This window comes from Mus musculus, chromosome 1 (assembly GCF_000001635.26).
Source record: "Mus musculus strain C57BL/6J chromosome 1, GRCm38.p6 C57BL/6J".
Lineage (NCBI taxonomy): Eukaryota > Metazoa > Chordata > Mammalia > Rodentia > Muridae > Mus > Mus musculus.
The window spans coordinates 57972634-58208062 of NC_000067.6; the positions used below are offsets into that span (position 1 = coordinate 57972634).

A 235429-nucleotide genomic window follows, 5' to 3' on the forward strand; every position below is an offset into this window, starting at 1 on the left:
AGAAAGTTTCAATAGACCAGTGAAAGTCTCCAAAGGAGTGTGTCTTAGTGTCTCTGCTCCATTCAATTGCTGGGGGTTGGAGGGGGCAGTGTGGAGGAAGTACTATAGCATTGAGCACAGGTAAGGATTTCACAGCACAGCAGCTAGGCTGGAGCACTCAAGAATGCTCCCAGCAGCTGGAGACTGGTATGCTGCAGATTCATGACTGCCACATAAAGGAAATAAAGGGAGGGGGGAATTACGAGATTACCTTTGGGAGTGCTAGCTTAAACTGAACAATGGCAAATTTCCTAGGATGCTACATTATGAGAGAGGAACAAACATACTAGAGGAAAGAGATAAAGAGCTGTACTCTGGTAGTGATGGCAGTGACACACACCTTTTAATCCCTGTAGTCTGGATGCAGAGGCAAGGAGATCTCTGAGTTCAAGGCCAGGCTGGCCAACAGAGTAAGTTTTAGGACACCCAGGGCTAATCCAGGGCTAAGGGCTACATAGAGAATCTTGTGAATGAGATCTAGGTGTCAGACACCAAAGTAGAGAGATAAATAGAGATGAATCTATCTGGAGTTCAGGAAAAGGGTTCTGGGATGGAGGTATCCATTTGGAAGGCATAGCATTAAAGCCAGAAACTGGAGGAAGTCACCTGCAGAAGGGACAGAATAAAGCACTGACTTCATCACTTAGAGGCCGGATTTACAAGAAACAAAAGGAAGAAGGAAACCAAAAGAATACACAGTCACAAGACCAACGAAATCAGTCACTGTTATCAAATGTCACTGGGCAATAATGGTTCATTAAATTTGGTAATGTTTGGGTTTGGGGTAACTTTGACAAATCTGCATTTTTAAATCTGCATTAGTCAGCATTCCACTGCTGGAACAAAATGATAGAGCAAAGGAATTTACAAGGATGATTTATATTGGCTCACAACTTCCAAGTTTCTGTTATGGTCACTTAGACCCATTTCTTTGAACTTCAGGAGAAAGGACGTCATGGTGGAAAGTAAATGTGAAAGAAATCTGCTCCCTAGACAGTGACCAGGAAGCAGAGACAGAGAGAGTGGAGGGGAGAGGGGGTAAGATGGAGGGAGAGAGGGAGAGAATAGATTTAGGGAAGCTATGACATCTCAATATTTCCTTCAAGAAATTTCCCCCAGTGGCCTAAGTTGTTCCTATTTGTCCCTACTTCCTAATAGTGCTAAAGGCTGGACACCAAACATAAGGCTTTGGGGGGACATTTATGGGGGAGACGTTTATGATCTGACCCATAACAAACACTATTGTGGGGATACAAACCCAGATTAAAAAGGTTAGATACTGAAGAGGACATAGAAAATTAGCCATGCCCATACCTAAACATGATAAAAGCAATCTACAGCAAACCATTAGCCAACATCAAAGTAAATGGAGAGAAGCTGGAAGCAATCCCACTAAAATCAGGGACTAGACAAGGCTGCCCACTTTCTCCCTACCTTTTCAACATAGTACTTGAAGTATTAGCCAGAGCAATTCGACAACAAAAGGAGATCAAGGGGATACAAATTGGAAAAGAGGAAGTCAAAATATCACTTTTTGCAGATGATATGATAGTATATATAAGTGACCCTAAAAATTCTACCAGAGAACTCCTAAACCTGATAAACAGCTTCGGTGAAGTAGCTGGATATAAAATAAACTCAAACAAGTCAATGGCCTTTCTCTATACAAAGAATAAACAGGCTGAGAAAGAAATTAGGGAAACAACACCCTTCTCAATAGTCACAAATAATATAAAATATCTTGGTGTGACTCTAACTAAGGAAGTGAAAGATCTGTATGATAAAAACTTCAAATCTCTGAAGAAAGAAATTAAGGAAGATCTCAGAAGATGGAAAGATCTCCCATGCTCATGGATTGGCAGGATCAACATTGTAAAAATGGCTATCTTGCCAAAAGCAATCTACAGATTCAATGCAATCCCCATCAAAATTCCAACTCAATTCTTCAACGAATTGGAAGGAGCAATTTGCAAATTTGTCTGGAATAACAAAAAACCTAGGATAGCAAAAAGTCTTCTCAAGGATAAAAGAACTTCTGGCGGAATCACCATGCCAGACCTAAAGCTTTACTACAGAGCAATTGTGATAAAAACTGCATGGTACTGGTATAGAGACAGACAAGTAGACCAATGGAATAGAATTGAAGACCCAGAAATGAACCCACACACCTATGGTCACTTGATCTTCGACAAGGGAGCTAAAACCATCCAGTGGAAGAAAGACAGCATTTTCAACAATTGGTGCTGGCACAACTGGTTGTTATCGTGTAGAAGAATGCGAATCGATCCATACTTATCTCCTTGTACTAAGGTCAAATCTAAGTGGATCAAGGAACTTCACATAAAACCAGAGACACTGAAACTTATAGAGGAGAAAGTGGGGAAAAGCCTTGAAGATATGGGCACAGGGGAAAACTTCCTGAACAGAACAGCAATGGCTTGTGCTGTAAGATCGAGAATTGACAAATGGGACCTAATGAAACTCCAAAGTTTCTGTAAGGCAAAAGACACCGTCAATAAGACAAAAAGACCACCAACAGATTGGGAAAGGATCTTTACCTATCCTAAATCAGATAGGGGACTAATATCCAACATATATAAAGAACTCAAGAAGGTGGACTTCAGAAAATCAAATAACCCCATTAAAAAATGGGGCTCAGAACTGAACAAAGAATTCTCACCTGAGGAATACCGAATGGCAGAGAAGCACCTGAAAAAATGTTCAACATCCTTAATCATCAGGGAAATGGTGTGAGATTCCACCTCACACCAGTCAGAATGGCTAAGATCAAAAATTCAGGTGACAGCAGATGCTGGCGTGGATGTGGAGAAAGAGGAACACTCCTCCATTGTTGGTGGGAGTGCAGGCTTGTACAACCACTCTGGAAATCAGTCTGGTGGTTCCTCAGAAAATTGGACATAGTACTACCGGAGGATCCAGCAATACCTCTCCTGGGCATATATCCAGAAGATGCCCCAACTGGTAAGAAGGACACATGCTCCACTATGTTCATAGCAGCCTTATTTATAATAGCCAGAAGCTGGAAAGAACCTAGATGCCCCTCAACAGAGGAATGGATACAGAAAATGTGGTACATCTACACAATGGAGTACTACTCAGCTATTAAAAAGAATGAATTTATGAAATTCCTAGCCAAATGGATGGACCTGGAGGGCATCATCCTGAGTGAGGTAACACATTCACAGAGAAACTCACACAATATGTACTCACTGATAAGTGGATATTAGCCCCAAACCTAGGATACCCAAGATGTAAGATATAATTTGCTAAACACATGAAACTCAAGAAGAATGAAGACTGAAGTATGGACACTATGCCCCTCCTTAGATTTGGGAACAAAACACCCATGGAAGGAGTTACAGAGACAAAGTTTGGAGCTGAGATGAAAGGATGGACCATGTAGAGACTGCCATATCCAGGGATCCACCCCATAATCAGCATCCAAACGCTGACACCATTGCATACACTAGCAAGATTTTATTGAAAGGACCCAGATGTAGCTGTCTCTTGTGAGACTATGCCGGGGCCTAGCAAACACAGAAGTGGATGCTCACAGTCAGCTAATGGATGGATCATAGGGCTCCCAATGGAGGAGCTAGAGAAAGTAGCCAAGGAGCTAAAGGGATCTGCAACCCTATAGGTGGAACAACATTATGAACTAACCAGTACCCCGGAGCTCTTGACTCTAGCTGCATATATATCAAAAGATGGCCTAGTCGGCCATCACTGGAAAGAGAGGCCCATTGGACTTGCAAACTTTATATGCCCTAGTACAGGGGAACACCAGGGCCAAAAAGGGGGAGTGGGTGGGCAGGGGAGTGGGGGTGGGTGGATATGGGGGACTTTTGGTATAGCATTGGAAATGTAAATGAGCTAAATACCTAATAAAAATGGAAAAAAAAAAAGAAAATTAGCCATGACTCCCTAGAGATGATTAATTATAAAGAGAAGGGAGACAGGCTATGGCTGTGTCCTAAGGTAGTGTTTTCCTCCAGCATAACAAGATTCATGGCAACTAGAACAGAACAATGAAGTAGTGGTCAAAGCTATGGTCATGGCAATGGGGTTACTGACAGTCCATCCCGATTGAGAGATTTCCCTTTCACTCCCTCCCCCAGCGCAAGTGATCTTAGGGGATGCTGGTGTATATATGAAGTAAACGTTGGTTGGAAGTGGAACTCTGTGATGCAGCTCACCTATTGTCAGCTCCGCATTTTCATGCCATCTTTCAGTGTGCCTACCGATTTCCACATAGACATACTAAAAGGATCTCAAACAGAAGAATTTATTATTTTCTACAGCTGTTATTCCTTTGTAATGATTAGAAAAAGGAAGAGAAATAAGGAAGTGGGTGTGCCAAATGGCCTTGAACTATCACAGATCTATCTGCCTGTGTCTCCTGCATGCTTGGATTAAAAAAAGCAATACTATGGGCCTAGCAGGAATACTCAAATCTTTGTACATATCTTTGTGAGTATGTGGGGTGGAAGAGACGATGTATATATCAGCCCAGCCTCTCAACAGCATGAAGAACCTGGACTAGAACCTGTGAATAAGCTATAAGTGGATGGTATCCAGCCAAATAATTGACTAATTTCTGGATATCTTTTCCACCCCAACCCTAGATAGATCTCCCTTCCATACACACATATGCCTAAACCAACAATACAGGGTCTTGTCTAAATCACTGAAACATTCTTGAATCATCTGAAGTCTCGTGACCCACTTCCCTCTATCCCTAAAAATGCTCCTAGAATTTTCAAAAAGTTAATCTGATCCATCTTCCCATCTGCAACACCATTAAAATTCTTTAGGACTCCACCTCCATCGTCCAGAAAGTCAACCATTCTAGACAGGCCACTCAAGGTCCATCCCCTGGCTTCCTGCTTTTCAACCTTCGCATCATGTTGCTTGTGCCCCAGCAGTTCGTAACTACTTCTACAGGCAGGCTGTGGCTGTCAGCTTGATGGATCCCAACTTGATTTCAGGCCTTCTGATGAAGTTTTGCTTTTCCTGAAGGCTGCCTTCTCCTCCATCAGCTATTCTTTACCTCTGAATTATTTCCGCAGAACCACATATGATCTCATTCAAGGTCTTCTCAACACAACATAAAAGAACAGCTCATTTGTTTTCTTGACTTCTCTGGTAAAAGATGAACTGCCATACTGATCTTCAACTTCAGCAAAACCCCAGGCTCAACATACAGAGAGGAAAAAGAAGTGGGCAAGCAGGAAACATGAGCAAATTCAAATGATGGGTTCCATCCCTCAAAATCAAAGGACAGATGTGTAGCCACGAGCCTCTTTGTTCCCAGAATAACAACTCTGAGACTTAATTATTTATAAATAAATGTCTAGGTCATAAGCTTTGGCTCATTCCTCTACTAGCTCATAACTTATACAGCATGTTTATTGTAGTCTGTGTCTGCCACATGGTTGGTTACTTTGCTCAGTTTCATGCATCCCACTTTCTCAGAGTTCAGGCCAAATATCCCACCTCAGTCTAACTCCAAGACTTTCAATCTCTCTCTACCAGAACTCCCATTTCCTATTACCTGCCTTGTCTAATAGACCATCAGCTTTTTATTGGCAGGTGATGCTTCCACAGTATGTAAGACATTCTTTCTACAGAGTGATGACCCAGATTCTTTAGCTCAAACACCAGCCTGCCACTCACTAAATCTTACAGACGTTTTTAGCTTTTCTATGGCTCAATTTCCTCAATTATGAAAAAAGGAAACTGATGTCTGTAAGGGAAGCAAGTATGCTGACTCCCTCTGCTCCTCTAGATCCAATCCCCAAGTCTCATTCCCAGGCCTGCAGCAGAATACCTGTTGCAGCCTCCCTCATCTCCAGTGGATCCCACAGGTCTTGCCCCCCCCCCCCCCCAATCTCCCTCACCACACTCATTGCACTGTCCCAGGCCCCAATTCAAGCAGGCACTCCTAGGAATACACAGGCCCATCTGACCATGGAAGCAGGTAGATTGACTAAAGATCTTCACCTTTCCCTCCACTCCTCCCAGTCCAATCCCCAAGACTCATCTACAGCTCTGTAGCAGACCCTCTGCTGTGGCCTCCCCTCACTCTCTGACCCAATTCCCAGGGAATCAACATATCCTGGAGAAGAACCCCACCACATCTCTATTCCTAAGTGTCAGCTCCAATACCAAGGTGCACATTTACCTAAAACCTCCAGTGGCCACACTGTCAGGACTCCAGACAACACAGAACCATCACACACGCCTAAAAATCAGAGAAGAAACTGAAGCTGTCTTAGTTAGGGTTTTACTGCTGTGAAAAGACACCATGACCATGACAAATCTTATAAAAAACAACATTTAATTGGGGCTGGCTTACAGTATCAGAGGTTCAGTCCATTACCTCAAGGTGGGAGCATGGCAGCATCCAGGCAGGCATGGCACAGGCAGAGCTGAGAGTTCTACATCTTCATCCAAAGGCTGCTAGTGGAAGACTGACTTGCAGGCAACTGGGTTGAGAGTCTTAAGCCCACACCCACAGTGACACACCTACTCCAACCAGGTCACACCTATTCCAACAAGGCCACACCTCCAGATGGTGCCACTCCCTGGTCCAAAAATATACAAACCATCACATTCCACTCCCTGGCCCCGATAGACTTGTTCAAAAACATGAGTCTATAGGGGACTGCATTTAAACATAGCATAATACAAAATGCATTTAGTCCAACTTTCAAAGTCCTCATAGTCTATAGTGGTCTCAACAATGTTAAAACTCCAAAGTTCAAGGTCTCGTCTGAGATTCATCCAAACAATTAACTGTAATCCCCAAAGCAAGGCAGAAAACCAACTGGGCAAACTCCAAACTCTGCATCTCCATGGCTGATGTCAAAGCAGTCTTCAGTTCTCCATTCCTTTTTCATCTTTGTTGACTGCAACAAACTGCTTTCTCCTGGGCTGGTTCCACTCCCTGTTAGCAGCTTTTCTCAGCATGTATCCCATGGCTCTGGTATCTTTAACATCTTTGAGTCTCCAAGGCAATTTCAATGTTACAGCTTCTTGTTTCAGTGTCTGGGATCCCACTTGATCTTTTGGGCTCCTCCTAAGGGCTGGCATCACTTCTCCAGCTCTGCCCTCTGTAGCACACTAAGCTCAGATTGATCCACTCCACTATGGCTACTGTTCTTGGTGATCACCCCATGGTACTGACATCTCCAATACATTGTGTTGTTCCACTCCAACAGGCTTCACCAATAGCCTCTCATAGGCACTCTTCATGGTGCCAAGCCTCAAATCCTTTGCATGACCCCTTCAGTCCTGGGCCATCAACTACAGCTGAGGCTACACCTTCTCCAATGGCCTTCCATGACCTCTCACAGTGCCAAGTCTCAGCTGTTCTTCATGACACCTTCATGCCTTCAAAACCAGTACCACCTGGGTGACTCTTACACATTACCAAGTTGAGCCGCAGCACAAGGTACAACCTTGGCTATCTCTGGAACACAGCTTCTTTGTGCTCCCAGAAAACACTTCCCAGAAGATTTCACCTCAGTGATGCTGGTCTCTTCATAATCACTGCTAATTTCTTAGCTCCAGCTAACCAGCATCAATTGTCCCAGTAGTTCCTTCCATTCTTAACTCTAGAGCCAGAGCCACATGGCTGAAGCTGCCGAGTTCTGCTGCTTGCAGGAATTAGAACATGACCCACTTGTACTATTACATTGTCACTGGCTTTCTGTTTTCCAAATCCTTCACTGCCTATGCTTGGCTATCCTGGGTCTTGCTCTGTAGATGGGCCTTGAACACAGAAATCAGCATGCCTGACTCCTGGGATTAAAGGTGTGTTCCACCATGCCAGGATCTAAATTTAGCTGGATAGGATCTTGCCCCAAGGTCCCACTCCCTTAATCTGCTATCTCCTAGAACACAGGATTTTGCTCCATTTCACTTCCTGGTACCACTTTAATACTCGAATGATATATTTTATATTTTTCCTTTCTAAGCTTGCTATGCTTCTTTAAACTTCTCTTCATGAGACTTAACCAGAGAACAAAGTCTCTGCTGAGCTTTTTTGAAACTTCCTTTGTCAATGCAATCAATCTGAGTCTCTTCACCTTAGCCTCAGGCAGACTTTTCAGGCAAGGGCAAAAAGTAGCCACATTCTTCACCAAAATACCACAAAAACAGTCTTTTATGCCACATTCTGAAATTCTTCTCCTTTGAAATCTCTTGGCCAGGTCAACACAGTTCAAAGTACTCCCAGCAACAAAGTCTTCGATATTCTTACTAGGATGACCCATTAAGCCCCATTTAAAGCATTCCACTGCATCCTAAATCCAAAGTCCCAAAATCCACATTCTTTCAAATAAAAGCATGGTAAGGCCTATCACAGCAATACGCCAGTCCTGGTACCAACTTTTGTCTTAGTTAGGGTTTTACTGCTGTGAACAGACACCATGACCATGGCAAGTCTTATAAAAAACAATATTTAACTGGGGCTGGCTTACAGGATCAGAAGTTCAGTCCATTATCATCAAGGTGGGAGCATGGCAACATCCAGGCAGGCATGGCACAGGCAGAGCTGAGAGTTCTACATCTTCATCCAAAGGTTGCTAGTGGAAGACTGACTTCCAGGCAACTAGGGTGAAGGTTTTAAACCCACACCCACAGTGACACACCTATTCCAACCAGGTCACACCTATTCCAACCAGGCCACCCCTCCAGATGGTGCCACTCCCTGGTCCAAGAATATACAAACCATCACAGAAGCCAAGGAACAAAACACCCACCTAACAAAGACAAGACCAGATATCTGCACCTAGAATTGCAATATTCCCAATCCCAGAGGCATACATGCTTGTGTGAGAATAGAATCAACAATACAACAACCAGGACAATATAATGCCACCAGAATCTAGCAATCCTACCACAGCAGACCCTGAGTATTCCAACATATTTGGAGCACAGGAAAACTACCTTAAAACAGACTTTATAGCACAAGTCCTTAAAGGAGGAGATGAATAAATCTCTTGAAGAAATCCATGAAAATACAAATAGTCGAAGGAAATCAATAAAATGGCTTAACACCTGAGAGTGGAAATAAAATCAATAAAGAAAACTCAAACTGAGGGAATTTTTAGAAACTTAGACAGGAACCACAGAGGCATGTCTTACCAACAGAATACCAGAAATGGAAGACAGAAGTTCTGGTATTGACTCAATAGAAAAATAGCTCATTCAAAGAAAATGTTAGCCTTTAAAAACTCCTGGTATAAAACACCCAGTGAATCTGGGACATTATGAAAAGACCAAATCTAAGAATAATATAGAGAAAGAAGACGAAAACCAGGTCAAAGGCTCAGAAAATATTTTCAACAAAATCATAGAAGAAAATTCCCCTAACCTAAAGAAGGAGATGTCTATCAAGGTACAGAATACCAAATAGATTGCAGAACCAGGAAAAAAAATCCCTCGACACATTATAATCAAAACACTAAGCTGGGTGTGGTGGCGCACGCCTTTGATCCCAGCACTTGGGAGGCAGAGGCAGGCGGATCTCTGAGTTCAAGGCCAGCCTGGTCTACAAAGTGAGTTCCAGGACAGCCAGGGCTACACAGAGAAACCCTGTCTCAAAAAACCAGAAACCAAATCAAACCAAACCAAACCAAAACAAAACAAAACAAAACAAAACAAAACAAAACAAAAAAGACAAAAAACAAAAAACACTAAACATACACAACAAAAGCAGAGTATTAAAAGCTGAAAGGGGAAGGAAATAAGTAACATATACAGGGGGATGTATTAGAATCACATCTGGTTTCTCAGTGAAACTCTAAAAGCCAGAACAGCATGTACAGGTGTGCTGCATGCTCTAGGAGACCACAGATGCCATCACAGACTATTATACCCAGCAAAACTTTCAATCACCAGAGATGGAGAAAATAAGACACTCCATGATAAAACCAAATTTAAGCAATATCTATTTATAAATCCAACCTCATAGAAGGTTCTCGAAGGAAAACTCCAACTTAAGGATGTTAACTACAAAACACTGGAAATAATGATCCCTGACCAGCAAAAAAATCAAAAGAGGGGAAGTACATACACACACACACACACACACACACACACACACACACACACACCATTGCTGCCACCACCACTTCAAAAAACAACAACCCAGTAACAGTAATTAACAATCACTGGATATTAATATCTCTCAACATCAGTGGCTCCAATTCCCCAGAAAAACTACAGACTAACAATAAATGGGGAAACAGGATACATTCTTCTGTTGTATCCAAGAAACACATTTTAACATCAATGATGCATATCACCTTAGGGAATAGGTATGGAAAAAGGTATTCTAAGCAAATGAATCTAAGAAGCAATCTGATAGAACCATGCTAATAACTGACAAAATAGACTTCAATCCAAATATAATCAAAAGAGACAGAGAAGGACACTTACTAAAGAAATGTTCAACATCCTTAGCCACGAGGGAAATGCAAATCAAAACTACTTTGAGACTTCATCTTATACCTGCCAAAATGGCTAAGATCAATAGAACAAGTGACAGCTCCTGATTGTGAAGTTGTGGAGTAAGGGAAACACTCATCCACTGTTGGTAGGAGTCCAAACTTGTACAGCCATTATGAAAATCAGTATGAGTTCCTTAGGAAGATGGGAATCGATCTACCTTAAGATCCAGATATACCACTCTTGGGCATATACCCAAAGCATACTTCAGACCACCACAGAGACACTTGCTCAACCACGTTCACTGCTGCTCTATTCATAATAGCCAGAAATTGAAAACAACCTAGGTTTACTAGCACAAAGCTAGTAAGAGACAGAAAGAGAATGGATCTGGGTGGGGAGGGGTGTGGGGAGGAACTAGGAGGAATAAAGAAAAAGGAAACCACAACCAGGATAAATTACATATGAAAATAATATATTTTCACTAAAAGGGGAAATTTAAAAAGGGAAACAATAGTGGCTTTCATACAGGATCATTGTGAGAGTTCAAAAAACATTTACCAGGCTTGGCACAGTGTGTCCAACATGGTGAGCACTTGAGAGACATTATCTACAGTTGTTATTACTTACCATATAGCAGACACAGCAGGAAATTTTCTATTAGAGAGAATAAAAATAATTACTGTAGTAAAGTGGCATAAAACATTGAAATAATGTCTCATGGGGATTACCAGATCAAAATGACCTTTCCAAGCTTGGGTAAATCATTTTTCTATAAGCCTTAGTAAGAAGGAGAGATATTCTTGAATTAAAAAGACCAAAATAAGTGGACAGATTTTTTTCAAGACTCTTTGCAACTAGGAGTCATATAATCCAGGCTTGCCTAGCCACACATATACTCATGCTAGTAACAGAAACTAGTAATACAAAGCCACACCCACTTTTCTCACAGGCAGCACTGATGGTCTGAAAGGTAGTGTATCATACAGATGTTACCTGCATAAGCTCACTCTCATCCTCACAGGCTTTGGGGGGTAGTGTGATGGTTAATACAGATGATCAACTTGATCCAACACAGAATCCACAAGGAAACAAACCTCTGGGAATGTCTATAAGATAGTTTCTAGATTAGGTTAACTGAGGTAGGCAGATCTGCCCTAACAGTAATGGTTCCACAGTATGGGTCCTGGACTGAATACAAAGGAGAAAGGGAGCTGGGCACCAGCATTCATTGTTCTCTGCTTCCTGACTGTGGATACAATGTGACCAGATGCTTCAAGCTGCTGTTACCATAATCCCTATGGCATGGTGCAGTGTACCCTGAGACTGTGAGCCAAAACACACCATTTCTTCCCTACAGTGGTTCTTGTATCTAATCACAACCATGAGGAATGTAACTAACACAGAATTCCAGACTAAGAATTATGGCTGTTCCTATGATAAACCTATGTGGTTCTTGGTCCTTTAGAGGAGTTTAGAACTTTGGGCTAGAAAATCTCTTGAGTACTGAGAGAAAAGTTTAATGCATCATTCTGGTGGAGGAGGATACCAAGATAAATATGGACAGACTAGTTCATGTTTTTCCTGCAATGGGGCCCCAAGGAACCCTGCATGAAGCAAGAATACCAAGACCCTGGTGCCGTAGTCTCCCACCTGCAGAGACAAGATTGACAAGGACACCAAGACGGGTTCATGCAACTTCCTTCTTTTTTTTTTTTTTTTTGTTTTTTGTTTTTTTTCTGAGACAGGGTTTCTCTGTGTAGACCTAGCTGTCCTGGAACACACTCTGTAGACCAGGCTGTCCTCGAACTCAGAAATCCGCCTGCCTCTGCCTCCCAAGTGCTGGGATTAAAGGCGTGCGCCACCACACCCGGCCCTGCAACTTCCTTCTTTACTTGCAGCTTCTCTTTACTTGTAGCCCCTTTTTACTTAGGGCAAGGGCTATATTTATACAGTAGTGGCAACTGACCTCATCTCGCTCCACACCACCTCATCCAATCAGAATCACACACTTTCCAGGCACGAGCTCAGGTTGGTCACAGATAGGTTGACAGATCCGGATCACGAGGAATAATCGAACTTGGCAGGCAGCTTACGCATGCAGTTTCACTGCGCATGTTTGGGCAAGGCAGTAAACAGGTGGGTTTCACGGGGCCTGGCAATGGGCCAGGGTGCCATCTTGGCCCATGCGGCAGCACCCGCTTCCCGCACCATGGGACAAACACCAAAGAAAGAAGGCACAGAATGGAGCCAGACCAAAGAAAGGCTGTGGATGTTGCAGGCAGCAGAGGTATAGAAGCTGGCCTATCTATGCTCCTTGGCACACAGGAGACTTCATTAGAACCTGTGGATGCCCAGTGTAGAACCATAAGCTTTGTTGCCATCTTCCAATCTTCTTTTGCTCTACCTCCTTTCCTCCCTTTGGAATGAAAATGTTTGCTCTGTGCCATTATGTGTGGAAGTATATAGCTTGTTTATTGATGTTATACACTAATAGATTGCCCATGTCTTAGAAACCACTCTATACTTATGTTTTTGAATCGTGATGAATAGTAATGCAACTATTAAGGACTGTGGGACCTTGAAGTTAAAGTTGAATGCATTTTGAATTGTGAGTTGGTGTCTTTGGTTCTCCATCCCCTGGGGCTGGAACATGGTCCCCTCATTCAATGACATCTTCACCAGTTTTCTGCTTTCAATGGTCTTCTTCAATGCCTGCCCCTGAAACTCAATCTGAGGACCAGGCAGGCCTTGAACTCTGAAATCCTCTTGTCTTTGTCTCCAGAGGGCTGGGACTAAAGGCTTGTATGACTACACTTGACCCTAAGCTTTCTTTTAGTTCCTTCTCACAAGTTGGAAGCTTAGCTTAGTCTTGCCCTGAGGTAACCACTCCCCTTAGTCCCTTTAGCAATTGACTTTCCTATAGTCTGCTTTATCTCCTTATACATAGGATTCAGCTCCATTCCGCTTCCTGGTGTCCACTTCTCCACAATCTGTACATTCTCTATTTTCCCTTTCTCAGCTTTCTTCTTTTCTTTATAGATCTGCATAACCATATGACAGAGTTAATACTAGCCTGCTTTGAGATTTCCTCTGCCAATGTAATTGGTCCAAAAGTTCTTCAATTTAGCCTCAGGCAGACTTTTGGGACAAGGGAAAAAGCAGGTATATTCTTTGCTAAAATATCTCAAGGATAGTCTCTATTAACAGACATATATTAATATGCTTCTCCTCTGAAAACCCTTGAGCCAGACCCTCACAATCACCTCAGAACCACTGTCTTCTATGTTCCTACTATGATGGCCCAGAGTCCACATTCCTCCTAACAAAAGCATGATCAGGCCTATCTGAGCAATATCTCACTCCCAGTACTAAGTTCTATCTTAGGGTTTCTATTGCTATGAAGAGACACCATCACTACTCTTATAAAACATTTCATTGGGCTGGCTCACAGTTTCAGAGGTTTAGTCCATTATCATAATGGTGAGAAGCATGGCAGCATGTAGGCAGACACAATGCTGGAGAAGGAGCTGAGAGTTCTACGTTTTGATCCACAGGCAACAGAAGGAGATTGAGAACCATACTAGACCTACTTTGAGCACATATGAGACCTCAATGTCCACCTCCACCAAAAAGGCCGCACATCCAATAGTGGCACTTTCTATGGACCATTCCTATCCACAAATGACCCTGAGACTATGGGGAGTCTATATGGAAAGCTATGACTTTAAAGTAGTGTCACGTTGACAAGGATTAAACATGGTATGGTTAATATTGTCAATTTGAAATGATATAAAATCACCTATGAGCCAATCTGTGGCTGTCCCTGTGAGAGAGCTCACAGACTGGTATCTCAAGCACGAAGGTAGACAAACGTAGTTAATACAACAGAAGTTATATTTTATTATCACATAAGGTTCACTCTAAATTCCTAACCATGGTCCTAAGCCTATCTCCCCATGGCTGCTCTCCTGTGTGCCATATCTTAGACGAAGGTCATGTCCAGTCTCTAATAGAAGACTCTGATTGGTCAGGATCCTGCAGAATACTCCTCAGTTGCAGGGCAGATCAAGGTGGTGTCTTTCCAGGTGTGCAGAGCAGAGAAGAACATTGGTCTCTGCTTACATACTGACTAGTGGACATCATGAGGTTCTAGGTAGGGCTGTGTCTGGTTATCTTTAGTGAGTGATATCACTGAGTTTTGATTATCGGGAGCAGCCTTGGGTGGAGTGGGGATCCTAAGCTTTCTGACACGTGTAAAAGGCATTTTTTTACTATGCCATGACAACTGAGGTAAGTGACGCAGGAAGAACTGCCCTAAACGTGGGTGGCACCATTCATGGATTGGAGTCCTCGATCAAAAAAAGAGAAGAAACTGAAGTGATCTGAGTTTATGTCTCTGGGCTTCCTGGGTGTGGATGCAATGAGACCACTTGCCTTAAGCCTCTTCCATTCTGATTTCTCCACTGTTACGGACTGTAGCCCCAAATGATGAGCCTCCATTTTTAAGCTGCTTTTGCAGTATTTACCACAGCAATGGGGAAAACTTATGAATGCAGGTAGCCTGGTAGCCTAGTAGCCTGACTTTGCAAGCCTCGCCCCTCCACCAAGGCATCGTCTCTGTCCTCTCCACAAATGGTTTACACCACACAGTATTCTCTGGCTTCTGTGAGCCAAAGGTAGTTTTTAATGGTGCAGTTCATCCTTGCAGACTTGTACAAATAAGAGCAGGTGGCTAAATGAAATAAGTACACCGCTTCTACTTTGTTCTATTGGTTTATTGATTTGCAGGCTCCTTTGCTTGGATCCTGCTCAGAGACCATCTTTCTTAGCTGACTTTTTTGTTTTAGCAATGCTAGTTTGTTAAAGAGAATTTCTCTAGATGTAGGAAACTTTCCTCTTCTTTTGTCTCCCCCAGCTTCTTTGGGTGTGTGGATATGTGTCTCCAGACAATCAAAATTTAATTGCCTGGAATCCAGCCTTAGGTGTAGAAAACCAGACAATTAATTAGCAAAGAAATAAAGGAAAACAGGGAGAAGAACCAAACCCAGTGTCTATTTCAGGGGACTGTCACAATTAAACTGTGAACTTCGTTAATTTAATTAACAATAATTGTGCCTCAGATAAAAACATCATGGGCTTCAACACTGTCGTCCCACAAAGCTACCTGTAACCCATTTATTTTTACAGATGGATGAGGCATTCACAACAAGGAACAGACAGCTGAAGACTGAGCTATAACTAGCCACATCTCCAGACTCTTAATCCAGCACTTTCACATCCATCTACTGCCCCAGACCTCACTGAGAACAGGTCCAATTCAGCCCAGTCATAACTTTCCACTTATGAGAAGGTCTGATAGGAATGTACAGTTTCAAACCTTTAAAAAAAAAAAAACAATTTTCAAGGTTCTTATAGTCTTTCAGTTGCTCTACAAAAACCAAAACCAACTAACCAAATAAACGAACAAAAAACCCTAAACCCCAGCAACTTTATGAAGAAGAGGCACTTGCATCGCTGGTTTGTTACGGACATTTGTGACACTCTCACTGCATCTTCTGTTCTTTTAAGTTTTGAAGTTGTAGCTACAAACGAAAAGTCTGTCCCTAAGTGCATTAGTTACTTGTCTCACTGCTGCGACGAAAGCCCAGGCCGAAGCAACTAAGACAAGAGGCTTACTGGGCTCAGGAGATACAGTCAGGATGGCTAGAAACTAGCTCTCTTTAAACTGGATTTCAGATTATGTTTTAAAAAGAAAAAACTAGGGTTTTTTGTTTGTTTATTTGTTATTTTTCCAGACGGACCTTATTCTTACCTGGAGGACTGCTAACCACAGGATGTCTACACTATGACCCTAAGGCCAGCCCCACTAGCAATTGAGTTTCGACTGCAATCTAAAGAGAAAACTGATTTCAGAGCCACCTGGCTCATCTCCCAAAATTGTTTCTCCTTCCCCTTATTGTGCAATTGTTATTCTAAAATATTTACCAGACACTCATTCTGCTTTGTAACGGCTACTTGCTCACAAACAAAAGATAATGCCTCAGGGAGCAGGAAATCCCCCAGAGCTGAGCCATTTCGCATCAGCCCTCAGATTGGCAAAGGCCTTGTTGCAACTTTGGCATAAATAGTCTAAACTTGTGTTTTAATCTCTTAGACTGAAGTTTTGCCTGGTGAGGTCATTCTCTGGGAGTCCCCACCTCTCCAACACAGCCTTGTGGTGTGATAAAACTTTTCCTGGGGAAGACACCGCACACATGTTGACCCATGCCAAACAGGGAAGCCCTCCAAAGTCCTCCCTGATGAACCAATGAGTTGTATCGGGATTACTTACAGGCACATGGGTGAGGGGTTACTTAGGGAAGCAGTTATGACTCAACACAGTGGCATCGCCCAGCATGGGTAACACTGGGAACGCAGAGGCACTGCACAGGCTGCAGGCAGCTCCACAGACTGTAGAGGGTCCTTCCTAAGTGACTCTTGTCTTAAATCTCGTCCAGGCAGCTGGTCTCAGAGTCTGCAGCTTTTCTCCTCTCAGAGTCCTCTTTGCATTTCAGCTCCCCCTTTATTGTCACATCAACTTCACGGCTTCTCAACTTCCTTCTTAAAGAGGAATTTTTGCTGTTGTTGTTGTTGGTGGTGGTTTGTTTGTTTGTTTTTTGTTTTGTTTTGTTTTTTGTTTGTTTGTTTTGGTTACCCTGGCAAGGAGGGGCCTAAAAAAATCTGGTCAGTGTCAGGGACTTCCTGAGGCTGTTTGGAATTGTTTACCTTCCTGTTTAAAGAGCTTCCGGCAGGAGGGAATGTTTCAATCTCAGAAGAAACCGGTCCACAAGTCTGCCATGTTGAAGAAAGCTTGGTAGTGTGCGTATCAGTTAAACGATAGCATTCTCTGTGAAATCATCGGGCTGCCTTGCTCTTTTTCCTCTTTCCATTCAGTCTAGGACTCCACTCTAGGGTATGGGTGCTAACTACATTCAGAATGTACAGTCCAGAGGTGTGTCTCCTAGGTGATTCTGAACCCGGTAAAGCTGGTAATGAAAAATAACCATCACAAGAAGTGTTACGGGTCTGGAATCACTCAGAGACTCACCAAGATCATAAATCTTACTAAGAAGAAGCTTTTTATTTTAGTACTGTTGGTATCGGGACCTCCCAAACCTATGACATCACATAGGTGACATTGAGACCTGCAGACCTGTTGCCAAGACAACAGGCATTATATTCCCAGAATCCACTTGGCTCACCTCCCACCTTTACCTGGTTACATCATTTTCCATATAAATAAGGGGAATGCACCTCCCTCTCTCTCTCTTTTCCCCTTCTCTTTCTGCTGCTAACTTCCCCACCCCCACCCCCATCCCCCAATAAACCTTTCACACGTGGAACTGTTTGGGCCCAGTGTGTTGTGTTCAGGCAGAAGCCTCTATTTTAAACACATCAGATACTGGTGTTTACTTTTGGGCCAGGAGTGCTTCTAAGATGCAGCACCTAGGCATATCAGCCCAGGGCTTATAATAAGCAAACTAGTAAATTATTAGTAGGCAAATTAATAAAATATTGCTAATCTGTGAGGTTTCACAAGATTACATGGATTTTGTTTATGTTTAAGCTGGGTCTTATTTTAATTTTGTGATGGCTTATGTAATGTTGATGGGTAACTATATGTTTAAAAGTTTAAAATTTTTGTGCTTGAGAGAACTATAAAGCAAAATTGGAATCCAACTATTAAGGGCTTTTAAGGGCTAATTCTTGTAATTTTCCTGGTCTTGTGTGACTTTAACAAAAATCACTGTTTCTGCTTCTGTAAACAAAAGGTTGCTTTTCTGGAGGTGACCTTCTGCTTGCAATAGGGCAGTGGTTCCCAACCTTCCTAATGCTTGTGACTCTTCAATTCCTCATGTTCTGGTGACCCCCAACCATAAAATTATTTTTATTGCTACTTCATAACTGTAATTTTGCTACTGTTATGACTAGTAATGTAAATATATGATATGCAGGACAGCTGGTAATGACATCCTATGAAAGGATTGTTTGACCTACAAAGGGGTCATGATCACAGGTTGAGAACCACTGCACTAGACAGAAGGTAATTTTGTGGGGTTTGCCTTTATAAACCCGACTGCAGTGGCAGGCCATGCATTAAAGAATCTCAAGTCCCTGGAGGTAGATATGAATAAAAGTTTCTCTGTTAAAATTTATTCATGGTCAAACTGGTGACTCTCTGAACAACCTGAGACTCATAACATGGCTCACAGTTATTCTAGTTATCTTTTGAGAAGAGCAACCAAGTTTGGTTATGAAAGCAGAAATAGCAGTTAGTCTTATGATCCATTATTATCTTGCAAGTACAGCAAATATCAAGAGTGTTGGGAACAAGCCAAACAAACTTGTTTTAAGTACTACCATTTTAAGCTGGGCAGTGGTGGCACACGTCTTTAATCCCAGCACTTGGGAGGCAGAGGCAGGCGGATTTCTGAGTTCAAGGCCAGCCTAGTCTACAGAGTGAGTTCCAGAACAGCTCAGGACTACACAGAGAAACCCTGTCTCAAACAAACAAACAAACAAACAGACAAACAAACAAACAGTGCTACCATTTTGTTTTCAGACTCCATTTAATCCTAGGGAGAAACTAAGGTCAAGGGTCCCAGGTCTTGGGGGGAGCTGGGGACTTCCCAATAGCCAAACAGCTTCTGTTGTAAGAAGACAGTTGTCTGCGTCCAGCCATCTCCAGGACAACTCCATCTTACTAGCAGAGTCAAACTAAGTTCATGTTCCCAGACCCAAGAACCACACCGTATCCTGATTGATGGAACTCCCTTGCTCAACCCCTATGTCAAAATATGATTGGATTGCTAAAGCCCACCCTGCTCCCCTTACTTTATGGTTTTATGCTTTAAATATGCTGTGCTACGCCCTTCAGTACTGCGTTTTGGCTCCTGAGTCTGTTCTGTGGCCTGATCAGTAACAGCTTGATTACAATAAACTTTTATCATCTACATTGACCTACCTGGTCTTTGACTTATGACTGATCCCAAAACACAACATCAATCAATTTAAGAATAGTCTTCAACATCTGGGGGAAAGGGGAGGTAAGTTGACAGAGTAAGCCGTGTTCAAGCTAGGGGTTTACATAGTTGAGGCATTTTTGCTTTTTGCTTTCTCAAGCACAGTAAGCTTAAACTTTAAATATAATGTTAGCCATCACAGAAGAAAGTAATATCCAAACAAAGGAATCTGTTCATCAGAACCATCTTCATCAGCCTCTATTTAATAAAGGAGGAAACAAAACAGAGATAAAACGCCTTGGTCAAAGTTAAGTGACCAGTAAATGGTGGTGCTAGGGCCACTGTCATTTAAGAGCGTGTAGTGGTGCTCACCTCGGCAGCACATGTATTAACACTGGAAGGATACGAGATTAGCATGGCCCCATCCAAGGCTGAACCAGTCCACATGGTTACAGGAGTTCTCATGGGTGGTAGCTCACCCTGTGATCCCAGCTCATGGAAGGCTGAAGCAGAAGAGTTGCTACAAAATTGAGAGCTTTTTGGAGCTACATAGTGAGTCTCGGCTAGCCTTGACTAAAGAGTAGGACATCTAAAAACTATGCTAGTCATGATACCCCAAACTTTTAATATTTAAACAAGGGTAAAGTTTTCAGTGAAATGAAAGTGTGCTGCTTAATCAAGTGTAAGCCTTCAGGCAAGTATGTGGAAGTGATGGCCAAAAGGAGATGGACTGGCATAGGAAGAGGAGTCATTTCTGGTTTTGAAAAGCAATGCAGGCTCTATGGTTAGTGTGAGACCCACATGAGGTCATGCATATTTGGTTTTGGACTCCAGATGTGGCTCTCAATAGCTCTGTGACCTTAGTCAATTTGTAATTACAAGGAGTACGAAAAAAAGAAACATATAACATGTACTGAATATTTGATGAATTAGGTTAGGTAAACTAAATACTGGTTAGTTTAACTACTAAACATTAGGGTTCTTAGGGCATATAACCAGAAGTGGTATAGCTTCTGAGTCATATGAATTTCTCTTTTCCAGTTTGGATTAATTTGCATTTCTATGAGCAATGTATAAGGATTTGTTTATTTTCATCAGTTTTTTTTTTAAATGATAGCCATTTGTCTGGGATAAGATGTAATCTTAATGCAGTTTTAATTTATTTTCCCCTGATGTCTAAGGATGTTGACCTGTTTTCACACTGATGGCTATTTATGCTTTATTGTTTTAAAAAGGGAAGAAGGACAAGCTGTATTACAGAGCAATAGAGATAAAAACTGCATGGTATTGGTATAGAGACAGGCAGGTAGATCAATGGAATAGAATTGAAAACCCAGAAATGAGCCCACACACCTATGGTCACTTGATCTTTGACAAACAAGCTAAAACCATCCAGTGGGAAAAAGACAGCATTTTCAACAAATTGTGCTGGTTCAACTGGCAGACAGCATGTAGAAGAATGCAAATCAATTCATTCTTGTCTCCTTGTACAAAGCTCAAGTCCAAATGGATCAAGGACCTCCACACCTCCATATGACACCAGATACACTAAATCTGGTGTCTACTAAAAGAAAAAGTGGGGAAGAGCCTTGAACACATGGGTACAGGGGAAGTTTTCCTGAGCAGAACACCAATGGCTTATGCTCTAAGATCAACTATAGACAAATGGGACTCATAAAATTGTAAAGCTTCAGCCAGGCAGTGGTGGCAAACGCCTTTAATCCCAGCACTTGGGAGGCAGAGGCAAGCAGATTTCTGAGTTCGAGGCCAGCCTTGTCTACTGAGTGAGCTTCAGGACAGCCAGGGCTATACAGAGAAAGCCTGTCTTGGGGGGGAAAAAAAAGAAAAAAATTGCAAAGCTTCTGTGAGGCAAAGGACATTGTCAATAGGTCAAAATGGCAACCAACAGATTGGGAAAAGATCTTTACCAACCCTACATCCAATAGAGGGCTAATATCCAATATGTACAAAGAACTCAAGAAGTTAGACTCCAGAGAACTAAACAAAAAATTCTCAACTGAGGAATAACGAATGGGTGAGAAGCACCTAAAGAAATGTTCAACATCCTTAGTCATCAGGGAAATGCAAATCAAAACAACCCTAAGGTTCCACCCCACAGCAGTCAGAATGGCTAAGATTAAAAACTCAGGTGACAGCAGATGCTGGTGAGGATGTGGAGAAAGAGGAACACTTCTCCTTGTTGGTAGGATTGCGAGCTGGTACAAGCACTTTGGAAATCAGTCTGGCAGTTCCTCAGAAAATTGGACATAGTACTACCTGAAGACCCAGCTATACCACTCCTGGGTATATACCCAGAAGATGCTCTAACACATAAGATGCTCCACTATGTTCATATATATATATTATGATATATCTGTACACACATATGTATAATATTATGATATATTATATGTAATATTATAATGTATATCATAATATAATAATAGCCAGAAGCTGGAAAGAACCCAGATGTCTTTCAACCGAGGAACAGAAAATGTGGTACATTTCTACAACAGAGCACTACTCAGCTATTTAAAAACAATGACTTCATGAAATTCTTAGACAAATGGATGGAACTAGAAAACCTGAGTGAGGTAACCCAGTCACAAAAGATCACACATGGTACACACTCACTGACAAGTAGATATTAGCCCAGAAGCTCAGAATACCCAAGATACAATTCACAGACCACATGAAGCTCAAGAAGAAGGAAGACCAAAGTGCTCCAGTGCTTCTTAGCAGGGGAAACAGGCTACTCACAGGAGGAAATACAGAGGCAAAGTGTGGAGCAGAGAATGAAGGAAAGGCCATCCAGAGACTGCCCCACCTAGGGATGACAAGGTTCTTTTTAAAAGATTTATTATTTTATATGTATATTTTGCCCGAATGTACGCATGCATGTATGTATGTACACCATATGCATATCTGGTGCCTGCAGAGGCCAGAAGAGGACATAAGATTCCCCAGAATTGGAGTTACAGATGGCTGTGAGCCACCATGTGAGTGCTGATAACTAAACCTGGGTCCTTTGCAACAAATGCTCATGACCTCTAAATGCCATATTTGTAGTATTTATTTATTTATTTAGGTTTTTCAAGACAGGGTTTCTCTGTGTAGCCCTGGCTGTCCTGGAACTCACTCTGTAGACAAGACTGGCCTCGAACTCAGAAATTTGCCTGCCTCTGCCTCCCAAGTGCTGGTATTAAAGGTTCCCAAGTGCTGGTATTAAAGGTATGCACCATCACTGCCTGGCTTCTATTTGTATTTTTAATATGATGGAACAGAGCAGTTTTTTAAAATATCGTTTCTCGAAATTCTACATATATATATTATTATTAACCTTTTGTAAAAAGAACCAAACTGACTTGAAAAATAAGACTAACACATTTTAAAATATAGTTGAAATAGTTTAAAATGCCACTCTGTGTACTCTGCTAAAATGGAGTATCATTGCAGCACTTCCAAGTGCAAAATTGAGAAAGGCTTTTAAGTGAAGTGTAAAGAAGCAAGGATCACAATTGGAAGGCAAGAATGCAGAAACTGGATGCAGACAAATAATCACACAGTGAACAACACAAAGCCCTGCGAAGGACTAGAGGTGCCTGCCAACCCTCAGAGTGTCCCTTTATCCGTGGTGAATGGCCCTCTCTGTCAGGGCTGGTGGAAATGGCTACCAGAAGCTCAGAGAGGCAAGGAGAACCTTTTCACGCTCGCTGCAGCCCGCCCGGCTCACCCAGCCACGCCCACTCGACCCTCTCCAGTACGTCCCGCCCCTTCCGTCTTCCACTTCCGGGTGGCAGCGCATCTTTGCGCCGCCTTCTCGGAATCTGATTGGCTGGAGCATAAACGCTAACTGCCGCGCAGTTTAAACCTGAATCCTGGTCTTCGCGGATTGTCGCGCTTCCCTGGCAAGTGTGGGCACCCACAGCTGAAGGGGTCGCTGGTAGGCGTGGACGAGGCCAGCGCGGCCAGCAAGGCCTGCGAAGCCGGAACCCTTCTCGGTAGCCACTCCTGGCGCCTCAGTCCTCGCCGCCGCGCGTCGGCTTGCAGGGCCGGGACGCGGAGCCGGGACGCGGAGCCGCCTTCGGATCGGGGCGGTAACCTCTGTTCTGACTTTGAGCTCCCAGCTGGGCGAGGGGTCGCCACTAGTTTTCAGGTCAGTACCTGGAGGGAAAGGGATCTAGGTCCTTGTGACCAGGTCTGAAACGGCTGCTTTCGTGTAGGTAAGGATGCACCTACACGCATCTCCAGGGTAGGGCTTCTGCCAGGCTTGTTTCGAACAGAGAACTAATAGCTTGGCCGGGATCTGGGTATTGGGAGCTGACACTTAGAAATGGAGATGTGCTATATGCTAGGGCGTGGCATGGGGGTCCACAGGAGGGAGGAAAGCAGGGTGTGTCATCAGGATCTGTTTATTCCCGCCCCCCTCAGAAGTGGGATCAAAGAATGAGAAGAGGTCACAGTAGAAGGTCTGCCACAGGGCTGTGGATGAGACGGGGGATTGGACTGGAGGGAAAGTTGAAGATCTGCAGCTAGCCTCCTTGTTTCCCTGCTCAGATTGTGAGGTGAAAACCTGCAATTAGCCTACCAGCTTCCCTGCGGTTTTATGGTTTGTTTGTTTGTTTTTGGTGGGGGGGGGGGGCGAAACTTTAGAACAGTTGAACTTTACTGTTGAAACGTTCCTAGTGAACTTCCTCCCCGTTGCAGAAATTCGCCCCCCGCCCCCAACCATCTTCTCGGTCATTTGCTTAACAGCTTTCCACATCTGCTCAATGCTTTCAAACATGACCATTTCAACATTGGGCAGATTTTTTTTCTACTGAGAAGTTCTTTCATGTGTTCATATATATTTCTATTAGAAATGTTTATCCAAGGAGCTGCTATGTGCCAGGCACTAAGAGTTCAGCAGAAAACACATTTAATAGAAACTTCTGCCTGTCAGCATTACCCTAATCTCTGCTCTTCTCCGTGAAGATGTTTGTGATGGCGTTAGGGATGCCTAGATAAATAAGAATCTTTTCATTGGATCCTTATACTAGATCTGCAGACTATGTATAGATTGAGAATTGCAGGTACCTGACTAGGTCACTTTGTAGCCTACTATAGGACCGCTTCCGGGTTGGGAAGAGTTGGAGGGCAGTTAGGGTGAGGAAGGTAAAGATAATGAGGAATCTTGTGGAATCTAGGGATTTTTGTGATGGACATAAAAGGAACACTGAGATTGTTCTGTGGACTCAGAGCAAGGAGCAGAGTGGCTTGTGGCGGGAATATAGGTTTGGGGCGTTGACCCCATTCGAGCACATAGCCCAGCATCGCCACCTGCACCTCAGTGAAGCTTTTTCTGATCTGTTTTCTCTGCCCAGTTAGCATTAGCACTTCTTTAATGTCTTGTGTGTTAAAGTCATTGTTCTTGTCATACTAATTATTTATTTCCAATTCTATTACATTGTTAACCAGTGTAGACCATAAATCTAGACTTAAGCTTGTAATTTCCTCTCTTTCCAAGCCCTCTTCCGCCCCTTGAGTGAGTCATTTCTTTTGTGCTTCCATGAAGGTCCACTTGCCTATCTAAGGTTATACTTTTGCATAGTAACAACAGTGTCTGTGTCACACTGGACTTTTCTTTCCATGACAGCAGGGACCCTATCCTGTCTTCTGCTGGTAGCCCATTGTGTCCACTAGGCATGGTGATATAATATAGGTTTGAATAGAAAAACAAAAGTATTTACCTTTTTGGAATTCACTAATTCTCCTGATTCTCTAAGTTCGTATTTTAAGATCTTTATGTAAAGGGCTTTGCAAATACATTATGTCGACAGTGTATTGTAAGTCATGGTGGTTGGGCTTTGGAATGGATCGTTACCAGTTTTTTTCTCTTATCACTCAGTACTATGCTGGTCTCCCACCCCACCCCATCTTTTCTTTTCCTTTCACTTCAGAAATGGAGTACCCAGGGATAAAAGTTGACACTGTTACCTCTGGAATTCAGAGACGAGTGAAGGGCAGAATTGCAAAGACAAATTTGAATGTTTCTCTTGCTTCAAAGATCAAAGCAAAAATATTAAGTAAGTACCTACCTTATTTTAGCAAATATAGAAAACTACTAAAATGACTACTTTGTTAGCTGGTACTTTTTCTGTTTGCTCTTTCCTCTCTGTGGCTCTCAGCTATTCTGCTGAATGGTTTTGCAATCTGCCCTTGGCCTGCCCCCAGGCAGCTACCTCTTCTCATGCAAAGACAATACCAATGTGGTTTCTCAAGAAAAGAGCTACAGAGAGTAAAAGATTTGCTTTGCATTCATTCTGTGGCAGTCAGGTGATAAGTCACGTAGACGTGCTTGGCCAAGATCAGGTGTGGTAGTACATGATTTTATATAGGCCAGAGTTCACCAAGAAAGCACTATGCACTTTGGAAATGAGATTTTATGAATCCTGGCAATAAGGCGTTAGGAAGGCAAGCAGACAACAAAAACAAAAACAACATAAATAAATAAAAACCCATGAAGATGGGAAACTTCCTAGGATAAACTTTTATTGTTCCCAAAAATTATCTCAATGGTTTATGCCCATGTTGGCTACACTGGGAAATGTACTGTCTGTCTGCTGATGTCACACCCATGACTTACACTGAGCCAAAATGTTTTAAGTATCTTTAAGTCAGGACGTTGCTCCTTCCGGGATCTGTAGGTAAATCTGAATTAGCCAGCTTTCTACAATGGTTATTTCCTGCTTCATTCGTCAGGACCTTTTGGAAAACAACAGGTTATTTTTAGCTTTTGGATGTCCTAACTGGTTGTGGTCTGTTTCTATTGGGTATGCCAAGGAGAGCCAAGTGAAACTATTCTCTACCAAATATGAAGTCCTGGTATGGTTCGTTTGTTCGTTCTTTCTTTCTTTCTTTCTTTCTTCTTTTTGCATTTTTAATTATTACTTTTTTTTTTACAGTCCAGCTGTTGCCCTACTGTTCTTTCTTTTTTTAGATGCCCAAAATGTTTTTCTGAACATCTAAAAAGGTTATATTTAACAAAACTTATTTTAATATGATATATTAGCACATGCCTATAATTTCAGCACTCAGGAGACCAAGACAATTGTGTGTGTTACTGTGGAGTAAGTATGTTATTGGCATGTAGTAGAATCTAAAATTCAAATTATGAAAATATAATTATGATTTAATCATACTAAAGGAACATAGGACTTTTAAGGTGAATTTAATCCTTAACTCCTCACTGAAATGTCTTTGCTACCGTTTCAGTAACAATTTAAATCATAGTAACATAGATTGCAGTCAGTTACTACAAAAGGTCTACTCATTTGGGTAGAGTTGACGCTTCCACAGGTCCTAGACAATTAGTCCTTTCATTTGAAGTTTAAGAAATGGCATTTGGGAGCATAGCAATTTTATTGAGTTGTGGAGACCCAGAAACTTGTGCAAACATTTCAGATTGGCTGCCCTAGCTCCTGTGGGTCTCCAGCTAGCGAGAGCTGTGGGGGTCATCTTCCGCCTTGCCTCTAGTCAAGGTGGCAGGGCGAGGCTGCTCTCTGCAGGGCTCCTCTCAGAGCAGTCCCAGCTGCTTCTCTTCTCAGCCTCTGTCTGCTCTCTAGCTTGTCTGTCTCCAGCTTCAAAACCTGGGCACGTTTATTTTCTCTAAAACTGTGTTTGTATTGGCATTCATTTCCAACTGTGACTTGATATCTATAAAGTAAACTACATTTTTTCTGAAATAATTTTACTAAGGAATGTGAGATTTTATTAAAGAATTATAAGGTATAAGTTGAGTGTTAACTTTTTAAAAATATTTTTGCAGACAATTCTTCTATTTTCAAGATCTCTCTAAAGCACAACAACAGAGCATTAGCGCGGGCCCTTAGTAAAGAGAAAGAGAATTCTCGAAGAATTACTACCGAAAAGATGCAATTACAGAAAGAAGTAGAGAAACTGAATTTTGAGAATACCTTTCTTCGCTTAAAGTTAAATACCTTGGTATGGAAATTGTATTGTTTTGGACTCTCCATTTAAATGGAATCTTTTTTTTTTTTTTTTTTTTTTTTTTTGGTTTTTCAAGACAAGGTTTCTCTGTGTAGCCCTGGCTGTCCTGGAGCTCACTTTGTAGACCAGGGTGGCCTCGAACTCAGAAATCCACCTGCCTCTGCCTCCCAAGTGCTGGGATTAAAGGCGTGTGCCACCACGCCCGGCTAAAATGGAATCTTTTAACTACATTACTATAGAAACTCTAAAAATGTTTTTTAAATTTCAGTTATGTAGAGAATGCTGTGTAAGTCTATACTAAAGGATAGACACCTCTTGGTGATAGAACAGACATCTTGAATCCTGCTCTAAATGCATGCTGTGTGTACCATAAACCAGTTTAACACCATGATCATCATTTGGTTGCTCACCATAAGCAAAAACTTGGCCCACTCATACATTTTTAAATGGTGAGTGTAACTCCTCTGAATAATTGAAAGAGTCCGCACAATATTTCTGTTCTCCTTTAATCTTGCATTTCTTTGGCTACAAGCCAAATAGAATTGAGGAGGTTGTCCTTTCTTTGTAGTTTTAGGTCTAAAATGAGTCGAAATTGGTTTAAAATGGAAAAGATGGCCTGTAATACTTTGATGATTTAATTTGTATTACTGACTATGTTTTTTTTCCATGTAATATATGGTTATGTGAAAACAAAAATATCAGAAAATTAGTGACTAGTGTCAAATGTTGAGTGTATCTGTGTGTTCATGGCTGTTCTGACAGAATATTAATGTAGCTTTTGAGCTTAATGTGGTCTCAGTTGAAAACACTAACCAGGCATGATTTCATGTCTGTAATCCCAGTAGTTAGAAGCTGAGGCAAGAGGCTTGCCACCAGCGCACAGCCAGTCTCCACTGTGGAGTTAGTCCTAGGCTGCCTTGGGTTACAGTGTGAGAACTCGCCTCAAAAAATGAGGCTAGAATCAAAAAAAAATGCTTACTTTGAGTCTTCTTACACTGCTGCTATCTGTAAATGTATCGTCATAACCAATCTCAAACCTTAGTGAAAGGAAGTCTTTCTTTTACGTGCACAGAATAAGAAGCTTGTAGAAATAGAATCGCATGTGAGCAATGATTTGTTAACTGCAATTGAAATAAGCAGTCTTTCTGAGGTGAGTGAATTCACGTGAGTGGGGCCATTTTTTTTTTTAGCATTACTAAAGAGAGTTGAGATTAAATAACATCAAGGTAAGACATTCAAATGTGCAAAGACATACCAGTAATCATGTAGAATGCATCACCTTTACAATCAGTTATTAAAATTATTTCATTAAAATCTAATTTTGATTTAAAATAATGGATTAAACTGCTCTTTGGAACATGACCCACCCAAAAGATTTAGAAACAAAGTCTTAGTAGGATGGAACATTTCAAGTTAGAGAATTTATTTTAAAATAAAAAGAATTGAAAAATTATTGGGGTGAAATATAGGCAGATCCTATTGTATACCAGTCTGTAAGATGAATTCTAGACCATTTAAAATAATGACACAAAATAAACCACAGACATACATAAGATCAGTATTATCCATATATGAGTCGGGGGGAAATTGTGCTGTTCTTCTGAGCAAGCCTGACCTAAGGACCTTGCCATCCCTGTGGCCTGAAGTCCTGTCCTGTCCTTCATGTCAATAATACACATTCTAAGGCTTGGCCATACCCTTACCCTTTGAGCCATTTCTTATTGTTAGCTGCATCGGTTGTCTTTTGCTGTTACCTTGATGTTAGTATAGAGTACTTTTATCTCCTATATCATTATATTTTTTCTTTTGTGGATTATTTTGCATCAGTATGCAGAAAGCTTATTATAATTCCTCTTGAAAGCACCAACAAAAGCACATTCTCCTCAGCCACTGTCTCATTCATACTTTTACACTTCTTCAGAGACTTATTCCCATGTTCTCCTTTCTTTTGATTCACACCTCTAGACTTCTACATCACTATGGTGTTTCTGTAAGCCGCCAGTGGGACTAGCATGACAAGATCCCAGGGGCAGTGGTTGGTCCTTAGGCTGATCTTAGGACTCTCAGGACACTGCTCTCTAAGATCTTTCCCCACCTTTCTGCTTGTTCTTTCAGCTGGTTTTTTGGTTTCCTTCCCTAACTGCTAAGTTTTAGAGTACCCAAGAGTTAGTTATTAGATTTCTCTCTTCTGTCTATATTCATTCTTGTTAGGTAATTTTACCAGTCTTTGTTTTGATTACTAACCTGTACTGATAACTTCCAAATGTGTGTTTCCATGCTACATAACACATATGTAGTAGACATGAAAAAATTATGTATAGCTATAATGATCTTGTGTGTGTATAATATACATGTACGCATATGTATAATGTGTATATATATTATATATTAATGTATATCTTAATATTTCTGTCTATAGAAAGTTTTGAAGGGTTAGTAACTTAACAAAACTATCAGGAGTGATTATCACTGGAAAGATTGACGAAGGATGAGCTATTTTAATCTTATCTTTATACTATACTATAATTATTTAACTATTAAAGCCCAAAGTAAAGGCTGGGTAGTTCAGTGGTAGAATACTTAGCTGGCATGAACAGGGTCCTGAATTACTCCAGCAATACACATATACAGTACAAGAATTTTGTTCTGGTTCTGTTGGTATCCTAGTGTAATTTGCTATTTTAATAACAAGTCATTAAAATACAATAGATTATTTCTTACCATTTTCTTTGTTTTACTCAAAAATAGTTCCACCAAGGTTCTTTTCTCCTGTCAGCTACCAAGAAACAAAGGAACAGTAAGCAGTGCAAGCCTGCGCATCTTCCATATGCAAGGTAATCGTTTAGAGCTTGGCTAAATGTTGGCTTATGTGCTTGTGCCCCAGAAGATGGGAGAGTGGGCTTTGAGTGGTCTTATTTACTCACATTCTATAAACAGAAAAAACAGAGATAATGACTTATAAATAATGTGTAATGTTGCTTTGTTGAATTAAACATTTCATAGACTTCTGTTGTATACTTGAGTTTAGTATACCTTTAGTTACCTGGGCTAGATTGACACTGACTCAGAGCAGACTTCATAAAATAGTCAGTGTTCTCTGTCAGCCTATATCTGTGTTACTGAGGTGGAAATGGGAATCGTGTGTGGTGTCTTATTAAGGCTGGCTCTTCAGGACTCTGAGGAAACTGTCCTCAAATGCAGATAAGTAGGTTGTAGTAGTTGCTACTTTTAATTACATTTTTTCTGGCCTTTTTTTCTTGCTGAGCAAATCTGATTAACTCTTTCCACCTTTAATATCATGTATACTTACTGTTTTAATCTGTGAGATTAACTCTCACTTTGGCTATTCTCTTGTCTAAAGTCTCTTTCCTTTTTTGATTGACTTGGTTACAAGTCATCAAAGGATACCCAGTTTCAAAGCTGATGTATTAAACAGTCGACCCTGAGGCTGAGAGATGTGAAATGACTTAAGCAGTGACTGGAATCTTTCCATCTACTTAATGTTTAATGTGTTTGTCTTAAGTGTATACAGTCTCTGTATATTACATAACGTATATGTAAGGATGAGCTGCCTAAGTATAAAGATCTTGTATTTGTGCAGGTATATGCATGCATACTATTCCAATGCATAGCAGAAAGTTAGAAAGTTTCTTAAAGAAGCATGAGTAGTGATTATCTATTGGATAGTTTGGTTAAGGGAGGAAACTTGCGTTTTAGTAAAATCATTAAATAAGTAGAGGCATTCATATATGAAATACTGTCTTTTACCACAGGAGGGGAAGAACTCTCAGGTCATGCCACTTATATCATTTTCTATTTATTCCAGTTTGTTCTATTTTATTTATCTACAATCTGTATTGCTACCATTTTGTACCAGTACATTTTATTAATGTATTTTAAAAGTAGTAAGTTGTATTATCTTACACCTTTATGTTTTCAAGGACACGTTGGCTGGCTGTCATGCATTTATTGTTTCAAATGTCTCCGTATAGCCCGGTGTGGTGGTGGTGCCAACCTGTAATGCCAGTGCTTAGGAGGCTGATGCAGTAAAATCTCCACACGTTTGAGGCCAGCCTGGGCCTCGCTGGGCTACAGTTAGACCCTGTCTCAATAAACAAACCAGAAAACCTCAATCAAGTATATTTGTTTGCTGTACAAAAAAATGCATTGTGTCCTTTAATGAGATTTTGTTTGAAATATTTCATACATATTAAAGACAGATTTTCACATGTAAACAGCATTATATGACCTTATCCAGAAGACCCTAAAGGACAAAAAAGAAAAAGGTACCAATGATCTCAGATGTATCCCCGTAGCTTCCTCTCTGATCATCACCCAATGCCTTCCTACCAAGGATTCTGATCTTAAAACATCATACATCAATTTTGTGTGATTCCTCTAATGATCAAAAAATACTTTTATAAGTCTGATTTTGCTCAGCCTTGTTTGTAGGAGTTACCTATATTGTAGCTGTAAATCATCTGCATTGCTGTGTAGTATTCCACTGCATCTCCAATCTGCCGTTCTGCTGCATTTCCAGCTCTGATCTGTTACAGATGAGGCTGCCACATACAGATATATAGGTATCTCCTGCTTGGTGAATGAATCCACATTCTATTTGGTATAAACTACCAATCTGTTTCTGGAGTATGGTCCTAGCAGCAGTGTGTTAATATTCCTGTCCTATATCCTCAGTGTGCAGTAGTGTTAAATTCAAGTTTTTATCTTTACTTCCCTGATGACAAATGAAGTTAAATACTTGTTCATATGTGTTCTTTTGAGTAGTATTAATTTTTACTTTGTGTATAACAAGTGTTTTCTTTCTGGCTTGGGTCTTTTCTTTTTGTCTCCTTGGGATATTTACATGAACAGTTCTTTATAAAGCCCAGTCAGTGTGTGTGTATACATGTGTGTGTATGTGTGTTCCCTCCCAATGTTCTGATTAATACTTCCTGTGACCCTTTACTGTTTACAGGTCATTCATTATTCTGTTACCAAAAGTGTATTATCTTCTGTTGGGGTTCAGGGATTGCCACACAGACTGTATGAGCACTAATGTCAATTAAGCAAGAATAGTTTATTGAACACACATCCCAAGACTAATTGATCAGGACCATAACAAAGGACTTGGGGGCCTAATTGTGCTACCAGTCTGTTTGGGCAAGCTTTTTATAGGAAAAACCAAATTGTGATTCAGAAGGGTAGAGGTAGTACTACATTTTGGTTAACTTGACAAAGTATTATCAGCTGATGTTTAAGCTGATTGATCCTAAGTAATGTCAGAGCAGTGGTGGATGGGGGTGAACAGGGGAGGATCAGGGCGTTGAGCTAACAGAGCATAAGTAATGCAACCAGAGTGCTATGGCCGTTTAGGAGAATTTTTCAGTTGTGGATAATTACTCCTGGAAAGTGAAGTCTGAGAACCTGAACTTAATTTCACCTTATGAGCAAAATGGAGACTAAATACAAAATGGCTGCAGTTATGTCAAAAGAAGCATGCTTCAACACTTCCTTTTTACATTGATTTTAAAAATTATTGGGCTGGAGAGATCGCTCAGCAGTTAAGAGCACTGGCTGCCCTTTCAGAGGTCCTGAGTTCAATTCCCAGCAACTACATGGTGGCTCACAACCATCTGTAATGAAATCTAGGGCCCTCTTCCGGCATGAAGGTATACATTTAAATTAAAAACTTAAATTATTCTTTTTTGTTATTATCATTACTGTTATTACATGCATGATGGGGATGGAAAGGCACTTGCATGTGCCATAGCATATGTTTGATGGCCAGAGGATAACTTCATGAAGTTAGCTCTCTCCTTTGATCTTCACATGGGTCCTTAGGGATTGAAGTTAGGTCTCCAGCCTTGTATAGTAGGTGCTTTACCTACTCATCCTTGTGTACTCAGCCTTGTATAGTAGATGCTTTACCTACTCATCCATTACATCAGCTTCCCTACCCCATTAAGATCTTCAGCCTACTTAGACTTTGGGTATGATGTGAGGGAAGGGGGTCTTAGGGTTTTACTGCTGTGAACAGACACCATGACCAAGGCAACTCTTGTAAGGATAACATTTAATTGAGGCTGGTTTACAGGTTCTGAGGTTCAGTCCATTATCATCAACGGTGGGAGCATGTATGCAGGCATGGTGCAGGAGGAGCTGAGAATTCTAAGTCTCATTTTGAAGACTGCTAGAAGAATGACTGACTTCTTTTCTTTTTCTTTTTCTTTTTTTTTTTTTTTTTTTTTTTTTTTTGGTTTTTCGAGACAGGGTTTCTCTGTATAGCCCTGGCTGTCCTGGAACTCACCTTGTAGACCAGACTGGCCTTGAACTCAGAAATCCGTCTGCCTCTGCCTCCCGAGTGCTGGGATTAAAGGCATGCGCCACCACGCCCGGCTTGAATGACTGACTTCTAAGGCAGTTAGGACAGGGGTCTTAATGGTCACACCCACAGTGACACACCTACTCCTATAAGGCCACGCCTTCTAGTAGTGCCATTCAGTCTGGTCCAGGCTTATAGAAACCATTACAAGGGGTCAGAGTTGTTATTGTTGTTTTGTTTATTAGTGTGGAAATGTCATTGGCTTTGCACTATTTATTAAAAACACTTCTCTTACCTAATGACTATTTCATCTATGTCATAATGAACTGACTGGATGGATATTGAAGAGTCTGCTTCTGAACTCGGCTTATATGTGAGTCTTGTCACTACCTTGCTGCCTAAATGATTAGTTATCAGTCTTGTTTCAGTTTATGTCTCTTACTTTATTCATTCTTTTCATTTATCAATATTAGTATGACTATTTTGATCCTTTATCAATATTAGTATGACTATTTTGATCCTTTGCATTTTATAAGTAGTTTAGCGATTTGCAGCACCCCCCCCCTCACCCAACACACACACACACACAAAGGGATAGTTGGAAAATTTAGTAGACATTGTAGGATAATTTGATCACACTATGAACCCCAAGATTGTGTTATTTACTGGAAAAAACTATTTTTAGTTGTGGTGTGGCTCAACCCTAACACACATAGTCAAGAACTTTCTGTTTATTGTCAACAGGATTATATAAAGTCAACCATAGGTCAAGTGGTGGAGCAAGCAACCAGCTGACATGGAATGCACATAGGAAAACACCTTAGAGAGTAAGAGGAAGTCAGGAAGACAGATAGAGAGACGGACAGGAAGTAGAAGGGAGGGACATTCATTTTGAAGAGTTTTTGAGATAGAGTGGAACATTAGCTAAGGAAGAAGGTCAGGTGTGAGCTCTCTCTGCCTCTCTGAGCTGTCAGGTTTTCACCTCATTATCTGGTTCCCAAGTCTTTATTGGTAAAATCGAACATATGAGATTCTGTTAATAAACAATAATTCTGTTAATAAAAAATATGTTCAGTTTGAGGAAAATAGAAATTTTATATAATAGTTTCATCTCTAAGCACATTGTATCACTTGGTCTACTTAGCTATTTTATGTTCTCTAGGGTTTTTTTTTTTATATAATTATTCCATATGTTGGGTTCTTTCCTACTTGCTTGATATGTTAGTGTTGTGCTGAATGCATTCCTTTGTCTTGATTGTTTGAGCCAAGATTCCATGTAACTAAAGCTGCCCTTTAATTACTATTCCTCTGCCTTCACTGCTGGAATGCTGGGAATACAGTCATGCCTTAGGACACTGGATGCACTTGTTTCTTTTTTCATTTTTAGTTTTTATTAGATATTTTCTTTATTTAAATTTCAAATGTTATCCCCTTTCCTAGTTTCCCCTCCAAAAAACTCCTGCCCCCTCCCCCTGCTCCCCAACCCACCCACTCCCATTTCCTGGCCCTGGCATTCCATTACACAGGGGCCTAGAGCCTTCATAGGACCAAAGTCCTCTCCTCCCATTGATGACCAACAAGGCCATCCTCTGCTACATATGCAGCTGGAACCATGGGTCCCTCGATGTGTACTCTTTAGTTGGTGGTTTAGTCCCAGGGAGCTCTGGAGGTACTGATTGGTTCATACTGTTTTTCTTCCTTATGGGGCTGCAAACTCCTTCAGCTCCTTGGGTCCTTTCTCTAGCTCCTCCATTGGGGACTCTGCTCAGTCCAATGGTTGACTGAGAGCATCCACCTCTGTATTTGTCAGGCACTGGCAGAGCCCCTCAGGAGACAGCTATATCAGGCTCCTGTCAGCAAGCGCTTCTTGGCATCCTCAATAGTGTCTGGGTTTGATGACTGTATATGGGATGGATCCCCAGGTGGGACAGTCTCTGGATGGCCTTTCCTTCAGTCTCTGCTCCATACTTTGTCTCTGTAACACCTCCCATGGGTATTTTGTTTCCCCTTCTAAGAAGGACTGAAGTATCCACACTTTGGTCTTCCTTGTTCTTGAGCTTCATGTGGTCTGTGAATTGTCTCTTAGGTATTCTGAGCTTCTGGACTAATATCCATTTATCAGTGAGTGCATAGCATGTGTGTTTTTTTGTGATTGGGTTACCTCACTCAGGGTGAAATTTTCTAGTTCCATCCATTTGCCTAAGAATTTCATAAATTCATTGTTTTTAATAGCTGAGTAGTAGTACTCCATTGTGTAAATGTACCACATTTTCTGTATCCATTCCTCTGTTGAGGGACATCTGGGTTCTTTCTAGCTTCTGGCTATTATAAATAAGGCTGCTATGAACATAGTGGAGCTTGTGTCCTTATTACATGTTAGAGCATCTTTTGGGTATATACCCAGGAGTGTTGTTGCTGGGTATTCAGGTAGTACTATGTCCAATTTTCTGAGGAACCACCAAACTAATTTCCAGAGTGGTTGTGCCAGCTTGCAGTTCCCACCGCAATGGAGGAGTGTTCCCCTTTCTCCACATCCTCGCCAGCATCTGCTGTCACCTGAATTTTTGATCTTAGCCATTCTTAACTGGTGTAAGGTGGAATCTCAGGGTTGTTTTGGTTTGCATGTTCCTGGTGACTAAGGATGTTGAACATTTTTTCAGGTGCTTCTCAGCCATTGGGTATTCCTCGGGTGAGAATTCTGGGTGCCCGTGCATTTGGAGCATAGATGAACTGAGAGTTGTTCTTGGTAGATTTTTCCTTTGATGAGTATGAAGTGTCCTTCCTTTTTTTTTTTTTTTTTTTTTTTTTTGATGACTTTTAGTTGAAAGTCGATTTTATTCAATAATAGAATGGCTATTCTCTCTTGTTTCTTGGGACCATGTGCTTGGAAAATTGTTAAATTGTTTTCCAGCCCTTTACTCTGAGGTAGTGTTTGTCTTTGACACTGAGGTGCATTTCCTGTATGCAGGAAAATGCTGGGTTCTGTTTACGTATCCAGTCTTTTAGTCTATGTCTTTTTATTGAGGAATTGAGTCAATTGATAAGAGATATCAAGCAATAGTTATTGTTGCTCCCTGTTATTATTGATGTTATTTTTATGTTTGTGTGGTTATCCTCTATTTGGTTTGTTTAAAGATTACTTTCTTGCTTTTTCTAGGGTGTAGTTTCCCTCCTTGTGTTGGCAATTTCTATCTATTATACTTTGTAAGGCTGGATTTGTGGAAAGATATTGTGTAAATTTTATTTTGTCATGGAGTATCTTGGTTTCTCCATCTATGGTAATTGAGAGTTTTGCTGGGTATATAGTAGCCTACCTGGGGTTGGCATTTGTGTCTGTATGACATCTGCCAGCTTTCATAGTCTCTGGTGAGAAGTCTGGTGTAATTCTGATAGGTCTGCGATTATATGTTACTAGACCATTTTCCCTTACTGCTTTTAATATTCTTTCTTTGTTTTATGCATTTGGTGTTTTGATTATTAAGTGATGGGAGGAGTTTCTTTTCTGGTCCAAACTATTTGGAGTTCTGTAGGCTTCTTGTATGTCCATGGGCATCTCTTTCTTTAGGTTAGGGAAGTTTTCTTTTATAATTTTGTTGAGGATATTTACTGGCCCTTTAAGTTAGGAATCTTTACTCTCTTCTATATCTATTACCCTTAGGTTTGGTCTTCTCATTGTGTCCTGGATTTCCTGGATTTCTTTTTGTTTGTTTTTTTGAGACAGGGTTTCTCTGTATAGTCCTGGCTGTCCTGGAACTCACTCTGTAGACCAGGTTGGCCTCAAACTCAGAAATTTACCTGCCTCTGCTGGGATTAAAGGCGTGCACGACTATGCCCGGCTTTGGATGTTTTAAGTTAGGAGATTTTTGCTTTTTGCATTTTCTTTGACTGTTGTGTCAATGTTTTCTATGGTATCTTCTGCCCCTGAGATTCTCTCTTCTATCTCTTGTATTCTGTTGGTGATGCTTGCATCTATGACTCCTGATCTCTTTCCTAGGTTTTCTATCTCCAGGTCTGTCTCCCTTTGTGATTGCTTCATTGTTTCTATTTCTATTTTTAGATCCTGGATGGTTTTGTTCAGTTCTTTCACCAGTTTGGTTGTGTTTTCCTGTAATTCTTTAAGGGATTTAGTGTTTCCTCTTTAAAGTCTCCTACCTGTTTACCTGTGTTTTCTTGTATTTCTTTAAGGGAGTTATTTATGTCCTCCTTAAATTCCTCTATCATTATCATGAGATGTGATTTTAAATCAGAGTCTTGCTTTTCTGGTTTGTTGGCTAATCAGGGTTCACTGTGGTGGGAGAACTGGGTTCTGATGATGCCCAAGTAGTCTTGGTTTTTGTTGCTCATGTTCTTGCACTTGTCTTTTACTATCTGGTTATCTCTGGTGTTAACTGGCCTTGCTGTCTGTGACTTTGGCGTGTCCCTCCTGCAAGCCTGTGTGTCAGTACTCCTGGGAGACCAGTTCTCTCCAGGAGGAATTTGGCTATGGAGAGCTGTTGTATAGGGTCAGTTCTGGGGTACAGACAGAGACCAGAAGGGTCCTGCCCCCAGCTGATCCTTGGTTCTTGTGTCCTGATGGCTTTGTGAGTGTTTCTTGGGCCAGAAATTTGGAGAGAAGTGGTGGCCTTACCTGTGCTTGTAGATGTGTAGGCACTCCTGGGAGACCAGATCCCTCTTGGCAGTATTTGTATAAGTAGCTCTGTGGCACAGTATCAACTCTGGGTGCAGATGGAGACCTGAAGACTCCTGTCTCAGGCAGCCCCTTGAGTGTTCCAGGTGGGTTACTCTGAGCAGCAGTAGTGGTCCTATATGCACTCACAGGCCTGTCCAAAAATCTTGGGGGGCTCACTCTCTTCCAGTGCTATTTGGGTATGGAGCCCTATGGCAGAGGATCTTGTTACAGTTGTTTTTTAATTACATTTTCTTTTTGATGTTAGCTTGCAAAAATCAATTAATTTTCAGATACTAGGCTGTTTCGAATGAACTTGTTTATGGCTCTCTTTGAATTTTCTATGAATAGACTTTTGTTCTTTGTAAATAAGAACTGTTTGCTTTTTCCCTTTGCAAGTCACTTCTCTTTTCCTTTTTCTTACTTTACTGAAATAGCGACTTGTTCAAAGTTGGAAAAGTCGTAACAACAGACATTCTTAACTGTACTTCCATTTTAGGTATGATGTGAACACTTGGATTTCCTAGATCTTGTCGGATTAATAAAGTTCTAAGTTGAGACAAAGTATTACAAGTTCAAGGCAAACTAAAAGCTTGGGAGAAGTTATCTAAGCTCACAGTTTGTTTCGTTTCATTCCTCATTCTTTTTTTTTTAAGAACTTTAATACTCAAAACTCGGGGATTTCCCACCCCAAAGACAAAGATTCTTTTCTCTCTCTCTCTCTCTCTCTCTCTCTCTCTCTCTCTCTCTCTCTCTCTCTCTCTCTCTCCACACACACACACACACACACACAGACACACATACACAGACACACACACACACCTTTCAAAGATTTATTTATTATTATATGTAAGTACATTGTAGGTGTCTTCAGATGAACCAGAAGAGGGCGTCAGATCTCATTCTCATTACAGGTGGTTGTGAGCCACCGTGTGGTTTTCTAGGATTTGAACTCAGGACCTTCAGAAGAGCAGTTTGTACTCTTAACCGTTGAGCCATCTCTCCAGCCCTCCTTCCTCATTCTTTATTATTGTGTATGTGTGCATGTGTATGGTGAGTGGGTGTGCATATAGATACATACATGCCACAGAACTTATAAGAGGTTAGAGGACAACTTTAATGGTCATTTCTTTCCTTCCGTTGTGGGCTCTAGGGATCAAATTCAGGTCCTCAGACTTGTATGGCAACCACTTTTACCCAATGGGCCATCTCACTGGCCCTAAGCCTATAGGTTTTTTTGTCAAAAACTTTTTGATAACATCCTATTTCTCTTATTAAAAATTAGGACATTCAGATTATTATTTCTTGGTCAGGTTTTTAAGTTTTCTTTAAAGAATCCTTCCATTTCTATTTTTTAGTTATCTAAAGTGTCAGATTACAGTGAGTTAAGAGCAGCTGCTCTGCACAGTAAGACTCTGTCTCAGAAAAAAGAAAGTTCAAAAACTGGTTGCTGAGAGTTTCTTCGTGAATAGCTATTGAATTAATCATGTGGGGCTTTTGATGCTATTGAAAAGATACTCCCTTATTAGTATAATGAATTCTTAATTTTTTTATTCATATAATAAAATATAATGAATGGGGGTGCAAATATATGGCATGCCTGTGAAGATCAGAAAACAACTTGGTGGAGTCTGTTCCCGCTGTAATGTGGGTTCTAGGAGTTGGACTCAGGCTATCAGGCTTTCCAAGGCAAATGAATACCTTAGCTGCTGGACCACTCAACTTCCTCCTCTGCATCACACAATCATTATTGTTTCTTTAAAGGTGTATTGCATATGTGTTACAATGAAAATTATTCATTTTCTTTTGCTGCATTATTTTTCAGGTTTAGGTATTTCAGTTATGCTGACTGATAAACATTCTTTTCTAATTCAGGAAGCATATTACCAAGTGGTATTATTTTTCTTTAAGAACTTAAGAAATGTTACCTCAGCCTATAGCTTTCATGCAGAGAGGTTTTGAGAATATGCCATTTCTTTTAAAATTTTTTTATTATTTTTAATGGTGTGTGTGTGTGTGTTTATAAGCATGCCCATGTATGTGAGTGCAGGTGCTTGTGGAGACTAGAGGCTGATCCTCCCAGGGCTGAAGTTGAAAGTAGTTGTGAGCTGCCCAGTATGCATGGTAGAACCAAACTCAGGTCCTCAGGAAGAGTAGTACATGCTCTTAACTGTTAGGCCACCTCTCCAGCCCCTAGCCATTTCTTTAATAATCCCTGGTTCTACTTATCAAGTTTTTACTTTTTCTTTAAATAATTTTTCCATTTTTTCTAAATGGTCAGATTATTGGTTCAAGTATAGTGATATCTTTTTCTATTTAATTTTTGTAATTTTTGTAAAACACAGAATTTATTTCATTCTCACTTGCCTTTAGAGTTCTGTTAACTTCAGAAAATGATGATGATGATGGTGCTGATGATAAATGGCAGACAAAGTGTAACAACAGAACTATATCAAAGACCTCACCTGATAGTACCTCTTCAGTATCAAGACAACCTTCATCCTTACATCAGTGCAATTTGAAAGCATTCCCTCCTAAAGAAGATAATCAGAAGACATGTGGGTCAGGTCATTTAGAACATACTTCAAGTGTTGATATACTTCCTAATGGTAAGACTGTTTTTAAAACTTCATGTAGCTTTTCTTTTCTTTCCTTTTCTTTTTTTTTTTTTATTAGATATTTTCTTCATTTACATTTCAAATGCTATCCCGAAAGTCCCCTATACCCTCCCCTCTCCCTGCTCCCCAACCTACCCACTCCGGCTTCCTGGCCCTGGCATTCCCCTGTACTGGGGCATAAAATCTTTGCAAGGCCTCTCCTTCCAATGATGGCTGAATAGGCCATCTTCTGCTATTATGTAGCTTTTCTTAAGGGCAACAATGTCTAAACAGCTTATCAATTAGGTAGATCCCTTGTATTGCTAACTTGTACTTGCTAACTTCTACAATTTAAAACTACTGAAAATTTCAATTTGAAGTAAATATCCTGACATGTCAGATCCATGGGCACCTAATACTGTTAGTCTAGAAGCAATCTTCAAAAATGAGCAGGACTAAGCTTTCCATTTTTCTTAGATTGTGATTTGAAAATACCATTACATTTATTTATTTAGTTTTATCTTCTCCTTTTCATGGATATGAGAAATGTTCATCTAGATGAATAGTATAGTGACATTTTCAAGCTCATAACCAACTAGTGATTATGATGGTTAGTTTTAATTTTCAAGCTGACAGAGTCTAGAACCATCTGGAAAGAGAATCATATAATGAGAGATGGTCTGGATGAGGTTTGCTGTGGGCATGATTGTGGAGGGTTATCTTGATTTTATTGAGTTGAGAAGACTTGTCCACTGTGGGTGGTACCATTTCCTTGGCAGGAGATCCTTATCTATTGAAGAGTGGAGAAGGCAAGCTGAGTACAAGCTTGTATCATTTATTGCTCTCTTCTCATGACTCTGGATATGGCTATCTGCTTCAAGTTCCTGCCACTTTGACTTCCTTACAATGATGGACTGTAACCCGGAACTGTGACCCAATAAATTCTCATTTAAGGTGCTATTGTCTGTATTTTACCAGAGCAGCAGAAATGAAAATGCCATAGTGCTAATGAACTTGACTAATGATTTAGTAAGAAAGAAAACATGATGATGGTTAATTTCATTTACATGAGTATTACATGGTCTTTCTAATTGATAATCCTGTACTGTAGTCTATGTTGTTTACGTATTTGTTAAGTATTAACAGACTAGAATACAGAACCCTAATTGTTAAGCTTAGAGCATGGTATTTTTCCTTTCCGGTCTTAGGTATCCTCCTATCAGAGTTACTGCTATTATTTGAGTCGTGGTCTCCTTCAGCTCTAGCAATAGGGATTAATGGCTCTGTTGTAGTATGTACCCATTCTGTTGTAGTATGTACCCATTCTGTTGTAGTATGTACCCATTCTGTTGTAGTATGTACCCTTTCCAATCTCGGGACGGGGGCTGAATGAATGCTCGGCAGTGTGCATTTCCTGTGGGTCAGATGTAAAATGTGACCTGTGAGTAGTTAGCTAGTTAGTTAGACTGTGTGTCCACTTAGTCTAATCAATTTTTATTAGCATGAATTCTGAATAATATAAGGGTCTGAGAGGAACAGATTGTTAGAAGTCCTCTCTGTGAAACAGCTAAGTATCTGCTTTGTTTACTGTAGATTATTACTTATTTTTGTTTTTCTTTATTTTGTAGAGAGCCACTCAGATCAAAGTCCTAAGAGTTCTCTGAGTGAGATGAAAACTGCTCCATCTCCCAGCCTCAGAAGGGAAAAATTATCACATGGTAATGTGACTATGAGGAAGAAGTGTGTGTCTTCAACTCCAGACATTCTGTATGTGACAGATTTAGATCACCAACCAACTTCAAGTCCAGGATCAAATTGGAATAATGAGATACATGGTCATACTAATGAAACCAGCAATAACACGCAAAGAAATGCCGAGTGTTTTCTTGACTTACCTTCTGAGTCTTCCAGTGAGCCTGACGCAAAGCGCATGGAGCTAGTGCAGAAGAACACCGATAGCTTTCACTTCCAGAAAACTGTATATGATGCCGCTGATATGGAGTTAACTGCTACTGACATAGGCAAGATTGTAGCAGTTTCAAAAAGCAAGAAAAATCAAAATAAGAAAAAGGCAGACTGTAGAAAGGAGACTTTCAGAAAAGTGAAAGGTGCAAGCTCTGATAAAAAGAGAGAAAGCTCAAAGAGAGAATGTAAAGATGGTTCAGAAGTAGGTGCTGAGGAAGAGGCTGATGCAGCCAGAGCAGAAAGAGGCGCTGGTGTCCTGGATGGCAGAGGGGATTCAGAAGAGCCAAACTGCATTTCCAGTACTGAGCAGCCATCTCAGGTAAACACGCAAAAGAAAAGAACCCTCCAGAACAGCTCAGATCAGGAGAACATTCAAAATACGAAGAGGAGGCAAACATATACGACAGATGAGCAAGAGGAAACAAACCCTTTCTCCAGACATTCAGTCAAATTTCTTCAAGATGGTAAATTTGATCTGTGTCAGAAAACCCTACATCATAATTTAAGTAAGCCTTCTCGACAGACATTTGTGATTCGTAAGTCAGAAAAAGATAACTTATTTCCAAATCAAGAAGATAAAGACACCATTTCTGAAAACCTAGAAGTTACAAATGAATTTCATATAGATGATCTTTCCATCGAAGCTAATGAAAATGTATGTGACCATGAGACTCAGACAATGTTGGACTTGAAAAAGTCTGTCAGTGCTCAACAAAATCAAACAAAAATAAATAAGACTAAGCAGAAAATAAATCGAAGGACAAAAATAATTTCTGTCATGAGCCAAGTATATGAGGACAATGATAAAGATATTCACGTCCTAGAAAAAGACAACTTTCCCTTTCATACCCAAGCAAATAAAGAAACCACCAGTGGAAACCTAGAAAGTTCAAAAGAATTTGAATCACCTCTTCTTTTCACAAGAGACAACGGAAGCTTACGTGACTGTAAGACCCAGAATGTTCTGGATCTGCACAAGCAAATTCCTGATCTATACCCTGATCGGAATGAGTCCCAGATTAGCAAAATCCCTAGGCAAAAAGTAAATCGCAAGACAGAAGTAATTTCTGGAGTGAAATGTTTTAGTAATGACCAAGGTGTTCATTGCTCAGAAAAGGATAAGTCTTTGTTACTACAAAAGGATAAAGACTTCCCAGGAACTTTAAAAGACTTAAGTGAGTTTGATACGCCTGCTTTTTGTAACAAAGATAGTGCAAAGTCGTGTGATTATAAGTCTGAAATGCTCTTGGGGTTGAAAAAACATGACCCTAATATGCAACCTGCTTGTCAAGATGATTCAAAAGCAGGTAAGAAACTTAGACAAAAGGTAAATCGAAAAACAGAAATAATTTCTAAAATCACCCAAATACATGAAAATGATAGAGGAAGTACACATGACTCATTAAATAAGAAGCTCTGTCAGAAGGTTAATATATCAAAAATCATTTCTCAAATGAACCAAATATATGAGACTATTAATGAAGATGGAAATGGCTTTAAAAGCTCTATCAAAGATTGCGAAGATATTAAAAGTTGTGACTTTGGGGAAATCAACAGTAATAAAAAGGAAAATTATGATCCAATTCAAGATCCTTGCACACTGGTTAAAAAAACAAAGAGAAAGGGATCATGTAAAGCAGGGAGCAGTTTGGCAGGAGCTAAGAACAGGTGTGGTTTGCAGTTAACAGACTCTTCCCAGGTACAGTCTGTCCCCTTAGACTCTGGCTTAAGACACCATCCAAACGAAGCAGATTCTGGTCCTGGAGAGCAGACTAACCTGCCAAAGATGCAGAAACAAAGCGCTGGGAGGTCACTGGGAGATGCTTTCTCTGTGAGTCTGGGAAAAGAAGGAAGCCGCCCAGCCAAAGCAGTTAGTAAAATGACACCCAAATCAAAGAAGAGAAAGCTCCCTCTCGGTTGTTCTCCTGAAACCCACGGGACGGTGGAGATAACACCCAACACTGACCTCGCTAAGGCTGTTGACTCCCAACAGACTGAGAAGGAGAACTATTTGGAGAAGGAGAAAATTGCCAAGAGGAAGCCAGATTTTTGTACAAAGGTGTTGAAACCTTTATCTGAGACATGTTCATCTAACATAAAGAATTCTTCCTTGGACAGTATGTGTAAGAGTTCGCTACCTTTGAGTATTTCTTCTAGAAAAACCCTGATGCTGGAAGAAAGTTCTTCCCTGGAGAGTACATGCATCTTTCAAGTAGGTGATGCCGCTCATGAGAAGATAACGACAGGCACACGTAATCCCCACCACAGGACACAGAAGTCGACACCGGGTAGGCCAGAGTTTTAGAATTGTATTCTTTTCACTTAACCAGTGGTGTGTTTTCAGTTGAAACAGGCATTTTAGTGAAAATTTTAAGATAGTGTGAATATCATCATCTATAGAAACAGAAGTGAAAGTTTGTACATTGAGAAGTAACATTAACTTGAGCATTTGAAATAGAAAACTTGAGTTAGCCTTTACTATAAAGTTATCTAATAATGGCAGATAAGACCTCTTTTCATGTGTTTGGACAAAATTAAATGTTTTAAATGCTTGTAAAGGGAATTGTATTGAATTTATTCTACTGAAGTCAAGTTTTATAAGCGTGGGGCTCAGTCTAGCAGCTTACATTTAGTGGGATCAGAAAAACGTAAAGGTTAACAACTACAGTATGTGGTAAATGGTTTTAAAAGCAGACACTAAGCTAAGGGTGTATAGTGAGACATTTTGATTTGAGGAAATTGCAAGATAGCAAGTAGGTAGCATTTTAGACTAATGGATAAGCAGGATTTTTAGCATTAGTGTTTACTTATGTTTAACTGATTATTAAAATAATAGTTATTATAAATAATCAAATAAAATCAAAGGGGAAAACCCACTAAAATGGCAATCACCATTTACCATATGTACATAGACTTGAATCTATGAATCTTTAAACACATTCTTGAAATCATATTTCTCTATTATTAATTCTCCCACTTATTCCTCAGTGTTGAGTCATGGGAATATCCTTTGTCATAAGAGATTTTATAACATGAGACATTCTTACGTAGAAGTTTTTCTATTTGGAACCAACATTTCACTGTGTCTATAGAACACTAGAATTTTGACGCTAAGGCTAGTCTAGATAAAAGGGACCCAAAGCAGAAGAGTTCCAAGAGTCTGTCTGGGTAGTAGGTATGTTAGAGGAATAACTCATCTTTGCCGCTCTCGTGGCGGTAGCTTTTACACATGGAGTAACCGGATCTGTATGTTTTGAATGTGCGTGCAGAGACTGGTGTAGGTGATGAAGAGTTGAGCCATAAAGAGCTTTTGTGATTTCATTGACGACCTTTGTATTGGTGTCCTAGATAGTTTTATGCCAGCTTGACACAAACTAGACTCAATTGCAGTGAAGGACTTTTTGTTGAGAAATGCTTCTTGTAGGCAAATCTGTAAAGCATTTTCCAGATTAGTGGTTGATATGGAAGGGCCCAGCCCACTGTGAGTGGAGCTGTCCTTTGGCTGATGGTCCCGGATTCTATAAGAAAGCAGACTGAGCAAGCCATGGGGAGCCAGTCAGTAAGCAGCACCCTCCATGGCCCCTGCATCAGCTCCTGCCTTCTGGTTCCTGCCTTGATTTCCTTCAGTGATGGACTGTGCTGTGGACCTGGGAGTGAAGGAAACCCTTTCCTCTCCAAGTTGCTTTCGATCATGGTCTTTACCACAGCAATGAAAACCCCAAGCAATGTCTTACAATTGGTTTACTTTACATCTTAGCTCCTTTTTCTCTCAAAATCGAGTTTTTTAAGTTTTAAAATTTGATCACTCTGAATGGTAAACTGTATTGACGTCATACTTATTTCCATATCTTTACATATGCTTGTACAAATGTTTGTGAAAATCTTATTTGTAGGTAGCAGAACGTCCCTGGTCTTGGTGGATACCAGTTCTGTTTCAGATACCAACCCTGCTAACCCCGAGAATGAGTCAGAAGGGCAGTCTTCACACCCAATGAGAAGGAAAAGACAGTGCGTCCCTCTCAACCTGACAGAGCCAAGCCTTAGAAGGCAAGTGTTGCAGCGTTGTTGTTAATGTGTTTTTGAGACGTTTTGCCTGGATTAGTATTTGAACACCTGAGTATCACTGATTCATATGAATCTGTTCCACATAAGCTCTGGTAGAGATTAAGTCAAAATGAACCCTCGTTTTTCTGCTTTTTTCTCTAGTTTTAAATTAATTTAGCTTCATTTAATTTCTATCTTACTACTGCCATTTTAAAAACTTTAATTGGTAGCTATAATTTTTTTAATTTCTTGAATACAATTTACCAACCACCATTTTCATAGCTATCACATACATTTATTTCTTGTGTTGCTCTCTAGAAGTCAGTGTACTTTATATTTCCTTTGGTGCCAAAGAATAACAATTTAAAAAGAAAAAATTTTAACTGTAGATATATAGTAGTGAAGAAAGACTTCTAGCCCTTTCCCAATTTACCCACATCTCGGGTTCTATAATTATCAACATTGTGCTCTATTTGATTCAGCTGTTGTACTTTTAAAGCAAATCTCTGAGTGATTTTATTGATAAATAATAAGATTTTTTTGGTGCTGGAGAGATAGCTTCATCAGTAAAGCACTTGAACCAGAATGAGGCCCTGAGTGCAGAGCCATAAGTCAGTAAAAGTCAGGCACACCAGCACTGGGAAGGGAGAGACAGCGGGGTCCCTGGAGCTCACTGGTCAGTCAGTCTAGTCAGATCTGAAGTTCCATTCAGTGAGAGACCCTATCTGAAAGAGAATCAATCGAACACACTTCTACTCTACACACACACACACACACACACACTTCTTAACAAGGTTTACCACATTAGGATTAGGCAGGCCTGGGATTATAGCATAAGGTATGATTAGCCCTGCATGCATGAGGCTCTAGTTCACAAAACTATCAATAAATTCTTATTGTCCTTTAATGACTAATTTATTCAAAGTTGCTTAGTTGCCATAAAGTCACTCCAATGACTGTTTACATAGTTTTCTTCTAACTGGCCAACCGTCTCCCACCGATAGGTGTTTTCTGCTTTAGAGTCCTAAGCGGAGCCCTGTGTTGTGTTTAGCTTTCGCTTCTCCTTAACCTCATCATACCTGTGTCATTTCCTACTCCTTCCTCTCTCATGCCATCCTCAAGAGTACCAGGCAGTTAGTTTGTAGAATATCCACAAATTGAGATTTGGGTTTTGTGTTTTGTTTTTTTAAACCTTTTCCCCCCTCATGATCATGCTGTAGTTATGCATTTCTGAATGAATTCCACATGAAAGATATGCCTAGCATCATATCAAGGATTTATTATGTTAGTCTGTTCCTTTACCATGATAGGGCTAGCCTTGATCTCATAGCTACTGTTGAAATCTGCTGGGTTTCTGCAGTGTGAAATTTATGTTTTCCTTGATGATTGGAGGAGATTCTTTGAGTCTGTACATCTGTGTGTCAAAATTTTGTTTAATGATTTTAGTATTTATTAGTAGATTTTGCTTGAAACCAATACCGGTGTGATGTGTGAGACCATTACTGACATTCAGCTTCTTTGAAGAAATACTCACTTCTGTGAGCTAATAGCCCCACATTATCGTCTTTGAAATTCAGTATTGTCCATCTTTACTTCATTATTCAAGTGATTCCACCTTTGGTATTAGGAGCCCCTTCAGAATAGCATCTGATTTCCTTTAACAAGACTTCATTACTTTCTGACACCTCAGATATACCAGGTTCGTCATCATACTTTCCCTGTCCTGGTCCTAGAATCAGACACTTCTTAGGAATTCTGATTTTTTTCTATTGTAAAATTGTGTTTACCAACCAGATTCTGTGTCCTACCATATGCTCATGGCTGACATTATAGTACTACCTGTCTATTGCTACATAGCATTACCATAAATCTAGTAGCTTAGAAAATATTACCATTTATTCTTTTTAAGAATGTAGGCATGGCTTAATTGGTGTTAAAGGTAGCATCTCTTAATACTGTAATCAGAGTGCCAGAGTTCTTATCAGGAGGCTCTGCTCATAGACACTATTGGTAGAATCTCCTCATGAGGGTAGATGAAGACTTTAGCATCTTGATATTGGCTGTCAACTGTTTTCACCTCAATGCTACATGGGCTTCTTTCTCAACAAGGCCACTTTCTCAAAGCCAGCTATGGAAAAACTCTGCAGCAAGACACTTTAATGAGATAGTATTTTATAGTGAAATGTGCTCTCAAAAGTGAGGTAGCTTCTCACCCTGGTCACTTTGCTAGACACAAATCACTGTTCCTACCCATAATCACCTGGAAGGACTTATGTAAAGGCATCAATGCCAGTAGATGGGGATTGTGGGTAGTGTCCTTGTAATAGTCTGTATACCACAAGGATTGTGTTTGGGCCTCTCCTCTTCACAGAGAGCACAAGGATATATACATATATATATGTACATATGTATATCCTATATATGTGTGTATGTATATACATCCTTGTTTTCCACTATTGTGTGGCAAAACTTTCCTGGGAGGAGAAAAACCCATACATATACCCACATCAGATATGAAACCACAACAGGCTAAGTCCACTTTTCTGAACTAGTGAGTTTTATTGGAGTGACTTAATGGATGAGAGGTTACTTCCTGGAGCAGGAGTGGCTCAAAGACAACTGTATCACCAAAGCCCACCCTAACACGCATGACAGCTCACAAAAGCTGGAAAACTTGGAGCTCATTGCACAGGCTATAGGCAGCACAACAGGTTGGAAAATGTCCTTTCCAGGTGCTTCAGTTGGTCTAATCCTCTTGCAGATTACTCAGCGTTTCTGCTTCTTCCAGGCAACTGGTTTGATCTCAGAGTCTTCTTGAAGTTTGGCTTGTCTAAGAGTCTTTGAAGCTCAGTTTCCTTCAGCCTGAGGGTAACTCTCAGCTTTTATTGCTTATTCTGGTGAATCTTGTCAGTTTCAGGGACTTCCTGGAGCTATCTTGAGTTGTTTATCTACTGCTTAAGGAGCTTCCCATAGGGTGGAATGTTTTAATCCTGGAGGAAACTGTTTCACAACCCACATAGACATACACTTTTATATTTCTGTATGTATCATATATATAATAAAATCATGATGCACTAGAGTTGATCTAATACTGCTAGTTTTAATTTAATACTGCAGGGTTCATTTTAGCATTCCTCTTTGTTTAATATGTAATTTCTTAATCAGTAAGAAGCCTAGTTCTTATTATCTGAAAATACTTGTTTGTTCAGTTCTAATACATAATTTCAGAATTATTATCCAATATCCCTGTTAAAACAATTTTACCAACTGGATTTATATATAATTCTTTCTGCTGTGGAATAGTTGGTTTCCTAATCCACTGAGGTTCAGACATTATTGCGTCCCATCCACACTGTGGTGGAGCACACATACCCCAAAATACCGAGTATTGCCATATTTTTAATTTGTGTTAGTGGCAGGTGAGAAATGCTATCTGGGCTCTGTTGCATTTGCAGTTCTGGTGGTACTATTCCTAGGTTCAGTCTATACGCATCTCTTATTTTTCCCTGCCTGGTCTTTCTTATCCTAACTGTGCTGCAATGAAGTCTGTGTGTTGCTGTGTGCCCATGTGACTCTTTTCTATCTAGTCTTTGTTTCAGAAAGATAGTAGCTCTGTGATTTAAAGTAAAAACATGATTATATATTCATTATGGATTATGGATTTTACTATTAAAATATCTTCTTGTCATATTCAGTGCTTTGCAACTTAAAAGATAAAAGTTCTTAAAAATACCTTTGTTTCATCTGCCTATGATTCCTGCATTCCACTCCTTGAGTGTGGGAGTTCTACTTGAAATAGACACTCTTGAAGTAATTCTATTTCCAACATGACAGCTGGGTAGTCCTCATTCATAATTTGTACTGAAAGTATATTGTGCTTTTTGTTTAACATCTTTCATCAAGTCCAGTTCCTCAAACTGGCACTGTCATTGGCTCTGGAGATGAGTTCCAGCAGAGAAGGGACCCTGATTCCCAGCTAGCCTTTCTGCCTTTTCAGTTTGAGTCTATGTGTATACATCTCAACCAAAACCTCTTACACATGTGCATGTGCATGCACACACAGTGTAGAGAAGAGTCAGCGCCACCTGTAGTGCCACCTGGGTACTAGGAGGATGGATTCAGCCCTCTTACTGAGAAAGCAAGAATGCCTGATAAAATACTAAAACACAAAGTAAATTTACTGTACTTCTTGGCCCTTGTAAAAAAGGGGCTCAACCCAGAGAAAAGTGAGCAGGAACCCAAATAGGTAAGCTTGCCTGAGGTGCTTGTCTAGTTAGGGGAGCTTGCCTTTAACATTCTCAGCCTTAGGGTCAAGGATATCCTAGGGCTTGGCTGGAATGAAGTCTAATGCAGATCCTTTCAATAAAGTTGAGCTACTCTCTCAATAGAGCCATAACCTAAAATAAGTTCCCATTGACCTCAGCTCCTGGAAATAACTGTAGTCCTGAACTTGGGAGACAAAACAAATATTCTAGAATTTATAATTAAAACCAAGCTTTTATTCAGGTTTCAGCTGGAATCTGTAATACTGGGAAAGTATAAAGACTTGAGTTGAGAATGGAGTATAAGAAACCCATAAATTGTAGTTTTCCTTTCTTTTGTTGTAAGAGCACCTTCATCTCTGGCTCATGCATCTCCCACAGGTCTGAGGGCAGTGAGAAGCTAGTTCACAGAAAACACACAACAACCCTCAGCCCACATGCATACTTGTGGTTCCAGCAGAAACAGCCACAGCAGCATCTAGAGCATGCAGTGAGTGCCTAGGAAGGAGACGCTTGAGGTTGCCTACGATGGGGAAGGAAAACATGAATCCCAGGAAAGCACACACAGTGTGACTTCACTGAGATAATAGGCCTGCTCTAGATAATCCAAGTACTAGAAATGCAGTCGTGGGTGCTGTATAGTGTAGAGCAAAGCTCGGATGCTCAGGCCTCACCCACGTGACAAAGCTGGGTCGAAGGAAACCGATTGCTAGAAATTTTCTTTTTATGGGAAACAATTAGCTTGGAATTATTATTGCTAGTCTTGCCTTTTTCTTTTGCAGCAAGATGAGGAGATAAAGTCGAAGTGAAGTGGACATGGATCCTGGTTTTCCCGAGTTCTCAAAGCACGGGTCAGAACAGAAGCACAAGAAGAACATGAAACAAAGACGGATTCAGTTGTTTGAGTTTTGTACGTGAAGTGTTTGGTTTTGGTTTTGGGGTTTTTTTGGCCTTTCTTAGATTTTGCAAGATCTATGTGCATGAAATAGCTATATCTTAGATAATAAACTTTTTTTTAAAAACATTGGTCATCACATAACTTGTTGATTTAAATTTCTATCAAATTTATATAACCAAGCAACTATTCTTATTAACCAAATAAAATGTATCATTGCATTGGTTATCTTGTATATCAGGCTATCTTGTCTTCCTAACATTGAGGATGCCATCTTTACTGCTAAAACACAGGAACACACCACCCTGCCTGTGCAGTGGAGGTTGGAGGCCTTGTTAACAGAACATTTACTTTGTGGGGAGGGTTGCCTTTCTGACATCTGTTCATGCTCCAGGAATACTGACCTCCTGGAATCCCTCTGACAGTATAGTTTTTGTTCCTTTTTTTTTTTTCTACCTTTTATGAGATTTCCCTTTATTTCTCTCTCCCATGCAAATTACTTCATATTTTATACCAAGTATCTTTCTTTTACTATTGGTAGAGTTTGATCACACTTAAAAAAAACGTTTTCAGGTTATAAAGTACCCATGGTTTTAATTTAAAAAATGTTTAGGTTGTGTGCGTGCACACATTCATGCTACAGAGCATGTGGAGAGTCGGCTCTGCTTTCCTCATGAGGACCTGCTAGAGGGTGGAACTCAAGTCACCTGCTTTGCTTTTTGCCCACTGAGCGGTTTTTGTGAGCCCTACATTTAAATTTCAGACTAATACAGAGTTTGTTGTATGATGTGAAGTATACCTGTAATATTTTACTATTTCTCAAGTGATTTATTGACTTAAGAGCTCGTATCTATCTACTGATTTGAAGTTTTTAGCGTTGTGTTGTATTCCCATGTGTGTCAATTGTTGATTTTCCTGACTCCTATTCACTTATGTATCATTTTATCATTAATTCTCTTTATTTATTTTTTAAATACAAATTAAAAAAAGTTTTAAAGATTTATTTATCTATCTATTTATTTATTTATCTATTATATGTGTGTACACTGTAGCTGTCTTCAGACACTCCAGAAGAGGGCATCAGATTTTTGTTAATAGATGGTTGTGAGCCACCATGTGGTTGCTGGGATCTGAACTCGGGACCTTTGGAAGAGCAGTCCGTGCTCTTAACTGCTGAGCCATCTCACCAGCCCAATTAATTCTCTTTAGAATGTCAGTATTTTCCTCATAAGTTTTGAAAATCTTTTAATAAATTTACCATTAGGCATTTTGTTCTTCTGTGGGGTTGGCACAAGCGAGGCTTTCTCTTCAGTTTTTCTAATTTACTGTTTGCAAATATGAAGATTACTGAATTTTGTGTTGATTAATAAACCCTCTTATGACATAACTATTTTCTAGACATACTTCTTGAAGCAAGCTGTCTGACCCTATTTTTGTGATTCCATGACGAATACAAATTCCTTGCTCAAAAGCCATGAGTTGGTGAGAAAGAAGTTTGTGCAAGGTCAGAAACTTTGGAAGGTGATAGAACAAAGGCCGGCTTTGGGGACTCAGCTTTATAGGGAGGGGAGAGAGGGCCTGGATAGGAAGGAAGGGATGGGAGCTGAGGAGGCAGGCGGAGCCCTATATTCTGGGCGGTCTTCATCCTGGATGTTTTCTCTTTGCCAGAAGTGTGTGATATACCACAGCAGCTCTTTCATCTCTTAGGCCAGTCCCTATATTCTTTAAATAAAAGAAGCGTTGGTTTCCTCCTTCCTTCCTTCCTTCCTTCCTTCCTTCCTTCCTTCCTTCCTTCCTTTCTTTCTTTCTTTCTTTCTTTCTTTCTTTCGTTTTTCAAGACAGGGTTTCTCTGTGTAGCCCTGGCTGTCCTGGAACTCACTCTGTAGACCAAGCTAGCCTTGAACTCAGAAATCCGCCTTCCTCTGCCTCCCAAGTGTTGGGATTAAAGGCGCGTACCACTGCCTGGCCGAGATTTTAGTTCAGTTTTTTGTTTTTTTGTTTTTTGTTTGTTTTTTTTTTCTTTTTTGTTTCTTTCCTTTTTTTGTGACAGGGTTTCTCTGTATAGTCCTGGCTGTCCTGGAACTCACTCTGTAGAGCAGGCTGGCCTCAAACTCAGAAATCTGCCTGCCTCTGGTTTCTTTTTTACCATTAATAGCCAAATACCTGTAGAGCACCTTAAAAGTGGAAAGAGGGTTGATCCGTGGAGGCTTGTCCCTGCCAGGCAGATGGGTATGAGTGCTGGGACATATGGCAGAGAAAAGTAGGTCGTCTTAAAAAGGAAGCAGGGAGACTAGGGTCCTGTGACCCACTTTGTCCAGCTAGACCCACCTGCCAAAATAAGGCCACCAGCTGGGGAAACCAAATATTGAAAACACAAGCCTGGGGGGGGGCATTCATATCTGAATGATTACACATAATCACTTCATTGCAAGTTAACCACTATTTCACCTGTGATTAGCACAACTGGCAACTGGTTGGCCCTCAGTTTGACAAGTCTGGATAACATAGACTCTTTAAGTCGAGAGAAAAGTTACCACTGCTTAGTGAGTTTGAGATCCTTTTCCTAAGAAGTTAGCCTGCAGTTAGCCATTAACAAAAGTATCTTCTGCTGGATGGAGAACAGGGAGAAATAGCAAAAGGTGTAATTTTAAGACACCAGGCAGCTTCATGTACAGCTCAGCCGTATGAAGTGAAAGCAGGCAAGCCCGGGTTTTTCCTTGGTTACAATTCTCCAGGCTTTTCTGGCTTTTCTTATCTAGTCATGTCCATTTCCTGAGAATGTTTGGTAGTGCTGGCAACAGCGTCTTTGTCTTGTTTCTAAATTCTATGAGAATGCCTCTCCTGAAAAGGATGGTGACTTTTATGACCAGAAAACCTGTACTATAATCGCATTGCAGCATAAACCATTATTATTTTGAGTGGTTTTTGAAGAGTCGAGTGGTACTGACTTTGTCAAGCTGCTTGGCACTGACAGAAATTCGATTAGCACCCAACCAAGAGATAAAAGTCCGTAATCACTGTTCGCAGTACTCTAAAGAACTGAGAAAGCGAGAGGAAGGGAGGGGACCCTGGGGCACCACAGAAGGGACTGCAGGAAGAGAAAGGATGGAATTAAAAAGCGTGAGCCCCAGGCCTCTCCTGTTGCTGGTGTCCATGCCTTCATGGACACTGCTCTGCTACTCTGGAGCCAGCAGGTGCTGCCAGAGTGGCTGCTCTGAGTCCCCACAACCCAGACAATATGGCACATTTTCCTCATTGCCTTCCCTACGTCTAAGACCCTGCGTTGCTGAAGACTAAAGAGGCCTGGCAAGAGAGAAAGATGATTTGCAAAATCCTGGCCTTAAGGCAGAGTAGAGAAGTATGGGTGGGAATCCGAGTAACACTAATAGTGCACGTGTGCACACTCACATACACAATGGTCTAGGAATATTTATCAATGTACTGATATGAAAACAGCTATGGATCCTGAAACCTTGTGTTTTAGCCCTTTGCTTTGAAAAAGACTATCACCGTGTACCTAGGGTGGTTTGAAATAGCTTAATTTTTTAAATATGTATTTTATGTGTATGAATGTTTTGCCTGTGTGTCTGTATGCCTGTGTATGTGTGTGCATATGTGTATATGTACATGCGAATGCATGTGTGTGAGTATATGTGTGTATATATATGGGCATGTGTGTGTATGTGTGTGTGTGTAGGTGTGTGTGGGTGGGGGGGGGAGTAGATGTGTACATGTGCATATGCCAGGGGCCCTGGATCATTAGAAGAAGGAAATGAGATTCCCTGGAACTGGAGTTTCAGAAGACTGTGAATGTTAGGAATTGAATCTGTTAGAAACAAATGCTCTGAGCCACTGAGCCATCTCTAGTTAGTAAGATTTTAGAATGGAGATTATTGGCATCAGGAGAGTAAAAGAATTCTAGCTTTTAATCTGTTCATCTAATCTTTTAATCTCTTCACTATTGCTAAAGCAGAATGCCCCAAACTGGATACTTTATAAAGAAAACAGGTTTGTTCTAGTCCTGGGTCCTGGAAGCTCTTAACCTCTGAGCCATTTCCCCAGATCCTGTCAAACATAAAGTATTTTTCAAAAAAGAAAATGTTTGACAGATATGGAGGCTCACACACACCTTTGATTCCAGCACTCAGGAAGAGGCAGAAGCTGATAGAAGCTGTCAGTTCAAAGCCAGTAAATTCCAAACTAGCCATAGCTTTATAGTGATGCTTACACACACACACACACACACACACACACACACACACACACACACACACACACATACACACACGTTTTCTGTCTACTGGTAAAACACTGTCTGAAATGTGCTTAAGATCCTTGGGAAGCAAGGAGGTGTTAGCCACTTACTGTTAACCACTCCTGGAATTGCTGAGATGTGGTTTCTTCTCCTCTACCTACAAACGGGAAGTTTTCACAATAAAAATGTTGTGTAGTGGTGCATACCTTTAATCTCAGCACTCAAGGGGCAGAGGCAGGTGGAGATCTGTGATTTCGAGGCCAGCCTGGTCTACAAAGAAGAGTTCCAAGACAGCCAGGCTGTTACCCAGAGAAACCCTGTGTGAATGGGTATTGAGGGGTGGGGATGTTGTATTGCATGAATAAAATAACCTAGGGAGATATACTAAGGCCTGGAAAATAATTTGGTCTCATTTGAGACTTGCCAGGTTTTATAAAGTGGATTCTAAAATATAAAGAAAGCCAAAAAGTGAGGTTAAGGGCGCAGGACTCTTGGGAAGTGACTCAGCAGTACAGCCAGGCTGCCTTCCCCCTAAACAAACGAGAGGATTCTGGAAACCACTTCAATAAGCAAGCATTGGCACAGATACTAGAGCAATGACTCAGGACTTCCTGAGGCTGGCCGCCCAGCTACCCCTCTCTCCCATCGATGCCAAAACCCAAAGATTTCAGCTTGTCTCCCACGCTGGCACACTCTGTAGTGTCAGGAGAGTTTTCCCTTTAGGACCTCTGCAGCATTGGCTCTTCCAAAACTTTCTGGGAGGGTGGAGACTTAGAAGCACAGACAAGCCCCGCCCTGTAGCCTCGGGCAATTTATTCTCTGCAAGGACTGGCGCTGCTAGGGACCTGCTAGGGACCTCGGAGTCATGGACCCCATTCAGCTGCTCTTCTACGTGAATGGCCAGAAGGTGAGAGCCCGCGGGTAGGCAGACTCCTGCACCACCCCGGACCCCAGTTCTGGGCCCTATCCCAGCCTGCGCCCTGCTTTCGCTGAAACCTTAGCATGGGGTCTCATTGGGTCCTCAGCATAGGAATCTGCATTATAAAACTCAAAGGAGATCAGATTATTTTTCAGACCTTTCGCATCACGACCAGCGCATGGAAGACTAAGAATTTCAGAATGTCTGAATCCCAGGGCCTCTCCCTTCCGGACGGGGAGCATCCAGACCTTCCCTCCCTTAAAGCCTCCGGCTGATAAGATCTTCCAGCACAATTAAATAAGTAGCCTCAAGTCTCTGCTTGTCTGGGTGAGCAATACCCAGCTTTAACAGGGCCACAGAGGTGCACTGGTTCTAGCTACTCTGTGATTTTTCAACTTGGTGAAGCCAAAGCAAGTTCCTGGCACAGCACAGCTTGCCAGAATCAGGGGCTCCTGCCGAGTGTGGCATTTTGTTTTATTTGTGTGTGTGCCTTGGCTCTGAAGACTTTTATGGCGGCTCCAGGCAAATCCTGTTGCTTGGGGACAGCAAAGCCTCTGGGCATCGTTTAAAGCAGCCGTCTGGGCAGTGGCCCAGCTCATCTGGAGTGTTCTCTGTGTAAACTGATAGCACTTTGAGTGGGGGGTGGAGAGCTGCTGTCCACAATGTCAGTTCCGCCCTTTGGATCCCGCTGTGTTCCCTGTGTCTGGCTAGGGACAGCCAGAGCCCTTGTTCTAGCTGGCACTGGCTGACCAACTGGAAGCCAAGGAAGGTTTAGCGCCAACCAGACCTTTCCTGTGTGAGGACTCTTCGGAGGCTATGAAGTTGAGTCACACTGCTGTAGTTTTGTAATGTGTTTTCTTCCTTGAAGAACAGGGTCTCCCAAATCATAGAAGCCCCCATTTAAAAAAAAAAAAAACCTTTATGAGTCCCTGCTTCATGGCCCTGAAGCGGGATAGATGGATCCTTAAATAGATGAAACCCATTAGCTGTCCCCCCATCTCCCCACAGGACTACCATGAAGGTGAACTAGAATAATGGGTGAAATGGCTGCCCTGTTCCTTCCGTTTCCTTTTGCATAACAGAAAAAGCTGGAGTGTATTCTGTCCTTACTAAACGAACGGAATCCATTGCCGCTCACTGGAGCCTCACTGCCTCTTGGAGGCAGACTCCAAGGCTACTAACAGGCCAACACTACTTATTGCGAAAAGAGCAATCATGAATATCCATTGTGTGTTTTCATGAACATCCTAACAGATACTAAGCTATGTTTAAGCTTATGGGATATAGCAAACCACAGAAAGGATGCGACCCCTGCTGGTGAGGGGTTGACACTGCTACACTGCTGGGGAAACAGCCAACAGGCATATAAATAAATGGAGAGAGTGTGGTGTCAAGCAGCGGCAGGTGCTGGCATGAAAACGGAGTGATGAGCAGAAACTGATGGGGTGGATGGAGGGGATGCGTTGACCTTTCAGATCAGGGGGCATTGGAGCAGTGTCTGGGATGAAGTAGGACCCAGTCAAGCGCGTGCACACAGACACATACACACAAACCACATATAGACATATATGTATACAAATGCACACACACAAACACTCACATATGTATATGTGTATACAAATACACACACACACACATATATGTGAAAGGAATTTCAGGTAGAGATATCCAGGTGCAAAGGTCCTGGAGCAGAAGAATGTTTGTTTACATATGATGGGAATAGATTGCTAGGGCTGGAGGTGTGGTCAGGAGCCAGGGTACAGCTTTATAAATGATGCTAAGAGTCTAAAGCAAGACAGCAGCCATGTTGAGTCTGAGGTCTCCTCCCTCCTCCCCCTCATCCTCCCTCTCCTGCTTCCAAACAGCAGGGTTCTTAACAAGCACACAACTTTGTGCTGCACTGATTTTGAAGACTAAATAAGTCCTTTTTTACCCGAAGCTCACCTTACCTCTTTCAGTCCCACTGTTAGCAATGCTGGACCTCCAGGTTCCTCGAACTGAGTCCTGGGACCAAATGTTCTGTGAACACCCTAGAAATACTTTGATTTTATGTTTTCCATTTACATGTTTCTTCGTTTATTCATTCATTCACTTTATATTTATTTGTTTGTTTATTCATTCATTCATTCACTTTATATCCTGACCATAGCACCCCCATCCTAGTCCCTCACCCGGGGGTACCAACCCACCCTGGCACCTGAAGTCACTCACTGCTGGGCTAGGAACATTCTCTCCCACTAAGACAGCCCAGTTAGGGGAATGAGATCCATAGACAGGAAACAGATTTAGGGACAGTTCCCACTCCAGTTAGGGGACCCGCACAAAGAACAAGCTGTATGCTCTTTGGTTGGTGGTTCCGTCTCTGAGAGCATGCAAGGGTCCAGGATAGTTGTCTCTGTTGGTCTTCTTGTGGAGTTCTTATACTCCCTGGGTTCTTCAATCCTTCCTCCAACTCTTCTATAAGACTTTACATGCTCTGCCTAATGTTTGGCTGTGGGTCTCTGCATCTGTTTCAGTCAGCTGCTGGGTGGAGCCTCTCAGAGGACAGTCATGCTAGGTTCCTGTCTGCAAGCATCACAGATTATCATTAATAGTGTCAGAGATTGGTTTTTTTCCCATGGGATGGGTCTCAAGTTGGGCCATTCATTGACCATTTTCTTAGTCCCTGTTCGTTCCATCTTTTGACCCCTCCCCTGCAAACTAGCAAACCAAAAAAAACCATGTCAGCTTTGTGTCCCTCTCTAGTGAAGCGTGTGTCCAGCTCGGGCAAGCAAGCTTCACTGCTACTTGCTATATGGATAGAAGCAGAGAGCAAGGAGCTGTTTGAGAGGCATGAGAAGCCACTAGAGAGAACAGCCCCGTGAAAGGCCAGACTTCTGCCTTTGCAGGGACTCCTGGAAGACCTTCACTGTGCTCTGGTGACCTGCACAGCAGGTCTCTGGCTTTTTCTTTTCATTCTGCATAAGAGGAACCCTGAATGTAAATGTAATGAAAGTTAAAAGTCCCTACATTGCTGTTGCCTGTGTCCTGGCCCACCCTACCTGCCCTTGGGGGTTGGAGGTGAGGTGGCTCAGAATAGTAGTCACAGAGTCCAGAAGGAGGTGAGACTAACGCAGCTGCAAGCTCCTTTAATACCCTCCACCCGTACCCCATTGGTCCCAAGAAAGCATCTCTTCTAAACAGCGCTTTCTGACTGGCTGGCATTGTCTGCATAGCAATCCTTGGTCTCTCAGGCAGTCTTCAATTAGGTCCTCCTGCAGAAGATGCCTTTTCAGCTGGGTGGCCCCAGGCATTTATGCAAAGGTAGCCTCTCTGTTCCCCCTATACACTGTCTAAGTGACATGAGTCAGCTCACAAGGAGTGAGCTGGCAGGGGGTAAAGGGGACATTCATGAAAGACATGTTGCCAAAGAGTTTTAAGTTCTTAAACGCAAGGACTCTGGTATTAATTCACTGAAGGCCCGCCCTTTTGTTTCCTCTTCAAGAAATCTTAGTTTCAGGGTGGAAGAGAGGATCATTTTAATAATCGTGGCTGGTTCAGGAATCCTGCAGCTGGCATGGTGTTGTTTTAACAAAATGTCAATCGTTCAATTTTACCAATGAAGACTAAGGAACTAGATGCTGGGGTGAAAGCCTGCTAGCTCAGAGAGGCAGAGAGTGCACCCAGCTGACCTTCCTCCTCAGCCAGAAGTCCCAAAAGGCAGAAGCCTTCTTTTCCATACCACCTAAAACTCCCTCAAACTGAATGTCCCTCCCTTCCACTTCCTGTGTGTCTGTCTGTCTTCCTGACTTCCTCTTACTCTCTTTGGTTTTCTCTATGTTCACTTGCTGTCACTGGTCGCTTGCTCCTGCTCTTGACCTATTGTTGGCTTTATTTGCTCCTGTATACAGTATTCAAGCAGAAAGCTCTTGAATTAAAAGTGTGTGCTAGGAATGAGCCATACAACAACTAGAAAGAGGTTTGGTTTTTGTTTGTTTGTTTGTTTGTTTGTTTGTTTTCCCAGTAAATCACTCAGTCTTGTGGTTTACAATGTGATCAAATAGCCTGAGACATTTCCTCTTTTTGTTTAAATAAAAAGGAAAAATTTTAACTCTAGCCCAGTATTTACAATAATGAAGCTATTCCTACCAAGCTTCCCACAGTGGCCATCTTGATTGTATTTGGCAGTTTTAGGGTTAAGTATTTTGAGTTCAAAGTTATGTACAGTGCCCATGTCATTTTCCTATGAACTCAGCAATTTAAATGTCCTGAGCAGTTTGTAGTCTGAACCTGGTCTTTGAGTGGTGTCAATCATGGCTAAGCAGAACACAGCCGTCAGCCCAAAGGTGCCTGCTGTTTGTGCAGAACCTATCGGCAGAAGAGGCATGAGGCAGCTTTTTCCAGTGGTTTCCACAATCCTGGTGGATTACTCACTGCAGGGCCCCGTTAATTCTTGGGGATCTCAACGGTTAGTGTTAGGAATGGTCACGGTTTATTGTAGAAAACATAAACATTCAAAACCTTTCAGATCTCCAAAACGTTTGAGGCACAATCTATTAATCATGTCCAAAATACTCAAACTTTGCTCCTAAATTGTCACCTGCTTCAAACCCAAACTGAAAACATATACAGGAAACTAGATGAAACTTATTTCTAGAATCATGACTGTTCTGACTATTAGTATCATGACAGGAAGTTTACATATACATAATAACATTATAGATTTTGAGATATTTATACTTTAAGAAAAGTTTTAAAGAGTTAAAACCAAAAGTGTTGGGGTCTAGGAGTTACCTCACAAACCACACAGACACTGATCTCAGACAGACAAGGGTAGTTTACTGAACATATACCCCAGGAGTGATTCAACAGGCTACTGATCTCAGACAGATAAGGGTAGTTTATTGAACATATACCCCAGGAGTGATTCAACAGGCTACTGTCCAGACTTGGAAGCTGAACTATGACCCCAAGTTAAGATCCTACAGGGCCTTTTATGCTTGAGATCTACAAACATTTGTGCCAAGTTATTCCACCAATCACGATTTAGGAAGTGGGGCCTTCCTTAGGAACATGTCTTTGTTTTGCACTTACCCTGTTCCCATTTGTTGGGTTATTTGATGTGGTGGCGGACTTGCCTTGCCAAACATTCCTGCTTTCTCTTCCCAACCCGGATGTCAGTTACCCATGTACACCTCTCTTTCTGCCAAGTAGCATGTTAGTTCCCAGGGAGGTCTTGGGAATTTAAGCTTTACTCAACCCCTACTCAAATGGAAGTTTTCTTCCAAATAGCTTCTTATATTGGTGCAGGTTTCTCTCTTATATTGACAAATAGCATAAAGGCTCATACGCACGTGCAGGAGGTGCTGCTGGGTGGTTGGTTCACGTCCAAGCTTATTGTGGCTAACTATACAAAGCAGTTCTACTGACTTCTATTGTGATTGGTTTTTATGAATACCAAAGCACAGAACATCCTGCTAATAGTAGTAATAATATATGAGAAAGTTTTCTTGTAATATTAGTAACAGCACAAAACGGCAGGCTAGACAGGGAACAGTTACCTAGGCACAATTATGAGATTGTGGCAATAGGATAGTCTCTTATTTTTTTGTTGGGATCCAAGAGTAGCCCCACAAACCACACAAACACCCATCTCAGTCAGACAGGGATGGTTTATTGGACACACACCCTAAGACTGATTGATTAGGACTGTAGCTCAGACGTGACTGAGCCACATCAATGAACGTCTTTCTCTGTCAGCTTATAAAGGAAAAAAACCCACAAAACCCACAGTGAGCACATACGGAGGTACAGGTAGTGCTGCCCCATGGTCAGCTCTGACTCAAGCCATTTTGGACATAATAGTTCATATATTGACCTTTAACTTGGTGGGTCCTACATAAAGCGTTATGGGGTTTCTTAGGATTAACAAACCTCAGAACATATAGAACATAACAGGGGATGTAGTCAGCATGACCTTGCTCTGAGTCAAGCTAATTCTGTGTCAATGACTGGCAGGCCTGTTACAGCACCAGTATGAAATAGCTGGAGGACATGGAACAAAATGGCTACAGCTATGCTGGGGGCAGACCTCAACAATTTTTGTTTTCCTTTGTTCCATACCAGGTGGTTCTTCTGATATGAGAGAGAAATTTGGAGTTTTCCTTTAACAAGCATGCATGGGTTTGGAGAAGGAGAGAGCTGTGCTCAAACCCCAAAGCCAGCTCTAAGTTTTAATTGAGTTGGGACCACATAAAGACCATTTGCCACTTATTTCTGTGGAGGGCAGCAGAGACGAGCTGGAGGTGGGCGGTGCCACTTGGCCACTCTGCTCTTGTTCTCGGGACATGTTCTCTGATGATCATCCTCTCTCCTCAGATGTTTCACATGTCCAGTGGTCTCCAGATTCCTTAGTTGGATGCTTTTATTCTTCTGGAAAGATAAAAACAAAACCCTGCCCCAACCCTAACTCTCACTGGTTCCTTTTTTTTTTGTCATGATATGTCTTCACTAGAGCAAAATGGTTTTTGGCAATAGTCAAAGTATTATCTTTCAACTGAAATTAAAAAAAATCTTTTGAAAATTTGAAACTAAGTATACCTTAATGTGTATGGATAAATATGTCTATATTCTCCTTTCTCTTTCTATATAAATTCAAGGTTTAAGAGTATTTATTTTTAGATCACAAAGGATATTCACTTTGAATTTCAACCTGCCTTTTGCAAGTGGCTTTTAAATTTAAATCATGGTAATTCTTATGTGCCTGCCTCTTCCTCCCAAGTGTCAGGATTAAAGGCATGAACCACAGCCTGCCTATAAATTCCTTATAAAAGTTATTCTCATAGTATTGTCCTGGTTTAGTTTGGCTCTCCATTACCCCTTAGTTTTTAGTGTTAGGGGTAAACTTGCAAGTTTTTTCAAATGTGCTATCCATCATTCCTGCTGACTTATTCTGAATTTGTTCCCTGGCAAATTTTAATATTCTAGCCTTAATTAAACAGGATGCCAATTTGTCCACTATTTCATTATTTTCAGGCCATTTTGTCTGTCTTGCCTTTGTGAGCTACATAAAATTTGATGCCTTTGCTAAGTTATGCTAGATTTTGTCATTTTCATTCATGCCTCCTGTGACCAGGTGTCTTTGCCATTTATCTGCTGGTTGGTGTGTCACAGTCTCCGATCTGCAGAGACAAGAACAACATGGACACCAAGTTGGGTTCATGCAACAGCTTCTTCTTTTACTTGCAGCTTTCTCTCTTACAGCTCTTTCCACTCAGGCCTAGAGCAACAAAAACAACCCTCCTATACTGACCTCATCTCGCTCCACACTACCTCATCCAATCAGAAATCACACATGCTCCAGGCGCGAACTCAGGTCGGTCACCCGTAGGCTGACAGATCCAGATCATGAGGAATACACATGCTTTTTCACTGTGCATGCTCAGGCAAGGCAGTAAACATGTGGGGTTCACGGGGCCTGGCAATGAGCCAGAGCGCCATCTTGACCCATGAGGCCGCACCCTCTTCCCGCATTGGTGGTTTTCCATTGCACACACAATGGTACAGGAGAAACTGAATTGGAGAAAACAGAGATTTCCCTTTTGCTTTCCTGGTTGTTTGTCTTATAGCTAATAGTGCTATGCTGATTTTGTGGTTCATTCCTCAGTATTGGCTATTCCATCCCGAGTCTATAGGCTGTCACTTTCCAATAGTTTCTGTTCCACCAATGGCTGATAAATCATCAGTAAACCATGCATTAGTCAAATGTTGTGACCATTCCCTCAGTCCCCACACTTCAATGGGTGCCTTTTTGAGTGAGCAGATTAAGCAACTGAGCTATTTTCTCAGCGTGGGAAGGCACAGACACCCTTGCTACCACATCCTGGTCATGAAGGAATTCAGATAGGTACCGGTTCCACTGTTAATGCCTTTTCCTCCTTAGCCAAGTGTGTGAAGGATTCAGCCTTCAAACAGACCCAATCCATGATTGTTATTTTTTATTTTTATTTTTCATGCCTAGTTGACCATTTTAAATGTAGAGTGGTGGGTACTGTTGAAAGACCAACAGCTGTCATGTCCTGCTTATGTACAACCTGAATGACTCTGACTGTTTTTAATAATACCTTTTAATACTTTTCTTGGAAGCATTCTTTATTTTATGGTTTGTTTCTGAGATTGGAGAAATGTTAGTTTGTGTTCTCCATTTCTGCAACAAATCACATCCCCATAATCTCATGGCTATATTAACCTCATGTGGCTTTAGTTTTCTTATTTATCCTTCTGGTCCTATACACTTGACCTATACTGCACTTTGTTTTACCTGAGATAAAATTCCAATCCCGGAACTGGTGAGATGGCTCAGCGGGTAAGAGCAGTGACTGCTCTTCCGAAGGTCCTGAGTTCAAATCCCAGCAACCACATGGTGGCTCACAACCACCTGTAATGAGATCTGATGCCCTCTGCTGGTGTGTCAGAAGACAGCTACAGTGTACTTATGCATAATAATAAATAAATCTTTTAAAAAAATATTCCTACCCCTAGAAGCTGAATATTTACCTCCTAAAAAAGCCACTCTGGACGCCAAGATTTTGGTAAAATTATTGCTACATCTGCCTCTGTATCTACTAAATCTTCAATTCCTATGCTATTTATTTGTATTTTTTAGCTTTGGTCTCTGATCATTTATAGAAGTTTGCCAAAGTACTTGTTTTCTGATCTCTCCCGAATATTTCATCTACTGAAGTTGTTCTGCCCCCAATTAAACCCAGAACAGTGCTGTTGTTAACAATAGGAATTACATCTTTTAATTGCTCTGTGGATGATTTTCTCTGACGCTGACAAGCAATGATTAATAAAATTTGATATCCGGCCTGCTGGAGGCCCCCTCGGGCATTTCCCAATGGCAAAGGGTTGCCTTGCTCATCCCTTGTTGATCTGCACTCACTAGTTCAGTGCCAGCCTTTGCCAGCCTTCTGCATGCTCCAGAAGGCTGGGCCTTCTTTTTTAAATTATCTCTAGAAAAAACATTGTTTCTAGGAATGTCTTGTCTATAATCTCTTCTCAAATGACCTTGCTTACCACAATTAAAACATCAGACATTTTGATTTTTCTTAAAACTTTTAGAGATTACTTTTCTTATCAGTGTAGTAGCATCATAAACATGAGAGCCATTATCACCCATATCTATAATCCATTCATCTATTGGTGATGATCTTGCCTTTAAAGGCCTCATCATCCTTTTGTATTCTTAATTAGTGTTTTTAAAAGCCAAAGATTTGATTAATATTTATCTGACTTCTGAATCTGGTACTATTCTATTTATAGCTCAAGTCAATCTTTGCATAAAATCAGTGAAGGCTTCTTTTGGGCCTTGCATAATTTTAGTAAATGACTCAGATCTCTTTCCTGATTCTTCAACCTTGTCCTAAACATTAAAAACTTCTAAGTGACATAGCATCAAGATGTGATCAGCACATTCAAGCTGCCCTTGTAACTCAGCATACTGACCTTCATGTAGCAAATGGTTTTGAGAGATATTAACACCTCCAGCCCTATTTTGTTGTTCTGTGGCCCTACCTTCCTCTTTTCACCATGTGCAACATTGGACCAGCTTCCAATATTGCTATTGCCAAATATTCCCAGTCTTGGGGGATGATTCTTTTCTGAGTTGCCCAGGAATTCAATATCTGATCTACATAGGGTGAATGCAAACCATATGAAATGATCACTTTCTTAAATCTCCTCAAATCTAATCAGCCTGATAATTCATATTTTATCCATACTAGCCATAGCAGTGTTTTGTGCCAAATATGAAAAGTGGATTGATAAGCCTTAGAGAGACTTGTAAAAGAAAATAAGAAAAATATTCAGAAACAGACAGAGGAATTTAGACAAGACCCTACCGTACCAGTGCATGTCTATAGGACTCGACTTAACTTCTTCATAACCTTGGGGGTGTCTTTTGCATCCTGAAAGGTCTTGTATATTGACTAGATAAACTAAGGTTGGTTTTCTAACAGTTTTAGGCTGCCCCTCTTCAGTTTCATTATGCACTGGTACAGTAGGGTCTTGTCCAAATTCCTCTGTCTGTTTCTGAATATTTTTCTTATTTTCTTTTACAAGTCTCTCTAAGGCTTATCAATCCACTTTTCATATTTGGTACAAAACACTGCATGACTAGTAAGGATAAAATATGAATTATCAGGCTGATAGTAATTATAATCAATATTGTATTAATCTCAATTAAGTCATTTATCTTTTTTTTCTACTTCTATTTTTAAACCATCTAACATAGTGCTATACAGGGTTCTAACACCTTTTATTATGGAGGACTGCACAGACATACATGTATAAACAAAACACCCAGACACATAAAATTTAAATGTAATGCTTTAAGTTAGCACATAAAGAAATGGATTTGTGGCATTTTTGCTTTGTTTCTATTTATCCTCTCCCTACTGAGGTCCCCCAGCTGGTCCCCTCTTCTGCTCTCATGCCCCATGCATTTGAGATTCCCTTGGCATTCACAGACCAGAGCAGACAGAAAGAAGCATGGCTTGCAGGATGCTCGTCTGTACTGCATGTTCCTCTAGAGTTGGCTTTGTCCTGCAAGTGCCTGAGTAGAGTTCAGGGGAGGAGTCAGCAATGGAATGTATGCCTTCTCTTCCTTCCTTCCCCAAAGGCCAAAGTACCACATATGGAGAAAGATGGTCAGGGTTTATATGAATATTTTAAGCATTACATTTAAATTTTATGTGTATGGGTGTTTTGCTTATACATGTATGTCTGTGCAGTACGTGTGTGCTTAAAACAACAATTTTTAAAATTGTTAATCAAAATAGAGAAAGCAGGATTCCATGACCAGCCATCTTATTTCAGTTTCTGCACCTGACTGTCAGCCCCATTGCTTGAGTGTGCCTGGCTGCACAGCCATTCATGGCTCGCCCAGGATATGAATTTGCTGCTTCATTTGGGTGTTTGGGGACTTGGTTGGATGTGGTCTCAATGTACTGGGGCAGGGTGGGGGGGGGGGGCAGCGGAGGAGTCTTTTAAGTTACTGCAGCCATCTCTCAAATGCTCTCCTCTGCTAGCAGTTCTCTCTGTTCCTGCTTTCCCCATCCCACCCCGCTGCTCAGTTCCATGTCTTTCCAGGGGAAGTGGACAGAGCTTCTGATGTGCCCATGAGTGGAAACGGCCACCGCCTCAGGGAACAGTGATGATATGGGATAAGGGACAGTAGGGGGTTGGAGATTTATCCTGTTACTTGTATGTTGACATTTGCATTTCACAGAAACATTTCTCTCAAATCAACAGGGCCCTACTGGTGTGAACATAACACCACACCAGCTCTCATTTCTGTGTGCATAACTATGTTTCTTTTGCTCAGGTGGTAGAAAAAAATGTCGATCCTGAAATGATGCTTTTACCATACCTGAGGAAGAATCGTATCCTTTGCTGTGTTTTGTGAGGGTGTCGGTTTGTGTGTGTTAAGTCCGTGAGCCTGTGAGAGTCTGTGAGAGTGTATTGTGTACGTGTTTGTCTGTGAACATATGTGTACATTCATATATCTGGAAGTCTGTAGCATGTTTGAGTATGCATTTGTATGTTTTTATGTGTGAATGTGGGAGGAATGTGAGTGTGCAACTTTTCGTGAGCTTGTGTGAGGTTTTATAGGTGTGTTTTTGAGATCTACAATGTTCGAGTCCATGTGTCTGTGAGTGTTGAATGTGAGTGTATCTGTAAGTGGTTTGTGTGTTACTGTGGGAGAATGTGTGTGTTTGAGTAAGAGTGAGTGGATGAATGTGTGCATGCATGTAAGTGTGAATGCATGCTTGAATGTGTTAGGTATGTGTATGGGCCTGCCTCTGTGTGTGTGTGTGTGTGCTCGAGTGTGTTTGAGTATGTATTAGTGAGTCTCTGAGTGTGTGTGCAAATGGGTTTACACATGGGTGTATGTGTGAGTTTGTGGGAATGAGAGTATGTCAGAGTTTTTGAGTGTGTGGGGAGTGTTATCACATGTTCTAGGCCAGGGATCTGGTAGGGAGCGGGGAGAGGCCTACCGTACCTTACCAAGTTTCCTGACACAGTTCAAGTAGATCAGAGCAGAGTTCTCCATGCTAATGAGGTATCTAGATAGACACTGAGGGTCTAGCCAATAAGCTTCCCTTCCCGGACGTTCCTTCCTGTACAAGGTATTTAATCTCTCTGGTCTACCCTGAGGAGGTGGTATGGGCAGATTTTCAACAACAAACAATCAATAAACAGTTTGGAACCAAGGATTGTCTCTCTCATCAAGAACCGCCATGGGGAGCATGGAAGAAGCCGTGGGGAACATGGAAGACATCTACAGAGCTGTGCAGTCTAAGTCTCCTGCAGAAAGCCCTTCTGAGCTCTGGGATTCACAGAAACTGAGTTAAGCCGGAGTTCCACATCCCCCCTTCTGTGATTGTTGTCCTCAGCCCATGGGCCCCTTCTGTTCTGATGACTCCCAGTGATTCCCACCAGGACAGGACACCCAGGAGCTTGAGAACTCAGCTCAGGCTTCAGTCTATGCCATTTCTCATTCGAGCTGAGGTCCCTACCCTAGGCTGAGTTCTCCCATCCCCTGAGTGGTGTATCAGCGCTTCCTACAAGCCCAACACCCGATGGCAGCACAGGATAAATGCAGTCTAGCGTTCCACATTTTGTCTGCATGGTGGAGTCCCCACATCCCAGCAGTGAGGCAGAACCACAAATGTGGGCCTGTGAGTGTGTGTGATGAGTGTGCCTAAATGGATAAATGTATGTGTGGATGTGTGACTGGGTCTGTGTCTGAGAGAACATTTCAGTGAGAGTGTCTGTGAATGTGTATGTGTGAGTGTGCATTATGTGTGAGAGTCTCTGAATCCGTGTTGTGTGAGAATGACTGTCCTTATGTGTGTGACAGACAGACAGACACACACACACACACACACACACAAAGTTTCCTATTGGAAACTTTCATTTTCTACTCTGGTTAGCTCTGTGTGTGACTAAATTAAAGGTTTGTGCTACTATAGAATAATGAGGGACAGATGAGAGGGGACAGTTAGAAGTTTTGACTTAGAAGAAGCAGACAAATGATTTACTGTGTTTCAGTGTGCCACAAACATTTCATAAGATATTTACATTTTGTACTGTAATCAGAGACCTACATAATGATGAGGGCAAATATCCAGGGCTAAGACACAGTGTGCTCCTACCTGATTCTCAGACACTTACTTACACGCATAGACTCTTCATTCTTCAGTCTGGCCCTCTTTTTAGCAGCCTGTGTCCCAGCTTCATACAAAGGGTGGGTGTAAGCTGCAACATCCAAAAGGAAGCAGGAAGTTATAAGACTTAAACGGCAGCCATTGCTGAATTCATACTGAAGTTTCTTACACATGTCTGTGACGGCGTTGCTTCCTAAGGTCAGGGCTATTCTAGAAAGAAAAACATATAGAGATGTTCTCTTTAACAGAGCTCCTTCCAGTCCGACTCACAGGAACTAAGTATGGCTGTGGAGGCGGGGGCTGTGGGGCCTGCACAGTGATGATCTCGCGGTACAACCCCAGCACCAAGGCGATCAGGTAGGTGCAGCCAAGTCCAGTTAGGGGTGAACTTTTCAGTCCTTTGTTTTATTCTCTCATTTGGTGAATGTGTGTAGAACGTCTACTATGGGGAAAGAACTATACTGAGCACAGAGGATTCCCATGATAAACAAGAATACGGATAGACTGGAAAAGTTACCCCCTTCAGGGAGTCAAAAAGCTGCCTCACTCTGCTGTCTGGGAAGGAAGGCTGCTTTGAAATAGCAGTGGAGAGTAAACACAACACTCACTGTCTGTAGTCAGGGCCCACTAACATCTTCTTACTCCCATGCATGTATTCTCTATCTGAAAGTCAGAGCTCTGCTCCAAGAAAGAATTAGACAGCATCACTCTCCTACTTAAAACCACCGGGGTTTCCTATTTTGTTTCCATTCTGCATTTATCTTCAACACATTGATATTTTGCATATTTAACGATGCCTCTCTCTCCCCCTCTTCTTCTGGGACTCCACTCATGCATTTGTTAAAGCACCTGTCCTCATTTCCCACGTTCAAGGGGAAGACTGGAATCTGAGTGGGAGCTGGGGCTCTGCTATGCCTGCATTCCCCAAGAAACCTCTCCAGGCTTCACAGCCAGACTGTCAGGTTTTTAGAATACCGAAAGTTCCTTTTTGGTCTCCTCTGTTACATTCTAGGCGTCACAAAATCTTTGGCAGCCATGTTGCCTTATTCTTAGCCCCTAACATGATAACATTATACTCAATGAAAGCCTAGCATTTTCTCTCAGTTCTGCCCTTTCTGATCTTTGTTACAGAACCTGCTCACCTGGGGAAATTCTTTCAGTCCCTTCCTCACCTCCACTTTGAGCCACTACCCCAATCCCAAGCACCCAGGGCACATTCATAGGGAAAGAGTTCAGCTCTTTGTTTTAACCCTTTATACCCATCCACATGTGACCATTAATGGTCTGCTGACTAAACAGCCTGGTTTCTCCTTCCTTCCTCTGATATTAGGTGAGCTCTTTATTTTCCTTACATTTCAGAGACACAACTACATCTTAGGTCTGAGAGCAACTGTTCATATATCTTGTCTCTTATTAGGATTTGACACTTAGTAAAGTATAGTTTTATTAAGCTTCTCTGTGTATGGGATCAGTTTGTTTTATACATATATGTGATGTTTAATTTAATTCTTTCAGAATTTTGTACATGCATACCATTTATTATCATCATTCTCCTGCCTCTCCTCCCCTAATTCCTGGATGTACCCCACTCCCATTTCATGCCTTTTAAAATAACTCACTGAATCCAGTTTATGCTACCCGTGTCCTCTTGGGTGTGGGGTCATCTCCTGTGTTATGATTATATAAAGATAAAGAAATATTAATATATGTTCTATGGGAGTGTGGTGAGGTGTGGGGGAAGGGGATGTCTTAGTGGGCCCATGACGAGGCATCCCTTCCCCCTGAGGGACCAACCACATGAAGGACCAACCACATGAAGATATTGCATAGAATAGAGTTTATTCAGGGCGTGGGGAGGAGAGTTAAGAGGGTAGTAGAGGCAGATAAAGGAGGAGAGAAGTAGAGGCTGGCCATGACTGCGTGGAGAGAGGGGGGAAGGGGATGGGAAGAGAGCAAGAGGGCAAGAGGCCAGGGAGAGAGGCAAGAGAGAGAGTAAGAGGAGGAGGCAAGCAGCTCCTTTTATAGTGAGCCAGGCCTACCTGGCTATTGTCAGGTAACTGTGGGGAGGGGCATAACTGGCTGTTGCCAGGTAACTGAGGGTGGAGTCCAGACAGAATACTAACATCCTGGAGCTATCATATACCACATCCTAAAGAAAACCGAATCACCCTAGCAGCCACCAACTGTCAATGGCTCCTAGAGAAATGAATTCTTTTTTTGTATGAATTTGTAGCTTTTCTGGCTTATTTTGGTTTTGGAGCAAGATGGTCTTACGATTTGTTACATTTAAACTCTGTGGCTGAGTATATTTAGGCCAGTGTTCAAACTCACTGCCACTGGGAAGCCTTCCTTGGCACTTGCTACCTGGGATTTGCCTGACTCTAGCCTTGGGTAGTAGCTAGTCTCCCACATCCACTGGGCTTCACCCCTGCTGACTTTCCTTCTGTCTCCTTCTCTTTGTAGACGTCTGAGCTCACTCCCACTTCAGGGTCCACACATATGCTATCCATCTGCCGTTCGTGTTGAACTCCTTCAGATCATCCAGAGCTTTGCAGAAGCATTCATATTCTCATCTCTCCCTGATTCCCCACACAAGTCAAATCCCCCCTCTCTGCACGAGCCATTCATGTATCCACAGTCCTTCTCAGGGCCTCAGTGACCTTTCAAGTTGTCTGTCTTCCCTGGGCTAGAAGGCACAGTCCTCTGGGGTTGTTCTGTCTCTGTTCACTCCTGAGTCCCCATACTTGAAGCTCTGCCTGGCACACAGAACACATAGATAGTCACCTGGTTCTTATGTTCCCTCATCAATGAGTGATATCTTTTCTTCCTTTTTTTGCTTTTATCCTCTTTAAGCAAACTTTATATTCTGCTTAAACGTGCAAATGTTTCTTACATTTTCATGAATACCTTTCAAATAATAAATACAATTTCCACAGCTTTGTGTGTTACATCAAAACCAACCCCCAAAGAGGGGGATTTATTTTTTATTTTTTATTTTAGCATTTATCAGTGAACCATCTTGTGGGTAGTGTTTATGTCCACGACCATTTAATTATGATATATCTACAAAGGTATAATTGCAGAGTTAGTGAGCATGTGAATTTTAAAATTATTTTTATGTCTTCCAAATGAATTGTCTCCCAGAAGGACTCCAAGAGAGCATATTTCCACTCTTATGAGTGGTAGGGGTCCCATTTCCCCAGGCCTTTATTAATAATGGACATTATGATTTTTTAAAGTATTTATGATTTTATTTGATAAAATGTGTTTATCCTTGTTTAGTTCAAATCCTTGCAGATTACTGTGGGCTTTGAGCATGTGCCTCTTTTGTCTATTTCCCATCTGTAGTTGTGCTTAGTAAGTGGGAACAATTGAAGTGTTATTTGGAACGGGGCATTTTTAGCAGTGGTCCCTCAGGGTGGAATAGCTCTTTACCTGACACTCTTCTTTTGAATGGCAATATCAAACTCACTTTATTGCCCAGCCAGCCTTGGCCCAGCTCCACCCGCAGGATGGAGGCAGCTTAAGGTTCATGGCCAGTTACAAGCAATTAGAGAGTGTCAGCCCCGATCTAGAAGGGAAATAATTAAGTTGGTGGAGGCTGTTCAGAAATTGGAATTCTGAGGTCTAATTTTAATTCTGCCACCAGCACTCCAGCTGTGACCCTGAATAGATCACTCTGATTTTCAGATGCTGTGTCTGTAAAATGAGTGTGTGCTGAAGAGGAAACACAGATAAAGAGCCTGAGCCATCACTCCTAACCCTCTTCCTGGAGGCACCCAGGGGGTGCTCAGTCCTCTTTCCCACTGATGTCAGTAATTTGTAATTTGTGCTTCTCTTTTGCATTCTGAAGGCATCATCCTGTCAATGCCTGTCTGACCCCCATCTGCTCTCTACATGGTACAGCAGTCACCACGGTAGAAGGCTTAGGCAACACCAGGACCAGGCTTCATCCTATTCAGGTGAGGGTGCCCTGCTCCCCTAAGAGGACTTGGAGGTACAAAGAGTAGGAAGTCTGGGTTGGACTGCTTGGTCACTCCTAACAGTTAAACCCAGCTGGGGCTGAGAGTTCAGCTGGGATGCTGGGATACATGAGTAACTGGCTTCTTGGGAGCATGCTTTGGAAGGCTAGAAGACTCCCTTCTTAAGGAACTGCTGACATGACCCGCTTCATTTCCCCTGTGTTCTGATTAGAGGGACAATCCGTCCTGCATCTCCAAACTCAGAGGGGAACACAAGCCAGGTGCAATGCCACATACAATTTGGAGGTTGTTGTTGGAAAGTGGAAAATAACTTGATTTAAAAGCCGGATTGAAAAAAATTACACACACACTCCAGCCCCAACAGATGTGTTGAGGGTGAGTTTGACCGAGGATGGGCTCTGTCATGGAGTCTGCAGCTTCTCTTAGAGCAATGACTTTCTGAGGGCTGTCTTCAGACCTAGACCCCTTTACCAATGGATGCGCTTCTTCCAATGCGCCATTGTTCTCTGTCCTGACCTAGTTAATGAGGGCTTGTGTGAGCAGTGGGTGGAAGATGGAAGCCACGTAGGAAATAGGCAAACATGACATTCTGTAGATGTGATAAACAGCTTTGGTTTAATGTTTTGAAAGCCATTAAGCTAATGGAAGAGATGCTGCCTGGGCACCCTGTGAGACTTGCCCTCACACAGGCAAAGGGGCCCTTTCCGTTTTTTTCAACTGACACTGAGCTCTCATTGGTGCAATGCTGCTCTGAGACAGTAGCCAGAAGGCACTTCTCTCTTGTAAGCCAGACTCCAAAGAGGAAATGGAAGGGATGGAAAAAATACAGAAGAAATAAAGGCAGGGTTTCTATCTTGTCTGGATTCTGGGTCCTTGTGCTTTGTAAACTCCCGAGTGCTAGAGCATTAACACCGCTGTGGGAAGATCAAGTCATTCATGATACACTGAGTGGTTGTGGCTGTGTGGTGTGTGCATGTGTATGTGTGCATGTATGTGATATGTACATGTGTATGTGGTATGTGCATGTGTTGCATGTGTGTGCAGTGTGTATGTGTGTATGTGATGTGTATGTGATCATGCCTAAGTAGTCCGTGTTTACAAGTTGAATATAATTTGGCTATTTATTCTACTTCCTCTGCTACAGTGGTTCACACCCTCTCTGCACGATGAGGAGTCTTTAAGACACACAGTTTTATCTCACCCCTGACACTTTAAGTTAGTTGAGCTGGTGTGTTAGTGGGGTGGGACTGGTACATTAGTCAGGGTTCTCTAGAGTCACAGAACTTATGGAATATCTCTATATGCTGAGGGAAATTATTGGAATGACTTAAAGTCTGCAGTCCATCTCACCCAACAATGGGCAGCTGTGAATGGGAAGTCCAAGAATCTAGTGGTTGCTCAGTCCCACGAGGCTAGGTATTTTAGCTGGTCTTCTGTTTAAGCTGGAATCCTGAAGAAGTAGGTTCCAACAGATGAGCTGGCAAGGGAGTGCAGGCAGGCAAAGAAGAAACCTTTCTTCTTCCATGGTCCTTCTATAGGCCTCCAGCGGAAGATGTGGCCCAGATTAAAGGTTGTGCCATTAGGCTTGGATCTAGGCTTCCTGGAACTTGCTCTGTGCCAGGGTGGCCTTGATCTCAGAGATCTGCTTGCCTTTGTCTTCTGGGAATAAAGGTGTCTACCACCTTGCCTGGGCCTAAGCTTTTCATGGCTACTATATCTCAAAAATCTGGATTAAAAAATACATGTCTTTTAGCCTCAAAATCTGGATCACAGGTGTGCCCTCCATTTCTGGATTGTAGTTCACTCCAGAAATAGCTCAATTGACAGCTGGGAATAGCTATCAGAATTGGTAATCTGGTAAGCTCCCTGGTTATTCAAAGGCTCAGAACTAGTGTCTTAAATAAAGTCAGGCAGCTTACAGGGCTCAAGAGTCAGACTGACCAGCCCAAAGGAAGCCACATGAGATGAGATGAAGGCTTTTGGAAGGCCTTTGCTCCAAATCCACTGAACGCAAAAATGTCTTGTGGAAGTCGCTTTGATGTTTTAGGCCCGGAACAAAGTGCAAGGTCTGCATTTCTAACCTTGCTGTGCTCTCCAGGAGAGAATTGCCAAGTGTCACGGCACCCAGTGTGGATTCTGTACTCCTGGGATGGTGATGTCCATGTACGCACTGCTCAGGAACCATCCAGAGCCCACTCTAGATCAGTTAACTGATGCCCTTGGTGGTAAGTATGGTTTTATTTTTAAGTGATAATGACAGTAATAATTGGACACCTACTATATGCCACGTGCTAAATTAAATGCTGTTTGGCAATTAGTTTAAGTAACTTGATAAGATAGTTGCCACTATTATCTTCATTTAATAGATGGAGAAGCTGAGATTTAGAGAGTGATTTATCATACATTATCCCACCTGTAGGGAAGAGTTGATCTCTTGAAGTCCACCTGCAACCAGGTGTGCACATTGTGTTTGACTGATGGATTGCTTCTGCCTCCTTCTCTCTCTCCATATCGTTTTCTTGTTTTCTCCAATCAGAAAGCTGGGTTATTCATCCACCCTGGGGTCTGAGTGCTGCTCTGTTCTTGCCATTTCCCATTGTTAGTGGACTCCTAGGAGAGAGGCCTGACTCTGGGGAGTCTCCCTTTACCCCCCAAGCCCCCAAATCGGGTCTCAACCCTCATCCTGGAGAGATCAAATGTGAAAAGTGAGGAAGGGCAGGAAGGGATTTACATTTTCAGTGGGATTATACTGGGGAAAGAAGGGAGACTGAATGTCTACTAATGCTGCTTTCTGAAACACTGGCTTTAAATAGAGGGTACAGTGCAAGAAACAGGGGATTACAAAGTTGGGCCCCAGTGTTGCCTCCCCTGTGCTGACAAGGAAGCCACTGTCGATCAGGGGTAATCTTCATTGATGTCAACGGATGTTTATCTACCAAGCTGAGAACCTGGTCTCAGGAGATGGCTGATCCTTACCCTAGCAGGCTCTTCCTGGGCAGTCAGTCTGCAGAGCTCCACTGTTCCTGGGAGTTATAGGACAATAATGGAAGACTTGTTGGTACCACTTCAAGAGTCTGGACAGGACATTTGGAACTGTGCCTGTGACTCTTAAAAACATGTTATTTGTTTTGGTGGGCTCAACCTTGAAGGGAGAGGAATAGCGGTTTTGGATAGACACTCTGTAAAGGACTGCATGCTGACATGCAGAGGGGATCAGGAATCCCACTCAAGGGTAGGGCAAAGGAGATTGAAGTGAGGCAGAGGTGGCAGGTGTCAAACTGGGTCTAATTACCATCAATGCCAGTAAGCCCAAGTGAAGAATCAGTGATCTCTAGCAAAAGCAGCTTCTAAGTCCAGATGCCCTCACTGCACTGGATACTTATTATAATGACTCCTTTCTACTCTGAACTGTGCCTCCAAATTCAATTCTCTCTCTGTCCCTCTCCCTGTCCCTCTCTCATGCCACCGTTCCCCCGCCCTCTGTCCTCTGTGTGTGTGTGTGTTCAACAATAAGGCTCTGAACAAGTTTTAGGCATTAGAAGATTTTCAAACTCAAAACTGTTCCCCTGGTGAAAGGCTCCCTGGCTCTGTTTGTCTTTGTCTCTTACCTCTTTTATCTCTGCTCAGAAAACACGAGTCTAAAGCTCTCACATTTACTTCCTCTATGAAATGCTTCCTTGACTCTCAGAGAAGGAACACAGGTACAAGGAGTGACATAGCACCTAAATCGTTGCTTTATGGCTGTAAACACTGACAAAGGATTCTCAAATTTTAGGATGCTTTAGACATGCATGGGGAATGTATAAAGAATGAAGATTTGGGGAAACCAATCACTAGAGACTCAATCTTGTGTTGTTTCTAAAATAAGGCCTCAGGGGCTGGGGCATGGCTGTCAGTAAAGTGTTTATGGTAAGGACCTGAGTTTCGATTCCTACCACTTGTGTAAGAGTCTGGAAGTGATGGTGTATAACTGCAGTGCTGGTTGTGGGAGCATGCATCACACACAGGAGGATCAACAAACCCACTGGCCAGCCTACCTGGTAGACTTGATAAATGTCAGTTCAGTGAGAGGCCAATAGGGAAGGGCCCCACCTGGAGATACATCATATCTGCAGATACCAAGCCCAACCCTGTTGGTGTGGTCAAGAGGTGCTTGCGGACGGGAACCAAGTGTGGCACTTCCTGGGGTGGTCTGGTCAGCACCTGACCAATGCAGACGTGCATGCTTGGAGCCAACCATCAGACAGAGCTCAGGGAACCTGGTGGGGGAGCTGGCAGATGGACTGGAGGGATGGAGGGGGATTGCAACCTTATTGGAAGAACAACATAGGCTGGTCTGACCACCCAGTTCTCCCGGAGTCTAGACCTCCAACCAAGGAGTGTACCTGAAGGGATCCATGGCTCCAGATACATATGTAGCAGAGGATGGCCTTGCTGGACAGCAATGGGAGGGAGGGCCTTTGTCCTGGGGAGGTTGGATGCCCCAGAGTACGAGGATGCTGGAGTGGTGGGGCGGGGCAGTGTGGGTGGGTAGGGGAGCACTCTGATATAGACAAAAGGGAGGGGGGAAAGGACAGATGTGGGATGGGGAGTTGGTGGAGGGGTAACAGGAGGTTGGATATCATTTGAGATGCAAATGAATGGAATGATTAATAAAACGTAATGTGGAGAGCAATTGAGCAAGACATCCAGTGTCCATCTCTGGCCTGCACATGTACTCACATTCTTGTGCACACATCATCAGGAACACAAGCATACATAGATCACACAACCAAATAAAGTCTGACCTCATATTGGAGGTGTAGTAAGAACACAGCACTGCTGTAAGAGAAGCTCTGACCAGCGTGTTTGTGGTAAATTATCTTGTGCTTAGTTGCCTCCTGGTTCAGAAAGAAACTACTTACCTCTTCTTTACTGTTACAGAGTATCTTTGTTCTATCAACTGAAACTTTCCTCTCTGTCTCTCCTTGTTTCCTTTACTCTGCCTCTGTCAAAAACTGATAGATGCCACAGTAAGTACTAATAAGGAGGGGAATCTTTCTTTAAAAGCGAGGAGGGGAAAAAAATCCTGTCACTTGTGGGAAGGCAAGGTGATTCCATGACAGACTTCAAATTGGCAGTTAAGGAGACTAGGCCTAAAAAACTGGGCAAGTCCAGGCAAGCCCAGGCAAGTCAATTACTAATAGAAAAAACCCAGGCTCCTACCTTCACATCCAGGTAGTGAAATGTCCCAGCCACTTGGCCTGAAGCAAGGGCAATGGGTTGGCAGCAGTTCCCAGACTTCCTCAGCTAATTCTTCAGTAACAGCTCCAAGACCTCCCCAGCAAGTTTCCAGCCCCCACTCTCTGGTAATGGAAGTTCCCTAGAGATGGACCCAATAGACAGAGAGGTCACTTACCGCAGAATTCCCAAATGTGCTTTAAAGCAGGCCTGCAAGCTCACTTGGATGTCTCTCTGTCTTGGTAATGGGAGACCCCAGTGCGCTGGACTTTTGCAAAATAAAACACTTTGCATTTACATACGATTTGAGTCCGAGGTATCAGAATCATTGACCCTTATCCTTGTAACAACAGGCATGAACCATAGCACATTATGCTAACTGAAACAAGTCAGACTCAGGAGAGCAAACATTGTATCTTCCTGCTTATTTCTGGAAACTGAAGTAGTCCAATTTTTAGAAGCTGGTGAATAGACTTTGATGGAATAGTATTATCTTGAGTAGGAGAAGGAGAAAATGAGGAATTACAGATCAAAGGTTACAAAGTTTGTCATGCAAAATGAGTAATAAACTCAACTTGGTTCCCATAGCTACCAATACTATGTTGTATATTAAACAGTCGCTGAGACGGTAGTTTTTTTTGTAAAATAACTTCTTTCTGGTAAATGATTTAAAAAATAGATGGCATGAGGAATCCTAGGGTGGTGGGTAAGCTGAGGGTAATGACTGTGGGCATGGACGCCCAGGTGCACACCTATGTCCGCAGACACCAATCACTGATCAGTTGATGAGACAAATATTGATTTTTATGTCCGTAACATCTCAATAAGGTGGCTGTTGTTTTAAGTTTTCTTCTTGATTGTAACTACAGAAAAAGTTTGTGTCTTAAGATTATTGCATCATTTGGCCATCTGTCACAAGACGAGGGTATAAACTGTATTTACAGAGAGTGAGTGCAGGTGTGAGATGTTAAAATACACTTCAGGACTCTTGACTTAAATATCCCAAGATGCTGATGTAAAAATAAAATTTCAGAGACACAAGATTTCAGAATTAAGGCATCAAATAAAGCTTACTTCTAAGATGGGTGTGCTTTGAGGTGTCAGTCACGTGGCCTCTCATGACTCTGTGCCTCTGTCTGGAGTATTTGAGCGATAACCAAGCTGGTTCTGTCTTTTTAGGGAATCTGTGCCGCTGCACTGGATATAGGCCCATAATTGATGCCTGCAAGACTTTCTGTAAAGTAAGTAGAGAGAAATACATGGTCAAATGTATTTTCCCCAAAATAAAACAGTGTAGGAGTGCCCAATATGATTTCGACAACAGCCATTTCTGCTAATACAGGACCATTGCTTAGCACGAGGTCGACAATTCCCGTGTGGGATTCTTGGGCAGGGGGCATCACCTCACTGCCTGGAGCATCAAGCTGTGAGCATCTGAGCATTTGACATTGGCCACGAGTCGTTCCTTCCAAGAAGCTGCTCCTGATCTATCTGCCTAAGTTAGGGACCCTCCCTGGTCCCTATATGGCACAGTTGTCCCTGAGCCATTCCATGTTTTTACTGGAATGGCTTCTTGCCAGTGGAGGCTGTCCTTCTCCAGGGCACAGTCACCACCTACTAATTAGTAGACAGTCAATCGTTAATATTAATAAAACTAATAAACAAAAACCTATGAAAGACATTGCAGTCTTTTTCTTTGGTTTTAAATCACCATACGATTTATGGCTCCCCTGTGGCATTTAAAACACATTTAGCCACAGCTGGTCCTCCCCACCACCAGAAAATCATTTCTGCAAGATGAACTATGGAATTAATACCTCATTGATAAGACCAGAGTAAGATGCTGATTCTTGTTACTATTATTAGTGGTATTTAAAATATTGTCAGTATTAATAATAGTGATGCTTAATGCTCATTGCTATAGGGCAGGGTTATTATTAAGACCTTTATAAACTTCATTAGACTAGCATTCAGACTTTCCATCGAGTTAGCTTGGATATGCTGAACTTTAAATGGCTTTCTCATATGCCACCTTCCAATATTGCCTCTGCAGCTTCAACTGCAAGCACCCAGTTACCAAGAGAATCCCCCGAGGAATTTTGACTGATTTGTTTTGTGTGTGTGTGTGTGTGTGTGTGTGTGTGTGTGTGTTTCCCCCATCAGGCCTCTGGCTGCTGTCAAAGTAAAGAAAATGGGGTGTGCTGTTTGGATCAAGAAATAAATGGATTGGCAGAATCCCAGGAAGAAGATAAGGTCAGTGCACAGCTTGGTTGTTATAAAGTTGTTCAAGATGTGAGGTGGCTGACATCTCTTCAGCAGAACCAGTGGCTGCTCAGTTTGATGAACTTGACTGTGTCAACATGCTCCCCTCTCATGCTCACCGTCTCTTTGTATTCTAAGAATTCAGCCTGCAAGGGAGTGGGGAATGGAGGAAGGAGAGTCGACAGTACTGTGGTACAGTTAGATGGGAGGTGTGGCCTCTCGTTGCTCTGTAGCACTGTGGAGTAATTGTGTTTGACAATTAGTTGACGATTTCAGAATAACTAGTAGAGTCCTTCTCAACACACTGAAGCAATTCATGTATGAGATGCTGGATGCTAAGCACTAACGTGCTCTCGCCCTGTGCATATACCACAGTGCCGCTCTGCCCCACAAACAGGTACAGCTATTACACCAATTGAAAGCAAAAGACTCTATTTTATAAACCTGTCACACCAACTTTGTCATTTTCAATGACCAGAAGCAAAGTGGAGACAGAGATGGAAGACCAAGGTCAGGAAAGGTGGCAATGCCGACTGTCTGTTAAGTCCTCAATGTCTGGCTGCTCCTGCCTGTCTCCTTCACTGTCCCCAAACTGGAAGGAGAGTGTGTAGGGAGCTGCAGAGTGCAGAGGCCCACTGACGCCTGCAGAGTTATTAGATGTCAGGTCCCTGACCGGGAGCTAGGACCAGGACTGATCATCAGGTCCTTTTTGTCTGTCTCCTTTTGTGGGAAGATGAGGCCATGTGAAACCCATTCTGTCCCCAGATTTGTCAAATGACTAAGACTGGCTTTGAATTCCCAACATGCCTGCCTCTGTTTCCCAAGGTCTGGCCATCTTCTTCCAGTCTCAGCCTACAGAACATTTAAGGTAGAGGTGCGGTATTCGCCCTTGTCACCTGTTTCCCCTCCCGCCATCCGAGTCACCTGTGCTCAGCCACAATCTGAAAGCATTACGTGGGAAATTCCAGAAATCTTTTATGTTTCAAGTTCCACGCCATTGTGAATAGCGTAATGAACTCTGACTACGCTGTCCTCTGCCTTACTTGGAATGTATCCAGTGTATCCACGGGGCATACATCACCTGCCCATCTGTCACTAAGTAGTTGTCATGGCCATCAGACTGACTAGCTCAGTCACGCAGTGCTGTGTTCAGATAATCATTATTATACTTAATAATGAATGACTCCGAAGCACATGGCAAGGGATGCTGGTAATTCAGATATGCCAATGAGTAATTATAGATTCTTTTTTATAAAAATGAAAAGACGGGGGTAGGGTATGTTTAGTACTAGAGTATGTTGCAAAGATTTACCATAAGAATGATTTTTTAAAAAAAATGTAGTGTGTATAAAAGCCTAAAGTTCAAATTGTCTGTGGTTTTCTGCGCCCACAGTGGTTGTAACGGAGCTCTCTCCTGAGAATAAGAGGTATTATGATGATAACTTCTGTCATTTTCTCTTTCTAAAGACAAGTCCAGAACTGTTCTCAGAAGAGGAATTTCTGCCACTGGACCCGACCCAAGAGCTGATATTTCCTCCCGAGCTAATGGTAAGGAACTCATGGTACGATGTCAGGAGGAGGCTTTTCAAAATCTCATGGTGCAGATCCCAGATCTCCTCAGAGACACTGTGCAGGGGAGAGCGGTTAAAGTGGTTAAATTCACAGCTTGTCAGAGGGTGGACAGTAATTATCTGCAGAGTGCTCAGCCTGGATGGGACTTATGTATCACACTTACCCCACCCCCGAGACTCAGGGACCATAGAGAAACGGGGTGGAAAGAGTGTCTCCTGGATGTGACAGAATCACTGCATTCATGAAGTCATTGTTTGCACAAGGACAAACCAGTGAACATCCAGCACGGAGAGCTGAGAGGCTCACGGCGCCCAGCCTTAGCTCACACACTGTCGCTAGTTAAAGGCTGTGGGGAAGGGATGGTCAGTTTTCTTCAAGGGTATGACCTAGGTTGACCATGACCCAGTGGATGGCCCCACATCCATGTGGATGGATCGCACACATTGAATTCAGTAGGTTTTGGAAAAAAAATAAAAAGGAGAAAATGAAGTTGCACAGGGGTTTCGGGGAGGCTGGAGGAGAGGGTGGATGGTGAATCTGGGGGGAATTAGGGGAGGAATGGGAGGAATTTAATAATGATGTTTTACATTCATATATAATGTTCTCAAAGAATTAAGAAAACATTACAAAGAAAGAAAAAAAAATACTGATGGGCAAACAGGCGCCAGCCAGCGTCCTCTCCTCAGAGTCCAGAATGTGTGGGCGGGAGGAGGAAGAGGTGGAGGGCAGAGCCAGCACAAGGGGTGGAGGATGTCACACACAGCTGGTTAAGTCACAGACATGCAATCAGTGTCCTTCAACATCAACTCGTTTTCCCCTCCCACTTATGCGCGAGTTCATTTTTCTGACAGTTTGGCAAAATTGAGCATGTTGCTGTGTTAGCGAACGCCAAAATGGGTTTCTGGGAGATGTCAGAGCCGATGGGAGCTGTTTCCATGGGTAAACTGCGTCAGACCTTAAACTGTGAACTCTGGCTCCTGGGGAAGCTCTATTTTTAGCTCACGAAATTTAGTTTTTAGATTTCCTTTCTCTAGAGTGAAAGCAGAAGAGAATTTTGTCACAAGCTCTCTCAAATCCCTGTTGTTTTTTCAATAGAGAATAGCTGAGAAACAGCCACCAAAGACCAGAGTGTTTTATGGTGAGAGGGTGACATGGATTTCCCCCGTGACTCTGAAGGAACTTGTGGAAGCTAAATTCAAGTATCCCCAGGCCCCTATTGTCATGGGGTACACTTCTGTGGGTATGTAGACTCTTCTTGGGATATTTTATGAGGGAGCAAATTCAATGTATTGATGTCAGGAAAATAGCCAGAAAACCCAGTATTGTTTAAGAAATGTTACAGCATTGGGTAGCTGCCTGCCCTGTGCCTCACTGGCAGGCTTGCTGGCCACATGGTAAACCAGCATCAGGGTACAGGTATCCTGGCTTTCCATTTGGGTACCACACTGGCTCTCGTCCTGAAACTGCTCTGTCTTTCCTCTTTGGATGGCTTCTCAGTGGCTCTGGCATATTTTATAGAGACAGCAGTTTTGGAGCCTTCACCTTTCCCACATAGGCCTGGCGTGGCTGCCCATCTCTTCGCAGGGCCTTCAGGATCTGCTCCAAGCGAATCTGAGTGTTCCGTATCACACGCGTTTTAGAGCTAACAATTCCAAAGGCTCCCTAAATATCTCTGCTTGTGGTTTGCAATAAACAGACCAATAAAAGGAAACAACTTCCTTATGTGCAAAGACATTCGTTTAGTCATAATTCAAAGTAGAGAGTCATTTGTGTCTTTTTGTTCTAATCTTGTGTCTCTACCACAATCCCTTAGGACCTGAAGTAAAGTTTAAAGGTGTCTTCCACCCCATCATAATTTCTCCTGACAGAATTGAAGAGCTGGGTGTCATAAGCCAGGCCAGGGATGGTGAGTTCTTAGATTTCTTTTCCTATGGAAATGCGCTCATCAAGTTAGCTGTTTAGTCCGACAGAGCAACAGGCGAGAGTCGTTTCTAGTCACAATTCACGGCTTCTCTACAGACAGTGTGGTGAAGATCTGGAGGGAGTCCAGGAAGAATTCTCCAAAGTTCCACTAGATGCTGTGTGAGAAGTCAGATTTTCACTGAGAAACTTTCATATCTGCAGGATCAGGGAGACTATTCAAGGGAGAGTCTGTGTTGTGAGTGCAGAGTAAAAGATGAAGAAACCTGAGCAAGCTCGCTGCTCTCCAGAGCCCAGCAGAGGGAAAGGGCTGTGCACTAAGCAGCTATAGTCTGACCTTTTCATTTCTGTGAAGGAAATTGGTCTAATGATAGTGAGAAGCAGCAGTCACCGTGGGGTGGGTTTGGACTATGGCATATGGCATCTCTAAGATCCTGGGAAGGTGGCTGAACTGGATCTCAGTTTTGTGACCATGAAATGAGCCTATTAATATCTCCTAGTTTAATTCATGGAGTTTTTTTTTAAGCTACCAGCGAAATGTGATAGATTCAGTATTCAAAGAATCCAGCCTTCATGATCTCCACCATTAACCCCATCACACACCACTGCCATCACCACAGCCACCTCCATCACCATCGATAGCTCCATCATGGTCATTTGTCACCACAGTCAGCACTGTGTCACCAGCAGCGCAATCGAATGCCTCCAGTGTAAAGGTTCCATGCCTGTAGCTTTGGTCTAACATTTTGAGGCCATCAGTGATTATGTAGCTTACTCACACAAGGCTTTACTTCAGGGCTGACCCTGGGTGCTGGCCTCAGCCTGGATCAGGTGAAGGACATTCTGGCTGATATAGTCCAGAAGCTTCCAGAAGAGAAGACACAGACATACCGTGCTCTCCTGAAGCACCTGAGAACTCTGGCTGGCTCCCAGATCAGGAACATGGCTGTATGTATGTATTTGACAAGAAACATTGGGCATTCATGTTTTGGGTGACTCCTTGGCATTCATGTCTTGGTGACTCCTTTGGGTTCTTTAAAGTAAATGAAGAGAACCACTCTGTAAAACAGGACTTAAAGCCGCATCTTAGTTCTTACGCTTTGTAACTATGTAACACGTGAAAGTGTCTGTTCTTAAAAGTCTCTAGGGGGCCACATTGTGAGCAGACATCTGGACTCAGATCTGAATCCCCTTCTGGCTGTGGGTAACTGTACCCTCAACTTACTGTCCAAAGGTAAACAGCAGTCTCTGCTTGGGGTGTGTGTGTTTTGGGGGGTGGGTAGTAATATAACCTTGATTTGTTCCTATCACCTCTGAGCAGGCAGGACGTTCAATTTGGAAAATGGCAACACATTGTAATAATAATTTCCTTTGCCTTTTTGAGGCTGAAAAGTTGGTCAATCTTTCTTAAAACTATCTGCCAGTCTCTCCATCTGTTCCTTCTTGAGACCCCGCTCTACCAGAAGACCAAAGGATTTGACCTTGAGACCTGATGCTGTAATTACAAATGTGTTTGGCTGCATTTGTAGCTATCCTGGGATTCCTGTAGCCTATTGGTTATAGGTCACACACATCTGCTAGGCATTTTCTTACCCTGCATTGGACATCCTTGTGATGGTAAATGTGACAAGGAGCCTCTGGCATTTACGTTTTGGGTTAATGTGAGTTGATCGTTGGCAAAGACCACAGGTTCTGTGAGCCGCCGAGTCCTTTGTTGGAGACACTCCACCATGGCACCTGGGGTTTGACTCCCATTCCCTGCTTTGGACTTGTACTTAGCTTATCTTCATTGAATGCACATAGATCTTTTTCAACTGAATAATTGTTGGACCTTCTGCTGTACTTATTCATGTTCTTAAGTGCTATTTTTGAAATTCAGTGCAGGGATTTTGTTTCTTACACCAATTTGTCTAACAGTTATTAGGAAATTCTTATAATTTGGAACTCTACAAATATATGGAGGTTGTTCTTAAAGATATGAGCTAGCTTTCTGATATATATATATATATATATATATATATATATATATATATATCCACTCCTTACAGCGTCTAAACTACCGAATAATCTTAAGGTGGAGGATTTATATTTAGGGTATCAATTTAAGTAGCACACCTTTGTAAAAAACTCCTGCCATGAGCAGTCAGGTTACATGAGAGAATACAAATACAAAAATCTTTTTAGATTTTTTTTCCTAAGTTATATTTTATTATGGCTTTAAACTAATCCTGCCTCTGGTCTACTGATCAAAAGCTTTAGATGCTGTGAATGGGATATAACCAAATAAAATAGCATAGCACCCACTGTTGCATAAATTCCAAATTCACTAAAAGGTTGGTTTTTTTTTTTATAATTCACTTCTGTAGATAATAGGGCTCCTGGTTATAGAGAAAAATGAAATGGTTATGGATTGACTTGATCAGATATCAAAAGGGACATTAGTATCTACTCCCTGGTAGCAAAGCCCTAAACCAGCTGTGCCGTTGGGTAGACTGCTAAGGTCTCTGGTTTTTGGGTTTTGTTGTTGTTTTTTTTTTTTGTTTTTGTTTTGTTTTGTTTTGTTGAGACAGGGATTCTCTGTATAGCCCTGGCTGTCCTGGAACTCACTTTGTAGACCAGGCTGGCCTCGAACTCAGAAATCTGCCTGCCTCTGCTTCCCGAGTGCTGGGATTAAAGGCATGCGCCACCATGTCCGGGTAGGTCTCTGTTCTTTAGGAAACTCTGGCTGTGTTTTTATCTGCAAGCAAGTATATAAGACAAAAGGAGAGAGGAGGGCTAGACTGGAAAAAACATTGAAGAATGCTGTTAGAGAAGACACACACAGACACACACGCACTCACATGCACACGCACACACCGCCACCAGCGCCACCACCACAGCAACTGCCACCCCACAACAACCAGTACAGTTATTCCCCGAGTTTGTTCAAGAGATTGAAGGTGTCCTTTTGTCCACAGATGGAGAACGGCGGATCCCTTTAAGTGAAGAGTTTCTCCGAAAGTGTCCTGAAGCAGATCTTAAGCCTCAGGAAGTCTTGGTCTCAGTGAACATCCCCTGGTCCAGGAAGGCAAGGATGGCCCTTCATCTCCCTTCCCAGTTCCCCTATCAGTCTGAGTGGGCTCACCCAGAAGGTGACAAAGGGCAGGTGTGCAGCACAGTCACTGTCACCCTGCTGTCCAGTCTCCTGCCATTTCTAGAGCTAAGACATCTCTCTTCCTCTGCCCCAAACTATAAGGCTACTTTTAAGCAGGTTATTATTATTATTATTATTATTATTATTAAAATATACCCTTTGTCCTTTCAAACTGACTCCCTGAGTGAGACAGGTCTGCCTGAAACCTGGCCTGAGAGAAGCTTTTTAAAAAGGCATTTGCAGTGGAAGGTAGTTGGGAGTTGGATAAACTGATGCTTGAGTTCTGGTTTCAAGACCTGAACTAATTACTGAACCACCTCAAGCCCAAGGCTCCTCGTTTGGACAGTGGTAGAATCGGGCCTACCTCGTGAGATGTGATGAGTTAGGGGGCTGTTGTCCTGAAGAACCACACATTCCTGGCTCAAACAATGGAGATCGACTTTCTGGGAGCTCTGATAACAAGGTGTCAGCAGGAATGTTGGCTTCCTTTGAGGCTTCGGACCTTGACCGTAGATGTCTGTCTTCCACATTTTCATGTCTATGTCCAATGTTTCTTTTCTTAAAATGACACCAGGTAGTTTGGATTAGGGCCCTGGCTGATAATCTCACTTTCACTTAGTGCTTTGAACACCTTGTTCCCAAGTACCAATGTTCCGGTTTAAACCCAGGGCCTATAACAGAAGCTATGCTAACATCCAATCACCCCCTCCAGCATGGTGTTGTCTCTCAGGGGAGTTCTGTTTGTGCCTCTTTTCTTCAGTGGGAGTTTGTGTCAGCCTTCCGTCAAGCGCAAAGACAACAGAATGCACTAGCAATAGTCAACTCCGGAATGAGAGTCCTTTTTAGAGAAGGAGGTGGCGTCATTGAAGAGTTATCCATTTTGTATGGAGGTGTCGGTTCAACTATCATCAGTGCCAAGAACTCCTGTCAGAGACTCATTGGGAGGTAAGACCTTGTGTCCTTAGCTTCCAGGTAACAGAGCAACCCACCCTGTGGGAAGCTGTAATGAGAAGAAAGGATGCTTTAGGATCTCACAGTTGGATGGCTGGGAATTCCAGCACGATGTCAGAGTCAGTTCCATGTGTTGCTTTTAGCAAATTCCCAAGTGAGCATTACAGAATCTGCGTATGCAGTGTGTGTAAGCACACAGGTGTCTGTGTGCTTGTGTTAGTGTGTGCATGTGCACCCGTGTGTGTACATGTGTACCTGTGAGACAGAGATGGGGGTGGGGCGCCTGTTCCCTGTACTATAAATTGCCATTCTTTTTGTGGGGAAAATAATGGATATAATTTACTCTGATGAAAAGCAGACCATGTCATAATCTTTCTTGGGAACTTACTAGATAAATTAACAGACATGTGCCTTAAGTTTTTAATGCAGTGGTTCTCAACCTTCCTAATGCCGAGACTCTTTAATATAGTTCTGCATGTTGTGGATATTCCAACCATAAAGTTATCTTCATTGCTACTTTATAACTGTAAAATTGCTACTACTATGAATCGTAATGTAAACATCTGTGTTTTCCAATGCTCTTAGGTGACCCCTGTGAAAGGGTCGTTCGAGTCCCAAGTTGAGAACCACTGCTTTAATGAGTCAGAGTGCCTGATGCATGTCTTAGTTCTGTGTCTTTTAACTCCACGAACTCATTCTAGTTAACCTTATGGGACATCAGTTTCCTTCTTTCGAAGAAGAGAGCCATACCAGCCTTATAGAGTGGTTGAGAGGGTTCCATAAGTGAAAAAGCACAGTGCTCATTCCAGACCTGGCATATAGAAGTATCACAGGGGTAGAAGAGGCAGTGAGCGAGTCCTGAGCTAAGGACTCTGATGGTGGAGGATGTGGTGGGACCCAGCCCAGACACTTGGAGAATAGCAGACCAACCTGAACTTGGGTTGCCTGGCTGTAGAGCCTGCTCTCCTGGCTCCTATAAAGACCATAGCAATTTGCCTTGGCTATCAGCTGAACCTACCTGCCTGAGTCTCCTCCTCTGCCTCTCCCAGGCCCTGGAATGAAGGGATGCTGGACACAGCCTGTAGGCTGGTTTTGGATGAAGTCACCCTTGCAGCCTCAGCTCCTGGTGGGAAGGTGGAGTTCAAGAGGACCCTCATCATCAGCTTCCTTTTCAAGTTCTACCTGGAGGTGTCACAGGGTTTGAAGAGGGAGGTAAGAGGAACGGGTCCTGTGAACTGGGATGCCCAAAGCAGAGGCTCCAACCCCTGCCGGGGAGCTGTACATTACAGAAGATCAAAAGCTAGGATCACATCCTACTGGTGGGTGTCCACTGGCCTGTCCTGAGCATGGCTGGGACTTTGAGGAAGAATTCCAAGGAGGCCTCAGACCTGAACGGGGGTTTTGCTTAACACCACTCAGTTATTACCACTTCATGATAAACATGGCATGTCTGGATAATTCTGAGAAAACTTGTTAATGTGTGTAATGCATTTCCTTTCATATACTGAATCTTGTAAGTAAAGCTTACCTCTTAGGCTTGGTTTTCTTGACTGGGTTTCCTTCATTTATAAGATGATGGCAGCCACTGGAGCACCGTGAAGATGAGTCATCATAGGGAAAAGGCTTACCATAGTCCCTGGTGCCTCACAGTCCCTGGTGCTTCATAGTCCCTGGTGCTCCATAGTCTCTGGTGCTTTGGGGGAATGCCAGGTAGAAATGGTAGTACTTACTAACACTAGTGATGCACGGGTATTTGTTTGCCTGCTTCCCCTTATCAAAGGGCTATGTGATTGTTGCTTAGAGAAATCCGATGGGAAAACGTTCTCTAGAAACTGTTTTCTGGTTCCAAGGAACCTGTACCTATTATCCTCGTGAGCCTCATGCTGCCCGTCAACCCAACTAGACGAGAAGCCATGGCCCCTTGCCTTATATAGAAACCAACACAATAACTTTAAGTAGTTGGGAGAGGCAGTGGGTTTGATAAAATTGAATCATACAGAGCTCACAAATAATTAATGAGATTTAATGCATAAATAAATAAACAAACAAACAGAAGTCAAGAAATCCTCTTTGATGGAGACTTTGAGAGGTGTCTTCCCAGGATAGATGAGAATAAGAGCCAATGGGTGGGCTGTATCAGACTTTTCAGATGAGGACCTTGAAGTAATATAGAAACGTATGACCTATTTCTACCATGTGATCAAAAGTGGAAAAGCAAGGCTAACTGTAGACTCGAACACAATTTCTTGGTGAGTCAGCTGATGTAATTAGCGCTTCTGTGCTCCACTCAGCTTCCTCTCTTTGAAAACAATAGCTGTTGTTAGCTTTATCTTCTATTAAAATTGTATAAGTTATAAAAATAATCATAGAGTATAGTTTAATGTCTCATCTAAAGACGCGCGTGGCCCATTTCCTCTGTCCTCAGAGGGTCCTCTGCTGTGGGGTGGCGGCAGCTGGGCCACCTCTGCATACCCAAGAGCCTGGTTGGGTGCCACCATGCAGCTTTATCAATATTTGCAATAATTGGTGCTAGTTTTGACTTTTTCTGCTTTAAGTTTGGTCTTCTCTGTTTTATTTGACTCCTCTTTTGTTGTGATATGTGTCCCCATGTCACTTAGAAAAAGTCAGTCTGTCTATCTAGACAAAGGTGAGAAAATAATGATTGGAAAATTGGAAAATTGCTAGTTATTGGAAAATAACCTTATGAAATGGAGATGGTGGAAGTCAATGACATTCTAATTTCATGTGCCTTATCACCTCATGAGGAAGATTTGTACCTTTCGGGGTTCATGGCCTGGAGTCAGGGGGTTATTTAAATTCTCAGGGTTCTGAAAGGGTGAATGCTTAACCAATGTCAGACGTTATAGCAGAGATGTCTGCTGAGAGTTATAGCAGGATTCCCACCCAGAACATTCTGGTAGGTTTTAAGTGTCTCCTATTTGCCTTTTCAGGACCCAGGTCACTCTCCTAGCCTGGCAGGCAACCATGAGAGTGCTTTAGATGATCTTCATTCAAAACATCCCTGGAGAACATTAACCCACCAGGTTAGTGCATGCGTGCGTGCATGCATGCGTGTATTTAAATTCAAAGACAGAGCTCCAGGTCCCTTGCCTGCTGGTGACACATTGCCTTCTTCAGGGTTCACTGAAGCTTCAAAACCATGTTGAGAGTGTAGTTGGATGACACAGCGTAGACAAGTCCCAAGCTTGATTCCTAGTACTTCAAAAAGAGAAAAAGAAACCAAAACCAATTAGAGATCTCGTTTAAAAAGAAACCTGGAAAATGTTGAAGAAATATGCCTGTTTTAATCTTAAAGGCTCCCTTTTTTCTTTTATTATGGCTTTAGGCCAAGGGCATAAACAATCTGGCTGTTGCTTTATACTGTTTACCCTGGCTTTGTGGCGTTTGAAGCACACCCAAAGGCAAGTTCTGAGTTGGTCCAAGAGCTGTTTTGGTTCCTCTCAAAGGACCAAGGGCACACCCCATCCCAAGGGCCATGGAACCTTGAGGTACAGATATTATAACAGCTGCTAGTTTGCTTTGTTCCAGTGCTGGGATTTTTTCCTTTCCAAGTTCTTCCTATCGGCTTGGTTTTCTTCAAATGACATTTTATTGTTAAATCAAGCATGAACGCTAAGAGTTATTTTCTAGATTTCCTGATGAAGGCTTACAGAGATTAAGGAGCTCCCCAGAGCTTTCAAATGGAGTTTCTTTCATAGTGTCATAAAAAACATAAAATGGAGCCATTTTGTTAGTAAACTGACTAAGACTGAATGTGTGTTTTCCTGAAATAATTGTCAAGAAACTGGACCAAGGGTTTTGTTGAATCAGGAATGGAAGAGGTTTTAAAATGGAGGTGCATCAGACCTGCTGAAGGATTTACTTATAAAAACTTGCATCTTGTCACAGTGAGCACTAGAGTTGCTGTGGGTCCCTTGAGGTTTTGAGTCCAATATGTTCAAAAAATTTAAATATGCCAAACTGCTTTGGAAGTGAACATTTTGAAAGTTAAAAACAGCTGCCTTCTCCCCTGGCATTCTGAAAAATCCTGTGGCCACAGTCTGTGACTTCTGCAGGTCCTAACATCGCCTTGGCAATGAATCTCATTCCAGAGAGGAGCTAAAGCCACTAACGGATGTACAGATCATCCAAAGGAAACTGAAAGTCTGCCATGTGGGGGCCAAGTCAGTGTTTGGGGTGCAGTGTATCTCCCACAGAGAAAATTTTATTTTCATTTCACCCCATGGTTTCTTACACACACACACACACACACACACACACACACACACACACACACACACACGAGCATCCCAGTGTCCAGAGCAACTTCAACCTTTACAACCAACACTTTGCCCAAATCACTTCCATGCTTTGGAAGTTCACTTTCACTGTCCTCGAGAACAATGAGGTCGTCGGATGACAGAGAGGACAATTGTTTGGTGTCATGGTGTTTGATGAGGTGGATCCTTGCTTAAGCTACAGATTGAGGGGTAGCAAGCAAGTTGAGGACTGCAAACTGTGGACCTCATGCCAGAAAGTAAGAGAAAGACAGGTGCTACACTCCAGCTTTAAGCCCTAATGGCTTAAAACTTCCGGTAGCTGACTGTCCCATGTGGCTTCAGGAGATTACCTAATGGAGGAATATCCACCTTTTCTCACTGTGTCTTTAGCCATGTAACAAGGAGAAGGTAGCCAAGTATGCTTTCCCACAGTCCCTTGCAGCTCGTGGCTACTGATAAATCAGTCTTCATATTCGGCTATCCCAGGCTTGCGACTTTCCGTGGTCTTTGGCAGACCTGGCACAGTAAAGTTTTAAAAGATTTTCTCCACAGTTGTGAAATGTTTCATTATTTACAGTAAAAGGTGTTAGCATTAATAATAGAAAACTCCAGGAGCCTTAGAGATCCCTGCTGGCATGTTTGTGCACCCGGTGTCCAAGCCTATAAGTTACCTACAAGTTTGCTTTTCAGGAAGGAAACAGAAAATCTCTGAGAGTATTTTATAAAAACATAAAAGAGACGTGGATCATTTTTTCACTCGGATATTGTGCGAGCTGAGAGCCTAACATGTACTTGGCGGGGGTGGAGGGTGGGGAAGGGGGTGTCAGAAAAATAATCTTGACCTTCTGCAACACTTGAGAAAACAGGCCTGATTGACACCTGTCATTTGTCCTTTCATCACCATCAAGTTCTCTAATGTCGGCGGTGGGTGTGTGGGTGTGTGTGTGTGAGAGGGTGGGGAGGGGGAGTGAAAGGTTGGGGAGGTGGGGGTGAGGGTAAGAGGTTGAGGGTGGGGGCTGGGACTGGGGGTGAAAGGTGGGGGTGGGGGTGAGGGTGAGAGGTTGGAGGGATGAGAAGGTGGGGGTGAGAGGTTGGGGGTGGGAATTAGTGGTTGGGGGTAAGAGGGTAGGGGTTGGGGGTGAGGGTGATTGGTTGGGGGTGGGGTGAGGGTAAGAGGTTGGGGGTGAGAGGGTGGGGGTTGGGGGTGAGGGTGATAGGTGGGAGTTGGGGTTGGGGGTAAGAGGTTAGGGAGTGAGAGGGTGGGGTGGGGGTAATGGAGTCCTTTGCTAAAAGAGCAGTTGGATCCATGGAACTAGCAGATGATGGGGCTACTTTAGATCCCTGCTCACACCTGAATTCCCACGTGTAAATTTGATTTCATATTTAAGAAGAGAGATCGAATCTATGTGCTTAGACAAATAGAGTTTCCACCAGAGATATTTGGCATCTATATTCCAAAAACTAAGAAAAAAATGCACCACATCCATACATTTATATTTGGCTGCCAAATTGTTCCCATAACCTCTTTTGAGTAGTGAAAATAGTGACTGTATACTGGCTTAAGCATGAGTTTACATAGCTACCCTCTCATGCGAGATATACATCCTGTGATTATTCCTACGATCTCTGTAGAAATATGAGTTATATGTCGGTTCTTCATTAAACAGAATGTAGATCCAGCACAGCTGCCTCAGGACCCCATTGGACGTCCCATCATGCACCTTTCTGGGATTAAACATGCCACGGGCGAGGCCATCTACTGTGACGACATGCCTGCAGTAGACCGGGAGCTTTTCCTCACTTTTGTAACAAGTTCAAGAGCACACGCTAAGATTGTGTAAGTGTCTTCCCTCCACACATAGGAAGATTCTTCCTGCTGTCTAACTCTGCCCACTCAATGAAGAGTAGGTAAATGGAGGCTTGCTGACACCCGCACTAGAGATGAAATGGGATTGAAATATAGGATTCCTCACAAAATCTTACACAAGTAACTTTATGGTGCTTCACTGCCTGGCAGACAACTGTCAAAGCAATTAATTCTCTGACAGTCCTTAGTTTCCAACTGCCACATTCTTGGTGTCTTTGGGCTGTGTGACTGCTCTGTGAAGCCATCTGATATGCTTTCGTAGGTCCATTGATCTGTCGGAAGCTCTCAGCCTGCCTGGTGTGGTGGACATCATTACTGCAGATCATCTTCAGGAAGCAAACACCTTCGGCACAGAGACATTTCTGGCCACAGATGAGGTACTGCCTTCTTGCTGTCTGAGCGATTTTTCCAGTTACCAGCTCTTAGTATTTTCATGGGGATAGTGTCCCCAGCTCTTCTTATTTTCGTGGGGATAAGCTGTTTTCAGGGCTGGGGGGGTGGGACTCAGTTATTGGAATGCTTGCCTCGTATGCATGAAGCCCCAGCATCCATCCTCAGAACTACATACACTGGACATGGTTGTGTATGCCTATAAATCCAGCACTTGGGAGGCAGAGAGAAAAGGATCAACACTTCAGCGCCATCCTCAGCTACACAATGAGTCTGAGGCTAGCTTGGGATACACGAGATGCTGTCTTTAAAACAGATTGCTACTTTGATGTCTTATTAAAGTTGTAACATTATGCCACCAAGAAACGTGAAAGATGACATGGGCAGAGAATTATAAATTTGATATATAAATTTGCGGACCCAAGCATCTCTGGCTTACCCCAGTCCCAACACGTCCCGAGCTCAAGTTTTGAATTCAGTTAGCCTCTCCAGTATGAAGTCATTCCTTGGCTCTTGATCTGAAAGTTCTCTCTCCCTCTCTGAAGTCTGATTTGTTTATTTACGCTGTCATATATCCCGTGGAATTTTAAAATAAGCTCAGCAAAGAGGTTTAGACCCTGCCCTCACCACAGCCTCCATTCCAGAGAAGACCTAATGGACCCAGCCCTCCATCCTTGTTCTAAATTCATTTACAAGTTGTAGATACCCTCCTACCTATTGTAGTTCCTGTAGTGAGAGCTCATGCTTAATCTATGTACATATTTCACGTTGTATTGCTTCCCATATGGTAGTGAAGCCAAGAGGAGTTGTTCTAACAGAGATTCCCCGAAAGTTTCAAATGATCAACTTTGGCTACTGGATCTCAGGCTACTGCAGTACAACAAAGGCAGGATTCAGATTCTCTGCATATCTCAATCCACTGTCTACATCATTTCAAACATCCCCTACCTCTGGCTCTCCCTGACAGAAAACTTGGCTCTCCCAAGTCTGAAGTCAAGGTTGAAGCTCTCTGTGGCCTCTCTGTGGCAAGGCTGTGTAAGCTGGCAGAGGTCATGTGAATTATGGCTGTCCTCTGAAGTCTACCCTCACACAAGCAGAGTCTGACCCTCTCAGAACAGCAGAGAGGAGCACAGCAAATGACATGAGTCTGTCTGTCTTGTGCCCTCCTTTCTGTGCCACAGGTACACTGCGTGGGCCATCTTGTCTGTGCTGTGATTGCAGATTCTGAGACACGGGCAAAGCAAGCGGCGAAGCAAGTGAAGGTGGTCTACCAAGACTTGGCGCCTCTGATCCTAACGATTGAGGTACGAGCTCAAGCTGATAGCCGTTCAGGGAGTGGTATGTCTGGAATAGGAAGATCTATCTGATGGTATGCACAGGAATAGGAAGATCTGATGCAGTAGGCTTCTGCACAGAGTATCCGTCGGCTCAACGTGTATTGGCAGTTTCCATGGGAACCTGGTTCTTTCTGTCTTTTCTCTAGTGCTCACAACCCAGCTTTCTCCCATGTAGTTCAAGGGCAGCCAGGAATCCTGAGCTTCTCTGTTCATGTTTGTGATGAGTGGTACACTATTGCCCCAGCGATTCAAACATGTCAGAGATCCAGGCTCATTTGGCTGCTTCAGTCCCATGTCTCTCTCTGGATTAACGTCTGACCAGATGAACAGAAGATCTGTTGTCACAACTGAGGTGGGGGTGGCGCAGGCAGGTCTCTCTATGAAGTACACGGGCTGTCTGGGGTGTAGAGACCTAAACAAAGGTAGTAGCATGGTTTGGAAGGGGAAAGGTAAGAATGCTGGGCAGGCAGCTGGGATAGCACAACCAGTCTATCTCTGCAGCTCTGACTTGTAGTCTCTCTTGCTTTGGCAGGTACACAGTGGGTACCCATAAGATATTCCATGTAGCAAATACCACAGATACTCCTTTAATATTCTTTCATGCAAATCTTAAATACCCATGGGACATGGATCATATGATGCCTACAGAATTTTGGCAACTAAACAACTACAACAACAACATCAAAAAAAAAAAAAAAAACCCAAACTCTGGAATCTTGCATTTTTATCTTAATTTTTGTACAGAAGTTGAAAAGTTACAGAGGTTGTAAGACATGAAATGGTGGTGTTTGCCTATGAACATCCCCTTGGACCTTGAATTATGGCCTTTGCATAGATGTCAACAAAACAAGCAAGGTTTCCAGGATGTACATGGTATCCATGCTCTGCGGTGAGCCCCTCGCAGAACGGGAGAGAGAGCCTTGGTAGAGGACAAGGGCAGGTCTGCCGTGCATCTTCCTGGGCAGCAGAGGCCTTTCTGTGGCACGGGTGTTTTGTGTGGTTCGTCTTATCTAAAGTGAGAAAGCAGTTGGCCAAGGTCAGTGTCTTCACAAGATCTTGGCCTTAGGCCTGCTTCCTGTGGTGCTTTGCTCCTGGGAACGTGGCCCTTAGCTCTGGAAAGTTCCCTTAGTGTTTTCAAATTAGAATAAAATCGCGTCAAGAGCACAACAGTAAGAAGTGCTGCTGATTCTCTGGCCAGAGTGCAATCCAAACCTCCCTTCTCTCCTCTGCTTCTTCCATCCCCTCATTTCACACTGTCCTACCCTTTCCGTGCAATCTCTGCTGTCGAGCTAGAATTACGTTTCAAAAGGAACTGCGTGAGTGATGAGTGCTTCAACAATTTTTTTGTTTGTAATCTTTATCCACTTTGCCCCTTTGGCTTCACAGCCAAATGAAAGTTGCACATAAGCCCTTTCCCCTTGCTACCTCAGCCTCAACCAACAGACCCTACTTGCTTGCCAGAAAACATCAAATATTGGTATTGCATGAAATTGTCACCTCTCATTGTGGTTAGAGGTTAAGCTCTCTAAGGTCACTTACCTGCCCACTCTTGCAGGAGCCTCACCCAACTCTCAGCACATTGCTCTCCAATGACCACTTTCCAGAGAAGAGGACTCAGGAAATTGGCTCAAAGTCACCCAAAGAACAGTTAGCAAATGAGACTGGAAAAGATTAACTCTTACAAAAAGAGTAGAAAAGTCACTTAAATAAAACCCTGCCATATCTGAACTTTTGGTTAATTTTTTAAAAGAGGGGGCTGAGTGTACTCAGCAAAAGGGACTGATAACAAATAATCTGTGTCAATAACTGAAGGCTTCATCCACCTTATGTTTCTTAGAACTATGAATGAAGAAACTCTACCCAGATTCTTGGAACAAGTGTGAAAAATGGTGCCTTTCTCAGAACTTCACCATACCTATCAGCAGCGATAGATCTGTGATCAATGGTCAATGCAGGAACAGTGCTCTGCATACATGCCTGGCTTGGTGTTAAGTTGGGTTCACACTACCTCACTAAGTGCTCCCAGCAATCCTATGAGGTCAGACAACTATTATCCCCACCAGAAGCTAACGGGGCTCCCCAAGGGCATGGAGCAAACATCCCACTAAAGATCATAGATAGTAGAAGAAATGGCACAATCACAGAAGAGTATCTATAACGTGCCCAGAGAGGAGGCATCTATACAGTGTCTGGTGGCCAGAGGAAATTGGGAGAATCCCCAATGGCCAGCAGCTTCACAGATGGCTGGTTATCTGTGGTAGAGAATAATTTTAGGAGTTGGGGTTGCAGCTGAAACCCTGGCCGTGTCTACTGAAGTACTTCTCAATTGGACAGCGGGAAAGCCAGTGTGTAAATGGACTTGTGGTATCCAGGCAAGCCATATGTGAACCATCAATCCAGGGCAGGTGGCCCCTGTCACTGCAGTGCCCTCTGCAAATAAAATGCCCAGGACCCTGAAGAAGGAGCAGGAGTCTAGCAGGCAGAGCCTGTGTCTCCAATCAGTGGTTTTAGCTAGCACTTACATGACAGTTATGCCTCAGGGCCCTTTACTTGTCTCATTTCACCATAAGCTGTTTGTGTGCCTGTCACTTGATGCTGAGAGAGGCTTATAGTCAAACACTAGGAAGTGAGAAAGGGGTCCTGGATAGATAACCCTGTCTGGGTCTGAATCAGCCTTGGCTGCATACAATGGATTATTAATCCCAGAGAACTGTCAACCTGTAAAACAATAGTTCTATTCTATAGCCCCTCTTAGCAGATATTTTCTGAGCAGACTCAGTGTGCTTAGACTTACTGGGTACATTTGCATTTGCTCCTTGGAGAGTCTCTGAAGCTTGGCTTTCAGCTTAGCTTCCCAGCGCCAGGGGGAGAGAACCTGGACCACACAGGAGAAATTGCTACCCAGAGTTTCCCACAGGTCCTGGGACTCCCCGAGGCAAGCTTTCTCTGGAGGCTGCCTCACTCTTCTGTTCTCTCTCCAGGAAGCTATACAACACAAGTCCTTCTTCAAGTCAGAACGGAAGCTGGAGTGTGGGAATGTTGACGAAGCATTTAAAATCGTTGATCAAATTCTTGAAGGTAAAACTTTCTTCAGCACTAGCAGCAGGCAACTTTCTGGGGCTTCCTTCGCCTTCTAGAACCCATCCAACAGTCTCAGCAGACGTTGCTCCCAGAAAGTGGGAACCTTGGACACAACACGCGGTGTGAACCCACATGTGATGTGAAGAGCCCAGAAACAGCTCTTCTCATCCCTCCCCAGCCTGCCCTGAACCTCATTGTTGAAGGATATTGTCACCAAGTACATAATTCTGAGGTGACTACACTAGAAAGTTTTGTTCCACTTCCTCTGGTCACCATGGTTACCGGGGGCGCATAGAGTGATCTTAGAAATGCTTTTTTTCTTTTCTTTCTTTCTTTCTTTCTTTCTTTTTTTTAACTTTTAAAGCAGACACTGGCAACTTTCAGGTCTTTAGTGTTTTGAAATTCAGCAATGCCAAGAATTATTTCGGATTCTTCCAGTTTGGGGAAACCCCTCTTCTTAAATCTAAGGGTTTATATCTTCTTCCAGTTCTGAGAAGCATTTGGCCATTACTTTTCAAACACTTGATTTCAGTGACATACAAGGCAGATCCCTCTTCCTGTCACGTGGTTTCATTGTTTTCTAGTCTGTTCTTTACCATTTTTGAATGGTATCACCACCACCACCACCACCACCACCATCATCATCATCATCATCATCAGGTTTTTCTTTTTTTTCCAAGACAGTGTTTCTCTGTGTAGCCCTGGTTGTCCTCACTCTGTAGACCAGGCTAGCCTAGAATTCAGAGGTCTGCTTGCCTCTGCCTCCCAAGTGCTGGGATTAAAGGAGTGTACCACCATGTCTGGATGTTTCTAATTGTTGTTTTTCTTGCTCATTCGTCATTTCTGCTCTTGAGTCTGCCAGTTGCAGAATTTCCTTTTGATAATTTTTATATCTTTCTCTTGTTAAGATTCCACATTTTGATCATTTCTCATTGAAGCATTCTTATGATAGCTGCTTGCCTGTCAGATGAGCCAAACATTTGTGTCATTTTGGTGTTGGTCTTTCTTCACTGAAGTTGAGATTTTCCTGGTTCTTGGACTGATGGGTGACTTTTTATAGACTCTGGGATATTTTGAATATAGTCTTATAATAGTGTGGCTCTTCGTAACGTCTTCTGTACAAGAGCTGACCAGGTGCAGGTGGGTAAGAAGGAGCAGGATGGTGCCTTTGTTACTGCCACATGAGGGGAAAATACATCTCACTCACTGGGATCAAAGAGATGGCCCAGCAAAGACTTTGCACAGTGTACTCATGACAGTTGACAGGGCTGGGAATCTGAGCTCCCCACTCAACCTCTGCAGGTAGGGGTGGGGCTACAGTTCCTTCTGTGGTATCTGCTTGCTGTTGGTGTCAACTACTTCAAAAAGTGTCTTCCTAGGCTTCTCTTCTGGTCCTTTGGCTTTCATAAGGCTGTTTCCCATAGCTTCTAAGTCAATTATGCAACCAGCGGGCATCTTTTGATGTCCCCTTGGCTATTGAGAAACAAAGAGAAAATGAGAAAGGCCTATCCTCTCAAGCCAGTATTATCTCGTTTACAAGAAGCATCTAGGAAACCATATTGGAAAATAAATGGCAAGGCACTAAACCAGCAAAGTCAAAAATAACGTGAGTAGAGGAATTAAGACAAAGTATGAGGGTCAGAATCACCCGGGAACCTTACCGAAAAAGAGAGAGGAAGGAAGGAGAGAAGGAAGGGGAGGGAGACAGACAGGAAGGAAGGAAGGAAGGAAGGAAGGAAGGAAGGAAGGAAGAAAGGAAGAAAGGAAGAAAGAAAGGAAGGAAAGAAGGACCTTAATTTGCCTCTGGAGTGAGAGTGAGGATTTTACTTTGCTTGTGGGTATTTTGAGATCTTCTGGCTTCTCTAGAACCAAGACTGACACACACAAGGTACATGATGGCAGTAACTCGGAAAGCCAGCCACTAGAGGGGCTCCTTTACTTGTATCCTTATGTCTCTTCTCATTCTGCTTTTTTTCTCTACCTTTCAGGGACTTCTGTCAGTTTTTAATGAGAGAGAGAGAATACACAGAGAGACAGAGATAGAGAAAGACAAAGACAGAATAATGAATGGACTTCTTTGGGGATAATATACAAGAAATAGAAATGCAATATAGGAGATTCATGTAGAAAAGGACTACCCTCTTACCTAGAGAACAAAGGAAAAGGTTAGGGTTTATTGGTGAAGAAAAGATTATCCAAGTTCGATGTTAAGAAGGCCCAGTGACCTTGGCAGCACAGAAGCACATTCTGACTGGCATGTTTCAATATTTGGTAGGTAAGACATACCTGAGTTAAACTTAGGCCCTCGTCACTTAGGACTGAGCTTGGCAGACCCTTCTGCCACAGGTGTTTGCCCCTATGGCCTCCTGATGCCATTTTTGTTGGACATGACGTAAATGACTCCATTTTGCACACTTAACCATCATACTTCTTGGATCTGTTTATCTTTAGGGTTCAAGTGATTAGACAGATCTAGTGGGTGAAATGGGGAGGAACACAATATTCCATCCCATATTCAAACTAGAAGTCTCCTTGTCACGAAATTTTGAGTCTAGAAACTCAGACATCTTTCCTCGGGGCTCTGGCTGCACACACTGGCAGGGACAAGAGTCTCTTGTACAACTCTGCTTTCAGCTGAAAGCTAACACGGGTGTTTGTCACTCTTCAGTGTGTGGCTTAAAGCTCAGTCAGTGGAGTTTCTGTGCCATGAGATAAAGGGAGAGTGTAGAAAATGACCTGTTCTCTCTGTCTGCATTTGATGTCCCCCATGTGTTCTCTTGTAACAGGTGAAATACACATAGGCGGCCAGGAACATTTTTATATGGAAACCCAAAGCATGCTTGTTGTTCCCAAAGGAGAGGATGGAGAGATTGACATCTATGTGTCTACACAGTTTCCCAAATATATACAGGTAACATGGGGTCACTGAGGCGAGGACATGGCTAAATGGTTTCTGACAGCAAAATGTACAAGAAAAATTACAGGCAACTAAACACACTAAGTACTTATACTCATATGCAATTGTATATTAGCAACCCTAGACTTTCCTAACTTAGAAGAGGGTTTTTATTAGAGAGAAGTCTTTGCTTGTGGATCCATAGCTTTAAAATCAAATATGCAACCAGCAGGCATCTTTTGATGTCCTCTTGGCTGTTAAGAAACAAAAGGAAAACGGGAAAGGCCGGTCCTCTCAAGCTGATAGTACCTCATTCACAAGGAGCAGCTAGGAAACTGTATTGGAAAAGAAACAACAGCAAGGCACTAAACCAGCGAAGTAAAAAATGCCATGAGTGGAGGAATTAAGAGAAAGGAGAGTGTGTGAGGGTCAGAACCACCCAGGGAACCTTACAGATGAGCAGCCTTTGTTTGCCTCTGTAGTACAGTGAGGTCAGGTGGTGGAAGAGAGGCTTTCTATCCCAGGCAGTTCTAAGCACAAACACCTCTCTTTCATTAACCCACCTGTCTCTCCTAAAAACATCGGTTGCCTATATCCTGTGTCCCAGGGAACTCACATGCAAGAAAGGAGATGATGCCAGCCTGAACTGGTCTAAGCATTGAGGGAAAGGTCAGAAGCAAAGTGAGGGGATCTGGATGTGATGGGTACCAAAAGAGCCAGAGGAGGAGAGTGAAGCTGTGAACAGCAACACTGGGAGGGTGTGACACCAAGATGGACCAGATAACTGTGTTCCATTCCCTGTGTGACAGGATGACCAAAACAGGAATGCACGTCCTGGGAAGACTGGTTAGTGTTCACAGTAACCCAGAAAGGATGTGAGAAGTGGAGAGGCCCAGGGTTGTGACATCTTACTGCTTCAGGAAACATCCCTTGAGGGATTATTGTGGAAAGGATACGCTGGGTGTGTGTCCAGCAGGCAGAATTATCTCACCACTAGGGAAAGATTGAGTTCATGTTAGCAATGTCATTCTAGCCAGGAGAATAGTTATTGGTGATGGTAAGGGTTTTGGGCACTTTTCCTTTCTGTCATTTATCATAACCATATGAACCACGTGGCTTGTGTCTTGTGTTCAACATCATGGAAACAAAATGTGCAATTGTTGTGACACTCAGTGGGCAGGCTTCCTGTTAGGATTGTGGGCGTAACAATGATGGCCATACATCTTGCCGAGGATGGGCCAGAGCAATGAAAACCATTATTGTTGACAGGATATAGTCGCTGCAACCTTGAAGCTCTCAGCCAACAAGGTCATGTGTCATGTAAGGCGTGTTGGCGGGGCATTTGGAGGGAAGGTGGGCAAGACCAGCATCTTGGCAGCCATCACTGCATTTGCTGCTAGCAAGTAAGTGGGAGAAATCTATTAAACAAATTGAATGTGAAGTGAAATCTTAATCCTAAGACATGGAATGAGGAAGGATCTAGACTAAGGCTATTTAAGATCACACATTACAAACCAACACCCGAGCGAGATGCCAGCTTATTAAACTTCTTTGTCTTTTATTGCCAAGTTCTGTAAGAAGCAAAATAAGCACCAATCACTGAAAATATGACGAAAGCCATTATAAAAATATTATAATACATAGGCTAGGCAGTGGTGGTGCATGCCTTTAAACTCGGTGCTTGGGAGGCAGAGGCAGGAGGATCTCTGAGTTTGAGAGGCCAGTCTGGTCCACAGAGCAAATTCCAAGGACAGCCAGGGATACACAGAAAAACCCTGGCTCAAAAAAATAGATAGATAGGTAGGTAGGTAGAAAGAGAGACAGACAGAGAAGCAAGCAAATAAATAAATAAATAAAATATGCAATACTTGGAAAGTCAACAGAAACAGGTCCCAGGTGGGTGGTGGTGTCCTTAGCACTGATAGTCTGAACTATTTGCTTATGGGTCAGATACATAACCCACTTAATCTCCCAAAATCAATCAGCCTCTCTTTCTCTCCCTGTGCTTTCCTGACCATGTCTGTTTGTCTGTCTGTCTTTCTCTGTCTTTCCTCTCTCTTGAATTAATAGATGTTTTTGGGTTAAGTTGACATTTATTTATCTTACTGTTTTTCAATGAGGATTTAAAAACCTCACCCCATAGGAAATTTCCTTTGGAGCCAACACACCTAGAAGGCATAATATGATTGTGGAATAACAGCTAGCTTGCTTGTTTGTTTGATTGATTGATTAATTTTTATTTTCTGTCTCAGACACGGTCGCGCAGTCCGCTGCATTCTGGAACGAGGAGAAGACATGTTAATAACTGGAGGCCGCCATCCTTACCTTGGAAAGTATAAAGTGAGCAGAAGAATGAGTCAGGGAAGGATTCATGTTGCAATGAGAACCTTCGTAAAGGCAGAGGGCAATGTTTGGCTACACTGACAGGGAAAGAACAAACACAGATATGTCATAGTCAGGTTTCCTTTGCTGTGATGAAACACCATTAGGGAGGAAAGGTCTCTTTCACCCACAGTTCCATATTTTAGTTCCTCACTGAAAGCAATTAGGGCAGAAACTCAAACAGGTTAGGAACCTGGAGTTAGGATTTGATGGTCATGGAGGAGAGGTTAGTGCCACATGGCTTGCTCAGCCTGCTTTCCTATAGCACTCAAGACCACCAGTCCAGGATGGCACCACCCACAGCCAGCTTCCCCATCACTCATTAATTAAGAAAATTCCCTACAGGCTTGCCTATAGCCCAATCTTATGCAGACATTTTTCTCAGCTGACATTCCCTTCTCTCGGATGACTCTAGCTTGTGACAAATTGACATAAAAACCAGCCACAACTAAATGGTAGTCAGATTTTCTACTTCTTGTGCTCCAGTTTAATTACCACCCGTTCAATGAGATTTCCTGCTTTGCTCAGCAATGCCAATTTGAGAGAAAGTACTAGCTAGAATTGAGCATTACGGAATGAATGATTGGAAAACATGTGACTGTATGTCCATGAAAGTCGATCTGATAACCATTCTTTCCACACAGAAAAGGTAAAAATAGAATAACTCCTATAACAATGGTGGTATATGAAATTGCAATTATTTGCAGATGGTTCCTCATTTTTAATATATCAAGTGTATTGTGAAAAACTATGACCCAGAAATTCCTACAAAAGATTCTATAGTAGAAAATAATTATCTTTTTGCCTTTTAAGAGATTATTTTACATTTTAAAGCTGGCCGACAGCTTTCACAAATAACCCAAATCTCTCAGGATCTTAAACCTTTACTTTGTTATTTCTTATTCAGGTTGGAGCCTTGTAGCTTGCATGGATTGGAGGAGGGGAGGGCTTGCTCCAATCATTCAGGGACTTGTTTTTCTAATAGCACCTTTATCCCCTCAAACTGCTCTCTGATAACTACTGGGTGTGTACAACTATTTAAATTTGCATTTAACAAAATAAAATTAAACTAAGATTATGCTGTACACAGTGTTTCAAGTACACAGTGCCCACCTGTAATTGTTGGCTACCATATTGCAAGTGTAGACACGGAAGGTTGTTGTAGTCCCCAAAAGTTCTATTGGAATCTGTGCGGGGACCTGAGTCCTCCACAGAGCCTTCTGCAGCAGGCAGTAGACAAGGGACTACTGATATACTTAATCTATCAGGTGCCAAGCCTGTAAGTAGTAGACCTTACTTCTGTCCAGACATCTTGGGACTGACTTTGGCACCTCACTGTGGCGTAGCTAGGAAATGCAGTCTTGTGTGCCCAGATGTCAGCCTGAGAGAGGCTTAGATCCCCAGAATGAATTTAAATTTAACTTCATACAAAAAAGTGAGACCAAGTTGTAGATGTAATTCTGGAGCTTTTCTATGCTCCCTGCGCAACTTGTTCCCAAGTAACGACAAGGTGTTTCTATGCCCATCCTAGCCCATTTTAGCTCTTGAGTAAATGACACAGAGACCTAATAAATTTATTAATAAGCTGCAGGCACTATGCTGGGTAGGTACCCATCTATTCTAAACCTCCATGGCTTCCTACTTCCCAGCCTCATTTACCTGCATCTGAGTCTTGCCCTGACTTGCTCTGGTCCATGTGTGTCTTCATGGCTGTCCTGTAATGATCTGCTCATGACAAATCCTCCTGATACTGTCCCTCTTCTTTATTCTAATGGCTACTCTTTCATGGCACCCTCATGACTAATCCTCTTGGACTACTCATCTTCCTTCCTTCTCTTTCCTCTTCTCCTCTCTCTTTTTGTTTGGGACCTCCTGACTGGGCTGGGAAGTCCTGCCCAATTCTCTTCTGCCCGGATAACTGGCTGATCAGCTCTTTATTGACCAATCACAGGAGATGGAAAACAACCTTTACAAGTCTTTGAGACCAGAAATGCTCTAAGTGTCATGGCAATGCCATCATCCAGGCTGAAACCAGATCTCCCGGCACAGCAAGCAGCATCTGAATACACAGTGCACCGAGTAGATTGTTGGCAAGTCACATGCCATAACTGGGCTTAAGCCCTGACAGGAGGGTGACATGACCTCTCTGGATAGGATGGCCTTAGCAGTGTGAGCATGGAGCAGGTGGCCTCCCGGAGGTAGGATGAATACAGACAGGAAGCAGCTGAGTCTGAGACATGGTTGTGAGCAGAGGAGCTCCAGAGCTTATATTGTATAAAATAAAATAGTGTTTGTTGAAAAACTTAGCACCACAAAACACAGCCTGGAGCTTTCTAAAAGAAAAAAGATCTGAAAGCAGTGAGCATTCTGGAAGGAAAATGATGATCTTGTTGGTGTAAGTGTTGGGAGGAGAAATGAAAACAGGTCATTGAAACAGAAATACCTTTCACCTAAATGATCCTTCATTCAAAAGACTGGACCATAGTTATGGAGGACATCGTCATGGCAGTGATGGTCACCGGTGGAGAGAAGTGTCAGGACAGGAAATGAGAGTAATTATATCATATAGCTATATAGTAATATATATTAATTATATAATAGTATTGATTATCTCTCTAAGGAGCACCTGCAGTGAGAGCTCAGCCTCTGTTCTTCCTTGAAGCAGCCTAGAACCTAAGCCAAGGGAATGATGCCGCCCACTGTTAAGACTGATCTTCCCACTTCAGTTAACCCAATCAAGATAATCTCTCCCTGGGGTTGCTCATTGGCAATTCTAGATCTGTTAAGTTAATTAACACTGACTATCACACAGTCTCCCCAATATCACTAAGCCAGCTCTGTATCCAAGAAACAGCTGTCAAATCTAACTCTGTGAAGCTTTTCCAAAGTACAAATAAGTGAACTTTGACCTCCTGAAACAGTATCAGCAGTCGGCTCTCTCCCCCAGGCTGGATTCATGAATGACGGCAGAATCTTGGCCCTGGACGTGGAGCACTACTGCAATGGAGGGTGCTCCCTGGATGAGTCACTATGGGTAAGTGGTTTAGAGGAAGTTCTCATTCTTCAAAGAGCAGTACATAAAATGATTCAACTCAGGAAATATTCAGTCTTTACATAACATTTAATAAAGGACTCACTGCAGAATAGCAATGATTTCCTGAAAACCACGGGTGGACGGAGCTCAGAGATCTTGGCCAAGCCTTTGTTTATGTGTCTGCATCCCATACCTAGATGTGAGCACTAGGCCGAGCTTTGAAAATTAAAGGTAATAACTAAGAACAATTCAAATCCTTTAAATTTATCTTACAGCAAAATGTATTTAGCTAGGGTGTGAGGTTTTTGCTAAGAAATAAAGAGAGACGCTGTTTCCAGCCTGGCTTCATTCTGAAGTGTCTGCATGGTTAGGAAATGCAAAGAAGACCAAGGTTTGCTCACATCGGTTCTGGGTTTCTTCAGGTGATAGAAATGGGGCTTCTGAAGCTGGACAACGCTTACAAGTTTCCCAACCTACGCTGCCGGGGCTGGGCCTGCAGAACCAACCTTCCATCCAACACTGCTCTGCGTGGGTTTGGCTTTCCTCAGGCAGGGCTGGTCACCGAAGCCTGTATCACAGAAGTGGCAATCAAATGTGGCCTGTCCCCTGAGCAGGTAACCCTACTCTAGTCTCATGTATAAAAGATGCTGATTATCTGAAGAATATCTGGGAAGGCTTTGGGGACCATTTAGGTTAAAGAGTTAGGAGATCCAGAGAGTAAATTATTTGATTGAGTTTACCCAGTCAACTAGTTAACAGAGTCAGTGACCAAAGGAACTCAACAATATGTACTCACTGATAAGTGGATATTAGCCCAAAACCTAGGATATCCAAGATATAAGATACAATTTCCTAAACACATGAAACTCAAGAAAAATGAAGACTGAAGTGTGGACACTATGCCCCTCCTTAGAAGTGGGAACAAAACACCCTTGGAAGGAGGTACAGAGACAAAGTTTGGAGCTGAGATGAAAAGATGGACCATGTAGAGACTGCCATATCCGGGGATCCATCCCATAATCAGCTTCCAAATGCTGACACCATTGCATACACTAGCAAGATTATGCTGAAAGGACCCTGATATAGCTGTCTCTTGTCAGAGTATGCCTGGGCCTAGCAAACATAGAAGTGGATGCTCACAGTCGGCTATTGGATGGATCACATGGCCCCCAATGAAGGAGCTAGAGAAAGTACCCAAGAAGCTAAAGGGATCTGCAACCCTATAGGTGGAACAACATTATGAACTAACCAGTACCCCGGAGCTCTTGACTCTAGCTGCATATGTATCAAAAGATGGCCTAGGCGGCCATCACTGGAAAGAGAGGCCCATTGGACACGCAAACTTTATATGCCCCAGTACAGGGGAACGCCAGGGCCAAAAAAGGGGAGTGGGTGGGTAGGGGAGTGGGGGTGGGTGGCTATGGGGGACTTTTGGTATAGCATTGGAAATGTAAATGAGCTAAATACCTAATAAAAAATGGAAAAAAAAAAGCTAAAACAAAAAACAAACAAACAAAAAAAAAACAGAGTCAGTGACCAAGTTTAGTGGGCCTTGCCTTACCCATACTCCACTAAAAAATAAAAATATAAATAAAAATAAATAAAAATTCTAGGAAACATTATTTTAAGAACATGAATTGGATAAACTAGAGAGATAGCTCAGTAGTTATGAGTACAGATTGCTCTTCCAAAGGACCTGGGGTTCAATTCCAGACACATCCACACGGCAGTTTACAACTGTCTGTAACTCCAGTTCAGGGGGATCTAACACCTTCACATAGATAAACATTCAGGCGAAGCATCAATGCACATAAAAGTAAATTTTTTAAAACTCCAGAGCGTGCACACACACACACACACACACACACACTAGCATCTACTCAGTTCTGAGTGGGAGCGCACAGCAGCTGGCATTGTAGGCTCCCCAAGCTCAATCTTTGCCAGTAACTGAGTGGCATGGGAAGTAACCAGGGTTTCCGCAAACTATTTACTCTCTGGAAAGGGCATCGCTTCCCACCTGGCCTCCTCTCTGAGAGGTTCACCATCCTAACACCAAGATGCTTACCCCAGACATCCCAGTCCTTGGGAGATAAACCATGTCCAAACCATAGGAGCAGCATGCCCCATCACCTCAGCCTGACGGCCCCCGTTCCTCGTTCCCTACCTAACATCTCAGGTGGCTGTCGCAAGCTTTGTCATTTCAGCTCTTAAGTTGTCAACTGTCAGTTCTTTAAGTCTCAGCCTCAACTTCATTCACTAGCAAAGATAATTCCCCCTTTGTTGCCTCCTCCACTCCAGATTCCAATGTGGAGTTTAGGTAGGGGAGACATGCGGAACTGTCTCTCCCCTTCTCTCCTCCTCCTCTGCTGTTGGGCTGAGAGGACAGGGATGGAAAGGGGTAACTGGGAAAATGCACGCACGAATGCACACACGCACGAAATCGCGTACATGCCCCGCCCTGTCCTTTCTTTGGCACCTTATACAGATAGACCTCATGCAGCCATACCTCTGACAACCACACCCCTTTGCCTCCTGCTCCAGGAGGCCTGGAAAGCCAAAGCCCTCAGTTCATCTGTATTTTCCCTCATAACACTAAACTCTAAGACCAGAGATAGGAGACATCTTCTTTATGTCTCTTAAACCCATCGGGGTCCTTGTCCCTGCTACTGATCACAGCCTCTGCGCAGAAGAAAGGAGAGGGGAATTACACGAAGACATCACTTCCAGTCCAGAATAGTCTCTTAAAAATCTATTTTCCCTTGAATGGCATGTTGCATCAAGTTCTACGTTCCCTCTTCTAGGGATCCAAGCAATTGCTAGGGGAGTGGTTTGGGAAAGGTGTGTGTTTATAGTGGCTTGTAGAGGGAGCTGGCCATAACTCCCTTCTTAACACCAGGACCAGGAATAAATCACAGGTCCTTCTAGTTGAGTGGGAGTATCTCAACTAAGACTACAAGGCAGTTGGTGTCTTTTGCTCTCTGCTGAGAGGCCTTATTATCAATTCTGGGAATACTGTAATATGGGGTGCCGCACATCTGGGGATAGAATCTTCTCATTTGTGGCTACCTACGTGAGCTACCCCACACTGAGCCAGTGACACACCACTGATGTTAGAAGAAGCTCAGGAGACCCTACTCTGCCTCGAGGGACTAATGTTAATGCTGCTGGCAGTGGTCAAGTCACTTTCTTCAGTGGTGTTATCCACTCGTCAGTTGCCCATGCTTCAGAAAATAGCGTCCCACCCATGTCTGTGCAAGGGATCCCACCACAAAAAAGGCAGGTGAGAAAGCTTGTTGGGAAGAAGAAGGGGTTTGGTGGGGCTAGGGAGGGGGGATGAAAGAGGAAGTCAGATACTGAAGGCAATGAAAGTTCTAAATATGCCTGCATGCAACTCAAAAGAATTTAAGAGTAATCTCATTTGTCCTTTCCCTTAGCCATTGGCTGTACTTAAACGGATATTCCTATTGGTTCGCTTCAGGAGTAAATAGCTCTATCTTGCCATAGCATCCACACAACCCAGGTAGCTTAGCCTGGGCACTTTTCAACTGATGCTCACAAGAACTGAGAGTCAGGAGTGTCCCTGAACCATACTGAGATGCACACGAATAGAGGTTTAGGGCTCCATCTTACAAACCTGCACAGGAACAGCACAGAAACAATTGAGTCCAGCATAGTCAGCCGGGGTTCCGAGTGAGGACAAAGAGGAGGATGCTGTGCCTTTATCAAGAGCTGGGTAGAACCCAGCTTGGCCCTTTTAGGATGGGCAGAGTGGGGGAAGAGGCCATTTAGTGGACACGACCTTGTCTTCTGAGCTTCCCTCTCATTTTAATGTCTCCTTTCATAGGTTCGAACCATAAATATGTACAAGCACGTTGATACTACCCATTACAAGCAAGAGTTCAGCGCCAAGGCCCTCTCTGAGTGCTGGAGAGAGTGCATGGCCAAGTGTTCCTACTTTGAGAGGAAAGCAGCCATAGGAAAATTCAACGCAGAGAATTCCTGGAAGAAGAGAGGAATGGCTGTGATTCCCCTGAAGTTTCCTGTGGGTATTGGATCAGTAGCCATGGGACAGGTCAGTGCTTCAAACACATGTGGGAATGTCACCTGGCAGAAGCCTGGTTGAATTAGCTACATGATGGCCCTGCCCAGGTTGTGCATGGCAAAGCCTGTACTACTCTAGGACACAAGAAGAACTCCTCTGCACAGCCCAGGGGCATTTTAACAGTTAGATAGAAACATTCTTGGTGGGAAATGGGGAGGGGGGGGGACCTGTGATTTATTCCTGGCCCTGGTGTTAAGAAGCCGAGATAACTGCTCTGAGTCCCAGATGTTAATGTAAGAGACAGGGGCAGAAGGCCTCTGAGACTCCTCTTCCAGCTGTGTGACTCAGTGTTTCTAGACATGAAATAGAAACGGGAAGTTGTGGGGTACTGGTTGCCTGATTTCCTTGCTAGGTAGAGTAAATTAAACCTGGAAAAGTAAATTATTTAACTTTTTGAACAAAGTCTTTGGAGTTTTTCTCTTCATAACTGCTAAGAGGGAAGACTGGGCACTGTTGCTATGGTTTCTTTAGCTGACTAAATAAGTCTTTGCTTAGCTACTAAATTCCCTTGCTTTTTGCCTCTGGTTTTGAATGAAACTTGTGTGTAATAACTTGTGAGGGGCTGCAATATCCTAGCTTACTGTGGAGCAGCAATGCAGACACCTTATCTAAGTTTTTACATGTATATGTGTATTGTACATACACACAGAGATGTAAGCACAGAGATGCACACACGGAGAGGTACATACAGAGAAACTACAGAGATGCACACACACCGAGATGCACACACAGAGAGGTACATACAGAGGTACACACACAGAGATTTACACATAGACATGGACACACAGACATGCACACAGAGAGATGCACACAGAGAGATGCACACACAATCATGTACTTACAGGATGCACACACATAGATGCAAGCACAGAGATGCACACACACAGAGATGCACACACAGAGATTCACTTATAGAGATGCACACACAGAGATGCACACACAGAGATGAAGCAGAGCTCTCACATCACTTGGTATTTCCTCCATGTTTGGATGTGTCTCACAGAGGAATAACCAGGAATGAGTGGGTCTATGGGATGGGGATTCATTGTTGTTTATGCTGTGTGCTGAAGGCCATGAGTACTGGGTAGGACTTATAGTAGGCCATGAATACTGGGTAGGACTTATCAGTTATCCACTGGACTATAAGGCCCTTCCCCTTCCCCCAGCTTTATCCTTTCACCCAACCAACCCAGCTGAGCTTGGTATCATCCTTAGAGCCTGCATCCTTTGCAGGCAACCTAAAGTAGGCATGTGGAAGGCGCAGAGGACAGTTCCACATGGTTGTCTTATTGGAGCCTCTCATTCCTTGCCTGTTTGCACAAATGAAATTGAACACAGAGAACACAGAGCCACTTAGCCATCTGCACAAGATTTTCTCAGACAAGGGAGATACTCAAGAGGCGTGGCCTAGGACAAAAGCACAGTTATTGAAAAGGAAGGGAGGGACAAACTGATCCCGGGAAAATGATTTTTGAGCAGTGAATTCTGGGGGAAAAAATGTATCACTACTTAGCTGGCAGCCAGGCCATCTGTCCGGGAGCAGACAGGAGCACAGAAAAGCCATGTGGATCCTGTTGAATCCTGGGTTGAAGGTCATAGGTGTGGGTAGGCTGCCTGTAGATAATGGTGGCCATGGTATAATGTCTCCTTGTCTGTCTCTATACCAGTACCATGCAGTTTTTATCACAATTGCTCTGTAGTAAAGCTTTAGGTCAGGCATGGTGATTCCACCAGAGGTTCTTTTATCCTTGAGAAGAGTTTTTGCTATCCTAGGTTTTTTGTTATTCCAGATGAATTTGCAAATTGCTCCTTCTAATTCGTTGAAGAATTGAGTTGGAATTTTGATGGGGATTGCATTGAATCTGTAGATTGCTTTTGGCAAGATAGCCATTTTTACAATGTTGATCCTGCCAATCCATGAGCATGGGAGATCTTTCCATTTTCTGAGATCTTCTTTAATTTCTTTCTTCAGAGATTTGAAGTTTTTATCATACAGATCTTTCACTTCCTTAGTTAGAGTCACGCCAAGATATTTTATATTATTTGTGACTATTGAGAAGGGTGTTGTTTCCCTAATTTCTTTCTCAGCCTGTTTATTCTTTGTGTAGAGAAAGGCCATTGACTTGTTTGAGTTTATTTTATATCCAGCTACTTCACTGAAGCTGTTTATCAGGTTTAGGAGTTCTCTGGTAGAATTTTTAGGGTCAGTTATATATACTATCATATCATCTGCAAAAAGTGATATTTTGACTTCTTCTTTTCCAATTTGTATCCCCTTGATCTCCTTTTGTTGTCGAATTGCTCTGGCTAATACTTCAAGTACTATGTTGAAAAGGTAGGGAGAAAGTGGGCAGCCTTGTCTAGTCCCTGATTTTAGTGGGATTGCTTCCAGCTTCTCTCCATTTACTTTGATGTTGGCTACTGGTTTGCTGTAGATTGCTTTTATCATGTTTAGGTATGGGCCTTGAATTCCTGATCTTTCCAAAACTTTTATCATGAATGGGTGTTGGATCTTGTCAAATGCTTTTTCTGCATCTAACGAGATGATCATGTGGTTTTTGTCTTTGAGTTTGTTTATATAATGGATTACATTGATGGATTTTCGTATATTAAACCATCCCTGCATCCCTGGAATAAAACCTACTTGGTCAGGATGGATGATTGCTTTAATATGTTCTTGGATTCGGTTAGCGAGAATTTTATTGAGGATTTTTGCATCGATATTCATAAGAGAAATTGGTCTGAAGTTCTCTATCTTTGTTGGATCTTTCTGTGGTTTAGGTATCAGAGTAATAGTGGCTTCATAAAATGAGTTGGGTAGAGTACCTTCTACTTCTATTTTGTGAAATAGTTTGTGCAGAACTAGAATTAGATCTTCTTTGAAGGTCTGATAGAACTCTGCACTAAACCCGTCTGGTCCTGGGCTTTTTTTGGTTGGGAGACTATTAATAACTGCTTCTATTTCTTTAGGTGATATAGGACTGTTTAGATGGTCAACTTGATCCTGATCCTCCACCAGAACTATCTCAAAAGGGAGTTTGAAAACTAATGATCAGTTATCCACTGGACTATAAGTCTGTCTAGATTTCCTCTCGGGAAAATCTGAGAGCTGGCTGAACAGTGAGGAGTTTTTGCTGCTCTTGCAAAGGAAGGGGTTCAGTTCCCAGAAACTGTGCTGCTCAGCACACAGTGGCCTGTAACTTAGTTGCGGGGTATCTGGCAACCTCTTCTGTCCCCTGCAGGTGCGTGTGTGTGTGTGTGTGTGTGTGTGTGCCTGTGCGTGCACATGAGTTTGTATGTGAGTGTATGTGTGTGCAAGCGCATGTGCACGAGTGGGCGTGTGGTTTATGATGTTGAGTGTGTGTCTATCACACACACACACACACAAATAAAAAGTAAAACAAATCTTTAGATTTTTATCTCATTCCACCCTTAGGAAAACCTATAAAATTTGTGTTATTTCATTTTCACAGTGAGAACACTAAAGTTCAGGGAGTTTCAAACATCCTCCCCACTGCTCCACAGCTGGTAGAATTTAGGCCAAGGTTGACACTCACACTCTGGTCCAGGCAGCTCTGGAGACCCTTCTCCTCAAAGCACTGTATGACTGGTGAAAGTGAGGTGGAGGTCAGCTGACTGAGAGGAGGAAAGGGTGAGCCGGGCAGCTTCATCCTTAGAGCGGCTAAGAAGTCTCCATGCAGACCCTTTGTGCTCAAAAGCTTCACTTAGGGCTGAGTGGAGGGGTTGGGATCTGTCACACACGGAATGCTTGCTGGAAGGAACATCCAGAAAGGCTTGTTCTGCAGCAAAACAGGGGAGGGAATTAGAGATGAGCCCTGGAAGGCCGGGTCTGGTGAGTGTGTCTGCCAGCTGGCCTTGATCTCTTCCAATTGCTTTCTGGAAAGAGACAGCAGAGTTGGAGGGTGCATAGGACTTTCTCTCTTAAGGTGCTGTTTCCTAATTAGGGGCATTCAAGAGCATGGATAGCGCCCTCTTCCTGTCCCTGGGGAGATGAACTTTTCAAGTTTATGTGCAGAGACATTTTGTTTAAATGCGAATGTATGCACATCTAGGTTGAAGAGGAGAGGGTTAGCTGTCTACACACACACACAGTTACAGGTCATCTGGCTAGCAGTGACAGAACAAACCACTCAAAACCCTCAGCACTCCAAACCCCAGATCCGTGTCTTCCTTGTTTCATGCTGCCTTCTGGAGCAGAAGCAGTTCTCACTCCACTGTTCAAGGGTTCAAATGCAGCTCACCTGTAGATTCTTCCATTTCCAGACTGTGAACCCTGAAGGATGCAGATGATATCTAGTTAACCCATGCAAGTAGACTGTGAAGCCTGAAGAATGCAGATGATATCTAGTTAACCCATGCAAGTAGACTGTGAAGCCTGAAGGATACAGATGGTATCTAGTTAACCCATGCATGTTCAGGGCTTTTCACAGTGGCATAGAGTAGGGCCCAGATGTGGCAAGGCTGAGGCACTTGGGGACTCTTACGATTATAGCTAACTTCTTGCCAAGCCAATAAAGTCCTCTATATTGGAGAGTCATCTGGCTCAGCTCAGTTGTGCCAGTTTTACAGCTGGAGCTTTGTAGAATTATCTTTTTGTGGTGCTAAGAATGAACCATGCGGTGGTGCCACTTAACAGAACCAAATTTGACACTTTTAATGGCTAGAGGAGTTTGCAACACTGTGTGGAACAAATTACTCAGCAACAAAATGCTTCCCCGGACCAGCAGGCAGAATGCCTCACCAGCAGGCTTGTACAATGGAGAACACATGAAATCCAGCGTAGTGGTAGCTTAGTCACACATAATAAGCCCACCTGTGTGTTCCACCCACCTTCACCAGAGCCAAGGAGGCAAAACACAGAATCTGTAAAGCTATGGGATAGATGGAATCACTGCTCTAGCCAGTTAACGTATCAAGCATAATCCAGTGCCTGCCTAGTACATCTGAGACCTTGTGCCCAACTCAAAAGGAGGCTTAGGCTGTGTCCCTACCAGAGTGCTGTGAAATGTAATAGAACAAAGCCCAGAAGTGACTGACACATCTGGCACCACAGTGCAGGACAGCCAGCTCTGGGATCGCTGAAGAGAACACTGCTCCTTATCTTTATTTGGGAAGAAATACCAGGACCATGAAATGGTGTCTTCAGGAATCATGTAAGCTCAGTCTGGCACATCTCTGCAGGGCTCTTAGGGATGCTACTATGCTCTGATATTCTAAGACTGTCTGTCCAGGCACTGGGTGCATGAGTATTTGCCCTCAGATGTAGGCTATCCTTATTTTGTTAACCAGGAAAATGGAGATTGCATTCACTGTCATCCTTGGGATGGTGGTGATTTCGGCTTATTCACTGGGATAATGCACAGCTTTGGATGTTGGAAAAAAGAGGCAGTTCTCCTGGTGTGGTCCACAGGTCACAAGTGGATATGAATGTCCGTCTGGTGGGCAGAGAATTGATCTAGGAAAATCGGCCTCTGTGTGGGGTTATATGACTGACTTGCAGTTCCTGAACTCAACTCTGACTGACTTGGGCTGCTTACAAATCTGAGTAGGAGAGTCTTGGCAGAATTTTAGGTTTAAAGAATGGAGAATACCTTGTCACCAGAATGTTCTACAGACCTTTCCTATCTTTACAAATCCCTGATTAAGCCAGGCACAGTGGAGGGAAGGAAGGGCAGACAGGAACTCCAGTCATTGCATCACACTGCATCCACATTCAGGGAGCAGGGAGCCCTGACAATCAGCTTACGTCATGCTTTCCATGTAGTTAAGACCTCAGGCTTTGAAATGGTGCCGTCCACACTAGGGTAAGTTTTCCTCCTTTGTTAGAATGTCCAGCGATTTCTCTCCTAAAAGATTCTAGGTTCCTGCAAAGTTGACAATTGTAGGTGACACAGTTAGACACCATGGTGGACTGTTCTAGCCCAGGGAGACATGGGAAAAGCTGGTGGTGAAATCTGATCATTTAGTCTGGCTGCTTCTGAGCAGAGGGTCATCTAATTCTATGAGCAGCTTGGTTGCTTCCATGGCTATATGAGGAGCAACAGAGTCAGATGGTTGCTCCAGAGGTCTGCAGTACTGTGCCAAGGCGGTTTGTGGTGGGTCACGACTCCTCTTGGGGATCAAAGGACCCTTTCACATGGGTGGCATATCAGATATCCTGCATATCATATACTCACACTACTACAAACAAATTTACAAATTCAATACATTTACAAAAATTTACAAATTTATACAAAATTACAGTATGGAATAGTAAATAATTTTATGGTTGGGAACTGTATTAAAGGGTCGCAGCATTAGGAAGATTGAGACCCACACTGCTCCAGGGTAATCCAAGGCCATTTTGCAGCTAAACAATGACAGCATCTCAGTGTACCTCATTTGGATTTGCATTTTGGGGTCTGTGCAATGTGCATACAGCTATGGGAATATGTGTGCACACAGCTGTTCTCCCTCTCCTGACCTATGTTCCCAAATATTTGCATTTTAAGATGGGGGAAAACCCTCCCCCAAATAAACTAACCTAAAGTGTTGTTCCTCCCTAAGGGAGACAATCCCTGGAGACACCCATGTCCTCAACTGTCCTAATTAGGATCACAGTCCTACAAAAGACACAATGCTGCCAGAGACCAAGGGTGATCACTATGCAGCACTCGCCTGCCCTGGCTGTGACTGAGCTATATATATATTTGGCAGGGCCTGGGGGGAGGGGTAAAAGGTGTTTTAGGTGCAGCAACTGGTCAGAGCAACCCTCTGAGTCATCTTTTCATCCTCTCCTCAGGCAGCTGCCTTGGTTCATATTTATTTGGATGGCTCTGCACTGGTCTCTCATGGTGGAATTGAGATGGGGCAGGGTGTGCACACTAAAATGATTCAGGTAAGACTACAAACACTGGGTTCTGTTGGGTAGGTCCTCACAAACGTGTTCATGAGAGAAGACCTTGAGCATATTTCTCTGTCCCAAAATAAATGGATAGGAGGCTGTCAGTTTGACAGCTTAAACGTTAAGCTATTAGCAGAAACTGGGTAAACAAGTCAATTCTATTCCCGAATGCCAGAAATGCACATGCCAAAAGATGGGTTTGTTTTACTGCTAAAGAAAGTTCCTGTTTGTTTTCTGCTTCCATTTGGATACATTGACAGCTGAAGTGTCCTTTTCTGAGTTTTTGCTGGGTGGTGAAAAGATGTGTAAATTTTGATAGATTGCAATGTTTCATGCCCCTTTTATATTAAGGGCTCTGAACAATCAATAACATAAATCAAACTTGATATCTCTAGCCAGTGTTTATTAGCAATTCTACTTTAGGGTCCTTCTATTTTGTCTGATTCTCTTCCAATAAAAACTGCTAAGATGTTGCTGGTAGAAGTTCGTTCCTTGTCCTGTTTTTTCCAACTAGCTTTACAAAGAATAACCACTGCTTCCTGACATTGCAAATTCCTAACATTTTCCAGGTATGGTGTGCCTGCCTATAATCCCAGCACTCGGGAGGCTAAGGCAGGAGCATCAAACTCAGGCCAACTTGATCACATAGTGACATCTTGTCTCAAAAATAAAGCAGACAAACAAAAGGACATTCTTAACACACACGACTTTTAATGGCTGCTTGGGAGGTTTATTTGTAATTAACTCTATCCCAGTGACTGAACAAGTCATGAATGTCCCTCAAAATAGACATATGCTCCTCCCAGTGATTGTTTTCTGAAAGTGACCCACCAGGTGAGGAATTGCTGGGTTGTGTGGCCCAAGTATTTGGAATTACTTAATATATATTACTAAATTGTTTTCTATAAAGTATCTGTAGCATTTTACCCTGAACAAACATTTAAGTTGATGAATTGTTGAAAAAATTAGATGATTTTTTTTCCAGGTGAATGAAAGCAAATCCAGTGATGTAAATTAAATGCTTTTTAACTTATAGGGCCTTGGGATGCGTAGGATTGGTTTTGGTTTTATGCTGCTAATACGTGAGAGTTGTCTAGTGACAACTTTTCAGTGAGAGATCAGTAACTTCTTACTTAAGCCAAAGAACTAATGTTGAGAGCCTGTGAGCTTTATCTACTTGCTTTTCTGAGAGCCACTCATTGCGGAAGGGCTCAGGATGCCTGCCTGTGTCCTTGGGCAAGCTGTGGGCAAACTCTACCAAGCATACAGTTAGCCAGAAAGAGATGAATTTTGAATCGACTGGAATGTTTCCAGCACCAACACTATAGACTAAAGCAACCTCTGAGTCCCACGCTGGCCCTCAGCTCCAGCACCATTCTATGCTCCAGTGACACTTGTGTTTCTAAGGGCCATGTACTTCCTGAGAGGTGCTCTGGTCCCGCAGTGTGTCCAGAACTGTGCGTAGAAACCAAGCAGCCCCTGTTAGAGTGGTGTCCACTTTGCTAGAACTTTGCAAAGCTCAGGGTGTTGATGTCATTAGTGCAGAAACTTGAAGCCTTTCCCCTGCACTAGCCTGGAGCCTTACTGCATTCTCCTGATGTTATTTACATGAGCATCATCAAAGGAAAAGGGAGTGTGTTTAAAACTCGGAGTCCAGACTAGCTACTAGGATTTTAAAAGAGGGAATTTTGTACCTGAAGGAATTCATGGTTCTGCTCCTTTATCCCCGTCTTGCGTATGAAGGCTGCACACACGTGCTATGCCAGCCAGGCATGTGCTGCAACTAACCAAAGTGTTTGAAATGAAACCACCTTTAAAATTCTAGGTGGTCAGCCGGGAACTAAGGATGCCGATGTCCAGTGTCCACCTGCGTGGGACAAGCACAGAAACCGTCCCCAACACAAATGCCTCTGGAGGCTCTGTGGTGGCAGATCTCAATGGACTGGCAGTAAAGGTAGAACTCAGTGCAATGACATCATTCATTAACCCTTCCAGGTCAAATGCACAGCTGGAGATCAGAAGAGAAGAGTCATTCATCTCTTAGCATCTCTTCCATCCAGGGCAGGACAGGAGCGCAGACCCAGCAGATGACAAAGCACTCAGCAGTTGGGCAGCAAGTCCTTGTAATTTCACCCCCGACACCCCAGTATCCTCCTCCTTCTGTGTTCAGTCAGCCTCCTACCTCTTGCCAGGGCCTTTGGATGATGTTCTCTCTCCATTGCCTTTCACTCTGGCTTCTTGAAAACTTAAATGTGCCCAGAAAATTAGTGCTTTACAACTGGTGGTTGGCGATTCACAATGGTCCGTCTGTTAAGTCTTGATCTTGACCTAGGGTAATATGTAAGGCAATTGTCTTTCAGACCAGTACATGTCTGACAGGCTCACACACAAGAGGCATCCCTGCATGCAGCCTTTCATGTCATCCTCTACTGCCTTGATACCCTACCCCTCTTTACTCCTATGTACTTCCAAGATAACTCTGTGGGATGCTACCCGATGCTGTTCTGACACTGATGTTTTCATGAAATTAATAGAACTTTAACTTAAAATCATTTACAGGATGCCTGTCAGACCCTTCTAAAACGCCTTGAACCCATCATCAGCAAGAATCCTCAGGGAACTTGGAAGGATTGGGTGAGACTCATTGGCTCTCTATGTATTATCATCAAAACTAACAAGATACAGAATGGGGTGTGTGTGTGTCTGTGTGTGTGTGTGTGTGTGTGTGTCTGTGTGTGTGTGTCTGTGTGTGTGTGTGTGTGTGTGTGTGTGTGTCTCTGTGTGTGTGTGTGTGTGTGTGTGTGTATACTATGTTTGTGGAAAGGACAACTCAAAGACACTGTCATTGCATGCTACAACTCCTGCTGTAAGCTATGATTGATGGACATTCCTTCCTGTGGAACCTAAGTGTTTCCTGAATAACAACTGTTTGCTCTTTTCCTTTGCATTCACTGTTCATAAAATAGAAAAAAAAAGCAGTGCTGGGATCATTTTGTAATACTCACATAGACACTCATTTAGAGATGGAAAACCAGAGGCTGGAGACATGGCTCAGAGGTTAAGAGGACTATGTTGCTCTTCCAAAAGACCTGAGTTCAATCCCCCAAAATCCACGTGGCAGCTCAGAACTGTCTCTAACTCCAGTTCCAAGGGATCTGATGCCTTTTTCTGTCCTCTGCAGATACTGGATAAGCATACATGGTACACAGACATACCGGCAGGTGGAACCACCCATCCACGTAAAGATAAAACAAAGTAATTTATCAAACTCAAATAGGAAACCAAGCCATGGGTTATGATCTATACAAATCATAGAAACCCAGTGGACCAGAAACATCCACCTGCTCCTTCTGATACACTGGCAGTCTAGTTAGAGGGAAAGACACACATTCTAACACCAGCTAGCTAACTTTTCAAAATGTCAGGTTATTAAGTGTTAGATGATATGGAACATCTCACCCAACCCTGGCGCAGCTGTCATGCTGACTGCTTTAGATTATTAGCTGTGCAATATCAAAACATAGGTTTGGCAATGTGTTATGTAGAGTTCTGCTTGGAAAGATTTCAGGGCTGAGGTTCCTCAGTGTGGGCATGCATGCTTGGAATTCTGGTGGCTCAATTCAGTCACCCACATCTCACGTGAAAGCTCCTGCTACTTCATTAAGGCTCACAATGTAACCAATAATTAGCGGAATATGAAACTTTACAATCTGTTCTTGGCATCTTTGTCTTTCCCCTGCCTAGTGTTTCCTGAGCCCAGAAAGGTTGAAATGGCTGTCTTAAACCAGGAGTACCCTCTGTCGTCATCCTTTGCACAACACTGGCCTTGCATCCCTTGCATGACAGACAGCCACCTCTGTTGCAAGGCTGTGCCTTATACCATTCCTATACCATGAGAATTTGGACCTGACCTTTGTTTTTCTGTTTAGTAGTCAGCTATATGTACTTGCAGAAACGGGAGACCATTTGATATAATTGGTACAATTTAGCAAAATCACTTCTCTCAACTGAAACTGCTATGGATACACTATATAAAATTAAACATCCAACCATTGATTCCAAAAAGTGGTCACGTTAATAGCCTAAGTCCTTCCAGGTAACTAAATGGATCTCTCCATAAGCAGACCATGGTGGCCATTATAGTTCAGGTTATGAGCATAGCATATCATGGCTGACATTTATTACAACCATATGCATTGAGTACTCCGTGGATGCTTATGTAGGTGGGACATGAGGACAGATAATGATCCATCTTGGGCCTTCATCGTTATCGCCTTACTTAACACATAGTACAGATAGAACTAAACTCCTGAACAGTTCTTTCAGGAGTCTTTATCACACCATGTTCTGTTGGTCCCTCACAGGCCCAGACTGCTTTTGACCAAAGCATCAGTCTCTCGGCTGTTGGATATTTCAGGTGAGCTTAAAGAAAAATTTCAGTACTATTTGCAATTCTGTTTCCCAAAATGGCTCATTACCCTCAGTTAGCCTGGTTGGTTTTAAAATGAACTTATCTGCTAGTTAATCCAGGTATCCAGAAAGACCTTTTCTGGGGAAAATATTTCCTATGGGGAAGGTGATTCGGATCACACCTTGGCCATGTTGTAGCTTTCTGGGAATTTGTGCTTGGAATCCACAAGCAGGGACCTTTTGTTGACAATGTCATTTGTCCCTAAAGTGAGGAGACAACAGGAGGGTCTGGATGGTTGGAATTAAGCCAAAAGAAGATAGGCACCTCCTAGATTGCAGAGAGAGAGAGAGAGAGAGAGAGAGAGAGAGAGAGAGAGAGAGAGAGAGGAACTGTGGAGCCCTGAGAACTACAACCTCTACGAAAGCATTTGTTAAACATTTCACAGAGAGCGCTTACTGAGCCAGAGAGAGAGGCTGCAGGCAGATAAACCCCATGTTTGGCATAAGATGTAGATCGAATCCCCCAATCTGATAACCACAGAAGACATGATCCAGTGTGTGCTAACAGCAACAGGGTCATCATAGGAGTCCAAAGTTAACCTCAGGAGTAAGCTTTGCCACTCAGGATAAGTAGGTGTTTTTAATCACGCAGTTCAAAGTGAACAAGCTGTGTTTATCGGACGCATTTTTGAGCATGTGTTATGTGCTGTAATGTATATGGGATATGTGCATATCCCTGTAATGCATATATTCTTCAGACTGGCCCAGCTTCCATCTGGCTGGTTTTGTCATCATTGTGACTGTGGGACTTGATCATATTACGGAACAGTACTCCTCAGCCCCTCTGCTCTTTCTTTCAGGGGTTATGAGTCGAATATAGACTGGGAGAAAGGGGAAGGTCATCCCTTCGAATACTTTGTGTTTGGAGCTGCCTGCTCAGAGGTTGAAATAGACTGCCTGACTGGGGACCATAAGGTCAGTCCCACCGGGGAGTGTCTTCTGACTGTACCTGTGAGATGCTTATATTCCACACATGCTGCCTACAGGAGGGAAGGAAGGAAGTTGGGTGTATGGCAACAGCACCATGTGTTTGCCCTAAGGGCGATTTCTCATCAGTTGCCTTAGTGGTATAATCTCTTCCATGGAAAACAGTAACACTTCTTCTTGTGTGTTTTTCTTACCCACTTTTTACTAAAAATTGGAAAGAAACCACTTCAAAACACCTGAAAGAGGTTTCTGTGTAGGCTGTTGTCAACTAGCAATCCTGACCTCTTATGAAAAGTGTCTTAGTGTGATGTTCTTGAAGGACACCAGAAGTACACAGAGCTTGCTAACAAGCACCAAGGGCCACCTTGGGACAGACAGTGGCCAACCAGGGCCCTCTCCTTAAAATAGCTGAAGTGCCATCTTATACTTTTAAAGGAGCTGTCAAGTCACTCTTGTGAACACACATGCACACCAGCTTCAAGGACTCACTCAGCTTCCTGTCTGCACCTGGCCTTCAGTGGTGAAGAAAATACTCACTGGTCATTATACAGTAAAAATTCACAGATACATCAACTGGGATTGCAGTAGCCTTTATAAATGTCTGGTGATCAAGTTACTAATTTAGTGCCCATCTGCTCCAAAGCCTACCTGGAAGCAAGTTCCAGCTTTTGATAGTTCCGAGTTCCCTTTGTGTCTATATTCTTAGATAGTTATCAAGCATAATTTTTCATTTAATATGTTCTCAGCATGTGATTTTTAAAAAGTATAGACAGCCTCATCTTTGAAATTATATATACCTTTATTGATCCTCCCTATTAGAATATCTGGTTTGCCTGGATTCTAACTCAGATCGTATCTCTGGGAGGAACTTGAAACTGAGGAAAAGAACAAACCACTTCAAGTATGATTTGGGCTGGTGTGGCTGTCCCAGTCTGTGCTGAGAGTTCTCTCATGCTAACAATTCCTGAATCCCCTTTCTCTCAAACAAAAACTTGGTGGAAACACACTTGTTTAGATTTGTTTAGCTTTGTTAAGAGCTAAGAGCAGGAATAATTAACCTGGTATTGGTTCAAGCTTTTGTTGTTTGTTTGTTTGTTTGTTTGTTTTAGTATAATTGGATCTTTCCTGGCCAGTAAATGCTTTTTGATGCAGTGACCTAAGTTGCTAGACACCCCTAATCACCAAAGGTAGACCTAGGACAGTAGCTCTGAGTCTCACACTAGTGAAAATTAAAGACATGGACTCTCCTGGGAATATGCAAAGTAGAAGCACAAATTACAAAGAGAATTTCAGAACAGTGAAAAAGTAAGGGGAAGTGAGAGGCTCTTCAGAGTGGAAAAGTTTCCAAATGGGAAGAAGCCACCACACTTCTTTGGCAGGGAGTTTCTACAAGGTCAGGGTAGGGGCTGGAGGGGGTCTGGGTAACTGCTGTGAGATTGGTTAGTTCTCTGGGAGTATCATAGGCTAAGCCAATGGAAGGTCCCCAGTGAATGTCCCTCTAGCCCAGCCATGGAGATGTTGATGTGTTGCCACCCAGTTAGGGTGGTGGAGGCCCCACCCACCTTATCCATCTCTGGCCCATGCTTTTTCGATACTGGCCTTTACTTTCTGCTAACTGTTATCCTTGGGTGGCATTGCCATGGTCAACTTTAAAGGTGTTTTGCTGGGGGTTAATTAGACTATGTTTTTTTCCCACATGGAAAAAAGCCACCAAACTTCTTTGGCTAGGGGTTTCTACAAGGCCATGTGTCTTAGTTAGGATTTTACTGCTGTGAACAGACACCATGACCAAGGCAACTCCTATAAGGACAACATTTAATTGGGGCTGGCTTACAGGTTCAGAGGTTCAGTCTATTATCATCAAGGTAGGAGCATGGCAGCATCCAGGCAGGCATGCTGCAGGAGGAGCTGAGAGTTCTCCATCTGCATCTGAAGACTGCTAGCAGAATACTGGCTTCCAGACAGCTAGGACTAGGGTATTAAAACCAACACGCACAGTGACACACTTACTCCATCAAGGCCACACCCCTTAAAAGTGCCACTCCCTGGCCCAAGCATAGACAAACTATCAATCACACCATCGTTGGGACTGAAGGAGGTCTGGGTAACAATCATGTAAATATAAGAACAAATTAGACTTCATTCTTATATTTATGTGACCAGCTTGTAGCTTTACCACAACAGAGTTAAGTCTCTTAATGCCACCAAGATGCAGCTGCAGTCTTTCTTGATTGCCTCCTAGTCAGCTCCCTATCTATCGAGTAGTCTGCCATAGGGGGAGGTTTCTTGTAAGAAGCCATCCTTACTTACAGTCTAGTCTGTTGCAGTCAGCTGCACATGGGACATGGGAAAGGGCGGAAGTGCCCTACCCCTGTGTTCCTCAAGGGTGGGGGTGGAGGGATGGCGAGTAGGCATCGAGGCTGACATGGCCATCCCAGTGTCCTGTCTCTCCTCTGTCTACTTAGCTTGCTTATCTCATTCCCAAACACAAGCCCCCTTACTCTGCATGTGGTCCCGACATTGCTGTTCTGAATCCTCCATCTTCCTTTTAACTCCAGCCTCTGTTATCACAGTACCAACATGGGCCCTTTCTCTTACTGCCTGTGGATATCGCTCTTGTATCAGTATGCACTTTCAAGATATGTTCTAAAGTGTATTCAATCTACCTTTTGGGTTTTTTTGTTTGTTTTTTGTTTGTTTGTTTGTTTGTTTTCAAGACAGGGTTTCTCTGTATAGCCCTGGCTGTCCTGGAACTCACTTTGTAGATCAGTCTGGCCTCAAACTCAGAAATCCGCCTGCCTTTGCCACCCGAGTGCTGGGATTAAAGGCGTGCACCACCACACCCTGCTCAATCTACCTTAAGAGATGTGCAATATTGGTAACCCAAGGTAGGCATCACCCATACACAAAAGGCCAGCATGTGACGACAGTCCACTGAATGTCCTCCCTGGAGGCCTGTTTCATGAGCCATTCTCATGTTGATAAAACCGTCTTCCTGAAAATTTCCCCAGATTTTGAACCTATATCTGTACAGTAGATGCATCTGTATGGCTATCTATTGCTATATAATAAATCACCCTTGAAGGAGACCCCAAATAGAAGGGGTTTGCTCTCAGACAACTGATTAGGCACAAACCACATCCAAACACCTGCTTTCACAGAGGGACCCTTTATTAAGCAAGGAAGAGAAGTTAAAGTGGCTGCCTTCTGGCTCAGGCAGAAAAATGGCAGCCAATGACCTTGCAGGTATAACTTTCAAGAAGAGAAAAAGGGGAGGCCCGTGTTAGAATGGGCTAGGATGTGACTACCAAATGGAGGAGCTCATTAAGTGTCTTCTTAGAAGAAGGCTACCACACAACCCAGACCCACTCTCCAGTCCTATCAGAAGACAGTGACAGAGATCCATAAGCTCTTTTTGAAAGTAGGACCTTCACTAACATTAGACTTTAGAGAACAACATTCACATCAAAGAATCCACAGATCCGTTGGAGGACGGAGGTGTTACCAACACTCAGGTAGGGCCTTCTCCTCTCTGCATTTTTAGGCTATCAGAAAGCAAGCCATAAAGGCAGACTTATTCTCTTCCCACCCCCAAAATGAAAGTTCTACTGCAATAGACAGCAGTTTAGCCATTTGTTTTGCAGACACTTCCTGAACTCTGTGTTTCAGTAAATGTCACTAGGCTGGGTGGACTCTTTGTATTAGTTTGGAAAGTAGCCATAGGGTTTCGCAAGAAGAGTTTTGAAGGCCAAAGATACTGGATTTTGCTGTTTCACTGTTTGTTATGGTAGATTAAATTTAGTCTCTTGCATCACACAGCTTGAAGCTAATCAAAAGCAAATGAATATTTTATTCTACCTTTTCCAAGGAAAACAAAGTGCTTAATCTGGTTAAGAGTATTTGTGTGGGGGCTGGAGGCATGACTTGGTGGTTAAGGACACTTGTTGCTCTTGCAGATGACCCAAGTTCAGTTCCTAGTACACACATCGTGGCCTACAGCCATCTGTGACTCCAGTTTCAAATGATATGACATTCTTCTGGCCTCTGTGGGCACCAAACATGCACAGAGAGCCCCATAAATACATGTAGGCAAATACTCATCCACATAAAATAAAAAGAAAGGAAGAAAGAAAGAAAGGAAGAAAGAAAGAAAGAAAGAAAGAAAGAAAGAAAGAAAGAAAGAAAGAAAGAAAGAAAGAAAGAAGAAATTCAGAATAAGGGCAGGGAATAGAGCTCAATTAATGGCTGTTTGCCTAGGATGCCTGGGACCCTGGGTTTAATTCTCAATACTATATAAACCAGGCTCCGTGGACTCTGTCTTTAATCAGTGGAGGAGCAAAAGGCAGGAGGATCAGAAGCTAATGGTTATTCTTAGCTACATATCAAATTCAGAGCCAACCTGTGCTACATGAGACCCTATCTCAAAATAATTTTTTTTAGGTAATAAACTTTGTCTCATAATAAAATCTTTGTTGCTTCTTTATCATGAAATAACATGGTCCAAAGAAAGACTTTATCCCAAACCCAGTCAAGATATATTTCCTCAGCTTCTCTGTGAGTTATCTGCATTAAGATGATTTTTTTTTTACTAGAATATCAGAACAAACATCGTGATGGATGTTGGCCACAGCATAAACCCAGCCCTTGACATAGGTCAGGTATGTGTAACTCTTTTGCCTTGTTTCCTGTTTGTGGGGCAGAAACTGCTTCGAGGTCTGAAGAAAAAAAAAAAAACATCCACTTACTGGTCACCTGATTCTTCCGCCCCTTTCGTCAAAATCTTTCTCGTTAAACCAGCTGCAGAACTCGGTGTTCTTAACAGTTACAAAAAGGGAAGAAACAGTGCTTTGGGTAGTTTGGAAAGATGCATACGATCTGACTGGAGACCTTGCAAAAAGCAAGAGCAAACCTAGAAATGGTCAGTGGGCCTGAAGCCTGAGGAATACAGAGGAGATAGCACTAAAAACTGAGCCTCAAATACATACATACATACATACATACATACATACATACATACATACATACAGTAGGGGCTCTACCTTAAAGTTTGATTTTTCTGGCAGACATGGGACACTCGTGGAGTCTTCACGGAGTCTTCACACAATTGTGTGCTTACACCTGTGGGGATTCAGCCCACTACCATCCAGTTACAGCATCCTGTAACATCTCTCCAGTTGTGGCATATCACTGGGAATGGGGGGAAATGTATAGAGTAGAGACACAGAAGGCAGATTCAGGGGCTAGAGAGATGACTCAGTGGGTAGTGTTTACCTGGATATCAGAAGTCAGATCCCCAACACTCAGTAAAAGCCAAATATAGCAACACACTTCTATAATCTCATCACCAGGGCAGGACGGAGACAGATTCATTCCTGGAACTTGCTAGAATTCATCTTGTGGAATCAGTGAGCTCCAAGTTCAGTGAATTATTGTCTCAAATAAATAAATAAAGTAGAGGGAAATACATGAAAACACTGGACGTGGATCTCTGGCCTCTACACGCATATACACAAATGTGCACATTCATACACAATGTGCATGCATGCTTGCATCTACACACACACACACACAATACAGGGGGTGGGGGGATTGGGAGAATTTAATACAGACCAGGTAGGTAGACTAGAATGATCAAAGATGCTCAGTTGGAAGAAGAGTAGAGGGAATCAACCTAAATAAAGATATGTGACCCAGTCATGGGGCTGGGGGAAGAGAAGGGAAGAGGCTCTGATTGATAGAGAATTGACAAAAACAAAGTCTTAGCTTTGTGGTTGGAGGTGACATAACCTGGGAGATTGTGTGGCATACGAGCATGATTTATCAAACATCATGACCCATCCCTGTTACTTTTGGTTCCTGTGGCTAGGAACATAGCCATTTCAAAGCTGTAGAGAAGGTTTAGAGAAAACATAGCTGAAACCCTTCGTGTTATAGGGTGTAAATGAGCCTAGCAATAAAAGCCAGACAGCTTAGGAACTGTTGTGTTTGGTGAGATGGAGGGGTTCCCCAGTCCAGGGAACCTTTCCTTACTATGTTGGGTCTCTTCAAAGTCAGCCAGAGAAGGGGTTCATCTGTCTCATTGGTTAAAAAAAATGAAGGTATGTGGATAGGCCCTTGAGAAGTCATCTGGAGTTACCACGTCAATAGCTAAGCCAAGACTTAAACCCATGTCCTTTCAATTGGAATTTAGCACTGAATGGAACTAGGTGGACTTCTGGGGATACTCTCAAAGACACCCTGGAAGACCCCCAGAACTGTATTTCCAAGGTCAGACAAGCAGAATGCTGTTGAAATGATTCTGGCTCTTTTGCCTCCTCTTCTCTCAGGTTGAAGGTGCATTTATTCAAGGAATGGGACTTTACACAATAGAGGAGCTGAGTTACTCTCCTCAGGGCACTCTATACAGTCGTGGTCCAAACCAATACAAGATTCCTGCCATCTGTGACATCCCCACGGAAATGCACATTTCTTTTTTGCCCCCATCTGAACACTCAAACACCCTGTATTCATCTAAGGTAAGTTCTGCTCTGCAACTAATTAGGTCCATGCTCATTTGATATCTATAGGATGGAGACACATTGATCTACTTGGGTGTTTGGTGTTTTTACAGTGATTACAGAAGACTCCTTATTAAACATTCTAATTATAAAATGACAACATGGTAAAATGCTTCAGATATTCCCAGTCTTGGAGCCTAACAAACTATCAGACTCCATTTGACTTTTTAAATACAATAATTACCACCATGCTTATATATGATCTCTCTATTTGGAATCATTTTCTTGAGCTAGAATCCTAAGTATGAGAATATCAAGATAAGTGCTTAAATTATTTTTTCAACAACAATTTACTTATGGCAGTCTGTAGGTTATGTATGTATATAATTAATATGTACTGTGTATACATATACACATATATTCAGACAGGGAGGGGCAGTTTGTGTCATAAACTACATGGCTCATTTCTCTCCAGGGCCTGGGAGAGTCTGGGGTGTTTCTGGGATGTTCGGTATTTTTTGCCATCCATGATGCAGTGAAGGCAGCGCGGCAGGAGAGAGGCATCTCTGGACCATGGAAACTCAACAGTCCTCTGACTCCAGAGAAAATCAGAATGGCCTGTGAAGATAAGTTCACCAAAATGGTATGCTACACCCAAGAGAAAAAAAAAAATCTTCATTTCTGTCCACTTGGCTTTATGGCCAAGTTTTTATTAAAAAAAAAAAAAAAACACGATTGCTGTTTTTCCATGGAAAATGACAGGAACTCGGTAGGGCACGTGAGCGGGATAGAACGGCTCGTGAACGTGGCGCTTTTTTCATCAGCCTGGCCTTGCTTGGTCTCCCATGTGCTCGGCTCCTTATCACTTGAGTGGACAGAAGACTCGGTCTCTCAGTCTAATGTTTCCCCTTGTTTCTCGCCTTTTCAAGGATATCTGAATCAGGCTAGGAGGTCAGGGGCTGTGGCCTGACCCTGGGACACCAGGCTGAGAATAAAGGCCATTCTGTTACATCCCATGTCCACTGTCACCTGACAGGCACTGGGGAAGTGTGATGGAAAGGTTCCTCCCACCATAGGGTCCCTGAGCATGGCTTTCTTTATAGCCCCAAATTACACATCATAGTGATATATAAAAGCACAGAAACGTGGCGTGAGTGCTCAGCAGGGACTCTCTTGTGGCTACACTATAAGTTTTCTTCTCCTGTGTGTCTCCCTCCCCCTCCCCTTCCTTGCAGACTGGTCATGGTACCCTCCACCTCACACTGGAGAAACAGACACTGGCTCCACGGTCCCTTAGTCTCTCCTGGTAGGGTTGAAACTCTCCAGGCCCCTCCTAGATCCCCTCCAGGATGCCTCTGCACGTCACATGATGTTATTCTCAGCTGTCATTGGCCCCTCTGTTCATCACGTGATGTACATTCTCTGATCTCATTGGCCCAGTTGCCTGCGGTGCTTTCGCCTGCGTTATCTTGTTATTTTTTTAAGCTAAGTCACATTTTTCTAAGTTATAAGCATCCAGATTTGTTCTTTCATTCTAGATCCCAAGAGATGAGCCTGGATCCTATGTTCCCTGGAACATACCTGTGTGAGTCAAACATGAACCTCTGGAGGAATTGGCTGAGCAACTACAGACCGTACCTCCTGCCTGCTCTGCTCTAAGATGCTAAATGCGAAAGCCAGAGTTTCACAGCCCAGAATCATCTACAGCACTGCTTTACATGAAGCCGACTCGGAAGATTCTCTTGAGGATACTCCAGATACACCTGAGCAATTATAAATCATATATTAAATTGCACAAATATTTAAATCGTTTGCTCTAAGGTGGTTTCAATCATTATTCTGTCCCTTGGATCCGTCAAGCTAACTGGACTATATGACACCTGAGCAATTATAAATCATATATTAAATTGCACAAATATTTAAATCGTTTGCTCTAAGGTGGTTTCATTCATTATTCTGTCCCTTCGATCTGTCAAGCTAACTGACAACTTGTCTGTGGTTCACTTTTAGTTTGTATACACCAGCAGAAGTTACATTATCTAACAAATGAAGGTTTTCATAGATAATTTCTTTCCTGTTGTAAACTGTAAGTTCAGTGTTTGCATTTGTCCCCGAGAGTCGTCATCCATCCTACTTCTCTTGTCTGAGCAAATACAAGCCCCATATCTAAAGAGTCTCTGGGACCACAGAGTTCAGGAGAAGATAGACAGATGAACTTCATCAAAACTACAAAGGTGGCAACAGCATTTCCACCTCTCAGGAGTGTGACTCAAGAGGGTCTAGAGTCCAAGACCAGCCTGGGCTATGGAGCAAGACCCTGTCCCAATAAAATAAAGCTTAAGGATACAGGTGGTGGTAGAATTCTGGTCTAATGTATGCAAAGCTCTTGGTTCACTTCCAGCACAGGAAAAAAGAGAGAAGGAGGCAAGGGAGGGAGAGAGGGAGGGAAGGGAGGGAGGGAGGGGAGGAGAGAGAGAGAGAGAGAGAGAGAGAGAGAGAGAGAGAGAGAGAGAGAGAGAAAGAGAGAGAGAACTACAAGACAAAAATATTTGCAAATATGTGGCAAAAGTTTTATGTTAAGAACATTTAGAACTTATTAGTTAAAGAATGAATGACTGTTCATATTCTTTTAATGGACTATGAAGAGAGTATTCAGAGACATTTGAATGTCCAATCAGCACATGAGAAGATGCTCAGCCTTGTTTGTCCTTGAGAAATGTAGGTCAGAGTTGTAGTGAGACACCATTCACATACACTGTGACAGCTGGCTGGCATTGAAACAACGGGCAATGGATGGTGTTTGAAGGAGATGGAGACACTAGTGTTCCTATCCGTTGCATGGTGCAGCCACTGGGGAACAGTTGGGCAGGTAAAACATTAAGCAGAATTTGCATATGATTCTTAAAACATTTTCACAGAAAAATCTACACACAAACACTCAGAGCATTGTTCACAATGCCTGAAAGGTAGGAGAATGCTTCTTCAACAGCTCAACATTTAATAATTAATATGCAGTACATTCACAAAAGTGAATTCGTTCAGTCCTTTAAAGGCATGAAGTATGGATACACACTACAGCACATGTGAATGTTGAGAACATTATGTGGATGAAAGAAAATAAACAAAGAGGACATACATATTCCATCTATACAAAAGATCCCAAATTGACAATGTCTCAAAGATGAAGTGGGTAGGTGGTTGCTAAGGGTTGAAGGGACAGAGGGCCTGACTGCTCATAGCACAGGGTTTCCATGGGTGGTGATTTGTACACAGCACCTACCCGAGCCTTGTACTTTGCCATCTGTTACTGTGATAAACACCACAATGAACAGCAACCTGTGGAGGAGAGGTCCTGATCACAGGTGCTCTTTAAGGGCAGTAAGGAGCCAGAACTCAAGCTAAACCAGAGGCAGAAACCATGGAGGGGTGCTGCTTGCTGGCTTGCTCTCCATGGCTTGCTGGACCTGCTTTCTTATGGAATCCAGGACCCGCAGGCCAGGGCTGGCACTGTCATAGTGCTCTGGGCCCTTCTACATCCATCAACAATCAAGAAAATGCCCTAGAGTCTCGCCTACAAGTCAGTTTGACTGAGGCAATTCCTCAGCGGAGGTTCCCTCTTCCCAGATGATGGTATGTCACATCGAGAAAAACTAACCAGCACATACATTAAAAGGATAAATTTATAATAAGTTTGTGGGCTTTATCCTAGACATTTCTCTAAGTATCTGTAGAGAGAAACAAAACACTCAGAAAAGTTGTACCTGGCGGTCTGTAGAGCTAGGGACAAGGACTTGACCTCGTAATCTGATGAATGTGGGGCACAGAGGTAGCATGAACTGTGCTCTGACTTAAGGGTTCCCCGAAGATTGTCATGTCAGACGGCAGGAGGACAGGGAAAGCACTCTGCTTTCTCCCCATCTCCTTAGCTGCTGCCTCCCTTTGTGCCCCTTTCTCCCTTCCCCTGCAGCCAATCCCTACAAGTGTAGGATTCCGAAGACTTGTTGACCCTTCTTTCTCATTACTCCACACTGTTGCTGGCCGGGGACTGTCACCCCCATGGTTACAGCTGATGCTACTGCTGCGGCTCTGAGTCGGTATCCTTGAGGCTCCTTCGGTATCAGGGAAGGTTCAGACAGGGTCTTCCAGGGCTGGCTGGCCTGGAGCCTGTTATAGAGACCAGACCTCAAACTCATGGTGATTCGTGTGCCTTTCTCCCTAAGTGCTGGGACCAAGGCTTAGGCCACCACTTGCTCCAAGTCTTGCTTTTGATTTGTGACTTGGACGTCTCAATCTCCAGATCTCCTGTGTCCCAAATAGATCACCCAATAAGTAGAGCTGTCTTTGGATTGCTTGGCCAGAAATAAAAAAATGATCTCAGAACTGTTCAACTTGTGAACACAGCTATGCAGGCATGACGCCTGTCAGTCCCACCTCAGAAACAATTCTATAATGACCTCTCACTGTGTTGTCAGCTGCTGTTTCTGCAAGCCACCTTCCTTTATCCCTGACTATTGCAATAATGTCCTCTTGTTTTTCTTGCATTCAGATTTGCTTCCCTTACAAATTGTTCTCCACATTGAAGCCAAAGTTTTTTATGGGCTTATGGATATACCACATATACTGTACACATACATTAATAGGCATATATGCATATGCTATGCTCTAGTCTAACAACCTTCCATGGCATCCCATTCACCCAATCAGGATCATATCCTGAATCCCTACAGTGCATATGTGAGTTAGCCATATTGAATTGTCCAGGCTTCTCTTGTGATCCTCTCTTCTGTCATGGATCCCTCCCACTCTGCCCCTTACTTTGGAGGCCCTGCCTCTGTCCTCTGCCTGGAAAATGTTCTTGCTTCTATCCCTTCCTGTGTCTGCCTATCTGCCACTCTGCAGTGTTTTTGTTAGGATGCAAGCCATGAACATGCACAGTGAAGCAGGATGGAAGTAGAGCATCTAGTAGAGAATTAGTAGAGTAAGCTACAAGTGGGGATGGAAGAGGAAGCAGGCATGGGAGACAGATACCCAGACCCCAGATACACAGCATCCTGTGTCAGCACGTTTCCCACAGCTCACACCAGAGTGAAGTGGAACATCCCTGGGGCAAGTCTGGTAAAACAGAAAGAGATTGAGCTTCATTCACAGGTTGGTCAGCACCAGATGTAGGTACAGACGGATGGCATATATACATTACAGTCTCTCTAGCAGTTGGTAGGGAAAACGGAACACATTTTCCCCAGTGGACAGAATTTTTGATAGTGCACCTGTTTTTCCCCTTCTTCTGGAAAATGCAATCGTCCAGAGGATAGAATAATCATGGAGTAACAGATGGTTTGGCCAGGTGTTCAGAGCATAAGAAGAGACAGACGGGGGAGTGAAGACAAGAGGTATAAAATGGGGAGAGTGAGCCTGATTGTGAGAATTTTTATAACACAGGTATCTTAGTTACTTTTCTATTGCCATGATAAAACATCATTAGCAAGGCAACTTATTAAAGAATTTGGGGTTCATGGTTCCAGAGGATAGTAGAGGCTATGGCCATCATGGCAGAGAACATGGCAGCAGACAGACAGGCATAGCCTTGGAGAAGTAGCAGAGAGCTTACATGTGAAGATAACAGCCATAAGGCAGAGAGAAAAAGCTAACTAGGAATGGTGTGGTCTTTTGAAACCTCAAAGCCCAGCCCCAGTGATACACCTTCACCAACAAGACCACACCTCCTAATCCTTCCCAAACAGCTCTGCCAACTGAAGAACGAGCATTGAAGTATCTGAGTCTATGGGGGCCATTTTCATTCAAACATCACAAGAGGTTGGCAGGTAGAAGCTTCCATGATGAAAAAGTTACCAAACAAGCCACTGGACAAAAAGACATGGCTGCCTTCCTCCTTGGCTACCCCAGGGCTGGAACAGGATGTGATAGGATCCAGGCACTCACAATCACAGTCATCATCCTAAGGTCACACGAAACACCCTGTCAGAAGAATCTACAGCAAAGTGTGAGCATGGAACCCACCGGCATCGCTCACGCTCTGTACTGCCAGGTACTGAAAGTATAACAAAGTAAAAACAGAATTCTAGGCCTTTAGGCCCAGACTTGGGAATGTGGCCTTTGTAAAGGTATGCTAATCATAAAACAGATAGTGACATTCCTCCACCCACCTGCTTCCTGGGTTCAAAGAGTGCTCATTCAAAGAAAGTCACCCTGACCATTACCAGAACCTTGCAATGCAAATGTGCTACCAGGTATTCCTTGTGACTCTTGTAACTTTGCACTTCCTTGTGACTCTTAACTGGTATCTTTGGTATCTTCCAACAACGCCCTCCCCACTTCCTTGAGTTGTGGTTTCTTCCTTTAAATACCCCCTTACCCAGCTACTCGGGCACCACGGTCCTCTACCCCTGCGTGGTGTATGACCGTGGGCCCGAGAGTGCTCTTGAATAAAAATCCTCTTGCAGTTTGCAACAAGACCGTTTCTTGTGGGTGATTTTGGGGTGTCGCCTCTCCTGAGTCAGAACGTGGGGGAGTCCTCACGTTGTGGGTCTTTCAGTACCACTCTGACAGTCCTGGAGAGCTTAAGCAGCTGGAGTGTCAGGTTGGAAGTCCCCCCCCCCCCAGGATGCAGATGTAAGAAGTGAAAGACCGTGTGGTGCTCTGCCTCACTGACAATATGCTATCAGAAAAGAGTTGAACATTTATAGATTATGCAATTAGCCATTATATGCTTCAAAATTCTTCAGTTAAGAACATAAAAACCCTAATAAAAATGAAAGGACACAAAAAGAAATAGAAATATGCCCTAAATATATAGCAAGTAGATAAGATAAGAGAAATGCCAGCTAACTGTGAACCATCCTCAGATACTGGAGAAAGGGAGGGTGGGGTAACAACGGAGATGAGAAGCACACCCTGCCATACAGGACTTGTATGGCGCACGTGACTCAGGAAAGAGTTGCCTCCAGCAAGATACTCACTTCTAAGCCAAGAATTCCAGTCAGAGAGTTTGCTCAGCAGGAACCCTTGCTCAATACCCTTCTTCCCTACCCCACCACCAATCCCCTTTCTGATTTCACCTAACTTACTCTAGGATCCACCCACCCCCCTGTTTCTCCTGTTGTTCCTTTTCTGGCTTCATGACTCACATACTCTCCTCTCACCTAACTGCATGTGTGTGTGTGTGTGTGTGTGCGTGTGTGTGTGTGTGTGTGTGTGTGTGTGTGTGTGTGTGTGTGTGAGAGAGAGAGAGAGAGAGAGAGAGAGAGAGAGAGAGAGGGAGAGAGAGAGAGAGAGAGAGATTTCGAACTGTTATGCAAACGAGGGGTGGGGCTCAACCAAAACAAAATATGCATGAAATGCTGTAAGGAAACCTCTTACTCTGTATTCTAATTTTAAAATAAAAGTTAGCAGAATAAAATCCAGAAGCAAACAAGCAAACAAACAAAACCTGCTTAAAATAAAAGTAAGGAGAGAGAGGAATGAGGGAGCTGGGTAGGTGGACAGGTTGGCTCTAAATATGCAAAAATAGAGCTCAATTTCCACTGCATCATATTTTTAACACACTCTCTCTCTCTCTCTCTCTCTGTGTGTGTGTGTGTGTGTCTGTGTGTGTCTGTGTCTGTGTCTGTGTCTGTGTCTGTGTCTGTGTCTGTGTCTGTGTCTGTGTCTGTGTCTGTGTCTGTGTCTGTGTCTGTCTCTGTCTCTGTCTCTGTCTCTGTCTCTGTCTCTGTCTCTGTGTCTGTGTCTGTGTGCTCACCTGGGCACTCAATGCCCAGAGAGAGCAGAAATGTTCATACCCCTGGAGCTGGAGTTACAGAAAGTCTGTGTTGCCCAACAAAGTAGCCAGTGCTCTTATCTACTGAGCCCTCTCCTGCCCTGTAGAATATTTATAACTGGAAATCTGAGAACAATTCACAATGTAAATGACTGTCAGGCATGTTTGGTAGTAACATTCCCAGTGCCTCTACTGTGCAGCTGCTGCTTTAAGCTCTTTCCCTGCATGGGCTCCTTTAATCCCCACATCAATCTTCCCCTGAGGAAGATGTTTTTGTTGTTGTTGTTGTTGTTTTGTTTTGTTTTGTTTTTTCCAACTCCTAGGTAAATCCACTGAGGTACAGACAGCCAAAGTAACTTGGGAGAAAGAAAAAGGAAAACAATTTTGAAATCATGTGAATGGTTTAATTTCACCTTTTAGAAATTAACAAAAATATTGTTGAGAAAGTAACAAAAATCCATGTGGGCATTTATGTGTGTTCATAAATGCCATCTAACCCTGCAACAGCATGCGTGAATCTGGTTGCTAAATGTTGGCACAGAGAAATTCTACTTTGTTGCTTCTCATACTTGTATCATTTCTTAGAGCATTCTTTGTATAGTTTAACGGCAAAAATAGCAAGCAAATACACTTAGTGTGAAGACATAGATCTGAGAGCAGTGAAGAGCAGCCCATCGGCATCCCTTCCACGTCACCGATAACAGCGCCTTCTTGTTGGAAAACGCCCTCTAGTGGCTAGCGCCTGGGGCGTGGAGAAGTGAGTCCGGAGCTGGTGCTGGGCCAGGTTTTAAGGAAAGAGGGAATTGGAAGCAGGAGGAAGGTTGGGAGCGATGATGGGCAGGGCTGGGTGGGAGGAGTCCTCAGGCAAAGCCACAGAGCAGATTTAAATCCTGTAGGGCAATTCGGTCTCCTGCAGAGCACAGCAGTTCATCTGAGAGGTGGACTTAGACACATTAGGTACAGTTGCACAGAGTGTGGACGACTATCCTCAAGTAATGTCTCCTTCTAAGGAGTCAGATGAGCTTATTTTCTTTGTGAATGGAAAAAAGGTAAGTTCTCTACACTGTAATTAATAAATGTACATAAGAAACTCTGGTAGAAGCGATCTGTCATTAGCATTGCCAAAATGAAGGGCTGTGTGGGGTCGGGGAGTTGTTGCTCAAATGATCTAGCGATCTGCTATGCTTCTTGGGGAACAAGGGAGGGGGGGAAGAGAGAGAGAATCTATAATGTTTTGGGACTAGTAGGGAGAAAGTGTGCAGCTATGTGTCTCCAAACCAAGCCTTGTCTCATTTGAATGCACCTAAGCACTGGGCACTGGCTTCCTTGCAAGAGAATCTTCTAACTCTTCCTCAATACCTCTTCCAGCTCTGACTCAAACTTCTGTGCCACCCAACTTCTGCTTTCACATGTATGCACAGATCCAGAGTCCAAGGTCTTTAGGTTATTTACAAATGCTTTTAAACCCTTGGGTCAGGAAGAATGGAAGAGAAAAACCTACTGGAAGGCCAGGTGAACTGTTAATTTACATGTTAACACCTTACTCCTTTAAGATTGGATTCATGCCTGTAATGCCAGAATTGGAGGGGGGTTGAGGCCAACTTAGTCTCAGAGTGAGCTTCAGGACATCAAGGGCTATGCAATGAGACTCTTGTCTCATAAGTAAATAAGTAAGCAAGCAAATAAACAAATGAAGGGTCTTGTCTCACTTAAGAAATGAAGCCTTTTCTTCTTTGTCTTGAGCTCTTGAGACCTAGACAAGACCTAAAATGACTGCGGTACTGTCTGCATATATGCTGGACGTTCTTGACGATTGTGTATGATGTGAAGGTCCACAGCCTGTTCTCAGCACTGTTGGCACAGGGAAAAGGGCAGTCAGAGTTTAAGCTGAGCTTGTGGTATTGTGTGGGGTGTGCGTGAGGTGTGTGTTTTGTATGCTGTGCTGTGAAGGCTCAGGGTGATTGTGCAACGTGGCCAAGATCTCTTGGCTAACAAATACTGGGGAGAACTTGGCTTTCATCTCTGGGTTCCTTTCTTTGCTCTGTGATCCCTTCCTGGGGGAGGTGACCATTCGTCTAAGACACTAATGCTAAAGGGAGAGGTGGGGCTTTCCTGAGTGTTTTCCTAGGGCTGCTGAAGGAATGCTGTTTGTCTGCTGCTGTCAGAGCTCCTGTTTATTTAACTTTTCAAAACTGGATGGAGAACACAGACCAAAAAACAAAACAAAACAAAACAAAAATATTTTGGTGGTAGTGATAAGAATTAAAACTCTTAGTTTAATTCTCTGTCTTCTACTATAAGGTAGGGATGCACGAATTGTTTAAGTATATGGCTCTTCAACTTTTTATTAGTCTCTTGAACCCATATTGTGCTAGAATTCAAAGGTTTGTTAAATCTCTGTTGCTCCTCTAAAACAAAGCCAGACATTTCCCTGTCAAAGTATAGCCAAGTACAATATAGCATTATATAATTTCATAATTGCAAAGAGGGATGGGTGTTTAATCAAGTCAGGCAATCAAGGTCAACAAATATGTTCTAAATCCTTCTTGCTATTCAGAAACCAACACGGCAACTTCCTCAACTTATACGGTCACTTCCTCTCTCCAGGTCACCGAGAGGAATGCAGACCCTGAGGTTAATTTATTGTTCTACTTGAGAAAAGTCAGTATCCTTTTGCTTGTTTGAGAAAACAAACCAGCTTTGCAGCTCTGGGAACTAAGGAGCTTCGCTCGCATTCACAGAGCTGTTTCCACCGCATTTTACCGAGAATCAAGAGTGTTTTACTTGTGCATAGGAGCAGTGTGGCATGAGGTCACTTGCCTTGTAAATGGGACTGGACTTGAGAGTACTGACAAATTTAAGCAAGTTCAAGGATCGCCCGGGGATATGAAGAGTCACCTGGGGACACTGACCAGAATCTGAAGTTCAGGAGCAGGAAGAGGTGTAAAAGAACATGCGCAAGTGTGAGAACCAGAGTCTGGGTTCCCAGAAATCACACAAGGCCTGGCATGGCAGTGCACATCTGCTAATCTAATACTCGTCCAGCAAGATGGGAGATAAATGGACTCGAGTCTCTGAAAGTTCATGGGCTAGCCTGTGCTAGCCTGGGGTTAGCAGCACAGCAGAGAACAGGAGACTCTGTTTGAAGACAAGGTAAAGGGTTAACACTGATGCAATCCTCTGACCTCAATATACATACCAAGTACACACACACACACACACACACACACTATACAGAGAAAAATTTAAGAATATGGATTTCTCTAGCCCTGCTTCCAAGAACCCAAAATTATTCTGAAAAAAAAAATCGTATTTGGCTAGTCTGTCTTCTAGAGGTGAATTTGACTGGTTCCCAAATTTCAATTTCTAGGTGAGTATAGGCACCCCTCTCCATGACCCCAAGCAATAAATAAGAGAATCCAAGCAGAAATATTTTGACATACTTTGATGAGGTTTGCTTTGAGTTTGTGTGCTTTAATAGCCAAGAAATTTTTAAAAGTGTCCTTAGAAATCAAGTGTCATGCAAGCACACACGTTAGTGTGTGTATGTGTGTGTGTGTATGTATGTATGTATATGTATTCATGAGTGTGTGCATGCACATGTGCATGTGTGTACATGTATGTGCAATATATTCTTTCCATTTTGGTAGTTCATGGTCACACTGCTAGCTAGATATGCTGTTGCCTCCAGGATCTGGCCTTCCCTTAACTACCCAGTCCTGTGATTCAGATACAACAGAAAGCATGACATAGAAGACAGGCAAAGAAATGTAAACTAACGGGCACTCTCACAGGCAACAGTGGTCAGTGCCCAGAGAAATCACTGTAGAGGAAAACCCTCTCAAAGGTGAGGGTGGAAAACAGCCGAAAGGACCGTGCCAACCTGTGTGTTTACGTCGTATGTTCTATTCTTCATGTCTCTGGAGCAGAGAGTTTTCTCAGGAGCATTTCCCAGTCCAAGAGATTGTCAGGCCCATTTGGATTAACTAATGAGGGACATACATCTTTGGTTTTTTATCAGAAAGCTACATAACAATCTTATAAGCTTCCTGTTAGTCGATAAAAATCATGTCTCCTCATGGGCCAGAGCTACAACACAGAATGATTTATTTTTGCCAAAAATCATATAACAACACAGGTTAAAAATAATTAAAGAGCTAGTGAAAAAAATCTATAAAATGGCCTTGCTTAGACTGGGGAATGTAGCTCAGTTGGTACAATTTATACCTACCATGACCACAGCCTTGGGTTTAGTCACTAGTACACTAGTGAACATATAAACAAGGTGTGATAGTGCATGCCGATAACCCCTGCAATTCAGAAGGATCAGAAGTTCAATGTTACTTGAGACTCTTTCTAAAAACAAATAAAGTAGAAAAGAAAAAGCCCCCTGCTTTGCCAGGAGGAAGTAACCTTCCCTGGACGGGTGGTCCTCAGCACAGCATGCTACCTCCACTAGCCTGATCCCTAGTTCTCCTTCCACGTGGGCGATGTGATGCTTTCTCTGTCTTTTCACTTCATACATCAAATTCTGAGGTCGGGCAATTGGGGGCATTTCCCTTCCTGAAAAGCTGCTGTGCTAACAGGGCTGTAGTAAATGAGCCCAAACTGGTCGTGAGAGAGTGATCCTTCCATGACGACCTTGGAGCATGCTCCTGTCTTTTGTTGTCATTCTTCTTGCCTGTACTTATTACATGTAGTAATGGGTTTATTCCAATAGTTTCATATATACATACACACACATCCCACCTCCAGTTACAGAATGTTGACATGATGGTCACGCTCTTGGCAGGTAGTCACTGCTGCTCTGAGTTCAAGCGTTCAATGGCCATCTTATGCCCAGATGACAGCCTCTCCCGTAATGCTCCCTGAGTCTTGGAGGTGATGGTATATATAGAAATCCAACTTATGGCTGAGCAGTTCGTTATTTTCATCACTATGACCAATTATGAGTCTCTGCAGTTGCTGCTGCCCATTGGGGGTGGGGGAGTAGCATTCAGGACCAAATGAGAGAGCAGCATTCATCTGTGGGCAGGAACAAATTATTTAGAAGGCAATTTGACAAGTCCATCAAATCCATGCAGCAAAACAACAGTAACTTTCCTATCACAGCCTGTGACTCCCTCTAGTCACAAGCTTTTAGCAGTGAGCCTCACATTCAAGCAAAACGTAGTCGGTGGCCCCTATAACAGACTGGCCACTATTGTACTACTAGTGGACACATCTTGCCTGGTCAGTCAGTAGTGCTGTACAAAGAGTTCACAGCTGAGCCAGAATATTGATGACAATTCTCCCCAAGTAGCCTGCATAGCATCTTCCAGGACTATGAAAAACTTGCTGATTTCTAACTCGCTACCTTAACACTGACAGTGAGGCCTAATCCTCTGCCAACGCAAGAATGAAGTGAAAGCTTAAAGTACTTTGTGTCTGGCAACTCCAAACTTCGCTGCCCTCTTTCTCTCTTTGTTTCTTTCTTTTCTTTTTTGGCCAAGCACACCAGCTTTTATTATGTTTTTAGTTTTTGTTTTCCTTCCTTTCTGTTTCCTTGAGGGATAAAAGTTGTACTGTAGAGCCTCTAATTAGACTGGAAATGCTCATTTTCAATGATTGGAATGCTTTTTAGTTGCCTTCCCTTACAGACTCTGTGTGATTAAAGGGATAACACTGATATGAAAGCAAACTTGGAGTGTTTCTAAGCAGGAATAATCAGGACTTCAAAGTGCTGGGGCCATGGGGGAAGGCAGGGCTCTCTCCCTTGCTGGTCTGGAGGTCTTTAGGTCTGACTACTTGGCTCTTGGCAGTGACTGCTGTCTCGTGAGATGCTGCATTCTGACTTACACTAAACACCAATCATTTGTCAGGTGACTGAAGTACCTCAAGAAGGCCTACCCCGTGGTTAGTTTTCAGTTTGACAGACTAGAGAAACACCTGAAGATGTTCTTTGAGCATGCCTATGGAAGGTTATTATGAGTCAATATGGCAAGACACCTCTTAATTGTGGGTAGGACCCTCCTTTGGAGGGGGGTGTTCCTGGACTGTACAATATGGAGAAAGCTAATGGACATCCACATTAGTTCTCTGCTTCTTGATTGTGCATGTCATGTGAGTGTCTTCTTTGAGTCTCTACCAAGTTCCCTACCATGGTGGACTGGACCTTGAACTGTGCACCAGAATAAAGGTTTTGTTTGTTTGCTTGCTTGTTTTTGCCTAAGTCCTTTGATCGCAGCAACAGGAAAAGAAAGGATATAGACGCATTCTGATGTCATCCTTGTGGTTGGTAAAAACCTCATGATAATTCAAGTCCCTCTTTCTTCCTTAACCCTAACCCTTCCAGTCCGACTCACAGGGACAAAGTATGGCTGTGGAGGAGGTGACTGTGGCGCCTGCACAGTGATGATCTCAAGATACGACCCCATCTCCAAAAGGATCAGGTACCTGCCCTCACCAGCAGGCTTGAGGCTGACTCCAGCCCTGACTTCCACAGGACTTACTCCTGGCACACTGGGGCAGCGTTTCATTCTACAGAGGAACCTAAAATAAACAACCTATAAGTTACCACCTGGAGACTGTGGCATAGAGTCCTAGCAATGTTGGCACTACATTTTACAAATGATGGAAACTGGGGTTCTATGGGACTTTGTACGTTCACCATAGCCAGAGAACTAGTGAGCCCCAAGTCCACTGGTCTGTAAAGCGAGATTCTTTGTATGAGTGCCACTCCAAGAGAGCTGTGAAAGGGCTTCTTTCTTCCACCTGCTAAACGACTCTTTCCCTAAGCACAGAGGACCAGGTAAGGCTGTTTGCATCTGTGGAACTTAGACTCTGGTGTAACTACTAAATGACTTGCCTTCCAGAGCATCTCCCTTAACTTCTTCTAGAATCACATAGAACCCACCTTGCTCAGAGGACTAGAAGCTCCTTGTCAACTGGCTTTCAGAGCTGACAGGATGAAATGGATGTACCAACCTCGACCATTTCAACTCCTGGTTTTGACAAGATAATTTGAGGAGGCAATGACTTTCTTAGTTAACAATATTTATTTTTAGGCAGACATATAAATTCAAAATCATTTATTTGATGATGTAATTTTAACCTGCACTCAATTATCTTCATGTCAAAGTAATTACAATCCTGTAAATACATGTTTATCTTTCTGTTTTCCAATACTACTGTTGTTTCTATGAATTCTTTTTTACTTCACCACATGAACTTTGAAGTCATTTCTCTGCCACTGCCTGCCTGGTTCCCATCTGCTCTCTCCATGGGGCTGCTGTCACTACAGTAGAAGGCATAGGAAGCACCAAAACCAGGATACACCCTGTCCAGGTAAGAGCGTGCTTTAACAAGCTGTCCTAGTTATCTGTAACCACAACTTGACACAACTAGAGTTATCTATCTGGGTAGAGAACCTCACGTTTTCTAGATCTGGGTAGTCTGTGAGTATGTCTAAGAGAATTGTCCTGATTGTTAACTGATGTAGGAAGGCCTCGCCCACAGTGGGCAGCACCATTCCCTAAGCTGCTGGTGAACTATATGAGAAAGCTAGCTAAGCATAACCTCTCTGCAGCCAGCAAGCGCATCCTCCACAGTTCTTACCACACTTCTTTGATTTTGACTTGAGAGCCCCACTCAGAAGCAATGAATGTTAGGCAGAATAGCAAGCAGACCTGCCTTCAAACTTCTACCTTGAGTTTCTATTTTACTTCTCTCACTGAGAGACTGTGAGCTAGAATTTTAATCCAAATAAACCCTTTCTCCCCCAAAAATTGTTTTTGGTCAGATATTTGTCATAGCAAAAGAATTGAAAATGGAACTTGGGTTGATGAGGTCTCTTTAGTTGTCCGGACCTTGGATTGTGGGTTTAGAGGACAGAAATGTAAATGAAGGGCTTTGTCCCTTTTATTGCCACTCCGTGCAAATGTGTGGAGGAGACCGAAGAAGGTGGCTGGTAGACTGGGTGGCTTCCTTCATCTCATAGTCTCAGAGACCCCACCCCCACTTTCTGGGAATACTTGAGTTCTATCACAAAGACTACAAAGGAGACAGCTCACATTTATCTTGGTTTAGACAAGAAAATGAGGAAAACTGGGATGTCTATTCTGTGCGAATAGCCAGCCATGCTGCTAATTCTAGCCAGAAAAAAAAAAGTGTTTATGCCCTAAACGTTGGCATTTAGCATTTGTGCTATAGTAGTCTTCTATCAAGATTGTGTATGATAAATAGTCCCAAGATTGATTTATAAAATCTTCTAGGGCAAAGATTTTTGTCTTAGCCTAAAGAATACCTTTCCTCATCATAAAAAGTTGTAATCCATAAAGACTATCAGTGGGGCTGGAGAGATGGTTCAGCCAATAAAGAGCTTCCCTCATGAACGTGAGGACCTGTGTTCTAGTCCCTGCAATCATGTAAAACCCTGGGTACAGTGGCACTTGCCTGTAATCCTAACACTAAGAAGGCAGCGAGTGAGAAACCTGAACTCAGTAAGGTGGTGGACAGTTGAGGATGACACTTGATGTTAAACCCTTTCTTCTACATACACATGCATCTGTACACACATATGCACACATGTATGAACTCATACCCACACTGCCACAACAACAACAACCATACACACACACACACACACACACACACACACACACACACACACATACACGCTACAGACTTCCCACCCTGAATTTCTCAGCCTGGAGTACTCGTGCTCTTCATTTTAGGAAAGGATTGCCAAAGGCCATGGTACCCAGTGTGGGTTCTGCACTCCCGGGATGGTGATGAGCATCTATACTCTCCTGAGGAACCACCCAGAGCCCTCCACAGAACAGATAATGGAAACCCTGGGCGGTAAGTTGATGACTTCTTAAATTATAGGCTAACAAGGCAGCTGGGATGCAAGAGCATTTCCATGCATAGAAAGCCAACGCCCTTGACACAGGTGTGCATACTGAACCTTAGCATCTACTCTTCCTAATCGGTGTCGAAAAGTCTCCCTTTCGGTTGAGCAGGAGGGCAGACTGTGGCAACCAGGAGAAAGGCAAGGACAGTCTCCATGTAACTGTAACGTTCTTGGTGACACATCTTGCGAGTCTCATGTACTGCCTGTGGGGGTGTCACTTATGTGATTTCAATGCTATGGAGATGGTGTTTGGAACTATTAAGGCTTTGAGATCTGTTAATTATGCAGTTGGAGCTAGCCTAAGGAAGCAGCAACCTTGTGGTTTGTTTTTGGGTTTTGTTGAGCCTGCCTTGCTGGCACACTTGTTATTCAACTATAACTGATACTCATGAAACCATGGACTCTTAGGAACTGAGAGGAAAATGCAGTGATTCATAAATGCATGTGCCTTAAAGTGTAATTTCACCTTTGTCCTTTTGGGACTTTTTATTTTTCTCAGGTCTTCTATGCTCATCCCCTCCTGTCAAGACACTTTTTACTTTCTCTATCTTTCCAAATCTGATGTGCATTGCCTTGGGTCCTTATGCAAGTCATGGACTAAACTATTGACTCAAATAAGCCAAGCAGAGCTTTATGAGGAAATTAATCAACATCATTAACACCGAATTGTTGTTTAATTGCGCCTTTTACATTAACATTTTCTGTCCTTGCTACAGAGGAGCCAAAACTTGACAAATGCCCTGTGAAATATTCATGCCCTGGGTCTGAGGTATTCAGGAGATCAGACCCACCCTAGGATTCTTATACCAAAAAAGAAGGCTAGTTTTCTTACATCCCCAGTCTCTTCTTAGGGACCACTGTTCTTAGGCTCTGTCATCACATATAACCCTTTCAGAACAGATCCAGAGAACTGGCCAAGAGTAGAGTCAACCTCATCTAATATCTATCTTTAAAAAAAATGAAAAGTCAAGGGTCACCTGTCTCCAGTGTTCTAGAACCACTTGGTCTACTGTTACATCTCACAAAGATTGCTTCTCACGGATTCACAAACTCATCTTGTCATAAAACACCATTTACTTCATCCATTTGACACTAGAACATTGAAAGGGGCTCCTAGCCCTCTTAAGTTTCCGTGCCTCTTGGGCTTCAAGGATTTTTGGACAAGGTTGAGCTGATGCTGAGTTACCAGGTATTGCTGTTGTGAGAAACGTGCAGTGATTATAAGAATAAGGCACTTATGCCTTCCCTCTGACATCTCTTAGTGGTACTCTATCTTCACTGAGCTCTGTGTTTGTCCCCCTTCTGAGGGGTTGTTGATGATAACATTTTCTCCAAAGCCTGTCTCAGTCTCATGTTTATTCAACCTGACTCTGCTTGCTCTGTGGCACTTTTTCATTTTCTGCTTTGTTTTATGAGTTTCAACATCTCTGATCTCCTTTCTGGTTTTGCTGATTGGAAAGCAATCTGATCAGAGTCGTCCTCCCTCCCATCTTGTCACATCCAATCACACCCTCTGAATCCCACATCAGAGTGCTTCCTCTGTTTTTGTGCTATGCGTCCACCTGTGGTTTCTGAGCAGTGAGGGGAGACTCTGGCATTGTGCTGTACTTTTTTAAATTGCCACTGCCCTGAAGAACATCAAGCATTCTTCACCTTCAGAGACCCTAGCCCCAATTCCTGCCATTGTCATATGATAGCCTTTATGGTTAGCTTGACAGCTTGACCTAACACTGGTTCCTCTGACTCTTATGACCTTCAAAAAAGTCTTCATCCCCATTCTGCATTGTACCAGAGGTAGAACCTCCCAAACATGGGCCGCTAAAGGATGCTTTCTCAGCTGTGACTTCCTCTGTTCCAGCTTCTTCAAAAAATATTCTGTCCATACCTTGTACTGGGCCAGGTGACCCATATTGTCCACTCCCTCTAGCTGTCAGATGTTGGCCCAACTGGTAGGAAGGTGTTGGTGTGATGGGTTTCCACATGAGGGCTGCAGGAGATGCTGAAAAGAAATGTTCAGGCAGAGCCTTGAGTAGAAGGGAAAGGGGTTTATGAAGAAAGGAGTCTCGGCTTTTTGCTGAAAATCAAGGGACTACAAGCAGATTTAAAAATATGCTGGTGTCTAAGAATCAGAGAATCAAGTTAAAATAGAAGTTTGTAAAGGGGGCAGTAAATTAGGACACCTGCCTTCAGAAGCAACCTGGCCTGTAGTTTAGTGCAGAACTAATAGCCTGAGTCTCTCATTAAGTTCTCTCCCAAATGGTCTCAATACTCTTTCATTCTGTGACATTCTTGGATTTCTGCTCAGATGTGTATTTGATGACCCTAGAGCCCCTGCCTCCTATGTTAGTTTTTATTTTGCAACATCACCACATGTTTGACTGAGTCTCATCTATTCAGGTTTTAGAGGTTCCTGATAAACCTCAAAAGCTCTTTACATCAAAACTAAAAGTTGCCCTCTGTAGGCCTACAGTCTTCTAGAGCCTGCCACTACAGCTAACTTTTTAAATGTGTTCCGTACACTCTACACTATTCCACAATGACCTCTACATGGCAATTATGCAAGGGGGGGGGCAACTTGAGGTACCAAGTGATGAAGTTACTACCCAAGACCTTAAATCTAGTGAGGGACAAGTCAGGATCTGAACCTTGGTAATTGATGTCAAATCCATGCTTTTAGCACTTTGTCTGAATTTGTTTACAGGGCTGATTTTTTTCATAGTATTTTCTCTAGAGAATTACCAAGACTTCAATTATCATTGCTCTCCCTGGGCTTACTGGTACCCTCCTTGGCTTTACTCGGTTGAGTAAAATGTATGCATGTTTTGAGTCATCTTTCTTCTGATTTAGCCCCTTGCCCCTTGGTACATGTTACTAACTGCCTGCTCGGTGGCATGCAGTGTGTTGTACCTGTGGGCCTCAGCCTTAGGAAGAATCAGCTCAGATGGACTTTCAATGCAGATTTGGTCTGTTGAAAGGGTCTGTGAATATTCTGTGCAAAATACAGAACAGAACAGATATGCAGTCATAGTCCGAGTCTACTTAACTCATCTGGTAGCAGTGAGAGCCAGTAGTCTAAAAAGACTAGACATTAATGACAGTGGGGGGATATCGTGATAAGACATGGGTGCTGTGCCTTCAGACATGCCTTTCCCAGTCTTTGTGTGAAGTGATCCCTCTGTGTCGGGGTCAGTCCCTCTGATAGTATGCGATATGTTAACGCCGTCTTCTGATCCTCAAGAACTTGCCAAGGGCTTTGACTTCACCCTGCTCACCAGCTAACAAGTTCTCCTGCCACTGTCTGTTGGAAGCTGGTGGAGACATGAGATCCTCAACAGGGTCACAGAACACTCATGGCTGAAGCAGCTGCGTCCAAGGTAGCTCCTGGGTCCCAGATCCCACAAGGCAATTTGGAGAGAGCCAATAGCATGTGTGATAGGTTACGTTACAAGGAAGAATTGGATTTGGGGAACTCAAGTCTTATCTAACAGGTGGTGCATCTCTATTATACTAGCAGGTCTCTTTTATGCAGTGAGCTCCTGTTTTTAAGTTGTGCTGAAACACAGTGTGGATTCCAGCAGTGCACGTTCACAAACGATGTGCATCCCTGGTGTGTGACGTGTAGCCCTTACAGAGGTTCTCTCTGATTTTGTCTTTTCTTTTCACAATGTTTCTGTTCTGTACCTCTCTTAAGACGGTACCCACAAATCGGTCCTGAGTAGCTTCTGATAACATGAGTGAAATCTAGAAATACTCTCAGGATTTTTAAATGATCGGCAGGGGAGGTGTTGTGGGTGAAGAGAGAGATACAGCAAGCTCAGAGAAATGGCCTTAGAGTTGAACCTGTGTATTTCCCTCACCCAGGGAATCTATGCCGCTGCACTGGATACAGGCCCATTGTGGAGAGTGCGAAAAGTTTCTGCCCGGTGAGTATGAAATGACGGATGGTTGCTGAGCCGCCATCATGCCCACCCCACACTGCCTCTTCCTAACAACCCCCCTCCCACGCACACCAGATGGACTTCAAGGAAAGTACAATGCCGTGTTTTAAAGAAAAATGATTTTCTGTTTTTGCCCATTTCTGTAAGCATAGCTGTGTACTTTTTTTTTTTTCAGAAATAGACAGGTAGCACCATAATAGCTCTTTTTTGAAGGTGAAGTTTGGAAATGGCATATTCTTAGTGAAAATGGATTAGGCCATTCTAACATCTTGCTCCGTGATAAAGAGAAACTGATAAAAGTCTGTTTCTCAGACTGTCTCTTCCACAGCACTTTTGGTTGAGACATGGCCAGAGCGTAACGTTTCCATCAAGTGAATGTCCCCCTTTGCACTGAGTGTGATTCCATCTGAGATTAATACTGATGTGAGATGGGGAAGAGCTGAGAAGCTGGGTCCCATCATTCACATTAGGTGAAATCAATTGAAAGCGGGACCCGCAGCATCCACAAAGCATCAATTTCAGAATCCCTCCACGCTCACCATCTGCATGCCCTTCTGAGGCACACACCAAGTGCTTCCTCACACCCCGATGGAACAATTCTGATCTGGGTAGTGTTTCCCACACCAAGCAACCTTCCAACTCTCTAGACAGTCACAGGATGCTCTGGGCTTTAATCTAGTTAGTTCTGACATTAATTACTCAGAGTTAGTGTCATAATCTACAAGTTAAGGGATCACAAGACTGAGTTCATCTTACCAAGTGCCAGCAGGCCTTCGGTATTTCTGACCCACTAACTAAAGATCAGTAATTCAATGCCCTCACTCCCCACCCCCTGCCCTGCCCCAGCCCTCAGTATTTTGCTAGAATAGTCAACATAACTCAGGAAGCATTGCTCATGCTTGCTGGGTTATTATAAAATCTGTTATAAAGGGAACAGGTAAACACTAGATGGGTTGGTACACTGGACAGAAAGGTCTCCTGTCAGCAGACTTGAGGTCTCTCACGCTCCTCACACGAGGGTGTTTCACCAACCCAAAGGCTCATAAATTATCTGGTTCAAAGGTTTTTATTTTAATGTTTTAAAGCTGTGTAGTATGTGAGTACATGTGTATGATGTATGCGTGTAAGGACACATGTGTGAAGGTCAGAGGACAACTTGTTAGGTTGCTTCTGTCTTTCCACCTTTACCTGAGTTCCAGGGGTTGAACTCCGATTGTCTGCATTGCCCAGAAAACACTTTATCCACTGAGCTGTCTCACCAGCTCCCAGAAGTTCTTATAACTGCATGCTTACACACATGTGCAAACCCAGCACTCAAGACATGGGCTAAGGAAGATTAACTGTAAGATCAACACCAGTCTGGGCTACACACTGATTTCAAAGATGATGTAAGCTACAAAGTAAGACCTTGTCCCACCAGAAGAAACAAACAAAAAGTTCTTTAAAGCACTCAGTTTCCGGTCCACCACCCCCAGACCAGTCTACCCACTGAGCTAGGTTGGTGGGCTGCAAGTTTAAACCCACTGATCACAGGATCTTTCTGTCACTTGGCCCGTTCTAAGGCTACTCAGGAGTGGCCGCAGGTTCAACTATAGGAAGGATGTGTCAGTGGAATCTAGTCCCTGCATCTTGGTGACAACCTAGAGGGCACTGTCCTGATTTCAGAAGCTCCAGGACCCCTGGGTCTCACACTCCACCCTTGGACAACCTGCCTCCCATTTGTCTTTCTGCAGAGGGTCTTTGAAGATTAAACGTTTTATAACACATGAAAAGCAATAATCACAAAACCCAGACTAGGAAAGGCAATCAGGAAATGGCAGTTACTATTAAAAATTAGACTATAGAGCTATGCTGAATGAGCACAAACTAGCTCTACATCTGGACGCATAGCCTCAAATTCTGATTCCACAATTCTCTTGCTGCATCATTTGATAAATCTCATAACTTTTCTACACCTTTGCTTCCTTGTCTGGGAAGTGGAGTCATGACTAAAAGAACGAAAACAAAGCATGTCTACAAAACATGGAACATTGTGCTGAGCACAAAGTCTTTGCTCAACCAAACCTAGACCACAGCTAATATAGTCTACCACTTCCACTACTACTGTGTCCTAGTCCTATCTATGCTGCTGTAACAGAGTACCATACACCAGATGGGTTCTGATGAGCAGAATATTGGGTCCGTTGGGTCTATTGGGTCACAGACCTGGAGACTAGGAATTCAAGATCAAGGTGTTTCATCTAGCAAGGGGTCTTTTGCTGTGTTCTACCTTGACAAAAGGCAATGATGGAAGAGACTTGGGGGTAAAGGGAAGCCAAAGGGGTCCAAGTTTGTCCTTTAAATATTAATCTTCCCTGGCTGCCCTGGCATTCGTCCATTCTTGGGTGAGAACTCCCTCTAAGACAATCACCATCAGTATGAGCTCCAGAGGACGTGCACTGAGAGCATCGCGTACGATCATGATAGCTGCCCTCACCTCTGGATTCTCACAACTCCGTGCCTCTCTGATTTCACTGTTAACGTTTTCCACAGAGTTCAACTTGCTGCCAGATGAATGGGGAAGGGAAATGTTGCTTGGATGAAGAAAAAAACGAGCCTGAGAGAAAAAACAGTGTGAGTTTCCCTTTTCTTCCCTCATTTCCCTCCATCTTCTTACATTTGGCCTCAGCGCATATCCCCCCCATCCCTCCTATACCCCCCCATGAACCCCCTCACATTCCACCCACATCTCACCCGAATCCCACTCACATCCCCCTGCACTCCCCATCCCCCAATTCCCCATCCTCCCATCCCCCCCACCCCCCACCCCGTCCCTCCATCCTCTGACTGCATCTCACTCACACACAACGCTGCACACCTCACATCCTACTAGCATCCCACCCACATCCCACCTGCAACCCACCAACATGAGTCAGAAGTTTTTTGCATGTTAGGAGAAAGCAGAGGCTCTAAAAACAACTCCTTCTGGCATTTCCCCTCTTTCTTTTCACTGACCTTGGTCACTGCCAACATGAGTCCACTCTGGGGGTAGGGGTGGGGGTAGGGGGTTGGGGGAGAGTCCTCGGAGCTGGACTGCAGTGAAGAGTAAAGGTGGCACAATTGTGGCAGGATGTCTTTAGAAACACAGAGCCTGTCAACCTAGCTCTGTGACTTCCATGCTCTAGATTCGCATCCTCTTGAATCTGATTGGTTGATCACTGCAGGCAGTTTGGAGTAAGGTATGCGTGCTCACGAAGCCCCAAGTCCATTGATAAATGAGCAGCAGTTGCTTATTAAATGTCTGATTTCCCTAATGACTGAGGTTTAGAATTACCCTTTTAGCCAGTTGTGGAAGGCAATGGAATCTGTGTGTTAGATTTCTGTTTCCATACTTTCTGACTGAGCAATTGCACTTCCAGAAATCCACTCCAGGAAAAAAATTAGATGTAGGCCAAATATTTATTGTGGAAAAAGATATGCACCACAGCATGTTTGTGTGTATATTTATATTTAACACATATATAAAACAAATATGTTGTTATAATTATAACCGGGATCTGCGCTAACATGAATGTCTAGCAAGAGGAGATCACTTAAGACTATCCTGACACAACTACTTCATTGGAAATTACACTAACCTGGAATCTTTTTCTATAACCTTTAAGGAGTTTTAAAATAAAAATAATTTCTTTAATGTGAAGTAATTTAAAATTGAGAATTTGATACTATTAAATATGCATATGCAATATAAGTACATATATAAAAGTGAAATTAGAAGTAGAAAAATATGCATAGCAATAGTAGGTACTTCTGCACTATGCTATTATGAAGCTGTTTTGTTTCTAGACTTTGCTGCAGTTCAACATGATTTTATTATAATTACACACACACACACACACACACACACACACACACACACACGTGTTTAAACAAAAGGAAATTCCCATGGGTATTATAGTAGTTACATTATTTATTTATTTTTTATTAGATATTTTCTTCATTTACATTTCAAATGCTATCCTGAAAGTCCCCTATACCCACCCCCCCCGCCCTGCTCTCCAACCCACCCACTCCCAATTCCTGGCCCTGGGGTTCCCCTGTACTGGAGCATATCATCTTCGCAAGACCAAGGGCCTCTCCTTCCATTGATGGCCGGCTAGGCCATCCTCTGCTACATATGCAACTAGAGAGACAAGCTCTGGGGAGTTGGGGGGAGGGTTACTGGCCTGTTCATATTGTTGTTCCTCCTATAGGGTTGCAGACCCCTTTAGCTCCTTGGGTACTTTCTCTAGCTCCTTCATTGGGGGCCCTGTTTTCCATCCAATAGATGACTGTGAGAATCCACTTCTGTATTTGCCAGGCACTGGCATAGTCTCACAAGAGACAGCTATATCAGGGTCCTTTCAGCAAAATCTTGCTGGCATATGCAATAGCGTCTGGGTTTGGTGGTTGTTTATGGGATGGATCCCCAGGTGGGGCAGTCTCTGGATGGTCCTTCCTTCCATCTCAGCTCCAAACTTTGTCTCTGTAACTCCTTCCATGGGTATTTTGTTCCCCATTCTAAGGAGGATGGAGTATCCACACTTTGGTCTTCCTTCTTCTTGAGTTTCATGTGTTTTGCAAATTGTATCTTGGGTATTCTAAGTTTCTGGGCTAATACACACTTATCAGTGAGTGCATATCATGTGTGTTCTTCTGTGATTGGGTTACCTCACTCAGGATGATACCCTCCAGAGCCATCCATTTGCCTAAGAATTTCATAAATTCATTGTTTTTAATAGCTGAGTAGTACTCCGTTGTACAAATGTACCACATTTTCTGTATCCATTTCTTTGTTGAGAGACATCTGGGTTCTTTCCAGATTCTAGCTATTATTAATAAGGCTGCTATGAACATAGTGGAGCATGTGTCCTTATTAAAAGTTGGAACATCTTCTGGGTATATGCCCAGGAGAGGTATTGCTGGATCTTCCGGTAGCACTATGCCAATTTTCTGAGGAACCCCCAGACTGATTTCCAGAGTAGTTGTACAAGCTTGGAATCCCACCAGCAATAGAGGAGTGTTCCTCTTTCTCCACATCCTCGCCAGCATCTGCTGTCACCTGAATTTTTGACATTAGCTATTCTGACTGGTGTGAGGTGGAATCTCAGGGTTGTTTTGATTTGCATTTCTCTGATTATTGAGGATGCTGAACATTTTTTCAGATGCTTCTCAGCCATTCGGTATTCCTCACGTGAGAATTCTTTGTTTAGCTCTGTACCCCATTTTAATAGGGTTATTTGATTTTCTGGAGTCCAACTTCTTGAGTTTTTTGTATATATTGGATATTAGTCCCCTATTGGATTTAGGATTAGTAAAGATCCTTTCCCAATCTGTTGGTGACCTTTTTGCCTTATTGACGGTGTCTTTTGCCTTACAGAAGCTTTGCAATTTTATGAGGTCCCATTTGTCTATTCTCAATCTTACAGCACAAGCCATTGCTGTTCTGTTCAGGAATTTTTTCCCTGTGCCCCTATATTCGAGGCTTTCCCCCACTTTCTCCTCTATAAGTTTCAGTGTCGCTGGTTTTATGTGGGGTTCCTTGATCCACTTAGACTTCAGCTTTGTACAAGGGGATAAGAATGGATCAATTCTCATTCTACATGATAACCGCCAGTTAAGCCAGCACCATTTGTTGAAAATGCTGGGGGTTGGAGAAATGGCTCAGTGGTTAAGAGCACTGACTGCTCTCCCAGAAGTCCTGAATTCAATTCCTACCAACCACATGGTGACTCACAATCATCTGTAATGGTATCCGATGTCATCTTCTGGTGTGTCTGAAGACAGCGACGTTGTATGTATAATACATACATAAATAAATATCTTTTTTAAAAAGGAAAATGCTGTCTTCTCTCCACTGAATGGATGGTTTTAGCTCCTTTGTCAAAGATCAAGTGATCGTAGGTGTGTGGGTTCATTTCTGGGTCTTCAATTCTATTTCATTGTCTGTTGCTGTACCAGTATAATGCAGTTTTCATCACAATTGCTCTGTAGTACAGCTTGAGGTCAGGCATTGTGATTCCACCAGAGATTCTTTGATTGTTGAGAATAACTTTAGCTATCCTAGGTTTTTTGTTATTCCAGATGAATTTGCAAATTGCCCTTTCTAACTCAGTGAAGAATTGAGTTGGAATTTTGATGGGGATTGTATTGAACCTTTAGATTGCTTTTGGCAAGATAGCCATTTTTACTATATTAATCCTGCCAATCCATGAGCATGGGAGATCTTTCAGTCTTCTGAGATCTTTGATTTATTTCTTCAGAGACTTGAAGTTCTTATCATACAAATATTTCACTTGCTTAGTTAGAGTCACACCTAAGTATTTTATATTATTTGCGACTATTGTGAAGGGTGCTGTTTTCCTAATTTCTTTTTCAGCCTGTTTATCCTTTGTGTAGAGAAAGGCCACTGATTTGTTTGAGTTAATTTTATATCCAGCTACTGCAATAAAGCTGTTTATCAGGCTTAGGAGTTCTCTGGTGGAATTTTTAGGGTCACATATATACTATCATATCAAATAGTGATATTTGACTTCTTCCTTTCCAATTTGTATCCCCTTGATCTTCTTTTGTTGTCTAATTGCTCTGGCTAGGACTTCAAGTACTATATTGAATAGGTAGGGAGAAAGTGGGCAGCCTTGTCTAGTCCCTGATTTTAGTGGGATTGCTTCAAGTTTCTCTCCATTTAGTTTGAAGTTGACTAAAGCTTTGCTGTAGATTGCTTTTATTATGTTTAGGTATGGGCCTTGAATTCCTGATCTTTCCAAGACTTTTATCATGAATGGATTTTGGATTTTGTCAAATGCTTTCTCAGCATCTAAGGAGATGATCATGTGGTTTTTGTCTTTGAGTTTGTTTATATAGTGGATGATGTTGATGGATTTCCATATATTAAACTATCCCTGCATCCCTGGAATGAAGCCTACTTGATCATGATGGATGATAGTTTTGATGTGTTCTTGGATTCAGTTTGCGAGAATTTTATTGAGTATTTTTGCATCAATATTCATAAGGGAAATTGATCTGAAGTTCTCTATCTTTGTTGGGTCTTTCTGTGGTTTAGGTATTAGAGTAATTGTGGCTTCATAGAATGAATTGGGTAGAGTACCTTCTGTTTCTACTTTGTGGAATAGTTTAATGAGAATTGGAATTAGGTCTTCTTTGAAAGCCTGATAGAACTCTGCACTAAACCCATCTGGTCCTGGGCTTTTTTTTTTTTTTTTTTTTGGTTGGGAGACTATTAATGACTGCTTCTATTTCTTTACAGGATATGGGACTGTTTAAATTGTTAATCTGATCCTTATTTAACTTCGGTACCAGGTACCTGTCTAGAAAATTGTCCATTTCATCCAGGTTTTCCAGTTTTGTTGAGTATAGGCTTTTGTTGTAGGATCTGATGATGTTTTGCATTTCTTCAGGTTCTGTTGTTATGTCTCCCTTTTCATTTCTGATTTTGTTAATTAGGATGCTGTCCCTGTGCCCTCTAGTTAGTCTGGCTAGGGGTTTATCTATCTTGTTGATTTTCTCAAAACAAAAACAAAAACAAAAACAAAAACAAAAACAAAACAAAACAAAACAAAACCCACAGCTCCTGGTTTGGTTGATTCTTTGCATAGTTCTTTTTGTTTCCACTTGGTTGATTTCAGCCCTGAGTTTGATTATTTCCTGCCATCTAATCCTCTTGGGTGAATTTGCTTCCTTTTGTTCTAGGGCTTTTAGGTGTGTTGTCAAGCTGCTAGTGTGTGCTCTCTCCAGTTTCTTTTTGGTGGCACTCAGAGCTATGAGTTTTCCTCTTAGCACTGCTTTCACTGTGTCCCATAAGTTTGGGTATGTTGTGGCTTCATTTTCATTAAACTCTAAAAAGTCTTTAATTTCTTTCTTTATTCCTTCCTTGACCAAGGTATCACTGAGTAGAGTGTTGTTCAGCTTCCATGTGGATGCTGGCTTTATATTATTTATGTTGTTATTGAAGATCAGCCTTAGTCCATGGTGATCTGATAGGATGCATGGGATAATTTTAATATTTCTGTATCTGTTCAGGCCTGTTTTGTGACCTATTATATGGTCATTTTTGGAGAAGGTGCCATGAGGTGCTGAGAAGAAGATATATTCTTTTGTTTTAGGATAAAATGTTCTGTAGATAATTATTAAATCCATTTGTTTCATAACTTCAGTTAGTTTCAATGTGTCTGTGTTTAGTTTCTGTTTCCAGGATCTGTCCAATGATGAGAGTAGGGTGTTGAAGTCTCCCACTATTATTGTGTGAGGTGCAATGTGTGCTTTGATCTTTACTAAAGTTTCTTTAATGAATGTGGATGCCCTTGCATTTGGAGCATAGATATTCAGAATTGAGAGTTCATCTTGGAAGATTTTACCTTTGATAAGTATAAAATGCCCCTCGTCTTTTTTGATAACTTTGGGTTGGAAGTCGATTTTATTCGATATTAGAATGGCTATTCCAGCTTGTTTCTTCGGACCATTTGCTTGGAAAATTGTTTTCCAACCTTTTACTCTGAGGTAGTGTCTGTTTTTGTCCATGAGGTGGGTTTCCTATATGCAGCAAAATATTGGGTCCTGTTTATGTAGCCAGTCTGTTAGCCTATGTCTTTTTATTGGGGAATTGAGTCCATTGATATTAAGAGATATTAAGGAAAAGTAATTGTTGCTTCCTGTTATTTTTGTTCTTAGAGTTGGGATTCTGTTCTTGCGGCTATCTTCTTTTAAGTTTGTTGAAGGATTACTTTCTTGCTTTTTCTAGGGCGTAATTTCCCTCCTTGTGTTGGAGTATTATCCTTTGAAGGGCTGGATTCATGGAAAGATATTGTGTGAATTTGGTTTTGTCATGGAATACTTTGGATTCTCCATCTGTGGTAATTGAGAGTTTTGCTGGGTATAGTAGCCTGGGCTGACATTTGTGTTCTCTTAGGGTCTGTATGACATTTGTCCAGGATCTTCTGGCTTTCATAGTCTCTGGTGAGAAGTCTGGTGTAATTCTAATAGGTCTGCCTTTATATGTTACTTGACCTTTTTCCCTTACTACTTTTAATATTATATCTTTATTTAGTGCATTTGTTGTTCTGATTATTATGTGTCAGAGGAATTTCTTTTCTGGTCCAGTCTATTTGGAGTTCTGTAGGCTTCTTGTGTGTTCATGGTCATCTTTCTTTAGGTTAGAGAAGTTTTCTTCTATAATTTTGTTGAAGATATTTACTGGCCCTTTAAGTTGAAAATCTTCATTCTCATCTATACCTATTATCCTTAGGTTTGGATTTTCCATTGGTCCTGGATTTCCTGGATGTTTTGAATTAGGATCTTTTTGCACTTTGCATTTTTTTTATTGTTGTGACCATGTTTTCTATGGAATCTTCTGCACCTGAGATTCTCTATTCTATCTCTTGCATTCTGTTGCTGATGCTCACATCTATGGGTCCTGATTTCTTTCCTAGGATTTTTATCTCCAAATTTGTCATCCTTTGGGTTTTCTTTATTGTTTCTACTTCCATTTTTAGATCTTGGGTGGTTTTGTTCAATTACATCACCAGTTTGGTTGTGTTTTCCTGTAATTCTTTAAGGGATTTTTGTGCTTTCTCTTTAAGTACTTCTACCTGTTTAGCAGTGTTCTCCTTTATTCCTTTAAGTGAGTTATTATTGCCCTTTTTAAAATCTTCTACCAGCATCTTGAGATGTAATTTTAAATCCAAATATTGCTTTTCAGGTGTGTTGAGGTATCCAGGACTCGCTGTGGTGGGAATACTGGGTTCCGATGATGCTGAATGGTCTTGGTTTCTGTTAGTAAGATTATTTCTTTTGCCTTTCTCCATCTGGTAATCTCTGGTGTTACATGTTCTAGCTGTCTCTGGCTGGAGCTTGTTCCTTCTGTGATTCTGTTAGGCTCTGTCAGCACTCCTGGGAGTCCAACTCTCTCCTGAGTCCCAATGGTCAAAGCCCTCTCTGGAGGCAAGGTCTCCTCTGGCAGGTAAGGTGCACAGAGGTCTGGAGCTCAGCTCTGCCTCCTGGCTGAAGATGAAGGCTGGAAGGGATCCTGTCCAAGAAGCTCTGTTGCTTCTGCAGCCTGTGAGTTCCCCTGCCCAGACTGGTCTTTGAGAGACCCGGGATACAAGATAGCGATCTCCTAGTAGTTACTTAAAATTACAATTTCCTCTAAAAGTCAAGTTCACTTGATTTCTAGTTTAGAGAAAAGGGAAAGGAAAAAATTTGAAAGAATATTGTAGGTTCTTTACCCCCCAGCCACCAAATATCCCTGTGCAAGATGACTGCCATCTGCAGGCCCACAGAAGGAGCATGAGGCATAGAGCCCCGTTCTCATCTCTCTATGCCCAGTTGTGTCCCATACCAGTGGCATCACAGACTGTAAACCCTGTGTCCAAATTATACCCATTCCCAACCCACTTTTTCTTAGCCACTACTCAGGCATTTCTGCTCTTGATGAGAAAGGAATGGAACAGAGGCCCACATGGGTCCTGGGAGTGAATCTGGGGCTTCTGGGTTGGGGAATCTGAGGTCCTGATGGCAAAAGCCTGCAGCTAACAGACAGTGGGCTGCTGGCTGTGAGTGGAATGTCCCCCACTCTGGGATCTCCTTGCCTCCTGTGGAGGGGCTTGGTGGGAGAGGGCCAGTGATCAATAGCCAGAGAGTAGGTGGGAGTGGGCTTTTTAAAGCCACATTGAGTGCTTTCCATACCATATATATAAGGGCACTCTGCATGGTGGCAGCTCTGTTGGCTGCAACCCTGTGACTCCCTGCAAGAGCAGCTCTTTTATTCCAACCTCAACTACTCATTTTAACTCCCAATCGCACACTCCACACATTAAGCTATGTATGTTATTGAATGACTACAAAGGGGTTAATTAAAGAGGCTACAGACTTGGGAGGGTGGGTTTATTGAAGGCAGCATCTAATACAGATGCAGAGAGCCATTGCAGGTGGTTGGGTAAGTTATTAAGAACCAAATTAGAGAGCAGCTGGAGGTAGAGCCAAGTCAGGCTCAAAACAAGTTGGGGCCAGGCAGGGGGACTGACAGCAAATTGGGCAATCCAAGGAGAGAACCAATCAAGCAGTAGGGACAATGCTGAGCTCTGGGGACAACCGAGTTTTCTGCCTGTCAGTCTCTTGATGCACACACACTAGATGGCTAAATAACAGATTAGTTCAATGGCAGTATCAGAGTTCTCGTTTTTGATGACCCAGGTGAGTTCTTTGCTGATCTAGTATATTTGATGAGTCCTTGGGCCTGATTTTTCTGATACGGTTTTAATATGTTGTGTGCTCCCAATCTTCCCCAGCAGGCATTTTGTTTTGCCTGAATAAGTTATCAGACTGTGCCTCCTGGTTTGCTGCTAGGCAAGTGGTGGTGTCTACATGCACAAACAAGATGTAGTGGAGTCCCTCAGCGCAAGGCATTCTGAAAGCCCCTGTCCTACACACTACAGAGTAGTTTACAGGGACCACCTGATCTCCACACGTCCTTGTAAATGCAGATCACAGCTTCTACTCCAAGGAGAATAAGAGATAGCTTATTCTGATTCTAATATAAGTGGTCATGGTCTGAGAATACAGATTCATCTTGCTCTGAGTAACAGGTTCTTCCATGGAAACAGTTACAAGAATTCTATAGTCACATAAGAAAGAAGGAAAGAAAGAAAGGAAGGAAGGAAGGAAGGAAGGAAGGAAGAAAGGAAGAAAGAAAGAAAGAAAGAAAGAAGAAAAAAGAAAGAGGAAGGAAGGAAGGAAGGAAGGAAGAAAGGAAGAAAGAAAGAAAGAAAGAAAGAAAGAAAGAAAGAAAGAAAGAAAGAAAGAAAGAAAGAAAGAAAGAAAATTATAGCCAGGTGTGGTGTCACTTGCCTTTAACCACTTGGGAGGCAGAAGCAGGTGGCTCTCTGAGTTTAAGCCCAGCCTGGTCTACAGAGTGAGTTCAGGGACAGCCAGGATTCTGTAGAAAGACCCTGTACTGGAATTGGGGGGGGGGTAGGGAGAGGGAGAGAAGGAGAGTGAGAGCAAGAGAGAGAGGGAGGGAGGGAGAGAGAAAGAGAGAGAGCCATTAATTGGTTGCATTCACAAACTACATTGTGAGGGGCTTAGTAAAGAAACCACGTGACCATTCCATGATTGAGGCGGGGTTAGTGTGAAGAAGCGAGAAAAAAATATTCAGAGGCACCTGGGAGAGTCCAGAGCAGAGAGAAAAAGCAGCAGATTGGCCACAGCCAGGGGAGGGGAGGGAGAACGCAATGGCAGGGGAAAGTTATGTAGAGAGTGGGGTTCTGAGGTGAGCAGGGTCAGGCTGAAGCTTTGAAGTGTAGGATAAGGACTGCAGGAGCTCCGGCCAGTGGGCTTTGACATGCAACAGCAGATATGTCCATGGAAAGCCACATGTCTCTTCTGCCAGAGGCAAGGGAAATGACCCCTTTCACAGATTCCTGAGACATTCTGACTTATATCTATTCTTCAGAAATCTTTCTTCAGTCCGGCTTGAGCTGGGCCAAGACTGCCATTTCTGGACATATGCACTTCCTGAAACCTAACCGTGGGAACACTGGCTTAGTTATCAGAGTCATTCTGCTATGGATCTTAGTAGCTTTGGGGTCAGTGGAAGCTAGTATACTGCTTAATTCATTATAAAACTTAACCCAGTAGCCAACAGGATGTCAGGTCAGACACAAAGGTGGAAATAAACGACTGTTATTAAGAAGACACAAAGCCTAACATAAATTTGGCTCTGGCTCTCCAAAATTGCAACTTTCAACAACCACAAAGTTCTAAGCTATCAACCTAGGTCCAGGGCTGGACACACTGCAGCCTCATAAGAGTTTCCTGCTCCCATCTGCTACCCTACCCAAACCCCTCCTGCCTCCCCTAGTTGTCTCTTACCTGTCCTCCCCCTCTGCAGCTTTCTGCAGCCCTGTCTTATTCTCTCCTTTCTCTAGCCCTCTCTGCCCTCCCTTCCCCTGCCCTCTCTTGCCATTGCCCCATATCCCAGTCCCCAGTCCAGGCTTTTCAAACAGGAAGTAGACATTCAACACTTGGCTAAGAACCAATGCTTACCAACCTTTGCCACAAAGACTAAAACAGTTTTTTATCTTCTTCAGGTTTGCACCAAGTTGTATGAAAAAAAAGAATTTCAGCCCTTGGATCCAACTCAGGAGCTTATATTTCCACCTGAGCTGATGGTTTGTTCTGGTTTATTTGGTTTTATGATGCTTGCAAGAGAAGGGACACATCCACCAGCTTGTCCTCAGTTGTGCCTCTGCTTTTATCTGCTCCTCTGGGTCACTTTGTACTATGTAGCCCTCCAGAGCATTCATTCATTTTGAACTTTGCTCATCTTGTCCTTGCTCTTTCTCATTGTCTAGATCCAGGGCACACGTGTTCTGGAACTCAATGCTTATGAGGATCCATAGAAAATTCAGGATAAGACTAGGAGTAGACAGACAAGAGCAGGTCTGAGCTGTCTGTCTCAGTAGCCAGCTACTCCACACTGATGCAAGGCACTGAGATGCCCCATTTTTTTCCTTGTTTCGAGTCATTCCTCTAGGTATCCTTTGGACTCCTTTGTACTTGTTTCAGAAGCTTCTGTTAGCAGAGTCCCAACTGTCAGGCCCCAAGCTAGAAACCCAGGATGCAGAAAATGCAAACTGTTTGTTCCTGAGGGCCGGTTCCTGCTTTGACAGTGTCCCCCTCGGGATCTTCTCCTGCAGTAGTGTGCTTGCCTCTTTGCTGCTTTGATTGTAAGCCTAGGCACTGTCACTCTGAACCCAGGTCTTCGTGGCTTTTTAATTTTTTTATTTTTGTTTTTGTTTGACTGGGTTGGTTTCAGAGCCACTCACATCTTTAGAAATTGCTGACAACCCAAAGAGTTTTTGTTATGCGGGTCATAGCCATTGATGGATGTTCTATGTGACATTAAAACGGAAAATATTTTAATCATCCATTCATTTTTAAATAAGTAACCAGAGAAAGCTTTTTAAAATAAAGATTTGTTTATTTTTATGTGAATGGATGTTTTGCCTAAATGTATGCCTGTACACCACACGTGTGCAGTACCCACGGAGGCCAGAAGGGGGCTTCCGATCTCCTAGAACTGGGATTAAGGACGATTGTTAGCTGTTGTGGGGGTGTGGGTGCTGGGAACCAAACCTAGGTCCTCCAGAAAAGCGATGAGTGATCTTAACGGCTGAACCATCCTTCCAGCACCGAGAGTAAGCCTTTTAGGATAAATAAAACATTACTCTTGGATAGCATTCTTTTTTCCTCAAAGGGAAGTAACAATGGAGTGGTATTGTTCTGGGTTTTTGTATACCTTTTTAAACTCTGGTTTAAGCGAAACTAATTAGGTTTGCGCACAACTTCGGGCTGCCGACAGAGGTGTGAGAGCACACACTGTGGAGCATTTTAACACTCCACCATAGACTCCATAGATAACGAAAAGACAAGTCATACTCACTGTGCTCCATTATAGAATAGCTTTGGCTGTGGAGCCCTTAAAACGAGTTCTGGGTGCACTTCCCGGAGAGCTGCACTCTACTTTGACAAGGGTTGGCTTCACCTGATGAGAGCGTATGAAACAACGTTTAGCAGTCAGAGTTTCCCACATCCCCAGGACCTCTCCTGTCCATCATCCTTCCGCCCACTCAATACATAGACACACAACTTAATGCAACATTTACAGCAATAAAGGGGAATTCATTTAACCAGCCCGCCTTTAGTGACAGCTTGTTTCCAGCAGCCTTTTGCCAGGACTTCTGTGTGACAAGATTATTCAGTGAGATGATCTATGAAGACACAGAAATTTTACCAAAAGATCTGCCCTGCGGATGCTCCCACAAAGAACAGAATGTTTTCATAAAATATCGTCGCAAGGATATTACCAAAGCTCACTTGAAACAAACTAAGCAATTTGATTCCTGAAAACCCATTCTTCCAAATGCCACAACCCCAGTTTCAGAGGACACCAGGCAAGAAACCTGGTGCCCTGGGGTCTTTGGCCCATTAACCGCCTGTGTCACTTTGACCAGGCCATGTCTTTGATTTGGCCCTCATCCCATTCTTTTCTTTGGTAAAACTAAATGAGTTACAGTGTTTCCTGCACACTGTAAAATCGTGCCAAATGTGATTTGACTTACTAGGATAGAATCAACTTCAGACAGGAAATATGAGCATATTAAATGACTCCTGTATCGAATCAAAACAGCGTGCGCAGAAAGTCCACTAGAGACAAGAAGGGAAGGAAAATAAAATTAAAAGTCAGCTTGACTGAGCATGAAATTATCTTCATGAATATTTATCCCACACTCACTCATGTTAATGTGTTGCTACCGATCACAGCCGTTTGTTTTAGAGAAATTGATGGGAGGAAAAGCTAAAGAAAGTCTGCCCACCAACAACTGAGAAAACCCCACCAGTAACTTTGAGGATCAGTTTGCCTGGGAAACATGAACATCACTGTAAGGTTGCTGGCTTTAACCAGCCTGACATTCTTTGTTTTTGCTGGGTTGATGTTTGACAGCCGTTTTACCCCATATTTCAGTGACCACTGAGAGCCAAATGACACTCATATATCACCCTTAATTTTCACACACATCAAATAAAGATTTGTTTATTTTTATGTGAATGGATGTTTTGCCTAAATGTATGCCTGTACACCACATGTGTGCAGTACCCATGGAGGCCAGAAGAGGGCTTCAGATCTCCTAGAACTGGGATTATGGACGATTGTTAGCTGTCGTGGGGGTGTGGGTGTCCTGGCTAGGCATAGAGAGGGTCCAGAGTTTTCCTAAATTGATCTGGGTACTTAGTAGCTAAGATAGGTTTAGAACCTGGGTCTCCTATCTCGTGGTATATTCCTCACGCTTCTCTGCATGGTAACATCATGCAGCTCTCAGCTCACACGTGCTTAATTCTCTGTTGATAGAATATCATTGTTGGTAGTTGAAGTCTACGGTCATGCCTTTGGTTGGGAATAAGGGTTGACATGAGATATCTCAGTCCTTGTCCTTGCAGGTAAGAGTCTTGTTTATTTATAAATTAAGACTTCATTAAAATCTACTTCATTTTTAAACTTTAAGAGGAGAAAAATATTCGAAGGAATTAATTTAATTATGAATTAAGACTTAGCTTCTTTCTTTGTTCTGTTATCCATTGCTCCTGCCTGTCCAGTAGTGAGCTGTGAAGTCTATGCATGTTTTCTCACTGACATCATCATTGTCTGAATTTAAATATTGCAGAGGATGGCCGAGGAGTCCCAAAATACAGTTCTGACTTTTCGTGGGGAAAGGACTACCTGGATTGCCCCAGGAACCCTAAATGACCTTCTGGAACTGAAAATGAAGCATCCCAGCGCTCCACTTGTGATTGGCAACACCTATCTGGGTGGGTAGCGAGACCCACTTCTTTCCTGCATTGGTGCTCAGATTACTGAAAAGAGGAGAAAGCTGTAGCATTGGCTCACAAGCAGATTCACGGGTTACAGGAGGTCTTCCTTTGGTCTGGCTGATAGCTGGCTTGTAGCACCGATGCCTTCCCTGTCCACATTGTACTTTGGCCTTTCATCCCAACTATACCATGTGATTAGATTTGGAGTGTAGGGGGAAAGGTTTTCATTTTCTTCCTGGCACCAATAGATAGTAAAACAGACCTTTTTCTTAATGAAAAAGTCCCAGCCTGAGTAAGGACCACCAAAAAAGGAAACAGGCTTCCTTCCCCTTGAGTTCATTTCAGTGAGTTCTAGGTCCTAGTCTTACTTGCAAAATGAAATCTAGCTGGTGTATTCCTCCTCCTCCTCCTCCTCCTCCTCCTGCTCCTCCTCCTCCTCCTCTCCCTCCTCTTTCTCCTCCTCCTCTCCCTTCTCCTCCTCCTCCTCTCTCTCCTCCTCCTCTTCCTCCCCCTCCTCTACCTCCTCTTCGTGTTCCTCCTCCTCCTCCTGTTCTTTCTCCTCCTCCTCTCCCTTCTCCTCCTCTCTCTCCTCCTCCTCTTCCTCCCCCTCCTGTACCTCATCTTCGTGTTTCTCCTCCTCCTCCTGTTCTTTCTCCTCCTCCTCTCCCTTCTCCTCCTCTCTCTCCTCCTCCTCTTCCTCCCCCTCCTCTACCTCCTCTTCTTGTTTCTCCTCCTCCTCCTGTTCTTTCTCCTCCTCCTCTTATTCCTCCTCCACTTCCTTCTCCCCCTCTCCCCTCTATCCTTGATGGAACCTGAGCTATCGCCCATGGTAGGCAAGTGCTCTGCCTCAAATTCATAGAAACCCTCCAATTCCAGTCTCTCGGATGCTGAGATGACAGATATGAGCTACTAAGTCTGGCTCAAAAAGCAACATTAAAAAATATCCTTCTCTTTATTAAATGTATCCGTTAATAGGAAATACACAACGTGTTGAGAAGAACATGGACACATACAACTCTCAATCTGATGCTGTATCCTCCGTCCCCTTCACCTTCTAAAGTTTTGATGTAGAGACTTGCGGGGCTGCCCTCCTCCTGCGCCACTGCACACACATAGGCGTGTGCCACCAGGCCCAGCATACCTGTATTATGATGATTCTTCTCTCTTTTAGGGCTTCATATGAAGTTCACAGACGTATCTTATCCAATTATCATCTCTCCTGCAAGGATCTTAGAATTATTTGTGGTGACTAATACAAAGCAAGGTATGTTCTTATTTATTCTAAGAAGGTTTGTATGCTGCAAATGGATGGTTGGGGGAAAAAAAAGCAAAGGTTGCTTGACACTAAGGAGATCACAGGCTCTTGTGATGGAGGAGATCACACTCAGCCAGTGCTGAACTGTGGCTGATCCTTTGTAAAGAACATGTCCTGAGTTTAGGAAATCCTGAAAAACTTTGCACATCCTGTCTTGAGATTCAACTTTTTCCGCAGAGAACTAGGCCTCGAATAATTTTTATTGATTTGCTCAGACTCTCATCCTGCTATGTCTAAGGTCCCCACTCCTTGAAGAGTACCTTCCCTGTTGTCTTCACTCTGGCAGCTGAGAAAATGGCTACCCTAGACTCCATCTGGTAGACACCCTCAGTTCTTTCTCCAGGGCCACAGAACTGATTTCAGGGAATGCCCACAGCTCTCCAACAAGGAGAAGCTCAATGGCCCTCCTGCACGAGATCGTACTCAATGCTTTAGGTAAATGCTAGTCCATGAAAAGTGCAAGGAGAATAAAGCCATGTCCCAACATTCATTTTTCAGTTCCTTTTCAAGTTATCGAGTTTCTCCCATGAGCCAGGTACAGGGCTGTGAGCTGGCTGATACGGTCTCCCAAGAAAGACACGGTTTCTTCCCTCAGCATTAATCACACAAGCAGCAGATATGAGAGGAAGCCTTCAGATGATGTGATGCTGTGGGTGCTGTTAGTCATATTTTATCTTCTGCAGAGTCTTCCTCCACAGCTAACAGGAGCCTTCAAAATGGTGCTAAGTTTAGGATTGCGACACTTTCAGTGCTTTTCAAGCTTCAATTAAAAAGAATCTTGGACTTTTCTTTTTAAGGAAGGAATAATACAAAGGTAAATAGAAATTTGTTAGTGGAAAACCAGATACAAAATTACTAGCATCAGATTGAGAGTTGTATGTGTCCATGTTCTTCTCAACATGTTGTGTTTTTCCTATTAACGGATACATTTAATAAAGGGAAGGATATTTTTTCTTTTTTTTTTTTTTTTGGTTTTTTTTGTTTTGTTTTGTTTTGTTTTTGTTTTTGTTTTTCGAGACAGGGTTTCTCTGTATAGCCCTGGCTGTCCTGGAACTCACTTTGTAGACCAGGCTGGCCTCGAACTCAGAAATCTGCCTGCCTCTGCCTCCCGAGTGCTGGGATTAAAGGCGTGCACCACCACGCCCGGCTATGGGAAGGATATTTTTAAATGGTGCCTTTTGAACCAGACTTAGTAGCTCATATCTGTTATCTCAGCATCTGAGAGATTGAAATTGGAGGGTTTCTGTGAATTGGAGGCCAGCCTAGGCTATTCTATAGTGAATTCCAGGACAGTCTGAGCTGTAGAATGTCTCTGTCCCTGTCTGTCTGTCTGTCTGTCTGTCTGTCTGTCTGTCTCTCTCTCTCTCTCTCTCTCTCACACACACACACACACACACACACACACTTGTCATCCTGTTGGAGCAGCTTGTGCAGAAGAGCATGCGCTGTGCTGGGGAACCTCCTACCTGACCGGCACGATCCTGGCAAGCCTCATCTTGGGGTAACTGAGAACCTGGAAACAATACACAGGCGCACATACTAGGTTTGTCATGGTTGCCATCCTCAGCCCTGGTTTCAATGCTGCTGAGTCATGTCACAGCCCTGTCTCTGAGCACTCAAGTCAGACAGTCTTCATCTTGCCAACAAATGGATCCTCGTGCAGTAAGCGTTCTTTCAACATCCACTGGGCTGTAAATAGATCCCTGATCTATAGTTTCCAGTGGCCTAGATCACTATTTGTTCAATGATAAATCACAGCCAAAGGAAGGCAGGCCAAATAGGTTGGCAGCCTGAGTTCACAGTGTGAGATGAAAAGCCACGCGGGGTAGAGAGGCGGACAAGTAAACAGATCTCATCTCTCTAGATGAATCTTTGGACTTGTGAGCTGGGCTGTTTATTCTAGGTTAACTGACTGGATAAACATATCAAAACCTGACCAAAAGGAATTCTGCCGGGAGGCGAATCATCCACCACACCCATTAACACCAACTGAAGCAACCCTGCCTTTCTCCAGGGAGGGAGGCAAGCAAGCCCTGTGAGACAAGAGCCTGCTTACTGCAGATTCTTGTCTCCACAGCCCTTTTGCTTAACGTACCAAAAATTACATCACGAGCTCCCTCTGCTGAGCGTACACTGATAAATCAGAACCTAAAACATTTGTGTTCTGGGAAAGGTAAGCAGTTATAAATTAAAAGTTTCTCTATAGGAAGTCCAAGACAGGGTGTCACATACAAAGCAGAGAAGTACTAGCTGAACATTTCTGGTTTCCCGACAAGATTTTCTAAGCGTGGCTGCTGGTGGGCTGGTGATACACAAGGACCAGAAACCTCACCAGGAAGAGCTTGCACATGCATCTTCCTAGCACTTAGCAGAGCTGAAATCACACCATTTATTGCTTGCCCGGTTTTCTCCTTCCCTACCGGATGCTGACTTAAGAGGAGACCTTGTCTATATTCTCTGCCCTAGGATGACGAGCACAGCAGATGCTCAGAAACAGCTACACAGTGGATGAGGCAGGTCGAAATTTATTCATAGTGTCTTTTAAGGTAGTCCTCCAACTAGAGAACGATAGAATACTAGTCACACAAGGACAGATGCGTGTTTACTAGTAAGTAATAAATGAGAAAGGCAAGGCTGGGAAGATGGCTCAGTGGTCAAAAGCACTTGTGGTCCACACAAACCTGAGGACCAGTGTTTGGACTTCCAGAAACATGAGTGGGTGTATGAATGGCCTGCCTTTAATTCTAACTTTGGAAGGCAGCAACAGAAGATCCCGAGAGCAAACTGGTTATCAGGATTATCCATATAAGCAAGCTCTGGGTTTGACTGAGAGACTCTGCCTCAATAAATAAGGAGGAAAACTGATAGAAGACGATCCTAAAATCTTATATGTGCACACATGTGCCAGCACAGATACAAACAAGCACACTCACATGCACATGAAAATGGAAGGAAAAATAAATAAATGTGAGGGCACCTGTGGACAAGGGAATGGAATCCAAGTTCAACTTTGAAATGGGAAGGGTTTGGTATGAACCAAGGAAAGACGTGTTGTGCAAGTCATCAGAGATACAGTGGTCTGAAAGCAGGTCTTCATACTGCCGCACTGGCACTTACCATCTGCTGCTGAGGGGAGACGTCACACAAGCTACATGGAAGATCACGGCTATGACCAGGGCTGTACAAGAGAGGCACATGATGTGTTAGGGAGCAGGTTAACAGGGCAGCCTGATGAAACTACAACTTGGGAAGGCAGATCCCAGAGCAGGTAGGTGGGAAGCAGCAGATGGAGAAGGTGGCGGCTTCGTGAACAGAACACCAGGGGCAGAAAACAGCGCCTGATGCTAAGTCACAGACTGGGCAGAGGACAGCAGACAGCCCTCAGCCCTCACGAGGGAGTGAGCGCTGGCTGTCCTGGTGTGTTCGGGTGCCTTTCAGGGATCATGTAGTATTTTTGCTCTCTCTTCTTCATATTTATAAGGTGATCTAGTGAGCATGTGGAACCTCCTGAGTGGGAAAGACAGCATCATAATCAACTCTTGACGTCGTTCCTCACTTTCCCCCTCACTCCCCGGCTTCCAGAACATTAACAAAGCGCTCTCACTCTCAGGGCTGACACTGGGCGCAGGCCTCAGCCTGACCCAGGTGAAGAACGTCTTGTCTGACGTGGTCTCCAGACTCCCTAAGGAGAAGACGCAGATATACTGTGCTCTCCTGAAGCAGCTGAAGACCCTGGCTGGGCAGCAGATCAGGAATGTGGCCGTAGGTTCTCTGCAACCCTCCTCTGGGTGGGGACTCTTTAAGGAGGGAAGATAGCATTCATCACTCTTTCTGTTTCTGGCTGTATCCATTTGTGGTTTCCACACGGCTGAATGAGAGGTTGCCCACTTCTAGATCCCTGTGGAGTAAGCCACTTAAATGACCAGGTTGGTGTGCAGGGACGTCTCTGGCCCCACACTCATAGTCCCACCTCCCACCAATACTTAGACGCAATTTGTGTGGCTTCCTTTAACCATGTTTTTGTCTGCTGCCGTGCAAGCCTCATGTGCATAACTGGAACAATGTCCGCATCCATAAATCTCAACAAGCACCTTCCTAATAGAGGTGGCGTTTGCTGTGTTCCTAATAGAGGTGGCGTTCACTGTGTTCCTATTTTTTTTTGGGGGGGGGTGTTGCTATTGTTGTTGTTTTGGGGTTTTTTTGTAAATAATTAAAAGGATAAGCCGTTGCTGTAAACATTTCAGATTTTGCAAGAAAACCTGGAGCCCTGCTGGCATGTTTTATTCTAATTGCTGAATTATCCTGAAAAGAAACACTAGGCTCAGCGGACTTCAGCGCTCACAACAAAAGCCTGGGGATGCTTACAAATCTTTCCTTTAGTCCTTAGGTGGTCATATTATCAGTAGACTGCCGACCTCTGACCTCAACCCTATTTTGGGCATAGGCAATTGCATCCTCAATGTTGCCTCAACAGGTAAGTGACTGAGTTCCCTTCTAAGTACAGGTGACAGTTTCCCAGACACTAGCCATAGAGACGTGGGGCGACGGGAGCTCACTGTTTATACTATTAACCCAGTGCTGAGGTTTCAGTCTGTTGTGGAAAGACCTAGAAGCACACACATCAGGAAGATAGTAAGCAAATGGCACACTTCAAGAAAGCCAGAACTGTCAGTAAACCCACCGCTACTTGATTTGTCCTTTGATCTGGTTGTGTTAGGTATTTACATAATTGTCAACCTGATAGGCTCTGTAATCAGGAAGAGACACGCTTTAGGAAGATCTGTAAGGGATTGTCTAGCGTAGTCTGCAGCTGGGCATGCCTGGGAGTGACTGTCTTGGTCAGGTTAGTTGGGATGGAATGACCCACCCTAGTGGAGGGCCACGTCATTCCCTTGGCTTGGGTTCTGTACTGAAGAGGGAGGAAACTTAGCCCAGCAGGTAAGCATTGCTCTCTGTTGCCTGTCTACACCACGAGAGCAACAATTCCAGCCTCATGCCATCTAGCTTCCCCATTATGATGCCCTTTGCACTGTTAGCCCTTTCTCCCCTACGATGTTTTGTGCAGACACTTTGTCACAGAGACAGAGGATGCTACCAGGACACAGATCATCGTCAACAGCACTGCAGCCGGCTCACACTACAGAGGCTGAAATGGTACACCGCAGGGTTTATTCTCATGGTGGCTGGCTCTGCCTGTTCTCTGACTGGCGGTGACTCACCTCATCTGTGCTCATATATTTAGGTTCTAAAGCAATCACTTACTTCCTTTAAAGCTAAACTTTAGTACTTTAAAGAACAAAGCCAACTTTTTCTTTTAAAACTCTCATGTACCACAGGCACAAAACACATTAGACTGCAGACATGGGCAGGGATCACACCGCAAGCAGTTCCCCAGCAGACTTTAACTGAAGTTGGCTTGATTCTGACTCTGTATCATCGAGTATCATAAGCCACACGCTGAGGAGTCAGTTCTCAAGTGTCGCCACTTCAGACCCCAGCCACCAAATGGGTCTCTGGAACTCCTGACCAAAGAAGTCAGGGCAGGGCCATGGCCCTACCCTTCTTATTATTTTGCTACATTGGCTCCCCAAAACCCAGGTAAGCACTAGGCTGTGCTTGCCCGTGTGCTCTAGGGGACATTGCAAAGCTTCCTGGTGAGCAGTAGGTGAGGCTCACACAGAGCACAGTTTATGGAAAGAGATTGAATGCCTCTAAGTCCTCTCCAAGCTCACCACCCGCTGGTCACCTCCGTGCGTTCGGCCATCAGGTCCCAGGCTTTAGAGCCTCATGCGAGATGGGGTTGAGGATGCCACCGATGTTTGCTAAAATGTCAATCCTCCGATCACCTGGTTGGTTACCTTGGCAACCAGCTCCCATGCTGAGGCCATTCAAGTACCCACTAAGAGTCACTTCATTAATGAAAATGATGCTTCTTTCATGCAGGAAACCCCAGGGACTTTAGAAGCTGTGTCAAATACTCTTAACCTCTCAGGAAATTACACAGGTCTAAGAGTTCCGAATCAGCAAACAGAATCAGAAAACTAAACTCAAAAGCAAGACAGACTCCTTGTAGCTCTCCTGTTCACAAGGGCTCTAGAGATTAATGTCAGAGACTAGGGCAGAAGCCAAATATGTATTTCTTACTAATTCACAGTATTGCAGGTACTGTGTGTACATGTGTCTGTCTGTCTGTCTGTCTGTCTGTCTGTCTGTCTCTCTCTCTCTCTGTGTGTGTGTGTGTGTGTGTGTGTGTGTGTGTGTTGGATCAAACTCAGGGCTTTGAGTGTGCTAGTCAAGCACTCTGGCATTGAGTTGAGCCACCAAACCCCTCATGGGTCTTATTATGGAAAATTCTATAGCAGGATCCACAGGAGAGGATGATATCAAGGGCTACTAAACAAATGGTCATTTATGCTGACCTTGTCAGATAAACTTATTTAAAAGGGAGCTTCCAGTAGGACAGGACAGGACAGGACAGGACAGGACAGGGAAGTGGTCCCTGTGTGGTAAGAGAAAGGACAATGAAAATTCTTCCTGGTTTACAACTTACACAAGAAAAATCAGTCTATTTTCACTTGACTGTTGGTCAGGAAGTGTAGTCATTAATTTGACCCCATTCTTTCCATCAATCTGGCTCCTGAATGGTTGTTACCTCTGAGCACAGAGCACACCCACCTTCAGAGGACAAAGATTCATCCTCACCCAGGCTCAGCAAGAAGACCTCCCCAAAGAGTTCTTAAAACGTCACAAGGAAATAAATATTTCACCTTCCCTAGGTGACTTTCTCTAGAAGCATATTTTTTATTTCTGGGTCTGGGTTTTTAGGATTTGGGTTTGAAATATTTGCATGAATGTATGGCTGCTTTGTGTGTTGCTGGTCATGGCTGCTATCATCCACCATCCTCACAAGCAACATCCGATTGCTTACCACATCCCTTCAAACCCAGGAGGTCCTTGTCCTCTCTCATTCATATGTCCCCCACCACCACTGCCCACACATCGTCTGGCACAGTGACCACACATACACATGGATTCAGGTTATTCTGCCCCATAAGACATACACTGTAAGCAAGGCAGAGAGTTTCCCCCACACTGGATGATCCTGCTATTACAGGAAGAAGGACATCTTTCCCAAATGAGAGTCAGGTCACAGGGTGGTCAGGACATCACAAGTAGCTATTTGCCCATTTTGGAATTTGTTTTTAGAAGAAGAATACCACTGGATTCAGTAAAAGAGTAGCAATGGTCTAAGCCTTTTTTTTTTTTTTTTTTATCTATTTATTATATGTAAGTACACTGTAGCTGTCTTCAGACGCACCAGAAGAGGGCATCAGATCTCATTACGGGTGGTTGTGAGCCACCATGTGGTTGCTGGGATTTGAACTTCGGACCTTCGGAAGAGCAGTCGGGTGCTCTTACCAACTGAGCCATCTCACCAGCCCCCGGTCTAAGCCTTTAATAAAGTGCTTTTCCCTTCACAGAAGGAATACAGCAAATCCCTCTGAATGATCATTTTCTCGCTGGAGTTCCAGATGCAATCCTGAAGCCAGAGCAAGTGCTCATCTCCGTTTTTGTGCCACGCTCCAGCAAGGTATGATGTCACAAGGTCTATAATAGTTACTGGCCTCTCTCTCTCTCTCTCTCTCTCTCTCCCTCTCTCTCTCTCTCTCTCTCTCTCTCTCTCTCCAAATCTTGAATTAGCTTTGGCATAGAGAAGCATAGAATTTGTCACAAATATCTTATGCATGCAGAGGTGCAAATAATATCAAATTAGATGTAGCCAGCTCCTTCAACCATGTCTTGCAGCATCAGGATGGTGTATTATTTCCTCACACTTCTTCAGCAGCATTAAGCCTCAGGACCTTGGACCCATAGTAGCTCAGTGAAAAGGACCCCTGCTGCATAGGTGAGGAGATTGCACTCCAAGGAAGTTTCATCATTTCAACCCAAGACTCATGCTGAAAAGTTGGGAGGACCAAGACCCCAAGCCTCCATCAACCGCAGAAGAGCTAAGTAAAATGGAGAAAATAAAGATGGCCTTACTGTACCATCTTAATGTTTTCTTTAAATTAGTGATAATTGCAGAGACGTGTGTGAGGCACCAGTGACCTCTGGCTATACAGAGATGCTCTTAGCATACCAGGCTCTTGTGTGGCCACTGTTGGAGAAGCACAGTTCTGGCTCACGTTCTGTTCAATAACAATATCTATTTTCCATCCAGAAACTTGGACAAATGTTACTATTGTAGCTCACGTTTTGTTTCTGAGATCTGTTCAACCAAAAAAAATGAGACCCCAGTCATCACTGCCACCAGACTCATTGTTGACGCTTGTCCACAGTGAGAGTCATTCAATCAACATTTATTAAGGAGCTTCTGAGCAGGTGGCATGCCAAAGACATCAAAGTCACTTTCTTTCTTTCTTTCTTTCTTTCTTTCTTTCTTTCTTTCTTTCTTTCTTTCTTTCTTTCTTTCTCTCTCTCTCTCTCTCTCTCTCTCTTTCTTTCTTAGATTTATTTATTTTTATGTATATGAGTACACTGTAGCTGTACAGATGGTTATGAGCCTTCATGTGTTTGTTGGGAATTGAATTTCTAGAATCTCTGCTCGCTTCGGTTAACCCCCTCTCGCGCAGGTCAACTCTGCTCGCTCAGCCCCTGCTTGTTCAGGCTCAAAGATTTATTTATTATTATACATTATTATACATAAGTACACTGTAGCTGTCTTCAGACACACCAGAAGAGGGTGTCAGGTCTTGCTACGGATGGTTGTGAGTACCATGTGGTTGCTGGGATTTGAACTCAGGACCTCTGGAAGAGCAGTCAGTGCTTTTAACCACATCGCTGAACTTGAGCTAAAACTGTACTCTTCCTCTGCCAGAGTTTACAGATTACAGTTTTAGCTCAAGTTCAGTCATGTGGCAGAATACATTAAACAATAAAATTGGAAATCTGCTGCTTTTGATTGATCAAAAGATCCCATTCTGCAGAACCTTGTAGGCTAACATCAAAGACACTACAACTTCAGAACAAGTTTTGCCAAATTGAGAAAAGAAATGGTGTTCTAAGCATGGAGCCTATTCAGGAGTTCATGTGTGTTAGTGAGGTATCTGTAGCAAGCAGGGTGACTCTGAAGTTAAAAAACACATCCCATACTACATCACCCATGTTATGTGTCTGTCACCCCACAAAGTTCAACCTAAATCAGTTCATAAAGATAGAATCAGATAAGTTAGGAGACAGTCCACAAACAGTCTATTGTTCCCCAAATCAGTGTCATGAAAGAACAAGGCAGAAAACTCTGGTAGAGCAAAGAAAGTAAGAGAGCTGTGAAGATCTCACCTTCATGGGTAAGGCACGGCCAGGGCTGGGGGGGGGGGTGTAGGGGAGTTCTACATGCAGAAATGTGAATATGGACTAAATGTTAGATAGTAGCATTGTATCATTGGATCGTTAGGCTTGCTGTTAATAATGCTGTTGGCCTAGAGCTATGGAGAAAGCCCTTATATTTTAGGAGTTACATATAGAAATATTTAGAGATGAAGCATCACAAAGCCAATGACTCATTTCCACTTAGACTGAGTGGAGGAGTGTGTCTTAAGCGTCAGGGTGGGAAGACCTGATTCATCACTGGTGAGGCCACAAACCTAAGTGAAGGATATATAGTTATTAATGTTCTGCCCTTACGACTGTTGTAGATTTGAAACATTTCTCAGTAAATAGTCATTCGTCTCATTTTCCAGTGGGAGTTTGTATCAGCCTTCAGACAGGCCCCTCGTCAGCAAAACGCGTTTGCAACAGTGAATGCTGGAATGAAAGTCGTTTTCAAGGAGGACACAAACACCATTACAGACTTGGGGATCTTATATGGAGGGATTGGTGCCACCGTAATCAGCGCAGATAAGTCCTGCCGGCAGCTGATTGGAAGGTGACTTACAAACTTTTACTCTGACTATCTTGTCATTTGAGTAGCGGCAACTGATCTGACTGGCTAAGGGGAGGGGTTATGCCTTTTTTTTCTATGGAGTATAGCTCTTGAGTAAGCACAAGAAAACAGGATCTACGACGACGTTGATGGGTGTCATGAGAGTCCTGTGTGAGAAAATAGGTTGGGCAACCTTTGTTTACAGTTTAGATTCATTTTGGTAAGTATCAGATGCCCGTTTGGCCCTGCCCACACTGAGCTGGCTGCATCCCCTCCTGTGCTTAGGTGCTGGGATGAAGAAATGCTGGATGATGCTGGCAAGATGATTTGTGAGGAAGTCTCCCTCCTGATGGCAGCCCCTGGAGGGATGGAGGAATACCGAAAGACTCTTGCCATCAGTTTCCTCTTCATGTTTTACTTAGACGTGTTGAAGCAGTTAAAGACGAGGGTAAGTTTGTGTTTGCCTGTAGGATGCCCTGGGGAAGGGAGTTTGTTCTAGATGCTTCTCCAGCTTCTGGGAAGGTTAAGAGAGCACCATGTGCTGACGTCACCGTAGTTCTGTTTGCAGGCTACATTTCCGAGTCCCATACTCAGTGAAACCCAAAGCTCTCAAGTTTGCTCAAACTTTCCCAAAGCAATAAAAACAAGTCATCAGAGATGCTGCGGCAACATTGAAAACGCTTTGTCAACTCAGCCATCACAGGAAGTACTTTCCATTAAACACACTACATGTCTTCATTCCAGGACCCCCACAAGTACCCTGACATCTCACAGAAACTCCTACACATTCTGGAAGACTTCCCTTTAACCATGCCTTATGGGATGCAGTCATTTCAGGTGAGTCCATTTTCTGCATTTTCTGAATGAACACAGCAGCTAAAAGAGGCTGCATCTGTCTTTTGACCTGGTTTTACTTTGAATTTCAAGTTGCTACTGTGGGTTTTTTTTTTTTAACTTTTTATTGGTTCTTTGTGGATTTCACATCATGCACCCAATCCCACTCATCTCCCCTCCCCTTGTACCTGCTCTCCGCCCTTGCAACTGGCCTGTTGTGGAAGTCCCTTTTGTCCACACTTCTTTGCTTGCAAATGTTCATTGCAATGAGTCATTGGTCTTGTTCAAGGCCTCTGGGTACTGCTACTCTATCAATACTGGAACCTCACTGGGACTCCTCTTGGACATCCTGTGCTGCCCCGTGTCATGGAGATCCGGTAGCTTTGGCTCTGTAGGACTGGTTCTTTCATGCACTCCTGTCAGTGGGGTAGGTGTTGGGATGAGCCGATTCAAAGCCCTGGATCTAGGCCTAAGGTCTGAGCTGGGCAGCCCGCTGGCTCTTCTGCTCTCACACTGTTGGGGCTGACTCACCAGCAACTACCCAAACCAGGGCCAGCTCTACCCTGCTGCCCAGGTGAGGTGCAGCTGCCCGCTCTCCCAAGTGTTGCCTCTGGTGAGGGTCAGGACCAGTTCTCCCTCTCTCAAGACCCCTGGGCCAGCTTTCCTGTCTGCTGCAGGTGGTGAGGAGTGAGGGAGGAGAGGATATGTCTTCATCATCCACACCACAGCACTGGAGATGAGTGATAGGGCCAGATCTCTCTCCCACGCTTGTATCCTTGGGGCTGGCTCACTCATAACTCTCACAATGTGTGGGCTGCTAGGGGCGGGGTCAGTTCTCCTGCTCTCAAGCCCCCAAGGCCCGCTCTCCCCTGGCACCCAGGTAAGAGTTCAGTGCCAGTTCTGCACAGCCCTCAGAAATTAACATGTTCCTGGTTAGCAGCCCCTATCAGGGACAGTCACTTAGCCTTTGGAGGTAACAGACCCCTGCTGCTGCAGGGCTAAAACCAGACATGCCCCCAGTGGCAGCACAGGCCAGGACCCCACCATGGTCCCAGGTGGCATCACCAGCCACATCACCACTCACATCAGGCTGTTCCTCACTACTCTTGAATGTCCAGTTCTGCCTGTCTTCATTGTACCCGCATCCTTCTGTTTCTCTTTCTCTTCCATTTCTCCACCACTGACTTGCTCCTCTTCGTGGCTCCTGGGGTCTCTGAGTGTCTGGGTCACCTCAGGAGTGCCATACCCGCTCATGCATTATGGCACAAGCAGGAGTCATCTTAGGCATGGTCTGCCCACCCCTTAGGCCTGCACAGCACAGGACTGGTGGCCCTCTAAGGTTAACTCTTGGGGGTAGGGGTGGGGAGCTGGAGCCAAACTGGTGACCCTCTAAGGTTCGATTTTCTCAGGGAATGTTAGGCTACTAACCACTCAATGTTCACAGATCAGAACACTGAGAGGACAGACGCTCTCTCCTCTCTGCCACCTCCTGACACACATGACACAGCCAGGGCTCAGCTTTTTTTTTTCCATTTTTTATTAGGTATTTAGCTCATTTACATTTCCAATGCTATACCAAAAGTCCCCCATACACCCACCCCCACTCCCCTACCCACCCACTCCCCCTTTTTGGCCCTGGCGTTCCCCTGTACTGGGGCATATAAAGTTTGCGTGTCCAATGGGCCTCTCTTTCCAGTGATGGACGACTAGGCCATCTTTTGATACATATGCAGCTAGAGTCAAGAGCTCCGGGGTACTGGTTAGTTCATATTGTTGTTCCTCCTATAGAGTTGCAGTTCCCTTTAGTTCCTTGGGTTCTTTCTCTAGCTCCTCCATTGGGAGCCCTGTGATCCATCCAATAGCTGACTGTGAGCATCCACTTCTGTGTTTGCTAGGCCCCGGCATAGTCTCACAAGAGACAGCTACATCTGGGTCCTTTCGATAAAATCTTGCTAGTGTATGCAATGGTGTCAGCGTTTGGATGCTGATTATGGGGTGGATCCCTAGATATGGCAGTCTCTAGATGGTCCATCCTTTTGTCACAGCTCCAAACTTTGTCTCTGTAACTCCTTCCATGGGTGTTTTGTTCCCAATTCTAAGGAGGGGCATAGTGTCCACACTTCAGTCTTCATTCTTCTTGAGTTTCATGTGTTTAGCAAATTGTATCTTATGTCTTGGGAATCCTAGGTTTGGGGCTAATATCCACTTATCAGTGCAGGGCTCAGCTTTTAAGAGAGGTTCAGCTATGGAATGGTTTTCATAAGCAATAGTCAGTTAGAAAATGCAGGAGAATGGTAGGTCCTACTAACGAAAGCAAACAAAAAACCAAAAATTTCCTAGAAATGAAACCAAGAAAGAAATACACAGTGAGTATGTAAAATAAACTTTTAAATTATGGATAAGCAATCAAAAGAAAGTATATTTAAATAAAAAGCAATGTAATACACAGCTAGGAAGACATAATGCATAAAGATAACAATTTCTCCTAAATAATATCAAATATATTCCCAATCAATATTCTGACAAGAGTTTTGGAAATTTTGATTTTAAGCTTTATCTAGAAGTATGAAAGCAGGCATTTATTTAAAACAAAAAACCAAAAATCCAAAAAAACAGTAGTGCAAATTGTGCCTAACCCTACTCAGCACAGAGATAGAGTCTATAGCTATAATGGTTAAGTGTATAAGGCATTATTCTGGAATAAATTAAAAAGAACGACAAAGCAGCACCAAGTCCAGAAACAGACCAGGAAGTGTGTCATTACAAAAGGTAAAAAGTGTACTTCAAATAAACAATAAAAAGGAGAGTTTAGGTAGAGATTTCTGTGCAAGTCACTTTAAAAGCAAAACAACAACAACCCCCCAAAATAAAGCCATGTTTCCCACCTTACAGTGAATGTAAATTCCAGATCTATTAATTTTTAAACATTAAAACAGCACCATGAAATCACTAGGTTAAAGAGTGTGCAGGCTCTTTTTTAGTCTAAACCCTCCAAACATGACCTGAAACCCAGACAGAAAAAAGCCCGACAGATCCAGCTACATAAGAGAGAATGTGTGAACGATAAGAAACAGGCACAGCAAAACCTTACAGATTAATAGACACAAAGACTTCGCAGATCACTGGGGGAGAAAATGAACTTACAAGGTTAAAATGTACAGAGTCTCGCTCATTTTTAAAATGCGTTTTAAAGCAACAGCGAGATAAAGTTTCAGTCAATTGGATAGGAGTAATTTACATTTTGATAGTGCCCAGGTCTCATTGGACTTGAAGTATTTTTCTGCAAACACAGTATCTGTTTAATAAAGTTACTGAAACAGAACAACCTATTTATAAAGATAGTTGGGGGAGGGTGTCCAGGAGCCCAGCAGCAGGGGGCAGCAGAGACTTCCTGCGTTGTGTCTATTCATTTCACGTCCTTGTTTGTGTTTTCTGAGGCTACAATTAGGCTGGGCTATCACTTCTTGTCATCTTCTCAATGGTGTTCAGGCAGCTGCTGGCTGGATCTTACCTGGAAAGCCTTCTCACCTGGTTCCGTGTTCCTCTGCTGAGGAGACATGAACTAACATCTACCTGTTCTCCCCACCTCGGGCACCACTGACGGGACAAAAGAATGAGCTAGCCCATCCAGGTCCAGCTTGGTCAAGCCATGAATGCATTGGATTAATTTACAGGGGCATAGATGAGGGATTACTTACGGGACCACGGGTAGCCCCCAAACAGCTGTATGACCAAAAGGTCCCACCCCAGCATAGAGGACATCCTTCTGACCTCTCTAGTCACTCACATAGATCTCAGACCCCTGTTTCCATCAACAAAGGCCAGCTTACCCAGGCCTCTGCCCTCTGTTCCCATTAAAGAAGCCTGCCCTGGGCCCACTCAGCTGGCTCTCCTGGTGGATGTTGCTGTACTTAACTAATGCAGATTAGCTTGCAGGAAATGTGGTAGCATTTTAGCCCTTGCTATGATAAAGTACCTGAGATAAATCAGCTTAAAAAGAGGACAGGCTTACGGTTTCAGGAATTTGCACTAAGATGGCTGGCTCCAGTTTGGGGAACACCATGGTTAGGCAGCATCCTGGAGGACAGTGTGCTGTAGAGCCAGGCTGCTCGCTTTATGGCAGCCAGGAAGGAAATATGGAGAGGAAAAAGAGCCATGGGCCTGATATTTTCTTCAAGGGCTTGGCTCCTAGTCACCTAACTCCATTCTGCTGGGCTCTACCACTTCTCATGTCCTCTATGCCTTCATCACATGAGCCTTTGGGGGAATAATTCAGACCCACATTATAGATAGAAGCATAATAAAACTTTATACTTGTGTCTGTCCTATCAACTACAAAGCTGCCTTTAGAAGTCTTGATGTACCCTTCTCTGAGCAGACATGGGCTGTCACCAAATCTATCTTTGTTCGAGTCAAGTCTCAACTTGTATTATCTTTAGCACACGTGAGTTAACCTTCTCTGTTTCATACAGATAAACAGCAAGAAAGAAGACAGACACAGTTTAAATCGAACTAGGCTACTTTAGAAAGCTTGCCTCAAGAGAATGGGGAAGATACTGACCCATGATCCTCCTGACCCATGAACAGTCTTGCTTAATCATTTTGCTCTGTCCTCTGCTCTTTTAACACAGGATGTAGACTTCCAACAGCCTCTGCAAGACCCAATCGGACGTCCCATCATGCATCAGTCTGGCATTAAACACGCCACAGGAGAGGCAGTATTTTGTGATGATATGTCTGTGTTGCCTGGGGAACTCTTCTTGGCAGTGGTAACCAGCAGCAAGTCACATGCTAAAATCATGTAAGTTATGATGGCAAAGTTGGATGGCCTGGAATACCCAGCAGGTATCTAGGGACATGGTTGCCACCTAGCAATTAATCCTACCCAACATACTGAAAACATAATCTGAGTACGTATCTTGAAAGTACAAGATGATGGGAAAACTGTGGGCTTGGGTGTGTAAATGAGGTGTTGAATGAGCAGCTTTTATCTACGAACTTAATGGGGCAAGAACAACTTTCCTGCCTCCTGAGATTCCCCAAAGCTGTGATTCTCTGACTTTTATGAATGTCTACCTTCAGAGGAGCCCAAGCTTCTCACTGTGCCAGCACCTGAGCACTGGCCGAGGAAGCATAGACTCACCCTGAAAGGTGAGGATAGCCTGTGCTCAGGGAGCCAGTGTCTTCCACCTCCTGCAACAGCTGCCTCTATTAATGCCCCCATACTGTGGACTTGCCTACTGAAGTTTCTGTGGCTCACAGGACAGTTCTCAGAGTTCCCATCCTCCCATGGACAAGGTCTTTGCCACTGGGTGACACACTGTCTCTTTCCTAGCTCTCTTGATGCCTCCGAGGCCTTGGCGTCACTTGGTGTGGTTGATGTGGTAACAGCTCGAGATGTGCCTGGTGACAATGGCAGAGAAGAGGAAAGCCTATATGCACAGGATGAGGTAGTGTGATGATGGCACTACCTCATGGTACCTATCATGTACCTATCAACTACAAAGCTGCCTTTAAAAGTCTTGATGTACCCTTCTCTGAGCAGACATGGGCTGTCACCAAATCTATCTTTGTTCATGGGTCAGGAGGATCATGGGTCAGTATCATGGTACTAGTCTCATGGCACAGAAACTGTAATGGCAGCAGACACAGGGGTTTTATACACACACACACACACACACACACACACACACACACATATATGCATGAATATATACATACCTGTGTGTGAACCCATATACATGTGTATATGCATACATATATACTCTTCCTAATGATCCAAGACTACCCACCTGTACTAAACCTTGTTTTGTAACTGACTTGAGGCAGCGAGGGCAACCTAAGCAGGCTCGCTTCTCTTTCTTTGAAGACAAAGACATTGAGACTCACTGACTTTGGTAACTTATCCGAGGCATATTGCTGGTGGTGGCTGAGGCAGTGTTCACACCAGCCCCGTGCTCTGTGCCACAAGTCCCCACAATCCCAAGAAAGACCTTCTTCCTGCCTGGTTAACAAGGACCTGGCAGCTTCAACTTTCCTTCCCTCTGTGTCCTCTGCTTCTTCCCAGGTGATCTGCGTGGGTCAAATTGTGTGTGCTGTGGCCGCTGACTCTTATGCTCATGCCCAGCAGGCCGCAAAAAAAGTGAAGATTGTCTATCAAGACATAGAGCCCATGATTGTGACAGTGCAGGTAAGTTCTGATCTGCTCAGTCTTTGGGTCAATTGGCAGTGAGTTAGCAAGAGCTGTTACGTGGATGCAGTACTTGTGAATTTTCTTAACCCCATGGCAGTTGTCACACACTCTGGTGATCGCATGGACAAAACCATGAGGTTTTGTTTGTTTGTTTGTTTGTTTTTGTTTTTTTCTAGAAGTTTCCATCTGCCTTCCTCTTCCTATCAGATACTTCTGATTGGAAACGGGTCCTCTAATCTCACTACAGACCTCTGGCTTAGAGCCACTGGCTCTAAGGACACCTGAACCAAAATTGTCTGGTTTTGAATCTTAGAAAGTTCACACTTTTCCTCTTAGGTGGATTTGAAAATTTGGAAATTTGGAATAATTTTCTCTTACCGACTGGGTTCCTGCTGCCCAGGATCTGTGCCACTTTGAAGTTTTCTGTTGCCTTCCATGTGACTGGCCCACTCCCCTGAGTGTGGAGAGGGTCCTTTTTGCCTTGGCTTTTCTTTGCCTTTTTTTCTAAGTCTGAAGTAAACTGCACCAGTTCCTTCTTGCATTTTGTGGCAGGCCCACTAGAGAGGGAAGCAACTCCATTCCCCAGCAGAGGGACAGTGGCAAGACTCAGCCTTGTCGTTTGGCAGACCAGACAGCCCACTGAACACTCTGTTTCTTTACTAAAAATCTAGGAAGACTTGTCCACCGATTTATAGAGTGGTATCAAATATATTAAATGTTTTATCTCAAATCAGAGTTTCTACGCTGCCTTTGATCATCCAGTGTCCAGATAAAAGACATAAAACATTTATATTTATAATAAGCCTTTAAACACTAGAGCTGGGTAGATATCCTCTAAGCTATTTTGTCGTCTTCCCTATCAATAACCCTGAGATATAATTTGTCATATTCTGCCAAGGCTGCTCTTACTCCAATTGGCCAGCCCTCATGGCCACGTTTTCCTGATTCACCTGCCCACGGCATCTTCTCCTCTTTCCATCTTTGCTCTTTCCCCTCATGATCCTACCTCAGACCCCAAGCCTGAGACCCTATCTACCTCTCTTCTGCCCAGTTATATAGGCTGTAGGCATCTTTGTTCAACCACGTTTTAAATTAAGGAACAAGGTCACATAGCATCATTTGGCATACGTGTGGATTCTCTCTACAATTGCTTGTCCTGGAGGATTGTATGGTATACCTGTTGTATGTTTCATACCATAATATGTTAAAAATCATTTCATTTTATTAGAGACACATGCTGGAGGATTGTGTTATTTGTCTGTCTTAATAGGAATTCCCATAATGGCCATAACTTCTAATACATGTGTAATTACAGAATCAGCCTTTTCAAAAGTTAAAATCGTTGCCCAATGAAATCTTGAATATGTGTCTATAGTTTGGTGCACAGATTCCAGCTTACCAAACTCTGTAGAGAGAAATGCATCCATTTTCCATATTTCGTTTCCTTGGGTGCTTTAGGACTGCTCCCTGCAGGTGATGCAGTTTGGTTATACAAAGAGCGAGTAGGATATGTCTTTACAATCTTTTTGGCTTTTGGCTAAGTGATAGAAAATTCTTTTTTTTTTTTAATACCTTTGCTGTTAACATGCTTTTAAATGAAATTCTGGAGCCTCAAGCACACTTCCTATCAATAGCTGATCAATTACATCATTACCAAGCTAGAGGGCCTGGTAGAGCCATATGAGATTGGATATGTGTTATACACAATGGATGGTTTCTATTTCTGATCACTTGCTGTAGTTGAATAAACAGTGAAGTCAATTTGGAACCATCCTGAATAAGTTCAGCATTTCTATATGCAAAGCAACTCTTTCTGCATATTAAAAGCCATTTACTATCCTAAGAGATTCTTGACAATCTACTAACACCATAAGAATAACATATAACTCTGATTTTTAAAACTGAATTATAAGGACTCTCAACCACTTATGTTTCCTGACTTATTTCCTGCCTTTCCTGATTTATTTACATTCAGTAGAATACACCTGAGGCCAAGTGCTAAGGAAAAATAAGGGTGAGCAGATTAGCCTTACCACATGTGTCACTGTGTCAGGATAGACCAAGGTAAGGAAGATTAAGTAATAGCAAAGAGGCCAAGAGTCAAATCCAAGCAGCAGGGGAAGAAAGCCCAGTGGACGCCTTCCTAATCTTCCTGACTCGGATTCAACTTCTAACTTCTGTAAGAGAAAAGATTGATTAATTAATGATGTAAAGTACGTATACCTCAACCCGAAGAAAAACGTGCTAGGAACAGAAGACAGTCACCAGCTGGAAAAACTCTGCAAGCCACGGCATAGGAAGCAAACATACTCCCTAATTATATAAAGATTTCCTAGAAATAAATAAAAAGAACAACTAAGGAAAACTGAACAAAGGCTACAAGTACACTGACTGAGAGAAGAGATTGCACATACCAATTTTGAACCTATTAACCACAGGAGCAATTTAAAAGGTAGAATGAACTGCCATTTTCAACAAAAGCATCTTGCCCAGGTCTTGTCTGTATAGTGGAAGTGGAGCCTCATTCATGGTGCAGTGGTAGCGTGCTTGCCTAGCGTGCAAGAGGCCCTGAGTTCAATCTTGTTGAACCAACACGCTCAAGCACACACACACACACACACACACTGGAAATCTGAGGAGCTGTGAACTTTTTAAGTGAGCACATTCTCTATTCTTGGCTATGGGAAAATCTCTAAATTTAACTGATAAATGAAGGCAAGAGTGTACATAATTTGCAGAGTAAGGATAGAGAGAGGCCTGTGTGTGTGTGTGTGTGTGTGTGTGTGTGTGTGTGTGTGTGTATAGAGAGAGAGAGAGAGAGAGAGTACATAAACCATAACAGTAGTGCTTACCTTTGAGGTGTGCACCCATGCACACCCACACATCAACAGCCTGTGGAGGTGCTGTGTCACTCTGAAAACAATGGGATTTGTTGGTTAATTTTAAAAAAGTTTTTAATAAAAGTTTTGAAAAAAAAACCCAGCAAACCATTCACAAAACAAAGAATCAAGAATACAACCAGGTGAGATTTTGAGAGACACTTGGATAAGGTAAGGAACAGGGTTTGTGTGTCTGTATGGTTCTAACTACTGACATGTATATATATATATATATATATGTATATATATATATATATATACATATATATATATGTATATATATATATATATATAGTCATATACCGACACACACACACACATATCAATACATCTAGCTGTGACTGGAGGATGAAGGGAACACTAAAGCTAGTGGAAGGGTATTAAGGCTAATGTAACATTAAGCCTCCACAATGTTTCTTCAGAGATTAAAGGACACAGGTGTTCTCATTCAGGGAAGATTGGCATGCAGTTACATAACGGACTCCATTACACCACAATCATGTCTTCCAAGATGCACCAGCTCAGAAGATAGGATCTAAGGTGTCCCCATATTCACTGAGGCATTACAAAGTCGTGTTTGGAGCATGTGTTGTCCTAGGGAATGTGGAAATTGGTGGTCATCTTTATGTATGGGTTTCAGCATGCAGGATATACGAGTGAGCAGACTAAGCAACATACATAATCCTTTTCATTTGTTACCTTCCCAGGATGCACTGCAATATGAATCATTCATTGGACCTGAAAGAAAACTAGAACAAGGAAATGTTGAGGAAGCATTTCAATGTGCCGATCAAATCCTCGAAGGTAAATTCTTTTGCGGGAGGCAGGGGCATTGCAAAGAGGGGCTGAGACAGGGTCTCACTATGTAGCTCTAGCTTGCCTCAGACTCGCTATGTCGACCAGGCTGACCTTGAACTCACGGAGCTCTGCCTGCCTCTGCCTCTCAAGTGCTAGGATTAAAGGTGTGCTCTACCACACACAGCCCTTTAGGTCTCTTTCTTTCTATCATGGGCGTTTTTAATCTATTGGCTCTGTGGCTTCTTTACAAGTTAAAGTGAAGGCTGGTAGTGTAGTCCAGTATTCTGGATGCTGAGGCAGAAAGGACATGAGTTTGACAGCAGCCTGGGCTGGGACTTAGCAAGAGCTGTCTCAAAAGCTACAAGCAGAGGATTCAGCTCAGTGGCACTGCTTGCCTGGCATGCCCAAGGCCTGGATGAACTTAATGACGTGAGTAACGAGGGGGACAGCCCAGGATATAACGCTCTGAGAAGATTGGCAAATATAGGAATGAGTTTGGTTGGGGACAGGGGTGGCAGTGGCTGTACTTGATAGGCAATGAAAAAGATTCTTATTTTGAATAAGAAACTGACAGTATCTCAGTTGCCATTTAGAGGACCTGCCAGGAGGATCTGGATCAAAATCGGAAGAAAGGGTCCATCAGAGGTCAGATCAAAGGTCATTACAATGTCCCTAGTGAGACCTAACTGAGACATAATAATTATCTTTAAAAAAAAAAAAACTCCACTTAAAAAATCCATATTCAACCTGTTTCCACAGGAGGCTGGCATGACCAACAGACAAAAAGACCAAAACCTGATGTTAGAGTTAAAATTAATACTGTGAAAAGAAAAACTTCAGACAAAGTAAAGTTAAGCTTAAATGAGTGAAAGACGCTCAGGTCAACACCTGAGGAGCTGAGAACATGCTGCTCAAAGTGTGGACAGGAAGATTCATAGACAGGAAGTGAAGTAAGATGCAGAAACTGGTCAGTTGGTGGCTTGTCACTGGATTAATAGCTTGAGACTGGCCTGTTACAAAAAAAAAAAACACAGCTCCTGGTTAGGCTTTCTGTCCACTTACATCATTAATTAGAGTAAAGTTCTTTATTGCAAGTATGGAGGCGTTCTGGGACCAGGTTTATTTTAGCATAACAGTGTTACAATAAAACTGAGTCACCAAACACCGAAATGTGACAAAAGGAGGCGTGGGAGGCAAATGGGACAGAGAGACAGAGAGAGAGAGACAGAGACAGACAGAGAGACAGAGAGACAGAATCTTCAGCGAAGATCTGCTGAACTCATTACAATTTCAAGCCTGTTTCCCAGAGGAGTCATATGAACATGGTGAGTCCAGGATGTTCACCTGGGACTCTCAGCCATGAAAGTCAATAAAGTCTCAAAAGGAGTGAACACTGTCTAGAAATCCAGATCTGTTTAAAAGCTGTATCTGTGGATTTACCGTAAACCGGAAGTCTCTTACTCCTACACATACCTCCACCTGCTACAAACCAAACTTTTTTATCTTTTCTGCATTTATTTATTTGGTGTGTGTGTGTGTGTGTGTGTGTGTGTACAACTTCTGGGAGTTGGCTTTCTCCCACTGAGCCATCTACTGACCCACAACTTTATTTTTTTAATACCTATGATTGATCATAGGTTTCTAAAAACTTTTACTTGCTCCTTAAGTGAAATTAAAAAAAAAAAAAAAAAAGGAGGAGGGAGGGGAGGAAGAGAGACGTTTATCCTGCACTCCTCCCCTCCCTCATCACATACACCATTTGTTCTTTCTACCCCAGGTCTCTACTTTCTCTGGGTTGTCCTGTGGGTTGGGTGCTGCTTACAGTGTTGAGAATCCATCTCTGCATAGCCGGCTAGGCAGGCACTCGACCACTGTGGGTCCAAGTGCAATCTCTTCCAACTCAGTGGATAACTGAGATGTAGACTGTGTGGTTTAATGCTTCGAACAAACAGAAGAAAAGGCATCCGGTTAGTTGTCAGGATTCAGGCGCAAGCTTCAATATTCTGTGTAAAGTCATAACTACCCTGGGCAGCCTCATTACCGAAATGAATTTCCCCTTAGGTAAGAGCATCTTACCTGACTTTCCAATTGTCGCTCAAGCCTACAAAAGTTAATTTCTAGTTCTTAAGAACATGCTGACTGAGTAGGTACGGAAATGGAGCCAAGTGCACAGGAGATTTTAAATTGCATGTAATTGCCCAATTATGCATAGGGACAGCTGCTTTTGGAAACTTGCAATGTCAAATTGCAATGATTCTCTGAAAGCAAGACAGGAAACTAAATGCCATTCCCATGACCTGAAATAAAATAATAACATTTAGCAAAACAGGCCACAGTCTGCTTCAGATGTGTTTAATGATGTGTCTCTAAAGTGATGCGTGTTTCTGTATCCAAAAGGGGAGGTGCACTTGGGAGGCCAGGAGCATTTTTACATGGAGACTCAAAGCGTACGTGTGGTCCCCAAGGGAGAGGATAAGGAGATGGACATCTATGTGTCAAGCCAGGATGCTGCATTTACACAGGTAGGTTCCAGCACACAGGCAGTCGTCACTCATCTGACTCAAAGGTAAGAGTAATATTCAGCAAAAGTTCAATATCCAGTCAGAGGCAAAGCTGAGGCCCAGTTCTTACCAGTTCCCTTTAACCTTCCACAAAAGTCTACCTACCCCTTTGTCTCAAACAATGACTATCTCCCGTCTCATTACGAAGTAAATGAGGCTGTGGGGAATGGCTCCTCCTGGTCTTCATCTTTCTGCAGCCCCTCCCACCGCTAGCCTGTGGTGAGGGGCCCTCTGTCCTCTCTAGCCCCGAGCTTTACATCTGCACCATGGGCTTCCAACATTTGCCTTGCTGTGTCTATAATGTTAATCTCTAATTACTTAGTACCTGTTCAGATCAGTAGATTAAAATAAGTCTGCCCTATTCATGTGCATGTGTGTATATGTGGTGTGTGTATGTGGTGTGTGTGTGTGTGTGTTTATGTAGGTGCACATGCATGTGTTGAAAGCATGTGTATGCAGGTCAGAGGTCAACATCAGGTGTTGTTCCTCATGTGCTGCCCACCTGGTTGTTTGAGACAGGGTCTCTCACTGGCCTGGATCTGCGCATGTGTGCTAGGCTAGCTGACCAGCAGGTACCTGGGATCTGTCTCCTTTCCTCACTGCTGGGGTTGCAACTAGACACCACCTCAGCTGGCTCTTTCTGGGGACTGACATTGGGCCTGCCTGCTTGTGCAGCAATCATCTTACCAACCAGAGCCATCTCCCCAGCCCAAATATGGCCCATTCTTAAAAGTAGCCCGCACCCCAGCTGGGCTGTGTTGTGAGTTCAAGGCTAACCTAAACCAGTGAGACTTTGTCTCAAAAACTAAGCTAGCAGGCTGGACTGATGGCTCAGCACTAAGAGCACATGCAAGTTCAATTCCCAGCACCCACATCAGGCAGCACAAAAGCACTTGCAACTCCAGCTCCAAAGGGTCCCACACCTCTGGTCTCTTCTAACACCCACACACACACTCATGTGCACATACGCATGCACACACACATGCGCAAGTGCACATACACACACACACACACACACACACACACACCCTTAAGTAAATTGAAATAAAGTTAAAAGTGTGCCCTGCAAAACACTGCTATCTTCTGCTGCAACTGGGTTTCACCAAAAGCCTCTCATAGGCTCTCTTCATGGTGCCAAGCCTCATCTCCTTTGCATGAACCCTTCAATCCTGGGCTATCAATTGCAACTAAGAATGCACCTTTACCAATGGCTTTCCATGGCCTCTCACAGTCCTGAGCCTCAGCTGCTCTTCATGACCCCTTCATGCCTTCAAAACCAGTACCACCTGGGTGACTGTTACACATTACCAAGTCCAGCTGCAGCACAAGGTACAACTGTGGCTGACTCTGAAACACAGCTTTTCTATGCTCTCAGGAAACACTGTTGGGCATTGGGCTATGTGGGGATAAAAAAAAAGTGTGCCCTGATTCTGCTCCACTAGTAGACAGCCTCCACCTCTCCTCCCCTTCTGAGGCATGTTGCTAAAGGGTTTGCATTTCGTACTATGAAAATACTATGAAAGCTCTTTGGTAAATGAACTTTTTGCTAACTGTGTGTGTTCTGTTTCACCTTCTCGGGGTCCTGTGGCCAACTGCTCATAGGAAATGGTGGCTCGCACCTTGGGCATCCCAAAGAATAGGATCAACTGCCATGTGAAAAGGGTTGGTGGAGCCTTCGGAGGGAAAGCAAGCAAGCCTGGGCTCCTGGCATCCGTGGCAGCTGTAGCCGCACAGAAGTGAGTGGATCTGGGAGCCACACTCACAAGGAGTTCTTACCACTGGTCCCAACAGTTTCAATGGCTTTTGGGGGAGACACTCCCAATATGGGCCAAGGGATTGCTAGCCCAGTCAGCCTCTCTGGGGGAGGTGGGGACAGCACTGGGAACAGGTCGGCTTACTTGTCTCAGTTTCCCACAGCAGGGTGGGTTCTGTCTCACATGCCTGCTGCCTTTCAGCTCAACTGCCAAGGAAACAAGAATAAGTCAACAGACAATTTGATTAGTCCTTAGTATTCATTGAGACATAAGCAAAAGCCCACAGAGATAGAAGGGATGATGGAGGGAAAATGAATATTTGGATGTTATCTATGTGGCTGGTTACTACTCCTTGAGGAAGAAGACACCTGGTAGCACATTAAAATTTTAGTGTGCTGAGGACAAAAACTGCTGACGGCCACACTTCCTGGAAGAACTATGTGGCTTGGGACTGCGGCAGGACACTTGTTTCTCACGGAGCCCCCTTTTAAATTTTTTAAATTGTCCTATGTGTATGGCTAACCTATTAAAATAGTGTAGCTCTTACTGAGGCATGTGGCTAACAAAGTGTGCTGACATAGTAATGGAAAGGCCAGGCCACAAACCCTGATTCTGAAAGGCAGACCTGATGTCTTAGATAACCTAGAATCTCTCTCTCTCTCTCTCTCTCTCTCTCTCTCTCTCTCTCTCTCTCTCTCCTCTCCTCTCCTCTCCTCTCTCTCTCCCCTCTCCTCTCTCTCTCTCCCCTCTCCTCTCTCTTTCCTCTCTCTCTTTTCCTTCCCCTCTCTCTCCCTCCCTCCCTCTCTCCCTCCCTCTCTGTCTTTCTCTCACACTCACACACACACACACACACACACACACACACACACACTCAAACACCCCCATCTCTCACTCACTACTATGTCCTAGGAAAAACACAATTACAAAGATATGACACACATGCTTAATTTTAGTAACCCCCAACCACACTCAAGCAGACTATAATGGTAAGAGCTTCACAAATGGGGAGCTCTTAAGTGAATTATTGAAGGAAGAGAAGGTTGGGTTGATATGATGGAAACCAGCCACCAGATGCCTATGCTATGTTCTTTTTATTATTATCTATGCATGATGTATATGAGGGCTGCATCACATGGATGGAGCTCAAAGGACAGCATTATGGAGTGTATCCCTTCCCTCTACTTCTGTGTGGGTTCTGGAGATCAAGCCCAGGTTGCCAAGCTTGCATGCAAGCACCTTTTCTCACAGAGCCACCTCCTCAGCCCCATCTGTAATGCGTCCTTAGAAGGTGGCATCTGATGTTCACCTGGAGGGACTCTGAGATACATACAGACTGATGATGGGAATGACCAGAGGAGACTGGAATTCCAACTGCAGTCACCTGGAAATGAAAATTAAGGCTTAGCCGAATGAGCACTTATTAAAAGGAGAGAATTAGAACCTAGACATTTTGTAAAAGAAAAAAATAAGTGGTGTGACTTAACGTGAATGGGTATTTGAATAGAGAATGCAAGGAATTAAGGAATAAAGTTGGACTTGCATATCAACGAGACAATGACACCACTAACATTAATGGAGTGTGGTTACAAGGGGGATAATACAGGGCACACACACACACACACACACACACACACACACACACACACACGTCTCCTTTGGTTTTAAGTTCCCCAAATTACTCTGGGTGTGGGGGGCTGGGGGGACGGGAATCTAATTCACAGCTCTTAACCTTTTCTAAAACTTTGGAGTCCAATCTGTAGCAGCCACAGGCAGGCTTGCCTGTGACACCAGAGAGGAACTCCCTCCCTTCCTGTAAACAAACGAACAAATGAACAAACATCTTAAGCCTTCAGGAAGTTTCCCAGCCACACCATTCACCAGGGAACAGCAAAAACCTCCCCACTCCCTTCTCTCTCCTGAGTGGCTGCACTCTGATTCTTTCTCCTTTGCCTGATTGAATGACAGCAAACCTGAACTCACTCGAATCTCACATCTGTTACAATTGGAATCTTTTCTTTTCTAGGACCGGCCGCCCAATACGTTTCATTCTAGAGCGTAGGGATGACATGTTGATAACTGGAGGACGTCACCCACTACTCGGGAAATACAAGGTGAGTGGGTGGCCACGTCCCTGCACAGACGCCACTCCAGGGGCCTGTGTCTTGCAGCTCCAGTCCTTTGGAGCTCTCTGCTCCCCCGTGCAGGTGGTTGGTGTGCATGCTTTGGTCTTACCAAGCCTCAGTATCACCAGCGTGACCTGTGAGTCACTGCACATAGAAGAAAAAGAGATACTAATACAGAGACTGGGAATATGGCAAAGATGAACAGAAACTGGCATTTGAAGGTCTCTCCATTCCTGGGACCTCTAGAAGACAGATGTTTCCGGATTTGATACTTCTCTGAATTTGACTCATCCTGTACATTCATGAATCAGAGCAGACTGCCCCATCTCTTTCTCTTACGTTTCAACACACTGTCACTCTGTAGTTCTTAATAGCTTGAGTGCTTGGGCTATAAGTGAACTTCCTGTGGGTCGGGTCAGCAGTGATCAGCATGTGGTCACTGCATCAGCAGCAGCAGGGTCACCTGTGCATTTGCTAGACACAGAGATTCCCAGGCTCAGGTCTACTGAGTCAAATACTCTGAGGTGGGACTCAAGCCTTCAGATGGTGGTGGGTGACAGCCTTGTCCCTGTTGTCATGCCTGAGGGTACTGAGGCATAAAAAAGTAGAGGGGGAATCCCAAAACAAATGGCAGGAGCTGGGTTTGAACCTAAGCAGGCCCCCTCCCCAGCTCATACTCTTGGCATCCACTGAACTTCCACTTGTTCTGTTTAAATGCTCAGGGAATAGTATTATTACCACAAAATTCACAGGAGCAAATGTTGCTTAACTGTTCACAGATTGGCTTCATGAACAATGGGAAAATCAAGGCGGCAGACATCCAGCTTTATATCAATGGAGGCTGCACCCCAGATGATTCTGAACTGGTAAGTGACTTGTGTCTTGGTGACAGGAGACTCGATGATGCCTAAGCCTGGTGTCTTAGAGGGTCAACTTAGAAGGCTCAGCCCACTGACCTCACCCACTTACCATGGACAATAAACTGTAAGGGTGACTCCAGATGCTTCCACATCTCCCCCACCCGCTGCTTATGGAGAAGTCAGGGGATGGTGAGATGCTCTGGCCCTGAGGTACCCATCCAGGAGGGTGCCCAAGGTTTGCCTTCCACTCACTGAGCTCTAGGGTCTGGGTGTGAGCCTTTGATGAATGTCTTAGGTTGGCCCCCAGAACTTTCCCTGCAGAGAGCTGTCTCCCTTTTTTCCTTCTTCCAATATTCTCTTCTGGGCAGAGCTGGGGGAGCTGTCAGGGAAACATGCTAACATGTGGAGAACAGGGTTTGGGATTTGTCTAAGGCAAATCTCCTCTCTGTGCCAGGGAAAATTCTTCCCTATACCTCCTGCCTCTTCCCTCCTACTTAGAGACTAAGCCCTACCTAGGCTTTCATCCAGACCCTACAGCTTTTGCAGTGCCTCTCCGAAACTCATGCAGAGCCTTCCCGTGCCTGTCACAATCTAATCCTTTAACAATAGATATGAGGACACCATTGGCCTAACTGGCCCCTTTCCCCCTTTCTAAATCTTCCCATCAATTCTAAAGGTGTAAGGTAGGACCACAAGAGTATGTTGAAACTGGAAGAGTATCTCTTTCTCCTCTTTGGACAAAAGCAATACAAACAAACAAAACAAAACCAAACCAAACTAAACCTTGTGAGTTTTGAGAATAAAAAACAGGCAATGAAACCATAAAACTAAGTACACAGCCATACCAGTTGATGGCTGGGAAACTGCGTGCAGGATTCCTTTCTGGTTGTGCCAAGAACGGAGTCAAGAAATACACCTCAGCAGAGTTTGTCTTCATCCTACCTGGACAAGAAATCTGACTGACACCTGGATTCTTTTTTTTAACCTTGGAACATTTTTTTTAGGTGATAGAATATGCTTTGCTCAAACTGGAAAATGCTTACAAGATCCCCAACCTCCGTGTCCGAGGTCGAGTCTGTAAGACCAACTTGCCTTCCAATACAGCGTTTCGAGGATTTGGCTTTCCCCAGGGGGCATTTGTAACAGAAACCTGTATGTCCGCTGTGGCAGCCAAATGCCGCTTACCACCAGAGAAGGTAAGAGGAGCTCACAACTGTTTTAAAGTCTGTAAATAGATAAATGGACCACTTCTAGTTCCCCAGACCACGGTGTTTGTTAGTGCTTCCTTTGATAATGTGCTGGCTCTGTGATCGTCTATGGCCCATCTCTTTAGGGTTAGCTCTTGGAGATCTTTTTGTGAAATTGGGCATTTTCATCCACCAGGTTCGAGAGCTAAACATGTACAGAACAATCGATAGGACAATTCACAACCAAGAGTTTGACCCAACGAATCTGCTACAGTGCTGGGAGGCATGTGTGGAAAATTCTTCCTACTATAACAGGAAAAAAGCTGTGGATGAATTTAACCAACAGAGATTTTGGAAGAAGAGAGGAATTGCCATCATCCCCATGAAATTCTCAGTTGGATTTCCAAAGACATTTTATTATCAGGTGATTATTGGAAACACTTAAAAGCTGTATATGTATACATGTACATGTATATGTATGTGTATATATTACATGCACATACATTTATGGTACTTATATATATGTATATATAGCATTTATATATGTGCATATAGCAAAAGCTCTATTGATACTAATTCTTAGAACAGTGGTTCTCAAGCTTTCTAATGCTGTGACTCTTTAATACAGTTCCTCATGTTGTGGTGACCTCCACTATGTAATTACTTTCATTGCTACTTCATAACTGTAATTATGCTACTGTTAGGAATTGTAATGTACATATCTGCTTATATATCTAATATGCAGGATATCTGATTCTGATATGTGACCCCTGTGAAAGGTTGTTTGATTCCCTCCCCCAAAGAGGTCTTGACCCACAGATTGAGAACTTGGACAATTGTCTTAGACAATAATTCCAAAGGCAGGGGTCAGGTTGGTTTCTTTTGCCCTCAAAGCTACAATATTGATGGTTGAGCAACTGTTGATAACAAGATCTGCAGTTCAGGGGTATTTACTTAAACCTAATCCTGTTACAAAGCTGTTGTGCTCTAATTAACTCCTAAGCATTACTGCTGGAAGCCGTTTCTAAACCTGTCCTGCCCTACCACCCTGATGCTTAACTCTTACAGTCAAGCAATGGTGAAATTTGATCTCCCTTAAGGGTTCTTCATTCCAGACTACTACATAAGCCCTTGTCTCTGCTATCTGCCTGCTCTCTATCCTAGCAAAGGGCGTATATGATGATATGGGTAGATACGTTGTTCAATAGACAGACGAATGATGTGTGGGTGATACACTATAGCAGCCATAAGAAAGTGAAGGGATTTTTATGGGTATTCAGTTACTCTTTATAATCTTCTTGAAACTGTTTCCTGAGTTTTTGAAAACATGAGCTGGGATTCTATGAGCATCACTTCACAAGGAAAGTGAGCTCACAGGATCATGCACAAAAAACCCACTCTGTCAGTGATGTTTCATTATCTGTAGGTTTCTCATAAGGATACATTTCACCTTGGGAGTGTAGAGATAGCCAGAACCTAATAATGAGTCTTTTAAAATCAGTGCCATTATGATCAAGCAAAGGCAGAGTTGGTGGAATTTTAGAATATGTTTTATGAGAATTGTATGAGAAGAAAGATGAGAGCACCTGTAGGTTCTACACTCAGTATCCATGGGCTTGTTGTCTACAAGGTGGAAATATGAGAGATGCCCCAGCTCCTGGACCCATGCTCACTTCCCAGGGTGGCCATGGAGAAAGAGCAGTCCCACGTTGCAGTGCCTGCAACTAGGTCACACGTTTGCAGCAACTCTGCTGTCTTTGCATTCTGCCAATAAATCCTTTGAAGCCATAACATCGCTGGGCTGTTTTACCACACCCTAGGTAATGATGGGAGGCAACCATTAACTTCAGGAAAGACTAGTTAGTTATTCAAATCTATGTCTCTAGATACTACCCATGTTGTTAACATGTGCATGGTTGTTCAACTCTAATTAGCCCTGTCTCCTAGAAACAACTCTGTCTACCCTCTCAAAACCAACAAATTTATCTGCCCAAGATTGTACTTGCTCAAAATACTCTCTGCTCCACTCTTGAAAGAGGGTAACATGAAATCAAATTATACCCACATTGTAGACTGTACTTCAATGAGGGGTTTCTAGAGGTGGTGCTTAAAACTCTAGATTTCTCTCATTTAGTTCTACCCCACTCCAAGCATCATTTACCCAGACTACACAGTGGGTGTTTAAAGTACTTCCTTATGGGAAAAAAGTTACAGTATATTTTGATAATTAATATTTTTCCCAATGAAAATGTTCTACTGATTTGTTTGTAATTGTATAAATACTATGTACTTACTATTACTAAAAACAAATTTAAAAGACACCAAAAGTTTCAAAAGGAAAAAAAAATCTCTTGAAAGCCAACCTTATAAAGAAACCTGCTATTGATTTTTGTTAGTGCGTTTTCTCTGTACCTCTGGGGGTGCATCTGTATATCTATGTAATTGGATGTCATTGGGATCACTTTTCACATAGTATGCTCAGGGTTAAACACAGTTGCAAAGGGCTTTCCATTTTAGCGTGAGAGGAAAGCTGTCTCTATCTCTCCTTTACCTCCAGCTACAACAACAGCAATGCTCTTAGTTTCAAGTACACACTTCTACTTGTTTCTGCATGTCCCTCTCCAGGAACATACAATGGCCAGGGAACATTCACAGACTGATGGGAGGGTGTGATGATGTCATATCTTCGAGTGAGGATGTTCTTCTCACCTTCCACTTTCTTCTTTACCCAGTGATCAGACTGCAATTAACAGCACCAAGTGGGGAAAGGAGAGGTTGGGTATGGGGAAAGTTGGCAGTGTAAAACTTTTCTGCCTCCCTTGGAATCCCATATCCCTCTGAAGCCCCTGGGAATCCCATATCCCTCTGAAGCCCCTGGGAATCCCATATCCCTCTGAAGCCCCTGGGAATCCCATATCCCTCTGAAGCCCCTGGGAATCCCATATCCCTCTGAAGCCCCTGGGAATCCCATATCCCCTCTGAAGCCCCTGGGAATCTCATATCCCCTCTGAAGCCCCTGGGAATCCCATATCCCCTCTGAAGCCCCTGGGAATCCCATATCCCTCTGAAGCCTCTGGGAATCCCATATCCCCTCTGAAGCCCCTGGGAATCTCATATCCCCTCTGAAGCCCCTGGGAATCCCATATCCCTCTGAAGCCCCTGGGAATCCCATATCCCCTCTGAAGCCCCTGGGAATCCCATATCCCTCTGAAGCCCCTGGGAATCCCATATCCCTCTGAAGCCCCTGGGAATCTCATATCCCTCTGAAGCCCCTGGGAATCCCATATCCCCTCTGAAGCCACTATAATCACCTGTTCTGAACCTGATCAACTCAGTACACTTTCTCCAGCACCTCCTGGGTGACTGATGACTTTATCCAGGCAAAGTGCTGTGATCTGGAGATTTGCTGCTGGAAGGTCTGGGTGTGTGCCTGATTTGAATGTTTAATGGCTGTGTGGCCCTGACAGGCTCTGGCTCTCGTTGTCATCATTTCTCATCTGCAAAATGGAAATGATATGGTAGTGATCATTTCAGTTCTGGGCCAGCTGATAGTCCCAGGGCAGGAGTATATGGCAGAGAAAAATTCCTCCTGTCCAGGGGCAGTCGCCCCATAAATGAGACACATGTCGCACACATAGACTGCACAGCTTACTCTATCAGTGGGACAGCACCCACTCTCTGATTCATGACAACTCAGAGTAAGCCCCAGAAAATAATAACTCCTGGTCTAGCAGGTAGGAGAGGGCAGTCCTGAAACACTGTCAGAGCCAAAATAGCCTTGGCAAGCCACTCCAAACCTGCCCCCAACCCCGGAGGAGGTTGAGAGGGTAGTTCTACAAGGTAGTTCTCATCAAAGAAGAGTAAAAACATGGTAAATGGGAGCTGGAGGGGTAACTCAGTGGTTAAGAGTACTTCCTACTCCTGCAGAGAACCTGGGTTTGGTTTTTACGAGTGTCTACAACTCAAGAGAGTTAGACAGGGGACTCAAAACTCTTTTTCTGGCTTCTTTGGGCACCAGGCATGTACATGGTACACAGGCATACAGAAAAGACTCATATGCACATAAAACGAAGACAAGTTTTTTTTAAAGAATATGCTAAACATGCTAATTAGAAAAATAACTAAATATTTCAATACATTTGCACTAAGACAAACCACATTCACTGCCAGAAACTTTTTAATGAAAACAACCCCATTGAGATATAATTTATATACAATAAAATTCATGCATTTAAGATGTGAGATTCATGTCACTTGTGTAATCCCATCACCTAGGACTCTGAAGCGGCAGGATTATAAAATTGAGGCCAGCATAAGCTACATAGCACAACTCTGTCTCCACGACAATAAAAGAGAAAGGGAAAAGAGAAAGTGCATCAAAGTGCATGATTGTCACAGAATTAATTAATGACATATGTGGTAATTCACACTAAGTGACATTTCCAAAACCACTATTACTCTCACCTCGTTGAGCGAGAGCAAGCTAAGTTTCCACCAGCCAGCTTGGAGTTCACCACAATCTGAGAACAGACTTCTAATCTTGTTTCAGGCTGCCGCTTTGGTCCAGATCTACACAGATGGGTCTGTACTAGTTGCTCATGGTGGTGTTGAACTGGGACAAGGTATTAACACCAAAATGATACAGGTGAGAGAGGTCATTTCACAATTGTCTTAGAGAGAACTTATAGAGTATCCTGAATTCTGTATGGGACCATATTTGGGCTTTGTTTATGTTGAGCTAGCCAACATATCCACAGAATCCCAGCTTGTTCTCAGTGGATCAGCTGGAAATAAGCCAGCTGGGAGGTGAAAGGAATCTTCACCTCCCTTCTGGAGTGAAAGGCACTTTGCTAAAACTCAGCTTCCCATGGGTTCAGTGGCTCCTGACCCCTGACTACAGCAGCCATAAGAGCTCACGACTCCAAAAGCTTGGGCTCTGGGCAACCAGCATTTCCAGACAACGTATGCACATACTTAGCACCTAAAGCTTAGGCTCCCTGACTGCAGACAACCTGTTCCATCTCCAGAGACAAATCCATTTGCTTGTGGTCATTTTGTAAAATGAAGAAGCCCATGCCTGGGCCTCCTCTAGCCATGCTATAAGTAACTGACTCCGAGGTGGTAAAGAGATGGAGGATCTGTGTTTTGTCTTCACAAGATCTTGTCCCCACAGCAAACCATGCCTCGGAGCACTGGGGAGATTTCCCCCAGCTTCTGGTATCTGACAGGGCTAGAGACAGGTCTTGTGTTTTAAAGACCTTTAAGGTCTTTTTGAGTTTTAATTTGTATATAATTAAACCAGGGGCCAGGTATAGCCTCCCAAATCACACCCCTGGTGACACACCTCCCACAATAGCACCACCAACTGGGCCCTAACCATGAGCCACTGGTTCAAACCCTCACACTTACAAAATGTCTCTTAATATATATTATATATATTCTAAACATTGTTCTCACTTTTTCAGACAAATGGAGTTAAGAAAATATCAAAACTTTCTAGAAGGTTAAGAGAATAACAAAATGTTTTAGAGGGGGGTAAGTCATTGTCCCAATTACAGTTTGGACTGGTATAATCTGTCTATTCCTCCGGACAGGTGGCCAGCCGTGAATTAAAGATACCTATGTCTTATATACACCTGGATGAGATGAGCACTGTGACCGTCCCCAACACGGTTACCACTGGAGCATCCACCGGTGCCGATGTCAACGGGAGAGCTGTTCAGGTGATAGGCTTACTGACTCCTGGGAGAGGAGCCTATCACTCCTGAGAATCCAAGCCCTTTAACAGAGGAGCTGGTTCTTCAGTGTATTCCCACCCCACCTAACATAAACATAAGGATTAGTGCAACATTTTTGGTGGGGACTCAGCCCATAAGTGCTTGGCTTCACAGATGGGCAGAACACCATGGCAGGAAGAATGCATGGTAGTGGACGTTCCTTACCTCATAGGAATGTGCAAGACAAGGGACCAGGGTCCAGGTATAGCCTCCCAAATCGTACCCCTGGTGACACACCTCCCACAATAGCACCACCAACTGAGCCCTAGCCATGAGCCACTGGGGTTATTTTGTATTCAAACCCTCATACTTACAAAATGTCTCTTGGTGCTTTTTCACAGAGGTTTCAGAAAGAAGGAGGCAGACCGCCAACCCTTGATGCTTCTCTGTACCACACAAAACAGTGGGCACCAGAGTGTTACCTAGCAGTATAAAGTCTATATTTGCTTAATATAGTTCAAGAACACCCTAAGACACTAGTGTCACAAAGGCAAGTGACAAGGCCCCTTTGGCTGAAGAGTCATCTGGAGTACAAAACAGAATATGACCCACTGTTCTCAGCCTGTTGTGGGTGTTTGTAGAGGTAGGGGCTTGGGGAGAAGTCCCAAATGAAATTACAGAGTCTACATCAGAGCAGGCAGCTCTCCTCCTTGAATGCTTCAAATGCAAATTGACTCCATTCTTCTCTTTCATGTCTCTTTCTGTGCATAGGAATACGAAGTTCCAAAGTGCTGCTGAAACTACCCCCAACACACACACACACACACACACACACATACAAAACCACCACACACTTCCCCTCTAGGTAGGACAGAGCAACCTTGTTGAGACAATGGCCCTTGTGTCTGGTTGGTTCAGCTGAACTTGGTAGCCATGACTCAGTAGCTGCTGGACTCCCAAGTTCTGTGTTCACACGCTTTGATGATTGCTTCTGGACTAAAGCTCCTGAGATAGCAACTAGTGCTATAGCAACCTAATCTGAAACAACCATCTGAGGTGGTTACTTAGAATGTCAACTGCATTCAAGCCAAGGCACTTTGGAGGTCAAAGGGAGCCAGTAATCTCAGTCCAGGTTGGCAAGAGCAGGTGGGACTTGACCTGGGAAAAGTGGAAGATATGGCTGCCCATTGCTGATATCTTCAGGTCATAAATGAGGTCCCAGGCCATGGAGAGCAAAAGATGTTCAAACTCTAAACTCATTTTGTAGCACCCCAGGTTGCCTTTCTGTATGGCTCAGCACATGATCTGGGAGCCGCTTTTGTGTCCATTTCCCTGGGTAGTGGTTTCATATCTTTGCTGGACATTTGTCAAACCTCAAATGAAACGTTGACATAGAAACAAACTAAAATAATAAAATAAGTTGCTGTGGTTACACTGAGAGAAAGGGTTTGTATCCCTCTGAGCTCCCTCTCATCTTCTGTGGCAGCCCCCAAAACTCCACATCAGCATCATTACTACAAGAAATGACTAGGGTCCTGGCCAAGATTTGGAGAGAAATCACATGAGGACAACTGAGGGAGGCACAGAACCCAGGGACAGGCAGTAGGGCAGCAGGATCATGTCTGGAAGGTGCCCTTTAATTCTCAGTCACTTTACTGTCCTCTCCATCCCACAGAATGCCTGTCAGATCCTTATGAAGCGTCTGGAACCCATCATCAAGCAGAATCCTAGTGGTACCTGGGAAGAATGGGTGAGTACCTGGTGTGACTGAATCCTACAGAGCCTCTTGAGACCACTTGGTAGAAACACCCATCCCACGGAACACCAGGTCCAGCCAGGTCCCTTTTCTCCTAGGCAGCATAGAACAGGGAATAGTCCTGGTTATCCAGGAACACACATTATCTGGTCCACTTATTCACATGTAAGCTTTGGGTAGAACTCAGGATCTGCTTCTTCTGCCGCATTTATTAGCCCCTATACCCTTTAAGCAAGAGTAAAGGGTCGATGTGGATCTGAAATATACCAGCTCTTAATGAATGGACATCTTGGTTCACTTGCAGAAGTAGCTCAAAGGTGTTAAATGTATTCTTAAGGGCAGCTTTGTGGATAGATGATTATTTGCCAAGGAAGGAAGAACCTACACCATCTAGTCCATTTTCAAAACTTTACATTTAAGGGGAGTCCTTGCACGAGAAGCTGTCACATGGGGTCCAATCTGAAAGGCCCCTTCAGCGAAGGCAACAACTGCATGTTACTCTGCACATGCATATTTCACATATGCATGAAGAACACAGGATGGGTATTCTCTGAGTGGTAAGACTTGTTCTCCTTTCAAAATAAACACTTTGTGTGAGAGCATGGCCCAGATAAGAAAACTACCAACCCCCACAATGTTTAATCGGTGCCATTGGAAAAGGAAACCCTTAGGGAGCAGTGGCAGATAGGACCCGTTGAGTGACAGTGTCGTGTAACTGGTCATCTATCAAAGTTTCCTCATTTTCCACTGAGTTCCTTTGAAATTTGAATGGTGTGTGTGTGTGTGTGTGTGTGTGTGTGTGTGTGTGTGTGTACACATGCATATTTTTCTGACCATAGTTGTAGCTCTGTTCTCAGAGCAATGCCAGTGCTCCAGGACTAGGGACAGGAAGGTGTAGAACCTTCATCAGAGTTTGCTTGGGATGCCTACATTTTCAGATCCCACCAAAATTTACCTCTTATCTCTTTTCCATTGGTCTGTAAACAAACCCACAAAACCAACAATTCTATCTCTTCAGAGTAAGTCAGACTGAGTCAGCCATACTCCCTGAGCAGCCAGCAGGTACTCACCTGACAGTATGCTCCATATTCATCTTGCAAAGACATATTCCCAAGAGTAAGGAAGAGTGTTACAGCCAGGAGGTATTTGCTTTTTCCTCTTGTCCATCTTTGTCTTTGTCCTTTGAAAACAGACTTACTCTTTTTCAGGTTAAGGAAGCTTTTGTTCAAAGCATTAGCCTCTCGGCCACTGGATATTTTAGGTAAGAGGTGACTGATGTCATCATAAATCTTATCCCTTTAGGATACACAGAGTTTGAAAAGGGAGTATTTAGTTGTTTATATCTTTAAGGTGAAGTTTATTGTTTGTTTCATTTTCACTGAAATGTTTTTTATTAGAGTGGGTGCTATGTTACCATAAAGGTAGATAATTTTGAGATGAGTCCCACAGTTTCCTAAATGCAATTTCTTATTCACATATATACATATATACACTATATAACACACACATATATGATAACATATAACATATATGTGATACACACACACACACTACTACATCATCATCATCATCATCATCATCATCATCATTATTATTATTATTATTATAGGTTTCAGGTTTCCTGTAATGGTCCTTTGTGTAGAGTTGACAATGAGGTATAGGGATTTTTACAAGCCTTCAGTACTGTCTAGCATCTACTTAATACTTAATGATTTGGGTCCTGGTATTTATTATGACCCCAAATTTGGTGATTTTAAATACTCTTGTTCCTCAGAAATCTTGCCTACAGCCTGTCTCTTGTGGCCAACCCTCTTGTCTTGTCATATGGGGTTTTGGTTTTAGAAGTTGTGAGTCAAGTCAGAGGCCAGAATAGTTCCATACAAATAGGATGAGAAGTTTCTGAAAGACAGTTGAACAGTTTTCTCAGACAAGGATGCTTGCCCAAGTAGGCAATAGATATTTCACTAGAAGCAACAGAAAACTCATGCTCTTATCATGTGAGCACACATGGACACATCATCTTCTACGATTTGGGGGAGAATAGTGGTGTATTCTGGTGATGTCTACTAGCTCTGGAGTGTCTGTTTGGTGAGACACAGCTCACAGCAAGAAGATCTCCAAGTGTTAGTCACTCAGAGAAAAGGGTGAACTCTGCTGAGTGAGAGTACTCAGCTTTATGTGATGTCATAAACAAGACCATGGATGGCAGAGGCTCTCCTGAATGGTGGGTTTAAAGGGAGGTAGCCATCCTGAAGAGGTATACCAGGAGCTAAAGGACTGTGGGTTATTATTGTGAATATGGTTATGGTTGTGGTTATAATTAGCCATGTGTGTATCCAACAATTAAATAGAAGCTAAGTTCTGAACAAGGTTAAGGGAATAACCATTTTTTATAGATTTTCTTATCATGTTTCACTTATCCAACTCTGACATGGACATTCTAACCCTGTATAATTGGGTTGTAGAGCATCAACCCAAGAATCCTAATGATGAACTACTACAAGCATATACCCCCACAGCAGGACAGGACACTAAGGAGACCGTGTATCTAATCAAATGACAACATCAAATAACTCCTTCCTCTTGTATGGGTGGATATACCAAACAACACTGTAGAAGAGCAACTTGAAACTGCAGTTCACAAGATCACTTAGCTGCACTGATTAAGGCAGACTTGGAAGATCTGGCCACTACTTTTCTATAAAGATGTGTTTGTTAACAACATGCTTTAAAGTGGGCTGATGAGCTTTATAGGGAGTAGTGCCAGCACCTAAAAGAATAAATTTCTTATGTGTGTCTGGAGCCAAGGCTAGGTACAGGACTCCACAGAGCAAAGGTCTGTGTTAGAACATGCAGCCTTACAAAGGCAGCGTTTCTGTTGCATTCTTCATGACACTTAGCCTTAAAGAGTTTACAGTAGCAGAGACAACAAGATTGTTCAAAGCCCACTGGGCACAGGGGCACTTTTCTATAAACCTGACACTTCCAAGGCTGATCAAGAGTTCTAAGATAATCTAGGTCATATAGCAAATTTTAGGCCAGCTTGTGCTACTTAGCAGGACCCTACATGGAAAAATACAGAACAATTAATCTAACCTGTTCTGGAAGGGACAGTAGCCATGGTTGTTTATGAGGACGTATCTAACGTCATGGAACCACACAATGGCTAAAACAGTGATAAATGTCAGAAATAAAAAGAGTCTGTGGGTTTTCCCGAGTCAGTGTTTGTAAGTTGGCTTGCTGAGCAGACTGCAAGACTCCAAATGCTTTGATCTCAGATGAAAACTTGGCTACAAAGAAAATATTTCAAAGTTGGAGAGATGCACTAGACCATAGGACCTCTGTGTCCATCTTTGTGAGATAAAGAGCAACATCAATAGTCAGTGAGCTTCACTGAGGAGAGCTGACCCAGCCCCATGAAAACAGTTGTACTGACATGTTGTCCCCAGCTCTTCCAGCTTCAGGGAGGTTCTAGACCTATCAACCCCATGGCTGTTCAGCACAATTTTCAAAGCAGTGATAAATCAAATATCTATTGGGGTTGGGTCTCCAGTAACATCACAGCATATCGAAAAAGGGATAGTGCTTCCCCCACACACACGGCCTCTGGATGTGAGAGATGTTGTTGTTTGAATTCATTTTCATTTCACATCTGACCAAAGGGGGGGGGGGGAGCACACAGCTCTCCAGCAACCAAGGAGTAGTTTTTCAAAAAGAAAACTGTGCATGGTTTTTTTTCACAGTTGTAGTCACTCAGAATGCAGTAGAGCACTAAAAAAACAAACAAACAAAAAAAAAACAATATAGCATGCGTAGATCTTAAAGGTTTTACACTTGCTTAAGGTTAAAAGTCTTATTGAAACCTCACATAGGGAGCATGATCCTCCTCATGGTAGGTGATGTCTCTTCTCCTCTACTCCAAGCACTTGGCAGGATTTCCAGAAACTCCACATTCTATGAATACTTTACCCCTCAAGCCAACTCTATTTTCTCCCATCTCCATATTCATAGAGAAGCTCTGGCTGACAAGCACCTGTCCTGACCACAGGCTGTGTCTTGTCTTCTCAGGGGTTACCAAGCTGACATGGACTGGGAGAAGGGAGAAGGTGACATTTTTCCCTATTTTGTTTTTGGAGCTGCCTGTTCTGAGGTTGAAATTGATTGTCTGACGGGAGCTCACAAGGTAAGTGGGAATCATGTGCTACTGGCACAGCAAAATGTGCTGTGAACACACTGTGGCCGACTGTCGTTTGCAGATCCCACACAGATATTTAATAAACAGTAGTTTAGGTACAAGCAGGTATTCTCTGGGGTTGGGAGAGATGGACAGATTTAGGCATGCTTCAGGTGGACACGGATGGTATTTGGTGAGGAGGTGAGAAAGAAGAGCAGTGGTTCTTCCTGACTTGGGTGATTGGACTGTGTCTTGTTCAGGTTTTTCTTTTCCAGAGCTGGACCTGGTGTTGAGCACATATTTTGAGTTCTGAATCCTTGGTCTCAGTTGTAGTCTGGCAATAATTGTATAACAGAGATTGTTATTGTACATCACTAGCATGCGTGCACCTCTTTGAAACCAGTGAAGAACCTTCTAGTAAATTACCTCATTGAGCACCATAAAACCCCCACAAACTACACATTATTGATCTCTCATTTACCAATAAGAATGTATGGGGTTTAAAAAAGTTAACTAACCCGATCCACATGAGTGTTACTTAATGGTGTAGCAAAAACACAAAATCAGAAATTCTTACTCAATTCTGTTTTCAGCATATCACAGTAGTTTTAGGTTTTGAACAGAAGGAATTTTAAAACAAACCAGCAAGCTACTATTCCAGTCATCTGTAGTGTGCCATTGTGCATTAGGGACAAGTCACCAAAAAGCTGGATGCATGGGTCTTTGTATGACGGATGAGGACCACTGCTGGCAAGCAGGTGTCTCTGTGGAAATTTGGAACTTGACCTAATAGTTTAGATCCCTGCAGCATCTGCACACTGAGCACGGGTGACACTGTCTCCCAGGGTATGAAATCCAGCATCACGGGGCCTGCTTTGTGAGACATACACTAGCCTAGTGACACTGAGACAGTGACATACACTCTGTAAGCCTTCATTCCCTCAGCTGTGGAGAGGGCTCTCATAGACAAGAGGGGCAAAAGCTACCAGACTGTAAAAATAGTCTACGGAAGTTAGGAATCAGCTCTGCAATGCAAGGGACTGAAATCCACTCCACCATTGACCCAAGATTTCCTGATCATTCTGGGGTCTCAAGAAAGCTGCAGTTCAGCCAGGTGGTGGTGGTGCACCCCTTTAATCCCAGCACTTGGGAGGCAGAGGCAGGTGGATTTCTGAGTTCGAAGCCAGCCTGGTCTACAAAGTGAGTTCCAGGACAGCCAGAGCTACACAGAGAAACCCTGTCTCAAAAAACCAAAAGAAAAAAATGAAAGTTGTAGTGGCCATGTAGACACCAGGAAGTGGTCAACCAGGAGTACTGTCCCCTTGGCCACAAAAACTAAAGCTACTAATGGAAGACCTACTCTAACCAAGATGACAACCATAAAACTATCAGAGTGGAATGGCTGAAAAGGAAACAAGAGACTCCGCTAGGGATGAGCTAGCTACTCAAAAGTTAAAAGCACACAAGGAAAAACTGAATGCCATAAAAATCTATCCAATGGGGCATCTTATGAGAAGGATTCAGCAGGGAAGTTACTCAGATGAATGCTTAAGATCCTCAAAGAAAGGTATCTAGTTGGGCTTTTTTTTTTTCCCAAAAGAGAATATAAAAAAGTTAGTGACTAGGAGCTGATAAGAAGTATATATGAGAAAAATAGAATATACCTGAGGAAATATTTTAGAATACAGATGTCAATGAACTTTTCCAGCAAAAACTACAAGAGGTTCTCAATTACAAGTCTTCCTGGAAAGAAACCATAAAGAAAGAATGGGGAATACGAAGCAAAGCTATAGAAGAAATATTTGCCTTAAAACACACCCGTGAGGCCACTGGAGCTACTTCAATAAGACACTACACATAACATTAACCACAGGTCTCCTACACAGTGAGTAAAATGCAGTAAAGCCCACCTGTGAGGCCGCTGGAGCTGGTTCAATAAGACACATAACATTAGCTGCAGGTCTTACACACAGTAAGTAAAACACAGCTGGGTGTGTAGCTGCATCTCTTTCACACCCTTGGTGGTTTTGAGTCCAGCCTGCACTACATAGAAAGTTTCAAGCAAGCCTGGGCTACACAATGACAACATGTGTCAAACAAAACAAAACAAAACATGAGATGACTTATCCTAAAAACAACCCTTGCCACACATTTTCAACACATACACAAAAAGTTATTAAAATCTCTTCTACAGTATTATTATTTAAAAATAACATGCTATGTATTTTTAAGTTATTTAATTTTAATATTATCTTTGCAATTTTATAGGAATGTCCTCATTTATGTATATAATTTTATGGCCTGGTTTTCTTCATATGTTAATTTTCATAGCTACATTACACATTATTACTTCATCTCTATAACAATTATTTCAAATGGCTGTATGATATTAGGATTGATTGAGGCAAAATTTCACAATCTCCGTTTTGTAGGAGGATGAGCTAATATCAGGTACTTGTGAATTTTAAAAATTGTAGAAGACTCCATGTCAACAACTCTTTGGTCACCACTTAATCAATAACCCCTGATTTGTATTTATCCCAAGAAACACATCTTAATTAGTAACGTTTGGCATTTTCATGACCTTTACCAACAGCAGAGCTTTGTCATGGCTTGTCATAATCACCGTGTGCCCTGATCAAAGAAAGCATTTATTACTTACAAAATGGTGTCTATACTGCAACTGTGTCTTTTGTTCTCCACAGAACATTAGAACCGACATTGTTATGGATGGATCATTCAGTATAAATCCTGCTGTGGACATAGGCCAGGTAGGCAATGCCTTGTTAGTGAGATATAATATACAAACACTTCAAACACTAGCCACGTTTGCTCTTATAGACGAAGGCTCGAAGACGCAACTCCATCTTCTGGGAATCACCAAATAACTTTTCTCTAAAGTTATTTCACTGTCTTCTTTTTCCATTGTTTCACACATAAGAATGTGCTCAAGGGGCAGAAATGCAAATTAAAGGGTGCCCACTTCAAACAGGGAAGTAAGTATGGGTACCACTTGGGCATGTTGACTTCAAGTTACCTATGTGTGAGAGATCCAAGTTAAACTGCCAAAAACTTTGGTCTAAGCTTCAAGGCAGAGCAGAAGTCATCTATTTGGAAGTGCTTAGTGGCAGAGGGGTAACTGAAACTATGTCAGCATCAGGACCATAATGAGAGGGAGGAGGGCCAGAGAGGGACTAGGTCGGGAGCTTTAATGCCACAGGGAAGAACCGCAGGAGTATATGCACTATGGTTCTAATGTAGCCCCGGTATTCATTGCATTACAACAGGAACAAATTCAACATTTGAAAGTCCCTTTCAGCTGGGCGTGGTGGCGCACGCCTTTAATCCCAGCACTCGGGAGGCAGAGGCAGGTGGATTTCTGAGTTCGAGGCCAGCCTAGTCTACAAAGTGAGTTCCAGGACAGCCAGGGCTATACAGAGAAACCCTGTCTCAATAAACCAAAAAATAAAAACAAAAAACAAAACAAAAAAGTCCTTTTCTGCATAACATTTGTAAACATTCATAGTTCCTAACATTATTTTTTTTTAATTTTTTATGTGTGTGGGTATTTGCCTGAATGCATGTCGGTGCGTGTGTGTGCCTGGTGCCCACAGAAGTCAAAAAAGAGAGTTAACTCCCCTGGACTTGCATTACAGAAGTTGAGAGCTACCATGTGGTGCTGGGAATCAAATCTAGGTGCTCTGGAAAACATTGGTTTTTCCTTGACTCTCACTTTTTGATATTTTTTAAAATTTCTAAAGACAAGAAAAATGATTTTTTTCCATTTTATAATAAAGTAGAATGTAACTATAGCTATAAACACAAATTAAGCCAAGTAAAAATCTATTTTAGTTAGTTCCTAGACAGATCAGTGTCTTAGTTAGGGTTTCTGTTGCTGTGATGAAACACCATGACCAAAAAGAAAGTTGGAGAGGAGAGGGCTTATTTGGCTCATACTTCCACATTGTTGTTCAGTACCAAAGAAAGTCAGGACAGGAACTCAAGCCAGGCTGGAACCTGGAGGCAGGAGCTGATGCAGAGGCCATGGAGGGTGCTGCTTACTAACTTGCTTCCCATAGCTTGCTCAGCCTGCTTTCTTATAGAACCTCAGGCCACCAGCCCAGTGATGGCACCTTCCATAATAGGTTGAACCCTCCCCCATTGACCACTAATTTAAAAAATGACTTTGGCACTCATTTTTATGGAGTGAGACTCAATTCAAATATCTATTGAACTAAGAAACAATAAACGGGTGATGTTAGAATTTAAACTTTGAAAGAGGCAAAAAAGGGCACAGATTGTGGGATACAAACCCATTGCTAAAGATGTATACTGAGAAACTCTCTCCTGAGAAGAGAAGATCCGAGACCTTGCTACCATCCTTGTAATAGATACTTTAGTAACTAGAAAAAGAGCTGTCTTTTCATCCGTTGAAAGATTGGGGATATGAATAACTTTTTACAAGTGATAGACCACAGGGACATCAGACATCTGTCTCTAAAATCACTGCTAGGCAAATGATTCATCCAACCATTAAAAATAAGCATTATTGGTTTTTTTTTTTTTTTACAAGTCCTATAGTTTTCTGAAATCTACCCAGGGGTTTTGGTAGCCATTGTTCACATCTTCAGGTAGAACACAGGGAGCTAAGAGACCTGGACTCCAGAGGGAGTCACTCATGTAAAAGAAAGACAGCCTTTGCTGGTGCGTGGAAAGTCAGCACATCGTTTTAAAAGTGGCTTTCATGTCTTTCTGTATCCCAGATTGAAGGGGCATTTGTTCAAGGTCTTGGACTGTATACTCTAGAGGAACTGAAATATTCACCTGAAGGAGTCCTATACACTCGTGGTCCACACCAGTACAAAATAGCATCAGTTACCGACATCCCAGAAGAATTCCATGTATCACTGTTGACACCAACCCCAAACCCAAAAGCCATCTACTCTTCTAAGGTAAGTATATATGGTCAGGCTCCATAGAAACGATTAGCCAAGGAAGGTGGGTTGAGGAATGATGATGCAGCTGGGTGGTGGAGCACTTGATTAGCATGCTCGGGCTCCTACATTCTATCCCCAGTGTCAGGAAAGGGAGAAAGACTGTATTAGCATCCTGCTTTGAATAGCAATGCTGATACCCTCCAGCTACAGAGCTGGAGAGCTGGTCACTGCATTGTGCAGAAGCTCTGAAAGGATGGACAGGATTAAATAAGCAATGCAAATAAGGCCGAGGCATTGTTCAGACTACAGTCAATTTTACACCCTGGCCCCAGATCACATTCAATTTAAGTTTGTTAATATAGTATATAACCTTTCAACTCTTTGATCTGCACCCCACTCTCTCTGTGGTATTTAAACAACTGTCCCCAGAGGCCTCAGTGCTGCTGGGTACAGAGAAGACCTCTTCCTCTCTCACCCCCACTGATGCCTCATCTGATTCCTCCTGCTGACCCCTCCCTCCTGGGACCGCAACATTCCCCACTCCTGTGTGTCTCCTTCTGCTTTTTCTCACTGATGACATCCCTTCTCTGCACGCACACACACACACACACAGTATCACACATGCAATATTGTGAACAGCCACAGAAGAAAACCATAAAATTAATCTACTAAATCACAAATCGCCAATTTAATGAAGTTTAATAAAAGAAAATATCAAAATGTTTTACACAATAAGAAAAAAGATTTATTTCTTAGATGTCATGGATGCATATACCCATCATATACTGATATATACTACTAGAAAAATATGACCATGGTTTATAATACAAAGAAAGTTGGTGAGACACTGTTCTCAATAGCACATATACTATTTCATGTCAGATGTAGGCTCAGAATAATTTGTCTTATAAGCAGCATGGAGTGAGGTGTAACAGCCTTGTTCTGCCTTGTCAAGTGTCACGAGCTTAAGACCCTTCCAGAGTAAGTCTCAACTGAACAACTTTTGATTTCAGTGACTTCATAAAAAGCTCAAGAACTAGGATCTTGTATCAATAGACAGGGCATTCCTCATTAAATTAAAATTAAGTAGATTACAATATATTTTTCCAGAATCCATTTTTCATAACATTGAAATAATCTGCTTTGGCAAAATCCAAATTTCTGTGAAATAAACAGCAAGAAGCCTGGGCAAGGCAACACCCTACAAAAGTCGTGTATGTGTGTGTGTGTGTCCCTGTGTGTGTGTCCATGTGTGTGTGTCCCTGTGTGTGTGTCCACTAGTGCATGTGTGTGTCCATGTCCGTGTGTGTGTGTGTGTGTGTGTGTGTTTACAAGGCTGAGCAGACTGCTGCCGGCTCTGTTCGAGGCCAGGAACATGTGATCCTTGCTCTTCCTCTTCCCAAGAGGATGCACCTACGCTGTACCCTCATAAGGATATTAGCAGTGGTACACTGCCCCCCTCCCTGACCCCTGGATGCTCATACTATTGTAATCCTGGAATAATCCATCTTGTTGCCAAACTTAAGAGACTGTCACCTTGAACAGTTTCATAGTCACAGGGAAAAGGCCAATGACACTTCACAATTCTCTCTATGTTGTTCAGGTGCTTATTTTCAGACAAGGCAAGTATAGGTTAGAAGGTACTTCTTGACCCAGAACACTATCCATCACTGTCTCCTAGCTCCTTCCTTCTCCTCCCTCAACCTTGCACTGAGGCCATGTTATAGGAGAGAAGGGGGAACCTCATTTGAAGGATTTGGCTTGTCTATCTGTCCTTTAGCCACAGTGCTTGGCCCTGAAAGGCATCTGTCCTCTGTGAGTTTGTGACTTTTAATACCTTCATTCTCATGTTTGAGTAGACTGGGTTTCAGCACATGTTTGGGGTGCTTCTCTAGTGCTTCAATATGAATAATGTAACATTTATTACATAAATTAAATGCACCAGTCACGGAACATAGACCCTATATGTATTTGGGACACAGTGAACACAAACTGTGTGAGGCTGCTGCCAATGGCACATGGCATTCTATTTTATAGTCAGCTTTTTAGAATAAATATGTGTATTCTAAAATAGCAACAAAAGATGGGAACGTAAGCCAAAGCTCAGTTGCTTATTACCAAGTAGTCCCTCTGTGTCCTTGTACTGTTGTACTTCTGTACAACTGGCAGGGCAGTATTCTGTCTAGATCAGCATCTTCTCAGCAAACACCTGGACAACATGTGGCGTGAAGCTGTCACCTTGTCACGATGTCACTAAACAATAAAAATTCTTGAGTTCCCTTAGAGACATGCTGGGCCATTGTTGCATATCCTGTCCATCATTGATCAAAATATCAGCATCCGTGTAGGACTGCACTCAGGAGTGTGTGCACCTAAGACACACAGTCTCCTCATCCCAGCCAGAAGAAAGGGGAAAAAATCTTCGGAGGCAGCAGGAAAGCACTGAATCATAAAGACAGGCAGACACCTGTAAGGTTGCTTAACACAGAAGAGCAGGATAGGAGGTGGGGAAACTTACCCTGCAACCTGAACAGCAAGAAAAGCTGGGTGTTGATGGCTTAATCTCTTTTGCATTGCTATATCATAATACCAGAGACTGGGTGACTTAAGAGAAGCTTATTTGCATCTCAAAGCCGGAAAAGTCCAAAATTAACAAGCCACACCAGGTGGTGACTTCTTGCTGCGTTATACCAGGGCAGAAGATACAGCATATTGATTCAGAGAAAAAGGCCAAGCTCACCTCTGTAACACACCCACACCTGCAATGACACCAATTCATTCATGAAGGTGGAGCCCTGACGACCTAACCTTCTCCTAAATGCCATACCTCGCCATGTATAGAGAGCAAGCTGTCAGCACATGAACTTAGGGAGACTTGTTCAAAGAATAGTAACTAGTAATCACACCATTATGCAGGAGAAACTGGTACTAAAAACAGCAGGGCATGGTATAAGGTCTGGGAGTGTGGCCCAGTTTCATCCATGTACGTTACCTGAGTCCCAGTTTCCACATCTCAGATGTGCAAGGGAAGTGCAGGCTTTGTAGAAATGCAAAGGCTAAGGATGCTACCCATGCAGTTTGGCAGTGGCCTGATTAAAGTCAACTGAGGATGATGTTAGCCACTAATGTCACTTAGATGTGTTAATCATTTTTGTATATCTCTGACAATAATTCCCGATAGAAAGGACTGAACAAAAGCAAGACTTATTTTTTAATCATGGTTTCAGAAGATCCACTTCATTGTGGTAGGGAAAGAAGTTCACATCTTAGTAGCCAGGGAGCAGGGAAATGGACATTCTGACTGTTTGCTTTCCCTTTTGTCCCCCTCTTATTTTATATGAGCCTCTAACCCACAGAGTGGTGCAACCCATATTGAAATAAGATATTTCTACCCCCTGAATTAATTCTGTCTGGGAGCACATTCACAAACATCTCCAAAGATGTGTGCCTCAGCAATTTCCTAGATGATTCTACATCCAGTTATGTTGATAACGAAGATGAGGCAATCACTCTGTGTCATTGTCTAAACTAATAAGCAAGTTCACCTTTGACTGACTCAATCTCATTCTTCGCCCTCACATTCACTCATCAGATACTTGCAAACACCTCAATGTGCCACATTAGCCTTAAGCATGGAAGGACCAATCTCTGGGGTCAAGGTGAAGGCATTGTTCATCCAGGCTTTCCTGGTGGCCATACGGACAGTCATTTATCTATTCCTGGCTAATTTAAGCCACTCAAAGAGCCTGTGATCACCAGCTGCCCCCCTTATGGATATGATGATGGAAAAGCAGCAGCCCAGCGCTGGGTGTATAGTCTAGTCTCTCCTCAAGAATTAAGGTCTAGCTCACACTGCCAGACTCTGGGAATTTGGGAATTTGTCCGAGGGACAAATTACATCTAGAGCCTGGTATGCTTAGGTTTCTGGAGGATTATGTAGACTCTTGGTTGGTTATAATGTTAATCCCTCTGCCCTAGGCCTAGGCACTCTGCTTTCTTAGGAGATTCCTGCTGAGGTGTGGGGAGCTTAAACCATGTTGTCAAAGCATGAATACCTCCACCTGATCCCACTGCTGCCCCTGAAGCCACCTAAGCCTGTGCAAGGAACGCACTCCCCCAGTTGCTGGAAGGCATAGTAGTCTAACACATGTGGGAAGGCTCACCAGCACTATGAAGGAGTGTCACCTGCTGTGTGATAACATTTGAGGCAATGACAGACCACCAATGCAAAGGCAAACGTGTCAGACTCTATGGCTTGGTGACCTCGTTTGTCTTCTTGAGCAGCTAAAGAATGATAAAATTGCTCAATGACATGTTTCTCATAAGGTATCCCTATCATCTGTTCAATCATGACTGTACAGAAACACGGCCATAAGATTCCATCTGCCCATCTCAATCACCCTGTCCCATCAAGGGCAAAGGGTTGTAGCATGAAAACCTGTTGGCTTCTACTGCCAAGGAGCAACTATTGATGAGGACAAAGCCTGACAACCTGGCTGGGCAAGAATGGGTGGAACAATGAGCAACTCAATAATTTCTTCAAAGGCTCTGGGCCCTCACTCTACCGAGGACCCTCTACCTCTCCAGTCTTCAGCATTAGTCACTGCTAGAATAATTTTTTGGCATATTATGTGATTTAAGGCATACTTGATCTGTTAAGATAACAAATTAACCAGAGTCTACGACTAGAAAGAAAGTCATGTGATTCGAGGTAACAATCCTTTGCTGTCTGCCCTTGAGTTGATAATAAGACACAGCTCTTAACATGGGTTGCAGAGTCCTGCGGGTCGTTCCCGAGACTTCTCATACCACCCTTTCTGTCCCACAGAGCTTTGTTCAGCCTTTAGATTAAGCCAGCTCTTCTCTCTTCCTGATGCCTTTGAATGTCACCTGTACCAGAGCTCTCTAGACAGACAGAACCAATGGGCTTTATCTGGGTATTGTAGATACATGTGTGTGCATATGTTATACATGTGTGTTATGTATATATGCATGCATATCTATATGTATAGTTGCATGCAAATATAAATGTGTGTGTGTGTGTGTGTGTGTATACATCTATACATGTACACACAGATTTATTTTAAGGAATTGTCTCACATAGTTGTAAAACTGACAAATTCAAGATCTGTTGGGCAGTGGGGCAGCAGTCAAGAAAGTCAGGTAGGGTTCCTGTGCTGAGACCCTGAAGCAGAATCACTCCCCCTGGCTGGGAGAAACTTGTTTTGCTCTTAGGGACTTCACAGATATCATGGCATGAGTCAGCCTGTACCAGCGAAGCCCACAGCATATGAGACAATGGCTTCCATTCAGAACAGGATTATGAGACTTTCAATGACAGACACCATCCTCCATGGAACACATCAGGGTCTACTGCTGTGCCTTGACAAAACTTTAACTCTTTGTAGTACTCTGTATCTTGGGAAAGCTCTTGGACCCCTGTCATTGATTTAATTCAGACTAAGGATAAATCCTTGGCATGGGCCCCACCAAGATTGTCCGCCATTAATCAAGGTATTTCTATACCATCCTCATCCCTTAAAAGCCCTGTTGGCACAGTGGGTAGCTTTAGCTGCAACCACGTGGTCCCCTTGGGCATGGGCATGCCAGGCCTTGGCCAGGTTCTCTGTGTTTGGCGAGTGTATCCAGCATGAGGATTACCAACTTGGCCAATCGTCCTCCAGAATGCAGTTCCTCTGAAGCCCAACCAGCTTCCTAAACAAACAGAAAGTGGCCCTGTAGCAGACTTCAGGCTGTTCTGGGATGGGTCGTAAGGGTGGATGGAAAGAAAAGAATGATCCCAAGTAGGCTATGATTTGGAAAAGGCAAAAGGCTATAAAAAAAAAATGCATGCTGAGTCCTTGGTGGATTTGTGGAGCAAGATTAACTGTACCCCCGCATGGCTCAGGTACTGGACATAGCTAAGCAAACAGCCCATATTCTTCCAGAGGGCCTACCCACCTACCAGCAAGATTGCTGCAAGGAAACAAGAACCGAAACCCCTTCAGAAGCACGGGGTCAGCGCAGGCCAGTGCCCCTGCCCCCATGTCCCTGTCTCCATTCAGAACCAGGTTTCTAAAAGGCTTCTCGTTTTGTCTTCCCTCCCCACATCCCCAGGGCCTTGGCGAAGCTGGAACGTTTCTGGGCTGTTCTGTGTTCTTCGCTATTGCCGCGGCCGTGGCTGCAGCTCGAGAGGAGAGAGGCTTGTCCCCAATTTGGGCCATAAACAGCCCTGCCACAGCAGAAGTGATCCGCATGGCCTGTGAGGACCAGTTCACGAACCTGGTATGGGATCACCTCCGTCTTGTCTATGCATGTCTGCAACCCTTTTCAGGACTCCCAGTGCGGGGACAGGAGACATGTGCCAGTTCGAAAGTAAATTCACAAACCCCTATAAGAAGGATGTCTTCTTGTAAAAAATGGGAGTTGCTAGTATGAGTTTTCAAGTAGGAAGTTATGGAATTTTTTTTTCTACTTATAGAAGGGAACGTGGGCTTTAAAGAGTTAAGAATTGGTCTTTCCCACCTGAGTGGCGAAAGAGCTGCAGTAAGCTATTGCCTTTTCAAGAGTACTGCAATCTTCTCCAAACAAGTCCCCCCTCCCCCCAGGTTTCACCACACCCAACCCCAACACTGGGGTTTCCAACACATGAAAATTTGGAGAACAGTCACATGTAAAACTACAGCTGCCAAGTTTATTTTTGGAAATATGAGTACTAGAAATGTTTTACCTTTCTTTTGGGGGAGGGGGGACAGGGTCTCTCCACAGAGCCCTGGTTGTACTGACTCACTATATAGACCAAGCTACGTTCAAACTCAGAGATCCAACTGCCTCTGCCTCCCCAGTACTAGGTTTAAGGGTATCTACAACCACATTTGGCCCAGTACTAGAAATTTTAAAAACATGTGTGGCTTCCACTTGTGACTTTCTATGAGACTGCTGCTGCTTCCGTGCGCAGTTCCTTTTGCATTTTGACTTGAGCAAAAGACAACTCTGAGACATTTGGAGGCTGTGGGGAGCCAGTGAAGGAGCTCAAATTTTAATTGCTTAAAACAAACAAACAAACAAAAAAACGTTCGCGGGGTCCAAAATTAAAGGAGGGGGGAGCATGAAGGGTGAGAGGAGCCCTAAAATGTTCCGCACCCCTAGGGCAGTCTTCCTCCAAAACCCTTCTGGTGACTCCGCCCACATCCGCCTTGCGGCTTTTCATTGGTCTCCTGGAAAAGCCCTCCTCCCACCGCCACCACCGCAGCCCATTTACCTGTGTGGCTCTGCTCAACAACAGCTCCACTTCGACATACTCAATACATGTAGCAAGGCATTAGGCTGAGACAGAAGCACAGCAAATAAGGCCCATTCATTCCCCTTCAAAGTCCAAAGTCTATGAAGAGATAGGCATGGGAACAGGTGACTACTACACAAACCCTCTGTCACTGGAGACACAGAGGGAGTGCGAAGCCCTGTGAGCTATTTACTCCTCCGTGGGGTTTTATTTGGCCGACTAGAGCTGGCAGCATGTTGCGTTTCTCTTGCTTCTATCATTGAACTTTACAAAATGGCCAATTATGAAAGATTGGAGGTAACGGCTTTGAAATCAGACAACTGGGTTCAAATCCCAGCTCAACCACTCACTGTGCCTTTACAAGAGAGAGGAAAACACCTGCTTGCTTGTATCCCTAGGAGAAGGAAATGAACTGCACAACGTTAGTGGGGACCATTATCAGTAATCTTCCTAGGCTCCCAAACAGGCCCTCATTTCTAGCCCGATGTTTTCTGATTTTCTTAACTTCAATATCACAATGGAGGACCGAGGAATGGAGGAATTTTGACTGAGTCACAGTGGCAAGCAGGAACAGGTGTGTGGGTTTAGCAAGGATGTTATATAAAACTGACCAATTATCCAAATTTGATGTCAGCTAAAATGTCCCCATGCCACCAGACTTGAACATGCCTGAACTGTTGAAGACACATTCTAAAATGTATATGAAAGATGCTTAGTACACTCTTAGTACTAGAGATACATCAAGCCAGTCACCGTTGGGTTATAATGTGAGTGTGTGTGAGTGTGTGTGGGGGGGGGGGGAGTCCGTGTGTGTGTGTGTGTGTGTGTGTGTGTGTGTGTGTGTGTGTGTGTGGTGTCCATATGCTTGTGTGTGTGTGTGTGCATATTTAAACTATTAGACTCATTCCTCTCCAGGACTAAAGAGAGAACAGGGCACAGTGAAATACACATTCACGTTTTATTTAACAATTGTGACCAGGCATTGACAAAAATAAGTATCTATCCAAAAGTCCACCTCATGGGTCTTAGAATGTAATGATATATGTTTAAAATGAGAGTGGAGCAAGAAGAAAGTACCAGAGCAGACATGGTAAGGGGTAGACCTACAGAAGGTGACAAAGATACATCTAGCTAATGGATGAGAGCTTGACAAACAGGCAGAAGAAACGGGAATTCCAGGTAGAGGGAAAATTGAAGTCAATGCAGGGCAGAGGAGAAAAGCATCAGAAAGCAGATGGTGTGTGTTTCCTGGATGGAGACTGAGCAGAGGAAAGTCTGGAGCATAAACTGGGATGCAAGCCTCAGCCAGAACTCAGAGAGTCATAAATGTAAATCGGGTTCTATCCTGAGAGCAGGCGGGCCTTTGACAGTCATGTGACCGTGAGAATGAGCTGCTCAAGTAAACAGCCTGACAGATGCTATAACATGAATTAGCCTGAGAATGAACTGTCGGGAGCTTGGCTACCAAGCCAAGAGATGGCAGAGTCCTGAGCGTGACGAAGCTAATGGCCGTTGAAGGAAAGGAGGTCATGCAATACCTGCCATTCAGTGAAGGATGGCAGCAGGGGAATCCAGGGTTGGCCTACGCTTGGCCTGGGGTCAATAGGAGGACTGTGTGGCTTCTCCCACCGGTAGGCAGCAGGAGAATCCTTCCAAGGAGACTGGCAAATTCACTTTTAGACTTGCAGCCAGTCAGCCAAAGAATTTTGCCATCAAGCAACCGGCCCAGTTGCTTGACAAGAGGGCAAAATTCCCGACAGATTTATGAGTCATTAGTACAAAGTAGTAATTAGAATCATAAAAGGCCATCATTAACCTGAGGGAAGAAAATGGAGACATGAAAAGGGAAGGGGAGAGAGGAATGAGCCAGACAGGCTTGATGGGGGAACCAGATGAACAGGTGGGTCTGGGGAATAGGACACAGAAGTCCCCACACCCTGTGTACCCTGGGCATGAGCACATCTCCAGGGAGCCAACAACCTTCCCAAATGCAACTTAGAACAGAACAGACCTGCTGGCCTGAGAACAACACCCTCCTCAGCCCTCACAGATTTAGGTGCTCCAGGCCCCAAAAGCTTTGTTACCATGCCTCCCCCAACCCCCAAATCCATCAGTGCCAGGGCTGAGCGGAGAGAGAAAGTCCTCTCTCCTGGCTCTTTCCATCTCTGCCCCATGCTCCCTTCCACAATATTACAGCAAGGATGGGGTGGGGGCCTTTGTGGGCAGGGAAAGTCACAAGAAATGTTTATACCCAACACTCAGGGGACTGAGGCAAGGTGATAGCCATGAATTAAAGGCCAATTTAAACTGCATAATAGGACCTGGACCATCCTGGGCTACATGACAAGCCCTTGTTAAAGGAAGGGAAATAAAGAAAAGGGGGGGAGAGGGAATAGGGGAAGGGAAAAATAAGGACTCACCCAAAACAGTTTCACTAACTTGGTTTTACACCCACCTGGAGCATGAGGGACACAGATGGATCAACATGGCATGGCCCTGGGTAAATCTCATAGAAATCTGTGTTTTGACGTAATACAAATACAAACAAGTGTGGGGTTGGCTTTGCAGCAATTTATGTCTATGTAGCGCATGCTCTGCACAGGTAGGTTCCACTGACTCAAAGACATGCTTTTCCAAAGGTGTCGATGAAACTGTTATCTTTGAGATAGGGCAACAGCGCCTGCTGAGGACTGTCACCAGCAGTGGGCTTCCAGGGTGAGAACAGAGTATTTGCTACTGCAAAAGGACTATGCTGTTTTCAAGGCATCCTTTTGCAGGGCAGGGACGCTGAACCTAGGAGCAGATAAGGAGATACACTGGGAGAGGCTCAGGGCCTGGCTGGCACCATGCCTGAATGCTTTGCTAGAATTATTTATCCTTGAACACTGAATGAGCCCTCTAGCACATCTGTGTGTTTTACAGTCTTGAAAGTCAGCTTCCCAATCAAATCCCCTCTCACTTTCAGAAGCGTCAGAACTTGAATTTGCAAAATTAGTACTCACCCCTCCAACTTGAGAATATCTAGTGGTGTGAGGTGGAAATCAAAATTCTGCCCATGTCCTGCTCCCTAGGGCAGCACACTTGTAAGTTCTGCTCTTGTGCAGCTGCTCCAAGATCACTGTGGTCTTTCATTCACCACTGTTATCCATCAGGTGTAACGGATATCCATTGCTCTCGGCCCAACGCCATCCAGCATCTACTTGCCTCTCCCTTCCAGGATCGCCATCCCAGATGGCCATCTTGTCTTACATATTACATGTGCATCACATATAAAGGAAGCATTTGACAAATAAAAGATCTTTAAATTAATTATGCTACATCAGCTTATGCTTTTGAAAGAATCTGTGAGAAATTCTATTTGTGGGATAAGAATGAATTCACTTTTTTGATCAGTTTTGACTTGACTGAATTTAATGAAGCCCACTTACCCAGCTCTAATTTATTTATTTATTTATTTATTTATTTAGAGCAAAGGTTGTTTAAGAAAACACGGGACAGTCTCGGGAGACATTCCATTTCTCTTTGCGTGGTCAGCCTTCTCTCTTATTGCACAGTTAATCTTTTTTTCTTCCACTTCTATTTAACAGTAGATGCTTATTTTTAAAGATCACATCTTTTTAAAACAACAACAACAAAAAGGTGACTTTTTAATGTAAGATTATTTGTACTAATTTAAGTTTTTTTAAAGCTACCTCTAGAAAAAAAAATCACCAAAACAAAAAGGGCAGTATTAAACTTGCAAAATCTTTTGGGGTGGGAAGGAGGGTGTCACTAAATTCTATGAGCAAGTGCTTCAGTTTTGCATTCCATTTTTGAACAAGCTCTTGATGTTTTCAATAATCACTTCTCACAAGTGCAATGACCGTAACTCACCTAGAGAGCGTTTCTGCCTCCCAGTTTCTTTCCTGTCTCAGTTTTGATGACCGTTTATTTCACTGAAGAACTCCTGCTTCTGGGCCAGTTAGGGTTTGCCAGGGTTAAGCCCTCACATCACTAAAGCCAGAGGACCTGACAGAAGATTAACTGTGGAGAGAAGTCTCTCTCCATCATTTGGACATGTGGCTACCCGTGCTTGCCATTGTATTTAAGAATGTTTCACTAGTTCTTTTCAGCTGAGCCAGTATTATATACATCTTGTCTCTGCTTTCTATGTCAAGGAATTAGATATTTTTTATTTATCTGAAATTACCTAATTTCTGTTTGGAAAGAGAAGATCTATGCATATTCAGCAAATAAATGTGATAAATAAATAGGCTAAATGTTTTTTGAAGAAGAAACCATTTTTGCCATCCACTAGTTATATGGATTATTTTAGATTTTTTTTCTCTTCTGTCTTTAATCTGAATTCTTTCATCTTTTTTTCCCAACTTTCTTTTTAGGTTCCACAAACGGATTCTAAATGCTGTAAGCCGTGGTCCATCCCAGTTGCCTAGTGCTTGGGGTTCCAGCACAAAAGCAGATGGACTTAAAACTTCCACAGGTCACAAATATAAATATCTATATCTAAAATATGTAGAAAATTAGAGGCAATTCTTAAATTTTCATATTTACAAAATATTGTAATCTTTAATCACATGCACTATAAGCAACGATGTTTACGGAGCTTCAGCCAAAGGTCATGTTTAATTCAATATATTAAACGGAATTTTCCACTGTGTGAAGAATTTCTGTGCTGAGTCTACAGAGAAAATGAACATCTATTCTCCACTATATGTTCCTATTCTGAAAAAGAAATAAACATAAAAAAGAGAAATAGCCAGGCAGTGGTGGTGCGTGCCTGTAATCCGAGCACTTGAGAGGCAGAGGCAGGCAAGGATTTATGAGTTCAAGGCCAGCCTGGTCTACAGAGTGAGTTCCAGGACAGCCAAGACTGCACAGAGAAACTCTGTCTCAAAAAAACAAACCAACAACAAAAACAAAAAAGCAAAAAAAAACAGAGAAATGAACAGGATTCTGTGATTGTTTACCTATAGTTTTTGAAGTTCCAGCATTATAATGCTGTGTGTAAAATGACTTGCTAATCATTCTATATTAAATGTAGAGTTTTGGAGTAGAGAGTCTGCAGCACAAGTTTGTTGGAAAGTCCCTTGATTTTTTTTTTCTAAGACTCTGTTTCCGAAGATTCATTGAGATGCTACACATGGCAGAGTTGCCTCTAAGATGACCCGTCAGAGGGCAATTTGGGGAAACTGAGGAAGCAGCTTTAGGATGTCAAAGCAGCGGTGGCATATGGCCTCCCCTAACAAACGCTAGTTGAAACGAAAGCAGCCAGATAACTGGAACCACTGTGCCTATCAGTCAGGTTCAGAAGCACTTACTATTTTGATATTCACATCATATTCAAAGTTGTCCAATCTGAAATATTCTAGCATGTGCATAATACTCAGCTTAGACTTCACTATGTAGTTTTTATGGATATGTAAGCTTTTGTGGCAGAGACTTTCAATGAACTGATTTTGCACATGGCATTGCCTTCAGTCCAACCCAGTAACTCCTATCTGAGCCCCAACTCTTTCCATTTTGGGATACTTCTGCTTCCTACAGACATCATCGCCAGCTCGGGGGCAGCCCATATGAGGATCAAGTAAAAAAGCAGTCAGTTTGCACACAGCACAGTAATTGTTCTCACTCCTACCTTCATTTGAATTTTCTCACTTCTTAATCAGAATTATTAGGTATTTATACACAATTCTTAAATGCACAAAGAAATACTGGCTTTGTTGCTTGACATTTTAGCTTTATTATTTTCTAAAGAGGTTTTGCTTTGTCTTCAAGACATATACATTCCTGATTTCTCTCTTGATACATTTTTTCCTCTTCTTTTTGACACAAATGGATGGTTTTCTTTTTTTAAGTCATTAGGGTTTAATAAAAATAGTTAAAATTATTGTGTTTCAGGGGCCAGAGAGATGGTTCAGTGGTTAAGATTACCGTCTGCTCTGGCAAAGAACCCAGACTCCATTCTCAACACCCAAATGGTAGTTACAGTCACCTGTAACTCCCATTTCAGTGGATCTAATGCCTTCTTCTGGACTCTGAGGGCATTGTGCACAAATAGCACAAATATATACATGCAGATAAACACACTCATACATAAAATAAAAATAGACAAACCAAAAATTAACTTAAAAACTATTTAATTCACCCAGAATATGACAATAGTTGAATTTTGCAGAATTCTGAAGTGGGCTTTTTATCATCTTATCTTTGATTGGTTGGTTGGTTTTGACACGGAATCTTAGCTGGTTAGCCCAAACGAGCCTTGAACTCAAAATCATTCTTCCTAGTCCTCCTGGGGGCTGGGATCACAGGCATGCACCATCAAGCCTAACTGTGTCAATGATTTCTCTATAAACCTTATGTTCTGTTTTCATTCCTGTTCTGAATCTAAATATGTAGACATTTTATTCTAAAACATATCTATGGCTTTATGTCTTGCTTGTTTGCTTTCCATTAAGTTCTAGTGTGGTTGCACTATAGTCACAAGAATCACTTAAAAGAGAAAATAAAATAAAGAACAAGCTAGGGTGGAAAAGAAAAAAAACAAAACAAAACAAAACAAACAAACAACAAAAAAAACAGAAGCATAAGACACAACCAGAAAGAGTAGAGGGAAGTAATGAAGGTAAGACACAAACGAAGAGGGAGCAAAGGGAACCAGGCTCCGTACAGAGCAGCGGCTGAGTCGCAGGCTGCTGGCCTGGCAGCAGGATCGTACCCAGGGCACAAGATGTGCAGCAGTGTTGGGAGACCAGAAGATGCAGGAAGGGAAGGACACAGAACCACAGAAGGGCGTGGGAGCCTGGGAAGAGCTCTCCACATCTTGGCTGTGAGGGCTGAGGAATGCCTTTCTCCTCTGTCATTCTGCCGTTTTTAAGTGCTGGACTTAAGCACGACTCATGGTTTTCTGTTCCGTCCCATGACTCTTCAGATTCTTGGTTAAGTGTAATTATCTCTATCATTCCTTAAACTGGAGGAATAGATTTCAACATGGGAAAAGCACCAGGTATCCCAGTTGAACAACTTAACTCACTCAGAAGAAAATGTAATGTATCCACCATCTACCTACTTACAATGTCACACTGATGAGAGAAGAGTAGAAGACGGGACCGATCCACTTGCCAGATGTTTCCTTCATGGAGATATTAGAAAATAAAGCTTCCCAGAAATAGCAAGGCACTCATCAAGCCCAGGACCCTGCTACACAATAATTACCAGCCAACACTCCGAAGCCAAGTTGCTAAGGTTTTCTTCCCGCCTCTGTTACTAGAGCATTACCTTAGTCAAGTTACTTAAACTCTCTGTGCCTCTATTGACCTGATCTGTAGATGAAGACAATATTAGTACCTACCTCGTCAATTTTCTGTTTTTGAGAATTAAATGATCTGGTGCCCTAGACAGTGCCTGGTGCATACGCACCTGGTGAGAACGACCTTGTATTGATGTAGTAGGCATCCTTAGCACTGACAGTCACAGGGAGTACAGACCTGCATAGAGTACAGGTGCCAGGTGCTCGGGTTAACTCAGCCAAGTACCCCACAGACCTCTGGTTAAGTTAAAGCAGTTGTACAAAAATGCACAAAACAAATTGAAAATCAAGACTTCAGTAGAAAAAAAAAATGGATAGGAATCTCATGTGTCAAGACTCCTCAGCCAGAGAGAATATAAAAGCTGAAGTCAGCAATAGATTTCCCTGAAGAAAATGAACTCACAGCAGAAACATGGGTCAACATTGACTATACAGAAGATGCTCCAGTAAGGAAGAAAAAGAAACTAATAGCAAACGCATTAAAATCATTACTATAAAGATCTCATTATACTATAGACTCAGTCATTCATTTCTAAAGATATCAATTTATAAAATCATAAGTGGGCTATTTCTTCAGTCATAAGTGTGGTAGTGTTTTGGTCACTGGGGATGAGTCGTACAGATGTAGACCCTGCCCGGACATTGTCTAAGTATCCATACAGATGTCACTGCAAGCTAAGAAGCAAAAAAATGAAGGCTGTCAATAAGAACGATGGCAGGGTACTGTCAGATCTGGTGGCCAGAGAGATACCCTTTGAGAAAGTAACATTTATGGGAAGAATAAAGGGCCAAACCTCACCAAATAACCTGGAGATTTGATCCCGAAATTACTAAGCAATTAGTGGAGCAGGGGCCAGAGGGAGCTCTTGAAGTCAGGACCACTGGGAAATACATTGGCAGATTACAAATTAGTGTGGCAATTTTATCTCATGCAAAGCTGAGGATTTGGGCTTAAGTCTATGGATAAGCATGCTACAGATTTCAACACTGAATTAAGCCTATCCTAATTATGAATGGAGCAGGATTTGGCCTAATTAGAAGATGGCAGAAGATGGAGGGTTATGCTGGGACCTTCTTGGACTCTCAGCATTTTTGGTTTTGTGGACACCTAACTCTTCCCCTAACCCCTAACTCCTAACCCTCAACCCTCCACAAAGGAAAATAAATAAATAAAAATTCTCTCTTGTGGCTCCATTGGTAACAAAGTAGATCCAAGAAAGTCTATTTCATGCTGACTTTAAAAGATCAGAAAACATTTTCATGGACCCTAAAAACGAGTGTGTGAGTGCTGTGGAAGGCTAAGAGAAACAGAAGCAGGGGGTGGGGGGAACCTGGAGAGAAGAGAGGGGGACTCAACTGCTGTTGAAATATTCTCATGGAAACACACAGGTGGTCCTCAGGTCAGATTCACAAACCTACAGATTCCTGATCATTCCAGTTTGATTGTGAAATTATCCCAGAAAATAGTCTGGAAACCCAAAAATAATGTCACTGTGTTTTCTAATTTTACATCCCTTGAAAAATGCTCACTGAGATCTAAGGTATTTGTCTTAGGGTTTTACTGCTAGGAACAGATACCATGACCAAGGCAAGTCTTATAAAAACATTTAATTGGGGCTGGCTTACAGGTTCAGAGGTTCAGTCCATTATCATCAAGGTGGGAGTATGGCAGCATCTTTACCTTAGCCTCAGGTAGACTCTTCAGAAAGGGCAAAAAGAAGCTACATTCTTCACCAAAATACCACAAAAACAGTTTCTACACTATATACTGAAATTCTTCTCTGAAACCTCTTGGGCCAGGTTTGCACAGTTCAAATCATTCACAGCAACAAAATCTTCCATATTCCTGCTAGGGTGGCTCATTAAGTCCCACATAAAACATCCATGGCTTTCCAAATCCAAAGTTCCAAAATCCACATTCTTCCAAACAAAAACATGGTCCGGCCTATCACAGCAATACCTAGTCCCTGGTAACAACTTCTATCTTAGTTGGAGTTTTATTGCTGTAAACAGACACCATGGCAAGTCTTGTAAAGAACAACATTTAATTGGGGCTGGTTTACAGGTTCAGAGGTTCAGTCCATTATGAAAGTGGGAACATGGCAACATCCAGGCAGGCATGATGCAGGCAGAGCTGAGAGTTCTACATCTTCATCTGAAGGCTGCTAATGGAAGACTGACTTCTAGACAGCTAGAATGAGGGTCTGAATCCTACTTCCACAGTGACACACCTACTCCAACAAGACCACACCTAATAGTGCACTCCCTGGGCCAAACATATACAAACCATCACAGTATTGTTCATGGTAAAGCTCCTAACCCTACCCAATTCCTCCTAAGTCCCATCCCTGCCCTTTATCTTGAGAGTCTTATCTTGACTCTCTCCAGTTTTCTTGAGGTTCCTCTCCACTCATGCCTCAGAGTGTTCTCACAAAGAAAGTCATAGTCAGCAATCCAGGAGGACCAATGACCTCCCTGTCATGGGCGCTGTCATGACAACAGGAGAGTGGCTAAGGACATGACCCGCCCCTTAGTCTGCCCTGTCACAACTGCAAACTCAAAGACTTTAAAGGAAAAGCCTGTTTCTACCACAGAGACTCATAACTGGTCAAGAGACAAAAAGAAGTCACTGTTGACCACTCATCCCTAACAGAGAGGCCTCCATCATACTCTCCAAGGTTTAAAACACCAGGGAAGAGATGGTGGGAAGAATGAATGAGCTGGACAAAGTATGGGCATGGCTGTTTCACTCAGAAGCACTCACAGTTGCTCTGATAACTGCACAGAATATTGGGCCATTAACCTTTCATCATGGAGAAAGAGGCATTCCCAAGGCCCTGGTCCTTCCCTGGGGATCTATAGACAGTTCATGGTTTCTAAGGAGGGCTAAATTCTTCAATATTGAAGCCACTGGTAATTGTCTATGCTTCTGTAATACAGCCCCTCACTCATGCTCCTATAACTCTAGTTAAACCCAGTGAGAGAGAGAGAGGAGAGAGGATGGAGAAGGGGGGAATATCCAGAGAGAATCTTTGTTTCATGAAAAAATAAGAAACAACCTTTGCTATGCCTTGTGGTATGAGGAGCTGACAGAGGCACAACCACAGGTGAGCTAGTGGAAGGACATCAACCCTACTGTTAGGGCCACACACACCCAGGAGTTGACTGGTTCTTACCCTAGAGTGGAGGAGAGAGGGCCATTATGTCTAGCTCTCCATATGGAGGACCACTCTGCTCCACAGGTAGGTGATGCCTGGCAGGAGAATGGGAGAGAATTCTCCAACCAGTTTGCTGCAGAACTGAAGGTTCCATTCTTACAGGTAAACTAGAACTGAGAAACCCCAAATTGTATGACATATTGTAAAGTATGTATGAAAGCTATAGCGATATTGTTTAAGGAAAGCAATACTTCGAATAGTTGTCTCAAGAAGCCTGTGTCATAGACATGTTTCTGCCTATGTTGTCACATATGGACAAATGTTAAATGTTTGGACAGGTGCTGATTTCAGACTCTTGTGGGCAGGCCTCGGCTGAGATCTCGATCTCCAGACTACCAAACTCTCTTCACAGTGAGGGTATCTTTCCTGTCATGACAGAAAACAAGGCTCAACTACACTGGCAGTAGAAGACCTCAAGAAAATCCAAGTTCAAGCTGTAGTTGCAAGTTTCACATGTTAAGAATGAGCTAAGCACCACTGTTGTTATGACCTTGAACCAAGAGCCTGGGGGCTCACGCAGGACTCTGCACTTCCCAGCCTTCCAGAGCAGTTAGTGTCCTAGATGTATACACTGCTGACCATCAGGGAAACACCACTATGCCACCTGCTTGAAGCAAGCATTGAAATCTCTCAGCTTTGACATTGTTAATACATCTCAGCAGGGTCATGCGCCATGTCCTCCTATGCTTGGGCCGTGGTAAATCTGAGCCAATCCAGTCAGTGACAGAATTTCAAAGCCTCTGGTTTAGAAAACTCAACAGATAAAAACTAGGGGAAAGCATTGTCCTGACATGGTTTTAACTAATTAATTAATTAATTAATTAATTAATTAATTTACTTTACATCCCAACCACGGTCTCTCTTCTCTGTTCTCTCTTCTCTCCTCCCAATCCTTCCCTCCTATCCTCTCTCTCTCTCTCTCTCTCTCTCTCACACACACACACACACACACACACACACACACACACACACACACATTTAACTTCCATCTCATGTCTGAGGCACCCTGTCCAGAGAGCCTGACTTTCTGGTGTCACTGCCAAAGGTACCAAAGGGTTGTTTGGCCTGAGCCTGACTGTCCAGAGCCTCCTCTGGAAGCAGGGGGATAGCATACCCTCCTGACCTCACAGGGCAGGCAAGGCAATTGCAGGAATAGCACGCCCAGCCATCTACAGCATTCTCTTGCCACAGCGCAAATAGAGCTTTTTCTTAGTACATTACCATTCCCCAAGGAGCCTGTGCTAATACCATTGATAAGCTGATGATTGATTAAGTCAGCATCTCTGGTCCGGAGTCTCTGCTGTCCCCTAGATCCCTGTATTCCACTGACATGCACTCTTGAAACTCAGAAAACCAACTTAAACTGTCTAGATCCAAAAGTTTTGATTCTTTTCCCTAAGCCCCAGTGTTGTCTCTCACCCCACTCCTGACTTCCCATCTCAGCCATTGATACTGCCTGACTCATCTGTTCATGCCTGATTCCTCTCGTCTACTCTTTACCCCATTTTTATCTAATCTGTCAGCTGATCAGGTTGGATATGTCCCCAAATTTCATACAAAAGCTCTTCTCTCTGTCCTTATCTCTGTTTACCACTTCATACCCTAGTCTAGGTTAGTGTAACCTCTAGACTGGAGTGTACAGAAATGGCTTCAGATCTGACTCGGCAGTACCAGCCATAATTCTCTCTGTATACAATAGGATAGTAAGAATTTTTGTTTTGAAATTGATTGTATTTGTGTGTATG

At 43.1% G+C, this 235429-nt stretch overlaps 3 protein-coding genes, 1 long non-coding RNA gene and 1 pseudogene across 9 annotated transcripts; 3 read left to right on the forward strand and 2 right to left on the reverse strand.

Moving 5' to 3' along the window:
- The first annotated feature begins 12706 nt into the window (after window positions 1-12706).
- Window positions 12707-53644, forward strand: Sgo2a (shugoshin 2A). Of its 2 annotated transcripts, NM_199007.2 has the most exons (9): window positions 23341-23679; window positions 25463-25588; window positions 27331-27506; window positions 28585-28662; window positions 30261-30346; window positions 40874-41109; window positions 42726-45350; window positions 46956-47109; window positions 52151-53644. In NM_199007.2, exons 2-9 carry the CDS (start codon window positions 25465-25467, stop codon window positions 52164-52166), a joined length of 3495 nt encoding a protein of 1164 aa, NP_950172.1. In that variant the 5' UTR covers window positions 23341-23679; window positions 25463-25464; the 3' UTR covers window positions 52167-53644. The 2 variants fall into 2 exon arrangements, with proteins under 2 accessions (NP_001171338.1, NP_950172.1); NM_001177867.1 differs by lacking the exons at window positions 23341-23679; window positions 25463-25588; window positions 27331-27506; window positions 28585-28662 and adding an exon at window positions 12707-12808 and having other exon boundaries at window positions 52151-53264.
- Window positions 53645-57175: 3531 nt separating this feature from the next.
- Aox1 (aldehyde oxidase 1) lies at window positions 57176-133777 on the forward strand. Of its 2 annotated transcripts, NM_009676.2 has the most exons (35): window positions 57336-57425; window positions 68803-68860; window positions 70909-71005; window positions 74502-74610; window positions 76730-76856; window positions 81031-81092; window positions 82015-82104; window positions 83581-83661; window positions 84781-84925; window positions 85499-85591; window positions 86402-86553; window positions 86746-86839; window positions 88563-88672; window positions 89499-89683; window positions 90739-90901; window positions 92641-92733; window positions 95637-95806; window positions 96099-96213; window positions 97408-97530; window positions 100545-100641; window positions 103431-103555; window positions 104810-104943; window positions 105793-105880; window positions 108870-108956; window positions 109379-109570; window positions 112801-113028; window positions 119861-119956; window positions 121788-121916; window positions 122522-122596; window positions 124327-124379; window positions 125233-125347; window positions 129952-130017; window positions 131686-131874; window positions 132332-132499; window positions 133395-133777. In NM_009676.2, exons 1-35 carry the CDS (start codon window positions 57384-57386, stop codon window positions 133443-133445), a joined length of 4002 nt encoding a protein of 1333 aa, NP_033806.2. In that variant the 5' UTR covers window positions 57336-57383; the 3' UTR covers window positions 133446-133777. The 2 variants fall into 2 exon arrangements, with proteins under 2 accessions (XP_006495693.1, NP_033806.2); XM_006495630.4 differs by lacking the exons at window positions 100545-100641; window positions 103431-103555; window positions 104810-104943; ... (11 more) ...; window positions 132332-132499; window positions 133395-133777 and adding an exon at window positions 99401-100538 and having other exon boundaries at window positions 57176-57425.
- A 6724-nt stretch (window positions 133778-140501) lies between these two features.
- On the forward strand, window positions 140502-229588 carry Aox3 (aldehyde oxidase 3). 4 transcript variants are annotated; one of them, XM_006496285.4, is made up of 35 exons: window positions 140502-140679; window positions 142238-142295; window positions 145965-146420; window positions 146848-146956; window positions 148345-148471; window positions 152385-152446; window positions 154994-155074; window positions 165583-165663; window positions 168718-168862; window positions 170037-170129; window positions 173791-173942; window positions 174561-174654; window positions 177662-177771; window positions 179921-180105; window positions 180388-180550; window positions 180847-180939; window positions 185568-185737; window positions 186272-186386; window positions 187004-187126; window positions 190716-190812; window positions 193204-193328; window positions 194970-195103; window positions 197145-197232; window positions 198024-198110; window positions 199109-199300; window positions 199488-199715; window positions 203841-203936; window positions 204886-205014; window positions 206684-206758; window positions 207973-208025; window positions 210833-210947; window positions 213644-213709; window positions 215702-215890; window positions 221993-222160; window positions 227537-229588. In XM_006496285.4, the coding sequence occupies exons 5-35, from the start codon at window positions 148396-148398 to the stop codon at window positions 227588-227590; spliced, it is 3639 nt and encodes a 1212-aa protein (XP_006496348.1). In that variant the 5' UTR covers window positions 140502-140679; window positions 142238-142295; window positions 145965-146420; window positions 146848-146956; window positions 148345-148395; the 3' UTR covers window positions 227591-229588. The 4 variants fall into 4 exon arrangements, with proteins under 4 accessions (XP_006496348.1, NP_076106.2, XP_006496347.1 ...); NM_023617.2 differs by having other exon boundaries at window positions 140503-140679; window positions 145965-146061; window positions 227537-227819; XM_006496284.4 differs by lacking the exons at window positions 140502-140679; window positions 142238-142295 and adding an exon at window positions 142322-142783 and having other exon boundaries at window positions 145965-146061.
- Window positions 144173-167696, reverse strand: Gm39643. The gene is made up of 4 exons (XR_003947827.1): window positions 167617-167696; window positions 166938-167039; window positions 150409-150522; window positions 144173-144655 (listed from the first exon to the last, which is right to left on the reverse strand). It is a non-coding gene; the product is annotated as a predicted gene, 39643 (long non-coding RNA).
- Gm24548 lies at window positions 182348-182455 on the reverse strand (annotated as a pseudogene).
- Window positions 229589-235429: the final 5841 nt, after the last annotated feature.

Coding starts and splice junctions, on each gene's coding strand:
- Sgo2a (NM_199007.2), top strand. CDS start 25,465: ATGGAGTACCCAGGGATAAAAGTTGACACTGTTACCTCTGGAATTCAG. Junction 25,589..27,330: donor GATCAAAGCAAAAATATTAA/GTAAGTACCTAC, acceptor ATATTTTTGCAG/ACAATTCTTCTATTTTCAAG. Junction 41,110..42,725: donor TGTTGATATACTTCCTAATG/GTAAGACTGTTT, acceptor TTTATTTTGTAG/AGAGCCACTCAGATCAAAGT.
- Aox1 (NM_009676.2), top strand. CDS start 57,384: ATGGACCCCATTCAGCTGCTCTTCTACGTGAATGGCCAGAAG. Junction 109,571..112,800: donor GTGGCCTGTCCCCTGAGCAG/GTAACCCTACTC, acceptor CTCCTTTCATAG/GTTCGAACCATAAATATGTA. Junction 113,029..119,860: donor GATCAGTAGCCATGGGACAG/GTCAGTGCTTCA, acceptor TCCTCTCCTCAG/GCAGCTGCCTTGGTTCATAT.
- Aox3 (NM_023617.2), top strand. CDS start 140,626: ATGTCTCCTTCTAAGGAGTCAGATGAGCTTATTTTCTTTGTGAATGGA. Junction 193,329..194,969: donor AGGATGCTGCATTTACACAG/GTAGGTTCCAGC, acceptor AACTGCTCATAG/GAAATGGTGGCTCGCACCTT. Junction 222,161..227,536: donor AGGACCAGTTCACGAACCTG/GTATGGGATCAC, acceptor CTTTCTTTTTAG/GTTCCACAAACGGATTCTAA.